At 44.1% G+C, this 218,526-nt stretch overlaps 2 protein-coding genes and 1 pseudogene across 8 annotated transcripts; 2 read left to right on the plus strand and 1 right to left on the minus strand.

The window, feature by feature from the left end:
* Positions 1 to 17,674: 17,674 nt before the first annotated feature.
* Positions 17,675 to 72,610, minus strand: KBTBD12 (kelch repeat and BTB domain containing 12). 3 transcript variants are annotated; one of them, XM_006120219.5, is made up of 6 exons: positions 72,533 to 72,610; positions 58,289 to 59,474; positions 56,944 to 57,214; positions 53,043 to 53,193; positions 34,308 to 34,505; positions 17,676 to 19,613 (listed from the first exon to the last, which is right to left on the minus strand). In XM_006120219.5, the coding sequence occupies exons 2-6, from the start codon at positions 59,356 to 59,358 to the stop codon at positions 19,444 to 19,446; spliced, it is 1,860 nt and encodes a 619-aa protein (XP_006120281.3). In that variant the 5' UTR covers positions 59,359 to 59,474; positions 72,533 to 72,610; the 3' UTR covers positions 17,676 to 19,443. The 3 variants fall into 3 exon arrangements, with proteins under 3 accessions (XP_075794922.2, XP_006120281.3, XP_075794923.2); XM_075938807.2 differs by lacking the exon at positions 34,308 to 34,505 and having other exon boundaries at positions 17,675 to 19,613; XM_075938808.2 differs by lacking the exons at positions 17,676 to 19,613; positions 34,308 to 34,505 and adding an exon at positions 52,479 to 52,938.
* On the plus strand, positions 22,944 to 32,372 carry LOC149523808 (zinc finger MYM-type protein 1-like; annotated as a pseudogene).
* Positions 72,611 to 76,116: 3,506 nt separating the features above from the next.
* MGLL (monoglyceride lipase) lies at positions 76,117 to 200,996 on the plus strand. Of its 5 annotated transcripts, none has more exons than XM_014572069.4 (9): positions 76,117 to 76,169; positions 78,348 to 78,511; positions 100,435 to 100,573; positions 130,487 to 130,593; positions 177,542 to 177,678; positions 180,398 to 180,508; positions 188,917 to 189,006; positions 194,158 to 194,373; positions 196,392 to 200,996. In XM_014572069.4, exons 3-9 carry the CDS (start codon positions 100,449 to 100,451, stop codon positions 196,515 to 196,517), a joined length of 912 nt encoding a protein of 303 aa, XP_014427555.3. In that variant the 5' UTR covers positions 76,117 to 76,169; positions 78,348 to 78,511; positions 100,435 to 100,448; the 3' UTR covers positions 196,518 to 200,996. The 5 variants fall into 5 exon arrangements, with proteins under 5 accessions (XP_014427555.3, XP_075794918.2, XP_075794919.2 ...); XM_075938803.2 differs by lacking the exons at positions 76,117 to 76,169; positions 78,348 to 78,511 and adding exons at positions 98,538 to 98,993; positions 99,740 to 99,890; XM_075938804.2 differs by lacking the exons at positions 76,117 to 76,169; positions 78,348 to 78,511 and adding an exon at positions 98,539 to 98,993.
* The last annotated feature ends 17,530 nt before the right edge of the window (positions 200,997 to 218,526 follow it).

Below are 218,526 nucleotides of genomic sequence, written 5' to 3' on the forward strand. Positions count from 1 at the left end.
CTTATTAAAACAGGGGATAGGCTGTTATTACTAACCCATGAACAGTTCTTTTGCATTGTGATTCATGGGCAATCTCTGAATAGAATATTTCTACTATTCTCTGACTTCAGTTTTGCTTTGAATGGTTTTGTTAATATCAGCTTAATTAAGGTGATTAATTGACATCCTCCCAAAAGCTGCTATAATTTAAATAGAGCAGATGGTGTTTGTAGCCAATAGACTTAGGCTATTCGAATTTTTGTACTGACTCCTTAAGAAGATCGGTCCCTGTTCCTTAGAAATTATTCTTTTGGTGATTTTTCATAGAACAGTGACTTTCAGCACCTGGCTAGGTTAATCACAGGCATGTATTCCAGATGGATATCCCCCGAGATATCTTAACACTTTCCTACTTAAAACTCATATTGTGGATGCAGATTAAGTATAAATTTCTCACCAAGTTTGCTCCATTTTTAAGTCACTTTTTAATTACTACTTATTTCCATATCTCAGAGTGAGTGTCTGTGGGAGCCAATGGACTTATAACATAGGTCTGGCCATTGACCACTGCTTTTAATGGCAAAAATCCTACCAATTTTAACTGGAGCTGGATCATGTCCCCAGAGTGGTATTCTTTCCACTTGTCACATAGGATGGATGATGCCCCTCTGATGCCTAATCAGAAACTTTATTTAAAGGTGGTCTAACCAACATTTACTTTGGAGTCATATTTGCAAAGATTTATATTCCTGACACTGGAAAAGATCAGCCAAGCAAATAAATCTGAATCTAGATGCTGATCTATACAATTTCACACTAACACAAGTATGTCAAAAATTATCCTTGAACTCAAGAGAGCTAGGACACTGGCCAATGGAAATGTTCAGGAGACAAGTCTGCTATGTCCCCCAAAAAGTTAACACTCTGAATTTTACAGACATTACCAAGTGGTGGGGAGATTTTCACTGTACATTTTCAGTGCTGTGGCTTTTTGAACCACATCAGTTAAGGGATTCAGCTGTTCAGGGAAAATATCAAGTTTCTTGGCACAATAAGTATTATTTAGTGCACCAGATGACTGTTACAAGCTGCACTACTTTACATGGGAGGACCCTCATTCAATTTTTAAAAAGTGTTTTAACACAGAAGGTTATATCAGATATCCGATAGGAATAGTGGGAAGGAGCTTTCAACACCATGGCTTTGTGCCTGTTCTCCTTGGTATCCTGGTATGAGAACATAGGGAGGCCAACAAATGGTAAAACACTTAAGCTATTAACATGAAAATCACTGAAGAACTCAGGTTCTTGTGCATAATAATTACTGCTGCACTTTTAGTCTTCAGAGTAAAGGTACTTCAGAGAACAGAACTTACAAGTCCAAATTCAGAGTGAGGGGCACACTGCTATGTGTCAGTCTGCCTTATACTCCCTTACCAAAACGTACATGAGTGTAAGAGAATTTAAGTCAGTATAATAGAGGAACTAAGAAGTTATAAGTTGCATCCTCCTGTTGGTTGCTTTTTTGCAAGGCCAGCCCACAACATTTTGGCACCTGAGGCAGGGAGCTCAAATGACGCCCCCATGTCCCCTCGCTTGGGCCAAAACTTTGAAAGGTCTCAATTCTCTGGGTCCTAGTGGCACCCCCCCTTCCACAGACTGGCACCTGAGGCGGCCGCCTCAATTCGCCTCATGGTAAGGCCAGCCCTGCTTTTTTGCCATTCTTCTATGTATGCTTTTCAGCATGTGGGTGCAATTGTTTGTGACTCTTTTGTACTCAGTTATATGCAACAGGAAACATTCAGGGTACATCTAGACTGCAGACTCTGCTGTGTCCATTCCACAGATCTGCTCTTCCAAAAAAATTTTCAGAGTAATAGACGCGGTTTTTTGGCATCCCTGTAAACCTCGTTTTACGAGGAAGAAGGGATGTTCTGAAAAAGGTTTTTTTTCCGACATTTGGCCCAGTGTAGACAGGCCAAATGTTGGAAAAGCCTCTTCCGAAAAAAGAAGCAGAAAAAGATATGCAAATTGCAGTTCACAATTTGCATATCTTTTTCCAGAAGAACTGTGTAGTCTAGACACAGCTTCAGAGGTGATGTGTGAGGACAAGAGGCACAGACGGTGGATGAAACCTGCCTTCTGGGAAGTTAACCCCTGACCCCATTCCTTCTGCCTGAAGCCCCCCCCCCCCCAACTGCAACCAGAGGAACCCTCAGCTGAACCATCCTGACCACCAGGCCATCCTGAGCACCCAGCCAACCTCTGGGCCGGCCCAAGCACTGGTCCTAGTCACTGGCTAGTCTGAGTGCCAAGCCGCCAGCTAGCCTGAAATCCAAGCTGTTATCCAGAGGTGAGCCTAGCCGGTTTACAGGGAAAGGGGGTGAGGAGGGACACGGCAGGTGAGCACGGGTTGTGTCGAGTGGAGTGGAGGAGAGGAGAGACTCACCAGACAGCAGGAGGCAGTGGGGACCTTGGGTTATGAGCAGAACAGGGAGAGAAAGAGGCAGAGCACAGGTGAGGCCAATGTGGCCCAAGTGTCTGATGTCAGGTCTGTGGCACCTGGCCAGGAGGGCTTAACCTCCATGATCTATTATACCCATTGCCCATAACAGGAAGATGTAATTTACATTTTGGAAAGTGGAAGTGCATTCCACAGATCAGCATGTTTAAGGGACCTAAGTGTGTTTGCAAGACTGTAGAAGATGTTTACATTGATGTAACATGGGATTACATCAATTTAGACTCCTATAGATACATTCAGAAATTGTCCGGCTGTCTGAAGGGTATGCTGATGTAAACATTACACACACTCACTGTGACTCAAATCTTGGTTACCTGAAATCAATGGGAAATTTGCTGTTTACTTCAGTGGGATCACAATTTTGCAGCCTGGCTGGCCTAACTACTGAAGGCACCTTAAGAGAATTAGTGTATTAAGAACGCTATTGTGTCTTCTGAATTACAGGTGACATTTGCAAATGCCTTGCATTCTAAGAGAGCACGTTTTATGAATGACATACAGTTTAGCACAAGCAACTTAGAAAAGACCTGTGCAAACTTGCTTGCTATGGCCCTTCTCAGCAGCTATCAAAGAAGCAAGAGGACAAACCAGTAACCTCACATTCTATTCAGGGAGCACAACACTTTCTACTGACATGCTCATCTTGGCTATTATGGACACATCATCATAGTAAAGTTGGTATGGCAGCCACATACAGAAGCAATCTCTCCATATGAAATACTTGGCAGGATCAACCCTTTCCATTGGTTTACCTTGGGATTTTTTTTAATTGCTAGGAAAATCCCTAGGCACCTGTTGTTGGAGATTTGGTTAGATAGTGTATAATACCAGCATCAACATATTGATTTCAGTGGTATTCTGGATGTGACAGAGAGCAGAATTTGACTCTCAGCTCAAAGACATCTTAATACACATCATAGCAACAATCGTGCCCACCATTCTGAGATTTTTTGTATCCAGGCCCAGTAAATGAGCATATCAAAATGGAACACTACTGAAATATTGAAGTGTAGGAGCATAAGCTTTCGTGGGCAAAGACCCACTTCGTCAGATGCATGTAGTGGAAAATTCCAGAGGCAGGAATAAATATGCAGGCCAGATCCTGGCCTGCATATTTATTCCTGCCTCTGGAATTTTCCACTACATGCATCTGACGAAGTGGGTCTTTGCCCACGAAAGCTTATGCTCCTACACTTCAGTTAGTCTATAAGGTGCCACAGGACTCCTCGTCGCTTTTGCAGATTCAGACTAACACGGCTACCCCTCTGATACTGAAATATTGCTTTTCTCCTCTCCATAAGATGGAAAACAACTTTTGTTTGATAACTGGTTCCAATGTTTTTAACGTGATCTTTTCCACCCTGAGTAGGGGACGGACAACAGCTGAGTTTAAAGACAAAGATGGGTATGAAAGAGGGTTCATCTCTTTCTCCCATCCTACCCCTTTTATATTCATTATTTTAAGTCTGAAAAGGAAGAGTTTAGTGCTCATGAGAGATTCTAGACTGACAGTCCTGGGTGTTGACCCCTTCCCATCCATTGAAAAAGTACAAGCAACAGCAGTGCACATTTCTCCAGACTATTATGTCAATGTTCCTCAACTTTGACCTAGAAGAACCACATCTGAGGGTCAGAACAGAACGTGAGTCTCCATAGCCTATTTAGACCTTGACCTACCTTCTCAGAGTGCCAACAAGGAAACCAGTCATGATGATGCTTTTTAGTAATTTTGATATCTATCTACTAGGAGCCAAACTGAGACCCACTAACTCACTTCATATGAGCCAATGAGTAGCCATTAGCTGGAAATGACTTTCCAGAACTAGGTTTGAATGTGTGATCCAGAAGGAAAGGTGAATTATTCTTTAGCAATCCCTCAAGACATGTATTCCTCTCTATTTCCTTTTCTAGCTCACTAAGAAGGAAGAATCTAGTACTTCCTGGATTATTCCTGAGATGAGTTTGATTATGGGGACAATATTAGGCCTGATTCTCCTCTCATTCACAGTTTCTTTACACCAGTGCAACCTATTGACTTCAAAAGAGTCACATCTATTTTACACCAGTGCAAGGAAGTATAAGGGAAGTCATAGAACCCTGAGGGAATGTCTACACTACCACCCTAGTTCGAAGTAGGGTGGTAATGTAGGCAACCGGAGTTGCAAATGAAGCCCGGGATTTGAATTTCCCGGGCTTCATTTGCATAAAGCCGGGCGCCGCCATTTTTAAATGTCCGTTAAATGTCCATTAGTGCAGACTCCGTGCCGTGAAACGAGTAACGGTAGTTTGGACTAGGAAGCCTAGTCCGAACTACCTAGTCCGTGCCGCACGGCTACATGCACTAGCGGACATTTAAAAATGGCGGCGCCTGGCTTTATGCAAATGAAGCCCGGGAAATTCAAATCCCGGGCTTCATTTGCAACTCCGGTTGCCTACATTACCACCCTACTTCGAACTAGGGTGGTAGTGTAGACATACCCTGAGTGAGTACAAAATCGGTATCTGCATTTGCAAAAATGATCTACGGATAGCTGCATCCACACCTGCAGATATGGATACCTATGGATATAAAACAGATATCTGTAAATTTGCAAGGTTATAAATACAAAATGTGTATCTCCATCTATATTCACAAAAATGAGCTGTGACTATCTGCATTCACATCTCTGGATGTGGATGCCTACAGATATAAAGCAGCTATTCCCACATTTGCAGGGTTCTAGAAACAAAATGTGTATTCGCATCAATGAGCGATGGCTATCTTCAGATATAAAGTGGATATCCACAGATTTGCAGAGCTCTACAAAGTCAAGCCTCCCCTTTTTTATATTGGTGTTTACTCACTATTTGCTTGCTTGTTTTCCTTTTTCAAGATGTTGTCAATTTCCTCTCACAGTCTTTCCATTTAAAAGGTCAAGTGAAACAAAGGAATTTCCTAATTAAGATCAATCTTGCCTGCAGCATTAACCTCTCTCTGTATTTTATCATTGCAAACCACAGCAAACAGTCAACATGCCTCAGCACTGATTTTAAAAAAGGTGGTCACTGCACAATTTGCCCATTCCTGGAAGAACGGATCTTTTGGGACTCCAGAGCTTAAGCATTATAAATTATTTGTTAGGTCAGCTAAAGTAAGCTATATTTGCAGAAGGATGGCTAAGATCTCATTAGTTTGTGTTGTAACTTCAATAATTCGTATATATAGATCCCACTGTGTTTATATTTAATAAAGTCCTAATGATCCCTCTAATACATTTTCTTTTACGAGTGATTTCTTAGGTGCAAATGTATCTTGCAGCAGACAGGTAGCTGAATGGCAGATGTATATTCCTTATAGGAATCCCAGGGGACTTCCTACAGCTGCTTGCCTAATCAAAACTAGTGAGGTGTATGGTCTAAATTCAGCTCAGGTATCAGTTACCCAGTGAGTCTGCTATGCTCCTATAAACCATCTTCTATTTTATGCCTATTACCAATTGTTGATGGCGTCAAATAACATCATTTACTAAATCCAAAATCTATCTATATATTTTAGAAATGTGCAGCTGTCAGTTTGTCTGTCTGTGAGTCTGTCTGTTCAATAACTCCTCCTAAATGGTAAGAGCTAAGACCACCAAATTTGATATGCAGCTTCCTTTTATCCTAACTTAAAGCAAGGTCAGGGGTTGCTTGTGCCAGATAACAGGAAGTGCCGGGAAAGAGACTGTTTTCCATAACATGAAAAGAAAGAGGGTGCAGAGAGGAGGGACAAGATACTGAGAAGTGGCCACTGAAGGCAAAAGCACAGGGGAGAGCTATACTGACCATTTGGGGGCAGCCGTACCACCAAGAGAGTGGCCAGCTGGGGATTTGCCATCTTGCCTGTCATGAGACCAAGTAGCCCCTTGCCCCAAACCCTTTCCCCCCAGCCCTTGGTCACAGCGGCGGGGGAAGGGGAAGGCCCCTTCCAGCCAGGGTGTTGTGGGGAGGGAGAAGGCTCCTGCTGGGCAGGGTGGAAGTGGGAGAAAGAAGGCTCCTGCTGGATGGGACAGTTGGGGAAGAAGAGAAGGCCCCTGCCTGTCAGTGGGAGCTGGGGGAGAGAAAAAGCCCCTGCCAACCGGGGTAGAAGTTCGGGGGGGAGACAGAAGGCCCCTGCAGCTCACACGGCTGGGGGAGGAGAGAACTGCTGGCCAGGCGAGATGTGGGGGAAGGAAAAGGCCCTGCTGGCTAGGAGGGCTATGGGAGGAGAAAAGGCCCTTGCTGGCCAAAGTAGGCTGGAAGGGAGAAAAGGCCCCACCAGCTGGGAGGTGAGAGAGGAAACCCTACCAGATGGGATCCCCCTGAATCCATCCTCATCCCCAAGCCTCACTCTGGCATCCCCTCATATTCCCTGGCCCCTGTGCTGCCCCCCCAAATCCCCAAGGCCCTGCACCCCCACACCACCAGTCCATTGCCCTGAAGGTCCCAGGAAACACTGGTTAAGTCTTCTCGTACTTTCACAAGAAGTGCAATTTATTTATTCTTAACTATTACAGTTCAAATTGAGTCTCAGGGTATGTCTACACTACAAAGTTAATTCGAACTAACGGACGTTAGTTCGAATTAACTTTGATAGGCGCAACACTAGCGCTCCGCTAGTTCGAACTTAATTCTAACTAGTGGAGCGCTTAGTTCGAACTAGGTAAACCTCATTGTACAAGGACTAAGCCTAGTTCGAACTTACTAGTTCGAATTAAGGGGTGTGTAGCCCCTTAATTCGAACTAGAGGGAGGCTAGCCCTCCCCAGCTTTCCCTGGTGGCCACTCTGGCCAACACCAGGGAAACTCTATTGCCCCCCTCCCAGCCCCGGACCCCTTAAAGGGGCACGGGCTGGCTACGGTGCCCGTGCCAGGTACAAGCCTGCCAGCACCCAGCCAGCAGACCCTGCACCTGGCACGGCTCGAGCCAGCCACCCAATGCCCCCCAGCCCTCCCCCTCTTTCCGGGACCAGGCTAGTGGCTCCCGGGAGCTTGCCCAGGACTGCAAGAGGCGGGCACCCGCCTGGTCCAGTGCAGACATCGTGGACCTCGTCCACGACCTCCGCACTAGGCACAGGAACGTGGCTGGTTAGGGCAGGAGAGCTGCCAGCCTGGCCACCCAGGAGCAGGTTTGCATGAAAATCAAGGTGGTCCACTGAGACCCCCGACCCTGAGCCCTGAGCTTAGAATGGCTGTACTGGGTCAGACCAAAGCTCCATCTAGCCCAGTAGCCTCTCTGCCGACAGCGGCCAACCCTAGGGACCCTAGAGGGGACGGACCAAAGCCATTTGTCTCGTGCCATCCCTCTCCAGTCTTCCACAAACCTTGGGCAGGGACACCACTCCTACCCCCTGGCTAATACCACTCCATGGACCCAACCTCCATGAATTGATCTCACTTCTCTTTAAACTCTGTTCTAGTTGTAGCCTTCACAGCTTCCTGCAGCAAGGAGTTCCACAGGTTGACTATTTGCTTTGTGAAGAAGAACTTTCTGTTATTAGTTTGAAGCCTGCTACCCATTCCTTTCCTTTGGTGTCCTCTAGTCCTTCTATTATGGGAACTAATGAAGAACTTTTCTGTATGCACCTTCTCCACCCCACTCATGCTTTTATAGACCTCTATCATATCCCCCCTCCATCTCCTCTTTTCTAAGCTGAAAAGTCCCAGTCTCTTTAGCCTCTCTTCATATGGGACCTGTTCCAAACCCCTCATCATTGTAGTTGCCCTCCCCTCTCCCACCCTCTCTCTTCCCCTCTCCCACCTCCTTTTCCCAGTTTTGTTCAATAAAGAGAGATTCTATTTTTGAACACAATTGTCCTTTATTTTGTACATCAGGAAGGGGGGCTAGGGAGGGGTAAGTGGAAGGAGGTGAGGGTGGAATGGGGTACGAGCCCCCGATGGGGAGGACTGGGCTGGCTCTGCGGGCTTCTGGGGGTGGAACCTCTCCTGCAGCCCCCCAATTGCCTCCTCTCCCCAGATGGCAGCCTGCGGCAAGTGCAGCTGGTCTGATGGCCGAGTGCTGTGATGTGCCCAGTGTGGGTACTCCGGGCAATCCAAGCCAGGACTGCTTTGCAAGCGGGGCACCCCTGAAAACTGTCTGTCCGGGGTGGGGGTCGGGTCCCTTTAAGCACAGCCCTCGGCTAGCCTTAGACAGCAGCTCCACGCTCTAAGTCCTCATCTGATACCCTGCCGGCACTGCTTCCGGCCATCCTTAACCCCGGTTCAGGGTCCACTCTGTGTGGACATGCTAGTTCGAATTAGCAAAACGCTAATTCGAACTAGTTTTTTAGTCTGGATGCGTTAGTTCAAATTAACTAATTCGAACTAAGTTAGTTCGAATTAGCGCTGTAGTGTAGACATACCCTCAGAGAGTGACTTTAATTTCTGTGATTAGTGCTGCATCTCTAGATTTGTTACTAATAGCCAAGGAACACATATAGACACCCCAATCCTCCCTTCCCTAGATAATGTACAGCGTACCTTATACATGATTTGATATCCTTTATTGCCTTTCCTGGTAGGGCAGGGGTGGGCAATAATTTCTGATCGGGGGCCACTCCAAGAATTTAGAAAATGGTCCAAGGCAGCACTCTCCCATATTAAGAGAGGAGGTGAAGGGTTTGAGATGGAGGCTGGGTGCAGAAGGGAACTTGCAGTAAGGGACTGGAGTGCAGGAGAGGGTTTGGGGTTTGGGAGGGAGTTTGTATAAAGGAGGCAGTTGTGACCTGGGTTGGAGGACTAGGCTGCAGGGGTTTGGGTTATGACTTGGGACAGGGGACTGGGGTGGAGGAGGGGGTGCAGGAGTTTGGGTTGTGACCTGGGGCAGGAGATTGGGGTACAGGATCTGGGAGAGGATATGGGGGCAAGAGAGTGTGCAGGGGTTTGGGCTGTGACATAGGACAGGAGGGGGCTGTGACCTGAGGCAGGGGATTGGGGTGCAGTGTGGGGCAAAGGGTTTGGGTTATGTGAGGTAGGGGGGCAAAGGGTTGGAGAGCCAGAAGCAGGCTCTGGCTGGGAGACAACTGTTCGACTCCTAGCCAGCAGCCTTCTCAAGCAGACTAGACTAGACTAGATTTGATGCCCCATCCCACACTGGCTGCAGGGGTCATGTGGTTTTTGAACAGCTGTGAGCCTGAGGGGAGGGAGGAGAGGGTGCTTTGCAACTTGCCTGTTTACAACAGGCAGCTCCCATTGGCCGGAAACCATGAGATTGTGCTGGGAGTGGGAGGAGCATGTGAAGCACCACTCCCTCCCTGCCCCAGGCTCACAGACACAAACAGGGCAGCCACTTTTCTGAGCTTGTGGGGAAGGGCACAGGCAGGAGCTGGCAGCTTGGCAGTCGAATCTGGCCCACGGAAGGTATTTTGCCCAGACCCATGTTAAGGGATGCACAAAACACTCCTGTTATTTGCAAACATCCAGTATCTCCCAGCCTAAGAAGAATAGGATTCAGAGAGCGTTGAAGAATAGTGTTAACAAAAGTGAAGGGATGGCAGTTAAATAGCAATGATAAAACTTTGCCTTCCTAAAGTGCTTTTCATCTGTGGATCTCAAAGTGATCTACAGCCATTCATTAAGGACACCACCTAACAGCAAAGAACATGCAACAGACGTGTTATTATAGGGGCTTTATTCACGGATAAACCATGACACAGCAAGGCTAAATGATTTGCCCAAGTTACAGAGCAAAATGGTAAAGCTGGAAATAGAAAGCCTGGCTCTAACTAGAAAAAACTGTTTATAGTTTTAAAATACTGTGTGATCTCAGCAGCATGTTTGAAGGATGTGGTCAGGTGCAGGGGCAATGTGAGAAATGGTTTCTCTTGCATTACTGTGTGAATAATGAGGTAAGTTTTCCCTACTTTGAAGCCAAAGAATGAGAAAATGAAATGGTGGAACCGAATAACATCTTAGCACCAGCTCTTTACTTCAGGTAATGAAGAACCAAAAGCACCAGCAGGCCAGAATTGGGTGTGTTCTCCTCAGAAAAGCTGGCAAAATCATATGCGCTTTTACAAAGGCTGACTGGGAAAAGGCAAAATCCAGAATAAGACTATATTAAGACTTTATACATTAGAAGCTGCATTCTCTAGTGAGATCTGGGCCCTTTGTAGTTACACAAGAGACTGATCTTAGGTCATGACCCACCCTGCGAAAAAGAAGGTATGTTTCAGATTTTTGTGTGGCAACTGAGGTTCAAAGATCAGAGACAGCAGTAATACTTTCCAGAGTTTGCTATTATTGGAGTGACATGAACAATGTAGTAGGCACTTGGTTTTGTTCTCTTATTTAGTCCTTTGCTTCCAAGACTCTCAGAACCATTGCAAACACTAATTAATCCCTCCCACCTCTTTCTGAGACGTGTCAGTGTCATTATGTCGACTTAACTGATAGTGAAACGGAAGCACAGAGTGGTAAAGTGATTTCCCCAGTCTTATTATACAATGAGACTGGCAGAACTGTGACTACAGGTTTCCTGGCTCTGTGGCCTGTGTTGTAGCCATTAGACTGAGGACATGGCAAAGCCTTGAAAACAAAGAGGTGCTCTTTATTAGCCAGGAAACTGAGTGGCAAAATTTGGGCTGGGATCTGAACTTCCCCCCAGAAGTGCTTCAATCCAGGAATTTAGAATGGGATCCTTTCTACTCGTGCATCTAGACTGGCAAGATTTTGTGCAAAAGCAGCTGCTTTTGTGCAAAAACTTGCCAGCTGTCTACACTGGCCGCTTGAATTTTCATAAGAGCACTGACGTTCTAATGTAAGAATTCAGTGCTTCTTGCACAAATACTTTGCCGCTCCCATTCAGGGATAAGCCCTCTTGCGCAAGAGGGCCAGTGTAGACAGGCATGTTAATTTTTTGCACAAGAAAGCCCGATAGCTAAAATGGCCATCGGAGCTTTCTTGCGCAAAAGTGCGTCTAAACTGGGCACGGATGCTTTTGTGCAAAAGCACTTTTTGCGCAAAAGCATCTGTGCCAATCTAGACGCTCTTTTATGGAAATCCTTTCAATGGAAAAACTTTTCCGTTAAAAGTATTTCCGAAAAATCATGCCAGTCTAGACGCAGCCTTTGGGTATGTCTACATTGCAGTTAAAACCCCACAGCTGGCCTATGTCAGCTGACTCAGGCTTGCAGTGCTTGCCAGAAACTGTAGGAATGTTTAATTGTGATATAGACATTTCAGCACAGGCTTCAGCTCAAGCCCTGGGACTCTGCCATCTTGCAAGGTCCCAGAGCCCAGCTCCAGCCCAAATCTGAAAGTCTATATCACAATTAAACAGCCCTGCAAGGTCGAGTCAGCTGACGTGAGCTAGCTGTGAGTTGATAAATGCAATGTAGACATACCTTCTAAAGCTGAAATGGTTCATGGAACAGCGGGATCTTAAAGTGGTTTTTGGAGGAGGAGGAGGCTGGGTGAACATCAATGGAGAGGCTGTTCTAAGCCTAAGGGGTGGCATGGAAGTGGGAGAAAAGCTGGAAGCTTGCCAAGGAGACAAATGGAATGATCAAGAGAGAAACTAGAGCACTGAGCGTGGGATGAGATGTGGGCAGACAAGAGAGGAAAGATATAGGGTTGGCCAGAGTTGTGCAAGCCTTTGAAAAGCTCTGAGCATCATCTGGGAGAAGAGTGGCAGGCACTGAAGGAGCTGGAGAAGCAGGAAGGCCTGGTCAAAGCATCTGGCCATACATAGTAAGTCGCCTGGGGCCTTGAAAAAAGAAAGAATCTTTTCAATTCAACTGATTTAAAGTAGAGGATGTTAGCACAGAGAATTTTCCTACCCAATTATTGGTCCCTGTTCAGCAAGGCTCTTCAGCATGTGTCTGATATTAGTGAATAATGCATTGATTCCAAAGAGAATATTCACATAGTTAAAGCCAGACTCATGCTTAAAAACTTTGCTGAGTTGGGGTTTGGGCAGAATTGCCATGTGGCTTTGTAGAAAAGACCACATTTCCTCCAGTAAAGAACTTATAAAAAAAATCTAGAAAGAAGATCCATAGCATATCTATTACAGAATGCATTATGCACTATAATTTAATAACACCTCCTATATTGAGGCATGCCTGCCTACACACAGTTGCAGCCCTCTAACCATCTGCTGCTCTTTGCACTATATAGCATACATTCATGACCCACAGATCAGACTACACTGTGGCTGAAATCATAGCGTGGCTTATTAAGACATTCCATCCAACACTCAGAGGGGCTGGTACAACATACAAAAAGATTAAATGTTTGCCAAGAAAAATAAGGGTGGTGCACTTCTGAGGAAATCCTGTGTATATTTCATCCAATTTTTAATACATCCTTTACTTTCAACCTCAAAGTATCAGATGGTAGTACTTTGCTAATGTTCTAGTTCCAGCTGAGCACAACTGGGAATGAGATGCCTTCTTTTGGAAACTGCTTGTAGATGGTCTGTTATGTGTGCTTGTTAGGGACAGCTTCACAAACTTGCAGGAGTAGCTAGGATTTTAGACCTACAAATTCAAAGTATCATGATTCATAAATCAAATTGATAGAAGGGCTTCATCTGCCATAACAGAGAAGAGAGAGGACCCCTCAAAACTAAAAATTCAATCACCGGGAAAACAGATTTTTAAAAGAATAGCCTTGTTTTGCAGATTTGCAGGAAAGTAACAAAATATTAAACATATTCATAAACATATTCAATTTTTTTGCATTTCATTTTGAAATGAATGTTTTAGCCTGATTTTCTTGTTCTTAAGTTGATTGAAAGGACTGAGGACACATTTTAATTTGTTTGGATGAGATAGGGCATAAATGTAAAGGGTCAGGCTCAATCCTCCCACGCATCTGAGCGCACAATGGGGAAAGTGGAGGGGAGGTCATTCTACCCCCTTAGCTCCAATGTGCACTAGAGCATCATAGAAGGTGCCTAAATTATGTCACTGGGGTAGAATCCTCAAGCATCCTTTGCCAGTGTAGGATTTACATAGTAGAGCTCCACCATGCTCTCAATTCACCCCTTGTTGGAACGTGTGTGTGGGGGGGGGCTAGTGCAGTGGCTATTTCTGATGGCTTTATAGCCACTACGGGAATTATCTGCTGGCAAATGAAAGCCAGAATCCAATCCTTTTGAGCTAATCAAGTGATACAAAAGAGCAAAAACATAATGCAGAATCGGGCCCACCAGACTTTCACAACTGCACATACAAACATGTGCATATAGTCATTTCACATGCACAATGTGGTCCTCCAAGTGATAACAATCACTGTGCAAATAGACAATTAGATGTCTACTAGTGGATCATTTGCATGCACAATTACCATAAGTGCATGTGGGAACACAATGATTAGATGTGCATATGATGAACATGGATATTTGTGTAATCATTTGTTCATGGACAATTCTAAAAAACCCAAGAAGTATAGATACAGTTACAAGTAACTGTTTATAGTTTTCATTTTTTTCCTTCTCTCCTTTGTTCGCAAAACTCTAAATTACCTCTCTATTGTCCTCTACAACGTGGTGATGTATTTCAGAGTTGCAAGTGAAACTGAAATTAACATGTCTGCTTCTGCTTAACAGTCTCCATTTATACAGCCAATCTTGCCAATGCTTCTTTGTTTGCATACTAGCATTACAGATGTCAGCACAGTCTTAGGAAAAATCTAAGTTAACATGCTAACGCACAACTTTACAGTCACTTTGCTCTTGACAGCAAAGAGGTATCTATCAATAAGTTTGCTTTGTGCTGACCGTGCCAGGCTTTTATGACTAATTATTGGTTTAGTAAGTTTCTAAACTGACCACAGAATTTCCAGAACAGCAAGAGTTTCCAGAACTCCACCCTGAGATGTCCTTAAGCAACTGCACTGGACTTTCTACGACAAGACAGTTGGGTGGCTTCAGCAAAATCTACCTCCCCTCACACACACATCCTCTGCCACTACCCCCACACAGAGAAGAAAAACAAGTCCAAAGCAAAACAATCCCTGGCTATGTCTAGACTGCAGGCTTCTTTCGAAAGAGGCTCTTTCGAAAGCATCTTTCGAAAGAGCCTCTTTCGAAAGATCGCGTCTAGACTGCAGGCGGATCTTTCGAAAGAGAAATCCGCTTTTTCGAAAGAGAGCACCCAGCGAGTCTGGATGCTCTCTTTCGAAGACGGCCTCTTTACATTGAAGAACGCCTTCTTTCGAAAGAGGAACTTTCGAAAGAAGGCGTTCTTCCTCGTAAATTGAGGTTTACCGCCATCGAAAGAAAAGCCGCGTTCTTTCGAAATAATTTCGAAAGAACGCGGCTTGAGTCTGGACGCAGGGGAAGTTTTTTCGGGAAAAGGCTACTTTTCCCGAAAAAACCCAAGTCTGGACACGGCCCCTGCCCCACAAGAAAAAAAGTAAAATAAGCTTAGGATAGCAGGCAAAAGTTTTTCTAGCTTTGGTTAGAATGCTGAGCAGTGCTCAGGGCATGCCAGGGCTAACTGAGCTAGTGCTCTTCATGAGGTATCTCTAACAAGTGGGGGCCACGCTAAATAATAATGTCTCACAGAACCCACCCCTGCTCTGATAGCTTGATCCCAACACAGGGTATACAATATGTCAACTGATACCACTTTCTGCTAGCAAGACAGACCTTGAATGACTACTACACAGTCTTCATCCAGTTCTTTCAGTAATGGGGATGAAAAGTCACCTCACCCCAGGCACGCAAGTTCAATGGAGGAGCTTTAGCTATGTTCACCACAAATCCTAAATGTCCCTTCCTCAGTCCCCCTAGGATCTTCAGAGGTAGCTCTTATAGGGGAGTGTATTTCAGACCTCCTGTAGATCTAGTTAAGTTTTAAGCCTTAGGAAACTAGAAGTTAGAGAAAGAACATTCTCCCCCGCCCCACCGTGTAAATACAAAAAAATGACTGGTGTTGACATAGCATTCAAAGTAATCTTGAAGAGAGATAAATATGATGTCCTTAAGAACCTTCCACTTGACTGAGCTGTCATTCAAGAGTATCATTCAGCGATGTAGATGAATTGTAATGACTGAACACTGCAGACTAGGAATGTAAGCAACTAGACAACTAGTTGACAACCCAATAAGAAAATATTTATCAGGTAGTCGGGTAGGAATTCAACTAGTTGCTTCTCCCCCTGCTTGCTGCCTTTATCAGAGAGAGGCAGCAAGTGAGGGAGCACGAGCTGGTACTGGGGGGAGCCGGCTTAAAAGCTGGCCCCGCTTTCCCAGCAGTGTCTCAGTGGAGAGCAAGGGAGACAGAGAGCAGTGGGGAAATGGTGCGAGCGGGGATTGAAACAGTCCTGCTCATGCCAGTCCCACTGCTGCTCCTCTCCCTTTGGAATATACAAGAGCCGCAGGCAGCTGTTTCAAAGGGAGAAGTGCAGTGGGATAGCGAGAAATTTCATTGACTACTTGATTAGCCGATTAATCAAAATTTAACATCCCTACTGCAGACATCCTTTCTCTGCAGCAATGGTGCAAGTGGGCTGGTACAGTCCAGTATACCTAACTGACAAGTTATTTTAGCCAGTATGGCGTACTGGAAGGACTTCCACTGGCCATCCCCAGTCCCTCCTTTGGCTGCCATCTCTCTGTGTGCTGGGCTAGGGCCTGGGGGGGCAGGGCTGGGAGTTCTATGGCAGCCAGAGGAGCTCATGTTCTGCTCCTTTCCCCGTTGCCCCTCCCAGCAGGGAAAGGAGGAGAACTCCCAGCCCCTCCCTCCCAACCCTGTACACGGATGCTATAGCTCTGTGGGGCAAGGCTGGGAGTTCCACTTTTTTCCTGGCTGGGAGGGTAAGAGGGTAAGAAGCAGAATGATCAGCACTTCCTCTGGCTGCTGGTAGCTCTCCCAGTCCCCTCAGGTCATGTGGCATGGGGAAATAAGGGGAAGAGCATGGCGGTCCCAGGCTGGGGACAGGGCAAAGTCATGTAGGGGGTTACTTGGGGAATTCACGTGCCCTCTCCCTAAGCTGGTGTGCCCTCTCCCTCCAGTACCAGTAAGAACTTTTGTTTGCTTACTACTCTGCAGTAACAACAAGGGTTAAGGAAAAATTCCTTTGTTACAATTTAAGAAATTGTAAACTCTCTATTGTTTTTTACAACATGTAAAAGGGCAACGTTAATGTCCCTAGAGACTAACAGCAAAAGCAATTTAAAAGCAAAAGCCAGGTATTCAGGAGAGCTCCTAAGAACGGGCCACCACTGAGTTTGTACCACGAAGACTCATCTTGACAGCAGCACTGCCCTAAAGTTACACTGAGTCACATGTCAACATAGGAAAGAAACGAGAATGATTTAACATTACAGAAGTGATAGACACGAATGTGAAAGTTTAGACTGTCAAACATATCCTGCCCACGGAACAGGCATGGAGATAAGAGCTGAGTCAGAAGGATCACACCCTCATTTCTTCTTTCCTTCTAAAAACCAAAATACCCCCCTGCCCAATTGACCCTTAGTGCAGTACTGTAAATAGAAATGAAACTTTGGTGAACTTCCTGTTGTGTGTTTTTATAAAACAGATTTATAGTCCCACTGGATGTTCAAAGGAATAGTTGATGAATCACAGGAATTAGAGCTGGGAACGGCCATTTGGGTCATTTTCTCCAGCCCTTCAGCCACCGGTCACAGCAGGGAGAATTATAAACTGGTGGAACTTTTGCAACCCAATATATGGTTCAAGAAGAATGTGGCGCACCATTCCAGTATGTGACTTCTGCACTGCAAGTGCCTCTTCTCAGACTCTCAGAGGGGACCCAAGCTTTCTTTGCTGATCACATCTTGCCAGTTTTGTTGTTGCTCTTGTGACCCTGAGCTACTTTTTGTTGCAAATGAATTATTGAGAATTCCAGCACTTTATAACATATTTCTGTGTTCTGCAATGATGAGTGTAAAGCAGCATTTTCTCAGTTGTGATTTCAGCCCAACAGAAGTGCTCGGCTTCTCAAACATCTTGCCTGTACTGCTTACGCAATGAAACTCAGGCTACGTCTACACTACGAGTTTTTGCGGCAGAAAATATGCTGAGGGACTCATTAGCATAAATTGCAATCTCATTAGCATATTTTCAGCCGATCCGTTTTTTCTCTTGGGATTTTTCCGCAAAAACAAGCAGTGTGGACATTTCCTTTTTGCGCAAAAACCCCTAGCAAAAATACGGATCAGCAGAAAATATGCTAATGAGAACACAACTTATGCTAATGAGCCACTCAGCATATTTTCTGCCGCAAAAACTCGTAGTGTAGATGTAGCCTCAGATACACAATGAAGGGAGGCACCAGATTACATATGAAGGGATATTACTAAGTCAAACTGAATACCAGCTACCTGGTGAGACTTGCACATTTCTAGTCACCTAATCCTGTGAATCAAATGCTGCTTCAAGAAGCTCAGTGTGATCATTCTGTCTGAACTCCTGTTCTTCCCTCTGAAAATAGCAAAATCCCTCTTTCAGAGCAGAGTTTATCCCATGCTACATGAAAGCTATTTCTATTTAAACAATAGCCTGATTGAAACAACAACTGCTAGAATGCTGAGACGCTGCTGTTGGAATCTTTGTTCTCTTTGGCTGTGTCTAGATGACATCCCTTTTCTCGAAAAAGGGATGTAAATTAGACACTTTGAAATTGCAAATGAAGCTGGGATTTAAATTTCCTGTGCTTCATTTGCATAATGGTGGCCGTGGGGGGGGGGGGTTCTGAAAAGGGGCTTTTCGAAAGAAAAACAGCGGTTTAGATGGGGATTTTTTGAAAATAAAATCCTTTTTGAAAGATCCTGTACTCCTCAAAAATGTTCTAAGATGCCCAGGCGCTGGGCAGTGCATGGAGCCACTGCTGCACATGCCTGCTGCTTTCTAGGAGAGAAGAGGGGGGTGGAAGACTAGGGCAGGTGTGAGCCTGAATGGAGGCTCTGCTGCTTCCTTCAGTGTTGGCTGTCCCATTGCCCCTGGGGGTTGGTTAAACACAGCCTGTGTGTGGATGCATGGCAACAAGTCTTGCTGGATGATGATAGAGTCGATTTAATTTTTAAGTCTGTGTTTCATTTCGGTCCCTCTCCTCCTCTCAAACATTGTGTTCAAAGTTCTAGCTAAGACGGGCTTTGAAATGGAAGCAGATGGTTCCTTCAAGGCCCTGGCTATACCTGGTCACACAGCAGCACAAGTTCTTCAGTGCTGGAATTCCTCCTGATACTGGTGTAGGAGCTTCAGAACCCTGAGAGAAGGTGAAGAATGTTCTCCCACAAACTAGTTCACCTCCGCAGGCTGTTGAGGGGATGGAGGCAGGGTCACCGCCACACTCATCCCAACCTCTTTAAGGTAGTGTTATTGTTTGCTCTAGTCTGTGCTTCCTGTGTGTAGCCCCTTTGCAGGAATTCAAAAGACAGTAAAGCTCCTTGCCTCTGCTCTCTCACTACAACTGCTCATGCACTAGTAGAGGGCCAGCTTCAACCTAGCCCATTTGGACAACTGCATCAATTTCAGACTAAATTCTTAACATCCTTGCTAACCCTCTTGAAATCAATATGGTTTGTATGTGAAGGCAGAATCTTCTCTTGAAGTGTCATCTGCACCTGCAAGAGCTCTCATTCAGATGTATTGCTTCTCCTTGCAATGGGTCTTGGGCTGCAACTATGATTCTGAGGATCACAGCAACTCAGCCTGTGTTGTACTCTCAAGCTTAAACAGTCGCGTAAGGAGTGCTGTGGGAGGGTGTCTGCACCAACTCCAGAGGCTGTTTGGGATAGGAAGCCTGTAGTATCAATCACAAAAGCTTGAAGTACCAATACTGAGCACACAGAAGTGGCCAAGAATCACAGTGCTAAGGCATTGCTGGCTTAAGCATATCACAGACTCATTTCTGTAGAACCCAGTTGTCACCTCAGGCTACCTCCAAGGTCACGCTTCATATCACTCGTTATTCTGAGCTCTTCAGTTATAGCAGACTCGGGAAGCATAAGAACCAGGTGCATTATCTATTGCTCCACTAGGTCAGAGGGTGGGGGGATAAGATCCCGGGGGTTCAGTCTAGCCACGAGGCAGACATCGTAGCTATCATGCATGAGGACGTTGATAGCCACCACATTCCATTGGTTTTCCCATGTATCCAGCTCTAGGATCTCTTTGGTGATAATTTCATGACGATCTGAAAAATAATAGCAACAACAAAATATCAAAGGCAAAGCCAAAAGGGTCAAAGAAGTTTGCAGAAATAATGAATTCATCTTTCCTCTTTGTGAATAACTTGTTATAAGCAATCAAAATAGAGCAACTATATTAAATCACAGCCATTCTTATGAGATGCTTTTTACTGAGGCTTACAAATTTTAACAAAAGAGACAACACACAAGAAAGAATTTTGCTTGTCAGACTGCAGTGCTGCAGTACACTTCTTGGAAGAAGGAAAAACCTTTTATTTGCTAACACAGGACCTGTACTTTCTAGCAGTTTTGCTACTCAAAGCCAAATTCTTTTATATAAATGAAAAGAGCCTTTCGTTTTTCTTACTTTTTCTTTACATTTCAAAGTTAGGTTCTCACAGCAAGTGACGATAATCTAAACTTTTCTGACTTTGAAAAGAGGATGTGAATGTATTTAGCTACCAGTCTCCTTCCTCCACATCTGATGCCTCTCTATATAGCTTTGCTAAAAGCTGTCTCATATTCGCAAGCACAGGCATTTCACAACCACCAGAAGAAGAACTATCACAATAAGAAACATTAAATACTCAACGTGGTTTCTCTGAGACTTGATAATCTGGAGACAGGTTTCATTGTATAGTGCATTCATCCCTTCCTTAGAGGCTGCTCTGGATCCTTTCTTACATGCCCATAAAGCCCTGTGCCTTTTTCTCTAGTGAGTATATGTCAGTGTTTGTACCTGTCCCTTCTTTGAGGCTGACAGCAGTTTTGCTTCATGGATCAACCAGCAAAGGAAAGAAGTGGAAAGAAAGTGTTGAAGTTTCAGAGACCTGCAAAGCTCATAACTTTAGGTGCATAGACCATTCATTTTCCCTCATAAGAACAGTTTTAGTAGTTCCCCAGTCTTATTCATAACCTCCATGATTTAGGAATGACACGTGAAAACAATTGTATCATGATGGCTCATTATCATGAGACTTAACATAGATCTGGGGTGCTTCAACTGTCCTACAGGGTTGGCATGTAGGATACAGAGGCGGGGGAGGGGAGGAAGGGAAGTCACGTGGAAAAAGAATTCCAGGATAAATTTCCCCACCCTGATAACTGTGGGTAAATCTACATTAGTGAAGCTCCCCTAGATCCACTGGTGTGGTGAGCACCCAAAGCCAACCCTGCCTCTAATTACATGTGCCTTCTGTCATGTGTTCATTCCTAAAGAAACTGTTCACCAACTCTGATCACATTGTTTTTCATATGATAACATAAAGAGATGCTTCTGTCTCATAGTTCACAGCCCTAAATCATGATTTTTTTCCCTCAGTTTTGCCCACAATTAACTGTGGAAGAGGGAAAAACAAGTATGAATAGGGTACAGGTTGAAATTTTCACTGGACTAAGTCCTGAGCTCTTACTTAGCCTTAACTCCCCTTTTGGGAGTTTGCTTAGATAAAGCCTGAGTAAAACCCTCTTGGGATATGTTCCTGTCTAAATAGCCCTTGTTTCATTTCTTCATATAGCCCAGTTGTGATATTTTGCTTATCAAACTCATTCAATTGAGCAAGAGGAAGAATAATAGGTAGGAAAGCACCATCCATCCATGAACGAAGAGAGCAAGCTGCTAAAACACCCAGTTAAAGTATGGAGAAAAAAGCTTGAGTGACAGACACTGTAAACAAATGACATCTACAAGCACCAGCATAGTGCTCTTGTTTCTATATGACCCAGCAGCAGTAAGAAAGGTTTTTTCCCCAAAGCAAACAGGAAGACACAAGTAGCCCCAGTATGTGACACTAGAGGCTCCAGTCCTGTTATTTATTATTAGATCAACTCCTTTATGTCATAAATTATTATGCCAGGAATTTCTTTGGCATGGATCACGACAAAATGAGACAACTGAGTGGAAAAAAAAAAATCAAACAGTGGAGCTGTCTAAAACATTCTGTGGAGGATTGCAGCACTTGAAAAAAATCCTAATTAAAACATCAAAGGAAGATTTAGAAATCCTCCCCACAAATCTTTTCCTGACCCTTATGACTCATAACCTTTAGTGTCTTTTGTTTCCCTTTCTTGTGGGTTGTTGTAACCAGTTTTGTTCTGCTCTCCACAAATTCTGTTTTTCAGCACGTGGGGTGTTAGTTAACTCAACTCGAGAGATGAAAGAGTCTATATTGCCAGAATAAAGGATAAAATCATTTCTCCAGTCTTATCTCACTGAACTTAAAAGGAAACTACACCCATAGATTAGCTGAGACAAAGAAAAAATATTTTAACAAAAATTTGGTTCTTCATCTCTGAAGCCTTTTGAATTTTGGAAGGATTCCAATTCAAATCACAGATTTCAAAACAAGTTCTGTGATTCTGGTTCAAGATTTTGGGTTTAAAAATAAAAAGGATCAATGCTCAGATCCACTCTGTGCACAGCCGATGCATGCTTACAAGGTTTCAGCCCACGAGGGTACAAATCTCACAAAAAGAGATGATCTTATAAGATTTCCACTGCTAGGTAAGAATTAAGAATTATTTATTGCCACTATTGTCTATTATTATTTTGATCCAGAAATTTTCAAGAACACCTCTTGTGAGCTTAGAGCCATTGGTTCCTGTCTCTAGCCTGTATTCATACCTTTGCTGAAACATAACTCAGGTGATGCTCTACTCACGGTCTCACTGGTTTCTCTATTATTTTAATTATAATCTGTATTTCTAAGCTTCAGTCTCTTCCAGCGAAAAGTGGTTTCATGATGCACAGTAGAATCTATACTCTCTCAAGAGATCACCCTTATTGGGTAACTTCTCTTAAGAAATCATCCACAGTATCCTCAAACACATTTTGCACAGTTCTGCTCCACTTTTATTAGACAACTGCCTATGTTAAACACATTATTTCTTTTTAATCATCAAAAATGGTCACTTAATGGATTTCACTGTTACACAAAATGAGTTTTAATTCTGTTAGAAATGCTGTCTTAACCATCCAAAGTAATCCTGAGAGGTACATTGTTTGAGTGAGATCTGTAAGAAGATTTCCTCACAGGAGCCTACAGAAGAGAGACAAGTTCTCTATGAATATATTGTGAACATATTCAGAAAGTAATCCAGTTTCATGTTCCACTAAGAACAATGGGATACCCTGCCAAAAATGTAGCTAAGCACACCAAACTAGTACGGCACCACTGTGGGTGCAGTTACATGGGTCTGGTAGCAATAGAGCTTCACCCATGCTAAGGTAGCTTGGGTTAATTCTGCGTGCCTTAAGGGATTGTCTCCCTACAGAAGTTGTACCACTTTGACATACTGATAGAGTTAAAGCAGTGCAACACTCCTCCACAGTGCGAATGCCGTTATATCAGTATAAAAGTATAACAATAAAAGTCTACTTCTACAGGAAGGAGAATAGGCTGTGCCAGTATAAGGCACCTTTATATCAGTACAACTGTGTCATACTAGAGGTTACATCAATTCAACTGTATTGGTAAGAAAATCACTCCCTTAATGGAAAGTTATACTGGTGCACAATCTGTGTACAGACCAAGGCTAATACTGCACCTATAAAATCACTTTTTTCCAGGCAATAAAGACCTTATTTTGTAATGGAGGCTTTAATCAAAATAAAAAATCACATGTGCAAGTTACAGTATTCTGCATGCAGCATTTGCAGGCATAATCTTCAAAATACTGCTTAACACTTTGACCCATAATGTTTTGTTTGTAAACAAAATGCTTATCACTTTTTACATAACAAAGTTCTTTTCTGAGATGTGTTTAAAGCAAGATTAAATTGACATAGAGGATGTTGCTTTTCAATAAGATGGCCGCCTCCATCCATATGCTCAGAATCTTCCAATTCTATTAAAAGCTGTATTTTTAAAGGCATTTCACCATCCAAACATTACTGGACTGATTTTTCATTGTATAATTTCTCATGCTACTTGAATCAAGATGGATCACTGTTGAGACCTACAATATTGCTTCAGGCAATGCTATAAATATTTTATTTGCTTTTCTGTTCATTCCATATGTGGTTTGGGGTAACAACTTTCCCTTGTGGATATAGGTATTTATTACTGCCAATCCCTTTGATATTTATTTTCCCTCTCCTATTGTAAGTACCACACATTCCAATATAAAGTTAATTTCAAAACAATGTATAGATTTTTTGCAAACCTAGCCAGGTATTTGCATGTCTTCATCACTGTAGTATATGAGCTGCCCAGTCATTAATGAAGCTATCCTCAAACACCCTTATTTTTTAGGTATTAATAATGTTTTACAAAAGGGAAATGTGAGGCACGGGAATATGAAGTGACTTGCCCAGTCACACAGGAATTCTGTAGAAGAGCTGATACCTGGAACGCTGGAATTCCAGTTCAGCACTTTAACCATAAGAACATATGAGTAAAATAGTTGAACAGTACAGTACATTAGAGACAAAGGACCAGACAAATCCTTAATAATTTTACTTCAATGTAGTTACACCAGGCACAAATTTGGACTAGTATCTAATCAATCCTTAACAGCCCACTGGCATAAATATTATTGCCTCCATTTTACAGAGGAAGAAACTAACACATGAAGTGATTAAGAGGCTTTACAAAGGCCACACAATATGTCAGTGTCACAGGTGACACAGATTTCGTGTGTCTGCTCTTTGTCTATGGGCTTCTGTGATCTGTGAAATTCCTCTTCTAAGCTCCTTTTTGAGCACCTGCTGATCTCAGTCCTGGCATTTTCTCCACATTGTCATTTCTCTTTTCTATGTCTGACACACATACCTGTCTACTGAACCCTACGTCTTATTGGCATGAGTCAGCTTCAAAACAGCCACTAAAACTCTAATTGCTAAATTGTTAACCAGCTGTTATCATCTTTCCATCCATGAAGAATTCCTTCAGGTTTTACATAGTAACCACCAACACCAGGTCCCCAAATGTCCAGCAGACACTCCAGCCATTGGCATTTAACTGCCATTCCAAAGCTGACTTCTCACCATTGAAATGCTTTGATTCCAGCTTTGGTATGTTTATCCAATGAGGTTTTTACCTGACGTTTTCAAGGCCATCTGCATGTCTGATTTCTGTGAGTCTCTGTACCAAAGAACACACCATGTTTTCTGCATAAAGCATGACTACAACACTACCTGCCACATTACTCATGGCCATTCATACCTGAACTCCTAATTACTTGTCATTAATGTTACAAGATTTTGGGCAGGGGAACACACAGGCTGTTGCTGCAATTGGTTAAATGTTCTGTTAGCCTGTCACCATGGAAGACACGAAATCCTGACTTGCAATACAGGGCAAAAGAGAAAATGTTTTCTCCAGGTCTATCATACCCAGCCCCATTTTTGTGCATCACTAGGGGGCAGATTGTGAACCATCCTGCGTGCCCATGTAGGAGAACAAAGGGGCAAAGGTGCCCCGAATGCCTCTGAGCTGGCTAGTCACATCACAGATCTACATCCTCTGCAGGGCCAATACATATCTTTATCTATGCATGTGCTCAGGGAACAGGGAAAGCCCCTTGACATAATGGCCAGTGCACATTGTGCCAGGCATAGAATGGGTACAGGGTATGGACCCACCAGAGCTAGGGGAGAGCTGGGAGGCACATTTTGACTTGGATTCACAGAGATGCAATGTATGGCAGAGCAATATTACTTACAGTTCAGTATAGCACATAAATCCAGTACAGACAAGGTCTCTGTCTACCTGGTTGTCTAATGCTCCTAGCCCCGCCACTGCTGCCAATGCTGCTCCGCTCCTGCCCCTCAGCCAGCGTGCGCCAGGCCCCTGCCCCACCACGAGCCAACGCCATTCCTATTATTCGATATTTGAGGTTATCTGACCATCCTCCAGTCCCGTTTAGGTCGGATAACCGAGTCTTTACTGTACAATGTTTTTAAAAGTTGGATGTGGTGCCTAATAGGGAGAAACTTTCATTTTCCACTGCTATTTCAACTGTGTTTGTTTAGGTTTCAATATCCAGAACCTTTCTAATTATTTATCCTTTTAGGACTTTATCTGGCATCCCTTCCTCTCCTGCATAGTCTCCTCAGGTCTGATTTTGTCCCCACTGGTTAACAGCTATACTCACATTAACTTAAACGGTAGCAAGGTTAGGTGCCTTGACTTGAGTAGAGCCACAGGATCTGCCTCTTATAGAAGCAGGATTACCGGTCCCGCTCTGTACTGAGATCCCTTTTATAAATGGCTTAGAAAGAATGAATCAATATTAAAAGCATGCTGTAGACACAAGCAGTATATTGTTATGAGCTATGTGAAACACTGCTATGGGTTACACTAAAACTTCATTCACACTGCTGTGTGAACACGTCCCACATTTAAGACAGTTTTAAGAGACACTTAAGGGTTACACCTAAAAGAAAATCTAACTGTCTGCTCAGAAACTAGCAGTAGGTGAGTGAAGGGTTTGACTAGGTGATCCCAGGAGGGCTGGTATATGGTGGAGAGAACACACAGAAATGGTGAACAGGTGAGAATAGAGCTAAAAAAAGGAGAGGCAAAAGACACATGAAAGTTTAGTAGTAACCCCCAGCACAGGGTAAGTCTGAAGAAAACTAGAGACAGCTTTGGAGTCTGTGGGCTACAAAGGCTTGGTATGGGTGCCAACCCTCCAGGATTGTCCTGGAGTCTTCAGGAATTAAAGATTAATACTCAATTAAAGATTATAATGTGATGAAACCTCCAGAAAAACAGCCAACCAAACTGGGCTTGGGCTAGAAGCTAAGAAAGTGTTCCTTTTGTTGTTGGCTCCTTCTGAATTCAGAGACACAGGACATCATACATGATTTATATGTGAATAAAGCTGCATCAAAGAAATCCTGACTATCACCAGTTTCTGCTGCCAGCTGGAACAACCTACTAGACCCCACATTTTGGCCCCCAGGGGGTATCAATATGTTATAGACAGTTATAAGTACATCAGCAGATGTTATACCTGGCTACAAGCCATGTTTATAAACAACCTACTGGACTCTAACAATCGTTGAACATTTAATAAAACATCAGTTAATCATTTATTAACCCTTTATAAACTAGATATAAAGGGAATCTTGATCCGAACTGTGATCGGATTACTGTTTTCTTCCCATCAGACATGGGGTCAGATTCAGACCTGTAGCAAGCTGGTGCAGACTGTCATTACTTTTATGACCTATATCAGCCTTTGTTACTGTGATGTGTTTTTAGTAATGAATTCTGGATTAGTGGTCAGCCATCTCTAGGAACAGAGTTTGCTAGAGCTCTCTCTCTCTCTATTTCTCTCTCTCCTTCTCCTATGTTTCCAAGAGTAGTAGTATATATTAGTCTGGTGAGTGTGAAAATTAAGTGAAAGGTCATTCGGCAGCTTCTTTGTGCGGATTCCATATGCAAGCGTGATAGATGGTTGAGCGCTTGTAGCTTGACAGCCTATGATGAGCTAGTTCTGTGCAAAACAAAACAGGGATTCTGCTTCCTATTTATTAATAGGAAAATTTATTCCAAAAGTAACAACTGTGGACAGGAGAACTTTAAATATTCAGTGCTACCTAGTAAATTCTAACTGATCATGGAACCAAGCAGTGTTGCAAACAGGCAGCAATCAGCCAAGAACTTGCCCTCCTGCTTTATTTAGCCGGGAACATAGCAGGGTTTTGTTCCAATCCCACATCCCCCCAAACTTCACAAGTACAGTATTTTACTGTGCCAGGCTCCTTAATATGTCTACATTTAATTTGCTTCAAGCAATGTATTGTAACCACTATAATGAAAAATAAGCACAACAATTATTCTCCATCTAAATTATATAATGGATGAGACTGAAGGGAGCAGACTTTCTGGTAGATTAGTCAAAATAAATAACGGTTAAGCTAGTCCACTGTCAGGAAAGGAAGGTGCTGAAATCCAAACTCATTAGCTTGGATGGAATACAGCAATTACAACATGGCACTGCCTTGCTGTAAACTGAACAGTATTCCAATTCATATAATTGTTTTTCAAGAGTTCAATTCATGTAAATGAGGAGGAGGCGGCAGTTATATGCATTTAGGTTAGCTATTTAAATATCTGTATGTAAAAGTAACAATTCCACGGTTGGCTAGGGCTTCATGAGTGTCATTAAGCTGCATACTGTGGCTACTTGGAACGTCATAAGTACAAGGCTGTCTGCCTGCTCCAGAGTCAGAGACATCCCTCCCCTACTACTTATGATAAAGGAGAATCTTCAGTTGTTGTTAATAGGATGGGGCCTATGACACACAGTTAAGCATCATCCAGGAAAAGGCAGTGGTGCACATACTAGCTACATCTTTATATAAATATAAACATATATTACTGCTATAAACTGTATTTGAGGTAGAGAAAGTGTTAACTCCCACTTCAAATATACCTACTTCAGTATCAAGAGGATTTAATTGATTAGGACCAGAGGCATTTTTATATGTGATGGGCCAATAGGAGTAGATCCTGTTTTTGAAGTAGTGCCTTTAATAGCTGAATTTAGGTAGTTTTCCTTTTGCTTTGCAAAACAGCTAAGGACATATAAGGTGGCAGTTTTGAGTGACAGCCTAGACATATGCTCTTAACAAACAATAGCATTTACATTTTAAAAATATCTGCATTTATGCACAGAATTTATTCCTACAAATCAATTATATAATTAAGCCAATGTCTATAAACAACAGTCCCCTCCCCGTGCAAAAATACAGCTTCTACTAATTTCTCAGATCTATTCATGCCTCTCTCCCTCACCCCCCCAAAAAAAGCCTAGAAAAGCACATAAGCTTGACCACATGATGTGAAGTTCAACAAATTTGCATATTGACAAACCTAGAATGAAACCAAATAACATGCTTTCAGTGCACACATGCACACACACATTCACAAACACACCCCCCCTTCCAAGATTTTAACCTGAGAATGTTTTTTATTTTTTATCTTCAGCATCTTCAGAATCAGAAAAAGCAAAATGAAACCCAACTGGCAGACATTTTATAAATATGTAATGCTGAATAACTAAACATGTGCTTGCTACCTCCTTCAGTGAAGCATGCTAATGTGACTGCTTTTGCCATACACACAGCTTGTAACAGTAGTAGCTGTCAACCTGTGCAGGTGTTAGGGTTTCATTTTATGTGAAAAGGCAAGGGAAATATAAACTGTATCAACAAGACTATTATGCAGTCAATCTACAATGGCTGGTTTAAAATCTGTAGCTGAGGTAGTAGCTCAACAAAATACCCGGAAGAAAACTAAACGGCTACTGCCCACTCATTTTTTGAGGAGTACACGATCTTTCAAAAAAGAGTTTTAGTTTTGAAAGACCTCCGTCTAAACTGCTGGGGAGGTTTTCAAAAAAGCCCCATTTCGAAAAAAAGCGGCAGCCTCCATTATGTAAATGAAGCGTGGGATATTTCAATCCCAGCTTCATTTGCAATATCGACATGCCTAATCTACATCCCTCTGCCAACAGAGGGGTGTAGTTTAGACACACCCGTGCGGTACTCTCTGAGGCAGACTGGGAGACTTGGGAGGTGGCAACAAGTGAAGGCCCCAATCATGGGAGTTTAAGGCAACAGGAGCCTGTAGACTTTCTGGCAGAAGCAGTAGCTGGGATGCGGTATTGACTTTCCCCTCATTCAAGTCTAGGGCTTCCTGGTAGTTGACAGCAGATGTTTTCAAGTTAAGGTGTGTGTTTGCACTTGGTACCTCAGACTTCTGATTCTCCAGGGGTGCCAATAAAAATACAAAATGGCTGTTGAGTGGCCACTTGGTAGTGTGAAGGGCACAGGAGCAAAATCAAAATGGCAGCTAGCCAGAAACATAAAAGAAAAACATGCCATACTCGTTCACTAAGGAGATGCTATGTGAGCTGTGCCCTGTATCCAGATTTGGACTGAGTAAGAAGATGAATCAGGGCTGTGGACTTTGGACTGATTTATAATTATAGGGAGAGCTGGCAGCAACCTTGATATTTAGGTTGCCCTAACAACTTCCACTATAAATACAGCTTGTGGCCTTCTCTTGAAAAACTGACACCCCTCCAGAGTTCACAGCAGTGAGCAGCCCTTGGAAATGCGGCTTAGGTTACAGATGTACCTTTCGCTTGGCCTACGTCCCTCCTTTCAGATATGGCTGAGTGTAGGCCCTATCAGAGGGAGCTCCAGGAAAGCCATTTGGCCCAGGCCTCAGGAGACAAAGGGACCTCAAATTTTGACATTTTTCTACTAAATCATTTCCATTTATTATACACCTTGCAGTTATAATAGGGTATGTCTACACTAGCCCCCTAGTTCGAACTAGGGAGGCTAATGTAGGCATTCGAAGTTGCAAATGAAGCCTGGGATTTAAATATCCCGGGCTTCATTTGCATCTTCCCGGGCGCCGCCATTTTTAAAAGTCCCTTAGTCCGAACTCCGTGCCCGCGGCTACACGCGGCACGGAGTAGGTAGTTCGAATTAGAGATCCTAAGTCGAACTACTTACTCTGTGCCGCATGTAGCCGCGGGCACGGAGTTCGGACTAAGGGACTTTTAAAAATGGCGGTGCCCGGGAAGATGCAAATGAAGCCCGGGATATTTAAATCCCGGGCTTCATTTGCAACTTCGAATGCGTACATTAGCCTCCCTAGTTCAAACTAGGGGGCTAGTGTAGACATACCCATAGAGACAACAAAAGAAGCTCTATTCGCCTGCAAAAAAATGATTTAAATCATTGGGGGATCTCGGGCCTTCACCAGTTTTTCTGTCATATCTGAGTTTTCATCTGTGTGACTGGAGACTGGAGTAGCTTCTTGATTAGTGATTCTGCATTATGAAATGCAGTTTACAGTCTTTGCATAGTTTAGCGGTTTTGAAAGTTGTAATTAATTCTGTTACTGTAAAGTGACTTTTCTTAGTCTGTGGGTGAGTTTAATCTTTAAATTAGATGTTTATCTCTGCATTGGAAATTTTCATATTCCTCTTTTTTCTTATGTCTCTTCATATACAATAACCAGGGCTCGACAAATCATGTAATCTACTCGCCCATGGCGAGCAGATTACAAGCTGGCACAGCTGGCGCCGTGCGATCTGCGCATGCACAGCTTGCAGAACCATGCAGCTGGTGAGCAGGGCTTACCGCCACTTGGTGAGCCCTAACAATAACCATATCAAATTCAGTTGTAAGCTACCTCTTCGTCCAGTTTTAGATTCACCTTTAAAGGCTTTTTTGTGATAATAAACTTTTAATTCTAGTTGTTTAATAAACTTTATAGCTAATCTGACAATCACCCCATGTTCATATTCATAATAATGCAAGACTTTGAAATAAGGCTATAAGAGCCATAGTAAATAACAATCCCAAACTGTTATTATATAATATTCATTGTGAAGTATATACAATTAAAATTTTGTATAACCAATAGGTTCTAGTGAATTAATTTATTGTATGTTACTGTGTTTTAAAAGAATCGCTATATAAAAATGAAGCAAAATTTGAAAGTGGTGCAAGTAAGAGATGGTGAAAGCTACAGACTGAAGCAGCAATTTAGAGTTTAAAGCCAATAACATCATTTCTCATAGAAAAGATGCCTCAGCCATTAGACAGTGACCATACAGACACTGACACTTCCAGTTCTAATTATGAAAACTTTGTACCCACAAATGACATTTCAATGCCACTGCCTCAAAATGAGAAGGTCATTAATCAAGACACAGAAATGCCAACAGTAATGATAAATGCAGAATCTACACTCGATTTAGAGACTGTGCAGGCAGAAAATGAGGACCTCGGAGATGCTACGCAGCAAGAACAAGAACCTATGACTAGCACAGGTCACAGTGTAATAACAGTGGCATCAGAACCTGATATTGGACTTCTTGAAAAGAACAGTGTTGCTCAAATGCAGTCATTTCTCAAAGTCAGTTATCAGATTCCAAATAATATACCAAAAGATGCTGAAAATCATGCTTTTCCCACTCATCTGCTGACAAAAACTCTTCCAAATGGAGAGATCTACACAAGAGATTGGTTTTGCTGGAGCACGGAAAAGCAGGCTCTGTACTGTGTACCTTGTTTCATTTTTAACAGTAATATTTCAAATGTATCAGTACTGTCTGATCCATCCAGTTGGAGCATCAGCAGAGGTTGGAGGAAGTTGAAAGACTGAATACCTGCACATGAAACTTCAGTATTGGATAAAGATAACTATATTACATGTAGATCAGCTAGTAGAGCAGCACTAGCTGACAGTGCATTTGAAAACTTACTCCTGAGTGAAATAAATATAGAAACTGATAACTGGAAAAAACTCCTTGAGCACATTTTGAATGTCATTCTTTTTCTTTCGTAATGGGGATTGGCTTTGTTTGGTTCTAGTCAATGTATTGGTGACCCTACAAATGGAAATTTTCTTGGTATACTTGGTATATTCAGTATACTCAGCAAGTATGACCCACTTTTATCAGGCCGTGTTAAGCATGTTTGTGGATCACAAGAGAGCGTAAAGTGCATGCAAGTCCATTATCTATCTACCAGAATACAAAACGAGTTTATTGAGCTGTGTGAGACATTTGTGCAAACAGCTCTTGAAGAGATATGGCATGCAAAGTACTTTTCAATTATTATTGATGCAACTCCAGACTGTTCTCATAAAGAACAGACAACCTTGGTTGTTCAATATGTTAAAATTGCAGGAAGTTCAAAGGTTTCAATTGAAAAATTATTCATTTTGTTTGATAATTTTGTGAAAACAATTGGAAAAGAAATTGCTGCTCATGCATTATAAATTCTGGAAGGCTTCAAATTGAATTTTCAAGTCTGCATTGGCCAAGCCTATGACAATCGATCCAATATGGCTGGGAAGTACAACAGAGTACAAGCAGTCCTTCTTGAGCAAAATCCAAACTATTTTCTCCACTTGTGGCAACCACATACTAAATCTTGTGGTGTTGGTTGTGCTGAATCATGCAAGGAAGCAATCACATACTTTGGAACAATCCAGCAATTGTGCAACCTCTTAGCAGTCCTCGAAAGTGGGAAATTCTGAAGTAGCATCTGCCTGTTTCCCTTCATGGCATGTCGACAACGAGATAGTCAGCATGAATTGTTGACATTAAACCAGTTGCACAGCATTTGGACTCTGTGAGAAAGGCTTTAAGTGAGCTTGAATCTCTTACTTTCGCAGCATAGGCTTTCACTGAGCTTAAGTTAATTCAGAAGTATACATCCAAATTTGAATGTATTTTAATGTCGTCCATGTGGATGAAGCTGCTAAAAATGATCCATGAAACTAATCTTGTAATTTAAGCACACAATGCTACACATCTAGACTACGTTCTAATTTCAAAAGAGGATATTCAAATTCTGCGGGAATTTGCATATCTTCTTTCGATCGCTTTTTTAAAAGCGAGGTCTTTCAAAAGTGAAAGTAGTCTGGATGCATTTTCTTGGGGACAAAAAACCTCTTGAAAAACCGCGTAAACCTTTTTTTAGGAGCAATTTGCATATCCTCTTTCAAAATTAGAATGTAGTCTAGACATGCCCTATGATGTTCAGAGTGATAATACTGAATGACTTCTTCAAGATATTCAAAAGATTTGTGATCAATGGGACACAAACCTTTCTGAGTCCAAATGGGTAGCACAAGATATTGACATTTCATCTGAGTTTTCCACCAATCTCAGCCTAACATCTCAGTCTGATGCAGGAAGGCACTATCGAGTCAATTTTTTTCTGTTATTGCTGACTCCATCAAAACTGGTCTTACATATTGAGTTGAATCACTGCAACAAATTTGGATCCTTTTTAGATTCTTTTGGGAGGTCAGAGAACTTCTGCAGCAGCCCTGGGCACTTGAGCAGCAGCACATAGAGAGCAGACACAAGGCGACGGCCATCCTGCTGACAGTGAGCCCGCCAGCCTGTGGGAGGGGAGCCACGCTTGTGCCCAGGCCCGCCCCGCGCAGCTGCAGCCAGGCACCACCCACCCTCCTCCAGGTGGGGGAAACAGAGAGCGCAGCGCAGACGTGCTAGAAGCTCGTCAGGCCCTCCCTGAAGTGGAACTAACCCAGTTGTAATGGGAGGTGGGGGTGGGCAGAGACACTTAGGGGAACTGATGCTCCTGGAGTAAAAATCAATTTATATAAGATGCGGACATGTATACCCCGCGGGAATGGGGGGAAGGGTTTGTAAAAACATGTATAATTCGCAGGTTATATTCTCTAATTCACGGTAAGTGATGAAGATCTATATTCAGAGGCTGAATAGTTTCAACAAAGGTACAACAACGAAATTTCAAGAGATCTCTGTGATGAGATCATCTTCCTGAAACATATAGGCTTTCAGTGCCTAACACAGAAACTTAAGAACAGACTCCGATCTCTGTCAGACACGTGTAAATCTGGCGTTATTCCACTGAAGTTAGTGGAGTTTGATTTTCACAGGTGTAGCAGAGATCAGAATCTAGCCCTTAAGTGTTTCAGCCAAAAGTTTGACAGCAAGTATATAGCCTAAAATTCAATTAATATTAACATTAAGAATCAGAAATACTAATGGCTGAATAAGCTCTGCAAGAATGCAACTCTGTGGGGCAGGGGAGCATCGGTATGTTAAACCTGATTATTAGGCTACTGGGTCATCTCCTCAGGGACTCTGTGTGTGATGGAATGGTGAAGCCTAAATTATGGAAGAAACATTAAACTCCTTTCAGATGTATTCAGTACCTGCTCCATGAAATCCTCCGCAGAGATATAGCTTCCCTTCCACTGAGCCTGCGCTAGTGGAGTTGGTTCGTAAGCCGAGGCGAGGAGAAGGCATAGGAGGCCCGTCTCTCCAAAAATCCCCGTCAGGGTTATAAATCTCCACTGCATCGAGACATTTCCGTGCCTGTCCCCTGTCTCGTCCCAAGCAGCCAATTCCTCCTGCGGAGAAATAAATGTACAGATACACAGGGCACGAAGACAAAATATCGCAGCACTAGAGTGACACTGAAACTGTCTGCTTCCTAGTCCTTATGGGGTTCTTTTTTTGTTTTACATGAATTGCTGCCAGTTTTTCTCCGAACAGGTTTTCTCTCCATCTCCAGAAGCTTGTTCATAAGAGGCTTTCTACCTAAAAGCCACTGCACCTTTGCTAAAGGGCTCACTGCTGCCCCAAAGGAGCCCCATTCCAATCTACATATGGCAGGCAGGACAAGAGGCACTTTTGCAAAATGCCAAGGTACTCAACCTGTTTTTGTTTTAAATTGCACAGTAGAATCTGACTGTACTTATTGTTGTTTTTGTAGTGGACAGATCATATGATCACTGATATACAGATAAAAAATTACTTTCCAAAAGTAATTTGGTGGCAGTAGGTTTGCCTGTCATTCTCACTAATCAAAAGGCATTTGGATTTTTTGAAAGATAAGAAAGAATTTCATCCCTTTGTAAGTGCAAACTGGCTGCAGATAAAATAACCATCCAGATTGCAGGACTGTCAGTTAAAGACAGTTAATAGTTGTCTGGCCTATCTCTCTAGTACTAAGATGCTTGGTAAAGCTTGCTGTCTACTCATGAGATGGTGGTGTTGATTTCTGTATGTATCTGATTCTACAAATTCATCCCTTTATAGCTCTGGATATAGTGACCATTCAGTTGTAAGTCAAAACAAAACATGTCCAAATTGATCCTGATGGGATACCACTGTATTTCAGTGAAATGAACAGCAAGTATCATGTACACATTGGACCTACCTAGTCCAGCACCCTCAGGAGCTGACCAGTCTTGAAACAGGGAGTTTTCCAGACAAGCGGAAACTAATGCCGACCCCTCTCCTCTGGACTTTGGACTCTGGGCTCTGCTCCCAGCAGCTGGTCCCGGCTGCCAAGGCTCCACTTGTAGCCATCTGGCTCTGCTCCCGGCCGCTGGGCTTCAGTCCTCTGCCCCCTGGCCCAACTGCCAAGCTCCAGCCCCCAGCTCAATGGCCCAATCACCAGGCTCCGGCCCTCAACCACTGAGCTTCAACCCCAGCCGCTGGGCTCCACTCCTGGCTGCTGGGTTCTGGGCTCCTGACTGCCAGACTTTGGCCCCACGCCTCAGCGATCAGGCTCCAGCCCCTGGCCACTGAGTTCCAACCCCAGTGGCTGGCCCCCAACCCAATGGCTCTGCTCCCAACTGCTAGCTCTCTGATCCAGCAACATCCATGGCCCTGCTGCTCCTGTTTTACCTTGTAAATGCTGCAATCCCTGAGCACCCACATGGTTTCTGACATTGGATGAGAGATGTTATGTCGTGGGGAATTTCACAGCATAGGAATAAATCAGTGGAAAGGCAGAGAGCTGGAGTATTTGCTAGTGTCCATTTTATTGCATAGCACAGAACTCACTAAAACAAGCCCAGACTAGCTGGGCTGACCCCAGTGACCTACTCAGTTACCATAACAACAAGATCTATATCTACAACCCCAATATACAACAAGAGATTCCCAAACTAGAGAGGTTCAACCTGTACATCAATGTGCAAGTTTTCAGATAGATACTTAACAATAGAGATATTTCATATACATTTTGTTACTTGTACCGTCCACCAGCGGATCTCAAATTACTGTATATAATTTACATATGCTAACTGAGTAAGCTTCAGAACACCTTTGAGAGGCAGATGTTACAAAATCAATTCTATAAATGGGGAAACAGACGCAAAAATTAAGTGGTTTGTCCAAGGTCACATAACCAGTGTCAGATTCAAGATTAGAATCCAGTTTTCTTGAATCTCAGTCTGTGTAGGTTCAGTGGGTAAGTATGTGGGATTTTAAATTCCTTTCAAATTCCATTCCTCAGGCCACGTTCCAAGTGGAAACACATAATGCATTGTGAGGACAGTAGCAGCAGTAGAATTTTAATTCTTATTTTCCTTTTGAGTTAAGACAAGTCCTACCCATTGATACTTAATTATGGTGACTGGATTCTGTTTTTAGAATGGCTGGGCCATCAAAAAACTGCTCCCAGTTTTCATTTCTTGGAACATATTGCAACACCGATATCTCAACACCCTCATTCCGTCTTCAGAGAGCAATGTTTGCATACTTCAAGGGTATGGGAGGTAATATCTCTAAATACTTCCCAGTGAGTAGCAAGCTCTGAGTTTTGAAATCTCAAAGATTAATATGCTGATGCACCCCCAGCAGGTTCTGCATCTGTGCCAGGGGATACAATACCCTATAATGAGCACTGATGGCATCTCCATGAGAAAGCAGCTCTTTTGTATGTGTGTGTGTGTGAGTGTGTGTGCCCACTTTTAAATATAAAATGACTGCAGCATTCATGCAATTTCCACATTCAGATTTCCAAAGGGTCTTCAAATACACATGCCCATTTAGGACCCCATAAGTGTATGAGACCAAAATGGATGCTTATGCAGTTAATTACTCATTTACACGAAGAGAGTATGACTGCAAATATTGTTAGTGCAGTTTTGAGGAGGGGACTTTTGAAACTTTGCCCTTAAAGTGGCATCATTTAAAATGGCTAGTCCATGAAAGGAGCTTACAGTTCGTAATGTTTTAAATATGGAGGTTTTCTTATCTGCCTCTTCATTGGGATTTTTAACCTTTTTTGCACTCTCTAAAGGCATTTGTGAGGGGCTTTGTAAAGGCGATGGATGTAATGCTCAAGTCATATCCTCGCTATTCCTGAACAGTATTTTAGAGCAACCAAAGAGGTGACCACCACCCATCCCACTTTTACCTTGAATTCACAGCAGTGAACTGTTACAACAGTTTAACTTTGGGAGCCTAGGGCCTGATCCAAAGTTCAGCATAGCTGATGAGAATTCTCCCATTTACTTTAATGTGCCTGGAATCCTTACTAATTATTTATTAATTATTATTATTATTTAATAATAATAATTTGTATTACATAGCACTTAGAAGCTCTAGTCATGTCCTACACACAAAGTCAGTGCTGTGTATATAACCCTGATCAAAAGGATTTCATGGTCCTATCCCTCACCATCATGGGTCAGAGGCTCAAACCGGACATGCATCTGGGAGCTGTGGTGCTTTCAGGCTGCTGAAGATGCTCATTTCTATCTTACCTGAACTGAATGGGGTAAGTGAGCAGTTGATTCAGTGTTTGACTGGAGCTGGAACTTGGTTGAGGGCAAGATGGCTGAAGTAGTGTTGCCAGATGGTTTCAACAAAAATACCGGACACACTTGACATTACATCACAATCTACATTACATCTTATTTAGAAAATACCGGACATTTATATTTTCCCATTTATATTTTCTCAATTTGTTTCCCGAACAGAAAGCTCAAATACTGGACTGTCCGGTTCAAAACCAGACACCTGGCACTAGGCTGAAGCTGATCTACACACAGATGAAGATAATGTAGATAGATTGGTGAGGCAGAAAAAGTGGCAGAGATTGGAAGTGGTAGCTGTTTGGGGGAGGCCATGGCTCTGTAGAACAATCTGGCAGAAAAGCATGGATATAATGGGGTATTTTTTTTATTTTGGACTTTTATCCTTTTGACTGTGCCTATCTTAAGCCGCTAAGAGCTGTGAAAGACTGCTATAAAATGTAAAAGGTATGTCGTTCCAGTGGCCCAAAACTCCAGTACAAGGCTAGCAAAGGGGAAGTTACTACTACTTCAGCAAATAGATTAGAACAGCAACCAGGGCCAGCACACAACATTTTGGCACCTGAGGCGGGGAGCTCAAATGATGCCCCCATACCCGCTTGCTTGGGCCAAAACTTTGAAAGGTCTCCATTCTCTGGGTCCTAGTGGTGCCCCTCCTCCCCCCACAGTCTGGCCGCCTCAGTTCGCCTCATGGTAAGGCCAGCCCTGACAGCAACTGTGTTTGTACTCAGTGTAACCCCCTTTTTCCTCCCCGGGTTACTGGGGAGCAGGTCACACTCACAGGTGTGCTTGGGCGCCAGATGTTTTAACCTAAAAGAGATCCTGAGCACCCCAGTGGTGATGGTGTTTAGTTGGGGAAAGCCCTATCCACCCCCTTGCTGCAGTCCCTTGCTGGAAATGAATGTAAAGTGGCGGTGCCTCCACCTGGCTGGCCTTGTACACACACTGGTGCCTTGAGAGCCTCCAGGAATATACTCATTCCAACATAAAGCTGGATCTAATAGACTACTTTAAAATAAAAATCTTTACTTAACTTAAATAAACAGGGATTAACAGAATAGCAAGGAATAGCATTAACAAAACACATAACCATAGTGGAAGCTTATACAGCTAGACAACAGTGACCCCACCCCAGAGTGCGCACACCCTTAGACTCAGTCCCAGACACTTGCTTGCGTTGGCGCGCTGATGTTGCAGCTGTAGTGAGGATTTGGTCCAGGCTAAACAGCAGCTCTGTCCCAGGCAGCACTCTTCCAGCAAGGCCCAAACTTACTGCCTCATGCTGTGCCTCTAGGAAGCAGCCTGCTAACTCCCAGTTTGGTTCCAAACTGCAAGGCAGAGTCCCAGACTGCTAGGCCTCTTTCTTCAAGCACATGGAGAGAGCAGTCCTCTCTCCCCCCAGAGTCCTCCCTTCCTGTTTTTTCCCAAGGGCTCATGGGAATTGTAGTCTGGATTGTAGCACACAGGGTCTTTTCAGAATAAACCAGAGGCCCCTTTAGTAAGGGGACTACATCAGTTTGTACTCAGTGTTTGGCTGCAAGTTGGGGGTTGGATGAGAGCAAGCAGAGCAAAACTCAACCTAAACAAGATAGAGGTCATTGGACAGGATTGATAAGTACCCAGAAAAGAATTCCATCAGTCCTATTTATCATCTGCAGAAGAGCACATGTTGCCTCTTGTACAGATTTGCAGCTGGAGCTCCTATTAGATTCTAAGCTACTCCAAGAGGGATAGGTGGCTGCTGTGATCAAGACTCTTATTTACTCTCTGTTCCTAGTGAGAAAAAGGCAATCTAATTCTTCAATTCAGATGTTCTACAGCTATCCATTTCTTCGTTACAGTCCTATCTCAATGGGGCTATAGCTTAGGATTATTTGGAAATGAAATTTTGGACAGCTGAATTCTGCATTCTTATTATATGGTGCATCATACCAAGAGCATACTACACTGGCGCACTTGTACTCCTTAAGGTAGAAGCTCACAGGTAGTGCTACTTAATGGTTCCTAGCAGGGTTCAAGATGCCTATCCCCCTTAGCTGACCATGTTTTGTTTTTGTTTCTCAAGGCTACCTTTTAAGTACCTGTTGGTCCTTTAATATGCTAGCCAGGCTGTTTAATGAAGGCCTCCCAAAAGTACTACTTCTATGGCTCCCACTGATGGAATGTGAATAAAAGTGTAGGGTGCAAAAGCACTTGTTCCTAGGTAGATCCTTCAGCTGGCGGACAGAAGATCTTTGTTGTTTAAATTAAATCTGTGAAAGGCATTGGACTGGGACTGAAGTAAATTTATTTGACCCTGATCAGTTGCCTCATTTTTCTGAACATGTTATTGTCCCAAGTGCCTCCAAGGGAGAACCACCTCTGGAACTTTCTAAGGAACATTATTACCATGCTTTTAAACATCTTGTGAATTTTGTTATTACAATAAAATATGCAGTCATCATGGGCACTGCAATTTTGAAAGGAATGAAAAGGACAATTTACATTGCACCAAAACAGAATTCAAACCATGTGTGTAACATCAAAGTAATGAGCTTTACCAGAACATCCAAAACAGCACCAACTAATACAGGAACTCATGCTGTCAACCCTGGGAGAGCAGACTTTGAAGCTTTTTCCTTGCATAATTATTACAGAAATAAACTTTAATGGCCTATCAAAAGTCACTTTCAAAGCCTAAACTAAAGGCTAGTATATTAATATATTAAACTGCCATCAGATAGTGTAGGCTTTAAATTTGACCTATCTAAAAGTAGTTATTTCATTTATAGAGACTTTTCCCATCTGAGTATATCTAAGTTTTTATTTAGACCTTACCAAGCCATTACAGAGAAATTCAATTTCAGCTACATTCAAGACAAGGCCAAAAAATCAATGCTTGGAAAGTCGAAAATAAGAAAAAAAAATCAGATGTGAATAAAATATAATTTTCAAGCTTCTGAAAGGGTATTCTAAGCAATGAGGAATCAGACCCATGGAAGAATGGCTTTATGCTTCTATTTTAAGCTAATGCTAACACTGAAATAAGCTAGCAGATAATGCAAAGAAATCTGCAAACGCCAGATATTGCTAGTGTTGATTAGCCACAATCTCACAGGTCACAACTCAAAATTCCTGCAATGCCTCCAGAATCTCAGCAGGTATGATTTGTACTATAAACTCCAAGGGTATGTCTACACTATGGAATGAGGTCGAATTAAGATATGCAACTTCAACTAGTTAATTGCGTAGCTGAAGTTGAAGTACCTTAACTTGACTTTTGGTGCTGTCCACACCGCAGGAAGTCAAAGGGAGAACGCTCTCCCTTCAACTTCCCTTACTCTTCAATGAAGCAGGACAACCAGAGTGCCCCTCTCAGTTCGAATTAGCGTGTCTTCACTAGACCCGCTAATTCAAACCCTGGAAGATCAACAGCAGCAGTTTCGATTTGTAGTGTAGACATACCCCAAGAAAGACCCAGATTTTATTTCACAGTCAGAGGCTGACAATTCAGACCTTTTCTTAGCAACTTGGATCCACAACACAGACATTCCTCACAGCAAAGGAAATTCAAGTCAGCCACTGAGTGAATGCATGGCTGGAGATGGTTGGAAATGACGAAACTTTTCTTTATCAGAAGCAGCTGTATATTGCAACTGCTCACACTCAGTGTCAGAGGGTTCTACCTCCTTGCCCTTCCTGTACAATGAGATTATTAAGTTGTCAGGAGAGTTAGTGAGGACATGTGGCCGGTGGTACATTCAGGGTGCTGAGGACAGTCAATTCCTACCTCATTTGACCTTGTTGGGGCAGTTAAATAAGTGACTCGGTGTTTGAGAGGGAGAATGGCTGAAGCTCCAATCCACACGAGAGGGAGATAATGTGGAATGCTTCAGAAAGCATCCAGAAAAAAAACCCAGCAGAGATTGGATGTGGTAGCTGAATGTGAGAGGCAGGATCCAACAGGACAATGTTGATATAATGGGGGCATGCCTCTCTATTCTGGACTTTTACCCTTTTGATTGTGCATATCTTAAAGTACCTAGAGCATGGAGAGGTGCCATGAAAAACAAATGGCTCCACTGACCCAAAACTCCTGTACATGGTGTGTGAATGAGCAGCAACTGCTGTTCCAGCCTATAAACTGGAAGAGCAGCTAGAAGGTTTGCATTGTTTTCCCCTTCCCCCGCCCCACCTCCCTGTGGACTTTTGGCATGAACAGAGTGGGTGAATTCAATCTCTTTCCACCACCACCTAGCTTAGTTCTCTGACAAAGCCAAATTACTTGACCTTTATGTAGGGAGAGGTGGATTTCACCCTGGGTGTTTTGAAGATTTCTCTGCCTGTCATTTTCACATCTGTCACAAAAGAGGATTTAATTCCAGAGCACAATCCCCTACCCTTACAAACTCACCATTTCAACATATAGACCCTTTACATTATTTTCTTTCCACACTGCAGGACTAAAATAAGTCAGCAGAGCCCCCTTTGTGTTCCCAAAGCCATTAATGCTTCAGAGCTTTCCCTCTCATGCTTGGATGGCTCTGCAATCAAACACACTTTCAAGGACACTCTGCAAGCAGCAGTTCTAATGGGCTTAAATTTAAACATGAGGCTCCATTAGTAAAATAAATATATAAATACAATACGTAGTCTTTATTAAGAAATCGGGATTACAAGACAAGCCTTTTGATGAAAGAAGACGCAGGGTAGATGATGTGATCAGTACATCTTCAGAATTTCAATGAGATACAGTGCTGTGCCTTACATATACCAACACATTGTGGATTGGCTGAAGGCAAAGAATATTGTTTCATTTTAGGACATCTCTCTCCCCCCCCTTCTCCCACCACCGCTTCCCTTATCCTTATAGAGTGAGACAAAATGGGATTTGAGTCACATCCATCACAAAAACTAAACCTATTCAGCAGATAGGAAACAGTAGTGGGAACAGTTGTATGAAATGATGGGTAAATTTAAACTTGTGATAAAACTGAGTAATCAGGATTTTGGGTGGAGATCTCTTTAGAGATGGTGGGGGAGGGATGGCAGTAACTAGAGGTAGTGGTATTCAGCTATGCTGGTGCTTAGATGGAATGGTGATTAATGCCTTAAAATACTCATGTATTTTGGGGGCATTGGGTCTGGTACAGATCTCAGCATCAAAAGATCTGGGTTTTTCCCATATGTGACACTGGTGATCATATTACCTCAGCCATATTACTGTAGCCTACATTTTCAAAAATGGCCACCAGTTTTGAGTACCTGATACTCAACTTGAGACACATGGGGCTTGATTTTCAGAAGAACTGAGCACCCACAAAGCCTGCTAGCTTCCATAAGTGTGGTGGGTATTTGGCACCAAGTGCTTCCAAGTTGGTTGTGCAAAATCATATGCAGCCGAAATTACAGATCATTAAGATTTGTCAAATGGGGACTGTGATGCTTCCTCATCTTCTCATGCCTTTTGATATCAATACACAAGAAATGGAAAGCATTATTAGTCCACATCTGAATTTTTATGAAAGAGAAATGAAGATGAAAAAACAGAGCAGGTTCACCAATAAGCGAGTGAAATATAAGCTCCTTTTCTCTCTCTCTTTCTGTAAAATAATTCACTATTAAATTGATCTCTGGAATCCACAATGGATTTAATAGCTCTAAGCCCTTATGTAACATTTCCCTCTATTACTCTTTAACAGCACTCAAGCTGAGTATTAGGACTTGCATTGCTTTCTCACTACCTGTAAACCAGTGCTGCACAATTGGTTTCAGGGAGAAATAAGGAAGCCATAATGCTAGCCCTGACAGACTCTTACGGAGATGGAACTGAAAAACACCTGCCATTCTTTACTATTGCAGAGAAAATAAATGATGTAATGCGTCTTGTAGCAAACATGAAGGAAAAGCTTGATTGCAAGCAGGGATGAGAAAAGCAAACGGATGTCAACACAAACACAAATCACAATTTCAATTTCTGTCTACAACCCACTGGTAGCCTCTGAATGAAATGAGGGAGTTTCTGATAACCAGAATCAGACCAATTTCTGCTCTTGGTAAAACTGCCAAGCAAGCTCACTTACCACAGTCTGACATGAAGAGGGATAACCAAGGGTAGAATTAGGCCCATTATCTGCTATTCAGAGGAAATCCAGAATGTATTTATGAATAGACTTGTTTACTTTAGAAGCAGCATAATTTATTCAAAGGCACTGTTAATACTGAAGCATGAAAGTTAAAATTTCTCCTTCCAGTTCCTCCTACACAAGCCATCCTTCCCAGAGAGACCCCTGAGTACCATATTCAAATAAGAATTTTATGATGGAGACATTCAGAATTTAATTGAACCTCATTTAACTGCTTAAAACTTTAAAGAGAAGCTCTCAGCAAGAGCTCCAGGGAAAACTCAGTTTTAATGAGGTGGTATTCCAGGGGAAGGAGGATAAACAAAGATACTTTGATTCCCAAGTCCTTACTAACAGGATTTTTCATTTAATTCCTTCTATATTTTGTTATTTATAAAAACAGGGATTGCATAACATGAAAACAATGCAGAACGAATGCCCTTATGCTGAGGCAATATCGCTTACCACTGACCTATATTTCAAAGACGGTAGTTCTTTTGAAAATGTTTTAACATGAGCTGGTGCATTTGGCAGGTCTTTTTCTAATTTACCCATCGGTCGTAATGAGTTTTCACAGTCTCAGATGCAAAGAATTTCTTCTTTTTTTTTAAGCAAGAAATTAAAATGCATGACCTTAAATAGAGCCTTCCCATCTGGTTTTCTTCCAGAAGTATCTCAATTGGCTGTGTCATTAAGAACACAATACCACTCTTTCTGGGGCTTTCTAACGAATATAGTTATGTTCCTGGGAAAATATGGAGAGAAAGAGCTAAGATCAGTCAAATGTAGTGAATGGGAGAAAGGATTTTGAGCCTCAGGAAAGGCTGTTCATTTACTTGGAAGGATTATGTATGCCATTTAAATAGCATAAGAGTCTCCAGGAGCAGTATCTGTTGCAACAGCCAATTCTATCATAGAACAGCTGATAAAAGACACATGGTGCAAATTCCATGAACAATAAAATCACAAACATGATGAGTGTTTGTCATATACCTTACATCAGGAATAACTATTTAAGTCAATGGAGTTACACAGGTCTTCAATAGATGTGTGAACAGAATCAGGCCTAATGTAGTTATTTAAGGGCACGTCTACCTAAGGTCGGAATAAGCTACACAACTTGAGCCATGTTAATTGCATAGCTTAAGCTGAAATAGCTTATTTCAATTTTTGGCGCTGTCTACACAGCAGGAAGTCGAAGGAAAAACACTCTTCCTCCAACTTCCCTTACTGCTCATGAAATGAGGGTTACAGGAGTACTGTATTGTCCAACGGATCTTTTCATAAATTAACACATAAAAGAGTGAACACCAGATACTATCTCAGAATGATATAACTCACTCCAGAAAAATGCCACTAAAGTCAATAGAGCTATTACAGGGTTGCACCATGGAGCCAACAGCACAATCTGTACCTGAATATAAAAACATTATGTTTCAGCAATTTACACAAAACAAATATAGCACTTGTGCCTTTTGCTTCTTACACTGAGATAACGTTGCTGGACTGAATATTGGTCTCAGCTAATTTCTTTAGTTATTTATTTGTATTGTAGTTAAACCCTGAGGTCATAGTCCTGCTCATGGTACTGTTTAAACATACATGAGGACCCTGCCTAAGAAAATCTCATTTCGTTTGGAAGCAGGTGTTAAACTTTGTTTGAAATGAGTTATATCAAACCTATCTGCAATACCATTCTTATGAGCCGAGCATTTATTCTAGGAGAGGCTATATTCTCTCCCATTTATTTAAATCTCACAGGCAGTAGGGATCTCCATGAGCTCTCATTCATGGAGTTTCCTCTTCATCATTCTGTTAAGACACGGCTTTCCCTTCATGAAATGCAGAGGATGAGATTTGTTCCACAAACCGATGGACCTGGCTTCTGCGATGCATAGAGTATTCAGAGAACGCACAGAAACACTGCTCTTCCATACAAAGGCCATAACTACATTTACATGAAAGATATCATAAAGTGCAGGTTGAGAAGAGGGTAGTGTTGGGAGGGAGATAAGCATCATGAAGAGTTTCCTTACAGTAGATTTGTTCAGTGCCTCCTCAGACACTCCCTAAAGCAGAGCTTGAATGGAGCGTTGGTGGGAATTAAAGCCATACCCACCATCTGGAATCCTCACAGAGGGCAGAAGGAGGAACACTACTTCTCCTCTACTAGAGTAAATCTCTCCCCAGGGCACAAAAACTTAGCAACACAGGGAGGTAAAGTTACACCACTGTTTTCCAAATCTTCCTTTACACCATAACTTGCAAATTGGCTGCAGATTTAATAAATCTGCATGGTTTCTCTGAATGACGTATCTAGCCATAATGCATAGTATCAATATCTCTAGGGTCACCATATACAGGGATTCCTTTATAGTTGTAAGAATCTTCAGAATCTGGCTCTTGGAACAAATTGGCATTGTCTGTCTTTTTTTAGCCTCCCACAGTATTTGACATTCTCTGTAAAACAGTGTAATGTCCTGAGGGCCCATGCCTTTGAGCAGTTTGCCATGGGTTTACCATTCCCCATGACATATATTCTTCTTTGGTCTGTCCATATCAGCCCTAGTTGTTTTCATTCTCATTTTCTCATGAAGGTCATCTACATGACCAAGAGCTTCACCAACCAGATTAAGAATGCCTTCAACATGTTCTTTCCACTGTCACGAGTTGTCTGTCTGCTTAGCAAAGGCACCGTCATAATTGTATTTAAAAGGAGAAGTGTATCCATTTTTGCAGCCCAACAATCTGAGAATTCACAAGGTAACAAGCGCTTGTCACTGTGAATAAACCACGGCATGTATCTTTTGTGTAGTTTTAATTCTAGTTGGCATGTGGGAGCCCTAGTGCTAGAGATGAGACCATTTGTGACACTAGCAGAATGAAATACTAATATCAGTGACTATTAGGCAGTCACCAACATGTTTTAATATTAGAATTCTTTTGAGGCTTTGAAAATGATTTGCAGTCTTGTACATGTGACTTTCAGATGATTACTGTTAGGAATTCTAAGTGCAATTGTGCCTTGAGTTGCATTGGTGGAAATCTGCAGTATCTCCGTTGATATAATAGAGTTTCTGCAATATATTTAACGGCACAATGGGTCCAGAAATCTGTCTTTTGCTTTGTACTAGAAATTGTCTTGATTGCAAGGTGGTCACTGCCAGCACCAGCCTACAAAATGCCTATTTTAACTGACGTGCAGATATGGTCAGCAATGTGATGAGAAACAGCACAGTCTTGCTCAAGAGATCTTCTCCCTGGTGCAGATTTTGATCTCAGTTAATGCCAATATAAATTCCAAATAACTCTACTCAGTGGAGTTGCTTCCAATTTTTCACTATTATACAAGAGATCGGATTCTGGCCTGCATGCCTTTTGTTCAATTTGCTTATTTTAGTGACAAACCTAAGGGCCTGTAGCAGCACAGCATCTTATCGCCCACTGGGAGCTACTGTGACATAGTGTTCATGCTGCACTGTTCCCCTTCTAGTCCCATCCACCATCCTGCAAGAGGCTGACAAACTCTGTCAAGTATGAAAAATACTAAACAAAAGCTCTCCTGGGCTACCCTCCACTCTCAGGGTACGTCTACACTACAACGTTAATTCGAACTAACTTAGTTCAACTTAGTTAATTCAAACTAAGCTAATTCGAACTAACGGATCCAGACTAAAAAACTAGTTCGAATTAGCATTTTGCTAATTCGAACTAGCATGTCCACATTAAGTGGACCCTGAACCGGGCTTAAGGATGGCCGGAAGCAGTGCCGGCAGGGCATCAGAGGAGGACTTAGAGCGTGGAGATGCTGTCACAGGCTAGCCGAGGGCTGTGCTTAAAGGGTCCCGACCCCCACCCCGGACAGACAGTTCTCAGGGGTGCCCCGCTTGCAAAGCAGTCCTGGCTTGGAGTGCCTGGAGTACCCACACTGGGCACATCACAGCACTCAGCCATCAGACCGGCTGCACTTGCCGCAGGCTGCCATCTAGGGAGAGGGGGCAATCAGGGGGGCTGCAGGAGAGGTTCCACCCAAAAAGCCCGCAGAGCCAGCCCAGTCCTCCCCATTGGGGGTGTGTACCCCATTCCTCCCTCACCTCCTTCCACTTACCCTTCCCTAGCCCCTTTTCTTGATGTACAAAATAAAGGACAATTGTGTTCAAAAATGGAATCTGTCTTTATTGAACAAAACTGGGGGAGACTGAGAAAAGGAGGTGGGAGAGGGGAAGAGAGAGGCTGGGAGAGGGGAGGGCAACTAAAATGATCAGGGGTTGGGAACAGGTCCCATATGAAGAGAGGCTAAAGAGACTGGGACTTCTCAGCTTAGAAAAGAGGAGACGGAGGGGGGACAGGATAGAGGTCTCTAAAAGCATGAGTGGGGTGGAGAGGGTGCATACAGAAAAGTTTTTCATTTGTTCCCATAAAGAAGGACTAGAGGACACCAAAGGAAAGGAATGGGTAGCAGGCTTCAAACTAGTAACAGAAAGTTGTTCTTCACAAAGCAAAGAGTCAACCTGTGGAACTCCTTGCTGCAGGAGGCTGTGAAGGCTACAACTAGAACAGAGTTTAAAGGGAAGTGAGATCAAGTCATGGAGGTTGGGTCCATGGAGTGGTATTAGCCAGGGGGTTGGAGTGGTGTCCCTGCCCAAGGTTTGTGGAAGGCTGGAGAGGGATGGCACGAGACAAATGGCTTGGTCACTGTCTTCGGTCCATCCACTCCAGGGTCCCTAGTGTTGGCCGCTGTCGGCAGACAGGCTACTGGGCTAGATGGACCTTTGGTCTGACCCAGTATGGCCATTGTAAGCTCAGGGCTCAGGGTCGGGGGTCTCAGTGGACCACCTTGATTTTCATGCACTCCTGCTCCTGGGTGGCCAGGCTGGCAGCTCTCCTGCCCTAGCCGGCCACGTTTCTGTGCCTAGTGCGGAGATCGTGGACGAGGTCCACGATGTCTGCACTAGCCCAGGCGGGTGCTCGCCTCTTGCGGTCCCGGGCAAGCTCCCGGGATCCACCAGCCTGGTCCCGGGAAGAGGGGGAGGGCTGGGGGGCATCGGGTGGGTGGCTCGATCCGTGCCAGGTGCAGGGTCTGCTGGCTGGGTGCTGGCAGGCTTGCACCTGGCACGGGCACCATAGCCAGCCCGTGCCCCTTTAAAGGGTCCAGGGCCAGGAGGGGGGCAGTAGAGTTTCCCTGGTGTTGGCCAGAGTGGCCACCAGGAAAACCTGGGGAGGGCTAGCCTCCCACTAGTTCGAATTAAGAGGCTACACACCCCTTAATTCGAACTAGCTAGTTCGAACTAGGCTTAATCCTTGTGGAATTAAATTCGAACTAGCGGAGCGCTAGTGTAGCGCCTATGAAAGTTAGTTCGAACTAACGTCTGTTAGTTCGAACTAACTTTGTAGTGTAGACATACCCTCACAGAGTGCTGACCCTCCAGACTTTCTCCTAGGAGGCCTTGCTCCTACCCAAACTGCTGACCTGCTGGGCTTCTTTCCAGGATTCCCTTCCCCCATCTGATTCTCTCCAGTCTGATTAAATCCTGTACTTAATTTAATCCCAAACTACTTCCAGTACAGCTGCTTCAGGGCTGGCCCTTTCCCAGCCTGCCACAGGAGACTTCTTCTCCCCTGCCACCTCTTCCCATCAGGGCCTATCACAGGAGACAATCTGCCTCCTATAGCTCTCATCCACAAATAAGCTCTCACCCATCTGGGTCTGATAAGTGAACCAAGCCACTTGATCTCAGCTGATCATAATCCACTGGGCTGGGAGGATAGCTGATCTGCCACAGGTAAGGCTAAGTCCAAATCTTGAAGGACCAGCAAGCTTATGACAGGGCCCAAGCCAACAAATCCTTACTCACAAGAGTAATCCTCTTGATTTCAGTGGGGCTGGTATAATGTAAGGACAATGCAAGGACTAAAGGTCTGCAAGGTCAGCCTCAATGTTCAAACCTGCTTTTTCTCCTGTTAGACCTGAAGAATTGATACAGTGATGGAAGAGGGGGAAGGCTTCTAGTCTTCCTCACGCATCATCACAGAATTGTTAAAAGTTCCACAAACAGAATCTTTATTGTTGGTGTTGACTGGCAAGCAAGCAAGAGCCCAACTTGATGTTTAGTACCCTGGCTCAGTTTGCATCACTGACAGCTGTGAATAGAAGAATACAGCTTTTCACCTGCGAACTAAACAAATCTTCAGTTCAGGTCAGGGAGAGACCATAAACATGGAACTCCCCAATGCCACACTGACAGCCACTTCTCAGGTTAAAATTGCACTTTTGGCAAAACTGTACCTTTCATTCCTTTATTCACTGTGATACAGGTTCCTTGCCATGTGACATTTTAGACAGAGGATGCTGGATGTAGTTTTTCTTTACTAATCACAGCTCTTCAGAAAACTTCTCCGTGTCACAGTAGTACATTCATTGTACAGAAGACTGCCAATCTAATTTAATCAAATGCATCCCAAGACTGCTCTCCCTGCCTTTTTTGTACCATCACAGAACTCTTGGTCTTGATCTCAGGACACTTGTTCCTGAAATACATGAATAAAGCTTCTGTCTTCATTGCTATTGCTGCTGCTCCCACTTATGCACTACATGGCCTTTTTCAAACTTTCATTCTGTATCTACCACAGAGGACTGGACTTCATCTTTATTTGATCATTTCAAAGCACCTTTGAACCTACATAGGCAACACTATCTTTATCTGATTACATGCTGATGTTCACCGGCTAGTGACCTTTGGCAATAACTATTTTCTATTTTTTAAGCTTATTCTTGGCAAGACAGCCCAGTTCTGCTGTAGACAAGGGTCGCTCTAGTCTAAACCAAGGTTAGAAGACATTTTTTTCCACTGCTACCCAAGGATACGCCCCTCAAAACACTCCCCCCTATGCTGATTGATTGCCTCTATAATTTTATGTCACATTCAGTCTTCTTACCCTCACTTTCGAGGCCTTGCACAGTCAAGCCCTTGTGTATAATTCTGCTCTCATTACGCTTTCTGCTGTCTACTCTCCTTACAAGTTATGTATTTTTCTTGCTTTTTTGTCCCTATGCCTGGAATGCCTTCGTTCTTTTTCTGCATTATACCATCACTTTTTTTTCATTCTGGTTTATCTTTATTTTCCATGCAGTTTGACAGTAGCTAAGTAGATGGGAATTTTTCCATTTACTTTAACAAAAGTTTGAATGGACCCCTAAATAAGGGTATGTCTACACTGCCACCCTAGTTCAAACTAGGGTGGCTAATGTAGGCATTCGAACTTGCAAATGAAGCCCGGGATTTAAATATCCCGGGCTTCATTTGCTTGTTCCCGGGCGCCACCATTTTTAAATGCCCCAAAGTTCAAACTACCTGCCCGCGGCTACATGCTGCAAGGAGGTTTAATGGTAGTTCGAATTAGGAGCTTTAATTTGAACTACCTAGTCCGTGCCGCGTATAGCCGTGGGCAGGTAGTTCGAACTACGGGGCATTTTAAAATGGCGGCACCCGGGAACATGCAAATGCCTACATTAGCCACCCTAGTTTGAACTAGGGTGGCAGTGTAGACATACCCTAAAAAAGGATGGTCTTGAGGTTAAGACATGAGATTAGGATAGCTGGGTTCTAGTCTCCCCTTGTAAAGGGGTCTATCGGGGTGCCCCCTGGCACCCTGTACTCTCCGCCTGAGTCTCGTGCTCCCCTCACTCAGAGGTTCACCGTCTGGCATCCCCAGTCAACTATCTTCTTGGCCCACGGGGCCCCTTTAACATCAGGGGTCTCCGGGCTTCCCGTAGCAGGGAGAGGGGGATCCGGGCCCGCCCCCTCTCACGGACCCCAGCCCAGGGCCCTAAGAACTCGGAACGCTTACGGCGTCCGGTCCAGCTGGTGGGGCATCTGCCATAACACACCAGCCCTCAGGCTCCCTTCACCTGCCCTGAGCTGCTTCCTCTCCCTGTTGCACTGTCTCGCCGATGCAGGCGCTTACCTCCGCAGTTTGGGTCCACCTCCTCCTCGGGTAGCCATGTCTGGCCTTTTAAATCCCCATGCCACTTGTGGCCGGGGGTGGAGGGGCTCCGCCCCCTGTACGCGGATCTACTTCCGGCGGGGCGGCGCACCCGCCATCTGGTGCCGCCCCCCGCGTAACGTCAGGCGTGGTCTTGGCGGGTGCAGGCCAACATCTATGGGCACAGAGCTGACAGAACATAGCTCTTTTACAAGGCCTCTGCAAAGCTCTAAGAATAAGTCAAAACCTTTTTTCAATACTTTCCTTTCTTCCTGAAGCCTGAATTTCTATTTACTTGATTACTCATGCTGTATCATGAGATTTGATTGGATAAATTAAAAGCCGTTTTAAAATCCGCTTTATATACAATATTTGTTCTGAAATAACATATATTTAATCAACAAAATTAAAATTGAACAATTGCTAAATCTTTCCATTTTATAGTTTCAATAATAAACCCCTAGCTTCCATCTACATCTTTACACTCCTCCTATATCCACTCCTACTCCCCTTGTTCATCCGTCTTCCTCCCAATTTTCTCCATCTTCTGATGTTACACAAGTAGCTATAATTATGTTTTCAGAGCACTTTTAAATGTAAGCAGTCTGTTGTGGGAGAGAGCTCTAAAGTATTTTAAGATTAAAGGGCTTAATGAGAGAGAGCGAACACACATAAACTCTGCGGCCTGGGACCACCCGGCGCATCACCGCTCACCCCGCGCTGGGGCCGCCCAGTTTGTCCCTGGCGCCTCCGGTGCCTGCCCACACGCCGCCGCTCGTAGTGCGGCTGGTGCCGGGGCTTCTCGCTCCGACCCCTGGGTCGCCGCGAGGGCAACTTCCAGGGGGATCAGAGTGCGGGGCGCCTCTGCCCTGTCACACCCCTCTACCAGATCTCTTGGGCAAGTTACTTCTCCTTTCTGTAACTCAGCTGTAAAATGGTAGCAATGATACTTCCCTACCCAAAAAGGCTGTTTTTTATTTCTCATTAATATTGAGCTCCTCAGAGAGAAAGTGTTAAACAAAGTATATCAAAGCCAGAGCAATGAAGTTTAATTTCAACGCCACACATTGAAACTTAAGAAAGCAAGAAATTATAAAAAGAAAATAAAAAACCTCAATCCATTTGGTCCAATATCCTTTGCCCTATAGTGGAAAACAAAAGGCACAATTTTTCATTTCACAGAGGCAAATTGCTGGAAAAAATAAAAAGTGGTTGTGTTATCTGTTAAAAATTTGTTTCCTCTTACCCAAGACATAAATCTCACTGTTGACTACAGCTGTGCTGAAACGGTATTTGGAGTACTTCATTGGTGCGCACTCTGTCCATTTGTCTTGGCCTGGGTCATACTGCAACATTCTGTTACTTAATCGATCCAGCTCATCGTCAGGGAGATCCATCTGTATGAAATATGACAGCCATATAATAATACAACATTTGGAGCCCTCTGGACACGCCTGCGTGCAATTAATCACAGCAGACAGCTGAGCAGATAAATAACATAAACACATCAATTATAGCTGCGAAGTGATTCATACTCACTACGATTTAGCAGCACCCATGACTTGTGGCTGGAAGTACATTGTAGAAGGCTGATGAATAACAGCGTGTTTATATTCTATAGCAAAAAAAGCTAAGGATTTGGGTAACAACAAAACATCTATGGGCACAGAGCTGACAGAACATAGCTCTTTTACAAGGCCTCTGCAAAGCTCTAAGAATAAGTCAAAACCTTTTTTCAATACTTTCCTTTCTTCCTGAAGCCTGAATTTCTATTTACTTGATTACTCATGCTGTATCATGAGATTTGATTGGATAAATTAAAAGCCATTTTAAAATCCGCTTTATATACAATATTTGTTCTGAAATAACATATATTTAATCAACAAAATTAAAATTGAACAATTGCTAAATCTTTCCATTTTATAGTTTCAATAATAAACCCCTAGCTTCCATCTACATCTTTACACTCCTCCTATATCCACTCCTACTCCCCTTGTTCATCCGTCTTCCTCCCAATTTTCTCCATCTTCTGATGTTACACAAGTAGCTATAATTATGTTTTCAGAGCACTTTTAAATGTAAGCAGTCTGTTGTGGGAGAGAGCTCTAAAGTATTTTAAGATTAAAGGGCTTAATGAGAGAGAGCGAACACACATAAACTCATTCATGGGGTTACTACATTTGATCTTTTTTACTGTTTTTCTAAGGCTTTGGCTACATTAGACAGCTTTCATCGACATAGTCACGTCAACACAGCCATGTCACTAAAAATCAGGCAGTAGCATGGCTATCTGTTGGCTCTTTTGCTGACAAAATACTTCTACCCCCAATGAACAGCATTTGTGCTGTCGGCAGGAGAGCACCCCTGCCGACAATGTACTGTTCACACTGGCACTTCTTGCATAAAAATTTTGTCTTTATTGGAATGGCTGTTTGCACCTCGAAACACAGTTTTGTCGTTCAATTGCCAATATTGACATAGCCATAGGATATGTCTACACTATGCTGCTTTTAGCATCCAGTATGTGTTGACACAGCCCTGACATTAAAAGTCAGCATGTGTGAATGCTGTTTGTCAGCAGTGTTACCAGCAAAATGCTTTTACCCCCATAAGTGGGTTTCCTGAGGACAAAGCAATGTTCACACATGCACTTGCTATGACAACATTTTGTTGTTCACGGGGTGGGGGGTATTAAGCATTCATGAATAACAAAAGTTTTGTTGAGTAAATGCAAATATAGACACAGCTTTAGTATAAAGACACTCTGACACCATGGCAATGGTCAAGGAATAAAAGCCTACACAATTAAAGTAATTTACACTGAACAGGTGAATGCATTGCTTTTTGTGTACAGGACACTCAACTTCACACTTTCTTGCATTCTGCTCCCAGCATCTGCAACCATTTCACTACTCTCATCAGCCAACTCCCAGACCTATCTGTGATGGAGGTCCTCACTCCTGGACATCCTCTGGCTATCCAGTAGAGCATCACAATTACATATCTACTGCAGTTCCCCCAGTGGGTTTTCAGTTAGGACAACAAGATAGATGTGTATGGAACAATGCCTAATAGGATCTAGTTTATTTAACCCAAAGATGGAACACTATACAAATAGGCCTCCCTCTCCCTCTCTAGCTGGCGGGAGAGGGGCCTGAATTAATTTTAGTCCATCAACCCATTTATGTTTAGGTCCCTTACCAGCAAGGCCCTCTTGTTCCGGAACCATCTTCTGGAGCTGGGCCTTTTGTCATTGACTGAGAAAGGTTCTCTCCTTCTGGATCAAAGTCCCCACAGAGATCAAACCATGACCACGCTTCCTCAGAACAGGCTATAATTCCTCTGATCAGGGGCTTCTCTTGCTACCTGATGAAATCCTTCCACAGGGTCCAGAGGCCACTGACCCCTGACATTCATAGCTCCTCCCGTTTGAAATCTCTCCCATCTAGGAATATGCTTCATTGGTTTTCCTTCCTAGTGAGTCCCTTCACCAGAATCCCCCTTGAGAGCTTTGTCCTTGTGATAGTTCCTTGCTCCAGAAACCTCTCTTCTCTAGACCACCCTTACAGGGAGCAGCTTCCTTTTATTATGCCCAAGAGAACTGTGAATTGACATGTACACTCATGGCCCTACAGCAATGTTATATCATTAATGTTTGTCAAGGCTGACTGAGAGAGTGGTCAGGGTTGTTGCAATATAAAGGTAACTCCTAACCTGAGAAGCTTTAATATGCTTTCATACTTCTTATTTGATAATATCATACATACACAGCAGTGTTATTTCGGATTAACAGTCTGTATCTTCATAATATTGAAATAATGTCAAGCTGGAGGACTTCTTACTCCGATTCCTGTACCCCTCATTTTACAAGGATAAGGGAAGTCGGAGGAAGAGTGCTGTACCTCGGACTTCCTGCTGTGTAGATAGCACCAAAAGCCAAAATAAACTATTTCGACTTAAGCTACGCAATTGACATAGCTCAAGTTGTGTAGCTTATTTCGGCTTTAGCCCTGAAGTGTAGACATGTCCCAAGTACCTGAGGGGAACGTACTAATATTGAAGCAAAGCAACTACCACTGAGGCATTGGTCTTAACATTTTTATTTAACCATTGTGGCAAATGCATTCTGACCTGTGCAGATAGATACTTATGTAACCAGGCCAGCTGACATGGTCAGGGAAGGGGACAGTTGCCCCGAGGCCCAGTGAATCAAAAGAGCCTGGGTCTCACAGCCATTACCACGGCTACCGCAGGAGCAGTGGCAGCAGCCAGAGCTCCAAGCCCTTTAAATTGCCACCAGAGTGCCATGCAGAATGCTTCAGGTGGCTGTGAGGGCTGGGCAGGGGAGGCATGGCGCACTCCAGGCAGCGCTGAGGGCTAGCCAACCCCAGCACTGCCCTTTCCACCTGAGGCCCCACCTCTTCTATTATTCTATTGCCTCCTTAGGGATTTGCACGCTCAAAATATCTTAGATACAAATTATATTTGCTGAACATGTTTTAGTCTCAAATTTTTAAAGATTTGTTTCTAAAAAGTGCTCCCAAGCCAATGAAATGTGATCATATTTTTGATACCCTACTATCAACACCACACCTTATATATGTTCAAAATAAAATCTCGCAAAATATTTGGTAGAAAATTGCACTGTGACAAAACTTTTTGTTAAAAAACAAACATCTAAAACCAGAAAGTTTTCCCCAGAAGTGGAGCTGAGCTTTGAAGCCTGTATATGAATTGGGCCCTGAAATTTACCAGAGTTTAGAGGGATTTAATTTTGGATTCTAGTCTGGGCCCATGTCTTAAACCATAGAACCACAGAATTAGAAGGGACCACAAGGGTCATCTAATCTAACTCCCTGCCAAGATGTAGGATTTGTTTGTGTTTCTTATTTAAACAAAACTATTTGCTGATGATAGAAAAGCTATAAAGGTCAATTACTAATTAGTGGGATATGAAAGTGCCAGGCACAAGCCAAGTATAATCATTACCATAGACAGGTTGTATTTTTATTTTTTCTCACTAAGAAATTTCAACTTATCTTGCAACTGAGATCTTTTAGCTATACATAAAGAGCCACAAAATTATGCAGCACACAAGCCATGATAGGTAGCTCCCATATAATAAAATAATTAGCAAACTTCTTTACCTGTGGTGTCCAGCCTCCCATCACGTAGAGTTTATTATTTACTGTTACCACAGCATGGCAGGCCAGTTGCACTGGAAGAGGTGCCACACTTCTCCAGCTATCTCGCTCCATGGAGTACTTCTCAACACAGTTTGTGACCAGATACTGGTTTTTCAATTTAATTTGCCCTCCTATGAGATACAAGTCATTATGAACAGTGCCCAATGCATAGAGTTCACGAAACTGAGCAGTACACAAACTTTGCCAAAACCGGTTTCCTCTATTGTGGTACCTGTAGGAAAATCCAAAATTAGAAACTGTGGTTCTGATAAGTTCATACCAATTTTGTATTTAAATTTCCCTTCTCCAGTTTCAGATAATGTTACAGTGGCAACAGAAGTTTTTTCTCTTATTAATAGAGAAGAAAAGTTTCTAACCTTGAACTCGGTAGGATTAATTATGAGCATCAAATTACTCACACGCGTAAGTGTTTGCACTATCAGGGCTATAGTATGGATTTAGGAACCTAATTCTAGGCACCCAAGTTTGAAAATGCTGACCATAATTAAAGCGTCCTTATTTTGCATGAGCTGAGCAATCATAAGTTCAACTGCACTCAGTGACAGCTGCAGTAGCACCTCTGAAACAAAGGCTGCATTTATTTCAGTGCCTAGTTATGGATTTATGTTCCTCAGTTCAGGCCCAATGTTTGCAGATGTTGGCTTCAGTTTTTAATCTGTCTTGATTCCTGCTAAGCTCCCATGTTCCTTACCATGGATTTATCTGAGGGAGGACTAAGTAAAAACAGAGTGAAGGTTTCAGGATATATTTTTATTCATTTATTATTATTATTATTATTATTATTATTATTATTATTATTACATTTTAGCTCCCATATATCATCAGTATGGTATAGTTAAAGTTGAGTGTAGATTCACAGATGACCAAACTCATTTGTTAATTTCAGACATCAGCACCACTATGAAATAAATGATCTGGAGGAATGATCCAGGAAAGAAAATATTAACAACTGGTGACCTTTGAGTTAAGGGAATATGAGGTACACAGAAAGAGATTTAGGACCAAATTCAGCTAATTTTACTTATTCCATCTAAGCCAATGGGCCTTCTCATGAGGTAAAAGGGTCAGAATTTGGCCTTAAATATAGCCGGAGATGCTTCAGTGTTTCGTGGAAATGGATGGATTTCCCTTCACAACAAATTGCTTTGGGTAACTAAAATCTGTATCCAAACATATGAAGAGAAGAGTGCTTTCACTAGTGCCCTTTTCCTGTTCCTGAGACATTATTTAGAATTTAATTTTAAAAACAATTATTCATTTCTCCCTCCCATTTGCGGATACAAACCTATAAATTTCAATGTTCTTGGTTTTTTGTCTAGACATTTTGGCAGCACTGGCCTCCCCTGCCACAATAATATCATTGTTCTCAGTGACAACACCAGTACACACACTTCCTAACCCCTCACCATACTTTGGGGAGGAAATGAAGTAAGTCTTTTGGGTTGCAGGAGCATAACAAAAACTGGCATCTGCATAGCTACCATGTCTTGATCGAATCCCCAGAGAATTATTGCCAATGCAAAGGAGAAGATTGGTGGTCTCCATGCCATAACGAAGACTGAGAAAGGGGTGGTTGGATTTCTTTATCATTTCTAACGCTCCATCAATCATATCATGACATTCTGAATTAGACAGAAGCACTGTGTTCCTTTTCCGAGCTTCCACTAGGAAAGAAGGGCTTACAAGTTCCAGTCTAACTTGCTTCAAAAGTTCAATAAGGTGCTCGACACGTGATTTTCTGCTGTGGTTTACCCATCTGAGGACCAAGTCCAAAATGCTCTCCTCCCGAGATACATTCAGATCATCTGATCTTATGAGACTCAGCAATTGCTGTGCTTCAATCTCTAATATTTCTTCATGCAAGCTCACCTCAGCAAAGTGCTGATACAAATATTGTCTGGCTTGATCAGACAAATCTTCTGCCCCAATGTGCTTTGCAAAATAGTAGATTCCCACACAGTTGGAAGCATCCATGTGGTCCATCATGTATTTCTGACACATACTGAAAACATCTTCCATCTGCATAAAAAATGCAGCAACAGCAACACTTTGCACATTGGAATTAGTGAGGTGCAAATCTGCACTGTACATGTATTTGAGTATTATAGACACGCTCTCTGCTGAGATGTCATAGAGTACCACTTCTCTTTGGGTGCACTCAAGCAAGCCACATGTAAACATGGCTTTGAAATAAGGACTGAAAGCAGCCAATATAAGTTTATGGCAGGGGAACTTCTCACCTTCTGCTACAATGACCACATCAATCATTTGTGTTAATTCTTTCATACTGTTTAATTGATCCAGTAAAGTCAAACTATGTCGCTGCTTCCTTTTCTCTTCAGTCTTGTGATCCATGATGAAATGCAAGGTTTTCTATTTTTAAATCTCTTCAAGGACTTGCTTGATTTTTGGAAGGGCTATTTGCATGTCTGATTGCTCTCAAAGTGATATGCCTTCATGATAAAATATTTCTGGGGGGAGGAAAGCATATAATTTTCTTATGAGAATAAATCCTCTGACAATTGAATTTTGCTGTTAAATCCTAATGATGGTAAGCATTTCTAGAAGACAGGTTATAAAACATGAATGCATACTTGAGCATTTATAACAATTTTATTTTCAAACTGAGCTTCATTCCAAGATGAGGGCTGTATTTTTTCACTGTCATTTTTGATGCATGAACAAATGAAATATAGTTTTAATTTTTCATCTAAAATCGATACATATTTTAATATTCTGACTGGTCACTGGCATTTAATAGAAAAAAATTATTGCATAACAGTAATGTTCTAATGATAGAATGCATGCTGCCAAATATTTATGCTATTGTTTAAAGAGATCTGAGAAATTAAAGATTATGTCCCAACTGGAACTAAAATTATAAGGACAAATCCTGCAGGCCTCCCTCAGTCAAAATGCTTACTATATCGTGTGTAGACATCCACCTACCTGTTAATTAACTGAAAATTATGCCCTATGTTTCTGCTAAGCCTAAAAATCAGCTATACATATTGACACTCATCAACTAAGCCCATTTTGACGTATGCTGTCAGGTTAAAACTCGTACATTTTATTGACCTTACCTATGTGACAAATAGGTTTTACATCTCCGATTATTAAAATGGAAAGAAATTGAAAATGTACGTATCATCATTACCTTTTACAGTATTCTCAGGCTGGATTCTGAGAATCAAGTGGTCAGTTTCACTTCTGTTTATAGTCCTTTTAGAATCACTTTCAGGCTATCATATGGTAACACAATGTTGCCCAATTTGCCTTGGAAACTGCAACCCAGTGGGAGTTCTGTACATGCCATTAGTGCAAGGTTGATCCCTAATTAAAGCCTTTTGCCTGCCTTGATTAGTTTTAGATGTGATAAAACTCCAAGGGAAAAAAATATACTTTCAACTTCTATAATTTTATCTCTGCCATTTGGCTTACAGTTTCTCTCTTCTATCCCTTTTTAACCTGACCAGTCACAGATATAAAAATGAAATAAAAAGGGCCTTATTTCAGGGCACTTACACTGGCAATTAACTGGAATAACACTTTGTCAGGCCCCAAACTTTCAAGACAAAGGCCAATTAAATGATCTTTGGGGTGCCATCCTTTTCTATTTTCTCCTCTCAGTTTTCTTATCACTAAAAAGAAAACCCAAACCTCCCTTTCAGAGTTCTATTTTGGGGCTCTCTGCTGTGTCTTCTCTTAGGGCCTGAACCAAAAGCTACTAAAGCAAATGGAAAGATTCTCAATGACAGTATGTGGTTGTGGATTGGGCCATACAGCTCAGCTCTTGCACACGCACCCCTGGAAAAAACAAACAAACCTGTCCACCACACAAACAGGGTTGCCAGATGGTTTCAACAAAAATACCAGACACACTTGATTTTACATCATAATCTACATTACATCTTATTTAGAAAACACCGGACATTTATATTCTCTTGTTTAAGTTTTCTCAATTTGTTTCCTGAACAGAAAGCTCAAATACTGGACTGTCCAGTTCAAAACCAGACACCTGGCAACCCTCACCTTCAGACACACTGAGAGGACATATTTGAAAATGTGGATCTTGTACTTTAAACTGCTGAAGATGCACCGCTGTAGTGTTTCAGCACAGACACTTACTACAGCCATAAGATGGGTTCTCCTGTCGCCGTAGGTAATTTTGTGTCCCTGAGAGGCAGAAGCTAAGTTGATGGAAGAATTCTTCCATCTACTTAGTGCTGTCTACACCTAGTGTTAGGTCAGCTTAATTATGGGACTCAGGAGTGTGCATTTTTCACACGTAGGGAGCAGTGGCATAGCCAGAAGGGCCCACTTGGGTGGGCCCCGACTTTGGGTAGGTGGGCAAAAATGGGAGGGAGTGGATGGTCGGATGGGGGAAAGCCTTGACCCAACCTGCTCCCCAGCCAGAATGCCGGGGCGGAGTGGGATAAGCCCCAGCACACCAGCCCTGCTTTCTTGCTGGAGCACTGGGAAGGCCTGGATGCAAAGTGGGTGGGCCACAACCCACTCAGGCCCATTTGTGGCTACACCCCTGCCTCTGAGTGATGTAGCTGGGTCCACCTAGCTTTCTAGTATGGACCTGCCCTCAGATTCCATATTAGTTGAATGGAAATAGTCATCTGACTAGCCTGCTATCTAGTTGCTTATATGGCTTTCATGAAGCTTAGTCACCTCTATGAAGTGCCTTCAGATCTACACCCAAAAATTACTATTAAAAATAAAATATTAAAAAACCTATTTTTGCATTTAACGTCTTGGTGGCTTTTATCCTTTGTAAAATCCCTTAAATTCTTTCCAGCTTAACAGCACCAAAGGGCCAACCCAATGTTAAAATGAATCCCTTCTCCTCTTGGGCCTTGCCCTGCGGTGTGGAAATCCAAGCAAGTTTTATTTTGAACGGAACCTTAAATCATTACATATTGCTTGCTGATTTCTTGCTGATTTTGGCACTTCACTGCCAGAATTTCCGTAGCATTTTCAGAGAAGCAGTGCATCTCTCAGCATGGCAAAATAATACAGTTTAATGAAACTTCCAGGCACTTAAAAAAACAAATAAACAAGCAACCAAATCCCCCCCCTCCCGAAAAAAGAGAGGGAGAACAGGATGTATAAACTCCTACGCTGAAGAGGAAGGTGCAAGGAAAGCTCCACCTCCTTGAGTGGCGGTCATGTATTGGTTATTATTTACACATTTGTCCTTTAAAATCTCCAATGACGGAGATTCCACAACCTCCCTAGGCAATTTATTCCAGTGTTTATCCACACTGACAGGAAGTTTTTCCTAATGTCCAACCTAAACCTCCCTTGCTGCAATTTAAGCTCATTGCTTCTTGTCCTTATGCACTCACCCCTGCCTCAGAGCCAGGCATCCCCACAGCATCCCTCATCCCAGTGCACTCTCCTCTCCCCCGAGACAGGCATCCCCAGTGCCAGAGCGCCCCACCCCAATCAAATCACCCCTGCAGAGCCAGGCACTGGAGGAATGTGACAGCCGGGTAAGGAAATCTTACTTTTAAAGTCACTGTTCCTGCCACCTAGCCCTGCTGCCTTGGCTCACAGTGTGTAGAAGGAGGCATCACATGGCCAGCTCCCAGGTCTCTGCTCAAAGGGTTATGTGGGCCGGACCAGCGTGCACTCTGCTCCCATCCTAGCCTGGCATGAGGGCGTGGCACCCAGCAAGTGCCCCCTACTGCCCTCCCTTCACTACGCCTCTGCTGCGCTCCTCACTCCCCTGTCCCTGCCAGACGCGGCAGAGGAAAATGATCCCCGCTGGGCTTCCCTCTGAGGGAAACAGGAAATACCGGACATTTCACATGTCTGGTATTTTCTTTTTTTTTTACCGGACGGGGGACCCAAATAATGGACAGTCTGGGCAAAACCAGACACCTGTCAACCCTACACACAGATATTGAATGTCACCTTGTAGTTCAGCTCTCTTAGGTCAGACAGCTGATCATTTTGAAACCATCAGTGGAACTCTTCAATGCTCACTGCCCCTTACAGACTTCAGTGGGAGTTTTGTCTGCAAGCAAATGGGCCCAGGAGGCTAACAATAGTGGGCTTGTTTCTTCATTAGTTCACACTTTGTATAGCCATTAACATTTTTGTGGTGCAGGTGCAAAACATGACCACCAATCCAAGTGTGTGAAGAATTTCAGGTTCACTACCATTTCACGCTAGGGTAAATGGCTGTACATTATATAAGGTAATACAGATTCAAGCCCACTGAGCCCATAGAAAGGACCTGTTTTTCTGCTCAAACTGAAGTCAATGTGTAAGGCGCCCCGCCGCCGGAAGAAGGGGGGAGGGGAAAGCCCCCCCTTTTAACCGTCCTATTGCCGGGCGCGCCCCTCCTGCCGCTCAAGGGTTTTGCAACCTTGCTAGTCCCACTGTGCTATGCCACGCACGGATTACACCGCCACCTATGCAGCTGCCACACACTGGGGGAAGGGGGAGAGAAAGGGGGTCCGGGCCCGCCCTCACTCCGGACCCCAACCCAGGGCCCTGGAGTCAGGACACTGGTCCTCACTCACAACGGGGGGGGGGTCTGCGAACCCTAAACTCCCCCGCTCATGGGTTCCGCGGCCCCGCCCTGGGCTGCTTCTTTCTCCCCCCGGTCCGTCCCCTCCTTATCCTCAGCCCCCTGGGTTTAGCCGCACCCAGGGCCGCCAGTACCCGGTCTCCCCCGGCTCCTCCCGGGCTGCTCCGTCTCTCCGCTCTCCCCCTCCCCCCGTCCGGGCGGCGGCTACTTTTAAATCCCCCGCCCAACGCAGGCCGATGACGTCTCGCCCTGCGTCATCCGCAGGCGCCGTGTCCCTCCGGCGCTCTGGTGACGTCACGCTCGGTGTGTGGCCGGGCGGGCACCGATTCTCCCTGGCGCTCAGGCCTCCCGGCCCTGACAGCGTCTCTCCGGGTTCGGGGCGCCCCCGGGCCGCGGCCGTCTCCGGGAGTGGCGGGGCTGCCCCGCCACACAATGTTATAATTCCACTTTAGTCAAAGGAATAACAAAGGGCAATGACAATGGGCAGACATTCGGTGGCCTTTGTCCCCCACTGCATCTCTAGGCTCAATGCCCAGCATGCAGAAGGGTATGCTGAGAGAAAATCCCTGCATTTCTGTTCTCCCGCTAGCAGGGACAGTCATGAGTCAGCCTCCTACTCAGGGCAGTAGCAGATGCCACCCTGCGTCTTCCCCTGCTGGCAGCCTTCTCTGTGGGTTTGAAAAGAATAGTGGGGCTAGCAAAGATGTCACTGAAGAGAGGCTCATTTGGCAAGGGAAGGGAAGAGGGCCCCCAGGTGAGTGGGGGAAAGGCTGGAGGAAGTTGGTAGAGACCCAAGGGGATACATAGGGTTGGGGATTGTTCTTAGATCTGAGGATGGCTTGCTTGGGGTGAGTGAGGAGGAAGAACATTAGAACATGTGGAGGGAAAGTAGAAGAAAGAGGTATGGAAGGAGAGACTTAGGTTTATCTACCCACCCACCCATCATCATCACATCTGAGGGCCTCCACTCTCCACAAGTGTTGAATAATATAGCCCTGTCTGCCTGCACTATGAGATTTATCATGTTGGAGAACCCTGTTAGAACACAGATGTTCCTCCCATCATGGTTATGCACTTAAAATAATGTGATCTGACAGTGCTGTTGGGGCCTAAGACTAAACAATGGGCCTGAGTTTGCACTGTATTAAACCAGTGTATCTCTGTTTACTACAGATTTGCATCATGGTATTTGAGGGGAGAATCCATTTCATTTTTCTAAACTGTGCTACAGCCTTTCTGAAAGACTTTAATTAATCCGTGCTATCCTGTTTTGATACTATCTGTAGTGACCCCAATGAACTTAATACTATTTACATACTGTATCTTTATGTTTATCCAAAGGGAAATAATGTGAAGGACATAGTGGCTTTGTAATCTTTTCTTTGTGCCTTACAACCTCCCCAGTTCAGTATGCTATGACTTAGAGATGCACCCATATAAAACCAGTGTGAGGGAAGAATGAAGCCTTGTAAATCTGCCTGTGCCAATGCACCTGTAGAATCATAGAATACTAAGACTGGAAGGGACCTCGAAAGATCACCGAGTCCAGTCCCCTGCCCTCATGGCAAGACCAAATACTGTCTAGACCATCTCTGATAGACATTTATCTAACCTACTCTTAAATATCTCCACAGATGGGGATACCACAACCTCCCTGGGCAATTCCAGTGTTTGACTAACCTGACAGTCAGGAACTTTTTCCTAATGTCCAACCTAAACCTCCCTTGCTGCAGTTTAAGCCCATTGCTTCTTGTTCTATCCTCAGAGGCCAAGATGAACAAGTTTTCTCCCTCCTCCTTATGACACCCTTTTAGATACCTGAAAACTGCTATCATGTCCCCCCTCAATCTTCTCTTTTCTAAACTAAACAAACCCAATTCTTTCAGCCTTCCTTCATAGGTCACGTTCTCTAGACCTTTAATCATTCTTGTTGCTCTTCTCTGGACCCTCTCCTATTTCTCCACATCCTTCTTGAAATGCGGTGCCCTGAACTGGACACAATACTCCAACTGAGGCCTAATCAGCATAGAGTAGAGCAGAAGAATGACTTATCGTGTCTTGCTCACAACACACCTGTTAATGCAACCCAGAATCATGTTTGCATTCTTTGCAACAGCATCACACTGCTGACTCATATTCAACTTGTGGTCCACTATAACCCCTAGATCCCTTTCTGCCATACTCCTTCCTAGACAGTCGCTTCCCATTCTGTATGTGTGAAACTGATTGTTCCTTCTTAAGAGGAGCACTTTGTATTTGTCTTTATTAACCTTCATCCTGTTTACCTCAGACCATTTCTTCAGTCTGTCCAGATCATTTTGAATTATGACCCTATCCTCCAGATTAGTCGCAACCTGTATCTGTCATGTCTAGCGGGGTTGGTGTGATAATGAGAGAGTACTCTCACAGACCTGAGTTAAGGAATCATGTCATAGGGTAAGTGATTTGTAGACAGGCCATAAAGCCATGCTGTACCCACTGTTTAAAAGCTGTTATAAATATAGTCCTAATCCTGCTCCCAAATCCTGCAAACACTTTATAGGACTATTTAAATAGGTACCGTATTTTCTGGCGTATAAGACGACTTTTTATACTAAAAACATCCCCCAAAAATCGGGGGTCGTCTGATACGCCGGGTATAAACATACAGGCAGTCCCCGACTTGCAGGTACGAATGGGGCTTTTCTCGCCCCGGAGGACACGGACTGCGGGACCTCGCGGTCCCGCCGCCCGTGTACTCCAGGGCGAGAAAAGCTGCTCCGCGTCTCCCTGGTCTGCAGACCAGGAAGACACGGAGCAAAGCCGCGGAGGGGCTTGGGCAGCCTGGGCTGCCCCGCTGCCCGAGTCCCTCTGAAGCTTTGCAAAGCCTCGGGGGAAGCCGGCAGCAGGACAGCCCAGACGCGCCGCGGCTGTCCCGCTGCCGGCGTCCTCAGAGGCTTTGCTCCCGGTGTCCCTGGAGCAAAGCCAGGGAGGCGGAGGGGTCCCGCACCTCTGAGGCTTTGGTCTGCTGGGAGGGGGGGCACACTAGCTGCAGCCGTGGCAAGGTCCCGCGCCTCTGAGGTTTTGCCAGGCTTTTGTTGTGGACCCTGGGGCAGAGCAGCTGGGGTGCTGCTGGTTGGCCTCTTAAGTGGGGGTAGTCTTATACGGCGAGTATAGGCAAAAACCTATGTTTTAACTAGAAAATTAGGGGGTCGTCTTATACGCCCAGTCGCCTTATACGCCGGAAAATACGGTAACATTATGCACAAGCAGGATCAGGATTTCAGGGTATGTCTACACTGCAGAGTTTAAAAACTTCACTTACTTCCACACTGCAATCATGTTCCTTCGAGAAAAAAAAAAAGCACAAGAACAGAGGGTTTTTTCCGACATTCGTTAACCTCTTTCTATGAGGAAGAAGCCTTTTTTCGAAAGAGCTCTTTCAGAAAAAGGCATGTGCGGACGGGGAAGTGGGAGGTCTTTCGAAAGAAGAGGAAAGAGGAAAAAGCACAGGTGTCCTGCTGGGCACTCCATCCATAGTAATCACAGCTTAAATGTGAGATAGCATCCATTCAGTGTGGACGCTATCTTTCGAAAAAGCAGATCACTTTTTCAATGCGCTTTTTCTGTGTGGACACCCTCTTTCGGAAGAAGTTTTTTTGGAATATCTCTTCCAGAAAAGCTTCTTCCAAAGAAGCCTGCAGTCTAGACATAGCCTCAGTTTGCAGCTCTCTGAAGCATTAACAAAAGACTCTAGGCTCATTTTCATTAAAAAGCCTATCAACATGCACAAACTAAAGTATATGAAATTACCAAAAAAATCTACTGAGGGGATCCATATGGCAGAGTCCCTATCTCTCTGTAGTACCAAAGTTTAGAAATCATAATTATGTCCCATATGAGGCAGGACTGGGTAACTACAGTAAGTACCAGGCTCAGGACTGTGCTTTCAGTTGTTAAGATGTTTACATAAATAGTCATCATGCTGTTTTAGCAAGTTGTGGGAATTTCTTACACTGAACCTACACTATAAGGCAGACACATTTAAAGAGAAGTATTTCCTTGACTTTATCAGTTCTTTCCATTTTCCAAGACTTGAACTCAACACAACAAATTGTAACTTCATAGTCTCCCTGGGGGCCAAATTCTAAGCTTATGATTCAGTTTGTATTCAGTGGAATGAAATAAGAGTTTTGCTGAAATAAAGACTTATGGGAAATCAGAAAGGACTTTAGGATTTGGGGGTTGAGCCATGTGCTTTTGAAAGGTGACAGTATAGCCATTTCTTGCTGTCTACATTGAAATTGAATATTTGAGAACCTGATCCAGTAGCTGATTTCACTGGGAGTTCTGCATATGTTGGAATTATAGGGTTAATTGGGTCTTAAAGTTGAATAGCAAATGATTTTTAAGTAGGAGTTATCTGTTTTGTTTTATACTTTGTTATGAAGTAGGATGAAAATTACTTCAACCTTAACTACAGAGTTAATGTTTTTAAGATCTGAAGTTATAATATTTATTCCTCCTCCTAAGAATGATGCATTTCTTTAGCCTCCTCCAATCAAAGATCTCAAAGTGCTTCCACAAACATTATTGAATGAAACCTTGCCACTCCTTTGTGAGGTAGCAATTTCCCCTCATTATATGGATGGGGAACCTTTGGCACAAAGAACTGAAAGGTTACTGAGAAAAAGTGAAGATAAACCAGGAATAAAATTGGAGGAAGAAGGGGAAAATCCTTTCACTGATTTCTGTGGGTCCAGAATTTCACTCCTATACTTCAGCTACAAAACCATCATTCTCCTCCTGACTTCTAGTTTAACATTTCATTTAGGTGAGGTAACTGGAAGCACATTACTATTCTCACTTATACTATTGGAAAAGTTATTAAAAGGATAATAAAATGGTACTGCTCTGCTTTCTGCTCTGGTTTATAAAGGGAAAAGGTGTGTATTGAGTGGATAAAGGGGACACAAATGTAAATTGCAGTGAGATACTGTATTTATATCAAGCTGTCAGGGGTTAGATATCATTATAAAACCTCCAATACAATGCTTGACTATTTTGTAATATCACCAAGAAGCCCCAAATATACTTATAGCCTTGTTTGCTATTTTCATATTTTGTTGTTTGTGAAAAATGGGTCCAATTTCAAATCTTCAATTGCAAATATTACCTTATTTTGTTTTTGATTTTCCTCCTGTTCTAGTCTACTAACTTTATTTTTATTTTACCTTGTTTTGTTAATCTTATTTAATATTATTGTTTGTGCAATGCACCTTATTGTTAATAAAAATAGTGCATACTATTATGAAGAAACTAACGCTTATCCTCTCCAAGGCTCTGGGATACTGCATGAACAGTTAAAAACATAAATACCCATTTGTGATCTCAGAACCTTGAATTCCAGCTTTTATGAAGCTATCATACTGCAAGTATACTCTGTCCTTGATTCTCAGTTCCACTACAGTCCCTTTGTGCTTCTGCAATGTAAAGGGACTATAAACTACATGGAATTGCCTTCCCTCACCCCATTTCCTTTAGATAGAGACATTTCTCAATTGGAATAGAGTCAGCATTGTGAGTCTGTCATTCCTTCTTCATCCCTATACAGAAAGCATGGCTGAGGGAAAAGGATGTGGATTACCTCTGTGTGCCAACAGAATAAATAGAGAACAGAATAAATCCTTGTGGAAGATGGCAGTGAGGCCTTGTCTACATCCATCAATCTAACCTACTCAATTTCAGCTATGCAAATAGAATAGCTGACTTCGACATGTCTTCTGTGCGGTCAAGTCAGTGGAGGGACTACTCTCCCATCGACTTCACCTACGGTTTTCATATCGGTGGAGTACCGGAGTCAACAGAAGAGTGCTCAGAGACTGATTTATCACGTCTAAGCAGACACAATAAACCAACCACCAGTGGATCAATAGCTCCACCCTGTAGTGAAGACAACCCCTCAGATGTAAGATAGAGCGGCCTTCAAGTCAATCCCAGAATCTGAAGGTGGTACAAAGTCTTTTTTATCTCATCTTCCTTTGGGGTTCTAACTGCTCAGTCAAAGCCAAGAACTAGGGACTCTGCTTACATAGTCTGTATGTTTTCTATATTCTGGTGGGCTATGAAGAAAATATGTTGTTTACATAAAATTGTACACCCTGGCTATCAGCCACTGGCGAGGTAAATCAATATTAGGGTGATAACATTATAAACTGTGTGTTTAGAATCCCAATATTAGATTATTGTATGGCCATTAGACATTGTTAGCAATGGTCTTTCCTTTCTATAAAACCTCCACCTAAATGACTTAGGAACCCAAGTCCCATTTTCTAAAGTGATTTAGGCTTTCACTGTGACACAGGTCCCTAAGTCATGCAGGGATTTTTGAAAATGTTGCCCATAGAGCCTGATCCAAGTCCCAGCGGAGTCAGAGGAAGGACTTCCATGGATTTCAGTGGGCGCTGGATCAGATTTATAACCAATATCACTGTTCATTGCTGTAGGAGATTTGCACTTAGGTCCTTTGAGCTAGAAGGGATGGGAATGATGAGCCTTTAAGTTTTCTGAGCGTGTAGACGTTGCAAGTAAAATTTGTACTTGGGATGAGATTGGCCCATATAACAGACAGTGTGAAAATGCTTCACTCCATGTATTTTTCCTCTTTCAAAACCCTTTAATGTACATTTAATGCCATCCTGTGACATCGGAGAGTATGATCTTAGGCAATGTGAGTTCTTATGCGCCCCACTCATGAACTGCCTTCTGCTAGAAAGCTTATTGCTAGATGTGCTCTAGATCAACTCTCTGGTGAGCCACAGTGTGCAAATGGTGTGCATGAGAGCAAACAGTCATTGCTGAAAAGCAGCATACATGACCGTGTGTTTCGTACTAGGAGGTATATAACCATATAACTGTTATAATCCTGTTTGTGTGTATTGTACCTTTAAAATGCTAACTGCTATAAGCAGAGACTGGCAGCCATTTTGTGTTGTGTTGAGGTCAGATTGTTGTATAGAACACACATACACACACATTGCTCCCTCATGCTCACTTACTTTTGTTCTTCTTAGTTTTGTTGCTTAAACTAAACTAATCTTAAGCAAAAATAATTTGGACTTAATATAGCATTTTGCTCTTTGTGTGTGGAGAAACATAATGCCTAACACTGGGTTTTTTTTTTAGCATTTTGCAATGCTACAAAAAAAATGTTAGTGGTGTCTTTGATCACTAGACACTTGTTGGAGATACTTCGATTGCTTTTCAAAGGGGTTGTGTGATGTGTGGTCCTGAAAAGATCTGGCACTGAGAGCTGCATTTATTGCCAGCCCACAACCCTGAAGTGGAGTTAGATTAATACTGATTCAATCTCAACAAACACCAGGAATGTTTTTTCTTTAAAATGTTAGATTCATACGCATCACAGAGCTAGGAATGAAATGACTAAGTAGGCTACCTTTTAATGATGTCTTAGCATGACCTTAATTCAACAATGCTCCAAAACCCTGAGAAGTCAATGAAGAGATTCCCACTGATTTTAGTGAACATTATATCAGGCACTTTGTGCCCATAAAAATTAGCACAAGCAAATTCCTGTGTGGACAGTTTTTGTGCATAATTTTCAATGGTACATGACAATGATGTAAGTTATACACACAATACCCATTTTTATCCAGTTTGCATTGCACTTTGCAGATGGCTTTTGCATATATAAAATTATCATTTGCACAGAGAAATGATAAAAGTGTATGCATGAGTATTTTACATTTCCAAAATTATATGTTCAGAAAAAGAAGTCATTTTTCCAAAATTTGCTGTTAGGTAAATCAATTTTCCAAAGCTCTCGAGTTTCTCTTTTGGCTTGTCTAACCATGTTTGAAATACCAAAAATACTAGAAAGCTGGAAATATTATTCATGTTTTTGCTTTTATAAATTGTTTGGACTATTTTGCAATTACACTATGTGTGATTTAATGATTTGTATAAACCAATTTCCACTTAATTTTTTTAAATAGGCAGAACTTGTGAAATGTAATTGACAATAATTACTTGAGTCTTGAAACTTTGCTACCCAGAGCAGTCATTTGGTTAGTGTTCTCAGAGTTAAAATCTCCTGACAATCAACAGGGAGATTCAAATATCTTGCTAATTGTAGTACCCTGACCCCTTGACATCAGCATTTCACTAGTTACTGTGCAATTTATTTGACTCTATCTTTTGCTATAACTTTCTCTTGTTTCAGTGTCAGTCAGTAGCAGGCAAATATTGGAGGGCTATACCCCTCACCACTCCAAACACGTAGCAACCCAGCAATGCATGGCACTGCTATGTTAAAAGTAAATCAAGAACAACCTCACAATATAGACTATATGCATAAGAACCTCACAATTCACAATGAAACACCTGCACTAACAATTCAGAACTCCACAGTCCAGGCCAGACCGAGACACATGAAAATCCTAAGACAGCAAAGCAACTGGTTCTCCAAGAGCTGCTGCTGAAAACAGGGTTAGAAGTGTATGCAGTTTTCAGATTTGAGGAGAGTACAAAGGTACTTTCATTGGTGTGTGCAGCACAGGGACCCCTGAGTTTCTGCATCTACAGAGAGTCTCTGTTTTCACAGTTACAACAAACCCCAAATAAGTACAAATAAACCCCTGGTTTGTTGTTCTCAGAGGTTCCCATACTGAGATCCCCGGGAATGTGTCCAACATGACCATTTTGAAATCTACAGAGAGCCCTATATGGAAGCAAGAGGGCCTTTGTTTCAGTACCTCCAGGGGGTGCCCAACAGGTCCAAAGGGCTCCAATTTATCTGCCCCGTGTAACCGCCAGTTTTGACACCCCGAAAGGTCTCCCTAAGATCTTCAGCCCCCGTAACCTTGCCCATTACAGTAACACCCACCCAACAGTCCAGAGTGGCACATGCTTATGGCACATGAGCCTCAGCAGGAAATCCCCTTTTCTCTCATGCCTAGAGATGGAAGTGAATATATCTACCTTTCTGCCTATTGTCCCCGATGCCTCTGGATCCACATATGTCTGGGAGACTGCGTGAGATTGGGAAGTAGCCAGGAATGGGGGGGGGGGGAGGAAGAGGAGCGAAAGGGATACCTCATATGGCTGCTTAGGAGAGCCTCATGTGGACAGAGAAGGAGCCAGGGGCTATTATTAGACCTGGCTGAGTTCCTAGCTATGAGAGGGAGCAGTGTTAATGTCATATGGAAAGTACTTTAGGACTAAGTGGAAAGCTTTGGATGGCACTGGCATCTTCCCACTAACCGTCTTCCTTTCACTAACTGGTTTGTCATCAGCCACATATCACCATTAAAAAACACTGGGATCAGTGCAGGACCAGACCGCTTCCACTTCTCACTGGCAGAAGCCAAGACCCATCCCAAATGAATCCATTCACCTTTCTCCACCCCCACATAAAAGGAAACATACTGGCTGGGGAATCAGTAGAAAAGGCTTCTACTCTTGCTCTGCTAGGGTAGGATTCTCTCCCAAACCCAAGGGTGTGGGATGCCACCGTGCCAAGCACATTTAGATTAGGATTTGACCTACATAGAGACGGATTAAGGGTAGCGTTCCACTCATAAGTCTAAGAGCCAAACTTTTTCTTCAGATATTTGTGCCATTCCAATTATCTTGGATATTCCCCAGTTTAGGAAAAACACTAGAAGGCACAGAGGGCACATTATAGTTCTGTGCCACCCACTCACAATCTCTGACACAGAGGGCTTGTCAGGGGCGTGGGCCAAAACCACCTCTCTGTTCCAGTTATTCTTGGCTTCTGGAATGGTACTGTAGGTAGCTCTAGCTTAGGCCCTGGATCAAATTGGTCTCCCTCTGCCCCTGAATTTGGGGAGCCAGAAAGGTGAGGGTCCACTATTTCTCCCTAAGAGGCACTACCTTCTGCTTGGATACAGCTCAGAATCAGGGACACTGGCTTTACAGCTTTGCAGTGTCTAAGAGGAGCTTCAGAAAGGTAGTCGTGTTAGTCTGTTTCAATAAAAACAACAAGGAGTCCAGTGGCATCTTAAAGACTAACAAATTTATTAGGGCATAAGCTTTTGTGAGATGCTTTAAGCCAGCGGTGTGAAACCCGTGGGTCTTCCTGGCTCGGCTCCCGATGGGGTGGATGGAATGGCAGGGAAGCAGACCAGTGCTTTAAATTAAAGGGGCCGCAACAAAATGTGCTTTTTTCTTCAACAAAATGTGCTTTTTTCCTCAACACAAATTTTCCCAGCCCTGGAAACCTTCATAAATTAAAAAAGGTTGAGCATCACTGCTTTAAGTGAAAGAAAGGCAAGGACACTGAGATGGGAGTATAACATCAGTGCTAATTAAATCAGGGTGGATGTTCTTTCTTCCCCCTTCATCCCCTCCATTTGTCTATCAGTTCTGCTCTTACCAGGTCACTTAAACCTAAGATAGCAGGGTAGGGATATTGGCCCTTTTTAAAAGGAAGCATTAATTTCTCAAACTAAGGGTTTTTGGGTGTTTCCTAAACAAAGTTTAACTTTGAGACTTAACTCTCAACTCTGAGCAGAAAAAAAAGGGAAGAGCATTTTAGGTTAGAGATTTAGCTATGAAGACATGAGGGTCTAATTCCCTTCTCATATTGGTGTAAATCAACAGTAAATCCCTTGGAGTCAAGAGGGCAGGTCACTGGAGCAACACAGATTCACACCAGCTGAGGAAATGAACCAACATAGTTGCACTAATGTAAAACAGTGTAAATTAGAGGAGAATCTGAAGGCCCTCAATCAGTCATTTAAATCTTAACATATTTCGAAGCAAGTACAGAAAAAATATAGCTTCTAGGACAGCAATGAGCAACCTAGGCTAGCGAGTGGGCAGTATGAGTGGCCCTCTTTCATCTCAGTGGGCCGCAAGATTGTCATATCTAAGATGATTTCCTGGGATAGGGTAATTTTGCTAACTGTGCTTGCATGCCTAGAATGTACAGGATGGGCAGACTAAACTGTAGCAGCGCTTTGACTGGAAGCCGGGTTGTGTGAAATCGGCATCCGCCTCACTTCACACGCCCTTGCTTTACATGTGTGTCACTTTAGTGACACTGGTAGGAAAAAACAACACGGGCAGAAACCAGTGGAATCTGGTAATCCTGCACACGGGCAACGGTGAACAAAATGTCTCTCAGGCCACACACAGAACCCTGATTCACCACATGTGGAATCCAGGCTGCCAGGGTTGCCCACCACTCCTCTAGAATGAAGGTCATACACTGGATTAATTTTATGCCTACGTTTTTATGTGAAAGAGATATTAAGCCAGGTCTCAGGATACTGAAAATCTTTTTTTACCTCTTTTTTATTTTTAAACACTGTTGATTAATTATAAAAGCTTGGAAAATTGAAACTGAAATATAGGCTCATAGACTCATAGACTTTAAGGTCAGAAGGGACCATTATGATCATCTAGTCTGACCCCCTGCACAGTGCAGGCCACAGAATCTCACCCACCCCTCCCAGAATAATCTTCTCACCTGTATCTCAGATATTGAAGCCTTCAAATACTTTGAAGACCCCAAGATGCAGAGAATCCTCTAGCTGTGATCTGTACCCCATGTTACAGAGGAAGGCGAAAAACCTCCAGGTTCTTCCTTATCAAGATTTTTTATTCTGCTACTTGCAGTTAGTGGTTTGTTATCACAGGCTTTTTCAAAAGCGCCAGGAAGGACAGTCAGGTGCACTTCACTGCTAATACTGATTATGTTGCTTTTTAAGATGTATGGCACAAAGTATGTAAATCTTTTGAAAAATGCGTATCTAAAAGATTACCATGGAGTTTCCTAGTTGAACTAAAAAAATATTAAGCTGGTAAAAGATTATTACTGTTCCTCTTTTCTGTTGACCAAATTGCATGGATAGATGGTTGTATGAATTACTAGATTGTTCTTATTAAAACTTCAGTTTTATTTTAGAAATCCAGTCTAACGCCGTATTTTTTTTTTTAGAAGCCAAGAAGGAATGTTAGATTGAGGATGAAATGCCACAGCTGTGCTAAAAGTGAACCATAGCCTCCAAATTACCTTGTTCCCCTATTAAACGGAACAATTTATAGTATCTTGGTGGTTAACACAGACTGCTTGTGTAATAAATTGTATTTATTTGGAATCATATTGCTGACATAATAATAATAATCATGTTTCACTTTTGGGTGCATTTATTGAGCTAATTTGTATAATGAGTCTGTTCCATAAAAACACTAACTGAGGCTTTTAAAACAAATTTATTTTTGTCATTAATGTAATTCTAAATATTTCTGTTGCAATTAATTGAAATTAATCAAGGAGCCTGACTCATCACTAAAATACTCTAGCTTTATGCCAGTGTAACTCCACTGAAATCAGTACTGATTTAACTCTGTAAAACTGGAGTAACACAATGGTGAATCAGGCCCAAGATGTGTCTGCTGAAATTAAAGCTCTTCTTCAGTGTGAAGAACCCTGCCTTCCTCTTTTCACGCAATTGAGTCATAATCCTTCCGTTATGATATCATCTGTTGTCAAGGTGACTATAAGGACAAAATGACTGACTAAGGAGTGGGTGAGGACTAATATTTTTGCTTCACTTCAGCAAACTAGTAATAACAGAAAAAGAAAAAAGTAATGACAATAGGACAAATAAGTGATTCTTTTAACATTTCTAAAATATAAAGGCCTTTACGGGGAACTACAGAAGTTAGTGTAGTATGACAAAGACTGATATATAATGGAAAGGCAGATGTACACATAAACATAATAAAGGAGTGGAAACATTGGTTGGGTTTGAGGTTTTGGAGTAGAGTTTTGCATGGCACTGTTCAGTCAGTACATACTAACTTTCATGTAACTGCCATGAATAGAGTATTTTCTTTCTGATTATTATTTTTCTGATTATTGCTGATTAGTGATTACCAAGCTGTATGGGCTAGAAAAACACACATTGAATTCCAGAGAGTATGTTTATCTGAGTAAAGAGAGGCAAGATTAAATGCAATATACAGTAGTTACAGTTCATCCATGAATAAAAACCTATTTTGAGTGTATCTTATTTGCTATATATGCAAGTCTTCCATACATATAGCTTTTAATTGTGTCATGGTTAGAGATTGGTAGATACACAAGCAACTGTGACTTTTAATTGGTTTTTGTAGAGTTTTATGGTCACTTTTTATGCCTGATTCAGAAAATACAGCATAGTTTAATTTCTTTTCCAATCCACAATGTCATGACCATCTGGTCACTTCTTTTACTGCCACCATTCAAACATTAAGACCTATGTGCTAGTTTAACCTTGTCTTTACTTATTATCAATCCTGTCATTGCACAGTGGTTTCATTCTCGCCTGTGCTAAGATGACAAATTCATAATTTCACACAGGTGTTTCATTAAACTGGTTCACAAAAGTCTAACCTAAAATTCTTCTGGCTTCCTTCCCTCCTCCTCTGTGAATGTCTCCTTAGCATGTCCACTTCCTCTCAGTAAAGCCACAGAAGACCCTACACAGGAGTTCTTTAAGGCTCCAGATTTGTGGGTTGGGGTGGACTACCTGTGGATTCTATGTTAGTGAACATGCATCTAGAAAGACTAAGTCCAGAGCGAGTCTAAATTGGTACAGCATATACACTGAAGGCACTGCTCAGACTCTCCCCACATGTGGCCATAGGGACTGAATACTTCCTCTCATCTACCAGAGCTCAGTCCTTTTCTTTAGGACATAGCTGGGGCATGCAACTGCTTCCCCTGAGGAGTCATCTACAGCACTGTGGCCCCAGTTCAGCATGGTGCCTACCTGTACGCAGGTACTAATCCCATTGACATCAATGGGCTGCTCCCATGCTTACACGTTACTGAACCGGAGCCTGTGTGCACAAACAGAGAAGTTGATTGTTGTACCAAATGCCAGCTGAACAGAGAAGGAATAAGTCAGGGCAATACAATTTTAATTTGAGAACAGCAGAGAGTAGCAGGAGGAATGTGTCTGGAAGAGTATTCGTATCTATGTGTATCGCCAAGAGCCTAGTAGTAAACTGGGACCCAATTACTCTAGATGCTTTAAAACACAGATTATTAGTATTAATTATTTGTACTGCTGTAGAGATGAGACTATGTTGGTGAACATGTATTTGAGAGAGAAAGATTATTTGAATGGAGAATTCTAGTGTAATCCTGTTATCGGTTCTCCATTTCAGTCAAAATGCAAACACTAATTTTGTTTCTAAGATACGTGTTGACCTATGCTGTAAACCAAGGGTAATTCTGAACCTGCCAGTATCTATCAGTCCACAGGGCCAAGACCCTGAGGTCCCTCTGAATTGAAATCTCTTTCTGGCTCCGTCAACTTGATTCCCAGGTTGCCTTGCAGATAATGCAGCATGCCAGCCACCCGCTGCTTTTTCATTTAAATAAATGAGAAAGTTGTGGCGAAATTAGCACCCCGGTGGTGGCAATAAGGACAGACGCAGCAGCTGCCCTGAAGTATGTAAATTGCGGTTTTGCACATTAGGGGTTGATGTTGTTTAATTTCTAGGTGTCTTTCTGGCTTTTACTTGAAAAGGAGCCTCTCACCCATTTGAGATGGCTTTTAAAAAACTAAAACAACCCATGTAACTGTCATGGATAGTAGTAGTTCCAGGATTTCCTTTCTGGTCATTGTGGATAATTAGTTTTTACTGAGTTATATGTGCAGGCTGCTGCTTATAGATAAAAGCGACATTGACCTCCACAAACATATAGCCTGAGTAAAGAAGGCAGGACTAGACCTGTATATAAAGACCAATTTTCCTCTTCCTTGTCCTTCAGCCCAATTCATGAAGGGATACCACAATCCAGCATCTCAGTATCAGGGTTCTTTCTCTGGAAATGACTTGGCACCGCACAGAGAAGAACTGGGAAGTCAGTGAACTCATCAGATGGCAGGAAGAGGCTGATTAGACTGGACAGAACATCTCTTTATATCAGCTGAGGTAGGGAAGGAAATACAAAGAAGTTTACAGTGTGAGGTGTGACATAGTGGGGATTTTGTCCACTCTTGTGGTCCACTGTGTTCACTCTGTTGTTACATTCACTGTTTGCTTTGTTGTGCTCTATGCGATTCCTATTGTCCTGGGTTGCTCTGCAGTGATTGTGTGCCTCAGTTTCCCTGGGCACTGCAGCACTATGTTCAGTCTCTCACATCCTGAGGACCAAGGGACAGCAAATAATACCTGGAAGCAGGACAAAGGAGGAGGCGTGGCGGGCTGGGTGTCCAGTTGCTGGGAGTGTGAGGGAGTTTTTCTTCTGGCTGGGGGAGAAGGGAGTCTAGCTGGCCTGGAGGGCCAGGGCAGGGGCCCAGAGCTCTGTGCCCCCCTTTTCCCCAAGATGTGCTGTATTGGTTCCTGTAACAAGCAGTCTGAGCTATGGTGAGTCCCTGTGAACCAAACCTGTTCTACTTGCTGGCTGAGAGCAGGGCTGGACCGAGCCATTCCGGTGCCCCGGGCAGACAGTTTAATTGAACCCCAGGTTGGGGAAGGACGCATGCGTGGCCCCGCCCCTGTGCTGGCACGTGGGGGAAGGCACACGGGGCAGGCCGTACCTGGCCGTGCAGGGCCCCGCAGCTGCGGGGGGAAGGGTGCTGCTGACCGGCACTGTGGGGATTAATGCGACCTCCGCCCCGGGCGGCCACTGCAAGGTGGCTGCTGGGAGCTGCTGCAGCCCGTGCCCCTTACAGCTGCAATCAGGCGCCCCCCATAGGTTGGCGCCCCGGTCAGCTGCCCAGCTAGCCCATGCCTTAATCCGGCCCTGGCTGAAAGTCATGTCTGGCTGCAAATGGGGGTGCAGGGTTGGGGACTCCCTGACACGCCGTGACAGGAGGTTAATGAGTTCTACAGAAATATATGTCTGGACTTCCTTTTTAGTGCATTTACTATATGAAATAATAGTACAGATTCAATTGTAATAGTCACATGGGGCCAAATTAAGAATCCCACACGCAGAACTGAATTGAAAGTGGAGAGAGGAGGTACATAGTCTGAAACCGTAGGAGCTAGAACCTTATAACTCTAAGGGTATGTCTAGACTACATGCCTTTTTCGACAGAGACTTTTTCGAAAGTATCTTTCGAAAAAGCCTCTGTCGAAAAAGAGCATCTAGATTGCATTACACGGATTGAAAAATTGATCCGCTTTTTTGGAAAAGAGCGTCCAGACCGCTGAACGCTCTTTCAAAAAAAGAAGGCACCTAGAAGTGCTTCTGGCAGGGCAGAGGGGCAACCTTTATTTCCAGATGCTGTTGCATGCTCTTTGCAGAGACGCGTGCTTAAAGGGATCCCCCTGGACAGTCGTTGCTCTGCTCCTGCTTCTGGCTTGCCTACCTCCTAGAGGGAAAGCAACTGCCTGCCTACCTCCTAGAGGGAAAACTGCTGCAGTCCTTGCTCTGGTTGCCCTGCTTCCTCAGACACCACAGCAGTTTGTTTTCAGGTTTGTTTTTGTGTGTTTCACTGTGTTTTTGGCCATGGAGCCCGAGCTGCCCCTGAGCAGGCGACAGCCTCACACTGTGATGCTGGAAGTTCTGCTGCAGCTTCATGAGACCATCATGATGTCTGTGGCAGAGCTGGATTCAGATCCCAGCTTCGAGCCCCTCACTCAGGCTACAGCCCCACTGACCTTGACACCGAACTTATTCTTGGAGAGGCGAGTTTGGAGGCTGGACACCAGTTCAGACTGGTGGGACCGGCTTGTTATGCCGCAGTGGAATGACGACCAGTGGCTCCGAAACTTCTAGATGCACAAGTCCACTTTCCAGGAGCTCTGTGCCTGGCTTGCCTCTGCCCTGCAACACCAGGACACCCACTTGCGGCCCACCATCCCCTTGGAGAAGCATGTCGCTATTGCTCTGTGGAAGCTGGCCACCCCCGACAGCTACCGCTACATGGGACATCAATTTGGCGTGGGGTGGTCTACTGTTGGGGACATCTTGATGGAGGTAAGTCACTCTCAGGGGACAGTCCATGGGGACGCGGGTGGGCGGATAAGGAGGACAGTCTGGATCAGGCACAGGGAATGGGGGATGGGGTGGGAGTCGTAGAAGCCTGCCTGGCCTCACACTGTGGTGGTGCAGGAGGTACGGGGGGGGGGGTTGCCTGAGGGGGGGCTCTTGGGGTCTGGGAGGGGAGGGGTGGGGGATCACCTCTCATCAGCTCATGCAACTCCTCTAATGTCCTGTTATGTGTGTTTGTATTTATCCCTTTCTGCAGGTGGTGACAGTCATTAACTCAGAGCTGCTTCACAGGACTGTCCACCTCGGAGACCTAGAGACCATCTTGGCTGGATTTGCAGGGCTGAGTTTTCCGAACTGCGGTGGAGCACTCAATGGAACTCACATCCCAATCCACGCACCACCCCATCGAGCAGCACAGTATATTAACAGAAAGGGCCACTTTTTGATGGTGCTACAGACCCTGGTCGACCATCAGGGACAATTCACAGACATTTGTGCCGGGTGGTCAGGCTGGGCACACGATGCCTGCATATTCTGGAACTCATACCTGTACCACAGGCTGCAGGCTGGGGCATTCTTCCTGCAGCAAAACTATGCAGTCAGGGATGTGCCAATGTCTATGTGCATCGTGGCTGACGTGGCATACACCCTTATGCCCTGAATCATGAAGCCATTCACGGGACACCTGGATGCAAGCAGGGAACTGTTTAACTCCCGCCTGAATCAGGCTCGCTTCCCGGTAGAGTGCTCCTTTGGCCATCCGAAGGGCAGATTTAGATGCCTGCTCACTTGGCTGGACATGGGGGAACACAACTTCCCTGATGTGGTTGCTGCATGCAGTGTGCTACACAACCTATTGGAGAGGAAAGGGGAGGCCTTCCTTCCAGTGTGGGGGACACAGGCTGATGTGGATGGGAGCAGCCCCGGACAGCTGCTATCCAGCAAGTGCACCAGCTGGGCTTGCGCATTCAGGAAGCCCTGAAGGAGCAATTCTCCTAAGGTGGCCAATGAGTTTCCCCAGGGCCTTCCAATTGTGGGATTGCCCCATGCCCCTGATGCCTTCCTCCCCCAAACCGCTCCCAGCCCCACATTCACACATTGTAAGCATTCACACTGAGAACAGAGACAGGTGTTGAAAAAATGTTTACAGTTTATTTCACTGTTGATGGTTTCAAAAACTATAAAACTCTTTTGTTCAGATAAATAAATTGTTTGATGACAATGTAAAGTGCTTCCCTTACTGACTCTCACAAGTGGGAAGGGAGATGTCAGCCTAGAAGGGAGGAAGGAGTCTCAGGGCTGAGGATACTGCCTTGATGAAGAGCCCTTGGCACTTCGGCTGCGGAGGCCTTCTCGGAGACGGCAGCGCATGCAGGCTGGGACAGTAGGGGGCTGGGCAGGAGGTGGGGCTGTACCCGGGGCTGGGATGGCAGGGGGCGAGAGGGGAGCAGGGGCTGAAGAGGGGGCAGGGGCTGAGGGGAGAACTGGGGGTGGGAGAGGCAGGCTGAGCAGGAGGAGCAGGACCAGGCACAGGACCAGGGAAGGCCATGGCCTCCCGGATAGCACTGCAAATATCAGTGCACTGCTGGACTAACTCAAGCGCCTGCGCCCTTCTGCCTCTGCCTGCATCCTTTGGTTAAATGTGTCCTGCATCCCTTGCAGGACAGAGATGTGCTGGCGCACCAGGTCCAAATACGTGCACCAGTACTGATGGGTTCCCTGCAGCTGTCTGGGTGGTGGGGCAGGTGTGGCGCTCCCCTCCTGGTCAGCTGGTCCGGCTGTGGAGGACAAGAGGGAAAAGTCATCAGTGATGCATGTTCACACTTTCCCTGAGAGGGCGTGTCCTCCTTCTCAGCAGTCAGTGCCTGTCCTAGGGTCAGAGGAGGCTCATGTGGGTCTCAGTAAGGCATGTGTGGCCTGCTCAGCAGCCACAGCCTCCCTGGAGCCCAGAAGGTGTGCAGGCCACCATCCTCCCCCCCCCCCTCACACCCATGGCCAAGCAGCACAGACAAGTGTCAGGCCACAGTTGGGGTTCCCACAGGTTGCTGAGAGGCCTGAAGCTGTGTAGCAATCCCAGCGTCCCCAACCCATGTCTGCACCTGGCATCCCTGACATCACTGTCTGCAGGAGCAGGTGGTTCCTCACAGCCATGCGGGTGCAGGGGTAGGATGGCCCTCCCTGAGGTCGGCCATGAGTACCACCTCCCCGGCTGTGGTCAGCATGACATGTCACAGCATCGCACCATCCACTCTGCTCCTGCCTCCCCTGCCCTGTGTGTGTTGGACCCTCACAACGCTCACCTGATGTTCCCTCCCTGGTGTCCAAAGTTGTCTGGGAGGCCTCCTGCGTCTGGGTGTCCGGCTCCTGGGTCAGGGTCTCTATGCTCCTGGTGGTGTCCTCCTCCTTCTCCTCTTGGAGCTGCTGGTCCTCTGGGGTCTCACACTGAAGTTGTGGCCGCTGCTGCACAGGGGTCTCCAACCCAGACCCCACAACCCTCTTGGGGGGCAGGGGTTCCCCTGCCCCCAGGATCCAGTCCAGGTCCTCATAATAGGCGGGAGGTGCGCTCACGGGCCCTAACATACCCCTGCCACAGCTCCTTCACCTTGGCTCTCACCTGGTCTTATGTGCTTGGGTGGTGGGTTTTTTTAGCAAGGCCATCAACCATTCTGGCATAAATGTCCACGGACTAGAGCTCCAAGAGGAGCTTTTATCTCAGGCCCAGACCAGGAGGGTGCCGTTTGGTGCCCCTGGCTTGCTGCAGGGATGTGTCCCTGGAGGGGCCAGGGAGGTCTTGGGGGGCTTGTCCCTGGGACATTGCTCTGAGTGGCCCTACCAGGAAGAGCTGAGCAGTGAGGGTCCTGGCTGGAGCTGGCTTGCTGCCACAGTGCTACTCCTGGGTGCCTGTGTCTTTTAAAGATGGCTACAGGCAGGAACAATAGAGTTGAAAGCTCTGGCAGGAGTGTCCACCAGGGCTTCTTCCTGGAGGCCTTTATTGTCAACATAAATTCTTCCCCTCGTCCACACTTACCTTTTTTTGACAGAACTCTGTCGAAAATAGCGTCCTTGCAGGAGGAATAATGGTAGTTCGAATTAGGAGCTTTAATTCGAACTACCTAGTCCATGCCGCGTGTAGCCGCGGGCAGGTAGTTCGAACTACGGGCATTTAAAAATGGCACCAGCCCAGGAACATGCAAATGAAGCCCGGGATATTTAAATCTCGGGCTTCATTTGCAGGTTCGAATGCCTCCATTAGCCAGCATAGTTCGAACTAGGGTGGCAGTGTAGACATACCCTGTGTAATTTTGTTGACTCCAATGGAGATATATTGGGCAAGAATTAGCCCTGGGTACTGATCCAGGCTTTGCCTCAGCTTTCTCCATGGCCTTGAGCACATCTGTGGGCCTCTGTTCCTCATATGTAAAATGGGGATAGTTATACTCCCCTACCGCACAGGGATTAATTAGTGCTCAATGTGCTGTGAGATCCATATCTGAAAGACACTAAAAAGGGTTTCCTGAATCCTGACATTCTGTGACTAGCGCGCTGCCGCAAGATCCACATCCTGTTGCAGATCTGAGCAACAGACTCTAAGCTTTCATTTTAAACAATGCATTTCAAAATGTTGTAGTCTTGAAGGAAAACAACCAAACGTAAACCAAATTGTGGTCTCATTTTCCTGCATATGCAAACAGACTGACTTGAAACAATAGCTTATGATGTGCTTAATGATGACGTAATTGTCAACATTGTTAACTCTTTCACTGCTGATCATTCTGGCAGCAATTATCTAGCTACTTTTGCTTAACTGTAGTGGTTGATACTAAATGAGGGTGCTGGGACAATGTTTGTGTCAAGAGTTGCTGTTGTGGGGAATTAGGAGGGCACATTCCATCCCCAACATTTCAAGTCCCTTCCACTCTTGCCCATAAAGAGAAAGAGAAGAAATGCAGCTACTCTCCATTGTGAAAGTCTCTGGCTTTCTTCCAACATACCGCAGTGTATTGTCCATACAAAAAAGTACAACAAACTGAAATTCTTAGGCAACGTAAAATACATTTAAATTATCATAAAAATGAACAGCGCAAGGGATACTACAATGAATTCATTATTCATGCTCATATTTAAAACCAGTAAAAACTGACTTTACCTGAAGGTACCACAGAATTTCCCATTTTCTGCAGAATTTAGGCCCAGAGAACCTCAGAAACCAGTGGACCTTGCTCCAGAAATTGGGTCCAGCTTGCCTCAGAGTACAATAACACAGGCCCTGTTTTAAAATGTATTATCATATTCTTTATTCAAGTGAGGCATAACCAATAAAAGCTAATAATTTACTGATTTCAAAACTATAAAAATTCTGGTTTTATGCATATACTCGTACTAATAAAAACCACCGCAACACATATATATGTCACACAGAATAGTTTCTAAGTGAAAACCTTTGAATATGTGTTGCTACTGCATCCAGAACTGTAATAAGAACTTCATTTAGTCATCATGCAACTGCTGCCTTCAAGAAGCAAAAGTGAAGGGCCTTCTTGTAGTATATGAGGGTATGTCTACACTACCCCGCTAGTTTGAACTAGCGGGGGTAATATAGTCATCCGCAATTGCAAACGAAGCCCGGGAAATTCAAATCCCGGGCTTCATTTGCAATTGCGGATGACTACATTACCCCCGCTAGTTCGAACTAGCGGGGTAGTGTAGACATACCCTGAGTGAAGTTCCAGTACTGGTATTCCAGCAGAAGTTGGTTTTAAAAAAAGGTTCTCTTTGAAAAATATGGGATGACCTTCAGGCATGTCAAGATTTGGCATATGGTCACAGACTGGTCAGCTCAAACTCTTGGATAGGAAAAAAAAAATGGTTTCCATATGCAATTAAACAAACCAAACCAGGAAGATAGTGTTAAAACTTGGGAGTACTCTCTGCAGAAGTATGCCCTCACATTATACTGAGACATGCCAGCATCCTCAAACAAAAGTCTGAATTCCTGCAAACACTTACTGCTGGAGTTCTGAGTGCAGCGCGGGAAGGTGTGGGATGGATGACTCTGGCAATCGTTGCATTGGTTACATTTGAGCTACATCTCAAACACGAGCCCCACAACCAAAAAACTTAGGTTCTCATATAATCACGACTCCAGGATCTGGGGCCTTGGCATGAGTTTATAGTGCCAATAGCTTAACCTGTCCTGGAAAATATATGTGCTACTATAGACCTTTCTCACACTTTGCAGCCCAGCAAGGACTGAGCTCTGAGTGCTGCAAGCTCATAGGCTCAGATCCCAGCTGCTGCCACCCTTCTGCTGCCCTGCTCAATCCCCACAATCCTGCCAGCATAGAAAGGAGGAGTTTTATTCAGCTGCCATGTAATCCTGCTAGTGGCTGGATACTGTCTATACAAGAATCCTAAACATACAACCCATAGGAAAGAACCCTTCTTCCCTTAACCTTCCATAAAAATATTACTGCACCTCTAGAGTAGATTCACCAAATCAACAAATGAAATTGATTTTCACTGCCAGAGAATGGAGGGTTTCCTGATCCAGAATCGATAAGTACCTGTTACACAATTTAGGTCCATTGTGCCTTAGAGTGTCGATATAGATCCCCATGGATATGTGTCACCACTCGAACAATTACAGATACTCCGAGGCCAAACCACTTTCAAAACCACCTGTGCCTTTTCAAGAAGAGTAATCAGAGATTACATCCAAGATCAGATGCACGGTAGTCATTGCTGGCATTCTCTGAGCTCACACATACTGTAACAGTAGATGTGGTTACTGCCAAAGAATTAACAGAATCAGCTCATTAAAGGAGGCAGCTGAGGCCTATAGAGGTTAAACATCTCTCTAGGCCTCAGTTTATTGAAAATCCATCTAGAAGGCAAGGTAAGGTTTCTGGCAACACAATTCTACATTGTTCTACACCAGTCACTCCAGTTCTGGGAATGTACTGCACTCTTGAGAGGTGCTCTAGCTTCTGTTGACTTCAACATTCTTTGGTTTAAATTCCCTTTCTCAAAGGAGATCTCCAGATTAATTATCACTTGTATTAAGGCAGTGTTGAAAGAATGTCAATGAATGCATTTCCCAGCATGACAGACTGTACAACAAATTGTAATGAATCCAAGATATTTTGGCACTCTATAGGTGAGAATGAATAATTTTGGGGTGATACTGCACATGCTCACAGCTGAGTGCAGCACTTCCTACCGAAAGTAGTTTCACTGAACTCCATGAGATTAGGCAGGGCACAGCACCTACCACAATATAAAATTATTAAATAACTAGCAGATTTACCCAGCGCTGCTCAGGTGTGTAACTCAAGAAATGGTTGGTTGGGTTTTGTTGGGAAATAAAAAGAGTGGCATGGGGTGGAGGGAGGAGGGCACGGCCTGGGCCTGTGAGGAGCTGCGGGGCGGGGGAAGGGAACCCTCAGGCCCCGAGAGGAGAGGCACGGTGGTGGGGGAAGGGGAGGAAATCCTCAGGTCCAAGTGAATTGGCCCAGGAAGGGTGGAGAGGGAAAGGGAAGGAAACTCCCATGCTCTGGGTGAAGTTGCAGGGGAGGAGGGGGAAATCACTAGGCCCCGTAGGAGCCTCTCAGCAAGGGTGGGGAACCTCCACATGCTTGTATGGAGCGGCAGGGAAGGGGAGTATGCAGGACCCCTGTAGGTGGGAAGGTGGGCATCCCCAGGCCCTGTAGCAGGGTGGAAGGGTAATGCCGAGGCCCTGTAGCTGTGGGAAGGGAGGAGAATCTTGCCTGGAGATGGTGACATGGTTGGCAACATGCAAAGCCCTGTCACCATCCGGTCAGCCTTGTGCTGGTGTGGCTGTCCCAGTGCTTACTCTACAGTATCCTGTCCCCACATGCTGCCCCCCAGTAATGAGTGTGAGGATCACATCCCTCCTCTCTCTGCCCTTCCCTTTCCATGTTGAAGGAAAAAGCCCTATACCCACCACTTCCCATGTTCAAGGTATAACCAAACCATGACCCTGCTTTAAGTTTGGGTAAGAGGAAGCTGCCTACCAAATTTGGTGACTGCAGCTGTTACCATTTAGAAGGAGTTCTCACAAAAACAGACAGACATTTCATTTCTAAAATATCTATATAATGTCTTAGTAGAAAACAAATCATCTGGTAAGAAATGTTGCTAGATCAGGCCCTAATACAGTATCCCACACCATCAAAACACGATAGCTAAATGTTCCCTGGTTGTTCTGTACCATGATGCTTATTTTTCCTTTCATACCAGTTTCACACTGGTGTTACTCCATTATCTTCAGTAGAATCACTCCTGATTTACTCTGGTGTAAACAGAAGCAGACTCAGATCCACACTTAAATCACTAATGCAGCTGTTTTGCTGAGCCAGCTTCCTGGCTAGGAATGTATCCAGTCAGCTGTGGATAACAAAACCCAGTATTAGAGATTTTAAAGATTTTATACATGTATTTTTTAATGTTGCATAGTTATTTCTACAAAATCTGATATGCTGATGTTAGGAAGCAATCAAAGAAAATTCACATCTTATACCACCAAATATTGGGTTGAGTAAGTGAATTAAGCAAAAATAAATAAATAAATAAAGAATGCAAGAAATCCTAGAGCTATGTCTGATCATATTCCCACTGCTGGAATTTACACACATTTTATAGGTAAGACTTAAATCATGACAAGTTATCCAACTATACTGGATATTAGTGACCCATAAATATGTGATAAGGACCAAGGCCATAAACAAGATATCTTTTTTAGATACACAAGAATGACTGATAATTGTACTTAAAATTCTTTGGCTAGATATAAGAAGAGCTAAATTTAATGCCAGCATAAGTAACTGCAACATCCATCCACACCAAGGGAATTTCATCCAGTTAGACCAAGAATTAATGTGGAGGACAGTGACAAAAATTATTATTATTACAGCATGTATATATGTCTTTCACACTGAAGGATCTCAAAGCACATGAGTAGCTAAATGGACTAGATCATTTACATATTTATGCACAAATGGAACTACTCACAGGAGTAGAGTTCCTCCTGGTTGTCTGATTTGGCCCTGTTTATAGGAGTTATTTCACTATTACTGCTGAAATGCATCGACTCCTGGGCTGGAAGGTAGCAGCTGTTTAACAGCATGCAGTTAGAAACCCTGAAAAATCAGCACAGATAATGCAACTATCAGGAGAATTAGAGCATGGATGAGCAAAAGGATCTCCATGGGCCGGATCTGGCCAACCAAGTGGGTTGATTCGACCCGGGGAGGCCCTGCCGCTCCCCCGCCCATGGCCAATTAGGCCCTGGGGGAGAGAGGAAGCACACAAAGTTTCCTCCACCCTGACCCTGCCCTGCAAGGAGCACATTGTGCTTAGAAGCGCCATGTGCTCCTGGCAGGGTAGGAGGAGACTTCACATGCGCCCCCACCCCTAAGCCCTGATTGGCCTGGGGACAGAAGGGGGAGTGTGCGAAGACTCCTCCCACTGCCAGGGGCATGGGCACCTAGGAGGAACCTGGGGGGGGGGGGCCGCAAAGGTGCTCCCCCACCCCCAGACCAATCACGGTCTGTGGGTTGGGAAGCAGGGAAGTATCCTAGTCCCGCACCTTCTGCTTGAGGCCCCGCCCATTCTGGTGCAGCCCGGGGCCACTTCAAAAATTTCTGAAGTGGCCCCCGGCAAAAAATGATTGTGTACCCCTGAATTAGAGACTGCTGTGGCAGGGTGCATTCTTCAGAGCACCCCCGTATAGCGTGGATTATCCCTGAAGGAACCTCATCCTCAGTCCCTCCTACTACAGTGGTTTGCAACCTTTCCAAACTATGGTACCCTTTCAGGAGTCTGAGTGGTCCTGTGTACCCCACATTTCACCACACTTAAATTCTTTTCAAATTATTTTTCAAAGTACTTTGAGATCTGCTGATTATGGCTATATAAGTATTTTAATAAGGCCATATACAGCAGTACTAACATCTACTTCACATGCATCACAGAAACACAAGGGATAGAAGTGCAGACCTCTATTGTGATGATTTTCAGTTACTCATAAAATAAATTATATCTCAGTAATTATGATCCTAAAAAAAGCTGTATCAGTGTTTATGGGCATATAAAAGGGAGTTCCTCAGAATCAGACTTTCAACACTTAAAAATTACAAACAGCTTGGATGCTTAACATGGGTGCCACTTTGAAAACGGCTATGAAAGCACCAGGGCTGGGTGCATTTGAGAAGCAATATCATCATTTGGAAGAAAGAAAGAAAGAAAGAAAGAAAGAAAGAAAGAAAGAAAGAAAGAAAGAAAGAAAGAAAGAAAGAAAGAAAGAAAGAAAACTTTAACATTTGGATTGCTAAGGCAGAAAGAAACACTGCAGACACATTTTTGCCCTTATGGGGATTCATCAAGGTTGTGCTGTGCAGCTGCTGTCTTAATAAAAGAAAGTATTGGCCCCTGACTAGAAGAAACTGAAACATAATTATGTTATGATGAGCTGAGAAACATGCAAAGAAAAATTGGAATGCAAAACATGATGGATGATGCTTTGCCAATTGGCAAGGTGGCAGGAAAAACCAAGCTACACAATAATACCTCTTCTTCAGTCAGTGCTTCCAGTTTGGCTACCAGATGAAAGCACCACTCCATCCGCCACAGAATTACCATGTCTTTTTTGGTATATTATTTGGTCCTGACACAATTATGCCAGCTTTGTAAAGTGGATTATGTAGCCATTATCAGTAAAATGAGAAAAGAATAGATAGGGACTTTTGAAATATAAGGCTTTACGGATACAAGAGAATTTAGCATGTTATTATATGATTATTTTTATGCATTTTAAAGTTCAAAGATTAGAACCTTTTCTTTGAAGGCGTCTTTTGATAACATACTATGCAGTGAAAAACTCCTGTTTCTACTATTATGATTGAAATCTAACCCGTGCACTAATATGGCTGTATGAAACTACACCATAGTAACATAGGAAATGCCATCTCAGAACAGATTTGTTAAGCTGCCTAGCCTGATAATGGCGGGGACAGGATTTCCCTCCAAGTGCTTCAGTAGTAACATGGCAATTCACTCTCACAATGTGAGTGAATCATGCAGGACAAACAGGCTAATTATATAACAAGAAGCTTCTGTTTAGAAACAAATATTGGTAACAAAGACAAACAGGGAAATACTGAAAAAGAACATGACAAAGGAAGGTTATTAAAATATAGTCTTCAAAATACCCATATGTGCCCTGGATAAAGAGAAGTTATTACTCTAGTGCCCATGTATTGCAGTATTTACCGCCTGTAATCTCTGAGCATAACAGTCATAATACTTAGGGCTTGTCTACATAGGAAATTGACTGGCATAGATCTGGCAGAATAAGTATTCCACAATAGCTAATCTGGACTATGTCCCTGTCTGGACACTATTCCAGAATAAAAGTGACTATTCCAAGATAATTACTCCTCCCACAAATCATTTTTATTTTGGTACAGAGTGTCTACATAGGGCACTGATTCTGGAATAATTCAATTATATGGCCAGGTCTACACTAAAGGGGAAGGTCAACTTAAGATACGCAACTCCAGCTACATTAATTACGTAGCTGGAGTTGATGTATTTTAAGTTGAGTTTCTGTGCCGTCCACACAGTGGAAGGGCTATGGGAGCGCACGTTGCCATCGGCTTTCCTTACTCCTTGTGAGGAGTAGGACTGTGTGGCACCAACAGGAGCACCCCCTCAATTAGAATTAGCAGTCTACACTAGACCGGCTAAATCAAACCACAGATGATCAACTGCAGCAGCGTTGATCTTCCACGTAGTATAGACATGGTCTATGGGAATAGTTATTCTGGATTAGCTGGTCAATTTCTGTCAGGTAAACAACACTTTAGGGTGAAGTTTCGGCATCTATCTTTGAATTGTCTCTTTGAAAGGTGTTTGCTTCTTGTTTTCTGTAAGCACAATGCCTCTGATTCTCAGTAGGAATATTCTTCTGTGGGTTTTAACATTTATTGCTTATTTCATTAAAACTGCCAGCTCTCAAATTAGAACAATATGTAGGAGGGGTCACCTTTTAAACATTAATGAAATAGATTGAAACTTATATTCAAGCAGTGTATTTTTAAACAGAAGATATTTTTTTAAATTATGTATTTAGGGAGACGGAGGGCCAGATCCTGATCACCTTATTCCGTCCTGTTTGAAGTAGAGGCTATGTCTACATTATAAATGCAATAGCAACAGCACTGCAGCTATGTTGCAGTAATGCTTTTAGTGTAGCCATAGCCCTGGTCTACACTAGGGCTATGTCTAGACTGCAAGCCTCTTTCGAAAGAGGCTTTTTCGAAAGATACTTTCGAAAAAGCCTCTTTCGAAAAAGAGCATCTAGACTGCAAGCGGAACTTTCGAAAAAGCAAGCCGCTTTTTTGAAAGAGAGCACCCAGGCAGTCTGGATGCTCTCTTTCGAAAAACCCCTGTTTGCATTCAAGAACGCCTTTTTTCGAAAGAGCACTTTCGAAAAAAGGCGTTCTTCCTTGTGAAATTAGGTTTACTGCTGTCGAAAGAAAAGCCATGTTCTTTCGATTTAATTTCGAAAGAACGCGGCTGTAGTCTAGACGCAGGTGAAGTTTTTTCGAAAAAAGGCCACTTTTTTCGAAAAAACCCCTGAGTCTGGACACAGCCTAGGGGATAAGTTCAAATTAAGATACACAACTTCACCTATGTTAATTGCGTAGTTTAAGTCGAAGTATCCTAACTCGAATTTTAGCACTATCCATACTGTGGGAAGTTGAAGGGAGCACACTCTCCCTTCAACTTCTCTTACTCCTTACTGTCTTCACTAGACCCACTAATACAAACCCCGGAAGATCAACTGCGGCTTCTTCGATCTTATCTGTAGCATAGACATGGTCTGACAGAAGCCGTTTTTCCATTGATATAGTTAAACCAACTCTCTAAAAGGCAGCATTTAGATTGACAGGAGAATTCTTCCATCAGCCAACTATGTCTACAACAACCTACAGCACTGAGGCTACAAACTTTTTCACAGAGCTGAGCAACATAGCTAGGTTGATCTAATTTTTATTCATAGACCAGTGGTCTCCAACCTTTTTAATCACAAGATCACTTTTTCAATTAAAGCGCAATGTAAGATCTACCCCAAACCCAAATACCCTTGTCCTTTCCCTTCCTTCCCGTCCCTTCTCTGAGTCCCCGCCCCTGCTCCACCCCTTCTTTGAGGCCTCAACCTGCTCACTCTATCCCCTTTCCTCCCTGAACCTCATTCACTTTCACCAGGCTGGGGTAGGGGTGGGGGTGCAGGCTCTGGTCTTGGGCCAAGGGACTGTAGTGTGGGAGGGGCTTCTGTTATTTGCCTTAGGGGACTGGAGTCTGGGAGGGCTTTCAGGGTGCAAGCTTTGGAAAGGAGTTTCAGTGCAGGGGGATTCACGTCTGGGGCAGGAGGGTGAGTGTAGGAGGAGGTTCAGGGCTGGGACAGGAATTCAGGAAACAGGCCCTGGCTGGCACCATTTAACTGAGATGGATTCTGGGTGGTGGAACAGTGGGGGAAAGGCAGGCTTCCTCCTGCCGTGGTTCTGCACCACTCCTGAAAACAGGTGGCATGTACAGCAGTGGCTCCACGGCGCCATGCGCTGCCCCTCATTGAAAGGCACTGAGCCCACAACTTCTACTGGCCACGATTTCCTGTTATTGATCAATGGGAGCTGTAAGAGTGGTGTCAGCAGGGGAGGTCAGCATGTGGTGACCCCCCTCCTCTGCCTTTCTCAGCGGCTGCAGGGACAAACTAGCCACTTCCAGTAGAGAAAATTATCACATGGATAATTACTCCAGCCACAACAGGTTACATTTTAGAACTCAAAGAATTAAATTTAAGCATTAGATAGAAATGAAAATTATAAAATGCACAGACCAGTCAAACCTGCAAAATAACACACTTTGCAAGCAGTTAAATAAGTTAACAACAACCCCCCCTCGTATGTGTTCGGTGTGGATATGAGAATGAAGGACAGTGTGTGTGATAGAGAGAATCACACACACACACACACACACACACACACACACACACACTCAAATATCAGAGGGGTAGCCGTGTTAGTCTGAATCTGCAAAAGCGACGAGGAGTCCTGTGGCACCTTATAGACTAACTGAAGTGTAGGAGCATAAGCTTTCGTGGGCAAAGACCCACCTTGTCAGATGCATGACGAAGTGGGTCTTTGCCCACGAAAGCTTATGCTCCAACACTTCAGTTAGTCTATAAGGTGCCACAGGACTCCTCGCCACACACACAGAGTGTGTCAGAGAGACAGAGATTTGCATTACCAAGCTCCCTCCATCCCCTTCTCTCTGTGTAGAGATGGGGTACAGGAGTGGAGGCAGGGAGGACACCTTGACATCAGTGCCCCTCTCCCCCTCTTTTCCCTCCCACACCCTGCACAGCAAGTAGGAGGCTCCTGAGGGGGCAGCTCCAAGGCAGAGAGCAGGAGCAGCATGACAGTGGATAGAGGGACAATTGAAATGCCTCAACTTGAGAGCTTCCCGGCCAAACCAGCCAAAATCCCTTATCAGAGGCTCCAAGATCTACCGATAGAACCCAGAGTACTGGTTGGTGCCCACTGACATAGACCAAGCCACAATTTTGTTGCTGGCTTCAATGAGGATCGGACTTTTGGCAAAAAGAATCTCTTGTATACAGCAAATAAGTAGGGACTCTTATGAATATTAATAATTTTCTTTCCTGTAATGAGATGACTTGACACTCATAATCCATGGTCTGAAAATATTTATTATTAATTATTATTATTGATATTGAGAAACAGAGACAAAGTGACTTTCCTAAACTTGGACAGCAAGTCAATAGAAGAGCCTGGGAATAGGTTTTCAGATTCCCAAGTCTTTGCTCCTTTAAAAGTAAAACTAACTTTGAATTGGTACATGGGTCCAAAGGATAGCTAGTCAGTCTGAAATTTTGAGGCCATCTTTAAGCATGAACATGATCAACAGGGAGATTATAATTTATTATTTTTTCCTGAACTCGGTTTGCATGACACCAAGTCTATGTTTTTAATGAATGTGGCAAGAAGTTAAAATACATATTTTAGAGTCAAAGAAAACATGGATTTCTTATCCTTTAATACCAATAGGCAAGCTTAAATAGAAAGCACAAAAGAAGAAGAATTTCATGACTAAACTCTGAATAGGGAGGAATAAAGAATTGGCCTAACAGAGTAGCAAAACTAAAACAATTATTACAAATGGATTGCAATTACCACTTCATCATCTTTTCTCTTGTATTTTAATTTTTCTTTTTTTCTCTGTGCCCCATCTCTTGTTCTCCATGTGCTCTCTTGACTTACACCTGTTGCTCTTCCACCTGCTCTCTGTGTTCTGTAACCTATGTAAAGATATCTCATCTTTATAGTTAATGCTTTCATATCCAGATATTTGTTATGTTCTAATTCTGCTTCCTGAGATCCAATTTTCATCAATCATCATCAGTGAAGCTGGCTGTTTTATGATCCTATTCAGCAGAATTGCAAATGGTTTAACAAAATCTCCAATTAAATCCAGTTTTCAAATCAAACTACTCTTTTGCAACTAATGAGGCTGTTACAGTCAACTAGAACAGAAGGATCTTATAAAATCGCTTTACCTGTTCATGCTACCAGGAAATAATCCATTAAAAAGTCATTCTGTGACTGCAGTCTAATGACAAAGATAACCTTATGTCCATCTCTGTTCCAGCTTTACTCTCTGCCTACCATGCATCCCTTCCTCAATCCACCCTTCTCTCCTTCCTTCTAATGTCTTTCAGACCTTCTATCTCTTCCCCTCCATTTTGTCTTTCCAGTGCTAGTTCTTTTTCTGTTATTTGACCTATTTTAGGGCAAATCTCTCTGGCCAAATTTTTGGTACATCTCTATGTACTTACACCATGATGGCAAGCAGGCTTTGGCCCTTCCTACACTGAACAACTTTTCAGGAGGCATGTAAACGTTCTGGTCGGGGGCGTGCTTGTCCCTCCTCCCTCTCGCCCTTAATCCCGTGCTCCCTTCACCCTGTAGGTTGCCTCCCGGCTTCCTGTTCAGTTATTCTTGCAGCCGACCGGCCTCTCTCGCCTTGGAGGTCGGTTCGCCTCCCACAATGGGGAGAGGGGGGTCTGGGCCCACCCCCTCTCACAGACCCCAGCCCAGGGCCCTAAGGACTCGGACGTTACTGTCGTCCGGTCCGGCTGGCGGGGCGTCTGCCTTAACGCGCCAGCCCGCAGGCTCTCTTTGCCTGCCCTGGGCTGCTTCCTCTCCCCAACTGGGTTTGGCCCGCCGAGTCGGAGCTTACCTTCTCGGCTTCGGGCCCATTCGTTGTCCTGTCACGGGGGAGGATGCTCTCCGCGCTCCTTCCTCCCTCCCTCTCCTCCAGCCGGCGTTTAAATCCCTGCGCCACGGCTTGTTGGCGGGGCCCCACCCAGGCCGGCGTGGAGTCGCTTCCGGCCCGGCGCCGTGGCCACGGGGTGATGTCACACGCACCGTGATGTCACCGGGATTTCCCGGCTTGCCTGGATGTCTTGCGGCCGCAGCCGCCCAGGAGCACCTCGCGCACCGCTGCGTGGCTTGAGTCGGGGCTGCTCGGGCGGCTGGCCGTGACCTGCCCAGCTCGGCGGCTTGCGGCCCTGTCCCAAGGGCCGCCAGGCACACGGCCCCTGGGTGCTCCGAAATGCGGGGCTCTTCTGCCCCGTCACAAGGCACCTTATAAATACCAGCTGATGTCAAGTTAATATGAAGACGTCAATAAGCCTAGTTCTATTTTTATTAGGAATTTTATTTTATTCACAATATATTTCCAAATTATGCATCGCTCCCTAGATTAGAGAAAGCAAATGATGTTACCATCTGGCAATCACTACACACTCACATCTTCCTTGTCTACTCACTGGAGACTAGCCTGCAATAATTGCTGAGCTGGACCCTGCTATGTTGTTTTGATCTCAGGCAGGTAGATCCCTCAGTCCCAAACCATGCAATTTTCCCAGGAGTAATTTTATTTCAGACTCAGAAGTCATGAAGATATTATACAGTCAGATACCTCTTGTTTATTTCTTCATGAGACAGAAGGTGTAATTACAAAAGAGAATTTTCCCAAAATGGCCCTGGGGGGCCTGATTCTGCATTCCTTGCACATCCCAAGGCTATGTCTAGACTACACCTCTCTGTCGACAGAGAGATGTAGATTAGGCACATCGAAATTGCTAATGAAGTAGGGATTTAAATATCCCGCACTTCATTAGCATAAACATGGCTGCCGCTTTTTTCCGAAACTGAGCTTTTTCGAAAAAAAAAAACCCCAGCAGTCTAGACGCAGATCTGTCGAAAATAAACCCTTTTTCGACAGATCCTGCAAACCTCATTTTTTGAGGAATACACGATCTGTCAAAAAAGGGTTTATTTTCGACAGATCCACGTCTAGACTGCTGTTTTTTTTTTTTTAAAAAGGTGGCAGCCATTTTTATGCTAATGAAGCATGGGATATTTAAATCTCTGCTTCATTAGCAATTTCGATGTGCCTAATCTACATCTCTCTGTGAACAGAGAGGTGTAATCTAGACATAGCCAGAGTTCCCTGTGAAATAGTGTGAATTTAGGGGCATACAGGGAATGTAGGATTGGGCCCATAGTGCTGTTGAACTAAATGTCAACTGATTGGATGGTAGCCATAAATACATATAATAATAATTTATACTTTAAGCACCTCGTTACCCAAAGGGGCACATAGTGTTTTATATACATAAGATTGCTTGACCCACCAGTGAAGTGGAATGAAATAGCTGCTTAACACACAGTAACATTTGTAGAGGAGTTGAGCTAGTAAATCATACGCTTTTTGAACATACTGTTCTCCAGGCTCTGAGAAGGATACAGGCTCACCTGGAATCCTGAATCCTGTTCATTATAAATGTCCACGGATGGCTTTTCATACATTAACATTTCTGGAACTATATAATTTTGCCTTTGCAATCTGTAATAAACAAACTCCTTTAAGGAGTTTAATATAAATGACAATAAGATAAAATGTGTTTTTGATTTCCTCTTTCATATGCATCCGGTTGGACTTAGAGACTGTTGTATTAGTAGTTATTGATTTTTTATATATTCCTTTCCTCTCTTTGTTCACAGTTTGGGTTCTATTTGGGCATGTTGCCAAGTTTTTAAAAATATTCTTTAGAGCTGCTTTTTCTTAAGCTGCCAGGAGGCTTTTGGATGTAGGTAAGAATCTAGAAATTAAAGATTAAATGAAGTATTAAAGGCCTGAGTCTGCACTCTTGAGGTAGGCAATATATAAAGTACTCAGATGCTAAGTAAGGAGTTTTGCCAGCATTAGAACACAATCAAGCCCTTAATTCAGTACCTGGACATTTGCCTTTAAACCTGGGAGGCAGTTTTTTCAATCAAGAGCAATTAGTTCTGACAGCTTTCCTAAGCATTTGTTATATGCCATAAACGAGCAGGGCTATACTTACAGATGAGCCAACCAGGTGGTGGTGGGGTACTGACCTGGACTATGGGCAATATCCAGGCTTTTGGGGTTTAGATGCAGTGGCTTCACAAAATGTTGAGCCGTGTTCATCTCCAAACAACAGAAATCTCATCAGAACCACCGCAACAAACTGGGCTTCTTCCAGTTTGGGATCAGACAAGAACCCGAACCACAGGGGTGGAATCAAAGAGGAGGAAATGTGTAAAAAGGGCGGTTGGTTCAGTCTCTCCAGATTGGGAACTGGAAAGGCAAACGATTCATCACTTGTCTGCCTGCCCGTGCCAAGCCCATTGCTCCGGTATCAGAGCACCCCCTTCCAGCCTTGAGCCAGCTACCTGGCGCGTGGGGCAAGGCTGCTGCATCTGCAACGCCTTTATTCGGAACTGGGAGACCGTAGGGGCCAAGGGCCCTGAGAGGCGAGCAATGCACAGTGCGTGGGAACGGCCTCGCTCATGGGATTCCCCAGGGCTTGCCTAGAAATGAGGCTGGTTTCTGTAGCACTGACTGAACGCCACGCGGGAGGAGACACAGCCCCGCCGCTCAGCCCCTGGGACTCAGGCCGCTGCTTGCACCCTCGGAGAGCCCCTTTGGGTCTGGGTCTCCTACAGCCACTGGGGCCTGGCTGCTGCTGGTCCCTGCCTGGCCACCGGGCCCCGGGCAGCGACCTGCCCTGAGACCAGGCGCCTCGCCTGCCTCGCAAGCTGCTGCCGCTGCTCCACCCTCCTCCCGCAGCTGGCCCCAGTGCGCCTGCCCTCCTGGGCCCCTGCCAGCCGGGGTTTTCTCTGCAGAGCCGCTCGGCTCCTCGCCCGCTCAGGGATTAACGCGGCAGCGGAGCCGCCTCGGATGCGCGGATGGAGGAGGCAGCGAGCTGCTCCCGGGGCCACTGACTCGCTCCACGGGCAGCTGCGAACGCGCGGCGCGTTCCAGCCACGGGTAAAGAGCAGCCTCGCCACCCACGTGGGCAGCGGGCAGGGGAGCGCAGAGCCCTGGGGCATTGAAGCCGGGGGGGGTCTGATGCATTGGAAACTTGGCCGGGGCGGGGGGGGGGGGGAGATTTGCCTATGAAAGCTGGGCTGTCGCTGACATTTGAAGCCTCCTGGAGCAGATTACAGGTCTCCGCGTTCTCTGTTTGGTCTCGCCGCTGGAGAGGCGGCTGGGGAAGTTGGGGGTGTGTGTATGTGTCTGTGTGCGGGGGGGGGGGGCACTCGAGATGTCTTTGCAGCTGGGAGCTGAGCGGAGAATCCCACTTTCTCCTCTCCCCCCCCCCCATGTCCTTTCCCAGCGAGTGACAGGAAGGAAGGAAGGAAAGTTTGCAAGCAACCTGCGGCAGCAGTAACTTTCTGTCCAAGCTCCCCCCCCCGCCCCCCCGAGTGTCGCCACGCAGCTGCCTGTGTTCAAGGTGCCTTTGATGTGTGTGTGTGCAGCAGCTTCTGGGAAGCGGACTGCAGCTTTGCCATCCCTATCCCCTCCCCTCCCACCACCCTCTCAGCCCACACACGCGATTTGTTTAAGAAAAGTGATGAAATGAACAAGAAGTGATGAATTACGGGGCGAGTTTCCCTAAAGAGAGATCGGAAGAGGAGCCTGAAAGAGCTGATCTCAGCCAGCACAGAAGCGTGCAAGGCGAAGAGACCTCCGGTCCCCTCCCCTCCCTTTTTTTTCTTTTTTTTTTGCAACAGGGAGGAACTGATCTGGGGCTGGGGTGCTGGCTGTTCGGCTGGGGTGTTAATGAACCTTAGCGGCGATATGCAAAAGGTTTTCTCTGCTTGCATTTGACTTGCAATGCCGGCTTCGCTCTGGGATGCAAACCCTTGCACAGGATGAAAACAGGTTTGCTGCGAATCCTCCTGTCTGCTTTCTTTTTCAGATGTCAGAAAGGAGCATAATAACCACACGGTGCCACCAGGCACCTCATTACGGCGCATCCTTCGCCGTTCTTTGGAGACGTTAAGAGAGATGAATCTTTTATGCAGCTGTCTCCTTGTATCCAGAGTGGGGCTTCACAATTTGCACTTGATTGCCGCTAAATATTCTTTTTAAGAGCCGTTTCCCAAAAAGATGTCAAATAAACACAGATGGGAGAAGGGGAAAAAAGCCGTAATGAAGCAGTGTGGTTGGGTTATCTCCCCCCCCCCCCCCCGACTAATGTGAGCATTTTATTAAAAAAAAAAAAGTGAGTCTTCAGTCTCAGTGCAGTTGCAAGAAGCAGATGAGAGAGCTCAGTTTGTGGATCTTTGTTGGGGTGGGAAAAGCATTTCCATTAGTGTCAGTTGGCTTATTGACTTTCTTGAATGTGTGCACTTTGTAGACCCTTCTGCCAGCGTCTTTCCTGCTCCTCTTTACACTATGTCCTGTTTTTTTCAACACTTTATAGGTCATTCTTCTAGAATGCCCGAGGATAATTCCCCAAGACGGAGTCCTCAGAATATCCCTTATCAGGACCTTCCTCATATGGTCAATGCAGATGGACAATATCTTTTCTGCAGATATTGGAAACCAGCCGGGACTCCAAGGTGAGAACTTTCAAACAATGCATTTTTCCTCAATAACTAAGACTCTATTAATGTAACTTAATTATTATTTAGAGTTTATACATCATCACCGGTGTGCATGGTGCTTTACAGAACAAGTAAAAAGGCATATCCCTGCCCTGAAGAGCATCCATTGTAAAGGTTAGATCCTCCAACTCCTTACTCACATGAGCAGGCCTTACTGCTTGCATGAATGAGGACTACTTACCTGAGTAATGTCTAAAAGATTTGCAACTACTTTCATTTCTTGCTCAGTTGAGCAGGGTGTCATCTCAGTAACCTTGTAAATATCAGACCTATGATGCCTGTCAGCAACAATAGATATTTTTAAACAGATATCACCAACTTTCAGAGATATGTGAAATACACAGGCTTACATTGGCCAGCCTTTGTCATTATTTTGTATGTTAATAAATCAAACACTAGCGGTCTGATTCAGCTATAAAAGCAGTGCTATAAATTCCAGTGCAATGACAGGTTTTTACACATTATATGTAATTTACCTCTGACTAAATTTAAAGTTGTAAAATTACTTGGATGGATCGTCCACTTTAAATTGGCTGTGTTTTCAAAGCTTGAACTCAGTGTTGGAATGTGGACAAATATGTGGACAAATAAATTTAAGTAATCCCTTATTTATTCATAATCCTTTACTGTAATGGGTTCTGAGTTAGATTATGTGCTTTTAAAAGCATGAATATGCTATTGTGGTAGAAACTTGCCTATGTATTTCTCTAGCTATTTATGATCTCAATGCTAGCTGCCCATCACAGTTACAAGATGCTGGCTTGACATGTATGAATGTTAGCATTAGCTATACAGACAGCCACATATGAAACTGCATCTGTTGTTCTGTTGTTTGTCTTTTCTGCAATCAAACAGGAATAAAGTCCTGTTTATTTTTACATTGCAGGGATAGAAATCATTGGTGGGAAATGGCAGCCTAAGCAACAGTGGGAAATTAAACTTTTCTGTCCCAGCTGTCATATTTCTGTTTCAAGATCAATCAGTGTGCCTTGCTGAGTAGTAAAAATGTGGATGAGAATACCTAGCCTTCTGTTTCAGTTCCTATAACCATTACCAAACCACAGGAGTGTTATGTGGATTACATAAATTCTTCTGAGGTGCCCATGTGGGATAACACAACAAGCTGTCCTGAAGTAACAGCCACATTTTCCTGTGAGGTAAATTTTTGGGGTCTGATCCAAAGCTCATTACAGTCAATCCCATTTATGTCAACAGGTTTAGGATCAGGCTATGACATAACTATCTTGGCTTAATATCACCTGATCCAGGCAGCGACCCAGGCAGTTATTTCTAACCCCATCATGTCTTCCAAAAATCAGGAGGAAACTTTTTGGCTTTGGTTTGTATATAGTTCTGGCATCAGCCTAAAGATTTCCTCTACAGAACAAATTCAGTAGCAAAACAAGCTTCTTCTGTGAAACCAGCCTGTCATGTATTATAATGCTAATTAATCATTAACTGCCCACAGTGTTCTTCACTCAGTTGTGGAACTGCATTCTCTTTTCATGTTTAATTTCTTAGAAAATTAGTGGGGAGCAGATGAGCCTTTGATCAAGAAATGAAAGAATGATGAAGTGGAAGTGAAAACTTGGTGTTTTAATTCCTTACACTAGCTCATCTTTTCGGGGCTCTGTGCACCAAGTAGTTAATTGAGAGTGAGATTGCCCTAGTTTTGTGACAACAGAGTAAACAGGATCAGTGCTGCTCATTACAAGAGACTCTTAAGTATATGTGTGTGTGTGAGGGGGGTATTTTTAGCTTTTGCTTACTGTGTGTGTGAGAGAGAGTGTAAATACAGTAACTGAGTAACAATTTAGTACCTGGATACAGTATTATTGTCACAAATGCTCTCAGAAAGCTAGAGAGAGAGAGAGAGTGAGAGAGAGAGAGAAAATACATCTCTCCTTCTCCCTTCAGAAATATCCCAGAGTTTTCTCTTTTATATGTAGAAGCTCAGTCACTTTCATCCAACTTTAAACATTCAATGAAAATGAGATCATGAAACCTCAGGGAAGGTTTACCAGCCTGTTATAGATGTATTCTGTTTCAAACACTGATGAGGATAACTGTTGCAATTATTTTAGTTACAATAAATGTAGTCTTATTTAACTGCTGACTTGCTTTGGGAACCTCGATATTAACATGTGCTGCTGTAGTATTCAAACAGAACCTTTCATTGATCAAATCCCAGTTAAGGGCTTTAGATAACTGCAGGTGTCCAAAGGTTAGCATTGACTTAGGTTCCACTGGTGGAGAATTTACTATTGTTGATCCCATCCCAGGGGAAAGAGACAGGAAATTTTCCAAAGATAAAATTTTTTTTTAAAATCCTTTAGCCTGGGGCCATACTCCAAATGATAGCTAAATGCCCCCTGAGACCAGGGCCAGGTGACAGCTACTGCCCCCTCCAAAGTGCCCATCTTTTACTCCTAGAAACAGGCATGTTAGAGGAAATAAGAGCTACAGTGGACTGAAGGCCTGCAATGTTTTAACAAATGATCAGGAAAATGAGACATGTATAGGATCTCCTGCTTAGAATTATATAAGGCCTGCAATGTTCCCTCAAATGTTTTCCATTTGTGTGCAAAATAAATTTTGTTTTGTGCACCAATGCAAGTGCAGATGTGCACCACCAACAGAAACATGCTTCCAGCTGTGGGCACTCTGCTAATCAGCTGGGCAGCATTTGACTCTCTCCTGGGTGGCTGTCCAAATGCACAGTTTACAGGAAACACTGAGGGTCTGGTCCTGTATGGGACTGAGCACCCTCTGTCCATACTGGTGCATAGAGAATCTTTATTGTTTTGTTGAGAAGAGAGATTTGGATAGTGACCTTATATGAACTTGCCAGGCAAAAGCACACTTATGTTACAGCAGAGGACGGGAATAGATAGAGGGAGCTAGGGAAGAGGAAGGTGGCAACATTTTCCTTTCATTTGTGTAGGGTGGGATATGATTTTGGGAAAGCTTTGGAGCGGTTACTTTGTCCTGTTCATCTCTCTGTGCAAACGCCAAGGCTGGTGCATTTGTGTAACACCTATAAGTTGTTCAACTTGTTGAACCTGTTTTATTATCAATGAAGCTGTTGAACTGCTTATGTAATGAAGAGGCCACATTAACACGTAGGAGAATGTGGAGGAAAGGGTGCAGACATGCTAGTGTAGTTAACAATACTGATTCATTCATCACAGTGGGACAATGGGCATATTTTATGTAGAATGACAATAGTTAAATCTTCGGCATCAGATGCTTACCAATATATGGACTGTGGCAGAGCAAGTTCAGGACAGTTTAGCAGCATTTGGAGTATCAGCTAGTCATTAATACCAGGACATCTACACTGTGTCTAGACTACATCCCTCTGTCCACAGAGGGATGTAAATGAGGTGCTTCAAAAGTGCAAATGAAGCAGGGATCTTTTTTCGAAAGATCCTGTAAAATCCTGTAAAGCCTGCCATTTTCAAAAGAACCGCATCTAGACCACGGTTTTACTTTTGAAATGGCGCTTTTGTGTAAGAGCGCCATGACGTGATTATGCAAATGAAGCACAGGATATTTAAATCCCCTCTTCACTTGCATTTTCGAAGCACCTAGACACAGCACTAGGTGCAGGACATCATGCATCTAAGAGAACCCTACCATAGTTACAAAGTAGTCCTTAGGTAAGAAAAACCCATAGCATGGCTAAGTCCCTGACTGACTGTGTAGAAATGAAGATGAGAGTTAAAAAAAACCCATGTTCTTCTGTTCCTAGCATTCACTGATACGTGCTGGCCTTCAGCAAGGCCCATAAACTTTCAAAAGCATCCAGAGGTTTTGGATGCCGTCGTGTGTGTATGCACAAACTTGAGACAATGGGGGCTTTCGGAAGTGCTCAGTGCCTGTAATTCACACTGACTTCACATGGAATTTGGGCACTCAGCACATCTAAAAAAAAATCAGCTCCAGTGCTTGTCAGGTCAGGCCCCCAAACCTTGACACACCCTATAGTGAGAGGACATGTTTGAAAATGTTGATTTTGTACTTTAAACGGCTGAAAATGCACTGTTGTAGTGTTTCAGCACAGACACTTACTACAGCCATGAGTAAGTGCAGCTTAGATCGACACCTATCAGGGATGGTCTAGACTGTACTAGACCCATGGTCCCCACGCGATGCCCGCGGGTGCCATGGCGCCCGCCAGGCATTTGTGCGCCCGCCTAGTGACCAGGGCCGGCCTGAGCCATTCTTGCGCTCCTGGCCCTGGGCACCTGGCGCATGCATGGCCCCCAGCCCAGGTGTGCGGCACATGTGCAGTGCCACCCCCGGCAGCCCCGCATGGCGCCCCTTGAAAAACTGTTGGTGCCCGCCACACTCTTCTGAAAACAGGAATGTGCTATTGGCCACAAAAAGGTTGGGGACCACTGCTGTACAGAGTCCTGCCTTGAGGGCAGGGCACTGGACTTGACGACCTCTCGAGGTCACTTCCAGTTCTAGTGTTCTATGAATCTATGTTTCCCTGTCGCTGTAGGTAATCCTGCTCCCTAAGAGGCAGAAGCTAAGTTGACGGAAGAATTCTTCCATCTACTTAGTGTTGTCTACACCTAGGGTTTGGTCAACTTAATTATGGGACTCAGGAGTGTGCTTTTTTCACGTCCTTGGAGCAGTGGTGTAGCCAGAAGGGCCCACTTGGGTGGGCTCCAACTTCAGGTGGATGAGCAAGAATGGTAGCAAGTGAGACAGGTAGGGTGGGGGAAAGCCTAATCAGCACAGAGTAAGCAGAAGAATTTCTTCTCCTGTCTTGCTTACAACACTCCTGTTAATGCTTCCCAGAATGATTTTTTTTTTTTTTTTTTGGCAACAGTGTTACACTGTTGACTCATTTAACTAGTGGTCCACTATGACTCCTAGACAGTCACTTCCCATTTTGTAGATGTGAAACTGATTGTTCCTACCTAAGCAGAGTACGTTTGCATTTGTCCTTCTTGAATTTCATCCTGTTTACCCCATACTATTTCTCCAGTTTGTCTAGGTCATTTTGAATTATAATCCTATCATCTGCAAACTTTATAAGCGTACTCTCTATGCCATTATCTAAATTAGTGTTTCCCAAATAGTAAAAGTAAGTGTTCCATGAAGACCCAATTACTCCCCCAGCCCACCCAAGCCAGTCTTAGGTGCAGGCTGGTGGGTTTTTTTGATCGACCAGTTTTCCCCGGTGGGTTTTTTTTTTCCTTGATAGATTTTTCCCAGCATTTTTTTAAAGGGTTCCATGGCCAAATAAAATTGGGAAACACCAATCTAAATCATTACATAAGAATGGCCATACCAGGTCAGACCAAGAGTGCATCTAGCTCAGTATCCTGTCTTCTGACAGTGGCCAAAGCCAGGTGCTCTGAAGGGAATGAACAGAACAAGAAATCATCAAGTGATCCATCCCCTGTTGCTCATTCTCAGCTTCTGACAAATAGAGAGACTAGGGACACTATTCCTGCCCATCCTGGCTAATAGCCATTGATGCACCTATCTTCCATTCATTTACCTAGCTCTTTTTTGAACTCTGTTAAAGACCTGGCCTTCACAATATCCTCTGGCAAGGAGTTCCACAGGTTGACTGTGTGAAAGTTAAAGATAATGAATAGAACTGGTCCCAAAACTGATATCTGCAAAACCCCACTTGCTATGGCCTTCCAGCTTGACTGTGAACTATTGATAACTACTCTCTGGGAACAGTTATCCAACCAGTTATGCACCCACCTTACAGTAGTCCCATCTAGGTTGTTATTTCCCTAGTTTATTAATGAAAAGCTCAAACATGTATCAAATGCTTTACTTAAGTCTAAGAATAGCACAGCTATCGCTTCCCCCTTATCCAGAAGGCTTGTTATCTTATCAAAGAAAGCTGTCAGATTGGTTTGACATGATTTATTCTTGACAAATCCATGCTGACTATTGCTTACCACCTTATTATCTTCTAGATGTTTGCAAATGGATATTATGAGTGTCTGAAGTCATTAACATTCTGTTGACCTTCTTTGCTCTTCTTGCTTTATCTGATCAGTACTGGGACAACTTAATTGTAGGCTTAGTCTACACTACCAACTTATGTTGGTATAACTACATTACTCAGGGTTATGAATTTCCACATCTCTGAGCAATGCAGTTATACCAACATAACTCCTGATGTAGACAGTGCTATGGGAGGGCTTCTGTTAAAATAGCTATCACTTCCTGTGGAGGTGAATTAACTGTGCTGAAAGGAGAAGCTCTCTCAGTGATGTAGATAGTATCTTCACTAAGTGTGATAGCAGTGCAGCTGCACTGCTGCAAACATAGACAGGCCTCTGTTGAAAGGTAGAGTACACACCTTGAATCACGGGATTGACTTCAGGAATCTCCCCAGGACATCAGGAAAATAAATGTCTTCAAGGAATGCTGGGTAGTATTTTCCCCTTTTTCTCCAGAACCCCGCCCCCCATCTAAGTACATCAGTTCACTTTACAAATTATTAATTTAGCTTTACACCACCACTAAGGCTTATTATACTTATTATTTTAGAGATGAGAAAACTAAGGTGTGGGGAGATTAAGGGCCCAGTCCTGTAAACCACTGATCATGTAAAGTCCTTGCAAAAATTAACCCCAGCACACTACAGTATCACATATTAAGACACAGCCAATCTCTTTTTTGACTGTATAATTTGTATGTTGACAGTTCTGTCTTTTCAGCTTTTGTGTCTTCATCATCTTTTGCTATGGAAGTGTCCAGAGACCACAGTCAATAGACTAAGTGTTGTACAAATATGTATGAAGACAAGTCCCTGCTTGAAAAGTTAAGGGCCTGGTTCCCCACACATAAAGCAAGCAGTCCCTTGGGTTTCAATGGGGGTGCTTGCCTTGTAGGGGACAACTCAGAGTAGGAGGGTCTTAATAAAACAAATACATTATTTTTGTGAGCACTACCAGCAACTTCTGACAACACTTCCATTGATTTCACAGAGACACCCTGCAAGGGAGTGCAGGATCAGGTACTAAGTGATTGGGTAGCCCCACTGTGAGACCTGAGCTCGACCAGTTTTACTTTTTGCACCAATACAACTGTGTCAGTTGGATGTGTGTGATTTTTTTTTTTTTTTACTGATGTAGTTATATCAGTACAAGCCTTGATGTGGATGCAGTTATCCTTGTATAAAGGTGCCTTATTATCCTTTCTGTACAGGAATAGCCTATAATGGTATAAGCACATTTATATTAGTATAACTGTGTCCACAATAGGGGAGGACTGTGCCACTTGCATATGGTATCATTAAAGTGCTGCAACTTTAGATAAGGTTCCCGCTTGTTACCCCTCCCACCGCACTGCTGCGTGTAACTGTGAAGATTAACCGATGAACCCAGGCTCATTGGCTACATGTTTACGCTATCACATTCATAGTTCAATCTTAGGCTGCAATAAGCTTGAACTCAAGCTGTTAACACCAGTTACCATGTTGTCACTTTTAGTTCATTCTGAGTTAAGAACTTTTTTTTTTTTTTTTTTTTTGCAATGTAGACATATCCTCAGAGTCAGACCCTGCTGCCACACTAGTAATCCTTTTAATGTGAAAAGAACTACAGTATTTACATGAGCAAGAGGAGAAAGATTTAGCCTTAAGTCAGAGGCAGAATCAGGAACAGAACTTAAGTCTCCTGCAAATCAGCTACTACACAATCATCTGTCTTCCCTCTCATTGTTCATCTCCTGTCAATCTTCACAAGGCAAGGGAACATGAGTCCAAGAATCTGTCAGCCTAGAGGCACCTGAATAGCTCAAATAATTCTGCTTTCATTTCAACTGCCTAAGGGCCAGCTTGGAATTCCACAGATATGGGATTCATCATAGGGAACTCCTAAAAGCAGCTTCTACTCTTGTGCAGGTATCCACAATGCTGCATTGCATTCAAGAGTGTTGCACCTGTGCTCAGAAACTGACCCTACTGGTGCAGGTGTCTCAAAGACACAGGCAGGATAATAATAGCTGCTATTCATGAAGCAGCTTGTTTGCCTTTTTTCTTGGGTCCCATTGCCAAACAAAGACAGATTTGTTTATGTGGAATATTCGTGTGGTAACTGGTAAAAAATCATCCTACTAATGAAGGCTATGGAAAACATCGACAGTGAGAATAGAAGCAGCCCTTCTGTCTGTCAAAGGGCCCCTCAGGTTTGAAGCTGTTTTTTTTCCCCCTTGAAAATTAAGTGAAAAAGGAAAAAAAAATCATAAAAGGATATCCCATTTCCAGTTAAGGCATTCACCATGGTGCAAAGAAAGCGTTAGCATTAAGGAGAAGTACAAATGATTGACATATAGATGAGGGAAGCATTTAGAAATACAAGAAACAACATAGTGCATAGCGTTTAAAGCCGTGTTCATTTGATAGCGTTAATCTTTAAGCAAAAATGTGCTATTTCCTCTGTGTGCTGCATATGATGTACAACAGTGATTTCCAAGTGTTTTTCATTTGCAGACCCATAAAAATTTCAAATGGAAGGGCCACCCCCTTGGAAATCTCAGACAGCCTGCAAAACTTCAGGGGTCCACAGACTGCAGGCTGAAAACCACTGTTCTGTGGTAATGAGAACTTTTCACAAATACCTATTCCACCCCCTGGGACTGCAGACCACTGGCTGAAAAGCATTGATGTATGATAAAATGAGCTGAGTACATCCCAGGTGTAATTGCCCTGACATCTACCAGCTCACATACTTTAGCTTAGTTAAGTTTCTGTTCTCCCCTCCCACCTGTAGAATAAAACCGTTCCCCAAAGGGAATGATTGGAAATAGATATTTAGAAACTGGTTTGTCTGGCTGTCTTTAGCAGTCAGGTCACCACCTCCTTTCAGAAACAAAGGACAAAACAAAGGTGCTTAGTGGTCTGGCCTACTTGGTTGTTACCTGACTTCTAAGTACAAACTCAGCCACTGTACAAATGAGGAATATGTTAGTGAATGAGCCTCCTTAGGTTTTTCTCCCAGATGTGGGAGACCCAGGCTGTGGCTAGTTAGCAACACTGGGTGGCTTACATTCAGGCTCTGCTGTCTTAGTCTATGCAAGTGAGGCCCTGTCTTTTGTGGGCCTTCTTATGGCCCTTCCAGTGAGGTGGATCAACAGGAAAATAAATGTACCAACAACCCAAGAATAACTTCTTCCTGGAGCCAACTCAAAGGGGAAAAGGTCAGCAGTACTTTCCTAGGGGTTTTCTAGGAGCCCCTCTGGCCTGGTAGCTGAATCAGGCTCACTCTGTCAGGCTTACCCTGGGAGTCTGCACTATTCCTTGTAAGGCTTGGGGTAGTGGTGGGGCAGTGGGTGGAAGAATGTTGATTTCCAGGAGGGGAGCTTCCCTGCTGTTTCAGGAATCGTTCTGTCCTTTGGCAGCTCAGATATCTCCCCCTAGCTGACTGCAGTTTCCTCCTTTTTAAAGGCCTCTTCTATACCGTTCATGATTGACAGGACTGAAGAGACAGGGCTAGCTTCTCCCCACCCCCACAGTCTTTTTGGCACCTTCCTCATTAGCATGATGATGCATATACTCTCCCTCCCAAAATGAAACGGGCATGTTGCCTTCTGGGGTGGGTTTGCTTTCCTTGTCCTTGCAGTGTCCATGCTCCAAGAAAAGCAACTGGCATTGCTATGAGCTTTGCCTGCCCACTGAGGCGCCTGGAACTGGTATGGCTGTAGAGGACCCAATGCATAATTCTCAAGTCTGGGTCCTTCATTGTGTGTAGCCATTGGAAGGGCGCATGACATGTAATCAGCAAAAGGGCTTCCCTGAAAGTGCAAATGCGGGGGTTCTCAAACTGGGTTGGAACCCCAACGTGGGTTGAACCCCATTTTAATGGGGTTGTCAAGCCTGGGCCTCAGGAAGTCGGAAGACCAAGACCAAATCCCAGTCCCACCGCCCAGAACTGCAGCTAAATCCTAAGCACAAGCCCCACCATCCAGGGCTACGGTTATATGCCCCCACACAGAGCAGAAACCCTTGGGCTTTAGCTTTCCCCACCCCTCAACCTGGGACACTAGAGCTCAGGTGGTGGGGCTCAAGGTCTTCAGTTCATCATCCTGGGGTTGTGTAGTAATTTGTGTTGTCAGAAGGGGTCATGGTGCAATGAAGTTTGAGATCTTCTAACCTATGGCCCACTTCAGGGCCACGCTTTCCTTTTCTGTTACAGAGAAGGCCTTTTCATGTGGTTTTGACTTAAGTACGAGAAGGAATTTCCTCTCCCTCAAAGGTCTGGGGCAGCACTCCCTTCCCCCATATCCAAACATCTGTCTGAAGTCTGAATTCCTTTGGGAAGTCTGCAGTGAGGACCCCTGGATCACGCATGACAAAGTCTCTTTCAGCATTTTAAAGTTGTATCACAATTGACTGACTTTCCATGGTTTCTTGTCACATGTGGAAGCAGGGCTGCAATGGGGACAAATTAGGGACAATCTGGAGTATTCAGCCACCCCTAAAAATTGTAACTTGCTTTTGGGTCATTGGTCCTAGACAAACACCTGTCAGGAATGGTCTAAATAGTGCTTAATCCTGCTATGAGTGCAGGGGACTGGACTTGATGACCTCTTGAGGTTCCTTCTAGTTCTAGGTTTCTAGGATAAGGAATAAATCAAGATAGTAATTGTGCACTCTATTACTGTGTATAGATTGTACCATCTGGATAGATAAAGAGAACGTGCAGTAAGTAAACACAGTTAACAAGAAAGAAAGATTAGTAATCTCTTTTCAGGAAGTTTACTGACCTGAGCTGAACAAGAAGTTATTGTGTATTATCTCCCTCTTTCCTGTTCAGGGTTAAGGCTAAGTGGGTGGAAAAGACTGTCCTCTCTGAGAACAAAAAGAAGATTTAATTTGCGGTGTCTGTCAGCACTCTGTAGCTATACTGATGGGCCTTTTAAAAACGTTTTTACCTTTGTTATTCAATGCCACTTCAGTGAGGTTTCAAACTCACCTGTCAAACTCTACAGATCTGTGGTGGCTTAATTTGTTGGGCTTGAAGGAGTGAGAAATGATGAGGAAGCAGTAAGTAATTAAGCTCCTCTAGAGAGAACATCTAGTTGACTTAGTGGTGAAGATGTCTTTAAGAAAAAAATCTGTCATGAAAGTGATTTTACAATATTTGGTGTATTAAAACACTGTATCGTGAGCTTCATTTACAATCTCATTTCATTAAAGGGATATTCAATAAGCCAGCATGTAAGCCATCCTTCAGGTTGATTGAGGGATTTTTGCAAGGGACAGCATAAACTTAAAAATAGCTATAGTAAACAAGTACGATTCTCTTTCTGCATTACAAATACCACCATATGCTATAAGTTGTACCTCCTGGTCTGGCACTCTCAGGACCTGAGTGGTCCTGACCCTGGGAATTTTTAATTTTCTAGGTGACGTCAGTGACAGCCCCCCTGATGCTGCCAGCTGCAGGGTTCCACTCTATCAGCAGCGGAGGGGCCAGGATTGACCAAGTGGGAACTGCAGGGGGAAGAAGGGGCAGGGTGGCTGCTGGGGGCCATCAGCAAAGAACCGTGGGAGCTCTGAGGGTGGGGGCACAGAGCTGTCTTTTCCCCATGAGTGCTCCAGCCCAGGAGCACTCACGGGGATGCAGGATCACAGATGTTGCTGGACGCTGGAAGTCCGGACTGTCGAGCTCCAATATGTAGTTGTTTACTGGTTGTATTTCTCCCATATAGGGCAATAGAAATCAGTGAAACTGGAGATAAACAAAAGTGAAGTTCTTCACTTTCAGGATCTTGCTGCAGTGGTTAGGGAATGTGTATTTGTTTAAAAACTACAGATTCTGCTAGATGTTTTCATTTATTTACTAAAAACATGCCTATCATTCTTAGGTAGTGCCATTACTGACGTGTTTCTTTTATTGCTTCATTTGGTTCTCCACTTTTTGGAGTTTGCATCACCACTTTGGGATACAGACTCTGTTGTATCAGGAAGGACAGTCATGGAAGTCATAAAACAACATCACATTGTAATGCAACGTTAAGACTTCATAACATTTTGCCAGCCCCAAATGAGTCAAACTGAGACAAGAGTCGTTTGCTAGACGTACATTGGACAATTCTGCAACAATGGAGACAGATGGCCCTCCTTTGGCCCTTTCAAGTCTGGTGTGAGGCATACTCCCCAATACTAGCCCATACACTAACTTAACTATGGCAGCTTGGTATGCTGGCAGTCCCAGAGGAACACTGCATCCTTTCACCACAGTCCCAAAGCTGGAGCAGAGTCAAGCAGCATTTGGGTTAACAGTTGTAGTATTTTGATTATTTGCTTCTGACATAGATTTTAACACATGCAAAGAGGGGCCGAGTATCTCAGTTTCTAATGAAAGAAGGCACACAAAACACAGTGTTCCCTCAGCAGAATAACAGCTTTCCGTTTAAAAATGTGTTATTTATGCTTTGCTGTAGCTGTGCATGCATGTTTGGGTTCAGTGATCACCAGATACTGTAAATGAGTATTGATTGCCCTGTCTATTTAAAGCCACACAGCACTAAACACATCCCACGTGCCTTTAGCTTTGCTTGCATGTGCCGTAAGTAATTGCAACTCAGTTGTCCACACTGGGAGGTTCCCCCCTCCCTCCGTCCCATCATCATTGCTATCACTAGCTTTAATTCTATCAGTGGCACTCTAATGTAGTCAGGGCTCCATTCAGCTACTGGTGTTTTAAGCAGAGTATCTAACCCTGTAGAAAGCAAATCGAAAAGACCAGTGCTTAAAAGGTCAATAGCAACAGATTCTCTCTTTCTGATTGCCACCATTGTGAGCACAGGTAGAGCTGACGTGGAGTTTGAAGTGGCGGATAAGTTTAGGGAACAAGTGTACTGTAGCTCGGCTTAGTGACCAAGGAATAATGCTGTGCTAGATTTAGGTTTTAGTAGACAAAAATATGTAAACTTTTGTTAACTGTAAATCAGCTGTAGGTGGACTACTGTAATGTTTAATGTGCTAGTAACACAAGCTTTTGTATACCCAAAGCATGGAAAATGACTCAGCCCATAAAGCACATGTTCCAGTAATCACTGACTTAACAGGATGATAAGATGTCACATTTAACTGTTTACACTCAGCATTCTCCTCCCACCTCTGGTTTGTGACAGACATGAAGTACTCCGTTAATTGGAACACACTCAGACCCTTGGCACATGCTTTGCAGATATTACTGATTTCCCAATGGATCGGTTCCTAATATTGCTTTTGACATGGCTTCTAAAATACCCTTTCACTGCAAAGATTCTTTTCATAGATGACCAGGGCTGACATACCATTCTGGAATATGTGGATAGAATTATTCATTTGAAATTACAGAGGAGTAGCCATATAGTCTGTAACTTTAAAAATGAGTAGTTGTGTGGCACCTTAGCAACTAGCAAATATATATACATAGTATCCTGAGCTGTCGTGGGCAAAACCCACTTCTTCAGATGCAAGCTCATCTGATGAAATAGGTTTTGCCCACAAAAGCTCATGATACGATGTATGTATTTTTGTTCATCTTTAAGGTGCCACAGGACTACTTGTCATTTGAAATTAATGTTTAACCTCTAGTCTTTTTAAAAATACACAATTGCATTACACTTAAGAAATAAATTGATCCTTCGAGTTCAGTCTTCAAAGCATATGGGATTCCAAGATCTTTCCCTACTGTCTCTTTGAAATCAATCCAAAAGGAATTGGATACATGGGGATTTGTGTTACTCTGCAAATCTCTAGTTATTTTTTTATAAAGTTATCCCCGTTGCTTGAAAATAAAAAGATGAAGATTTCTGTAGTCAGAGAAGACTGCAGACTAACTTGGACTGGAAGGATAAAGGTGAGAATGGATAATTGAGCCTATGTGGGAAATAATCAAGTGTTCCTTTTGCACATTATGACAGTTACAAACCATGTTTTATAGTAATTGCATGTGTATGTTCTACTTCAAACTTGGCACTGGGTGGGAATTGTGCAATCCTGCATTATAAAAAAATAGACACTTTTGAAGTCACAGGGGACCAAAACCTGAAATTCTTACTTGCATTACTCATTCAGAACCCAGTGGGATGGCTTGCCTGAGTAAAAACGGAATAAATGACTGCCACATGTTCAAGGATATATTTCCAATTAGGCACAGTAGGCATGTGTCTAGGGACACTGGCATCTTAGGGCTGCCTTACCTCTCTAAAATTGTGTGCAACATGAAGATCAGCTGTAGGCAGAGGGTCACTGAAGATGCTGTGCCTAAGGACATGTAAGGTGTAAATCCAATCCTGAGCACATCCCTTGGACCCACTCAACATCCGTGAAAATGGGTTGCCTAACCTCTTGCCTAGTCTTGCTGCATGTGTGCATTTCAAGCTCTTGGATGCATTAGGCACACACCATTCTAGACAGCAATACTCTGCTGTGATGCCACTGTCAGTATTGCCTCACCAAAGGGTCAGAGGATGCCATTCACTAGCTGAGATAAATGACAAGCAACTGAGCTTATGCACTTTGATCCCCAGCTGCACACACAAAAAATTAACCTGTTAATTTTGTAAAGTTTCAGTGGGCTATAGCTCAGGAATACCTTACTTATATGGCCAGAGTTTGGACCACTGACCCTACAAAGGTGCCCCACGAGGCACAGAAAATGTCAAGACAATCAACTAGACCTTAAAGGCTGACTTTTCTAAGTGCTCTAAAGAGAACACACCACTCAACCTTCACTGTAGTGCAGTGAGTGAGAGCAGTTCAGAATAATCAGCCAAGCAGTTACAAATTATGAATGCCTTACTGAGGGATGTGGAGGGTTCTCCATTGTTTGAAGTTGTGTGTCCTTCTAAAACATATGTTTTAGCCCAACCAGAAGTTCTGGGTTTGATAATCACTTGGTATAATTATATAGCTTGTTTTAATCAAGGAGGTCTGACTGGATGAACAAAATGGTCCCTTCTCATCTTGAACATGCAGTAGAACTGGACACAATCTGGCACTGGTTAGGAGTGGACAAGAAAGGCCTGTCTCTTCCTCAATTGGTTCCTATCCTGAGCATCTATGGCATCTAGGTCACTCACTCACTCACAGCTGTGTTGGCTTTGCAGCACTTGAGGTAACAGGAGCAAAAAGTAATCACAGCTGTGATTTAGTCAGAAAATCCCTAGAAATGGCTGTGATTGGCTGGGAAAGGAGGGGTCATTTTTACACTGCCATTTTTCAGAACAAAGCTGCACTTTTAAACAGCAAGGCTGTGTCTACATTGACATGATTTTGCGCAAAAGCATCTGCTTTGGCACAAAAACATGCTGCCTGTCTACACTGGTGTGGAGTTCTTGTGCAAGAACACTGACGTTCTAATGTATGAAATCAGGGCTTCTTGCGGAAGAACTATGATGCTCCCGCTCAGGAATAAGCCCTCTTGCGCAACTGTTCTTGCGCAAGAGGCCAGAGTAGACAGGCAACATGAATTTCTTGCTCAAGAAAGCCTGATGGCTAAAATGACCATCGGAGCTTTCTTGCACAAGAGAGAGTCTACACTGGCACGGATGCTTTTGCGCAAAAGCACATCTCTTGCGCAAAAGCACATGCCAGTGTAGACGCTCTCTTGCGCAAATACTTTAATGCAAAAACTCTTGCATTAAAAGTATTTGCACAAAATCTTGCCAATGTAGACATAGCCCAAAGCTTTTTATCTGGTTATTAAATCAACAGGTTTCCATATAGAATTTGATCGGCAAAAAACAAGAATAGATTTAATTATTAGTGATTTCTTGGAAGAAGGCTTCTGGACTTTAATTGTCACTCTCTCATGCTCTGAAAATTCATTCATTGCACTACTCTTACTACAGGCAGTCCCTGGGTTACGTACAAGATAGGGACTGTAGGTTTGTTCTCAAGTTGAATTTGTATGTAAGTCAGAACTGGCACATATTATAGGGGAAACTCTAGCCAAACATTTCTCCAGAGCTCAGTTTTATGCTCCCACACCTCACTTCCCTCAGTCCTTTATTCTCAAGCTGAGGTGTCTGCTGAGAAAAGCTGCTCCACATCTCCCTGGTCTGCTGGGGGGAGGGGGGCTAGCTTCACGTCTCCCTGGTCTGCCGGGGGGAAGCAGCTAGTGCGGGGTTGCCTCACCCCGTTTGTAAGTAGGATCCATGTAACCCGGGGACTGCCTGTACTTCCTGGGAATCTGCTCAGCTGGTACCCATTGCATTTTGATTTTAAGAATGAATCGCTCACAAAGCTGCCCTGTTACACTCCAAGGTATGACCTTTAAGAAACTCTCCGAGGCTGGGTACAAGCTGCTTAGAAGGAGGTGGGATTGGATCAGTAACCTTCTGGCAACTCTTACCCATTGCACGTGACCTCACATTAGTCCTTTTTCCATGGCATTGCTGCCATGCAGCATTAGTTCATCCATAGCAACTTCATTTCAAGTGAAAATTAATGTGGTTTAAGTGTGATAACATCGTAAGCAACTTTGACTTTCAGTGGGACTTATGCGTCTAAATCTCTTAGGCACTATTGAAATCCTTCTCCGCCCCTCCTCCCCCCAAAAAACCCCAAACCAAAACAAAAAACCTCTTAATGCTAGAAAAAAGATCTCTGGAGAAAAAAATCAGATCTGGATTTTGCAGATTGAGATTGTCTTTTACACTGTCTATAGCATCTTCCATCTGAGGCTCAGTGCTCAGACATCAGTGCATTAATCCTTCTAGCACTCCTAGGAGATAGGCAAGAACGCAGCCCCCATTTTACACATAGGAAGAGGGAGGCTGAGGCAGAAGGAGCTGAACTGACCTGCCCAGGGTCACACAACAAGTCTGTAGCAGAACAAAGAGTAAAACCCAATATAAATCGGAATCCAGTCATGTTCCTAAACAGCCAGATCCTGATGGGGTGGGTGGGGGTGGGTTAGTGGCACTCGTATGGAGAGTTTATATTAACATACTTCTCAATCATGTGTGAGCTGAGTCTACAACTGTGTATTTAGGAAAAGGGTCCCTGCTGCTTCTTTCAGTTATTCCAATGAAACTAAGAACTAACTCCATTGTAGTCAGTGGAATTACAGTAGCATAAAACTGGTATGAGAGGCATTCAAGCCCAAAGTCTTTTAGAATTTTGTCTAACCCGTCTGCATTTCCAAAGTGCCCATCAGCCTGCCAGGTTTGGGGCGGCAGACGCTGCAGTCAGTTCTACTGGAGAATATCCCCCCATCTTGGTGGGAAAAGGGCAGACTCCAGCCAAGGACCATCAAGGGAGGATGGGGGAAAGAAAGGAGGCAGCTGCACCAGAGCTTAGTGATTTAAAAGGGCACCACTGCTCCCTCTGCAGCCATAGCAGCCAGAGCCCTGGGCCCTTTAATTCACCACTGGAAACCCAGGCAGTTTGTGCCCAGTAGCATTGAAGGGCAGGCTGGGGGCTGCTAACTTCATCCCTGCTCCTTCCATCCCACACCTCACCCCTTCCAGCGTCCCAGAACCAGGGATCCTTAGGCCGAGTGAAGTCTGTCCTCAGTCCTGCTCCATGATGGGATCCTTATGACCCCTTCTTCTGGATGTTCTATGGGATGGGAAGATTAGACCCAGGAATTTTACTTTACAGCACCATGTAATTCATCTCTGATTTTAGCTCAGTGTGTCAGACGGTAATATCCTTTAAATAAAACATCTGGTGTTAAAATGTTACATTGCAGAGCTCTGTGTGGAATCACTTTACTCATTCAGTTGTACTGTCCAGAGAATCCTTACACCAGTCTGAAGTTTTCTTCAGCTCTTGCATTTCTTTAGCAGATCAGATGTGAGCGATTCACATTGATGTTTTGCATTTTCAAACAGGCCAGATAAATCATACATTCCAAGCTGTTTCTCTGCATTGTTCCCTACTGGCTCTAGATGGATTCCAGTGGTGCCTTTTGTATGGAAATCTATCGGTGCGGTGCAATTCTGTTTCATTCTATTGATTTATACCACCACCACTTTTTGGTATCGCTGAAAAACTTACCAACATTATTCTATTCTGGTGCTCACGTCTGTTGTAAAATCCCATCCCAATACTACGTAGATGAAATAATTATTGCAAAGAAGAGATTAGATCTGCAAACCTTTAATCATGTGCTCAGTCCTATGGAAGTTAGAGAAACTGCTCATTGTACGTAGAATGTTACAATTATTGTAGAACTGGGCCTGAAATTTCTATCATGTCAGGGGACTGATCTTGCAGAGTTCCTGGTGCCCCCAAAGTCCAGTAAATCGAGTGGAGTTTAGGGCAGAGAGAATGTAGCTGCAGCCCTGTGGTGATGGATGTTGTAGGTTTCTCATAAAAAAATGTCTCTGGGACATTAGGAGAGAGCTTCTGGCTCCAAAATATTTCTCTAGTGAAGTATAGCAGCCAGAGGAGAATCCCTCTGCCCCATGTAGGTGTTGGGCAGAGGTTCCCTAGGTGTCCCTATGTTGGCACACCACAGTCGCCGGTGTAGGGGACAGAAGAGAGGGCGGCTGTAATAGCCATTGCTGTGGCCATTCTGGCTTGCACAAGCTAGATCCAGCAGCAGAGGCAGCCATAACTCAGAGCATAGTCCTCCTAAATTATGTCAGAGGCCATTTTGGGTAGCCTCAGAGTACCAAGACTCAGAAGGATAGCAAGGGTTAAAGCTACCATTGTCCCTTGTTCCCTCTGGGATGTGCTTTGCATGATGCACTTTCTGGAGGCACAGAACTGAACTATATTTGCCTGACTTAGGCCTGTGCAAAATGCATATAGAGATATCTATGAATAAGTAAGCCCTGGTAACAAAATCAAATGGGAGTGACTCTGGTGTGATTTGACTGGAGCCAGGGACAGGCTCTAGAAGTGTACACACGTGACATGGTTGGAAAAGACCATGTCCAGTGCATGGTGAGTGCGCCCGTCTCCCTTGTAGGGCGCACATACAATACCCTGCCTTGTTCTCCCCAACCCATGTCTATAGGTCCGCTCTCAGTCGTGCGGCTGTGTGGCCCAATAGCCAGAGTCCATAAGTTTGTTCCAGTTCACAGGGCAGTATGGCCCACTGGCCAGAGTCAGTAAGTTTGCCCCAGTTTGCAGGGCAGTGTAGCTCCCTGGTTAGAGGCAGGGGACAAGGGAGGGGAGTTACATCCCCCAGCAGGAGGGTCCAGGCCCTCCCTCTCCACTGGACCCCAGCCCAGGGCCTTATTAGTGGCTGCAGCACCAACCACTGTCAGCAGGGGAAAGCTTTTATGGAAACATGCTGACTCCCAGAATCAGCTCACTCACTGGTCAGCCATCTCCATCCACTTGGCTACTTTCTGCCACCCTCCAGCTGTGCTGTGGGTCTCTGTCTCCCCTCCCTGGCCTGGGGTTTGTCTACTGCTGAGTGTCTCTGCACTTTGTGAGGCCTCTGGGAGCATCTCACCGTTAGCCTAGGTTGCGGTGCCTCTGCTCCTGGGGTGTCGCTGTGGCTTGCCCGGAGCAGGCTGCACATGCCTTCTCTCACCTGTTGTCAGCCCCAACTGGGCTGATGGGCTCCCTTTTATACCTGTGCCGCAGGAGCATGCCCAGTAAAGCAAACGGGGAGTGGCTCTCTCAGCCCTTAGTGCAGGATTATCCCTCTCTTGCCCAGTGCACAGCAAGTGCGCCCTGTCACAAGATATGAGAGCAGAATGTGGCCCACAGATTAAAGTATAGGTTTAAGGGGATAACACTGCAGTATTTCACTCATTTTGTTTACAATCCATATTCCTAAAAGTCCTCGTTTAGGGCTTCAGGATCATATATGTCAAGATGTCCCCATGTTAGTGTCAACATGATTTCTGTCCTTTCTGTATCTGCACAAGAATGCACAATATATTATAAATATATGCACATAAACTGCCTTAAACTAACATTTAAGGTTGCACAGTTAAGCACTCAAAAGTTTGGAAATTCCATGGAAAAGGCCATGCAATGTTAATTCAGCCTTTTATGTCCAAGTATTATGATACAGTCTTTAAATACATGATCACATGCAATTTTTGCACAGGCTCTCTGTGCACAGAAAGGATGGTGCTCACTCAATTACTAACTATTCAGTGTGTAGTCCCAGGCTTATTTACTGCATCTTTCTGAAACCCTGCTCTGAACACAGAACTATTAACTTCCTCAAGGCATTTTCAATGGTGCTCATCACTATAATATTTGAGTGCTTTGCAAACATTAACTAACATATCCAGTAAGCCCTCGCCATTCACAGTGGATGCATTCCTGGCACCACCACAAATAGTGAAATCTATGAGTAGTGGGGTGGCAGGGTGGCTCCTTCCTCTGCATTGAGCTGCCTGTGGCTCTTGAACTCACTGCAGCTTCCAGGAGCCATAGGGAACTCACCAGTTAGCCCAGGAGCTGTGGTGAGCTCCCCGCAGCTCCCAACTGCCATGGTGAGTTCCCCATGGCTCCTGGCACCCGCAGTGAATTCGGGAGGTGGTGGGGTAGGGAGACCCTGATGGCTTCTGCAATCTGACATTGGGTCCCTCTGAAGCTGCGTCCCCCCGCCTCCCCTCCAAGATTGGGGATAGGGTGCAATGTGTGGGACTGGAGAGACCTACAAATGTGAAAAATTGTGAATGGTGATTCTGCAAATCATCAGGGTCTCCTGAATGCACAATGAAGGAACAGAACTTCCACACCGTATAGATCCAAGCATGAGGGTTTATTACGCACAGCGCTGGCAGAGTGTCACTTCACTTAGCAGGCTCAGTGAGACTGCCAAACAATGGATTACTATAGATTATATAGGGTGCCAATGGGCAGAGAAAAGCGACGGGGTGGGAGTTCCCAAGCCCCTGGATAGGTTCTAGCAGCAAGACACAATGAGCACAATAAACCAATAATCTAAAAGATTACGTCATTGCTCTGCCCATAGCTCAGGTTAACATGTTTGCTATTACGCAGGTGTTATCCCTCAAACTTTTCTTCTTGCAAGGTGTAAATTAAATCCTGATTTCAGGTCCATAGAAATGATGGAGGCACTTCCCAGACAGGTTGGCCCACAGGTACATTCCTAGAGGGTCTCAAAGCAAAAAGAACAGTAAACAGTACACAGCAATGACAATTGTGTATAGTTTATCTATGCATCCTCTTGAGCTCGGGTTGGCATCTGTGAGGGACAGATGCCATAACTTATGCTGACACGCTAGCCCTCTCCCTGAACTCTGGTTGGCATTCAGGGAGTACATACTTGTTATCTCATCCTGAACCACAGCGTCTCCAAGGCCCCGCTCTGTGAGTTATGTGCCCGTGTCCCATAAGTCCCCAATTACTGCTCACCACCTGGGGTTGTGCCATCTTAGCTTGTTTATTGCAGATTAAACAAACATGTCTGTTTCTTGCTTATCTCAACCTTTCTTTAGCCATGTATTGTCCATTGTTCACTAGGCCTCATGCCTCAGACCAGGCCCATGGAGTTTGGGCATATGTGAAAGATTCTTAACAGAGACTGTGGTCAAGATCTTACATACATATTATTGGAATTTTGGCCCTTCACACAACACCCCATAAGGTGAGAAAGTGGTATTGTTCCCATTTTACATGTGGGGTGGGGGCTGAGACACAGAGATTTTGGACAAAAGTATCCACTAATAGTGAGTGCCCAGTCTCAGATGCCTAAGATCTGATTTTTTTAGAGTACTTAGCATGTAGCATTTTATACATTCAAAGCACAATTCTCATTGTATTCAGCTGCAGCTGCAAGGGCTCAGCACTTTTGCAAATCAGATCCCAAGGTATAAAGTCAAGCACTCCTAAAATGAGGAATGTATAATTAGTGATTATTTGGAAAGTTTGGTTTAATTGACTTGGCCAGCATCACATAGGAAATCTGTAGCAAAAACAGGGATAGACTTAGTTCTCCAGGGCAACATTCATCTGCCTTAGCTGTGGGACCATCCTTTGTTTTCCTACAGTCTCTTGCCTCATTCACTACACACCGTCCAACGGATGCCTCCTACGATTATGCTTCCAGGCAGCATTCCTCTGGGCAGTATCCACTGACTCTTCAGATGACATTGAGCAGTGGGGTGTGCTGTCAGGTGTTCTCTGCTCGGTGTTCCCCTATGGATCCTTGATGTTCAAGATTTGGCCTCTCTCTTATTCCTATTTTTTCATCTGTTGTCTCACATATGCAGCCTGAACCTAACTCTTCCTCTCCCTTAATTGAGGGGGTAGGTCTTTAGTCTTAATTTCCTCATGGCATTTTCAGTGATGCTCATCACTATAGTTTCAGAGGGCTTTGCGAACATTAATTAGCATATACAATAAACCCTAACCATTCGTGGTGGATGCGTTCCTCACACCTCCGCAAATTGTGAAATATGTGAAATCCACCCAAACCAACCTGTCCTAGGCTTGCAAATAAGGCAACAGCTTCCTTTACTACACAATCCTGATTTATTCCAGAACAGGTCCAGCATTTGATGTGGAGATGTGAATATCAAAAGCAGGGAAATTTCCTTTAACACACTCCAACTCATCTAATGAACTGCGTGTCCTTTGGTAAAAATAGTTTATGATCATGGAATTAACAATTGTATAATAATGGCTTAATTCACCAGGAGACTGGATTAAGGCTAGCCAAACAACTTTAGTTCTGGCATTTCCTAATTCTTGAGCATTTGACTTTGCAGCCTTAATAATATTCTTTTAGTATAGCTTTTCTGTGTAATTTCCTAGATTTGTAAAAAAGCAAACTGAAAAAAGAAAAGAAATTCCATTATGTGGCGTCATATTGATATCTACCAGGTTCATCAGCAGGTTGGAATCTTTAGATCCACCACACAAACCTTTGCCACAAGCTACTGCTAGCAATCACAGGTTATTATGCACTGTGTGGACCAGCACTTGAGGGTGTGTCTAAACTACACCCCTTGGTCAACAAGGAAAGCCTTTTCCAATCGATCCCTTATGCCTCATGCAACGAGGTTTACAGAATCGGTCAGAAAAGGCTTTCCTTGTCGACCAATCCCCATCTAGACTGCCGCTTCTTGCTGGCAAAGTGCCACAGCGGCAAAAAGCGGCGGCCATTTCTATTCAAATGAAGCGTGGGATATTTAAATCCCCGCTTCATTTGCAATAGTGATGTGCCTAATCTACATCCCTCTGTCGACAGAGGGATGTAGTTTAGACACACCCTTAGAGGAGGATGGGACACTTTGCCACCAGGTTTCACTGATACTTGCTGCAAGCAGAAGAATGATGAAACTCAGGCTGTCTAGACTACAGGGTTTTTCCGGATTTTTTTGTGTGTGTGTAGAAGAGCGGACACGTTCTTTTGGAAACCCTGTCTTCCTCCTCCCACGAGGAAGAAGGGCTCTTCCAAAAGACTTTTTTTTTCTGAACTTTGGCCCAGTGTAGACGGAACAAATTTCAGAAAAGCCTCTTTCCAAAAAACTATCGGAAAAAGGTACGCCAATTGCAGAGCACAATTTGTGTACCTTTTTCCGATAAAGCCCCGTAGGGTAGACATAGCTCCAGGCATCTTGGATTCCATTCCTGACTCTAGTAGGAGGGTTCTCTAGGGCAGGGTCGGGCAAGTTGTGGTCTGGGGGCCAGATCTGGCCTGGCTAACACTTTGATCCGGCCTGCGGACTGCACCTGGCTGCGTTCCGTGCCACCGAATATCCAGGCAGTGGCTCAGGCAGCAAGATCCTATTTAAATGGCTCACAGCTCACAGTAACAGTACTACCCTGGCAAGAGTAGGAGCTGCGAGCTATTTAAACAGTAATAACAACCCTGGGCGGCTGCCAGGCAATGCGGTAGCAGCAGGGCCGGGAGCCGCGAGCCCTTTGCTCTGTTTTTACTACAAATCCTTTGGCCCCAGAAAACGCTGGGGGGAGGCTATTCCCCAGCCCTGCCCCTTCCACCTCAGGCCCTGCCCCTTTCTTGGGGGAGGGAGGAAGGTGTGAAGCCGGCTCATGACCAGTATAAAAATTCATTAAGTGGCCCCCCCTGTGAAAATTATTGCCCACCCCTGCTCTAGAGGAACTGACTTTTCTGCCCATTCCTCCTGCAAATATTAACCCTTCTACTCTATGCCCCACAATGTGTCTCTGTCTTCTCTTCCCCACCCATGGCTCCTCAGCCCAGTTTCACTCTCCTAATCTAACCAGTCCTAGACTTCACTCCTCAAGCTTCTCATTCCCATTCTTTTTGGCCAGGAAATAAAAGGCACATCCTGGACACAAAGGCCAATTCCTAGTTGAATTTCAAGGTTTTCTCTAAGGGAAAGGTATCCAGAAATTTTTAACCTGGGCAAAACAATGTATTTTTCATTAGACTTCCTGCAGGGAAAATTTCAGTCAAAATGGTTAACGTTTGGCAAAATTTTAAGCAACTGAAAACAGAGTCCTATAATTGAAAGTTTTAGGCAACCTTAATAGGAAATGGTATGAGTCCCACTGATAGTGGAGCATGGAATGGATCTGTGAAGTAGCATGCAAATTTATGGTGCTATAAGCAATTTTAATAATACAATAGTAAAAGTATAGAAAATGTAATAGTTTGTTTAAATAATTTAACTCTTTGCAGACTACAGATATGATGTGATTGATTGTAATATCTATTATCTCATGATCAGGCAGGGCTACTGGCACTTTAGTGGGACTCGAACACAATATCTTAGGACCAGAAAAAGTCTCCATGCCCTGAAAATGGACCAATGAGCTAAAAAGAATTTCACCCTTTGTCTAACTAAATATTCACTTCTTGGGTAGTCTAGAAAATACCATTACTGTAAGACATAATATAGATAGGTTTTAACTTTTTTTCACTTCTAAGAGGCAGGCTGATTCAGCTACGAGAGGGTTAATAAATCAGGTAAAGCAGTAAAACTAAATCTAGTATTTCCTTTCAGTAATTTTCCAGCATGCCAGATAACTTTCTGTTAGTTGATTTTGTATCTCTTTAGGGGATTTAATTTTCAAGTTTTCAAACTGCAAATGTCAGTCTGCTTTAAAGTCATTCTGACTATGATGACAATGATATATAAAAAAAGATATCCATGTCTAGTAGATGGGCCCTAATTCAGGAAAGCATTTATACATGTGCTGCAGACCATCATTATTAAAGACATCTTTAAAGTGCTACATAGTCCTGTTTTTTGTTTAGCTACACCAGACTAACACGGCTACATTTCTATAACTAATCTTTTAACTACCGTATGTGCTTAACTTTAAACATATGCTTAATAAGTCATACTAACTTGAATGGGGCTTAGGCAGTTTGCTAAAGTTTAGTGGGTGGTTAAGTACTGCCCTGAGTAGGAATATTTTCCTGAATTGGGGCATTGGCTTGTGGATTTTGTTATTTTATGATACTATAAAGGAAGAATTTGTTCTTCAGTTTACTTGTATAAAGGTGAATTGTATAACCTTGTATAAAGGTGAACTTGTATAAAGGTGAATTTGTTCTTCAGTTTACTTGTCCAATTTCAGGGCATGGAGACTTTTTGTGGTCCTAAAAGAATGTGTTCAGGTCCCACTACAGTGTTGTTAGCCCAGCCTGGTCACATGATAAGGGACCTTACAAGCACATCATTCTGCTTCTAGTCTTGCTTCCCACACCCAGCCTAGTTCATAATTTTAGTGGTCTCTCTCTTGATGAATAAAATAATGCAAGAAAGTATATTTCATGGACCAACAGGACTTGAATCCTATTTTCCTAATGGTATGAAACATTTGTTTCTAGCCTTGGTGGAGGGTGGGGACACCAACTTTTCCAACAAAGCCACTCCTCCAGACTCTGAGTATAGCAGTTTCCTTGGCTTTGATCCAGAATTGAAAACATTCCCAACAACATTCCTCTGGCACAGGAATCATAGTGCACTAGAGTTGATACCAGTGTATTTTAAATCACTGGATAAAATAAATAATATTTTATAGGCAGTGCAATTACAATGGTAGGTATCCAGGTGCTCAAAGCATTGAAAGCTGAGATCTACTTTTGCTGTGATAGCTACAAAAATATGCCAGATAAACATTAAATTGATATATTTTAAAAAATCCTTTACCAAACATGCACCAACTTGGTCTGACTAATGGCATAATCATACCACTACCACACATAATGACCATGATTCATCAAGGCCCTGATGCACATGTGTAGTCTCAGTGATTTCACTGCGATTACACCCACCCTTGCTGAACTGAGGCCAAAATGGTGTTTTGTCACAAAGTTTAGCAACTATAGATCCTGCATCCAGAGTCATTTGAAGTTTCCAAAGCACCACAAACATTTCTCTGGCTGAGCTTATGAAGCCTATGAAATTAACATGGTTCAGGCATAACTGAGTCTTCACCAGAAAAGCATTTCAAGCTGTTAACACTGGCTTCTACCCAAGACACGTCACTTCCAAAAAGTCTTAGCAGCACAATTACTACAATTGGAGATGAAGGCACACACTAAGACCAATTTCATATGAGGCCAACCCTGCAGTTGTTTGAGATTGTCAGGGCCATTTTTGGTTGCCAGATGGTCTCCCAAAAAATACCAGTCGAGCAAAATAAAAAAAAATAAAAAAGAAGGAACATGGGATAAGCAACGATTGTGACTCACAAGCTGGGAGGCAGGGCCACGATCAGCGCTGGGAGCCTGTGACTGCGCAGAAGCCTTGCAGGGGCGGGGGGAGAACTTGTGATTGCGCAGAAGTCTTGCGGGGGCGGCTAGATTTCTGAAGCGCCCAGAGCAGCGATCACAGCCCCGCCTCTCAGCTGGGAGCCTGTGATTGCATAGAAGCCTGGCGGGGGCAAGGGGAATGGCTGGGACTCCCAACCACTCCCCCCGCCTCCACCAGGCTTCTGTGCAATCACAGGCTCCTAGCGCCGATGGTGGGCCCCGCCTTCTAGCTGCTCCCCCCGCCCACGCCAGGCTTCCATCTGGTGTGAAGCCAGAAAAATCAGAGAATACCGGGCATTGCACATGCCCAGTAGTCTCTGATTTTTTTTTTACCAGACAGAGAGCGCAAATACCGGACTGTCCGGCAGAATACTGGACACCTGGCAACCCTACGCGCAGTCCTACAAATCCCTAAAGCCTGCAGTCTATCTGTATTAACATTAAATGACCCCAACAACAAAAAAATTAAGAAAAAACTGAAAACACATTCCTATCTGCTGTTCTGTATATTTCTCTGAGAATTCCACAGCACTGCTCAGATGCAGAATTCATGTCCCCTGCAGATTTCTTTGCTTCCCTACAGAAAACTGACTTTCTGACAGGGAAGTAAAGGGAAACTGCAAGAACAGTCACACACCACTTTTGGGCAGTGCTGGTACATCATTTCAAACACCTGGAGCCACCGGTGGAAAGATAAATTAACCATGGGGCCAACGACACCCCAGCCAGTGACTCCTACCCTGAATTGGAGTCAAGCTTGTTGCCTAAAGCTGGGCTGGAGAAGACAGGACTACTTCTTCCCCTCCAAGGAGTGACTGGGGCTGGGTGTCAAACCCACTGCCATGCTGTGTGCAGAATTTTTAAATGTTTTGGTGCTGAATACCCTCAGCAGTAACTGAAGTTCTTCCTTTTCACAAGCATTATGATAGGAAAGAGTGCATGGTGATTACAGAGCAGGGGCAGTTGTTAATGTTTAATATAGTAAAAAAACTTCTGTCTGTCAATCTAAGCATTTGGTTTTGATTCACACCAGCTCACAAATAAAAATATGTGCACCACAGACTCATTATACTGGTGGCATATACGTAATATAGTGCTTATGTGCTAAAACTAAACCTGGTTTGTAACAGAAAATGGAAAATTATGGTGGATGGGCCAAATCCTGCAGTTCTTACTCATGCAATAATTTAACTTATTATTTATTATTTTATAGGAAAAAATTTTAAGCTTGTTTCCTAAAGCAATGCCTCTAAAGCCATATTTGGGCTTTTCTAAGGGAAATGTTAACTCAGGGCATTAGTATAGTATAACAAGTAATTGGAATCTCTAGTGTGACCTATAAAATGCTCTCTAACACCATGGGCTAAGGATGCTACATTTCCTGGTCTTGTCATTACTGATTAGTATTAGTGAAATGTCAGAGTAATCTTCTGTAGCTATTAGAGAATCTACTCTTTTCTTAGTGATGCCTGTCTGGTTCGAATGGTTTGTCTGTCAAGTTGCCTACCGTTAGCAATTATTTTGCAATGAGTGTGCTAATCAACGGGAGGGGGCAGCAATTATTACATCTAGTATCTTCTCTAAGTTTAAATATAACTAAAATCAAAGCAGTTCTTTGATGTGAATACAACTTTTACAGATGTATCAAAACCATTGTGGACATAGGGTCGAAGATTTCACTAAATGTTACCTTACAATACCAGGAGGAGGATGCTGGATGAGGGAGTGCTCTGCGACTGTGGGGCCTACTTCTGTTCCTCTCTGGTCTCACGCATCTGGGCAGTGTTCCTCTCGGCGGCGTCCACTGGCTCCCTAGACAGTGGCACGCTGTCCAAAGTTCTCTGCTCAGTATCCCTATCCTTGTTTTAAAACTTTGGCTGCACCCCTGACCCTGTTTTTGATTATTTGTCCCTGTAGTGAGCAGAGTTGGCCGCTCACTGACCCTGAGGAGGAAGAACCCCTCTCTGAGCCTGAGTGGGCTGAGACAGAGCCTGCCCCTTTAAGTCAACAGAGGCCTTGGGTAGCAGCCTATGTTCTCTTCTGTGGTTCCAGGTGCTCTGATAGGTACACCTGTAAATGAACAAGTCAGATTTGTGACACTACAATTTAATGGATGGGGTGACCTAGGGTACATTTACACTACAGAGAAGATCAAAGATGCCGCGGTTGCTCTTCCAGGGTTCAAATTAGCGAGTCTAGTGAAGACAGCTAATTTGGACTGAGAGGGGCGCTCTGGTTGATACTGGTAATCCTGCTTTCACGAGGAGCAAAAGAAGTCAAAAGAAGACTTCCAGCAGTGTAGACAGCGCTAAAAGCCAAGTTAAGCTACTTCAATTTCAGCTATGCAATTAAAGTAGCTGAAGTTGCATATCTTAATTCGACTTTGTCCCATAGTGTAGGCATACTCTGAGTGTTTAATAATGAGCATTTATATAGCACCTTTCACACAGAAGGACTGTAGAATGGTTTACAATCTGTGAGCCTAAGGTTGCTGTAACAATCTAGAAATCACTTCACTCATCACTCAAATGCAGCTGTTTCTGGGTTGAAATTGAAAATGAGTAAAAACACTGAAGTTGGGATCAAGTCCAGCATTGTGCAGACTTCAACTCAGGTCCTGGACTCCGGATTACATCTATATTTGTCTTTAAATCCGGTAACCATTTAACAGCAGCAATGTTAGCCAACAATTTAAGTCGGAAAATGAATAATAAAATATCTGGGTGAAACTGCAGAGCGAGGCCCTAGCCGTGATCCCACTGAAGCCAATTGCAACACTTCCTGTGATTTCCATACGAGCGAAGTCCAGTCCAGAATGTAATTAGCCTGAAAAAGGAGAATTAGAGAGACCTAACTACAATTTCGATATGTAGTTTTCCATTGTGACAGCATCATGCTGAGCTAGGTTGAAAGTACAGTACATCCCTCTAGTCTGCAACTGGTTCACATTATAGTCAGTCCAAGGCCTGCTACCATCAAGCCATCTGTTAGGGGGTTTGTTTGATGTTATTCTTCTTTGCATATGATCCCAGGTGTTTATGAATAATCTGCTTCCTTCCTCACCATGGTACCCTCAGTTAAATACCACTCAGGCCCCTCACTGACCTGGTTTGAATTTGTTGACTTCTGAGATACTTGTTAATAAAATGATGATGCTGTTTTTACCCACAGCTCTAGTACCTTTGTAGGCTTATTTCCAAGTTAATGCTTTATATCTTGATGCTCCATTTAGGGCCCTCGTGTTTATCGTTCATGGCGCTGGGGAACACTGCGGCCGCTATGATGACTTAGCCCAGATGCTGACAGGACTTAACTTGTTTGTATTTGCTCATGACCATGGTGAGTATTATAAAAGAAATAGCATGTGATTCATATCAGGTCAGGGCCATAGCAAGTTGAATGGAGTTAAAACTGTTCAGTGGGGGTGGGGGAGGGTGTCAATTAATTATAGATCAGCATAAAGGGGAAAGGATTGATCAAGGCATTGTGTAGTACTGTCTGTCTACTCTAGCTGATCTATCAAATGGCCACATAGGTTCCTTGGGTTCTCTCAGCCTTGTCATTATGGAGTCACCATTTACAATATTTTTATCATCTCCTTATGGGATTGACAATGTTGTGATTTATGTCTGGTTGTGGTGGAGTCACCATAGCTGCTATCCTGAATCACCTCAATGGAGATGCTGAAATGGTAATGTGTCTTTCATGCTCTCACTGAACCTGAAGGCCTAGCCTCAGGACAAACAAACAAACAAACAATGAATGTAATTTCTTTCAGCAATCTCCACGAAGGCCATGAACTGGGACAGCCCAACAATACATTCAACTTGGGGATTTTCTGCACCTAACATTTAGATTACCCCAGCTACGTCACTCAAGGGTGTGAAAAATTCAGTGTAGATACTGCTAGGTTGACAGAATAATTCTTCCATGGGCCTAGTTACCACTTTATGGGGGATGGATTTACATCCTTTCCATCACAGTAGCAAAGGTCTATGCTACAGCAGCACAGCTGCAGCACCACAGCAATGCTTCTAATATAGACATACCCTCAGGCTTTCTTGCTGTAAGACCTTGCTCTAGTTATACCAGTGAAATAGCATCATAACTCCACTGAAACCTTGGCTTTTCTTGAATGAAATCAAGACCATAATTTGGCCTAGAGGCCTCTTCCCATCTCTCACACATTTACTGACATGTAACACCACCATACACATTATCTCTGAAATTAGCTTGAGGTGTCTCACCAATATGAACACTTCAGAGTTTAGCAAACTTGAAATTTAGTGGAGGCACATCTGGTCTTTGAGAAAAATGTCTAAGCCTCAGTGAGACTCAACATCCACGTTTTCCCATTAGATATGTGCTTGAGACGCCCATTGAGTTTCAGCATTGGCAGCTAAGCAGAAATAGGCCATAGGATAGAGATAATCTGGTAGTCAATGTAAATGTCATATTTTTACAAAGTTGTGATTGTATGAAGAGCGAATGAAACACCACATACGGGGTTGGGTTTAACAACAGGCAAACATGCAGTTGGCCAGGACAGAAGATTCTTTGCAAATAGTATTTCACCTTTCACTTATACAATTTTAACACCATTGTAATGCAATTAATTTCAATAAACCGCCTTTCATTTACACCTGTGTAAGTGAAACTAGTAAGGCTTTATAAACAACAAGCAGTCCTGTGGCACCTTAGAGACTAACATATTTATTAGGTCATGAGGTTTTGTGGGTAAAAAGGCTTTAGGTATGTAGTTAGCCCAGTGGAAAGTGTTTCTTTTTCTCATGTGGCATAAAGTTGATGAGAAATATGATATGGAATGTTGACCAGATGCCGTATTGTATGCAAGGTTGCCTCTGTAGCTCCCCAGATTTCTGTTATTGTTGCACGTAGGAGCTAATCAGAATTTTAGTGCATGCCAGCATATCTAAACAATTTGTTTGGAAGCCTGGACTGTAAAGATCCGGGCACTCTGGAATGTGGAACTATTGCTCCTTTTTTTATTTTAGTTCCTTATGCTCTTCACTAGAAAACTTTTAACATGTTTGAAGTAGCAGAACTGAAAAATAATATTTAAAGGAGTGGAAATGGAAACAGCAATAAGATGCAGCACTTTATAGTGTAAATTTAATAGGGAGAGAATGCCACATCTCGTGATGGAAAAGGAGCTTTGAAAGTGAAGGTACCTGTCAGGAGTTATGGCACTATCCAAAAAGAAGCTTATTCATTCTGTGTTGCCATGAATTTTTTGCTAGACAAGTGCAAATATTATTTTATTTATTAATTTCATTTTTACCTTATTTGAATAACAGTATCCAAATTAAAAACAACAAACAGTTCTGTGGCACCTTAGAGACTAACAAATATATTATAACATGAGCTTTCATGGGTAAAACCCATTCATCAGATGAGTTGAAATGATAGAATCCAGACTATATATAAGAGCAAGAACAGTTACCTATCAATTGTAAGACCAGTGTTAATGATGCTAATTGAGTCAGGCTAGATGTGTCCCATTCATAGCTTTTGATGTGCAAATGTGAATATCAAAGGCAGGGGAAATTAGAACATCTTTATTGACTTTGCAACTGGTGATGATACAGGCAGTCCCTGGGTTACGTACAAGATAGGGACTGTAGGTTTGTTCTTAAGTTGAATTTGTATGTAAGTCGGAACTGGTACATATTGTAGGGGAAACTCTAGCCAAACATTTCTCCAGAGCTCAGTTTTATTCTCCCACACCTCACTTCCCTCAATCCTTTATTCTCAAGCTGAGGTGTCTGCTGAGAAAAGCCGCTCCACGTCTCCCTGGTCTGCTGGGAGGGGTGCTAGCTTTGCGTCTCCCTGGTCTGCTGGGGGGAAGCAGCTAGTGCGGAGTTGCCTCACCTCGTTTGTAAGTAGGGATCTGATGTAAGTCGGATCCATGTAACCCGGGGACTGCCTGTACTCAGCTTACTAATTGTTCTGAGAAATGAGCAGTCCTGTGGCACTTTAGGGTGTCTACACTGCACCATTAGTTCAAGATAACTAGCATTATTTCAAAATAACAATGCGAGTGTCTACACAGCCATTCCATGATTTCAAATTATTTTGAAATAATGGACGACTTACTCCGAAATCTATAAACCTCATTCTATGAGGAGTAACACCTATTCTGAAATAGCTATTTCGAAATAAGGCATGTGTAGATGCTCCAGAGCTGCTATTTTAAAATAGCCCTTCACCAGAGCCATTCTAAGTTATTCCTCCCCAGTGCCTCCTGAGGCTCTAAATAAAGATAGCAAGTCTACATTAGGGAAGCCTGTCTCGGACTAATTTTGAGGCTACCCTGCAGTGTGGACGCTCTATTTCTAAATAAGCTATTTCAGAATAACTATTCCAGAATAGCTTATTTCAAAATAAGCATGCAGTGTAGATGTACCCTTGGATACTAACAAATATATCAAGAGCTTTCATGAGTAATACAAGGTAGACGAGGTCATATCTTTTATTGGATCAACTTTTTTTGGTGAAAGAGATGAGCCACACTGAGATCTTCAGAAAATAAACCCAGAAACTTTGCCATAACATTCTCCATCCAAAACTAACAGGTTTATCTTGCAAAGGACCACAAAAGCTGGACACTGGAGATAATGTTGAACACCTTTCTACTATGAAGGAACAGTTTGCTTTTCCTTTTCCTTCAGAAGAGCTCTGTGTAGCTTAAAGGCTTGTCTCTTTCATGTACAGAAGCTGGTCCAAAAAAAGATATTACTCACCCATCTTATCTCTTTAATATAGCTATCACAATACTGCAAATAGTGTTCTGAGTCAGGTTATATTATTTGGTCATGCTCTCTGGTGGAGGTTTCCAAACACGGTAACAAAATCTCCCCAAACTGGTGATAATGTAATGCCACAAGAATGCTTGACTCTCCATTGCATCTCCCAAAATAGCCAGTCAAATCTTACTTTCTTTGTGTTGAGCCCATGATAATCCATGAGATCATCTGCAGAGAAATAATGAAAAGTTCCTTTTTAATATAGATTTTCTGCATTGTCTCCAGTGTCTCACTTTTGTAGTCTATTTTTATGTGATAAACTTTTTGGTTATGGATAGAGAATTTTATTTCACAGTTTTTGAGTTTGATCATAACATGGGGCAGAGTTATGGTTGTTTGGATGACATTGCTATGCATTTCTAGGTGTTCATAATATTTGGTTTCTTTGAAATTTAACCCCAGTTTTGAATTTCCTGAATTCATAGTGGTTGGGTTTTGGGGAGGGGTGTGAATTGTTGTTATTTTTTAAATAATGGCAACATTCTTGTAAGGTTTTCAACCATCACATTACTGATTTGTGATCTCAAAACTTCCCTCTCACTTCATGAAGCTATTTTCCAAGTACTGAAAAAAAAAATTCTGTGTTGCTTTCAGTTTCATTTTAAAAAATAAAACCTATTTTTTTGCAGCTCTGATGATAGTAAAAACAAGAGAATATGTCTACGTTAGTTGTCCTGAAGGTCCTTGATTGGGGACACACTGAGGAATTACCCATCAGCAACTAATTTATGCGGGAGGTTCTATTAAGTTCTGGCTTGTGTGGATTGGGGAGATTGATTCCTGCTTTGGAGACATGCTTTAGATGGGATATGATAGCTTTAGAGATCCATGAAACTAAGAGCCACGGAAAATGAAACTGAAAGCTAGAGAACCTGGCTTCATTTTCTCATGCAAAGTGCTTTAATTTTTAGAGTTTGAAGTGTTCCATGAATCTTTATTGTAGTCCCTATCCTGTTTTGATTGTTGTGGTGAGCTTTGTATTTGTTTTGATTGTGTTACCTGACCAGAACCCAAAATAATCATTATTTCACTTGTATAGATGGGTATCAACTAATAGCAGTTACTAAAGTGCTCACATTTTTGTAGATAGCAACATAATCTTATATTTACTTACCTCTTATTCATTTGCAGTACATGTTGCATTTTTCCCCTTTTACATGGACTTCCAGTGCTCCTTACAGGTGTAATATAAGTGACTGTCATTGGGAGGAAAGATGAAATAATCTCCACTCTCTTCCCCGTCACCTCCAATCCCCCACTTCTGGGACTCGAAGAGGTTCCTAGCTACTTGATTTGCTTAAACACAATGCCAGTATCCAGTCCCTCAGTGCTTCTAATCTGTGCAGGTATATCCAGAGCTCTCATAAAGCTTTCCTTTTCAGGTGTACACAACGTGTAGACCATAGGCGTACACAGCACATTTCATTAGGGTGTGCACCCAGGGAATTTTTTTTTAAAAGGTGAATATTTATTGAATACTCAATTATAAAGCATTTGGCGCTTATTGCATAATACAACAATCCATACTTTAAAACTAAAAGAGCATATTATGTGATTAAATTAAAATGCAAAGCCACTCTTTTTTGAGACATTAGGGTGTGCCTGGGCACACCCCCTGTGCATGCCTATGGTGTAGATACTTCCCAGTCTTTCATTCTGCTTTGAAACGTAGAGGACCACAGGGTGAATTTCATGTTCTAAACTCAGGCCCATATGCAGGAATTTCTGTGTGTGGGGGGGCGGGGGGGTGCTTTTTTTGTAAACGTGGACTGTAAACATGGACCCGCAGGGTTCCCCCAAGTAAGCGTGCTCTGTCTAGTCGGGGGAAGGCAGGAGTGGTGCACTGCCCAAGCCTCTCTCCCCCATGCTCTGGCCAGTTGGGGAAAGGCTGGGTCTGGTTCCTCTTTCCCCCGCCAGGAGCAAGGCTGGACCTTGTTTCTGGGGGGAGCCCCTGAAATCAGCCCCAGCTTTCCCCCGGCCAGCCAGAACGCACTTACTTGGGGGATTATGGGGGGTGTTCGCACCCACCCTGCGTACAGACCTGAAATTATCTGCAATGTCAGATCAAAATGAAAGGAAAGCGATTGCTTTTGTAGCTTTTACAGGTAATTTAGATGTTCCTAACTGAAGTTCCCTGCTGCAACTTTGTATGTTGTTTATTTTTGTGGTGAGCTAGAAGTCCCCTCAGACAGACATTCACTAATGCTTATGCCTTCCATTATTTTTCTCACCAGATTCCATACTTGATAAAGCCTTTATTTTATAAAGACGGAAACAGCTGAAGCTGTAGATTTAAAAACGCATCAGATATTTGGGATTTTTCAGCAGGGTCACTATGTTGTTCTTGCAACTGTTAGAAGGCCATTGTTGGTGAGAACAAAGTCTTCTATTTATCCATAGCGCTGGGAAGGACTGGTCTACATGGAAAGGTTAAAAGGACTAAATATGTACACCCTGGGGTGGGGGAATGATTGAGTGTCAGTGCTAATAAGAGAAAAGATGAGGGTGGTTCTACGTATTAGAAGCAACGGCTCATGTAATAAAAGGAAAGGAAATTATCTGGCTAGCAACATTCCCCAATAACAAAGTCAATCAGACTCCAGTGTAGTCCCATGGGGGATGGTGGAAGCCTTGGCCGGAGTTATTTAGAGTTGTTTTGGACAAAGCGCTCAGTAATGTTCTGCAAGGAATCTTGGTAGGATTGTGGATGAGCTCCGTGAGCCCTAATGGTCTATGATTTCAGTGATTCAGGGCTAGGTCTACACTGAAACTCTATTTCGGCATACCAGAGCATCCCGAAATAGCTATCCTGCGTCTTCACAGCAAGCCCGTTATTTCGAAATATAACTGGCTCGTTATTCCGACGTCCCTGTAAACCTTGTTCCACGAGCAGTAAGGGACATTTCGGAATAGCGTGTTCTTTTGAAATTTGGATCTGTGTAGACAGCGCCAAAGTACAAAATAAGCTATTTTGAAATAAGATCGAAATAAGAAATGCAGTTTGCATAGCTCACATTGTGTATCTTATCTCGAGCTATGGTGCAGTATGGATGCACCCTCAGACTGCACAGTAGAGTAAAAACAACATTGGCTTCTCTGCAGCAGGAACTTATGTAGCCATGTGGCTCTGTCCCATATTCCCTCTGGGAGGAGCTACTACAAGATTTTCATCGGAGGCTGTGTGAACTCCAGAATGCAACATGGACACTCTCTTTGTGATCCCAGCTGGAGTCAGCTTGTGCCCAGAAGTGTTAAGCTTCTTGGTGCCCAGTGATTTTATTCTTTACCACACACCATGGAGGGCAACATTGGCAGTAGGCCAAGCAAGGGGTCTGTGAATATGCAAATCAAGTGGCCTTAATACCATGCACAAGTTGTATCAAAGAGCTGCAGATCTTGTATCCTGATCTTAAACTATATTTCCTCACTGTTTCCATGTATTCCATCTGCAAACAGTCCACCTGCAAACACAGGTGACATTAATTTTACACCCTGGTATCTTTCTTTTAATAATTTACTAATAATTTGATTATTTTAGGGTCTCCAGTTCTCCAGTGTCACAAAACTCATTCTCCTTTGTCAGACAAGGTCTATTGCTAGGTCATTTCTTCTTTACTCTCTTACTTTGAGTTATTGTCCGTATAGTCCCTTAAGGGAAAAGCCCAGTACACAGGGAAAATAATCTGTATTCTTCAGATCTCTTAGGCTTCACCTTTTATCTTAATATGTTATGATTGCTGGATCATTTGGGTTGGAATTGGCTGTTAATGGGTTATTAGTCCAGCCCCCTGGATCAAGGCAGGATGGATTTATGTAGCCATAAATGTAAATTATAGTTCTTATAGCTACAGCGTAGAAACCTCTGATCAGAGCAATAGTAATTGGAATATTTCCACAGATGCAAAATCTTAGGCAGATAATATTTTGAATCTCCAACTATGTTAATTATTATTTGGCTGCCATGCAGCCATTCCTGGAATTCACCACTGCATCTCATCCATCCCCTCCTTGTTAGTAAAGAAAAGACAGCCAGAAACATTGCTAGACTCTTCAGAGGGAGGCCATGTTGTCTACTGTCTAGGCCAGGATATAGGTCAGGTGGTCATGCATGGATCATTCCAGTTCTGCCACTGCTTCACAGTGCAAGTAGAACTTCTTTGAGTTTCACTTTCTCCATCTGTTAGATGAAGATAACAATACTGACCTGCCTCACTGGGGGGCATTCTGGGTAATATTTAACATATGTAAAGCATTTGGAAATCATAGGATGAAAGGTAAACATGCAAAGCTTAATTATTGTCTGGCTCTAGACTAGACATTACAACAGATCATGCCATTTCTGGTTTGGAGAGCTAGAGACAAAGAGCCCCTCTTGATAACCTAGACCCAAATTCCCTGCCATTTGCTAACTCTTAGTTATAGGAACTGAAGCTGGCAAAGGTTAGCAAAGTTCTTAATGCCCCTAGAACTTGGCTGAAAAGCTCCAAGGCTTCGTCTACACTACCAGGTTATTTCTAAATAAGATATTTCAAAATAATAACCCCCGAAATAACTATTTTGAAATAAGCTGATTCCTTTTCACAAGCAGGAGTTATTATTTAGAAATGAGAAGCCCGTTATTTTGAAAGAACAGGCTTGATAGTGTGGATACTTGCCTTGTTATTTCAAAATTACTCCCCAGTGTAGACATGCACTGATAGATCTTGCCTAGCATCTGACAAAACCATCAGCTCCACTCATAGTCCCTCCACATGCAATAATGTTTCAGATGTAGTGCAGAATCCTGACCCAGTGGTTCTTGTCCCTGCGAGAGCAAGTGCAGCCAGGTTGACCGACAAAGGGGGCAAAGAGGGCAGTTGCTCCGGGGCCCGGTGATTCAAAGGTGTCTGGGGCTCCCAGTCACTGCCACTGCTACTGTGGCAGCAGCTGGAGCCCGAGACACTTTAAATTACTGCCGGAGCACTGCGCTGTGCAATCTAGGCAGCACCAATGGCTGGGGGGGGGGGAGGGGGCTACACTCTGGGCAGCGCTGAAGGCTGCCTGGGGGCCAGCGTGATGCACTCTGGACAGCACTCAGGTCTGGCTGCCCTGCCCCCTCACCTTCCACCTTAGACCCCTGCTCCTTCCAGGAACATGGGCCAGGACCCCCCCACACACACCTTGCCCAGGAGCCCACAAAGGCTTGTCAGCATGTCAGAGTGAACCCCCTAAAGCAGCTTCACTGATGCTGACTATTGGAGTCCTCCCTTCCCAGCCTGTGTGGAAGCTCTGGGTCTAGTCAAGTGACTAGGGATGGTGGAAGGGTGAGAATTTGGCTCTGATTTTGTTTACAGTAGAATCTCTGAGTTACAAACTGACCAGTCAACAACACTTCATTTGGAACTGGAAGTACACAGGCAGCAGCAGAGACCAAAAAAAGAAAAGAAAAAAAAGGCAAATAGAGTACACGCCTGTGTTAAATATAAATTACTAAAAAATAAAGGGAACATTTAAAAAAAGATTTGGCAAGGTAAGGAAACTGTTTTTATGCTTGTTTTGTTTATATTAAGATGGTTAAAAGTCAAATTTCCCTTCTGCATACTTTTCAAAGTCCATGCTCAACTATACATTTTTGAAAGAACCACAATGTTATGTTCAACATTACAAATATTTCAGTTACAAACAACCCTCACTCCCGAGGTGTTTATAATTCTGAGATTCTACTATATTTAAATATTAATTTTAAAAGTATAACTTTAAAGTAGAGAATTGACAAGGTCAGAGGTTTAAAAATGTCCTTTTCTCAAGACATAGTAGTAGTCGTCATAACAAAATTTAAAAATTAAATTATCCAATTATGATTTTGGAAGACCTTTGCCTATAGCTTATGAGCTCCAATAGAACAAAATCAATCATACCTATCTTCAGCAACTCTAGTAAGTGAGGAGCGGGGTCCTTAGTACTATATCTCTGAGCAGAAGAAATCTTATCTACTCTGATAAGAAAAATAATTTAGTTGTAGCTTTGTCAGCTTGTCTCTCTCACCAACAGAAGTTGGTCTAATAAAAGATATTACCTCATCTACCTTATCTTGCTAAGAAAATACAGAACATCCAAATTCAACTCCTTTACGATATATGGAAAATACGATTTATCCTGCTAGACATTCCAAATTTACCAGGAACCTGACAAGCCTTTCCTCTTGAGTCCAGACTTTTGACTGGACACTGTATCCTTTCCTGCTTTCTCCTTTAAATTGCTGAGTGGTGCTGTGTTATTAGTTACCATGTTTTAGCCCAAAGGTGGCTGAACCTCACTGGTGGATAAAGTGGACCTTCCACATCCCTTATAATAGAGTAGACTTTAATTTTATATTTAAAATGGCATTTAATCTTCATGCCTTGGTGAATTCATATGTTAAAAGGCTGGCGAGGCTTATTAATATTTATAAAATTTGACATCTATACACATAGGCTTTTTCTTCTAAGAACAAAGTATTATTTTGATTGATACTGGGTTCAATATGACTCCATATCCCCCAAGCACACTTTAGAATGGACTTTTCTGGTACATTCAACACCTTTGTACAAACTGAATTATTTATAAAGAGCAGAAATGGTCCCAACCACCCTTCGGATGTCATGAGAGCTCAGACCCTGTTGTTATGTTTCACTTTGCCCAAACAAGGGCCACACTGGCAATTTGTTAGAAGTCCAGCACAACACCTAGGGATAAAGTTTCATTGACTTCAAGGCCTTTTATTTGAATAAGGTGTAGCATACCCTTCTCTTTACTACAGGGCTGTGTCTACACTGGGCCACTTATTCCGGAAAATCAGCCGCTTTTCCGGAATAAGCTGCGAGCTGTCTACACTGGCCCTTGAATTTCCGGAAAAGCAACCATGTTCTACTGTACAAAATCAGCCGCTATTCCGGAAAAACTATTCTGCTCCTGCTCGGGCATAAGTCCTTATTCCAGAACACTGTTCCGGAAAAGGTCTAGTGTAGACTGCCTAGTAGTCTTTTCCGGAAAAAAGCCCCGATCGCGAATTTGGCGATCAGGGCTCTTTTCCGGAAAAGTGCATCTACATTGGCCACAGATGCTTTTCCGGAAAAAGGGCTTTTCCGGAAAAGCAGCCTGCCAATGTTATGCTCCTTTTCCGGCAAAACTGAAAACAGAATAGTATTCCGTTTTAAGCATTTCCGGAAATTCATGCCAGTGTAGACACAGCGCAGTGGTTTAGTGTACAGGTCCCATCCCAGCAAGCAGTGCTCCATATTTTGTGTAATAAAGGTATCCTCTGCATGTTGCATTTTTATGAAAGAGGAGGTCATCTGCAGGCCATGTTCTAGACCTGCATAGCCATCTTCTGGTGTACAGTGATTCAATAGTGAATCTGAATATGCCTATCAGGATCATATAATGCAAATTCCCTGCCTACAGAGGACTGAGCCCTACAGTGTATTTTACTATGCTTCTATTTCAAGGTGGTTACCGTAAGACAGAGGTGAAATACTTGGTGAGTCAAAAAAACCAAAAACCTGTAGCATTTCTCACTCTGGGAGAGACCACATATTAATACCGAGAAATGCAAGCGTGGTTGTTATTTTTGTGTCAGCCCCTTGGGACGTAAGATGCAACAACACTGTGATACCAGGAAGCAGTTGAACCACAGTGAACTAAAAACAGAAACAATGAGACAGCACACAGCTGAGAGCCAAGTAGCATGCTTGCCTGAAAGCATCCAGATCTGGATTGTGGTTCTACATTTACTCAGCATGTTTTGCCCCTCCATCACTTTAGATCGGGGTGGGCAAAGGGCCCTCCATGGGCTGCATTCAGCCCGCCAAGCCAGTGGACCCGGTCCATGGCTACCCTGCTGCTCCTCCAACCCCTGACCAATCAGGACCGGGGAGACGGGGGTGAAGTCTCTTTGCCCCTGCAAGAGCGCGCGGCGGATAGAGACACGTCTTAAAACAGCCACATTTATCTCTGGCTACCACACGCCTTTGGCAGGGGTAGCTTTGCCCCGATTGGCCTGGTGACGGGGAGCGCACAAAATCCTCGTGTCCTTTCCCTGCCCTGCCAGGGGTGTGCAGCGGCTAGTGAGACATGCTGGCTAAACCTGTCAGTGTGTCTCTCTAGCCACCGCATGCTCTTGCGGGAGCAGGGAGACTTTGTGCACTCCCCCACCCACAGGCACAGATTGGCCTGGGGGCAGGGAGAGTGTGCAAGGTCTCCTTCCGCTAGGTGCCTAGGTGCCGTGTTCCCCCACCCCTTCCACATGAGGCCACACCCCTTCAGGGTTGGCCCGGGGCCACTTTAGACATTTCTGAAGTGGACCCCTTTTAAAAATTATTGCCTGCCCCTGTTTCATCTCTCAGTCACTCATCAAGCTGTTAAACACAGGGAATCTGATTCTCCTTTGACACTGGTGTAAAACTAGGGTAAATCCATGGACTTCAGTATAGTTACTCCAGAATTGCTCAGATGTCAGTGAAAAGAGAATATGTAAAAGGGATGATTTTTCAGTCCAGGAAGATACAAAGGTGCATGCTCAGAGGCGTGCTATGTTACTGCAGAGCTGATGTATTTTCTCAACGGCTGCCCCCTGACATAATCGCCTTGCTGTTGGCCCTCATACAAGGGTGGCCTCAGTCCATAACAGCAAGCATTAGTAAAAAGGGGAAACAACAACAGAAAAAACAAAGCACTGTCTCTTTAAGGTACATACCTTTCACCCATGGTTGCTAGCTAACTTCCAGGCCACTCTTGTCAACCCGCCATTGCTCCAGTAGGCATGACAAAGATCTAGAATAAGGAAAACCCAAACCTTATTCATTCAGGGCTCTTAGGGCATGTCTACATGCGTCTGGTTATTTCGAAATAAGGGGAGTTTCACAATAATTCCCCTTATTTCGAAATAACCAGACGCGTGTCCACATAGCAAGGCTGTTATTTCAAAATTATTTCAAAATAACGAGCTTGTTATTTTGAAATAACCCCTGCTTCTGATGAGGAATAATGCCTATTTCAAAATTGTTATTTCTGGAGTTATTATTTTGCAATAACTTATTTCAAAATCTCATAGTGTAGACACAGCCCCCTAAGAGATTCCATCTTCCCATGTAAATAACTCCCTTTAACCTCAACCCCATGATTCTTTTTATTAGAGGTAACTGTCAATCATAACAGCAAAGGGATACTGTACCAAATTTGTATGGAATATGAGTAACTGTAGGACTAAATGAGAGAGATCTGAGAGGTGTGAGCTAGAGGAAAACTAGGGCCAAAGGGGAAAAGGCCATTGTCAGACCCAGACAGGCTCACTCTGACAGGGGTAAGCAAGATAAAAAGGAAATAAACATATTGTAACTTAAAGCCGGTAGTGAGGAGTACAGTCAAAGGCATGTTTCTGTGGTCTTTGTGCCTTCTGGTCCAGGAATCATCTAGGAGTCCCTCCTTCCCCATTTATAGAGTTGCTTTGATGAACAAGATGGGAGTCCTCTCTTTCCTGCTGGGGCAAACTCCCAGCTCCAGTTCCTTTGGAAGGCCTTTAAATCCACCCCTGCCTGCCATAGCGTGTGGATACATACAACCCAGCACAATTCTCATAGGCTCAGACTCATGCAAGTCCCAGGGAATTAACCCTGAAAAAGAGCAAAATCACAGAATGATAGAATTCTAGGGCTGGAAGAGACCTCAGGAGGTCATCAAGTCCAACCCCAAAAAGCTCAGTTCCCTGTGATTATGTCCTTGTTTGTAGTTGGAAAGTCTCAGCTTGTTGAACAGATGCCAGGAAGAACTGCCATGACACCACTCATTGCGCTCCTAAGCCTCAAGTGGAGATTTGTAGGTTACAAAACAGAACACTTGACAGCAGCAAAGGATGCTTGACTTTCTTATCCAGTGGTTGATTTAATAGGCTTTTTAGTGAAGTGTTTTTATAATGTAGCCTTCTCCCCTCCCCTGGATAGCCGTGCTACTTTAGAGTGATAAAAGGCAAAGGCCAGACTCCTAATTACTCTGGTGTAAACCCAGATTCAACTTCTCTTACAGGCTTTACATCAATGTCATTCCATTGACTTCAGTAGACTTGGGATCAGATTCTGAGTCCAAATATGGGCATCCATATATATAAATACAATAGAATCTCACAGTCAAGAACCGACCAACGAACCAAACCCTTCATTTGCAACCAGAAGTACACAGACAACAAAGGGAGGGGCGGGGAGGCAGGGCGGGGGAGAAGAAGTTAATTCAGTACAAACATAAACTGCTCAAAAAAATAAAAGGAAAGCAGCATTTTCTTCTGCCTAGTAAAGTTTCAAAGCTGTAGCAAGTCAATGTCCAGTTGTAAACTTTTGAAAGAACAACCTTAATGTTTTGTTCAGAATTATAAACATTTCAGAGTCATGAAAACCTCCATTCCTGAGATGGTCATAACTCTTAAGGTCAGCAGGGCTGACAGCCACCTTGGGCCCCAGAGCACGATGTGAGGGAGGTAGCTTCAGGCAGAAGGGGTGAGGGCTGCAAGCAGCCAGCCCTCAGCGCCACCTGGACTGCAGCATGCACCTCCCCTCCCCCAGCCCTAGAAGCCGCATGGAGCTCCCAGCATGGCACTCCAGCAGTGATTCAAGGAGGCCCAGGATTCCATTTTCTGCCCCTTTGAATCACCTGGCCCCAGGGCATCTGCTTCCTTTGCTCCCCACATTGGTAAGTCTGCTTAAGGTTCTACTGTACCATGACTCAGTCTCCTCTCATATACAATACCATGAATTAGGCCAAATCTACCACTGAAGGCTTTGCAGATACACCCACACAAAACTCATGAGAGGTGAATCAGTTCCAATTAATGTTATAAGTTGTTGGTTCAGGACCTCTCATTGCTGTTGGCTGAAAGCTGTGCAAATGCCGCAGTGTTGTGTTCTGGAGCTACCCCTTCAAGACGGAAAGCAATTCCCATGGCATGTGCCAAATTCTGCTTTCATGCACACTGGTGCATGTCCAGAATAACTCCACCGAAGTGTCACAGAGGGCAGATTTTTGGCCCATAATTTGTAACTGTTCCCTATTTTACCATTAGCAAAGTACAGTTGACATCCCCTTGTCATTACATTTTCAACAGCTCCCTCCCTACCTCAAACTAAAACTGCTCTGCTACCTTCAGGAGTTCATCTGCATGCTCTCATTAGAAGAAGAAAAGACAAGAACCAGATGTTTGTTACTAGAGCTACTGATGATTTATCTAATCATGTCTGCTTCCCAGGGCTACTGTGCAGACGGCAGGTTTGCAGTAAATATCAGTCTATGGGCTGGTGTGAATCTATGTACCCACATTGACTCCAATGCGCCTATATTCCTTTACAGCAGCTAAAGGTTTGGCTGTAAGGGTTTATTCTGAAGGACCTATAGCTTCAGACTAAAAAGGAAAGAATAATTCATAGGGCAAATGTGGCACATGCCCTGTGTAGATTTGCCCATTATTCCAGTAGCTGGCAACAGACACTTTATTTCCATATTATACTTGAATATTAGGGTGGGTGTATGGAAATGAACCCCTTAAAAAAGACCGTGGTTGTACCCGGGATTACAGCAGATCCATTTTCAATGGATTTGAACTTTATTTCTTATCCTTTTGGAGTATGGTATAGGAAGAAACATGTATTTGTTTTCACCTTTACAGGAACGATTTTTTCCATAGCAACAGCATTTCATTAACATGATCAACTGACTGGTTTTTCCTATTGTTTACTTGTCAGCTGTGTCTAACCTGAAAGGTTGAGTTTTATGAGGTGATTGCAGGTGACTCCTCCCATGTAAATGTATCTTTACAGTGATGTTCCGTTTGCCTTGTTAGCCGGGTAAAACTGGCTGGGCTAGTTCCTTCTCTGGGTGTTGCTGAGTATCTCTTGCAGGGCTCTGAGCACCCTAAACCTCTTGTTGGTTAGTAGAAGTTGAGAGAAATCAGAGCACTTTTGGATCAGGCCCTCACTAATCAGCAAACTGAGTAGAATTATTAGATGGTCCCATGTGTGCTCTATTATTTCACACAAGCAATGGAAAGGGAAGGACTGCTTGAGGCAGCTAAGCTAGCTGCTTTCCTGTTGATTGTACAGGCTGCTTTGGTGTTTCATCTCAGTTATGGTTTTATGGTTATTGTTCCCTATAGGTGAAAGTTACAGGTAAAACCATAGGTGTTTCTACAGCTGAACTGAACCACCACCACCACATGAAGGGAAGGAGAGTCAGGGGCAGAATCACTGGCAAAGAGAAAAATGGAAGATGTTTTTGATTCCTTTAACTAAAAAACAAAAACCCGCCCGTCTTGCTCTTCAGAATCCAAAGCAGGATAAATCACCAGACAGCCATAAATGGGACTCGCTAAGCCCCAGGCTTTAAAATTGGTGCAAAAATGTAGCACTCTCACTCATACCATAAAAATAATTTAACAAGTGTGTGGTGTGATAAGATGTAATTGTGTTTTGCTGCATATATTAAAATACATTAATGCCTTATGAAGCATTATCAGCTGATGAAAATGAAGGCCCCAATCCTGAATTTGAATCCATGCGGACAAAAGAGTTTCAAACCCCCATAGAGCTCTGCTAATTTCAAACAAGTTCTCTTCTCAGACGTAATGGCCCTCCCACACAGATCTGATTACAGGGTTGGGGCCTGAATTGCAATTGTCAAAATGAATGAACCCAAGCACCCTTTGTGCTGCTGTGGTTTGGGGAGTCTATTTTTATTGCTCATTGACTTGCTCATTCACAAAATATGACATAGCTAGAGGGCTCCCAGTCCTGAGTCAAACAAATCAAATAAGTTTCATCCCAGAACTGATTTTCTGTAAATAGCAATGTCTGCTAATTGTCATGAGAATTTTTATCAGTTCAGATTCAACCCTCCAAAAAAATGTTAAACTTCTACAGAACCTAAAATCAGTAGAAATATTTTTATATTTATAAAAATGTAAACAGTTATTGTAAAATAAATAAATATCCCTCAGCAGCATCTGCAAGCCAGGCACTGAACTTTGACTCCTAACCGACTATAAGCAAAAGTGAAATTCTTCCATTTTAGGACCAAAAGTGAATTCTTCTCTTTTTAGAATCCTAGATGCTGCTAGTAACACAAAGAACATTACATCTGTTACTAGGTCTAATTTTTAAGTTGACCGTGTGCCTTCCATTATTCATTATTCTACATTAAGAAGTAGAAATGCCATTTATTTGTTAAAATGTATTCGTTATTCCTTGGATAAACATGGGTTTCTGATTTAGATTTTCATCGCAGCTATGGAAGATTAGAGGCAGCCCAGTGCAGACACAAAGAGGTATTCTTCTTCAGAGGCATTGGCCTGCTCTACCCCTCTTTATAGCATGCAACTTGTGCTCTCGTACCTCTTCCTCCTGCCAGTGTGTGAGGATCAGGCACAGTGTTCCCTGTAAGCTGAGCACTTAGGCAGCCACCCAAGAGATATTCAAGTGCTGCCCAGCTGGTTAGCAGAGTGCTCACAGCTGCCCAAAGCTGGCAGCATGTGTTTCTATTGGTGGTGCACATCTTCACATGCCTCAGTGCATGTGACAACATTTATTCTGTACATGTATGGAAAAAATTAGAGGGAACATTGGTCAGACATCCCAAGTACTAATATGGCCCCTGTGACCATGGCACCTCAGCTTCTCATAGTCTTTGATGTATTTATCCTCATAACATCCTGTGAAACTGGGCAGGACAATTATATAGATGGGAAACTGAGGCAGAGAGAGGTTCCATGGTTTACCCAAAATCATACAGGAAATCTGTGGCAGAGCTGTTATTTGAACCTGTGTCTCCTGAATCCCACTGAGGTTCATGGCCCTGCCTTCCCTCTTCCATGTGCCTTCTGGGAAATAGAGACAGAACAGTCCTTGCACTCCACTGATCACAAATCTGCCTGACTCTTATTCAGACCATAGAAGTGGTAGGAAGGCTCTTTGTACTGTTGCCCAATACAAGAATGATGTAAGTACTAGACATAATCTGGACCTAAATGTTTGCCACTCTCCAATTATTTGTGTGGCTTTTTGTACAAACAGTTCCAAAAATCCAGACCCAAATATTAACAATCTCACTAGTAAACAATGTACAAGGAAGACATTTTTAGTGTCTAGTGCCTTGAGGCAAATTCTGTTCTCTTTTATAGAATTGCAAAGTCCACATAGCACAAAAGTCAGTAGAGCCACCCTGGTCTTATACATTATGAACAAAAGCCAAGATTGGCCCATCAATTTAAATGTTTCACTTACAGTTGAGGCAGACTATTCTTTCTTACCCTATGCCTCCATCTTATTTGTCCCAGAAGTAGGAATATCACCCGATAAAGATAATGGCTTGTAAATTTGGAAGAAATAAAGAGAAATACAACCTCACACAGCATATATTTCAATTTAGGGTAATTAGAGTCAATTACCAGCATGTGGAGGATTATTTCTGAACATTAATAATATTGGGAGGATGGAAGTTAATAGCCAGGAAGGAATTTTTCTGCTCTGCCCACCTTTGCACTGTCAGCAGGTGCATTCTGGAGGAGGGTTTTTTGCATTCCCCAAATCATTGAGTTCAAAGGATACTGGACTAACTGGAGCAATAGCTTTATTCAGGATAACAAAACGTATTTCCCCTTATACTCTTAAAAATAAATACATTGTCCCCCTTAATTTTCAGAGGGTCTATTCCTACCACCCAAGTACATCAGGGTGGAGTGTCACCGTACAGTTCAGTTTGCGTAGGGGGCTGCCTTTAGTTGCACTGCCTGAGGAGCAGGGCAGGAACTAGATTGTGGCTCTGAGAATCACAGTGCTTATACTTGTACTCCAGGAGGAAGGAATCTGTACCATCCCTTTGACTGATGCAGATGAGTTCCCTCCCTTTATCAGATGAGTTGTGCTGGTCACAAAGGGAAGATGGAAGGAGCCAGAGCTCTGCACTTTCCTTGCCTCTGCCTACCCATGTGTGTGGGAGGACAGCAACCTGAGGATGGCTGCTTTCCCCCCTAAACAGGCTCTGTGGCCACACACAAGGGCATAAAAGGCCTGCCAGGGATCCTATAATCTCCAGATCAGGTATATACCCATGCTCATGACCAAGCCCACTGAGGAGCAGTTTATACCACTAGTAGCCATGCTGAAAGATGGGCTGCTCACAGCACGATGTGCATGAGCGAGGGTATCTGAATCAGGTTCGGTGGGTTTTAGTTACAAGATTCCTATTTGGGGGCCACGCAGGCAGTTTGTACTTTCAGGGCAAGAATGGATGAAAGGCACTGGTGCACATCGTCCTTTAGGAAGCCCCACAGGTCCCCAGCAGATATCAAAGAAGCATCAATATCAATATTTGAACTTCAATTTCATAATTTACTTTGTGAATACTGTATGGAATTTAGAACATAGGGCTTGGGGTGTTTGCATTTGATTTACCTAAGTAGAACGGTTGTTTTTCCATAAGGTGCAATCTTAAGAACATAAGAACGGCCGTACTGGGTCAGACCAAAGGTCAATCTAGCCCAGTATCCTGTCTGCCAACAGTGGCCAGCACCAGGTGCCCCAGAGAGGGTGGACCGAAGACAATGATCAAGTGATTTGTCTCCTGCCATCCCTCTCCAGCCTCCGACAAACAGAGGCCAGGGAAACCATTTCTATCCCCTGGCTAATAACCTTTTATGGACCTAACCTCCATGAAATTATCTAGCTTCTCTTTAAACTCTGTTATAATCTTGACCTCACAAAGTCAAAGGGAGGTTTGTTACTGACTGTAGTAGATCCAGGATTTTACTGAGGGGTTATAATATGGGGCCTCTGGATAATCGAGAATCCAAAGGAGCACTAAAAGAAGATAAGGTCATTGTGAAGAAACTAAATTAATTCGTTGCTTCGGTCTTCATGGCTGAGGATGTTAGGGAGATTCCCAAACCTGAGCCATTCTTTTTAGGTGACAAATCTGAGGAATTGTCCCAGATTGAGGTGTCATTAGAAGAGGTTTTGGAACAAATTGATAAACTTAACAGTCATCAGGACCAGATGGCATTTACTCAAGAGTTCTAAAAGAACTCAAATGTGAAATTTTGGAACTATTAACTGTGATTTGAAACCTATCCTTTAAATCAGCTTTTGTAGCTAATGATTGGAAGATAGTGACACCAATATGTAAAAAGGGCTCTAGAAGTGATCCTGTCAATTACAGCTATGGAATTACGGTAATTCTAATGTCAGTACCGGGCAAATTAGTTGAACTGTAGTAAAGGATAAAATTGAAAGTCACATAGATTAACATAATTTGTTGGGGGAAGTCAACATGGTTTCTGTAAAGGGAAATCATGCCTTATTAATCTGCTAGAGTTCTTTGAGGGGATCAACAAACGTGGACAATGAGGTTCAGTAGATATAGTGTACTTAGATTTCCAGAAAGCCTTTGACAAAGGTCCTTCACCAAAGGCTCTTAAGTAAAGTTAAGTTGTCATGGAATAAGAGGGAAAGTCCACTCATGGATTGATAACTGGTTAAAAGACAGAAAGAAAAGGGTAGGGAATAAATGATAAGTTTTCAGAATGGAGAGAGGTAACTATTGGTGTCTTCCAAGGGTATGTACTGGGATGAATCCTATTCAACCTATTTATAAATGATCTGGAGAAAGGGTAAACAGTGAGGTGGCAAAATTGGTTAAAGATAGTTAAGACCAAAGCAGACTATGAAGAACTTCAAAAAGATCTCACAAAACTAAGTGGGCAACAAAATGGCAAATGAAATTTAATATTGATAAATGTAAGTAATGCATACTGAAAAAAAATAATCCCAACTATACATACAAAATGATGGGGACTAATTTAGCTATAACTAATTAAGAGGGAGATCTTAGAGTCATTGTGGATAGTTCTCTGAAAACATCCACTCAGTGTGCAGCAGCAGTCAAAAAAGCAAACAATGTTCAGAATCATTAAAAAGGGAGAGAGAGAAAGACAAAGAACATCTTATTGCCTCTATATAAAACCATGGTATGCCCACATCTTGAATACTGCGTACAGATGTGGTCACCTCATCTGAAAAAGGATATATTGGCATTGGAAAAGGTTCAGAAAAGGGCAACAAAAATGATGAGGGGTTTGGAATGGGTCCCATATGAAGAGAGTTAAAAAGATTGGGACTTTTCAGCTTAAAAAAGAGACACTAAGTGCGGGATATGATAGAGGTCTAAAAAATTATGATTGATATGGAAAAAGTGAAAAAGGGAAAGTTATGTACTTGTTCCCATAATATAAAAGCTAGGGATCACCAAATGAAATTAATAGGCAGCAGGTTTAATACAAAAGGAAGTTTTTCTTCACACAGTGCACAGTCAGCCAGTAGAACTTCTTGCCAGAGCAGGTTGTGAAGACCAGGACTTTAACAGGGTTCAAGAAAGAACTAGATAAATTCATGGAGGATAGGTCCATCAATGACTTTTGGCCAGGATGGGTAGGAATGGTGTCACTAGCCTTTGTCAGGGTCTGAATGGGTGACAGGGAACTTGACAACTGCCTGTTCTATTCACTCCCTCAGGGGCATCTGGTATTGGCCACTGTTGGCAGACAAGATACTAGGCTAGATGGACCTTTGGTCAGACCCAGTATGGCCATTCTTATGTTCTTAATGTCTATTCTGTTGATATGGGGCCACTTTTTTAAAAAATGCAGAAAAATTCCTTTATCCCAGTTGACAGAGGTGCACAGGCAGTGTCGAGAAACCAGACTAAGTTTATTTTAAAAGTCTGTTTGGTGATTTGGGAGATTGATTCCTGAAATTTGTTTTAAAGTTTAATAATCTTTTAAAGCCTTCATCAGTGTGGGCGTTTTCATTTGTGAGCCCATTAGTGACACTGAGAACAGAGCATCTGGTTAGCATCTGGCACACTTTCTAACCACCTGCAAGTTTCCAGAATCACAGCAACATTCTTTCTAGCCTTGTTGTACCACCCTGTTCCCTAGAACAAGAAAGTGGGATTGTGAAAGAACAACATTTGATCTCACTCAGCCAGAGTCCAGATATGATAAATATCATTTGAAGGTTTATTCTACCCCCATTGTGAAATCTCCCACTAGGGGTACATCTAGACAGCGTTTGCACCCGTTATTTCAAAATAGATTTCAAAATAACAGTTATGCTATTCTGGCATCCCTGTAACCCTCGTTCCATAAGGGGGGAGGGATGGCTTGAAATAAACTATTTCAAAATACATTCGAAATAGCATAGCGCAAATTGTGTAGTTTATTCTGAGACTATCTAGACGCACCCCAGATCAGCTGTGAAGCTGCCTATTCTGGTGGTGAATTTTATGAAGTGAAAACTTGTCTGTGAAGTACTGGAATGAGAAATCACACATTATTTCACAAAGGCTACCAGTCTCTATCAGGTGCAACACTTTTTGGACAGTGCCATGAACTGAAGGTGGGAAAGCTTCAAAACTCATTTTTTCAGTAACACAAGTAGAATTTTATCCAAAGCCTGTTGCAGGGAATGGAAAAACTCACTTTGACTTCAATGGGCTTTGGATCAGTCCCCCATAATGCTTGTGTTCTTATACTTCCAACGTCAGTAGCCACAGTAGATGCATGGAATATTTCCCTATAGCAACCTACAGCATATCATGTATGAATCTGATTCAGACTGGTATATGGTTAATTACTATTGTTTTAATTCATTAGAGTAAATAGGGCAGAAAGCTGGGAATTCCGAATCTGGATTCTCTTCTCGGTCCAGCTACACATTCACTCTGTGACCTGGGGTAAAAGCAGTTTACTCACCTTGCTGTATCTTGAGTTTTCCCAAATGGAAAATGATACTGACCCACCTTTGTAAAGAGCTTTGAGATCTACAGATGAAAACCCTGGAGGAGTAAGTATTGAGCCTATAGATATGAATGACACTTTAAAAACCTTAAAACAAGATATGGTCCCTGCAATAAATAGTTTATTGCCTCAGATAAATATATCAATTTAAATTTATCTGAGGCAATAAACTATTTATTGCAGGGACCATATCTTGTTTTAAGGTCAGACTTTAAAATAATTGAAGCATGCAACTGTGTGGAAAACATGTAAGCAACAGCATGCCCAACCTGTACGTGTAATTATCCAGATTACAAAATGCATCAGATAATTGCATATATAGATGGTTGGTGAGATGCACAATTGGTTATTTACCTGCATGCCTACCCAGTTTGTGCATATAATTGCACCTATATGCCCTATTTGTTGCAAAGAAGGCACTAAAGTTACTCTGTTTTATTGTGCTTTGGGCCTTGCTTTGTTGCTCCCATCTTCAGCTCTCTTTTCCTGGGGGTTAAAATAATGAATATCACCCGTTGGGCGCCAGAGGGGAAAATATCTCAGTGCACCAAACAGATGCCAAAGAGATGTATGTGCCCATCCATGGCAGGAATGCGTTAATTTCTCGAAAGAGACTATCTGCTGATTCAATTCATGGGGAAAAGCTGTTATGCCAACAGCATCTCTAATGCTGTGATTTGTTCAGTGTTTGGCAGCAGTCTGCAATTTGAAAATCCTTGTTCAGCCTGGGAAAAAAAAATTGCTGAATTGTAAATGATACAAAGACTAACGGTTACCAGCCGAGATCCCTTCAAACTGACACTCTTTATGCTGAATTTATTTTCAGAAGCTGAATAAAAAGACAAAGAGCTTTGGGAAGTCCTGGCATCTTAAATAATACTATGGTACAGATCGCCAATAACCTCAGCCATGCCAAGTTTATGCTCGGTATAGCAACAGGGAGAGAGGGCACAGGTGGCTCTGTACCATCTTTCCCTCTGAAACAACTTCTGGTGTAACAGAGTAGTGTAAGAGTTGTTCTAAACTGCAGTGACTGAAGCAGTCCATTAGAACTATTGTGATCCCATCCCGCTGTATGCTCGCATGCCTTTTACCACACAACCTACGCAGTGCAGAATCTTAGAATCATAGAAGACTAGAACTGGAAGGGACCTTGAGAGGTCATTGAGTCCAGTCCCCTGCCCTCACAGCAGGACCCAGTACCGTCTAGACCCATAGTCACTAACCAGTAAATCAGGATCTACTGGTAGATCTTGGAGCCTCTGACAGGTGATCTTGACGGGTTTGACCAAGAGGCTGTCAAGTGCAGCATTTCAGCTGCCACTCCCACCCCTGCTGTGCATCTCCTGCCCTTTGCCTTGGAGCTTGCCTCTACCCCCCGGGAGCCTCCTGCTTGTGGTAAAGAGCAGGGAAGGGGCACTGATGTCAGGGTGCCCTCTCCCACCCGGTATGCTATCTCCATAGAACAAGGAGAGGGGGATAACAGGGCTTGGGATGGAGGGAGTTTGCTGGCTGCTTCCAGAGCAGGGGTGAGCCTGCCTTAGCCCCACTGCACCACTACCCAGGAGCCACCTGAGGTAAGCAGTGCCCAGCTGGAGCCAGCTCCGAACTCCTGCCCCAGTCATGTACTCCCCTCTACACTCCAAGCCTCTGCCCTAGCCCTGAGCCCCCGCCCCCGGCCCAAACTCCCTTACAGAGCCTGCATCTTGAACCCCCTCCTACACCCCAACTCCTTGCCCCAGGCTCAACTCAGAGCCCCCCTCACACTCCAAATCCCTTAGCCCAAGACCAGAGCCTGTGCTCCAACCCTCTGCCCCATCTGGTGAAAGTTAGGGAGAATGGGGGAGGGAAGGAGGAAGGGAGGAGTGAGCCGGGGCAGGGCCTTGGTGAAGGGGCACAAAGGAGGTGTAGCAAGGTTATTTGGATTTGAGGTAGATCTTACATTGCACTTAAATTAAACAAGTGATCTTGTGCTTTAAAAGGTTGGAGACCCCTGATCTAGACCATCCCTGACAGATGTCTATCTAACCTGCTCTTAAATATCCCAGAGATGGAGATTCCACAACCTCCCTAGGCAACTTATTCCAGTGTTTAACCACTCTGACAGTTAGAAAGTTTTTCCTAATGTCCAACCTAAACCTCCCTTTCTAAAGTTTAAGCCCATTGCTTCTTGTCCTATTCTCAGAGGCCAAGGAGAACAATCTTTCTCCCTCCTCCTTGTGACACCCTTTTAGATACCTCAAAACCGCTATAATGTCCCCTTCTCAGTCTTCTGCTTTCCCAAACTAAATAAGCCCAATTCTTTCACTCTTCCTTCATAGCTCATGTTTTCTAGACCTTTAATCATGTTGGTTGTTCTTCTCTGGACCTTCTCCAATTTCTCCACATCTTTCTTGAAATGTGGTGCTCAGAACTGGACACAATACTCCAATTGAGGCCTAATCAGTGCAGAGTAGAGCAGAAGAATGGCTTCTCGTGTCTTGCTCACAACATTCCTGTTAATGCATCCCAGCATCATGTTTGCTTTTTTTGCAACAGCATCACACTGTTGGCTTATATTTAGCTTTGGTCCACTATGACCTCTAGATCCCTTTCTGCAGTACTTATTCCTAGATAGTCACTTCCCATTCTGTATGTGTGAAACGGATTGTTCCTTCCTACGAGGAGTACTTCGCATTTGTCCTTTATTAAACTTCATCCTGTTTACCTCAGAACATTTCTCTAGTTTTGAATTATGAATTTTGAATTATGACCCTATCCTCCAAAGCAGTTGCAACCCTTCCCAGCTTGGTGTCATCTGCAAACTTAATAAGCATACTCTCTATGCCAATATCTAAATTGTTGAAGAAGATATTGAACAGAACCGGTCCCAAAACAGACCCCTGCGGAACCCCACTTGTTATGCCCTTCCAGCAGGATTGTCAACCATTAATAACTACACTCTGAGTACAGTTATCCAGCCAGTTATGCACCCACCTTATAGTAGCCCCATCTAGGTTGTATTTGCCTAGTTTATTGATAAGAAGGTCATGCAAGACCGTATTAAATGCCTTACTAAAGTCTAGGTATACCACATCCACCGATTCTCCATTATCCACAAGGCTTGATATCCTATCAAAGAAAGCTATCAGATTGGTTTGACATGATTTGTTCTTTACAAATCCATGCTGGCTGTTACCTATCACCTTATTATCTTCCAGGCTTATTATGGCTGGTTTAAGGTCTTGTTCCAATGTTCTGGCAATGTTGAAGAGCAACATACAAGCCCCTGATCTTTGACCATTCAAAAGCAGTTAATGTGGGTTTTCATGGGGCATTAAATTAGCAAAACACTATCAGGTGCTTTTCATTCTCGATTGCAAACCAGATGAAGTTTTAATTTGAGATATAGGGCAGGGAAAGTTGATAATGTGTTTATTTGATCCCAGCTCTTTCAGTCTCATTGTCTGAGCACATGAAGAGTGTTCAGAATCACAGAGAAGAGGGTTAAAGAGAGAGGGAACCAAATGCTAACGACTGGAGGGAAGAGTAGCAGTGAGATCAATCCACAGCAAGAAAGAAGGGCAGTCTTGCTACATAAGTGAACTACTTTCTGCCATGCTGGCTTCCTACATATTTACATGGTGAAAGGGGAATATTCTGAAACAACATTGTCTAACTAATCCAACTGTATTGCACATTGTACTCAATCAACTTGAGCAAAGGGTGCATAAAATGCGACCAGCTCAGAATAGTGGCGTTTTATTTATACAACTATTCCATACTTTGCACAGTTGTAAGTGACAATGCAAGGTGCCAGGTAGCAGAGAATGAGGCCCAAAATTCATGAATTTGAAAATGTTGCCCTTCGGCCATGCTTTTGGTGAATTAACTTATAATATACATTGCAATGCTCTGCTGTGCTTTTCATTTTAAAAAGTGTAACATTTATTTACTATCTGTTAAAATACCAACAGTGCGTAAGGCCCATAACGTTCACTCCCACCCCCAATAATCTGATCCGCAACATTTGGGGAGTGTCTAGACTACAGGTTTTTTTTAAAAAAAACTTTACCTGCGTCTAGACTGCAGCCGCATTCTTTCGAAAGTAAATCGAAAGAACGCGGCAGTTTTTTCTATTGCAGTAAACCTCATTTTACAAGGAATAATGCCTTTTTTGAAAGTACTCTTTCGAAAAAAGGTGCTATTGAATGCAAACTGTGCTTTTTCGAAAGAGAATACAGGCCTATGTAGCACTCTAAAGACTAACAAGATGGTTTATTAGATGATGAGCTTTCGTGGGCCAGACCCACTTCCTCACATCAAAAACAGCTACACCAGACTAACACAGCTACATTTCTATCACTTTTCGAAAGAGAGCATCTAGGCTCGCTTTTTCGAAAAATCTGCATGTAGTTTAGATGCTCTCTTTTGAAAGAGGCTTGTAGTCTAGACATAGCCAGAAAGTATTAGGAGCCTTTGTTCTACATAAGAGCATGGGTTTATTTTTAAAAAATAAATAGCAAGGATGAGTGACAGCTTTTTTACTGATGTGGGTTCATCTTGGGTGGTCTTCATGGAAGCAGAATGTTTTGAAGAAGTTTTAAAAGAAGGCCCCTGAGTTATTTGTATAGGGAAGTTGTTTCAAGCAGAGAGGGCAGTCTGGATGAAGTTAGTAAATGCGACTCCATGTCCTGCTTTCTTTCTCCTCTTCTCTTGGTGCCTGTTTTGAAGCTTTATTAGAAACGACTTTCTTTCCTGAGATAAAACATGCAAATCAGTTTCTCAGTCATTACAATATTTGAGGCCCATGTCTGGAGGTTGCAATGTTAATAGAATGCAAAGGGCCTTGTAATGGACTGGGCAGGGCTCCCCCATCAGAGATCAAAGGTGGATCATTAACTTGCAACTCTATTCGAAGAGGAACAATCAAACGGGTTGTACAGAACTCCAAGGCCGGGTGAGCGAAAACATCTTTAAGCAAACAGAAGAGTGAGAAATGAATGGCTTTTGTTGAGGAAAAATGGAAATGTTTTCTAGTTAAACAAGCTGTCATTTAAGACTTAATAGCACGCGCGGGCTGTGAAATAAAAGGGGGGTGGTGATCAAGTACACAGCTCCACTACAGCTCAATTTTTCCCCCAGAGGAAACCCTGGTGTTCTGAGTTAGTACCACCAGGGTTTTTAAACCACGTTTGGATTTCAACCAGTAAATTAATGCAGGTAGATTTTTTTTATTCTTTATTTATAAATGGGGAGGGGGAGAAGCATGCACCCTTTTATGTTACAGGTAGTTCTAAATCTACAAAAAAAAAACCATGTTCTTTGTGCATTTTTTCAGGTGCTTTTATGGCAATCTTTGTAGATTAAAAATAGCAAGGAAATGTTGTTGGCTGCTACAGACATTCATTTTCTCTCCCCGTGGGTGTGAAACTCTCACTCCCATTAATGGAATCTGAACTCATGCGCAGGGACAACAGAATATATAGAGCCCCTTGCTGTTCTTAAAAGATCTGCAGCATGAGCGCCAAATTCTCAACTGTTGTACGAGTACAAAGCCAGAATAACTCCAATAAAGTAAATTGAGTTTTTCTATGACAGAATAAAAATTGGTCTTTTCACACAGAACAGGTTTCCAATGAGGATCCTACTCTCTACTGCAGTTGTGACCTCTATTGGTATGGGTTCTCAGGCACCCTATCCTTCAGGGCAGCAAGGCCTAATGGCAAGTGTCCAAGGCAGTAACACCTTGCATCAACAATCCACAGTTATAGCACCTACTACCAACTGATCCTGGAAGCAACGCTTAGGGTGTGTCTAGACTACATGCCTCCTTCGACGGAGGCATGTAGATTAGCCAGATCGGAAGAGGGAAATGAAGCCGCGATTAAAATAATCGCGGCTTCATTTAAATTTAAATGGCTGCCCCGATCTGCCGATCAGCTGTTTGTCGGCAGATCGGGGGAGTCTGGACGCGATGCCCCGACAAAGAAGCCTTTCTTCATCGACACAGGTAAGTTGGCTTACCTGTGTCGATGAAGAAAGGCTTCTTTGTCGGGGCATCGCGTCCAGACTCCCCCGATCTGCCGACAAACAGCTGATCGGCAGATCGGGGCAGCCATTTAAATTTAAATGAAGCCGCGATTATTTTAATCGCGGCTTCATTTCCCTCTTCCGATCTGGCTAATCTACATGCCTCCGTCGAAGGAGGCATGTAGTCTAGACACACCCTTAGTGCCAAGCGCCTGCCAACAGTAGTGCCTTGTACTGATAGATCACAGCTGTAGTGTTACTGATCACTCATCCCTGGCTGTAGTGCATAGTGTCAGCAACTGTAGTAAGTAGCAGCAGTATTAACAGTCCAAAGCAATAGTGCCTAGCACCAACTGTCCCCAACAGCTGTGCCTCAGGGTAGGTGCAGGGAGGGTAGGGGAACCCAGGCCACACTACTGTACCAGGTTCTCACCCAAGGTCTTGTGAAACCAGCTTTCCTGGTGCCGGGTTTAGGTCTCCATGTCACCAAACATGTTCCCTGGCACTTTCTATGCTTAGGCTTGCCTCAAGCGTCCTCTTCTGTCCCCATAACCAATTGCTTCTGCAGCGCACTCAGAGTTCCCAGCTTTGGCCATCTGACATCTTAGCTGTTCTTTGACAGCGCATGTCTAGTCTTTGCCTCAGCCAGCCAAGCTGCTTCCTTTTATATCCTCCCTCCACCAGGAGAATACTGGGCCTCTTGGGTCCAAAGTAACTAGTTAACCCCAACGTGCCCAGTGCAGGGTTGGTACACTCCCTCACAGTCCTGTGTCATCTCAGAGTTCCTAGAGTAAGTCATTGGAGATGAACTGTGATATTAGACAATGTCACCCCTTCTATTCGGGAGACACTCAGGCACTGTTCGGCTGGGAGGATTATTCTGGAACATTCTGCTGTAGCAACAGTAAAAAACTATTACAGGGCACTTAGTACAACCACACAGTGCCTGGATATATAGTCCCTTAGAGACACCCAACTGATTGCATTGCTGACGATAGATCTTACATTTATATGGAGATTTTCTTCCGGGGGAATAAAATATTTTATAGACATTCCTTCACCTGCTACCCAAATGCAGCTTTTTGGTGGGGGAGGAGGAATAAGAACTCAACAGCCATTTAATGACATACAGCATCATTAAATACATTTTAGGACAACTGCTCACAGTTAATGGATAGACTAGGACATCCATTCCTGTTAGCCTGTTGCCTTAATATGTGTGAAGGGAGCGGATTCAATGCTGGCCTGAGAGACTGCATTTCAAAAGTAGCTGAATAAAGAACTGCATCTCCCATGAATATGGAGGGATGTATTAGAAGGAGATCGAACATCTGCTGTGACTGTTGTAGTTATTCCTTGATGGAACAGTAATCAGTTCCACTCTCCTTGCCCCCTTAGACAGACAGACAGACACACAAACACACACCCCTACCTTCACAAGCCATTCAAAATCAGTGCAAAGATTTTGCAGGGTATGTCGCAGAAGCAGGGCTGGTAGAAGGACTAGCTAGCTAAATGTGCTTCTCACACCATGATTGCATGCCCCAGTTTACAATGCATTGCTGGAGTTAGTGTTAATATTGCCCATTCAGTTGTAGTTCTCTTTGCAAGTGAACTCTGCAAAGAACCTGCCGTTTTGCGACATGCTCACTTTGAAGTTTTACTGTGGGATTATCGGAATGACTGTGCCAAGGTTTCCCACCCCCACACTGAGGTGCCAGGCATGGACCAATTATTGTGGGCACAGGAGACCGTGCCCTCTCTTCCTTGCTGCACATGCTCCAAGTGGAGAACTCCTATGAAAGGAGTCATCCCAGGTAGGAAGGATGGAAGAGGAAGGGAACACACGGGTTGCTCCTGCAAGACTTCTGGCAATTGAGTCTGGGGACCAGGAATACCTGCTAGACAACTAGTCACCTGTGGACACTGATGGGGAGTGGAGCATTCACCTGCTGAGGAAGCTTCCTGAACCAAAGCCTAGACCAAAGGAAAAAACGCTTATTGACCCCTGCTCTGCCCTGCCCAGGTGATGGCAGGCTGCTTAGCTTACTGCTTCACCCTGCTAAGGGGAGACGATTACCCAGCTGATTCTTTTGCAGCCCAGCCAGGAGGTTACAGGGCCAGAGACTTCTACTTAACCCCACCCAGAGGGCTGCAAATTGTTTACTGTTTCACCCTGCTTGGGGGGCTAATTCTCCAGATCACTAGATAGCTTTTCAGCCTAGCCAGAATGCTGGATCCAGCCTTACTTTAAGGAGGCCAATTCTACTTACCTTAAAAGGAATTGTGCCTGCTTATACCAGAGCTGAATTTGATCCTTAAGATTGACAGAAATTATGAACTACAGTTTACCTTGCTGAACGATCTGTTGGAATAAACAGCTCTTCTAATATACCAGCTCATTTTGTTTATCAGCTTCAGAGCACAGAAAAAGACTTTAAATGGCTTCACAGGAGTTCTCAGATGCCAAGCAGTAAGAAACAAATAATTTTAGCCTAGAAAATTGCCCGTTTCCAATTATTTTTTTTGCCAAGGCAACAAATAATAATGTATGTGTGTGCATGCTCTAATCTAAAAATACCCTGGCTCGGCAAATGTGTGTCTGATGTGGGAGGAGAAGGCTCTCAGTGTACTGCAGTGTTTGTGTGAGGAAGGAGATGGAAAAAGAAACCATCCTGCGAATGCTGAAAAAAAATGGATTATCCTGATCTTCTAGGAGAAAAAAATCCCTGTTTTATAGAGAATGGATGGGACTATGCGCTAAGCAGGTCACAGGCAGGATACCTTTTCTGTATCTATGCAGAGGATGAGTGGGATATTCCTAATGGATACTGACTCTCTCCTGCTATGGTCTTATAACATGCCCATCAGCATAGTATCTGAAAGCACAGTATATACTTGCTGTGTAAGCGCAGGTGATAGGCTATGCCTGATGTGTTCTGTGTAGGTGAAAGATGACACAGCTCACTAAAAGTGGGATTTGAGAGACATTTCAGAACTAGGCTGTTTGGAAGGAAGCTCCAGTGCTTAGAGTATGAGCCTGGAATTTTGGAGACCTGAATTCAGTTCCCTTCTCTGCCACCAACTTCTGACATCACCTTCAGTAAGTCACTCGACCATGTCTTCATTGTGCCGGAGATTGATCTTCTGGCGATCAGTTTAGTGAGTCTAGTTAAGACCCACTAAATCAAATGCTAAGGATGACTCTGATCACCACTGGTACCACTGGCAGTTGTGAGTAGTGTTCCCTCTAAGCTGCACAGTGTCACAGGTGATTAATCAGCCCCCCCTTCTCCTCCTGCAGTCGGTCAGCTCCCTGTGCAGAGCCAATTAATCACCTGTGAAGCTATGCTGCCATACAGATTAGAAGGAACATAGGTTGTGGGTAGTAAGGGAAGCATTTGCTCCCATCAGCCTCCCTCTGTGAAGATGTCATCAAACTCGGCTTAAGGTAAACCAACTCCAGCTACATATTTTACGTAGCTGGAGTTGCATACCTTAATCTGACCTTACAGGTCTAGTGTAGACCTGGCCTCAGTTTCTCTAGGGTGTGGGGGCTGGGTGGGATTCAAACCCACAGTCCCAGACTCTGGAGGCTGTCACCTTATCCATTAAGTCACTGGGACCCACCCTATTGTCAGCTGATGCAACCTCCAGCCATGTGTTTATCCTCACAACATGTGGTAGGGCAGTACTATTATCCACAGCATCCAGCGTATCCTCTCCAGTGAGGATAATAGTACTGCTCTACCTCATGTTGTGAGGATAAACATATTAAAGAGTGTTAGGGGCTAAAATACTAGTTTATTGGAGACTTTAGTAACCTAGGTAGATACTGGTGAATATCTTATAGGGAACAGTCTTACCTCGATTATTAGAAAATGAATGGATAACAATGGATGGATGGATAACAATCACCTTGTGTTGTTGCTAAGAGATGGTTCCCAGGGTAAAGAAGCTTGTTTTGTTGCTCCCCATCTTTCTGGTAAAGGCTGAGCTGCTTCCTGTGTGTGTGTGTGTGTGTGTGTGTGTGTGTGTGTGTGTGTTCTGTGAGGAGTAGCCTTTGTGTTGCATATTATGAAGGATATGGAACAGTCTCTTGACTTTTCCAGATGTTGATTGCGTGCTCTGATGTTTCTTCTGGCTGCTTTAGTTGTTTATGTCTGAATGGTAGATGAGGTGCGTGACTTGTTAAACAAATAATGAAAACAGCATCAGGAGCTTTGAAATCCAGGATGTTTGCACACTCAATAAAAAAATATGTACTTGATTCATTTTTAAAGAGTGTGTTCTGCTCAGTTGTGAACTGTTCTTATCTCATTTCACATGTTTACTAGTACATTTGTTTTTTTCCCACTTCAATCTTAAAAAGATAGGAAACCACGAAGTCCTCACACAGTGCTTGCAACCTACATTTATGTTTTTGTCTTTGTATTTTCTCATCCACTTTCACTACCTGTGTGCCTCCTCCTGCCTCTGCACAAAATGTGTGGCCCTACCTCTGATCACAAGTCATAATTATTTATTATTTGGATTGTTGTGGCAGCTAAGGGCCCCACTCAGAGGCCAGGTCTCCACCATATCAGATACTCCATGTGCAAAAAAGACAGTCAATGCCCCTGCTAGCTAAAAATCAAAGTACAGATCATCTAAATAAAGACTTCCGCTACTAAAATAAATACACTCCTTCATAATTCCATCACCTAAAGAACTCCTCTCCTCTGACTTCTAAAACTAACAAACACTTATGCAAACTATTTCCCTTGCTATTGCCAATTATCCAGTATGACTCACTTCAGCATCACCATCAGCTAAAAATCTACACACTACCTATCAGCTTCAGTACAAAACCAGTTCTGCCAGTTGTTTAGTTTTGAACACTCCACCTGGTCAGAACTGAAGGTCCCATGTTTTGTGGGTGGTGAATATGGGCGAGGTCACAAGACAAGAAATAACTAATGGGTGTAGTTTGCAAGAGATGGGTGAGGGCTTTACTAGTGATTGTATAGCTTTTTGGTGGTTGTGTTGATGCTATGGGTTGTGTTGATGCTTAAGCAACTGCAGAGAAGTAGGAGGTTTATATTCTTTTCATGTACTTCCCCTTCTGTTTGGTATTAGCCTGTCTGACTGCCAGGAGTTCCGTCCAAGGAGGCTGTTAAGGGGGAAGCAAACAGGAAGCGAAACAATGGCAAAGATAACAAAACAAATGGACGGGAGGAAGCTATGAATTGGGGAACACCTCTGCCTGGCTCCCACCAGGCTAGCATTGTTTATTCCTCCCAAGGCTGAAAGCCTAGAAGCAAAGGGTTTTTTAAACTTTAAAAATGCTGAAGTAGGGAGGAAGGGCCTGTCAGCAGCGGTGGCAGAGAACGAGGTAGAAGCTGCAGAAAGGCAGTCTGTTTTACTCATCCCACAGATGGAGGTCTGAAGAGCTAGAAAGGTCAAAATTAAGGTGCAGGATTGTAGGCAATATACCCATGTGTCTAAGACCTTCCTTTGGCTGGGTGCCGTGTACCTCGGGTGAACAAATAATATTTTATTTTTAAAGAAGCTGTTTTAGAGTCAATCTCATCAGCTGCTGCAGCTCACCTTTACCCAAAGGAAACAGCTTATTGGTGCCTGGCAATGTTCTCTCCAATCTTTCCCATTCAGTGATGGAATAAATTTGTATGTGTGAATGTGCACCACCAGTAAAAACAAAACCTAGCTGTGAGTGTTCTGCTAATCAGCTGGGCAGCCTTTTAGAATCTCTCCTGAGGGGCCGCGCAAGCGTTCTGGTCACAGGAAACACCGTGTCTAGGCCTGTCTGATAAACACAGCTGTAACCAGAGGGCTGTGGTGCTGAGATCCAGTCTAAGAGCGGTTGGGCCATGTGGTTCCACCTAGCATGAGGTGCAGGAAGCCAGGCCTGTCCCCTGAGGGGCGCACTAGAGAACCTGAAAGGGGCAGCTGCCCCGCCAGTAACTGCAACAGCAATTTTAACTGGGTTTTCACAGTGCGAAATCTAATAAAGATAACATACTCATTCCTACCCCCATTGGGTTGAGATATTAATCTAGTTGTTTACTGTGTAAGAAAAACATCTCCCTGTGGTTCCTTTGGGCTCATTAATCAGAGAGGTGGTGGGGTAACCAACAAGTCTTACTTATGGAACTTGGTTTGAGCTCCAATGAAACACCCTCGTCTGCACTACACTGCTCAGAGTGATGGCAAGGTCCTCTGTAACGCACCTGATGCTATGGCAGAGCTATTTCAGCATTAAACTGCCTTTTCTATCCTCTAAAAGGCCCTGATGGGAACTGAAAAGGAGTTTCCCAGCACTCCAACTTATTAAATCAGATGCTGCTGCATCGAATCTAATTTCTGCCTTGCTGAAGACCTCTTGTAACATAATTAATAAGTGTCCCTTATGCGTGGATTCTGTTTTATGGGAGATGCTCTTGACTCTGTGATGATGACAGAGTTTCACCTTTAACTACCTCTGGATCCAAGCTTCTTTCTTAGTGCCATTCAGCTTTAATATTTATTTATGCTCAGAGTGGGAGCTGAGTTCTGGCTATAGCCAAAGCACTGCTTGGGCTCCTACAGTAGAGCTTTTCCCTCCCTCCGTCTGTTAAGAGCTTCCCCTTTGGATTGGAGACATGATAAACTTAGGGTTGCCATCTTTCTACTCCAGGGATAGGCAATAATTTTTTATGGGAGGGTCACTCTAAATGGTCAAGGCCCACACTCTTCCATGATATTAATGGAGAAGGTGGAGAGTCTGGGAAGGAGGTTGGGAACAGAAGGGAGCTTAGGGTAGAGGACCGGGGTGCAGGAGCGGGTGCTGGGACTGGGAGGGAGTTTGGGTGAAGAAGGAGGTTGTGACCTGGGTCAAGGGTACAATAGGGGGTGTGAGGGTTTGGGTTGTGACCTAGGACAGGGAATTGGGGTGCAGGATCTGGGAGTGGGTATGAGTGCAGGAGAGGATTCTGACCTGGAGGAGGGGCACAGGAGGGGGTGAAAGGTCTGGGAGGGGTTTGGGTGCAGGAACAGGGGGACAGAGGGTTTGGGTTATGTGAGGCAGAAGTGTAGGAGAGGGGGCAGAGGCTTGGGGAAGGGAGGGCTAGGGTGCCAGAGGCAGGGTCTGGCCAGGAGGCACTTACTTAGGCATCTCCCAGCCAGCAGCCCAACAGGTCCCTCAGGCAGGCTTCATTCCTGCCACCCTGCTCCCTCATATGCCATGTGCTTCTCTGAGTGCCGCAAGCCCTAGGGGGGGAGGTACTTCGTGTGCTGCCTGCCCAGGCAGCTCCCACTGTGAGACTGGGCATGTGGGATGGTGGTCAGTTTATAGCAGAGTGCCCCAAGTTTCAGTTCTGGGACCAGTTTTGTTCAATATCTTTATTAATGACCTGGATGAGGGGATGGATTGCACCCTCAGCAAGTTTGTGGATGACACTAAGCTACAGGGAGAGGTAGATACGCTGGAGGGCAGAGATAGGGTCCAGAGTGACTTAGACAAATTGGAGGATTGGGCCACAAGAAATCTGATTATGTTCAACAAGGACAAGTGCAGAGTCCTGCACTTGGGACGGAAGAATCCCAAGCACTGTTACAGGCTGGGGACCAACCAGCTTAGTAGTAGTTCTGCAGAAAAGGACCTGGGGGTTACAGTGGATGAGAAGCTGTGAGTCAACAGTGTGCCCTTGTAGCCAAGAAGGCTAATGGCATATTAGACTGCAGTAAGAGGAGCATTGCCAGCAGATCCAGAGATGTCATTATTCCCCTTTATTCGGCTCTGGTGAGGCCACATCTAGAGTATTGTGTCCAGTTCCGGGCCTCCCCACTACAAAAAGGATGTGGATACATTGGAGAGGGTCCAGTGGAGGGCGACCAAAATGATTAGGGGGCTGGAGCACATGACCTATGAGGAGAGGCTGAGGGAGTTGAGTCTGTATAGTCTGCAGAAGCGAAGAGTGAGGGGGGATTTGATAGCAGCCTTCAACTTCCTGAAGGGAGGTTTCAAAGAGGATGGAGAAAGGCTGTTCTCAGTAGTGATGGATGGCAGAACAAGGAGCAATGGACTCAAGTTGTGGTGGGAGAGGTCCAGGTTGGATATTAGGAAAAACTATTTCACTAGGAGGGTGGTGAAGCACTGGAATGGGTTACCTAGGGAAGTAGTGGAGTCTCCATCCCTGGAGGTGTTTAAGTCTCGGCTTGACAAAGCCCTGGCCGGGTTGATTTAGATGGGATTGGTCCTGCCTAGAGCAGGGGGCTGGTCTTGATGACCTTCTGAGGTTTCTTCCAGCTCTATGATTCTATGACTGTGCTGGGGCCAGTGCACGAAGCCTTCTCCCTCCCTCCCCACCAGCTGGCTCACAGCAATGCTCAGAGAAGCACATGGGCCCTGCAGCTGGCTGCTGGAGTGACCTGCAAGGACAGGGCAGGTAAGCAGAGTGCCTGAGGCTCTCACTGGGCTGTAGGCTGGATCTATCCCAGAGGCCATATTTTGCCCGTTCTGAAGCACAAACCATTGCCCTGCCCCTACTTCTCTTCTGAGGCGCCATCCATGCCCCATCCCTTCTCCAAGGCCCTACAGAGTGCAGCAGGCTGGGAGAGGGCAGTGGGGTAGAACAGAGTAGGTTGCCAGGTCGCTCCAGCTCCCACCACTGTGGTGAGTGTGAGGGCAGAGGCTGACCTCTGCTGCTGCCCTGCACCAGCCCCCCCAGTAATTCCCCAGCTCACATCTCTCAGGGGAGAGGGGTTTGGGAGTGGGACTAGACTCTGAGCTGGGGCAGGAGGTTGGGGGACAGGATCCAGGCGGCGCTTACCATGCCTCCCAGGAAATGGCCACCAGTTCCCTGTGGCCCCTAGGCACATGGGCAGCAAGGGAGTCTCCACACACAACCTTCATGTTGACAGGCACTGCCCCCACAGCTCCCATTGGTCACGGTTCCCAGTCAGTGGGTCGGGGGGAGTGCTCAGAACGTACATGTGCCTACGGAGCACAAGAACCTGGCAGCTGCTCCCGAGAGCCATGCAGAGCCAAGGCAGGCAGGGAGCCTCTTTAGCCCCTGTCCCTGCTGATGCGGCAGTGCCAACCAGAGCCATGAAGATCCCTTTTGACCAGGCCTTCCAGTCGAAAACTGGGTGCCTGGTAACCCTATGAAGCGGCAGCAGCATGAGCTGCAGGATGGGAGAGCCATGCTAAGATCTTCTCTGAAACCTTTGTACATACTGGGGCAGCTAACCCATCCCATCATTCACACATCCATGACTTCATCTGCATTTTTAGCAGATTGCCTCAATCAGAGGCAGCAGGGTAAGTCTCCCGAAGCTGGAATTACACCTTGTAACTCCAATGTAGACATACACTTAAGGACAGAGTTCCAGAGCTCAGTCAGAGAGCCCTGCTAACCTCCTGCTCCCTGGCGGTCACTAAGCAGCCTTTTGTCTCAGGCAGCGGTGGCCAACCCATTTAACAAAGAGAGCTGAAACAGCGGTGGAAAAAATGCAAAGAGCCGCACCAGAATTGTCAAGTTTAAAAAAAAAAAAAAAAAAAAAGAAGGAGGCTGCTCCTTTAAGGAACAAGCTTAGCATTTTTGGCCATATCAGGCTCCTGTCGACAGCCACCATCTTGAGCGCCATTTTGAATCGCCACCCCGGTGAGTACAAGGGAGCCGAGGGCAGAGGCTGGGAGGCAGGTGCAAGAGCAGCTTCGTGAGACGCACTTTTGGGGGAGAAGACCCACGCGTGGCTCGCGAGCCATGGGTTGCCACCCCTGGTCTCAAGTAAAAATGGATGTAACCCAGACTCTGTACTAGATTCCGGATCCAGATTCAAGCACCACATCTCAGCTCCTCTCTAGGCTGAAGGTGTTTCACACCATGCTTTCTAGTCTCATGGTTTTCCGGTGGTAAACTGGGAGATAAAGGGCAGACTATGGTGAGAATTGCTGATCTCACTGACACCATTTCAAATCTCGAGCAACTCCAGTAAACCAACAGATTTGCTGCAGCATAACTGAAATCAGTGTCTGTGCTGCATTTTCCCTGACCACCTAATTCTCCTGCAGTGAAATGTTCTAGAAGAAACTCTGAAAAACAATTCACTAAAAACCAGAGTGCAGGCTGCTGCCTTTGTCTTTGAAGGCTTGATTTACAGGACAGGATTTAAAAAAAAATAGATATGGTTCTATGTAAATAAATAGATAAGAAAAGTAATGATGAAAGTCTACAAATATTTGAGGGGTGTATGCTCCAATGAGGCACAGTACCATTTAGGAATGCCTTAAGGGAGATAACAGAGGGATAGAATGAAGCTATGATCGTGGGTTCTTTTGGGTTGTGAAATAATCTCCCAGGGGGAGAGGTGGAAGCATCGTCATCTGAAATATATAAAACTACAGGACTTAGTGGAAGGCCTCGTGGGATTTTTCCATCACTAATTTACATGTTTCCAGGAGGATCGGAACCTTCCGTCCCCCAGCAAAGGATCACTGTGATGTGGAGAACAAACCAGGTTGTAAAGAGCACCAACGCATTGCTTCATTCTCTTTGTTCCTCTCGAAGTTTAAAATGAAAACTGCTAGCACTTTCTATTAAAAAAAAAATCTTTCAAAGGACCTGGTCTCTTCAGCAGCCTCTTTCTATATCTTGACCCATGTGGAGGTTTAACAAAGTGCTCCTGCACCCTTTAATACATCTGCGAGCTGTGAAATAATGTGACAGAGGCCCTAGGACCTGGGGAGGGTGAAGAGCAGCCGCTGCCATGATGGCTAATGCCCTGCTGATCTAATTTACTGTATTTAAAGTTCTGATTTGCAGCCCTGCTGAGAACCTGCAGCTCCCATTGGCTTCAATGAGAAGGCATCATGCTCTTTGTTAATCAGCTCCAGGCTGTCACCAGCAGGAGCTTCAGCTGAAGCACATAGCTTGGATCTCGTTGTGGGATGATGGGTTAGTTCAGTAATCACACTGCAGGGCAAGGGCACCATTTCGTTAAGGTGTGGGGACGGGGGAGGGGCAGCAGCAGTGCGCTCCACGACACAACTTGCTTTTCATCCCATTCCCCGGATGCTAAGGGAGTGAGGGGAAAGTACTTGCATTCCCCGTGCCTGCCTCTTCTGCCTGACTGGTGAGCTCCCTTCAGGCAGTGTCAAATTCCATTCACCCTGTACTGAAGTGTGTAAAGCTGCACTCTGCATATTTGCTGAGCCTATCTGCAAATCTGCCAGTGCGTCAAGTCTCCTAAGGAGTGTGAACCAATAGCAGCTTGAAGGGTCTTGCTGACATCACTTTGCTGTATTTTTTCATGGCTCCATCACACTGGGAGGGAGAGGGGGTAGGGGTTAAAGAAGGCAAGGTGCTTGTAGGATGTGTGAGGATGCAGAACTGCACAAATAACGCCGGTAGGATGTCTCAAGAGGGGTAGCTGTGTTAGTTTGTGTCTGCAAAAACAAGGAATCTGAAAAGCAGTCATGCAGCACTTTAAAGACTAACAAAATAGTTTATTAGGTGATGAGCTTTCGTGGGGCAGACCCACTGGTGATCTGAAGAAGTGGGTCTGCCCCATGAAAGCTCAACACCTAATAAACTAGTTTGTTAGTCTTTAAAGTGCTACATGACTGCTTTTTTGTTTTACCAAGATCAGACTAACACAGCTACCTCTCTGTGGTATCTGAGTGGGTTTTACCTATGCAAGCTTATGCCCTAATGAATCTGTTAGTCTCTAAGGTGCCACGGGACTCCTCATTGTTTTTACAGGCAGAATGAACAATTCAGCAATTCCTTTCTCACTGGTGGTAGTTCTCACTCCATACCTCAAAAAGCTCCCTCTTCCACCCTACCTTCCAACTAGGCTAGCCAGCAGTTCCTCTTCTATAAAGATGTGTAACAGGACAATGCAACATGCATCCACACTCCACCTAGTAGTTTAGGTTCCTTAGGGCTGTAAAACAACAGTCTAATTTCAGCTGTTAGCAGGGCCATAACAGGACAAGATGAGCAAGGCAGCTGCCCAGGGTGCAAAAGCTGACAGTGCAGAAAAAGTGATAGGGGGTGCAAATATGCTTGCTCACCCCAGAGGCTAAAATGCCTATTTACATCTCTGGTTGTTAGGCTCAGGTGCTGGTGGCCTGTAATACAGTATTCAGAATGTTGGTCTATATGACCTGGTGGTCCCTTTTGGCCTCAAACTTCATGACTGTGACTCTTAGCTGAAATTCATGTGCCTGAGCCCCCATTCAGACTTGGCTGAGTTTGTCATCTGCTCCTCTTGCTGTTCTGATTTTGGACTCAGGTATACTTATAATCTGAACAGGCTGTTAGGGAACAGTCCTGCTCTGGCCATAGGGCGGAGATAAAATGGTCTAATGCTTATTTTCCTTTTCTAATGTCAGGGGGCTAAATTCCTGCAATTCTCTTTCTGTCCTTACTCAAGTAAAGCAATCAACATTTTGCAATAGTGCTTTTTTGGGAGTAAAGAGGGCAGGATTAGCCCCTCTGATTTTAGGAATAACAATTTATAAAAAGAATAGTGGCTGATTTATTTATAAAAAAATGTATGCAGCTGCACAGTGAGTTTGTACACTTACTTATAGCCATTGCATCATCACCTCTGTCTATTTGCATATGCAATAGTAGTAGTTGAGTGGGCAAATTAGACACACAATTGTGTAGGTATAATTTGGAAAATTAGGCTCATGGTATAGAATTTGTCTGGTGATTACATATCTTCCATTTTCAGCTTGTTCAGCTGAGTGTCTTGAAAGGCTTGTCATTAAAATAGCTGTGCCGTGTATGTTAGATAAAAGTTCTGAGCAAGGTGGCTTACTGGATGTACGCTATTATTTCTCACCTCAAAGACAAACTCTCCAAATTGCAGAGCTATGGAGCATGTGATGTTTTTGTGACCCACTATTGTACTCCTCACTTTTGAGCATCATTTGCTTAGTTTCATCCTCCAGCCATTTCACAGGTATAGCTTTTTTCTGCATCAGCTTTTGTGAAACTGGCTTTTTAGAACCATTAGGGCAGATTCATCCCCTTGCACACGTTGGGTTTCATCAGGAATGTATTTGGCCCCTCCACTCTCACTAACTCCTCTAAAATCTGTAAAATTTGAAGGAGAAATATCAGGAGTTTTTACTATATTGATGTTTGGTGGTACCACCTCCTTTCATTTAGCTCAGAAGGTCTCGACTCCCTGGCCTGAGCAGTTGTCAGTTGGGAAATTCTAACTTTTAATGGACTCATTACCTTCCAGAGCTGGCTTGATGTCTTAGGGAGGTAAAGATAAAAGTGCAGCAACTGCTCTTAAAATAAAATGATAGGAAAAAAGAATGTCTATAATGTAATCTATTTGGACTCTCTTACTAGCACTGCTGGATCAGTTCCAAAAATAAAAAAAATATATTAATTGGGGAGTCTGTTCTCCCTTTATTTCACATGCATTGCTCCATCACATGCAGGGGAAAATCCCCCTAGTTAGTTTTTGGTATGAGATCTGAGAGAAAGATACTCATCTAGGTGGTATAAAAACAGGGACAGGGAATCAGGACTCCTGGGTTCTACTCTTAACTCTGCTATTAAACCCCTGTGCCAGCTTGCAGAAGTCACTTAGCTAACAAAAAGATATGGGGACCTTATCTGTAAAACTGGAGATACTGACAGGGCTCTGCCCCCAGCGGCAGTAGGATGGTTCATTCCTTCATGTTTGTGAAGTGCTGACACTTCTTTAGGCTTAAAGGTACCATTTCCCTGCAAAGTGTTACGACTGTCTATGTATCATTAGACAAAAAGCCATTCACACCCCCTAGAGATGAAAGTAGATGCTATTTGTAGAAGCGAGGATTCTCAGAGGCACAAATAGTCCTGAGTTGTCTAACTTCCTGTGAAAGTCAATAAGCCATAGACACCTAATTGCCATTTGTTCAGTTGAAAATCTCCCCATAATGAGAACTGGCCAGAAATAGTATAGACACTTCCTAGGTCAAGTCATCTCTCAGGATTCAGTGGCTAGGTTGATGGAGAAATTCTTCTATCACCTTAGAGAGACTTACCCTCTGGTGTAGATGCAACTAAGCACAACCCACGGCATACAAAGCTTTTTCACAATCCTGAGCAATATAGCTAAATCAATTTAATTTTTAAATATAGACCAGGTCTATGCCAGAAAACATTTGCCAACATAGCCATACAGGTGTATCTAGGCTGGCAAGCACTCTTTAGAATAGTCACAGCTTATAACCAAAAAAATAGTATAACTTATGCCAGTTCCCTGAATGAAAAACTATGCCAGTGTAAGAGTCACTCACTAACTGGCATGTCCCCTTCTGGCTTAGCTACCTGCCTTGCCGTGCCTATCTGACCCTACAGTGGTGTGCTTCATCTTGTGACTCAGCCAGCCCCTCTCCCCCATCCTAGGCAGTTCACTTTTAGTTCCTGCCCTTCCAAGGTAACAGTGTCCCACAAAACAATAGCCCATTGATTTTATACCAAGTCTTTGGTCCTTATATCAGGGCTTACGGGCCACCTTCCTCACAGCTAGAAGGGGAGGCCTCAACCTTCCCTCTCTTCCGGGTTCCTCTCCCAGGACCCTATAGCAGATAGCTAACAGGCTCCTTGCTGCCTTCCTCTGCCCCTGTCTCTAGGTGCTTTTCCCCAGCCCCTATCTTGGCTTACTCCTCCACAGACCTTCACCCCTTCCCCTGGGTCTGTAGAGCTCTTTGCAACTCCTGTACGGAACACTGCCTCCCTAGGGTTTCACCCTAAAAGCCTGAATGCCTCTCTGTACATCTCTTCCCACCTGAAATTCATCCCCTCAAGTTTTGCTTCCCTGGCAGCAGAGCTCACTTCACACTGTGGCTTCCCAGGATCTCTCTCAATCCTCTGCCAAAGCTCCCTTCTTGAGACAGGATCCTAAGGCCTACTCTCTCCCTCAGCCTCCTGATTCCTTTCTAGTGCCCAGAAGGCCTGCCTTCATTAGTGACCATGGCTCCTCACAGGTAGACAGATCCTTTAATCAATTCCCCTGCCCCCATCTGGGACAAATCTTTAATTAGGCCTGACCTATCCTCCAGGTGTACTGAGTGCACTACCTGCTCTCTGGGTCTGTTGAATTATTTTTGTATTACTGGGGCACATACATCCCATTGGAATAAAAAAAAACACTTTATTTAATCTTTTGTAGAAATGAAGCCATGTATGGAGCTAGTGATGAGATTTATTTTAAACTGATGTTTTTAAGAAAGAATATGTAATACAAGTGAGTGCCTTTCCCAACCTGCTCTTGAAACACAGTCTACACATTGTGTAGAATCCAAACAGCCTCTGCCTGGTATTTGATTCCAAACATAGAAATTAACAACATAATATACAGTGTTGCTCACACTATGTATTGCCTACCTTTAAGATTCCTCCTTCTGGCTTGCTCAGCCCACACTTTAGATCCTCTCTTTCTAGAGGACATCCTCTCCACCTCCCTAATATCCAGGAAGGTAAGAGACACCTGCATCATTAATCAGAAGGGCCCATTTAGCACTTCCCAGCAGGATCAACACCAGTGAACAGTGTGGGTGTTAGACATGGCCAGCCTGCAACATGGACCCAGTAATTTTTGTTTTCCCCAAATTTCCTTAAATGACAAATTACACTGAATAGAAACAGCAAGACTCTTTTAAAAAATAATTATATTCATTATATATGTCACACAATGTGTGTGGTTATGATAATCATCATATACATGCTGTTGTTTCTACAATGTGTGGTATACATTTCAAACCTTTGCATGCTATAAATTGGTTTTGTACGGTGCTTATGGATGTCACTAATCCCTCCCTCCTACTAAAGATACCATTGTTTCCATAGTAACTAGTGTACTTCAAAGAGGAAAAAAGGCAGAGGAGACTAAAAACTGATCAAAAACAAGACAAATACCGTGTGTAGCATAAATAGACTTTCTGTCAAGCTGGGATGCTGGGGGAGGGGAGAGTTGCATTACTACTTGCTTAGGAGAAGTGCTTTATCCACTCCTATGCTTGTGACCCTACAGTAAGGTAACATTTGAATTCAGATTTCTCATTGATGAAGGCTAGCACACTAACCCATGCCCCCAAAATAGCAGAAGGAAAGCTCAAGATAGATATTTCCAAATAGAACAACTGTTTCTAATAGAACAACTATTCCATTAGATAGTTCCAAATAGAACAACTGTGGCAAAATCAAAGATCAGAGTCCCAAGACTCCCAGAAGTTGGGAAAGTTTGTACACAAGTCTGAACCTTGCAGGAGACCTGCTGTCAGGGCTGTACCCCATTCTGGAACTCCAAGTGCAGAAGGTGAGGGGCTGCAAGAGAGCTTTAAAACCTTGCCTGTATGGGCACTGGTTATAAAAAACTTTCCCTCCAGAATCATAATACACAGATTTTGGGGAGCCACTGCCACTATCAAGTGCTTTTTGATCCCTAATAACCAGGGTTGAACACTTGAAATCACCTGAGGGGTACCCCAAGATCTTTTGCCCCAAAAGAGCTTGAAAAAAATAAAAGAGAAAACCAAGCTGCATTCTCTGGTAGCTGACCCTTCAGTCAGAAGTATGCAGATACACACAGACCCTTTCAGGACACAAGAATCAAATAATCACCTTAAAAGAAGTGATTTTTATTACAGAACAGAAGATAAACTTGATAAAGCATACTTGATTGCTAAATGTTACAGAGCAACTAAGGAAAACTAATTTAAACAGAGAAAAACTCTGGCACAATGCTTAGATAGTAAAGGGGGAGGGAAGGCATAGGATATCACAGAGCAGTTCAAACCAAACTACAAAATAAAGAAAAATTACCCTGAATGCAACTGGATTCACATTTCTCTTTAATTACTTCTAATTTTCTCTTTGTTCAGTCCACTACCATGCCCATAATCCCTGGGGACTAGGGATGAGAAAGGCTTTTCGGACAGTTGACATGCTAGTTGACTAGTAGGTTCTCCCCGCATCTGCCTCTATCAGAAATAGGAAGCAAGGGGGGAAGAAGATGGGGTACTTCAAAGCAGCAGTGCCGCTTGAAATCTAGGGCCAGACCCCGGGCTCCATGCAGTGCTGCCGCTTTGAAAAGCTGCGTGCAGCCCAGGGCCAGCTGGGGTATTTCCAGACTGCACGCAGCATTTCAAAGCGGCAGTACCGTGTGGAGCCCGGGATCAGCTGCAGACTCCCCCACTGACTCTGGGCAGTGCTGCTGCTTTGAAATGCTGTGGGGAGCCCGGTATCAGGCTGCACACAGTGTTTGAAGCAGCAGCACCCCATGGAGCCCAGGATCAGCTGGAGTCCCCAGCTGATCCCTGGCTCCACACGGGGCTTTCAGACCTATGGCTGTTGCCTCACTTCAAAGGTGACTAATCGAATAGTTGATGCAAAATGCATTGACTATTTGATCAGTCAATTAGTTGATATTTAACATCCTTAGTGGGGGCATGGTAGTCCTGCCTGGATTTAAATCATTCTATGTCTCTCAACTCCTGGTTTATCTCTCCCACACAAAAAGAGCAGGCAGGGAACCTATATCCAATTCAAATTTCAACCCTCTATCTCGATTAGTTCTCCTGGCCCCTTGGCAAAAACCTTTGCTAGCTACCTGAGTTAATCCCTTAGTCACTGGGTGCTGGTCAGCACTCCTCCTGTTCATTACACCGGCTTTGCCTATAATAATCTAATCCAATATCCCAAATCTTGTATCTCTCTAGGTATATATACTGTGCCCCCCACCATAGCATCTGAGTACCTGCATCTTAATGTCCACAAACTCTGAACTTGGTACAGTATCTACTTTCTGTCTCAATAGCAGGCCAGTCCGAACTCCAGAACTGAACAGTCCCTGAACTTCAGAGCAGTCAAAGACTAGAGTTAAACTCTGTGGCTGTGTCTAGATGGGCAGGTTTTTCCACGGAAAAACTTGCCAGCTGTCTACCCTGGCCGTTTGAATTTCCGCAAGAACACTGATGATCTCATGTAAGAATTGCGGAAATACTGTGCTGCTCCCGTTCGGGCAAAAGCCCTCTTGCGCAAATCATTTGTGCAAGAGGGCCAGTGTAAACAGCACAGTACTGTTTTCCGCAAAAAAGCCCCGATCGCGAAAATGGCGATTGGGGCTTTTTTGTGGGAAACCGCATCTAGATTGGCCACGGACGCTTTTCCGCAAAAAGTGCTTTTGCGGAAAAGCACCTGCCAATCTAGACGCGCTTTTCCGAAAATGCTTTTAACGGAAAACTTTTCCCTTAAAAGCATTTTCGGAAAATCATGCCAGTGTAGACGTAGCCTGTTAGTCTGCTTGTTTCTACTGATGTGGAACCAACCTGCCAAGACAAGATCTGGGCAGCCATAAGTTTTCTTAGCTGTCCTGTGTGTTGTACTGTGTATTTCTATAGGACATGCATACTATCCATTCTGTAGGTATGTGGGATGGAGACTGTATGGGACCAGATATATGCAATGAGCCGTGTGTGTGCTAACCTACCCACATGTCTAGCACATTTGTGATGCACCCGTATCTGGCGTATGTAGGTGCCAAGTAAAATGTTACTATTGCTCTACTTGATGTAGCAGGATTGTTTTCCTTTCCCCCAACACAGTTGGCCATGGGCAGAGTGAAGGTGACCGCATGGTTGTGTCAGATTTCCACATTTTCATCAGAGACAGCTTGCAACACATTGAACTCATGAAAAAGGATCATCCAGACCTTCCAGTTTTTATTCTGGGGCATTCCATGGTAAGCTCGCGACACTGTACATCTTAATAATAATCATTACATCCATCTGCCACAGCAGTTCAGGTCCTCTTCTAGGGCAGGGATGGGTAAGAGCCCGTCAGCGGGCCGCATCTGGTCCACTTAGCTCTTTTTTCTGGCCTGCCCAGCAGTTCCTGGCCCTGCCCCCTAACGCATTGTCTGGGAGCTGGGACACACGAGTCCTTTCAACTAATTCTATTTAAAGGGCTCGCGCCTTCCCCACAATTTCCAGGAAACAGCTGAAAGGGCTCTGGCTCCCAGGCAACATGCTAGCTGTGAGGCCAGAAGCAGTGAGCCCTTTAAATAGCAGAATTTGAAAGGCTCACAGCTCCCGCTCCCTCTAATGTGATTCCTGGGAGCCCTTTCAATTCCAGCTATTCAAAGGCCCCGCCCTTTCTGCCCAAGGCCCCGCCCACCCTCCACCCACAACTACTTCAAAAATTATTGCCCACCCCTGTTCTAGGAGACAGAAATCATAAAGTAACAAACAATAGAACCTCAGAGTTATTATATGACTGATCAACCACATACATCATATAGAACCAGAAACATATAACCAGGCAGGAGCAGACAACACAAAAACAAGTACAGTTCTATGTTAAATGTAAACTATTTTTTAAAAAATAAAGGGAAATTTTAAAAAAAAGATTTGACAGTGTAAGGAAACTGTTTCTTGCTTGTTTCATTTAAGCTGCTTAAAAGTAGCATTTTTTTTCTGCATAGCAAAGTTTCAAAGCTGAATAAGTCAATGTTCAGTTGTAAAGTTTTGAAAGAAAACCATAACATTTTTTTCAGAGTTGAGAACAACCTCCACTCCTGAAGTGTTCTTAACACTGAGGTCCTACTGTACAAGCTTCCCCCCACTGCCTTGCCCCCACAGGGACCCTCATCTCTAGAAGGGACAACTTGAGTCACTATGGCCCATTTAGGCCTTGACCTTTCTGTTGAGATGAAGATGCTAATGAATGCCATTTGCAACAATGGGCTAATTCATGATTTACATCCCTACCAGCCCACTAAGAGGACCCTAAGTTCAACCATCTCATTCCTTGTGAAGCAATGAATAATTGTCAGAGAGTAACTTCTTTGATTTGCCAGCAAGCCGGCTTGTATTTGAACCAGTAACCAGGAAGCTATATGCTCTGTGTCCTTGTGAATGGACTGGGAATAAAACATGGAAACACACTGTAGCCTCATTCAGTTACACAACTGTACTAGAAAATGTTGAGAGGATTAGAGATGAAAAAACAAAAGGACTGGTTTTGTGAGTAGATTTTAAGTTAGATTTGGATGGTATAGGTCAGCTCTTGAGTATTCAATCAAGCAGTATTCTTATAGGTGTCACAGTGATTGCCCCATGTATACAAAAAATGAATAAGCACTTCGGGATTTAATCCCATGTTCAGATAAACAAGAATTCTGATCTAAAGTGCATGGCATGCTTTTAAGTGTTCACTGTGCTCTAAGCCTCTGTAACAAGGAACTAATTTCCAAGTACCAAGCCAAGTAAGGTCATTGGGATTCTTCTTGCTGCTGCTCCATTTAAACACGCCAACGATTCTTCAGCAGTGTGTAAGTTCACCAAGCATTTTCCTTGACAACTAATCCTCTGTGATCTTTATTGAAAAGTGAGCCAAGCTCCTCCCCCTCTCCTCCAATTCCTACAGTTTCTGCAGAAGTCTGGCCTACACTTGGCTTGAAACTATATGGGAATATGCCACTGTTGAACTTGCTGCCCATGAGTAAGTCACTGATTGTAGAGCTCTTGCTCTGGGTGGAGGAGGGGATGAGGAAAGGGACTTTTGCAAGAGGATAATTTTGGGCCTATAGTAATCACCCAAATGTTTATGGTTTCTCTTCCCAGGCGGCAATGCTTTGTTACCCATGGGTACCTGTATAACTCCAAAAGACAGGGTACAAAAGTCTGCCTGCCTTTCTGCTACCTTTGTGTCCTACTCCCACTCATCTCCACACCTTCTGTCATGCAGCACCTCTCTGATCCAGTCCACCATGTCCCCACTGATACTATTTCCAAGTGGCATTTAATTTTTAGTCCTCCCCACAGAGACCTGTTCAAGCCCTGAACCTGCAAACACTTTACACATGAATAATCCAGTTAAATTCATGGGACTGCTCATGCAAATACAGTTAAGCACATGCATAAGAGTTTGCGGGGCTGAAGCCAGAGAATGTGTCACCCTCATCCTCTAAAAACCATCCCCACAAAATAACAAATCTACCCTTTTACTTCTAGCTACTCTATCTTTTGCTTGCACAAAGGCTGGTCTACATTACATGGGAAGGTCAAAGTAAGATACACAACTCTAGCTACGTAAATTACGTAGCTGCAGTCGAGGTATCGTACATCACATTTCCATGCTGTCCACACAGTGGAAAGCTAATTGGAGCAAATGCTCTTGTTGGCTTCCCTCACTCCTTGTGAGGAGCAGGCGTATTGGTGCCAACGGGGGTGCCCTTTGAGTTCAATCAAATAGGTCTATACTACATCTGCTAAATCGAACCCCGGAAAATCAAGCAGCATAGACGTGCCCAAAGTGTCTAGCCCACAGGAAGCTCCCTGGAATAGAGAACTGCCATTTGTGCCTGCCAGTGAAGCACCCAGAACATCACTGTGCTCTTCAAAAAGTAATGAATTATCATCTGTACTAGTGCTTAGTTGCCTCCCACTTTTCTATTGCAGGGAGGAGCCATCTCCATCTTGACTGCCTGCGAGAAACCAGACGAGTTTTCAGGCATGGTGTTAATTTCTCCTTTAGTTGTAGCAAGCCCAGAGGCCGCAACGCCTATCAAGGTAATAGCAGTGGGTGTCAAATAAAAAAAGCCACAAAAACCAAACAAAAAAACAGGAAAGAGAAGGACCATGTTGGTCTTGTGCTCAGATCTTTCTAAAGAAGCAACTGTAAAAGGAATCCTGTCTCTAACTGCAGGGTCCTACCTAGATCCTTGTTCTCTGCCTCATGTGGGATCCAGATATCACTTTCTTCCTCCACCAGCCCCTATTTCCAAGCAAGTGCTGTATATTCAAAAAGGAGAATGAATTGTGGCCTCTGGTGCAGGAAGATGTTTTTATTAGTTGAATCAGAAAAGAGAAGAGTGATTTAAAAAACTAGATGGTTAAATTCTTCCTGCACTGGAGGGGGGAGCATAGTCAGATCAGAACAGAGCATGAAGAGGCAGACGACTAGAGGCCCAATTCTGCAAGGCATCATGTATCCTCAGCACTTAATGACATCAATGAGAAAGGAGGGCTCTGGGCTCCCCATAGGACACACAGCACCTCGCACAGAAAGGCTCTAAAACTCTAGAGGGAAACAAAGGAAAACAATCAAGTAATTTGTCCGTTATTCTCAGGAAGGGCTTGAAAGCTGGTAGCTTTTATTGGTGTTTATATCTCCCTTGAGCTTTTGTTGTGAGTTCTAGTGCCAGAACCTTCACCATGTGCATCCTCTTTTGGTAGAAAGAGTTTGATGTTGCCATGGTAAATGATGATCAGAGGGAATTAAGAGTGGTCCAGATCCCACAGTCACTGCTGCCATAGACAGGGATGTGAACGTGCAACTGTGTACATGGTTAACCAATGAGACAGGGCTTACCAGTTAATGTGCACAGTTACAAGCAGTTCTCCCCGCCATGCTGCTGCTGCCTCTGATACAGAGGCAGCAGTGCAGGGAGAGGATGAAGGAGCCAGCTTCCCATGCTCACTGGGATCCCTGCCCTTCCCCCATGCTGCTGCCTCTGATACAGAGACAGCAGTGCAGGGCAGCAAGTGGGAGACACCTGCCCCGCATGTAACCATGTAACTGCTGAAATATTCAGTGGTTCCACGATTACTTAACTCAATGCATTTTGATATCCCTAGCCACAGATCAGAGCTTAACCAGCCACATACACGGTAATGGGTACAGAAGAGCACTGCAACTGGAGGCATTCTAGCATTGGAGGACAGAGTCAGGCAAAACAGCTCATGGGATGATGAAGGAGCACAAGTAGGAGTGGCAGCCACTATACTCTTTAATAGAATTCAGACTGTGTTATCCCTGTGCCCGATGACTCCCTCACATAGAGAACAAACTCACTCACTGCTCAAATGCACCTTCCTCCCTTCTTGCTCACTTAGGGTATGTCTAGACTGCGTCCCTCTGTTGGCAGAGGGATGCAGATTAGGCAGGTCGACGTTGCAAATGAAACGGAGATTTAAATATCCTGCGCTTAATTTGCATAAAAAGGGCCGCCGTTTTTGCTGACTCGGCACTTTGTCGGCAAAAAGAGGCAGTCTAGAGGGGGATCTGTTGAGAAAGAAAGCCTTTTTCGACAGACCCCTTATGCCTCCTGCAAGAAGGTTTACAGGATCTGTCGAAAAAGGCTTTCTTTCTTGACAGATCCCCCTCTAGACTGCCTCTTTTTGCCGACAAAATGCTGAGTGGCCATTTTTATGCAAATTAAGCACAGGATATTTAAATCCCCGTTTCATTTGCAATGTTGACCTGCCTAATCTGCATCCCTCTGCCAACAGAGGGATGCAGTCTAGACATACCCTTAGGTAAGAGCAACCAGAATTTGGCCCTGTGTGTTCAAACACATGCAGGATGAAAAGAGCAAGGAAGCAAGAATTTTTTTTTTTGATGGCACGAGGAGATGGAACAAGGGGGAATTGTATAGAAGTATGAAAAGAAAAATGTACGATGAAGAGCAGAAAGCCTGTCCTATTAAGCCCTAGAATTTGTGTCCAAAGGGAACTGGCAGAGGCTGCATTCCTTGAAATATTTATAACTAGATGGAATAAAACCTTAGAAAATGTTCTGTAAGGAAAAATTCTGCACCTGCATCCCACGGGTGGATTAGTTTAAAGATAGATAAAAATCAATTATTTTGTTTTAAAAAAATCAGATGAAAAAACCTATCTAAAGACAGTTTTAATTAAGATACATCATAGCTCACAGATATTGCATCCTGGAATAGGGATTATAAATTCTAATTCTCATATATTGTATGAGACAATATAGTCATGTGATGTTTAAGAAAAGTTTTGTAAATGAGTTCCATTAGTTCATGGATTAGGGGTGCAATCTTATGAGGCTCCAGAGGCTTTTGTATAGATTATTTAAATTAATCTTCCTATCTACCCAGTGGGACTCACTGCTTAGACTTCTAGAACTTAGAATCAGAGATGCTTAGTTTTGCAGTTCCCAAACTGTGGATTTGTGTCTCCAGAGATAACAAGCTTACTAACAGCAAAAATGTTTTAAAATAAATAATATATAGAGATGAGAAGTAACAAACCTCAACCCTATTGTCCTTCTGCAAATTTGTGTACACAGAGTCAGTCCCTTACCTCTCTGAAGTGCAAAGTTTCAAAAATGTCACTGAATAAATGATTGTTGGGGGCAAATAGATCTGGACGAGGAGAAGTCTGGAGATAAATGTAAGAAGGGAAGGATAGGCAGCAGAAACAAACATTTGAGCAGCATATTCCAGAAGTCTTGAGGTCTTTCTGATTGTAGTCTTCGTTGATTTGAGATGTATCATACCATTCTCTCACTAGAAGGGAAAAATCTATAATGGCAGCTGGCCATAAAAGAGACCAAGTTTGGGAAAATGTTAATGAAGTTCCTCTACCTGTGAGTAAGTCAGGCATAAGTGCAAAATGCAAACAGCACAACAAAGAAATGCAAGGCCTGGTTTCCCAAATGGAACAACATCATGAGAAGTGTCCTTCTCAGGAGGAAAGTGCGTTGAAGATGATGAAAGGAACATGTCTGAACTTGCAGGATCTTCAGGTTGGTAAACTTTTTTATTTCAAACTTCTTTCTTAAGGACTGCCTGTCCTCCTCCTGGACTACTCTTGAATTCTCATGTTTGAGGGGAAAAAAAAGTAGTTGATATAATTGTGATAAAAAATAAATAGCTGAAATAAGCAGTTTCTCCTTTTACAAATTCACCATTAAGTAGTACTGAGTATCAGTGAATGCAATGAGTAATACTACATGAGCAGAATGGTAATAATAATTAAATAACTCCCTTGACTTATTTTGTTTAGGAGAATCCATCCTCAACATACAGGATTCTGAAGACTATCCACCTTCAAGATCACCATAATTTTCTATAGTTTCAGAGTTATCTGCCAATGATAGTGTTTCAGTCACATCATGTGTGTCACATAGCCACAGTATGTTACCTGTAGCAAAAAGAAAAAAAAAACCTCCATCATCCAGAACCAACCACAGATAAGTTTGTGATAAGAACATCAGATTACAAAAAGAGGTAATTGATGAAAAAAATTGCCTGGTTTCTTTATGCAACAAATGCTCCTTTTCTTATGTATGGAGAAGCGCCACTTCATTTACATGGTTCAGTCATTAAGGACAGGATACAGTCCACCCAACAAGGCAGATATCACAGGCAAATTACTGGATAAAGTGTATGAAAGAGAAACTGAGCAGTGTGCAAGAAGTCTAGAGAGTAAAATTGTTAACCTGAGTTTTGATGGATAGAGCAATGTCCATAATGATCCTGTTGTATGTGCTTGTGTGACAACAGAAGAAGGGAATGTCTTCTTTACAGAAGCAATTGATACATCAGGACATGCGCACACAGCAGAATACTTACAACAAGTAGCAGAAAAAAACTATAACAAACTATGAAAAAAATCCAATGTCTAGTACACAACGTGGTCACAGACAATGTTGCAAATGTATCCAAGATGAGAAGAAATTTAGAAGAGAGTGGAGTGAGTCCCAAGCTAATAACATACAGTTGCAGTGCTCATTTGATGTACCTTTTCATCTGATGTAGCCAAAGACTTCAGTATTCCAGAAATAAAGGCTAATGTTGTTGAAATTGCAAAATATTTCAATAACAACTACTTTGAAGCAGCTGCCCAGAAAAAAGTGGGAGGAACCAAGCTAACTCTCCCACAAAAAGTGTGATGGAACTCAATAGTGGAATACTATATCAAGAACTGGCCTAATCTGATGACAATTTGTGAACAAAATCATGAAAAAATAGATAGCACTGTCACAGCCAAAGTTCTCAACATTTGGCTTCAGAGAAATGTTGGACACATGCTGAGTGCCCTGAGGCCTATTTCTGTAGCTTTGAATAAAATGCAAGGAAATAGCTGTTTTATTGCTAATGCTGTTGACATTTGGAAGGAATTGTGTGAGATCTTAAAAAAGAGAAATGTGCAATGACAGAGTCAGAATACCAGTATTAAAAAACAAATGGGACAAGCACTACCTCCAGCTCATTTTCTTGGAGATATTCTCAATACTCGGTACCAGGGTCAAACCTTAACTGCTGAAGAAGAGGAGTTGGCTATGACATTGCCATCCAGCGATCATCCCTCGATAAAGTCAATGATAATAAACTTCAGAGCTAAGGGTGCACCATTCAAGTAACATATGTTTGATGATGATGATTTTTAAAGAAAGTCACACCAGTGAACTGGCAGAATTTGCTTAAGCACTTGGAATCAGAGGTTGTTGAAGTGATAGTCTCACTTTTAACAACAGTAGCTTCTTCTGCCAGTGCAGGAGGAATATTTTCTTCCTTTGGACTAATTCATTCCAAAATGAGAAATCATTTGGGACCTGAAAAAAACAGGAAAGCTGGTCTTTCTTTTCCAGATTATGACCAAACAGGAAAATGAAGGTGAAGACAACGGAGTTAGCTACAGAAGTCAATATTTTAAGTTTCTCGTGTTGACCTGGCTGACACAGTCGATTTAATTTTTGTTTGTCAATATTTCATTTAACTATTTTAGTTAAAAACAATTTTAACAAAAACAACCTTAATTTTAAAAAACTTGAATATTTAACTAAATTCAAAAATTCATATGCTTGTTTTGTTAAGATATTATATATTTGCTGTTGAAGAAAAAAATCCAGAATACATAATATTGTTGTTTTAATTAAATAAAACAATTGAAATGTCTGCCTGGAGATGTTTTTCTCCTAATACAGCATGGCAAGAAAATCCTCCAAATATTAACGATCAACCTGTTGAATTGGAAATAGTTCAACTCCCAATGACTTTATAAATATCTTCTTCAATCACCTTTGGTAAATGAAATAACCAAACATTCACTCATTTTCTGATGTAGCTGTAAAACTAATCAGAAACATTTTCAAAATAAATCACTTTTTTAAAACGTATAGTGTACACCTTCTAAAAATGAAACCCACATCTGTCTCTGAGTTGTGAAGAATATGTATTAAAGTTATAACAACCAAGAATGCACTTTTATATAGAAAACCATGATTAAATCGAGTCTTCCTCACTAGTGATTTAAAACATGATTTAAATCAATTTAATTTAAATCAAATCCACCCTGATTAGATGAGACGCAGTGAGATTTTTCCATTTCTAACTTGCATGACGTGTTCCAGTTCTCTAATTCCACTTGGCCTTTACTGACCAGGCCTATTTATTTTCCTTTGTGGTTGGACATCAGCTGGTCCCAATAAAATTCTTACTTCTCTGATCACTCAAGCCTTATTTTCACACACCAAAATTGCACTGATTTGCTTAACTTTAACTAATCTGGGTTTTTTTAAATGATTTAGTTGAACTGGAGTAAAACCATGTGGAGAAACTCTTATTTGGTTTGAAAGGGGTTTATTTCTATTTAGCTTACACCTGTTCTTAATCAATTTCAGATAAATCAATATAAGACCAGTATATATATTGGTTTAAGTCCTTTGTACCAGGCTAACTAAATTGGTTTTAAATCACATGTCTTTTAAAAACACATACAGATTGGTGTGTAACAAGCCTTTAGACTCAAGTCACCTTTTTCCAGGCCAGTCTGGGATCTCACTCTTAGCCCTGGTCTACGCTAGGGAGTTATTTTGAAATAGCCCCCCTTATTTCAAAATAAAAAGTGGAGTATTCACACTACCAAGCTCATTATTTCAAAATAATGGGCTGGTTATTTCAAAATATGTATTCCTGCTTTCCTCGGGGAATAAGCTTATTTCAAAATAGTTATTTTGGGAGTTAATATTTCAAATTTAGTTATTTTGAAATAATTTCCTAGTGTAGACAGGCCCTTACAGACTGGAGTGGACAAGAGTATTGAATGGTTTGCCATACCTAGCTGGATGTACTCTTCACTTCTCTTTTGTCCCAGATCAAAACTGCATAATTTCTGTCTTATTGAGTCTGGCCTGCCAACCACTCCTTACATAAATCATATTGCATCAGTTGCTGATTTAAAAGGAGATAAAATGTTCAGCTATCAAATATAGCTAGGGTGTTTAGCAACAGTCTTTTTAATTAAAAGCCCATTGTGTTATAGACCGTCACTGTGGCCATCACAAATCAATAATGCCAGATTGGAACCTTTTGACCTTTGAAGCTCAGGTTTATAACATGAAAGATTATTTTTCCAGTGGCAATGATCTTGACTCTTAGAATCACTGAGCTATAAGCCATATTGACTGAAATTTACAAGGATAATGTGACTTTTCACATATATCTAGAATTCCTTATGAGTATGGTCTCAGAGTATCTCCTTATCACAGTCAGTCAGTCACTTTGATCATTAGATTAGTTCTATCTGTGCATAAGTAAGATCTGTATATGTGCACACAGAGGATGTGCGTGCGGACATGCACAAACAAACCTGGCCTGATTCTTCTCTCGTGCTGTTGTAAATCAGGAGTTTCTCCACTGAAGTCAGTGAGCTGCACCAGTGTAAAATGGTGAGATCAGAACTAGATCCACTGTGTTTCTTTACTGGTTTGTTGCTGTTGACTCAAGCTGGCAAGACTCAAACTGCTGTTGAGTCAAGCTCCAGAAATGTGGGCAAGCTTTGAGAAGATGTCCAAACCATGTGCTAAAGGGTAGGTAACCAAAGCATATGAAGCCATGACAACAAAAAGTGAGCATCATTAGAGTAGTATGTGCTCACATGTGGGGAAATTCAGGTTCACTTTCTCTGTAAAACTTACATAATCTATAAAGGGATCCCTAAGGGTATAAATAAACATACACATGTGCACACGCACACAGCAGATAACATATCTTAAATTAAAAAGCCAGAGAAAAAATGGTTCCTTCACTAGGCATGAATTTTATCTGAAATTATGAGCTTGTGTTTATACCTATGATAGCAAATTCATTCCTGGTGCAACTTCATTGACCTCTTTGGAGCTCAGTTTGGTTCATGGGGTTTGAGTACCAATGGGGTATTCAGTGTACAAGGTAAAACTTATATATGCCCCTAGGAATGGGGGTTTCCTGGATATGTACTATGAGCCTTCACTGCTTGCTCCTTTTGGAGAATTCTAATTGCAGCCTGGTAACTTTCCTTTGTATAATATCTTTGATACAAGAGCATCAGACAGTCCTATGTAATGGATTACAGCCTATGCTTACAATCACAAGCAGAATATGCAGAGTACAAATTAATCTTGCAAGTAGTATCTGTGGATACAGTAGAACAGTACAAAGGCCAATTACCCATTGTCATCTTTTCTAAGTGATGACCACTTAATTAGAAGATGGTTATCAAAGATCAGAGAAGAATCTTGCATGGGGGAGGGGACTGTGGAATGTTATTGAAATAAAGGTTGTTCTTTCTGATGCTAGTGCTTTCAAGCTCAGACTGCGAAACGCTTTTGTGTTGGATTCCCAGGAGACAAACGACTAATAGATTTCCTTAGTCAATGCATGCACATTTTACTGTTGTTTATTTGCAGACTCCCTGGAGAACGTGCTTATCAAAGAGAGTACAGGCTAGGCAACTACTATAAATTGCACAGAATATCACTTAAGTGCTGTAGCCTGAAAATCAGAACTGAATAATAGTGGGAAGGGGCAGCAGCAAGAGCAACACTGCCAGCTCCATAAAACAATGAATGCTGCTCTCCCTTGGCTAGCTGCTTAGGCCAAGCCTTTCCCACATGGACTTGATCTCTCATCTACACTGGGAAGAAATGCAGAGTGCCGTGTCAGGGCAGTTGTGAATATTTCTTATTATTGTGCCCATTCTTGTAATTAATGTTGGCGGATGTGACTGTCTAAATTCTTTTGTTTCGTGACAGTTTTGTAAATGTAGAGCCAGATCCCCAGCTGGTGTCTCATTGGCACGCTCTGACTCCCATGGTGCTATGCCAGTTTATACCAGCTGAAGCATTGGCTCACCTATTTCTTCTCCTGGCTGCCCAATTAATTTATTTCGTTCACTTCCCACAGGTGTTTGCAGCTAAAGTGCTCAACTTGGTTCTACCAAACCTGACACTGGGAGCGATAGACCCAAATGTGGTTTCCCGGAACAAAAAGGAGGTGAGGCTGTCCATATCATTGTTAGTCATTGGGATGGTGGTACACAGCCCCAGTGCTAGCCCTTTCTAATGGGGCTAACTACTCTAGCCAAATCCTCAGCTAATGGAAATGATAACTGTGCCCATTTACACTAACACAAAATTTGGCTCATGGGCGGATTAGTCCAGTCTGGAACTATTCATTCACCACCAGATCAGTGCACTCTGACTCCATGTCTTGTTCTGGGCAGAAATGTGCTGTATGATGGTCACTATGGCAAAAAAAAAAAGAGGGGACCCATAATTCACCACTGGCACCCTTACTACAGAGCAGCTGCAGCCGCTTTAAACAGCAGGCTGCTAATTGCTATGCAATCTGGGCAGAGAGGAGAAAGCTTTGCGTGCTGTCCCCACCCCCTAGTGAAATCCCTCAGCTCCCATTGGCCAGTTTCCAGCCAATAGGAGCTGAGAATTTTGCTGACGGCAGAGGCAACAAATGAAGCTGCCTCACTCTCCCCCTCCCTCTCTCCCTGTGCTACAGCAGAGCCACATGGAGCAGCCCACCCAGCACACAGGCAGGGAGTCTGTCTCAGGTTCCTGTAGAGCTACTAGCTGGGAGCTGCCTAGCTAAACGCCTCCTAGTCAGAGCCTGCCTCTGACATCCCACTCCCTCTTTCCCCTCAACTACCTGCCCTAGGCCATCATCCAAACCCTCTGTATCCCCTCTCCCCACCTCCTCCAAGTCACAAATCCCTCCCAGACCCTACACCCCCTCCTACACCTGTCCCCAAGGCCAGAACCCTTTCCTGCATGCATACCCCTCCCTGACCCTGCACCCCATTCCCGTGTCCCATGTCACTGCCTAAATCCTCCGCACCCTCTTTCCCCCCTTCTCCCAGGTCACAACTCTCTCCCAGACCCTGCATCCCCTCCCTCATCCCTTCCCCAGGCCAGAATCCTCTCCTGCACCCATAACCTCTCCTGGACCCTGCATCCCAAGTCCCTGTCCCAGATCATAACCCCCTCCTTCACCCAAACTCCTTCTCAGACCCCACACTTCCTTCTGCACCCCAGTCCTCTATCCCAAGCTCTCTTCTACACGCCACCCGCTGTCCCAGACCCCACACTCCCTCCACAGAAGTGCAGCCCTTGACCACTTACCAAAATCTTTGTGTGGATCCCCATTAAAAATTATTGCCCACCCCTGGTGTAAGGAAAAACAGAATAGAGGGAAAGGTACAATAAAATCATAAGAAGGAAGAATTATATTCCTGGGCTGTAAAGGAGAAGAGAAATTATACCAGGTTTATAAAGTAAAAAGGTCATCAAAGCCACTGCCTATATATTAGGAGGCAGCATGCCATCGCTGTTACAGCAGGGATTTCTGGGTTTCCCTGCCTGGTACTGCCACTGACTTATTAGGTGGCTACATTAACTCAGTGTGCAGGAGCTGCTGGATCCCAACCCACGCAGGCTGGGAGCCAGCAGCCCCATGCAGGGGGCCAGGGAGGGCTGGAGCAGCCCTCCACCTGCAGCTGGGCCATGGACAGGGAGCTGCTTCTAGGCACAAGTTAATTGTTACTCGGTAAGCATCACCCTTATTGGATAACTGTTTAACTGGTATAGACATACCCCAGGAAAGTGGGGCCCAGTTAGCAGTAACTAAGATTGAGGAAAGAACAGGAAACAGAGGAAGGAAGCAGAAGTAACCCAGGGTACATCTACACTGCATCCCTAGTTCGGACTAGGGATGCAAATGGAGACAACCGAAGTAGTTAATGAAGCGGGAATTTAAATAATTTAACATGACTTCTCAAAAAATGAGGAGTAACGTTAGTTTGGACTAAGGGCTTTAGTCCGAACTAATGCATCCTGTGATTCGAACTAGCATGCCGGCGAGATCATGTTAATGAAGCACGGGATATTTAAATCCCCGCTTCATTAACTACTTCGGTCGTCTCCATTTGCATCCCTAGTCCGAACTAGGGATGCAGTATAGATGTACCCCCAGTGTTTTCTAGACAGAGAGCGCAGATATGGGAGTAGGAGAAAGCTTAAAGGAAGAGATGAGCCAGGATTTACAGGCAGAATGAAGGTAGGCAAGGGGGGAAAGAGGTAGAAGTGACTGATGCAGAGCCTGGAACATCACTCCAGTTTCTCTTACCTCTCCCTACCACTTAATCCTAAACACACCCAAGATTAATCTAGATAATGTCTTTAAGCCTCATGCCCCACCTCGTTAGGAATGGAAAGGTTTTCCCAAGACATGCCCTGTGACCTGCCTTCACCCCATGCCCAGGTCATTAACTCTCCATTAAGGGTTGTTTTCCCTTAGCTGTTTCATCCCTCTCACAATGTCCATCATTCTTAAGGATACCCCTCCCCATCTACACTAAATATCTGTCTGCCCTTCAATAGCTAAAAATTCCTTGTTGTTTTGGGGCGGGAGACGGGGGAAAGAAGAAAGAAACCCATTAGGCCATCTCTTGGCATTTATGGCACTACTCAGGGTGAGGAAGGGGAAGCACATATGAATTAATCTACATTATTTCACTCCCTGGGAAGGGAATGTCTGTCAATCCAGCCACCCACCCCTTTTGATTTTTTCCCTGGAGTCCTTCATCTGTTGCTTTCAGGGAAAAAACAAACTCTCAAAGCTGCGTTGCCTTAGTGCAGTGCTGTGACACGGCTCCAAACAAATAACTCCCCGATTAGGCTGCAGTCAGTTGCTAAGTAGCCAGAGGAACCCTGTGCCTTTGTTTCAATTGCAGATGAAAAGTCAATGGGTTTGGGTGAAAATGTCAGGTTATATCCAGCTGTTCAAGTGAGAGTTGACCAAATTAGATGGACTGGGTTCTGGCTAATGGATTTAATTTTCTCCATGAGCCCTGTCCCCAAGGGGGTGGTTCCAGCTCACGAAAGGCAGCCTCTCGGGAGTTAGTGTGCAGAACAGAGAAGATGTGCAAAACAAGTGGGGCTGTATCTCACAAGAGTATTGTCCTACCAGAAAAGGCTGCCTGTCTGTCGGGGAGGCAGATGAGGTTGGAGGTATCTAAAGCAGCCGGGGCGTCGTCTCAGAGCTGTTCCAGAGAAACCTTCCAGCCACTGAAGAGTCTATGTAGTTCAGCATTCTCAATGCTGCTTGACTTCTCTGGGAGCCAAGGATGCTACTGCTTGCTCACATCAGGCCCCGACAGCTCAATCTCAGCCAGCATTTCCCCTTCCCAGTGGGTGCTGCCAAGCATTTCCCAGGGGCTGGGTCTCAGACCCTCAGGGTTGATGTGTCATTTGTCTCTCCCTCACTTTGGGGTCCACTCTAGCAAGCTCTTAAAATGAATTTCCAGTGATGGGGTTAGGGACTTGCCATAACAAGGGAATTAGGCTAATGCCCTGTGCAGGACCAGGGCAGGGCCTGGCAACGGGACTAGAATCCAATGGATCCTGCAGGACCATCACCAGAATAGCAGGAGCAGGATTAAAAAATAGCTCTGTGTGCCCATAGCCGGGAGTTCTGCCCCGCCCTGCAGGACAGGAGCGGTCGCAGCAGGGTGGGAGCAAGGCAGGCTTGCCTTCAAACTCCATTTCCCCCCCTGAGGCCTCTCCACCGCACTGAGCCAGGAGAAGCGTATGTTTGCTTCGGGCCAGAGCCTGGTAATGGGGTAATCCAGCCCTGAACATGGCGACTCATCTAGAACCTTCCTGTGGGCCCCTGGTGGGTCAGGACCCACTGTTTGGGAAACGCTGCCATAGAGAGGGAAAATGGAGCATCCTTTAGCCAACCTACAAAAAATATTTTTTTCTAAACCACATCAGACTTAGAGGTATCAGCGGCTGTGCCAGGGATCCACTTGTAATCAAAACGCTCTGGCAAAGATGAAGACGGTAAGCCTACGTAGACTGCCGAAGCTCACGTCTCTGCATACAGCATACAAATATTTACTGCCAATAGGCCTGATGCAGCAACAACCCCGTCCTACCGTCCTAGCTATCCAACCCTGTGATGATTCGTCCTGTGCCTGCTTTCCAGCACTCTTCACACCCGATTATTTGTGCTGACTCTCTGCTCTTAGCACACCTGCAAGAGAAGGACAAAAATTGGCAAGTGACAGACATGCTGAGGGGTGGAGGGTGGGGAGGGGAGTTCCCTAATGGCACTTTATATCGTAGTTTAAACTAAGACAAACGCTGCCAGTCAGGAGCCAAGGCCCATACCTAGTGAGCATGCAAAGTGCACAAACTGAAGCTACCTTCATCTTTAATACAGCGAGGTGGCCCATGGAGACTACCAGCTCCTACAGGCAATGCTCCAGCTTCAGCAGAGTAGCCTCCATTGAGCTCAAGACAACACAAGAGTCATCATCTTTGCAAGCCCCATTGCCACATACACTCTTTACACCAACACAGAGCTCCTCATTTTAGTGGCTCTTTGCAAGCAGGAGCTAATCAGTAACTACCACCCTCCTGCGAGGCTGGTAATATCCTTACTCCCATTTTGCAGGTGGGGAAACAGAGGCAAGGAAAAGTATTGTGACTCATGAGAGGTCACTCAGCACAAAGACAGAACTGGTTCTCAGGAACTGCTCGCATCAATATCATATTTGTAATAAGGCCGAAGGAAAAACTGTTCGGGGAGGGGGGAGAGAAAGGAAAGGGGATGGCCACCTTTAGTGGTAGGAGATAAGGACAGAGCATGAGTAAATGCCCAGAGGAGCTCCTTTCTTCAATGTCATTGACTGAGGCGGTGGTTTTGGATCATGAGCATTTTTCAGCGATGTAAGACAGACGTTTGGTTTAGCCTAATTTCCAGCTGCACTAGAATTAACGGGCACGGGCTACTCACTGGAGTTATCACATAGGGCAGGGATCATCAGTAGCCAGACTGTGGATCAAACCTGGACCATCAGGTGCTTTTGAATGAACCTTGAAATCTATCTCTCTATTTTTGACATTGTAGTTTATTATTTTTTCTGGAGTTGCACCTTGAGCAAGAAATTTGGACCTTGACCAAAAGTGAATTTACTACCCCGACTGAGGGCGAAATGGCACAGTGGCCCACAGGGGTGAAAAATGGTTAGCCTAAGCAATTAATAGGAAGAGCCTCATCATACATGAAGGGCTTTGCCTTGTATTTTCAGGACACCTGCTAACAATGGATTTCTCTTCCCCCATCCAGGTTGAATCTTACACCTCTGACCCCCTGGTCTACCATGGGGGCATGAAGGTCTCCTTTGTCATCCAGCTGATGAACGCCATTGCCAAAATAGAGCGATCCCTGCCTAAACTGACTCTGCCAGTCCTGGTGCTACATGGTTCGCTCGACAAACTCTGTGACATCAAAGGCTCCTACTTACTGATGGACACCGTGCAGAGTCAGGACAAAACACTCAAGGTCACCTTGCTGCTTTTATTTGAAGGGTGTTATGTTGTGCATATTGGCCTCGGCTTTGCTCAGTGTAGGCGTAAGGATTGGACTGAGTCACCGTCAGAGCAGGTGTCAGGTGCTGCTGACAAAGTGCAGAGCGTAGGAAAAAGTGTCAGATTCTGGGAGGCGCTGAACACTCAAAGGAGTTGACTGAACTTGGCAGGCTTCCAGGATTGGGTGCTTAACCAGGTAACCCAGTGCCCCCAAACTCTGGGACAGCACAAGCTGCTTTCACGCCAACCCCACCTCACTGTGTAAAAAGGTACAGCGAGAACTTTCCAAAACACAGCTGAACAAAAGCATCTGCTCGTTTGGAGAGAGCACACAGCTGATTAACCAATTGTTAGCACATGAATGAGCTTGAAAGGGAGACGGGGAGACCAAGCAAAAGCTTTTGTCATCAGAAAAATAACTGTCTATGCCAACCATCAAAAGAGTGAAATTACACCCAGGGCTGTGGGAACGCCTCCCATTGTGTTTACATGCCAAGAGTGTGATTAGTATTTCTTGCCTCTCATTGGGTTGCAAGCTGGATATGCTACAGTTGGTTCACGGGGAGCATGAACTGGCAAGTAGACTCTGAGGGAAGGGTTTTATTCACTGCTTAAGCGCATGAAGGCAGCCCTTGCAGGAGATGTGTGCTTCTCAGCCCTTGCAGGAGATGTGTGCTTCTTAATTACTGTATAGTAATTAAGGTAAGAGTGACACTGGGTCTGCCATGGCTTTGACTCCCTTCCTAGAAGGCTGTAGTCAATGGAATGCCCTGCCTGGGAGCGGTGGGCCTTGATTTGATAACATCCATGCCATCGCTAGAGATTGCCTTTTTAAACACCACTTGCAGCAGACGGTATGGAGCAGCATGGGGCCCTCCCACCCGCTGAAACTTTTCTAATAATGAAAGAGTGACTGGAGCGGGGGCCCTGGAGCCAGGCTCTGCCACAGCCCCACTGGGTGCCCAAATCACTGGACGGCAGAGCTATATTGTCTGTCTTTCGTCCAATGTCTATAAGTATTTATTCACCGTGGAATAATGATGGGGCTAGAGAAAGAGAGGAAGCGAGGAGGGGTTAAATCTTCTACCCAGATTCCAGGGCTCAGTGATCAGGTTCTGCATGCGACATAGGTGTCAGTTTGCCAGATGGTTTCAACAAAAATACCAGACACACTTGACATTACATCACAATCTACATTACATCTTATTTAGAAAATACTGGACATTTATATTTTCTCAATTTGTTTCCTGAACAGAAAGCTCAAATACTGGACTGTCGGGTTCAAAACCAGACACCTGGCAACCCTACTTAGGTGGCCCAAATGCCTAGCTTCCTCTAGCTTGTGATTTGCTCCAGGGCTCAGTCAGGAGCTAGGGATCTGGACGCCTAGAGCAAGACAGCAGTGCAAATGCCCAGATGCCAAAACCTAAACACAAAGGGAACTTGTAACTGGAAACTCAAAGGGAACTTGTAACTGGAAACTGCCAAATGAGTTTAGGTGTCTATGGACTTTTGTGGCTCTGGGCCCTATAGCCACATGTTTCAAAGGTGATGAGCATTCACCACTACAGCTAAAGTCAGTCGCTGCTTTGGGTACTCAGCATTGCTGAAGAAAGGTGTTTCACAGAGGCCCTCTTTGAATGTGTGATCATATGTCCCACTCTCCTGTTGGTGAGTCTCCCCCACAGGGAGAGAGGAGCAGAAAGAACTGGAGGAGGAGGAAGAATTGCAACTGCAAACCTGAGCAGGGAGGACAAGTGCGATACCTGGGGAAGCCTGTTAAATCCCCAGCTGAAACTGAGGAAATCTCAAGTTGGTGGCCTCCCTAAATTTTCAAAATTTCCCATATCTAAGAATACAGAAAGGCTGATGAGATGTGTGCAGGGCATGTCAGGTTTGCAGGTAATATTGAGTGGGACCCGAGGGTTGCTTTGTTCTGAGAGGGTTGTCTTACCCGATGTTCTTTACCCGATGTTCTTTCTTTGTTTGCAGGTGTATGATGAGGCCTATCATGCTCTCCATAGAGAGCTGCCAGAAGTCAGCACTGCTGTGTTTCAGGAAATACTAACATGGATTGGTCAGAAGGTCTCAGCAGATGGAGGACCAAGCCACACTTAAGAACAACTGCCTTCTTACCTTCTCATTGGTCTTCTGGGGATGGAAGCTTGTTTGGTTGTTTCTTTCTTTTAATTCTCTCTGGAAAAAGATTTACCTAAGAGGGACTCCTAGGATACTTTGCTATGAATAGACATTCCTGTTACATAGGAGGGAGATACCACTTGGTCATTTAAAGAGACCACTGCCCTAAAGCAGGAAAGGGAATTATGGCAGCATAAGAAGTCACTGAAAACTTTCCAGGTTGGTTATTGTTCTACAAGGCTCCCATTAAAAAAAAGCCCCCAAAGCCCCCCATCTTCCTCCGTGTTCTTTGTTTTCTCTGGAATTCCTGATGTGCCACGGCGGTTTTTATTCTGCAATAATCTTGGGAATGCTCAGTAATTCTGCATCTTTCCTTTCATTTTGTTTCTGCTCCTGTGGAGTACGGTCCCTTTCCCTGCTCCTGCAGGTACAGAACATGATGTATAAGAACTTAAGAAGAAGTGTTTACCATTGAGAAGAGACTACTAGAGAGAGTTAGCAAAGAGAGCTGGGGGTGGGGGAGCGGAATCATTCTATACATGAAGGTGAAAAGCTAATTTTCTAGGTAAACTAATTTGAAGTAACCACTCCTAGCACATGAGGCCTGAAGGATAGGCACCAAGCAGTGGCCCCTATCCTGGCACTTTGCTTTGCACTCTAGAAACACATGTTTAACAGCTATTTAATTCCCAGCACCAGGGCAGAGGGATTAATGTAGAATAAGTTATACTTAAAACCTTCTAAGCACACACAAGTGGTGCAACTTCCAAATACCAAACTCCCTCCCCTCTGCAAGATGAACTACTCTGTAAATATTCCTAGAAGCTGCTTTTTTAAAAAAAAATACTTGCGCTACTGATACTTAAGATGTAAAGTCAAAGTTTTATTTAAGAAGAAATATTAATATACTATATAATGTGGATCTTGGCAGCTCAGAGAGCTGTCAATGAGGAAGGGAGCAGAGTCTGAAGATCTAACTAATTGTCCTCACCCCAGCACTGTCTTAGCCATTGCAAAGTTTTCCTACCATGGTCCATTCCTCTCATCACTGCTCCACAGCAATCATTTGGCCTTTCCCTCATCAGCTGACAATGGGCAGAAATGCTAGGCAAGCTTAGAACATCTAGGGAAGGGAAGGGCATGTATCCCCACTGTCCATTTATTTACTAAGAGCCTCAAAATGTTGTTACTAGGTTCCCCTGCAAGCACTTCTAACCCTGTGAAAAGTTTGTTCTTGAGTGATCCTTCTAGATTTAGCAGCTGTGTGGCAATGAAGGGTAGTACTTACTCCTGAGATTTTGTTTAAAAGCAGATCTTCAAGCAGATAGGTAGCGGAACATCTGTATCTGCATATTGGGGCTACATAGAACAAGCCATATGGAAGGATACTGATGAACCTACCACGAGGACAACTAGAAAGTTTGCAAATCCAGCAGATTCCAATACTGTTTGGAAGCTGCAGCTCCAGATGCCAGAGTTGACTGGTCTTTCATACCAGCAAAGCTCGAGGAAGACTTCTAGGAGAACTTGCCATGTGAAAACTCACTCACGTGGCAAGTGAGTGTGTATCAGCCCGTTAGCCTTTCCTGGGGCAATTGTGTTACAACTTGTCTATATGGGAAAATTTACTACCAGAATTATGCTGATATACCTCTGTGGTTATACCAGAATAGACTCCCTGTGTGGATGCATCCACACAGTTAAACTGGTATATTCACACCAGGGTAGTTTTGCCAGGCAATGGCCCATGCCAACATGTCCTCAGTAATAGGCCTCTGCCCACATGCCTTTTCCTCCCATTCCCTTAGGCATTCAAACACTAAGTCCATCAAAGTTCGGCAGAGGGTGGTGGAAGCATTTCACCACTGAGAAAAACTCCTTTTCTTGTCTCCCATTTTAAAGAGGCCAGTCTCCCCTACAGGCACAGCAGCTGGAGTCAGCACAGCTCCTTCATGCTCCCTTTCCACCTCCACCCTGAAGGAGAACAGTGCTCCCATTGTGACAGTCTGGTCCTGTTTCAGTGGCAAGGAAGGCCATGCACCACTATTATACCAACACATCAGGTCTCAGGAAAGGTCACCCTTTTGCATTAACAATAAGCATCAGAGCTTGACTCATTCGCTCACACCTGTTCTCTAATAAGGGTTTGAGAAGTTAATGGCATTCCAGGGCTTGCAACTGTGTAGTCAGTGCATGGAATGAGAAATGCTGTTCTTTACAGATTGGCTCTGCATTAGTACAGCTCTGGTTTCCTGGCTGTAATCTGAGACGCCATTACAGATCTTAGCTGGACTTGAATTTAAAACCCTGTTCCAGCCATTACAATCAACTGCTTACCACCACCAGCGGTAAACCCCCCACAGTGGCTTCTGGGCATCAACACAAGGGGAAGCTCAGGAGCTTCCAGTGACCGGGTTTGTTTTTCTGCTAAGGATAAGTCCCTTCCACTCCCTCAATTGCTTTTCTGCCCCTCCCCCCCAACCATGAGGGGAGAGAGTGAGCAAGGAGACCTTACACTGATGGGAGACCCTGCCTACCTCTTAGGCCTTGAGCATGCATCAGGTAGGCTAATCATACAGCGATGTGTGCTAGAGTATTATGGGGAATACTAGATGTGTTTTATAAACAAAAAGAGGGGATTAAAAGGTCTGATTTTTTTTCAAAAGCATTCAGTGATTTCCTGAGTCTGCCCCCCTTGAAGTTAATGGGAATTTTACCTTTGACTTAAATTGGAACAAAGTTAGTTGAGTGCTGAGCTCTTTTGCAGGGCAGGAGGAGAATCTTAAATAAACAAGCACTTGGTGGGGGGAGGGTGAGTAAAATTCACCCTGCAGTGAGATGGCCACAGCCCTGCTGCTCCCTTTACCAGTTTGTGGCCATAGGAAGGCCTGGGGTCAGTGGTTTTCATTAGCTCTGTTCTTTAGCCCGAGAGGGCTGCTTTCCGCCTGTGCTTCGCATCAATATATAAGAAGAAAATGAGGCTGATAAAAAGACCTGTCCATCTAGGCTCAACAGAGCCATACAGGAAGAGGAAGCTGTTTAACAATAACATGTTCAGCTGACAATTGGTACAGCTGAGCTAGCTGCTGTTTCAGACCATTTTCTGAAGCGCTGCCTTTTGGGAAATGGGGCCCAGAGAAGATTTAGCTGAGAAATTAAGGGCCAGTTTTTAACAGGCTTGAACAGAGCTGAGATCACACTGTTGAATGTAGAAACAGCACCAGACCCTCAGCTGGCATACATGGGTGCTCAGTTGGAACTGTAAGATCCATGTGTAAATCAGCATAGCCCTAGGGAGGTAATTTGTGCTACACTGATGGAGAGCAGTTGGAGATCTGCCCCACATTTACATTCTAGCTGCTAGTCAATCCCTTGCCAGAGGTTCAAACTGGCTTAAACTAACACAGTTTTCACCATGTCCTCATGGAAATCCCTTCTTGATCAACTTCATTATCAGCAGGTAGCTCTGCAACCTGTGGAAATGTTACTAAAACCTTTATTTTCAAATACCATGGATGCTTGAGGGTAGGGATGTTAAATTTCGATTAATCAGCTAATTGAGGGAATTTTCATCGACAAATTGATTAGTCAATAAGGGGGGCGCTCGCTATACCACTGCGCCTCTCCTTTGAAATGTACAAGAGCCGCCCACGGCTCTTGTACATTTCAAAGGGAGAGAGGCAGCGGAAACCCGCAACAGCAGGGACCGAAGTAGTCCCCACTGGCACGGGTTCTCCTCCATGCCTCTTCCGTTGAAATGTACAAAAGCCGCAGGTAGAGGAGCAGCAGTTGGATTAGCGCAAGTGGGACTGTTTTAATCCCTGCTCGCTTTGTTTCCACACTGCCCTCTGCCTCCCCTAAGCCCCGTGGAGACAGTGCTGAGAGGGACCGGCTTTTGGGCCGGCTCACCCCAGCACTGGCTCCTGCTCCCCGCCCCTTGCTGCCTCTCTCTGATGGAGGCAGCAAGGGGGGGAAGCGACTAGATAAGTTCCTACTTGACTAAGCATTTGCTTATCCGGTAGTCGACTATTTGCTTACATCCCTGCTTTAGGGGAAGCACTGCTGGCCTTATGAAATTCCAGACTGCTCTGCTGAGACAAAGGGGGATCCTTTCCCTTTGACAATAGAGTGCATTTATGACAGAGCAATAGTAATCTAACTACTGTATATATATCACCACCTGTAACATACTCACAATGTGTAATCCACACACTTTTCTATTTAGCCTGCTCTTTTTATATTGGTCACCCTAATACACTGTCAGCATAAGCCTGTAGAGATCACTTATTTTCCAAGTAATTTCTGAGCCCATCTGTCATTTCAGTGTGCTCCAGTTTAATGCAATATATACACATGTGCATACATGTATTTTCAGTGAGACAAGTGTGTACACGTTTAGGATTCTTTAAAAGGAATACAATGTATATTGCACTGAATAATAAAGTTATGTTTTCTGAATGCAGTGTATTTGGGAGCATCATTTGCTGCTGTCATCAGATGATACTGAAGGAACAAGAGAAGGAAGGGTCTTTTTCAAAACATTTCAGCTTTCGGGGGAGGGGACAACAGCTGAGCCACAGATACTGCTCAAGGTCAATCTCCAGTGTAGCAACTTTGCAAGTGCTCCCTTACCATCTTGCCTGAGACCTGCAATGGAAAGGCTAATTCCCACTTGGGGTAGGAATGTCTGCACCAATGTAGCAATGCCACAGAATAGCTACACTAAGGCATGGTCTATAACTGAAACTTAGATTGACTTAGCTACATCACTGAGGGGGTATGAAAATTCACACCTTTGAGAGAAGTAGATGTCAATCTATGATCTGGTATAGCCATAACTGTTACCTTTAAAGAAGGCAGATTTACTCCTGTGACGAGAGAAACTCCTTTTGTCCCAGCACGGTTGTGTCCACACTACAGGGGCAGAGCTACAGCTGTGCCACTGTCACACCGACATGCCCTCAGATTTGCATCAAAGACGCTTTAATGATGCACCGAGTCCAAATGTAAACAAGGCCGCAGCTCTCTGGGGCAAGGCCTGTCTTTTTGGTTCATGTCTGCACAACACCTAGTACCATGAGGACTGGATCCTGAGTGGTCCCCCCTCCATTACTGTAATCAATAACTTGCCCTGGTGCCTTCACTACAGAGCAGGAGGGAGGGCAGGGCACCTATATAAGCCACGCTGGAACGTTTCCTTACGGGGTAGCATATAAAAAGCTTTCAAAATATTACTTGAACTGAAATTTAACAACCTAGTTTTTAATTCCACCATAGCAGTTATTCTACAAATACTTTTTATGCAGCCCCAGAGGAGTCGGGAACATTACAGCCCTAGAAATATTTTAAACACGGCCTTTGGCAATGCTGGCAGCTGAGACCCAGGCTCACTTGGCCTGTTGCATTTGTTTACATTCCAGTGGCACCCTCAGAGTGGGGGAGGGCAGGGCAGCCCCTAACATGAAGTTTCAAGCCTTTCCCAAGAGACTCCCACCCATCTACATGAGCATCTCTCAATAATAAAATAAACTAGGGGCCCAAGCCTGGAACTGACTCTGCATGGACAAGCTACTGTGCCAGTAAGTTCAAGAGATCCAGGCACATGAAGAGCTGTGGTATCAGGGCTACATGCCCACCTGGACAACACCAAGCGGACAGGTGGGTTATGGCACGGACACAAGAACTAGTCCTCTCATGCGCTGATCTTCTTTATAAAGAGCACTAGAGGATTTTCATCCAAAAAGAGCAGGGAGTCACCCCAGTTGGCCACCCTTGTTATTTTTGCTAGCCCCCTGTCCTCCTTCCCCCTCCACACTGTGAACTGCCTGGGACTCACTTTACATGTGCTTGCCACGTTGTATTTCTAGGGTGGCTAAGGGTTTGGTTTTCAAGCAAAAAGTCTGGTCACAAAGGAGTCTCCACAGTATCTGTTCAGATCTACTAACCAGCCACCCAAAATCCAGTTACTGCAGAGGGAGCCACCAACTCAGCACCCATGCCAGCCCATACGCAGCCACCACCACCTCCTACCTGCATCAGGTGGCTGCATTTCCCAGACCCAGCTCTGCAGGCAAGTCGCTTCTGACCCACACAGGGATGTGACAGGAGTGAGCAGCGAGTGACGGGAGAGGGAAAGAGCATGGGGGGGGGGAGGAGGTACAGGGAAAATTCTGACATTCCTGCTGGAGCGTCTGGTTTTTAAATATTGCAGAGTTGGCCACCCTTGTTATTCTTGCTGCTACTGTAAGCATGGGAAGTGCTGGATCAGCATTACTAAGAATTCACGGCTCTGCTCTGAGTAGTCTAAATATTTCAAGCCTGATTTGTGACTGGGAAAAAGTCGTTGACTAGTTCTGGGCCTCAGTCCCCAGTCTGTTGGAAGAATTGTATCCTGATCTCTTTCCCCAGCCATTTGGTTAGTTTGGTGGGACTGCCAGCTCTGCAGGACAAAGACAATGGCTCACTGTGTGCATGTGCAACACCAAGGGTGGGAGAAGCTCAGCCAAGAGCCAGGCCATAGGCACCACTAGCCTATAATAATAATTAATAACAAATAAACCCTCCCATTCACAAAGGCCAAGTTGCTAACTGTTGAAAGTTGCCCTTATGCCCATGTGCAGCATTGTCCTGACATTAATAGAAGCATTGAGATCTTGACAAAACTTAAAACACGAGGAATCATCCTGAAGCACCTTAGAGACTAACAAAAAATGTAGATGGTTTCGTGAGCTTTTGTGGGCACAACCCACGTCTTTCATCTGAAAGTTCATGCTACCATCTATATGTTCTGTTAGGGTATGTCTACACTACAGTGTTATTTCAAAATATTTTATTTCAAAATAGTTATTTCAAAATAACATGTCTGCACACAAAATGCATTTCAAAATAGCATTTTGCTATTTCGAAATAGGGCGTCCACACTGAGTGGACTATGAATCGCAATTAAGGCTGGCCGGAACTAGTTCAGGCAGGGCACCAGGTCAGGACTTACTGTGTGGGGCTGCTGCTTAAAGGGACCCCCCGGACAGCCAGTTCTCAGATTTCCCTGCTTGCTTGTCTATAGGGTTGCCAGGTGTCCGGTATTTACCCGGTCAGTCCGATATTTTCACGTCCTGTCCGGTAAAAATATTCAGAGAATACCGGACACCTGAGATGTCTGGTATTCTCTGAATTTTTCCCCAGCCAGGAGGTGAAAATGCCGGGCACCTGGCAACCCTACAAACACTCAGCACCCGGCCTCCCCCCCCCCCAACCCTCAACGCCTCAAGGCTGCTGGCACAAAATGGCTGCCGGCCAAAAGACCTAGGGGAAGCAATGCTTCCCCTGGATCTTAGTGCTCAACTTCTCCCCTGTTCCTATCCCTGCACTCACTCTTAAAGGGGACATGCTGTTTTAATGCTGTTTTATTTTAATTTTTTTTGTTCTCCTCCTCCCCCTTTCTTTCCCCTTCAACAGAATTTTTCCCCGTTTTTCTTTTTTTGGTGGGGGGGAGGAGTGTTTGATATTTTTGTTTCAGCCATCTGGCAACCTTACTTGTCTGCCTCAATGAAGGACAGCAAAACATTTTGTTTCTGCGTGCTGAGGTTGCCCTCACTCGGGACACCACAGCACTCTGCAACATGGAGCCAGAGCTGCCCCTGAGCACTCTGGTGCTTCTCTTGGATGTGTTGCTTTGAGCCTGGCTTCACTTTCTGCAGGCTGCCATCCAGGAGGTCCATCGGGGGGCTGTCAGTATCCAGGAGGCCCTGCGGGAGAACTTCTACCCTGAGGAGCACTAAGAGCCTCCCTGGTCTGCCCCACTGGGGGCTTGTGCCTCATTCCTCCCTCACATCTTCCACTTACCCCTCTCTAATGCCTCTTCCTGATTTCAAATAAAATACACGTATTTTCATGAACACAAACTCTCTTTATTTAACAAAACTGGGGGGGTAGGGGAATGAAACGCTGGTGAAACTGGGGAAAGGAGGTGGGAGAGGGGAGAAGAGAGGGTGAGAGAGAGGAGGGGGAAACCTGGGAGGAGGGAGCTGGAAGGAGGAAGCAAGGGGAGGGGAAGCTCAGGGCTCAGGGTTGGGGATCTCACCGGACCAACTTGATTGTCATGCAAGCCTGCTCCTGGGTTCGCATGTGGCCTTTGGTGGCCAGGCTGGCAGCTATCCTGCCATAGATGGCCACATTCCTCCATCTAGTGCAGAGATCATGGACGTTGGGAGCATCCCCCCCAAACCTAAATAAAGTCCATGACCTCCACTCTGGACCAGGAAGGCGTCCACCTTCTCTGGGCCCTGGCAGGCTCCTGGGAGCTGGCAGACTGCCCCTGGGGAGTGGTGGAGGGCTGGCTGCCAGTGGTTTGCTGGCTCATTTTTCAGGGCCACTGGGTCGGGGCAGTGACTGCTGGCTCTGGGCTGGCAGGCTTGGAGCTGGAACAGGCACTGTGGCCAGAGTCTACACCTTTAAGGGCTCCAGGAATGGGGGGAGGGAGAGAAGTGTTCTTGGTTGAGGCCGGAGTGGCCACCAGGGCACCCTGGGAAGGCTGGAGGCCCCCTATTTTGATATGAGTGTCTACACAGAACTTATTTCAAAATAGCTATTTCGAATTTGGCGTTATTCCTCGTAGAATGAGGTTTACCAAATTCAAAATAAGCGCTCCACTATTTCGAATTTATTTTGAAATAGCGGTTTGGCTGTGTAGACGCTAGGAAAGTTATTTTGAAATAAGGGCTGTTATTTCGAAATAACTTTGCTGTGTAGACATACCCCTAGTCTGTAAGGTGCTGCAGGACGATTCCTTGTGGTTTAAGATTTATCTATTACAGACTAACATGGCTACCGCTCTGAAACTTTTGAAAATGCAAGATCCTGACAGTTGCACAAAGGCGAATCAGGGCTCAACCCACAGCTGGTGGTAGGCAGTGTAACTCCATTGTGTTGAGACCAGAGGAAAACCCATTGAAAGTGAGTAAACACATGGTATGCATGTCAGTGTTTGAAGACAGGCTTGAGTAAGAGAAGGGACTGGCCCTTTGAGGCTAGTGGGAGCGAGCACCTTTCAATACACATTGGAAGAGAAATTCACCCTTAAAATGCTCTAAGAAGGGAACAGAAGTGTGTTGGGCTGCAGGAGTTTTTGGTAAAGGCAAATGCTTCTTCCTGAACATTCATGTACAGCCTTGGCAGGAGGCCAAAAGGGAAAAGGCCCATCGCTAATGGGAGGTCACCGGAGGGAAAGCAACATGCAGATAAAAGCCAACATCCTTTTGTCGATGAAGAGCTAAAAGCGGCACTTTTTTTTTAAGCCAGTGACCATCACTATACATGGAGATTCAGACAACCTAGCAAGGCAAGGAGTTAGCATGCCTCCTTACTGAAGCAATACGTAATGTAAAAGCAAAGGCTTGCACCATATATCCACACACTTGGGTTGTGCTGAGTGTGGCCGAGTCCACCAGCCATTTTTCCTGTGACTCTGATCTGCCTTTTTCCTTAACACATTTATGAAAAATATCTGCTCCTCGTGTGGTCAGAGGGTCAAGAGACCTTGCTTCTGTTTCCAGCTCTGCCCTGATTTGTGATCTGGGGCAAGTCCCATCATCTCTTTGCCACCTTTTTCCCATGGGAAGAAGGAGAATGAGAATGTTGAGCCAGCTTAACAAAGCACGTGAAGAAGTCAGTTGAAAGGCGGCCTAAGCACTAACGATGTCTACACGGCAAGATTTTGCAGCAGAAAATATGCTAATGTGGGACTCATTAGCATAAGTCGTGACATCATTAGCATATTAGCAGTATAAGGATCTTGAGCAAAATGGGGGGTTTGCGCAAAATGGAAACAGCTACACTGCTTCTTTTCACACAAAAACCCCTTGCGCAAAAAGAAACAGCAGAACATATGCTAATGATGTTACGACTTATGCTAATGAGTCCCTCATTAGTATATTTTCTGCCGCAAAAGCTTGCAGTGTAGACGAAGTCTAAGTGGTATAATTGCACAGATAGGATCTGCAACACCAAGTCAGTTGCCTCTTCACACATTGCTCAGTAACCATCACCCAATGTTTATTCCCATCTAGCAGACACAGTCAGACCTCGCTCACAGAAATCCATATGCAAGCTCCAGTTTTATGGAACCTAAGGAAGAGCCAACTCTTTACTGAGGTGAGCAGTCACATTGGAGAGCTCTGACATCACTCATCTCTGGCCCGCACAGCATGCACCTGAAAGAGGCACATGTACCATGATTTAACAATGCTCTCTGGGGCCAGGTAGGAAGCATCAGAACTAACCTCTAAGTGTGTGGGCTTCTTATCATCAATGAATCCCCGGTTCCCTCCCTGGAGCTGTCACTATGCTTTTTCTTCACCTGGTGTATTTTCCCTGTCACCGCGCATAGGGCAACCCATCTTGTGTGTCACAGCTTGGGCCTAAAGGCAAGAATAATTAGCTGACAAATATGCACAGTGCAGTGGGAGTGGGGAAAAGCTGCTTTTCCACTGCACTGACAAGGAGGGGCCTGGGTGTATTGTCTCAGCTGCAGGGGTTACAGCTTTGCTTCTAGAGGAGGGCAGCAAACGAACCCATTACAATCCAAGATCCACCAGAGCATCGCCTCACACAGTAATCCAGGGCTACGTCTAGACTGGCATGATTTTCCGCAAATGCTTTTAACGGAAAAGTGTTCCGTTAAAAGCATTTTCAGAAAAGAGCGTGAAGATTGGCAGGATGCTTTTCCGCAAAAGCACTTTTTGCAGAAAAGCGTCCGTGTCAATCTAGACGCGCTTTTGCGCAAAAAAAATCTGAGCTGTCTACACTGGCCCTTTTGTGCAAAAGGACTTTTGCCCGAACAAGAGCAGCATAGTATTTCCGCAAAAAACACTGATTTCAGACAGTAGGAAGTCAGTGTTCTTGCAGAAATTCACGTGGCCAGTGTAGACAGCTGGCAAGTTTTTCCGCAAAAGCAAGTGCTTTTGCGGAAAAACTTGCCAGTCTAGACGCAGCCCCAGGTGTACCAAATGCACTGGCCAACATAAGAGGAAAAGCCTCATTCATTGAAGGGGAGATGCTAGGGAACGCCTTGAAAATTAAACCAGGTTCAGGGCCTCCCTGTCTAAAAAGAATCTGCTGGGAACATTGTCCATGCATGGAAACTGGGCTCAGAACACACATTGCCAGGAGAACCTTTAGGTTTTGTATTATATCCAGCAAAATCCTTTGTTTGGCTAGAAAAAAAAATGAATCTACCTTTAAAATACTGTTAGGAACACACTGAGGTCCCCTGTGTAGGTGAAGGGTGGGCAAAGACTATCAGATGGAAAGAGTTTGGGAAGGGAAGGATCAACCCAATACAATGTCTGGGATCTGCAAGGCATCCAGAGCCATTTTCTATCTTGTCTTTGCTAGTGAGGCTGCCCCTGCATTCCAGTAAAAGCCCTTCTGGACCCTACTGTGAAGCCATGATACTGAGTTTCATTGAACTCACCAGGTACAAAGAGAAAATGGGCTGGGAGGGAGCTAACCCACATTTTTTATGTGTGTTTGGAGGGGAGCGGGAGGGAAATGCTGTGAAAGAAACATGCTTGGTCTACAGGCAAATGGAGCACATGGGATAGCTGTTGTGTGATCCCTGCCGAGGCAAAGCCAGAAAAGTCATGACAGGTTATACTGGGAACCATGTAGCACTAGAAGGTCAATCAACCTGGCTCTGACACCTCAGTGGGAGGTGAACAGATGAAAACAGAACACATACAGCGGGTGATTTCCATCATGTCTGGGTACTCACAACTTAAAGCACTAGATTGTGAACTTAGACACAGCCCTGGGCAAAGGGGAATACCCCAAGGTATTACGAGTCTGACTCACAACTCCCCTTTCACTTCCTCCTTATTTCGAAGGGGAGCTATTTGCAACTGACTTACATCACAGTACAACTTCCCCACCCCATGCTGATTCAGTTAGGCTGGGCAGAGCAGCAAGGGCCAGGTCATAGCTTCTCCATACATTTCAGGGAGAAAGAAGGCAGGCAGGCAGGCAGCACCCCTTATTTCTGTACCCAGACCAAGGTCTTTGTAGCCCACTCACAGTATTATGTGCACAAGGCAGTTCTGACTCTGCTGCACTAAGATATAGCGGGGCTGGGAAACCTAAGACCTGGGGACCAGATCCAGCCCCTAAGGCTCAGGGCTTCCCCCCCAAGCATTGGGAAGCCAGTGCTGATGCTCCAGCCCCACACTCTCCTTTAGCTCCCCCTACGGGGCTGGAGCACCAGCATGGGCTCCCCATTGTGGCGGGAGAAACCCTGAGCCTCAGGTGCTGGAGTCAGGCAAGCCAGAGCTGGATCCGAGCCACAGGCTCTACCTGGTGCGGGGAGGAAGTGGCTCTGCGCATTGCTACTTCCTCTCCCCTCAGCTGACCCAGTAAAGTGCTGCCTGGAGTATTTTCCCCCACAAAATCTACTAGCCTGGGCCCCATTAGGCTCTGCATGCAAAGGGAACATGGGAGAGCGTCTTTCTGCTTCACAGTTGGGGGCCATGTCAGTGAGGTGGGGGTTTTGTTTGATTGGTTGGTTGGTTATTTCTCACTTGCAGCCTCTGACTGATTTTTCTGTGGGTCAGTGGCCCCCAACCTAAACACTCGCCCCAAGAATCAAATGGACAGATACTGAAACCTGGTAAATCAACCTTCTATCATCAGTTTATCTAATAAAAGCCACAGACAGTCCCCAAGGCCCCAGCCCAGGAGAGAATCGAATCCCTGAGAGAGCCAGATTCTCATTTATTACCTCTGTGGTTACCAACCAGTAGATCGTGAGCTACCGGTAGATCTCAGGGGCTCTAAGAGTAGCTCTTGAGCCCTCTCTGAACTGCGCGCCTGCTCAGTACATTTACATTAGATTTCCTCATTTGAGGAGCAGCTACTCACCGAGCAACAACACAGGAATGGTTGGAGCTGGGAGGCCGGGAGGGCTGAAACACCCCAGCCAGCTGACTGTGGTTTTCAGCTGAAAGAGGCTGCCCCGCACTCCAGCTGATCGGCGGCTTCTCCTCTGAGCCTGCCCACATGGAGTTTGGTACACCCTGGCTGAGCGCCATGGCCAGCTGGCCGGGCAGCCACTTCTCTTCCCTCCAGCCCGGCTGCCCTGCGCTCAGCCCAGGGAGGCTGCGTCTAGCTCCAGCTGTGCTGGAGCAAGCTTCCCGGGCTGAGTGCAGGGCAGCCGGGTGGGAGAGAAGAGAAGCGGCTTCCCAGCCAGTTGGCCATGGTGCTCAGCCAGGGTGCACCAAGCTCCACGTGGGCAGGCACAGAGGGGAAGCCACCCGATCAGCTGGAGTGTGGTTCAGCCTCCTCCTAGCTGAAGGCCACAACCAGCTGGCCGGCCAGCCAGCTTTTCCCCTGCACCAGCCCACTTGGAGCTTGGTGCACCCTGGCTGAGCACCATGGCCAGCTAGCCAGAAAGCCGCTTCTCTTCGCTCCTGCCCAGCTGCCCTGCGCTCAGCCCAGGAAGTTTGTTGTTAGTGTTAGTATCCCAACACTGTCCAGCCTGGATCCCCCTCCCCGAGCCAGTGTCCCCTTCTCCACTGCCTCCTGCATCCAGATTTCCTCCCAGAGCTTGCACCTCTCACCCCTTCCCACACCCAAATCCCTCATTCCCACCCCAGAGACTACACATCCTGTCTCAACACAGCAAGAGTCCAGCTAGACTGCCGGAGTTTTTCAGGATTCTGGAGATATCCCAGAAAAACTCTTCTGCATCCAGGGTTGCGTTTGTTCTTCCGCTTTTTTAATGGAAGAGCAAACAGTCTCTTTTGGTCACCCCTATATTCCTCTTTCCACAAGGAATAAGGTGGCTTCCAAAAGAAGGGTTTTTTTTCTGACATTTGGTCCAGTCTAGACAAGCCAAATGTTGGAAAAACCTCTTCCTACAGAATTTTTTTTTTAAAGCAGCAGTATAAGGATTGGGGAGAGCAAGTGATGGAGAGGAGGAGAATAGAGAGGGCGGGGCTTCAAGGCAGGGGCGGGGCTTCAAGGAAGGGGCGGGGCGGTAGATCTTGGCTTGGTCTGTCATTTAAAAAGTGATCTTAGGTGTAAAAAGGTTGGAGACCACTGTATTACCTTCACATAAAACAGAATCAAGGCAGGAGCCAGAGCAGACTGCCAGCATTCACACCACCATTTGAAGTAGATGCTCCATGAGTAAGGCCAACTGCACTGTGGTCCCCTGCTCTGATAAGGTCTATGGGCGCAGTGACCGTGTGGACAGGGAGCATTGGTGTAATAGGCACTGTGGCACAAACAGCCCTTCTGTCCCACTACTCACCAGGCACTCCTGAGGTGCCCCCCTGGGCTGCTCTCTCCACTCTGTGCCACACACAGGGTTGCTAGGTGTCCAGTTTTCGCCTGAACAGTACGTTATAAAATGTCCAGTATTTTCTGTTACTCTCCGACAGAAGGTCGGCAGGGACTTTGTTCCTTTGCCATGTCTGGCGAGGGCGGGGGGGATATTTAAAGGTGCAGCGACCTTTTTTTTTCTTTTTTCCTCAACAACTTTGGCTCCCCGGTTTTTTCCTCTCAACAAATTTTTTTTTCCTGCCATGTTCGGGATTTTTTGTGAAAGTATCTGGCAACCCTAGCCACACATGCTCTTGAGCTTAGTTGCATGTGATTTCCTCAGCATACAGTACAGCTCTACCGCAGAATTGCACTGCAATGAACTGCTTCAGCAGCCAATGTGAGCATCTTGCTGGAATCAGTGTCACTTGGTTCAATAAGCTTTACTGAGGAGGGAGGGGGGCAGATCAAGGGCAGTGCAAGGACGCTGTGTGAGCTCTGAGCTCTGCAGCCAAACAGAACCAGAGGGGCTGCTCCCTCGTCTGTAGTCTTAGAAATCTGCACAAGAAACAAGTGGGCCTCAACTGACAGTGTTTGCTATACAAACTTGAGCTTGCCCCCCACCCCCTCCCTGCACAAGTGGGCATATGTAGAAGCCACATTCTCAGAAAAGAAATGTAAGTTCCTCACCAATGTCCAAGAATTAGAACGGATGGGAGCACTGTACACACGCAAGAGCCTTTTCTGCTTTGCAGTTTTTCCAGCATGACACCATCACCACCTGGGGCCATGCAATCTGTCACAGCGGATAATTAACCTTAAAATTCCCCCTTCTAGCCAGCCTTCCTAATCTGATCACAGAGCCTTGGTGCTTTTTTAAAAATGTTTTCTCTTCTTATTTTGATACATATTTTGCTCTTGAGGTCACTAGAGTTTAAACTGCAGAGGCAATACCCAGTTGTGTTGTGCTGCTTGACAGCAGACTGTAAACCAATCCTTGAACTGCCTGGCACACATTAAATTACACCCTTCTTGTGAGGTGGGGAATAAATTCCCCCCCCCCCCCCGCCACACACCCCCACACACACACTTTATTTATAGGACAATTGAATCAGGCTCCTAATCTGGGTCCTGAAGGTTTGTGGACCCATAAGCACAAGATCAGGTCATAAGAATCTTGTCTGAGGTCCCACGCCACAGCTAGAACCCAGAGACTCTGTCAGAGCTCTGCTTTCTGACCACCAGACAAACACTCCCTCCCCCCTCCCTTTGTACCTTCCTTGCCACACACCTCTGAAGCATGATGAAGCTCCCCAGTCTATGACTAATGGAAGCTCTGTGTTACCCACATCCAAAGGGACCTAGAACATTGGAGCAGCTACACCATTTAAGAATGCTTTGAAAAGGAGAGTTCCCTCATGTGTTGTGTGGGGCATGGTGCTGCATTGGGGCACAGGTGGAAGAAAGAAAGCTTATCAAGAGCAGAGACTCCTATTAACCCTTTCGTTGCCTACTGGAGCAGGGTTCTTTTGTCAGAGGAAATGAAATCTGCACAAGCAGCTGCCTAATTATTTTGAAATTAGCTTCAGATTCCAATTACAGGCACAATTCTATGGTCGTAAACAAATTAGCAGGGTCTCCAAGGTCGCTGGCTCCCCCTTGCCAAATGAGGTTTTTAAATATATAGCAGGAATAGAAAAGCACAGACCTTCGCCTGCCGACACATGCCCCCCAGCTGGCGAGTTATACACACAAATTCATTAGCGCAGCTCCATGCCGTCGAAAGGGGTCCCCAAAAGTAGAAGAAGGCAACTCACCAGCATCACTGGTGTGCCGAGCTCTGCTGCCCTCACTTTCAGCACCCCACCAGCAGACACTTATTGCCCACTCACACACACCACTCAGGACCTGGCTCTCTTACTTCCACACAGAGAAGGAACAGGGGAGTTCAGGGGGCTGGCAATTGAACAGAGCTTGTGCAGTTTTCCCAGGGCTGCTGTAATAGAGTCCTTGCCTAGGGACAGGCATTGGGGGCCTTCATGAAGTGTCTTCAGTGTGGTTCTTCACGGAACATCTGTCCACATCTCAAGAAATATCCCCCACAAGCGATGCCAAAGCAGCTGGGCAAATGGAGGAATGGGCAAAAGAGTAAACAGTGAGCTGGTGCCTATCAGTGAGGGTAGTGTATGAGCTGTGAGGGAGGCTTGTATTCATACAGCATGCACTAATCTGTACTTGTCTGTGGATAAGGGACAGCTGGCATGCTTCAGAACACACCTGCACAGATTAAGAAGGGTTTCTACAACTGTCCAGTCTTTTTCTGTTCCCTTGTTCATACAATTCACACAGCTGGGCAGAGTGCCACTGGATGGCATCTACAGATTCCTTTCTTGGGACACCATGCAGCAGTGGGCATGGCTGAGGTTCTCTGCTCCATGACCCCTCCAGATTCCCTCTTTTTGACCCTGTGACTGGCACACCTTCTTTGTTTATACAGGTTGAACCGCCCTAGTTCAGAACCCTCAGGACCTGACTGGTTCCAAACGAGAGAATTTTCTGGACCATGGGAGGTCAATATTGTCTAGCAGCAATACTTCACTGCTTACTGTGCTGTTAGGGGACATTTAGGGGTAAAGTAGAGCTAAATAACAGCATAGAACTCTGAGAGCTAAGACTGGTGGCTGTAAACAAACTTATAGGACTATAGGAAACTTGGCCACACCCATGAAAAGTGGACATCCAGTTAACTAAAACCATTCTGGATGACGGATATTTCTGGACAAGAGTGTTCTGGATCAGAGAGGTTCAACCTGTACTTGTTTTTTTGTTTGCTGTGATCTGGTTATCTTTGTTCTCTGGTCCTTCCCTCACCCAAGGGGGACTGCCATTGCTTGGTAGGCTGCACTGATTGATCCCAGTCAAAAGAGACTGGCACTATAGAGGAGCACTGCAAAAGTACCAGGGCAGGGTGGGGGGAAACTCCCCTATGGAAAGTCCAGTTCTATTGAATTTCCTCTGCAAAGTCCAGCTATAAACAGTATCACCTGCACCTTATTACCTATTTAAAAAGAAATCACAGAAGCTTCCAACTCATCACTAAAAAGCATTTTACATTTCAGGGTGTTCTCTCCACCATTAAAGTCTAAAGTCTGCCCATAGCTGCCAAAGGGAGACTGGGATAGAAGAGAAACTGAAGGAGGCCTAAACTTTGTTCACTTTCCCCTAACAGGTTGCCTTAGTTTTGTAATAAATTGCCCGCAAACTCTGTCAGGGCTTTCTTTCAGGGCTGGGGGTTTCTGAAAGCCACACCTACAGCTCTAGGGGTCATGACAGCATCTGTATCCATTGACCAGCTCTCTCAAGCTAAAGTACTATTTAATCTTAACAGTTGGAACAAAGCACACCATACGAGAAAAGAGTAATTACTATGATGCCTTCCTGCTTGTTTCTTAGCTTCAGTACCTATTAAACTAAACCAACATATGCCTATAGTTAGCATTCCAGTAATCCAACATAACCAGACAGTAACTATCCTAATAGTCAGGTTTCATACATCATACATAAATTATTACAGACCAGCCCCATGCCCTTCATGACTCTTTGAGAAATAAGAGTTTAATTTAGGCATTGGATTAGTTTTCTCTCTCCCCGGGACTAAGTTAGGCAGTGGATGCTTGGACTGTTTCCAGATATCCAGATGAAAAAAATTCCTAAGAGGTCAATTAAGAGTTTGTATGAATCTGCAGATATGAACTAATATCTAATTAAAGGAAAGTTGGCAAAGAAATCTATTTAGCCCAGAAGGAGGTGATCCTTCTAGCCGAGGAAGCATTCACTCCATCTCCCAACAAAATGTCTACAGAGGAGAAGTATGGAGGGACAGAGGAGAGGGTTTAGAGCTAAGAAAGAACTGTCAGGACTACATTAAATACTATTCCTTAAATATTTTCAAGTTTTAAGAAAGTTTCCAATAATGAGAGGCTAAAACAAGACTCAGCTGCTCAAAGACTATGGACCAAATCATGCCCTTCTTAGTTAAAGTTACCAATGAAGTCAATGAAACTTTAGGTTTACTAAAGACAGCAAGATTAGACTCTTTGTTTTTAATTAAAAATTGGCTTTTCCTTCTAAAAAAACCCAAGACACGCGAAGTTCTTCTAAAATTAAAGAGGCACTCTGTATAAAATGCCCAGTTAGGAATACATTATGTGTGAGCTGCTAGCTCAGCACTTGGGACCTGACTGCTGTCAAACCAGAGAATTTGCCAAACCAAGGGAGGTCAATATTGTATAGCAGAATTCCCAACACTTCCACTGCTTACTGGGCTCTTAGAAGACATTGGGGTAAATTAGACCTAAATAACAGCACAGAACACTGAGGCTAGGTTTACACTACAGAGTTTTTGCGCAAAAACAGCCATTTTTGCGCAAAAATTCATGGAGCATTCACTCCTCAAGCGCATTTTTGTGCAAGTAAAACAAAAGAAGAGAGGGTTTTTTTCCGGTGTAGGTATTCCTCTTTCTACAAGGAATAACTCCTTTTTGCGCAAGAGTTCTTGCTCAAAAAGGTGTGTGTAGACAGGCAACAGGGGTTTTTTGCACAAAGACAGGAAAGAGGAAAAAGCACAGGTGCCCTGATGGCCATTCTGTGGATAGCTATCCGTGCTTTCTTTCGAGAGAGCATCCATGCAGTGTGGACACTCTTGAGCAATGCAGTGTGGACACTCTTGAGCAAAAGCGCATCGCTTTTTCGATGCACTTTTGCAGTGCGGACACTCTCTTCCACAAAAGTTTTTTGCACAAGATCTCTTCCGCAAAAAGCTTCTTGCACAAGAAACCTGTAATGTAGACATACCCTGAGAGTCAGGACTGGTGGCAGTAAACAAACTTTATGGGGCCACAGAAAACTTAGCGTCAAGTATCAGAGGGGTAGCCGTGTTAGTCTGAATCTGCAAAAGCTGCGAGGAGTCCTGTGGCACCTTATAGAGTAACTGAAGTGTAGGAGCATAAGCTTTCATGGGCAAAGACCCACTACTACACACTGCACCATAATAACTCGAACTCAGGAACCAATCCTTGCAACAAACCTCGGTGCCAACTCTGCCCACATATATACACCAGCAACACCATCACAGGACCTAACCAGATCAGCCATACTGTCACTGGTACATTCTCCTGCACATCCACTAACGTAATATATGCCATCATGTGCCAACAATGCACCATTGCTATATACATCGGCCAAACTGGACAGTCCCTACGTAAAAGAATCAATGGACCCAAATCAGATATTAGGAATGGCAACATACAAAAACCTGTAGGGGAACACTTCAATCTTCCTGGACACACAATTGCAGATCTCAAGGTAGCCATCCTGCAGCAAAAAAACTTCAGGACCAGACTTCAAAGAGAAACTGCTGAGCTACAGTTCATCTTCAAGTTTGACACAATCAACTCTGGATTAAACAAAGACTGTGAATGGCTTGCTAACTACAAAAGCAGCTTCTGCTCTCTTGGAATTCACACCTCCAGATCAGCTACTAGAAGCGGGCCTCATCCTCCTTGATTGGATCACCTCATCATCTCCAGCCTGAGTCAGGCCTGCATATTTATACCTGCCTCTGGAAATTTCCACTACATGCATCTGACGAAGTGGGTCTTTGCCCACGAAAGCTTATGCTCCTACACTTCAGTTAGTCTATAAGGTGCCACAGGACTCCTCGCCGCTTTTGCAGAAAACTTAGCCACACCCATGAAAAGCGGACATCCAGCTAACTAAAATCATGCGTGACCACAGATGTCGCTGGACCAATGAATGCCGGACTAGAGAGGTTCAACCTGTACAGGGCTGGTTTTCTGATAAGAAGCCTCTTACCACTGCTAAGACCAATGGAACTATGCCTCCATTAACAACATTAGGATCTCTAATGGCGATATCATCCACCACTTACTAATGTTTTTCTGTTGTGTCCTCTAAACTCATGCAAGCGAGTGAGAGATACGGGGATAATTCCACTGGCAGTGGGAACTGAATCCACACCAGTGCTCTCACAGCTTTCACCTGTAAGGGGCACTGCACCAATGTAAATTTTTTTTCCAACCCCCCCAGAGGAGACAAAGTCTTACCCACCAAGTTCTGAGTTTAAGATTTGTTATTACTGAGAGCATGCTCACCACTTTACAGCAGAGTAGGGAATAACTCGTTTTCTAGTTTTGCTCCTTCTGACAACAGGTCAGCAGCGTATACCATCCCTACAGAGCAAATTAGATCAGGGAGTGAGGAATGCTGTACCTACCTGTCCCTATATGGGAACAGTTATCCAAGCTGAAACTCCACCCGGAAACCAAGCTCAGCACACTCATCTCTTGCAAAAAACATTCTAAGAATCTTCAAGGGCCCAAAATAAACAGGGTCTTAAAAGCAAGAGCCCCTCTGAAAGACCGTCCTGTCCATCTTGCATTGTGTTCTCAGTTTCTCAAGTGTTTTTGAAGAGAGGGAAAAGGAATCAATGCAGTTGACATGTTAGGTGTTAAAACTACCTGGTAAAGTTCCTCTTGGTATGAGGGCAGTAATCAATTCTAGAGCAGCAGAATGCTGGCTCCACTGTTATGGAAGCATTTTAATGAAATTAGTAGAATATTGGCTCTTGTGCTGTTCTGTGCCTGGATTATGTTAGAATGCTCATTTCTTAGATGTCAATTATGTGAGAACCGAGCTGATCTTTCCAGTAAATGCGACAATGACATGATTCTTCATCTGAACAGAGAATTTCTTTCTGCGGTATTATTTTATTTTCCCAAAGTGCAGATTTCTTTGTGTACAGATTCTCTCTTTCAGCTGATCAGTGTCATGTTTCATGCAATTCCCTGTAAGTAAGTATAAGGGTGTTGGAATGCTCCTGACCCCCAAAACAAGGGATAAGAAAACCTCTTCATCCTATTCTTTAATAGGGTGATTGCTATACCCTAACACGCTGACCTGTTCCTCTAAATACACAGGGATACAAATCCCCAGTTTCTTCAGTATAAATACACAATCCAAATAAAAGCTTATTCAAGTGGAAAAGCCCCTCCAGATTCTACAAGTCTTATCTCCCAGGGCCTTCTCAGCCCAGCTGACAGCACTCTTCCTGGGAGCAGTTCTTCCAAGCTGTGACGGGCTCGGGTCTCGTCCCCTTGGCAAGGGGAGTACGGGGTGGACCCTCCTAGGCTGTCCCACCCGTCACTTTCGTTCACGATCCCTTTAGTTCCTTAAGTTAGGGGCTCCTGCCCTGTTAATGGTGTATAACGCCCCCTCGCGGTCCCCTAATCCGGGGTCTCGGGAGACACGGGGGAGGAAGAGGGGCCCGGGCCCACCCTCACTCACGGGCCCCAGCCCAGGGCCCTAAGGACTTAGACTGTCTTGCAGTCTCAGTCCGGCTGACGGGGTTGCGACCCTAAACTCGTCAGCCCACGGGCTAATTCACCGCCCTGCCCTGGGCTGCTTCCTTCCTCCCCTTTCTGTTCACCTCTGCTCCTTCTCGGAAGGCCGTCCTGGGCGGTCACCCCCTTCTTGGCGGGTCCACCCCTCTCTTGCTGCCTTCCCCTCTCCTCTGCCGACGGGAGTGTTTTATTACCCCTCCGGTGTTGGGACGCCGCCGTGCGTCCCGCCCCCTGCGCCGCTCGGCCGGCACCTG

The sequence above is a fragment of the Pelodiscus sinensis genome, chromosome 11, assembly GCF_052426305.1.
Source record: "Pelodiscus sinensis isolate ZL-2025 chromosome 11, ASM5242630v1, whole genome shotgun sequence".
Taxonomy (NCBI): Eukaryota; Metazoa; Chordata; order Testudines; family Trionychidae; genus Pelodiscus; species Pelodiscus sinensis.

Coding starts and splice junctions, on each gene's coding strand:
- MGLL (XM_075938803.2), top strand. Junction 130,594..177,541: donor TGTATTTGCTCATGACCATG/GTGAGTATTATA, acceptor CCCCCAACACAG/TTGGCCATGGGCAGAGTGAA. Junction 194,374..196,391: donor GTCAGGACAAAACACTCAAG/GTCACCTTGCTG, acceptor CTTTGTTTGCAG/GTGTATGATGAGGCCTATCA.
- KBTBD12 (XM_006120219.5), bottom strand. CDS start 59,358: ATGGATCACAAGACTGAAGAGAAAAGGAAGCAGCGACATAGTTTGACT. Junction 53,194..56,943: donor TGGGAGGCTGGACACCACAG/GTAAAGAAGTTT, acceptor TATTTCATACAG/ATGGATCTCCCTGACGATGA. Junction 34,506..53,042: donor CAGTGAGATTTATGTCTTGG/GTAAGAGGAAAC, acceptor ATTTCTCCGCAG/GAGGAATTGGCTGCTTGGGA.